At 47.4% G+C, this 284,156-nt stretch overlaps 19 protein-coding genes across 22 annotated transcripts; 8 read left to right on the top strand and 11 right to left on the bottom strand.

The window, feature by feature from the left end:
- Positions 1 to 78,672: 78,672 nt before the first annotated feature.
- LOC131281837 (zinc finger protein 235-like) lies at positions 78,673 to 90,921 on the bottom strand. The gene is made up of 5 exons (XM_058311193.1): positions 90,730 to 90,921; positions 82,895 to 83,177; positions 81,489 to 81,976; positions 80,964 to 81,129; positions 78,673 to 78,959 (listed from the first exon to the last, which is right to left on the bottom strand). The coding sequence occupies exons 1-5, from the start codon at positions 90,919 to 90,921 to the stop codon at positions 78,673 to 78,675; spliced, it is 1,416 nt and encodes a 471-aa protein (XP_058167176.1).
- A 30,569-nt stretch (positions 90,922 to 121,490) lies between these two features.
- Positions 121,491 to 139,747, top strand: LOC131281628 (zinc finger protein 177-like). Its single transcript, XM_058310972.1, has 6 exons — positions 121,491 to 121,682; positions 129,606 to 129,888; positions 130,810 to 131,300; positions 134,790 to 134,955; positions 139,390 to 139,473; positions 139,587 to 139,747. Exons 1-6 carry the CDS (start codon positions 121,491 to 121,493, stop codon positions 139,745 to 139,747), a joined length of 1,377 nt encoding a protein of 458 aa, XP_058166955.1.
- A 1,324-nt stretch (positions 139,748 to 141,071) lies between these two features.
- Positions 141,072 to 142,023, bottom strand: LOC131281290 (tRNA-splicing endonuclease subunit Sen2). Its single transcript, XM_058310567.1, has 2 exons — positions 141,459 to 142,023; positions 141,072 to 141,395 (listed from the first exon to the last, which is right to left on the bottom strand). The coding sequence occupies exons 1-2, from the start codon at positions 142,018 to 142,020 to the stop codon at positions 141,097 to 141,099; spliced, it is 861 nt and encodes a 286-aa protein (XP_058166550.1). The 5' UTR covers positions 142,021 to 142,023; the 3' UTR covers positions 141,072 to 141,096.
- A 333-nt stretch (positions 142,024 to 142,356) lies between these two features.
- Positions 142,357 to 145,349, top strand: LOC131282202 (V-type proton ATPase subunit H). 2 transcript variants are annotated; one of them, XM_058311609.1, is made up of 8 exons: positions 142,357 to 142,492; positions 142,772 to 142,853; positions 142,926 to 143,319; positions 143,722 to 143,955; positions 144,244 to 144,378; positions 144,439 to 145,001; positions 145,077 to 145,190; positions 145,263 to 145,349. In XM_058311609.1, the coding sequence occupies exons 1-8, from the start codon at positions 142,444 to 142,446 to the stop codon at positions 145,336 to 145,338; spliced, it is 1,647 nt and encodes a 548-aa protein (XP_058167592.1). In that variant the 5' UTR covers positions 142,357 to 142,443; the 3' UTR covers positions 145,339 to 145,349. The 2 variants fall into 2 exon arrangements, with proteins under 2 accessions (XP_058167592.1, XP_058167594.1); XM_058311611.1 differs by lacking the exon at positions 143,722 to 143,955.
- A 1,216-nt stretch (positions 145,350 to 146,565) lies between these two features.
- On the bottom strand, positions 146,566 to 151,161 carry LOC131281426 (protein brunelleschi). Its single transcript, XM_058310758.1, has 7 exons — positions 150,948 to 151,161; positions 147,907 to 150,880; positions 147,663 to 147,832; positions 147,592 to 147,621; positions 147,369 to 147,548; positions 147,089 to 147,296; positions 146,566 to 147,000 (listed from the first exon to the last, which is right to left on the bottom strand). The coding sequence occupies exons 1-7, from the start codon at positions 151,138 to 151,140 to the stop codon at positions 146,751 to 146,753; spliced, it is 4,005 nt and encodes a 1,334-aa protein (XP_058166741.1). The 5' UTR covers positions 151,141 to 151,161; the 3' UTR covers positions 146,566 to 146,750.
- Positions 151,162 to 151,955: 794 nt separating this feature from the next.
- On the top strand, positions 151,956 to 155,238 carry LOC131281427 (protein HIRA homolog). Its single transcript, XM_058310759.1, has 5 exons — positions 151,956 to 152,091; positions 152,157 to 154,180; positions 154,251 to 154,365; positions 154,428 to 154,677; positions 154,747 to 155,238. The coding sequence occupies exons 1-5, from the start codon at positions 152,055 to 152,057 to the stop codon at positions 155,120 to 155,122; spliced, it is 2,802 nt and encodes a 933-aa protein (XP_058166742.1). The 5' UTR covers positions 151,956 to 152,054; the 3' UTR covers positions 155,123 to 155,238.
- Positions 155,239 to 156,509: 1,271 nt separating this feature from the next.
- On the bottom strand, positions 156,510 to 157,321 carry LOC131281430 (non-structural maintenance of chromosomes element 3 homolog). Its single transcript, XM_058310761.1, has 2 exons — positions 157,083 to 157,321; positions 156,510 to 157,024 (listed from the first exon to the last, which is right to left on the bottom strand). Exons 1-2 carry the CDS (start codon positions 157,317 to 157,319, stop codon positions 156,530 to 156,532), a joined length of 732 nt encoding a protein of 243 aa, XP_058166744.1. The 5' UTR covers positions 157,320 to 157,321; the 3' UTR covers positions 156,510 to 156,529.
- A 436-nt stretch (positions 157,322 to 157,757) lies between these two features.
- On the top strand, positions 157,758 to 158,436 carry LOC131281431 (ATP synthase subunit g, mitochondrial). Its single transcript, XM_058310762.1, has 3 exons — positions 157,758 to 157,813; positions 157,886 to 157,935; positions 158,047 to 158,436. The coding sequence occupies exons 2-3, from the start codon at positions 157,896 to 157,898 to the stop codon at positions 158,304 to 158,306; spliced, it is 300 nt and encodes a 99-aa protein (XP_058166745.1). The 5' UTR covers positions 157,758 to 157,813; positions 157,886 to 157,895; the 3' UTR covers positions 158,307 to 158,436.
- Positions 158,407 to 159,480, bottom strand: LOC131281428 (tubulin-specific chaperone C). The gene has a single exon (XM_058310760.1). It carries the CDS (start codon positions 159,478 to 159,480, stop codon positions 158,431 to 158,433), a length of 1,050 nt encoding a protein of 349 aa, XP_058166743.1. The 3' UTR covers positions 158,407 to 158,430.
- A 30-nt stretch (positions 159,481 to 159,510) lies between these two features.
- On the bottom strand, positions 159,511 to 159,729 carry LOC131281433 (uncharacterized). The gene has a single exon (XM_058310765.1). The coding sequence runs from the start codon at positions 159,727 to 159,729 to the stop codon at positions 159,511 to 159,513; it is 219 nt and encodes a 72-aa protein (XP_058166748.1).
- An 11-nt stretch (positions 159,730 to 159,740) lies between these two features.
- LOC131281432 (uncharacterized) lies at positions 159,741 to 160,120 on the bottom strand. The gene is made up of 2 exons (XM_058310763.1): positions 159,941 to 160,120; positions 159,741 to 159,880 (listed from the first exon to the last, which is right to left on the bottom strand). Exons 1-2 carry the CDS (start codon positions 160,068 to 160,070, stop codon positions 159,741 to 159,743), a joined length of 270 nt encoding a protein of 89 aa, XP_058166746.1. The 5' UTR covers positions 160,071 to 160,120.
- A 6,044-nt stretch (positions 160,121 to 166,164) lies between these two features.
- Positions 166,165 to 168,452, bottom strand: LOC131282988 (neuronal acetylcholine receptor subunit eat-2-like). The gene is made up of 7 exons (XM_058312547.1): positions 168,422 to 168,452; positions 167,795 to 167,912; positions 167,668 to 167,737; positions 167,073 to 167,351; positions 166,681 to 166,999; positions 166,444 to 166,613; positions 166,165 to 166,365 (listed from the first exon to the last, which is right to left on the bottom strand). Exons 1-7 carry the CDS (start codon positions 168,450 to 168,452, stop codon positions 166,165 to 166,167), a joined length of 1,188 nt encoding a protein of 395 aa, XP_058168530.1.
- Positions 168,453 to 170,075: 1,623 nt separating this feature from the next.
- Positions 170,076 to 174,252, bottom strand: LOC131282986 (DNA-binding protein D-ETS-6-like). Its single transcript, XM_058312544.1, has 5 exons — positions 173,889 to 174,252; positions 171,622 to 171,669; positions 171,104 to 171,190; positions 170,939 to 171,038; positions 170,076 to 170,568 (listed from the first exon to the last, which is right to left on the bottom strand). The coding sequence occupies exons 1-5, from the start codon at positions 174,250 to 174,252 to the stop codon at positions 170,076 to 170,078; spliced, it is 1,092 nt and encodes a 363-aa protein (XP_058168527.1).
- A 1,080-nt stretch (positions 174,253 to 175,332) lies between these two features.
- On the top strand, positions 175,333 to 177,077 carry LOC131290056 (kelch domain-containing protein 3). The gene is made up of 4 exons (XM_058319439.1): positions 175,333 to 176,329; positions 176,397 to 176,592; positions 176,657 to 176,797; positions 176,859 to 177,077. The coding sequence occupies exons 1-4, from the start codon at positions 175,597 to 175,599 to the stop codon at positions 176,917 to 176,919; spliced, it is 1,131 nt and encodes a 376-aa protein (XP_058175422.1). The 5' UTR covers positions 175,333 to 175,596; the 3' UTR covers positions 176,920 to 177,077.
- A 1,393-nt stretch (positions 177,078 to 178,470) lies between these two features.
- LOC131282399 (eukaryotic translation initiation factor 4E-binding protein Mextli) lies at positions 178,471 to 182,288 on the top strand. Of its 2 annotated transcripts, XM_058311852.1 has the most exons (9): positions 178,471 to 178,576; positions 178,649 to 178,947; positions 179,016 to 179,196; positions 179,316 to 179,387; positions 179,801 to 179,861; positions 179,932 to 180,406; positions 180,485 to 180,899; positions 180,988 to 181,103; positions 181,917 to 182,288. In XM_058311852.1, the coding sequence occupies exons 1-9, from the start codon at positions 178,471 to 178,473 to the stop codon at positions 182,094 to 182,096; spliced, it is 1,905 nt and encodes a 634-aa protein (XP_058167835.1). In that variant the 3' UTR covers positions 182,097 to 182,288. The 2 variants fall into 2 exon arrangements, with proteins under 2 accessions (XP_058167835.1, XP_058167836.1); XM_058311853.1 differs by lacking the exons at positions 178,471 to 178,576; positions 179,316 to 179,387 and having other exon boundaries at positions 178,655 to 178,947.
- Positions 182,289 to 183,761: 1,473 nt separating this feature from the next.
- LOC131282400 (mitochondrial import receptor subunit TOM70) lies at positions 183,762 to 186,153 on the bottom strand. Its single transcript, XM_058311855.1, has 2 exons — positions 185,956 to 186,153; positions 183,762 to 185,745 (listed from the first exon to the last, which is right to left on the bottom strand). Exon 2 carries the CDS (start codon positions 185,722 to 185,724, stop codon positions 184,006 to 184,008), a length of 1,719 nt encoding a protein of 572 aa, XP_058167838.1. The 5' UTR covers positions 185,725 to 185,745; positions 185,956 to 186,153; the 3' UTR covers positions 183,762 to 184,005.
- Positions 186,154 to 187,622: 1,469 nt separating this feature from the next.
- Positions 187,623 to 195,696, top strand: LOC131282082 (sialin). Its single transcript, XM_058311480.1, has 6 exons — positions 187,623 to 187,757; positions 190,117 to 190,210; positions 193,067 to 193,977; positions 194,047 to 194,179; positions 194,251 to 194,492; positions 194,577 to 195,696. The coding sequence occupies exons 2-6, from the start codon at positions 190,192 to 190,194 to the stop codon at positions 194,766 to 194,768; spliced, it is 1,497 nt and encodes a 498-aa protein (XP_058167463.1). The 5' UTR covers positions 187,623 to 187,757; positions 190,117 to 190,191; the 3' UTR covers positions 194,769 to 195,696.
- Positions 195,697 to 196,662: 966 nt separating this feature from the next.
- On the top strand, positions 196,663 to 198,207 carry LOC131282496 (adapter molecule Crk). 2 transcript variants are annotated; one of them, XM_058311979.1, is made up of 2 exons: positions 196,663 to 196,970; positions 197,028 to 198,207. In XM_058311979.1, exons 1-2 carry the CDS (start codon positions 196,821 to 196,823, stop codon positions 197,622 to 197,624), a joined length of 747 nt encoding a protein of 248 aa, XP_058167962.1. In that variant the 5' UTR covers positions 196,663 to 196,820; the 3' UTR covers positions 197,625 to 198,207. The 2 variants fall into 2 exon arrangements, with proteins under 2 accessions (XP_058167962.1, XP_058167961.1); XM_058311978.1 differs by having other exon boundaries at positions 196,664 to 198,207.
- A 4,155-nt stretch (positions 198,208 to 202,362) lies between these two features.
- LOC131282982 (lateral signaling target protein 2 homolog) lies at positions 202,363 to 268,385 on the bottom strand. The gene is made up of 8 exons (XM_058312539.1): positions 268,133 to 268,385; positions 262,437 to 262,472; positions 226,565 to 227,902; positions 212,029 to 212,076; positions 204,197 to 204,294; positions 203,788 to 204,129; positions 202,844 to 203,400; positions 202,363 to 202,759 (listed from the first exon to the last, which is right to left on the bottom strand). Exons 1-8 carry the CDS (start codon positions 268,383 to 268,385, stop codon positions 202,363 to 202,365), a joined length of 3,069 nt encoding a protein of 1,022 aa, XP_058168522.1.
- Between the last annotated feature and the right edge of the window lie 15,771 nt (positions 268,386 to 284,156).

Below are 284,156 nucleotides of genomic sequence, written 5' to 3'. Positions count from 1 at the left end.
GCCCTCTTTGGAGAGGGTGGGTGGGTGAGTGGGTGGGAGGTACTCCTCCCGGGGACCCGCAAAGCCCGGGGTGGAAACCCGGGAAAGGAAAGATAATCATCATTAGACATTGATACATTCGTAATGAGAGTGTCCGCGTGTCGCTCACCGTATGATTTCTTTCGCCAAAAGAAGTCGGCGAAGGCGGCAGGCGTCATTCAAATGAAGGAGCGCGGTAGGAGGGGGAGGGAAAGGATCGTCTCGGGGCCGCGTTTGACGGAATACGTCGACGACAGTGCTGCTGCTGTTTGGTGCCGTTGCCGGTCGATGATGGATGCCTGTAATTTCTGGACGCCGTGGTTGAGCTATTAATTAGCCTGGTCTGGCCGTGGCTTGGCCTAGATCGAGCCGAGGCGACCCGTTGTCGGCTCGTGGTCTTCTGGCCAGAACGGTCGTAGGAAGACGGTGCACAAATTGTCCGTCGAACGGATCGGATCGACTCCCTCTCCGCTACGGGCGCCCTTCGGACGGATCGGTAAATTGATTGATAAGCATCGCACCCTTTTAGCGAAGTGCATCTCGAGAGTGAAGTCTCGGCTTGTTAGTTGCAGCCAAGCTATTTTCCTCATGCCCGTCGGCGAGGTCAGCGCGGGAGAGAGATCACTCTTCACGCCCGCTTTTACGTTAATGGTGCACCCTTTGCAACAATGACTACAAAAGGGCCCCGGTCCCGATTGCCTTTTCCATGACGATTCGCCGCGCCACGGACTGCGCCCTGGATGCGCCTCTGGATCTCTGGAACGTCGGGCCTGAATGGGATCAGGACTTCCGTGCTCACGCTGGCCTTCCCCGTCGGCAGCGGGTTGGAGTAACAAAAAAACAATCAGCCAGTTGGAACCGATTTCGATTCGATTCGATTCCGATTTCGATTCGATCTAATGGCCGGCCAACGCCACGGAAAACTTTTCCGCAGGCGGGTTCTAATCGAAGCCGGAGTTTCAGTATTCGTTCCGATCGTGAAGCGGAAAGCGCGAGCCTATAGTTCTCCTCTCCCCCCCGGAAAATCATCCCCACTTCCTCCTCACCATGTGTACAATAATTTGCACGCTAGATTTTCGTCCACGTTCGCCTCGCGTTTTTGCAGGAAAGCTCCTGACCATTTGTCAAATGGTCAATGAACCGCTACCGATCGGCTAGAACGCGCGTGCCATCCACCCTTCCTCTCCATCCATTCCGAAAGAGAGGAGGGAAGTTAAATTTCCTGTTGAGGCACGCGAGCAGCGCCCATCCATCGCTGGAAGGAATCAATTACCGGGGGAACCAAGAACCCTTTCGCGGGGCCAAAGTGGAGCGTGACTGGCACTAAGGGAACCGAGAAACGGAGAGAACCGCACGTGACAGACGCGTGTGTGGAGCGGGAGTTTGGGGTCGGTATTCAATCACCGATCGTCGGATGGATTCGTCCGGAGCTGATCGTAATTCGATTTCACAGAATTCGGTTTCTTCGAAGGATGAAGAAATAAATCTCCCAGAGTTCTATTGGCTATCGGGGTCTAGCCTCATTCGACACGTGCCCGAGCTCGTGCTCGTACTTTAAGCTATCCTACTTCGAAAAACCCGTCTCTTCTATCGCGAGTACGCCACAGAAATCCCCCCCTGTTTGATGGAATGTCTCTTTCCACTGAAGTCCCAACCTTTGGAACGTCTGCGCTCGTCTTCGAGCGATAATTTATGTCACCGGTAATTAAACATACTGTAATTGGCTGCCGGGTGTCACAATGGACGCACCGGGCGCGGTGTATGGTAGGATTGTTTACCCGACACGACACAAACCGACATCAGCTACCGACGACGCCACAACGAAGCCATCGTCCGACAATGTGTTTTCTTTTGCGAGTTGAATAGGGTTCGTCGCTTAGTGCCACAGTGAGGTCGCTCTGTGGAAAGTGATGTGATGGTATCATCCGCAGCATCATAGGAGGAAGACCTGCGTGGTCGGCGCGGACGGTGACTGAAGAGATTATAAATGTTTTAATTGCTCCACATTAAAATGCACGCAATTTACGACTCCTCCGAGCCGGGAGCTAATGTCTCGGGGATATGTCGGGACGGACGGCTTTTTGCTGTCGTCTCGAAAATACCATTGTCATAGCGTTGGAAAAGTCCGCTGCGCGGACGGTAGCAGATTTGAGCTTCATCCTATCTTTAGCCCAGAAGGAGATGCTGCTACTGGCCTCGAGCGTTCTTGGAATCTGTCCAGTTCTCGGCTATGGCAGCTGTCTAAAAGGCCGAGAGTGGATGTTTATATTGCACCCTGCGTCACCCTGGAGCAATTCTGGAGGGGTGTTCATCTTTTCAGGAGTGCGCGACAGTTTGTTATTACGCGACGCGGGTTTTTGTTTTCACCGGCTGAGATAGGGTGGACAGAAATTGAATCCCGTTCTTACGCTCCCTGATAGTTTAATCACACACACAGGGTTGAAGAAGTTGGGAACTTCATGGCGTTATTTATCATTATTGGAATGGATGGAAAGACGTGTGGGTCATTTCGTATCATGGAGCTCCCCCGAACTGGTAGAAGCTTCCGACTCCAAAAGTGCTTATTTAGCGTGTGAGTAAATACTTTCAAACACTATCTTCTCTTCTGAACTAACCTCAAAAAGGAAGGGTCATTGCACCCAAAAGCGCATCCAAGTAGGCCGCTTCTAAGTCCGGTCGAATAGGTGCGAGATTTCGCTGCGTCATAAAATCGGATTAGATCGCGATCGGTTGAGTAATTTCGGTCACCCGTTCTGGCCGCTTTTCACGTGGTTTTTCTTTGGATCTTGGAGGTGAGCGTGTTGTAACCTGCGGGTGAAATATTGTGACGCAGCTTTTTATCTCGAAGCACAAGTGCCGCCACGAAACTTCAACCGATGGTCATTCGGTGTGATGCCACGGAACGGAACATGAAGCATAAGTGTAACGAATCCCCACCCTTCCTGTCTACCGGTCCCCTTCCTTTTCTGCCGTTCTTCAAAGGGTACTTGAACTCGGAACTCGGTCTACCGGCTCCAACCGAACTACAATCTAATCTTCCCGGGGTCCTACTTCTTCATTCCGGCGACGCGAGACTCCAATCAATGGGATTAAAGTGATGATGATACATTGCTGTGGGACTCTTGGCTTGGACTGGCGTTGTTGCGGTCCCGCGTCCGGGATGATGTGGCCGCGTGACTTCAATTTCTCAGGTCAACCGCAGGTCGGTCCGTGGCTTGGATGACTTGCCAGCGAGCATAGAACGTCGCGCTCGCCTCCTCGTTCCTTCGTGCTTCCCGTTGAACAAATAAACAGCTAAAGGGAAGCTGCAACGGGCGAGGAATTTACGCTTTTTCGATCGTAATGAGATCGCACGATCGGACGATGCCGGCGCTCCAGAACAATATGAGCCCGAGCCGGGGGCTTATGGAGTTGGGGCTGGACGGCAATGAGTGTTATTTTGTAAGAAAAATATTATGATTACAATGTTTGCTGCTTGATTGGAAACGCGAGACTCCGCACGCAGCATCGATTGAAGCTCGGGGGAGGGGGAGGGGTAGGAAAAGCTCCTCGCGGTCGATCGAGATATCACGTTTACATTTTCCTCCGTATTTTTGCACGCTTCTCTTCGGGGTTCGGACTCGCCTAAAAACCACTCGACCCCTCAGATGGCTCATATAGATCAACTTCGAACGTCGTGGCCGAAGGTTGATTGTGGTTGTATTTAAATTAAGAAGAAAAACTGATCCATTTTTGTTTTGTGGAAACCTACACCACTGACCGCAGCATTTCCCCGGAGGTTTTGTTTCGGTTCCGTCGAGCTTGGTTGAGGTCGGTCCCGATGGATAGTGTAATTTAATCACTTTTTTTTCGTCCCACTCCCTTTCTCCGAATCGCTACGCCCTTCACAAATCGATCAACGTCGATAAAGTGAATCGAATCTCAAACCAAACACAGCACCCGCCGGATCGTCGGAGGAATTCGTTCCGCGAAACACTTGTAAATCACCCACCGCGGCGGCAAGTGTGATGAGTTAACACTCTTCTCGGATCGCTCGAGTGCGATCGATAGCACTCTCCCCCTCCGTTTTGTCGGCAAACAATATGCGCAACTGTTTCGAAAACGTGCATGAAAAACTGCGTGAAGCGAACAAACCGCACCGCATTCAAGCATAAGTCAAAAGAAGCATTGAATCAAAATCGGAGCAAACATAAAAGGAATCGCCATGGTGGAAAACTCGCTAAAGGAAACCCATGGGGTGGGAGGGAGGGATGAAAAACATACATAAACTCCCAGCAGGCCCACGTCCGGTCCGGCTCTAAGGTTCGATTTGTCGCGGGCCTTCTCTCTTGGTTGGAGGGGAGCGGAAGAAATCGTAGCTCAATAATGAGCGATGACGGTCAAAGGCACCGACGCCGGCATTTGGGCCCTTTGGTGCCGCGGCAGCACGCCGATTTTGCGCAAACAATTTGACGCCTTCCGCAAGCGGGAGAAGGGGCTCCTTAGGCGTGACTGCCTTCGGGGAGTTTGTGTTTGGTCGATCACCACGGCTCGTTCAAGTGGGATCCTGGAGAGGATTCGGCTCGCTAAGTCTCTGATGTGGTCATCGTTCGATTCGTCAACAAATTGCTTCGAGCTTTGATGGTCCTTCAAGCATGAGGAATGCAAATACTAGAACGATCGTTTGTGTGAATCACAATTTCAAAGCATTTCAAATCGAGCAAGGGATTTATTACATTAACCTAATTCGTGGAATTTATATTCAACGAGAGGGAAAATATTTAAAAAAAATGTGATATGTTACCTCTTAAACGTGTTTGAACTAGTATTGTGCTTAATGAATCTTTTGGCGAGATTCATTCATATGAATCTTGCACCTAAGATTCAATCCGATGGATTCATGAATCTATGCGGATTCGAATCTTCAAAGCTTTATGAATCTTTCGAAACCTTAATGAATCTTCATGAATCTTTGATGGATCTGTCATGAATCTCCCCGATTCTTTCATTGAACGACAATGGACAATGCGACAAAAAAAGGGGTCCCTCAACCCAATTTTGGCTGGTGACTTGTCATCATTTGGTATATCTTTGAGATTCTCTCGTCGAATGATTCATGAATCTCTTATAAGGCAGAGATTCATTATGATTCATGAATATGAATTAGATTTACACAACTCTAGTTTGAATGCATTGTTTCAAAAACGTTAAAATTTCAAAACAGATGTCAATTATGTGATGTTTATCAAAGCAGAAAGAAAGGCATAAAAATGTTCCGTACTATCGCAAAGCAACGCATCTGTTTGTTCTTGATGGTTCAAATTGTTTGATCAACATTAATTCGATGACCCGCGGTGAGCATCTGTTAGCATCTTGCGACTCCTCATTTTCCACCTTTCAAACGGTTTGTTTGAAAAACGGAACACGTATCATTTTCGCTACATAAAATGTAGCTGTTACAGCACACACACACGTAATCATCCCTTCTGCGACATCGGCAGGTGATTTGACCCTCGTGTCGTGTAAAGCTAACGGTTAGAATCATGTTTTTTTGTCGTTGAATTTACGGTAACATTTTTTTCCACATGGTCTTTGACTTTATGAAAAAATCTTTGATTTTATTCCGCGCATATCAGGCCGTCTTCGATACAACTTTCACCTGCCCAATACCGTTTGAATGAGTGTTCCCTAACGCAGGTGTCATGGTGCAAGATATGGATGTGTACATTCATAGAAGGAAGAACGGTTTATGATTATTATTGAAAGGTGATGCCAATAGCAAGCATAATAATATGAAAGGAATATCTTTCTTTTTAAATGTTTCACAGTGCAGAATATCGTCATGCAGTAAAATGCAGTTACAAAAACGGAACAGGTACCATGGATGGCATTAAAAAAGAAGTCACTGCTGTTTATCCCCCCGGTAGATGACCAACTGAAACTTGTTGAGTCGCACTCGTCTTTACATGCACACCAGTTCTGTCACGAGCGGACAGGTGGAAAAAAATGGACATCCATTTTTTAAATCTTTACATCAGTTTGACCGGGGCTAAACCAAAGTCGACAGCAAAACGAAATCAATTTTTATCTTCCGAACCGGCGTAACACCGGTGGCAACACCGGTGGAAACACTACTCACACAGTGACTGTGGCATTTATATTCATAACGTTGAACAACGCCAAACCGAACCGGAATGGGACCGTCGTCGTTGGGAAGGATGCGCTGCTGATGAAGAAGAGCCTGATGCTTACGCTGCTAATGACAGGCTGCTGCTGCTGCGATCCGGAATGAGTTTTCTGACAACACATACCCATCGTTGCAATCCCAAAATGAGGCTCTCGGCGAGTCTCGGCTGGTGTGAAGTTTGTGTACAATGTAAGGGAAAAAGAATCACATCTGGAAATTGATTTTTTTTTCCTCCGTCACCATCCGGCAGTCTTTAGCCCGCGCAGAACGGTGTGTACCTTTGCCTTTGCTCTTTTCTTGACTGTCGTGAGTAAATTGCAACAGATTTGCATCAAATGATGGCATGCAAGAGGAATAACATTAATGCACAACATGGATGGAGCGGGATTGGAAGCCTTGGCCTGGTGCGCTGTTATCTTGTAAACAAGATTTTTTTTAAACGGTGAGAGCTATCGTTTACGACCGTCCTTCGTTGGTTGAGTGTCGAGTCATGGTTTTTTGGACATTTTGCTGAAGTCATCGTGGAAAAGAAATTACCAAATAATGGAATTTTGTTGCTCTTTAAAAACATGCTCCATGAAACATACTTCTTCAAGTATGGTTGCGTTTAAAATAATAAAAATCTCGCTTCAGTTGTTCTAGATCGAGTTGTGTAAAACCAACGTTGGTTAATGAAACGAAACGGTTTATCGATTTGCGGCCCTTAAAATAGGTTGAGAAATCTCCCGAGTCCGCCACAATATTGAGATCAAACTGATGAAACAGCTTCACGTGGCCAGGCATCAAACCAAACCTCGTTTGATTACCATCCTTGGAAGCGGCGTAGGAGCTGCCCGCTCGCCAGGACCTGGGCATTAGTGATTACCCAATATCCGGAGCGAATAGCGCTTGCGCACGCATCGCGGTTGTTAATTCGAAAATAATCAAATTAAATGCTTCTATCGGTACCTACCTATCGTCGAATCACGAGCCGGGCACGTGAAAGCAAACGCCGCCCTTTGGTGCCAGAGATAGACTGGCCAAGTGTTCGGTGAGGTTCGTCGCTTCACTCCTCCGTCTCAAGTCTTTCGTTCAAGCCGTTGGCGAGCCCTTGTTGCGCGATTGTTCCCGATCGGAGCGGACTCTTTATCTCATTTTCACGCTCACTATTTACTTTTCCGTGCGGGCCGCTGCACGGTAATTTATCGCAGCAAAGCATTATTAATTATTGCATAGTTCTACAAAAACATCCCTCCGTACCCCTACCTACCGTTGCCCCCCGGCCTAATCAGTTGATCGCCAGGTCGATCGAATCGAACGGCACGCTGTTCAGTCTTAGACCGCACTGGATTCCGTTCGTTGCTCGTTGTTGTTCCGTTCGGCCCGTGTCGATCGATCAAGCTGAACGGACGAAATTAATAAATAGGTGAAACGCTCGGAGTGGCTTGCAAACCGTTTAATTTTGAAATTTTCCAGCGTACGAACCGGAGTACGCAATGGTGGGGTGAGTAGGGCTTAGATTCGTTCACCAGATCAACGCAAAACCCGATTGAGACTTTGAGACTAGGATTCGGAGAAGCCCCCGGTACTAATTAAATGCTGTGTTGCGCTCGTGTTCCTTATCGGTGCACAATTAACTCCCTCATTACCATCACGCAGGACTTCCATACACCCCGGATGGTGGCGTTGTGACTAAATCTGATCGATAAACCACTTGCTCGTCTGAGTATTACGTTCATTGACTCGCAGATGAACATGCAACGGACGAAACTTGCGTAAACCTTTAAGGTGTGACGGTTCAATCGATCAATCGGCAAACCTCCGATGGAAAATATGTTCTCCCTTGATGCACGGCAAACACGAGTAAATGAACAACTTAAGTCAATATGGAGTCACTCACAGCTTGCGATGCCAATCTTATCGTCTTCCATCTCGATTCGGATGCGGTTTGACGCTACTGACGGGCTGCTTGCGTGGGAGCCCGATGCAAAATTGCAACCTTGTTGGACGCTCGATCCGATCCGATGCTCGGTGCTAATGCAGGACTGGAAACATTCGTCACCCGTTACAGGCCCTCGTCCTCTGGAAAGTGCTCCCGGATTATGTTGTGATCGTGAGACGTGATTTTTTTCCGCGCGTGAAGCCCCTGAGCTGAGGGCTTTTAAAGGCGCCCCCTCTAATGGACTCTTGGGTCACGTAATAACAATCATTATGGTCGTCTCCAGGCAATGCTCCCACACGGTGTCCCCGGGACACGGAGCAGGCGGAATTAATGTAAATCAATATTTAATCAAAAGTGTATCAATTAATAATTAAGTTATTAAAAGTAGCGACCACCTATGGGCCCGGTATCGTTTGAAAGCCGTTCGTCCACTGTCCGGACGTTCGAATGAGTATCGATCACTGTCCGATTTGATGTGTGCAATTTGCTTATTAAACCGTTGCCACCGACGAGAGGCAGCGACTTAGTAGCACTGGCGAGCTGCCGTTTAATCCACCGCAACCAATTGGCCATCAGCGGCACTCGATTGAACTCGATGAAAGTGTGGCCTGCGCTCTCTGGTCGTTGGGATTGATCCCTGTGTTATCCCTGTCCGGCTGTCGATCGATCGGAAATTTCGTCGTTTTGAGCGCAGCTGACACTTTCTCTTCGTCTTTTGCCGATAATCCTTCGATGCTTTCAATTTTTTAAAAGGAACCAATATTACATTCAAAGATTGAGTAGTTGTGTGGTGTGTCAATAAAGTCCGTTTCCGTTAATCCTCCAACGTTCTTCAATTCAACGTTACAAAGTATTGATTGCAAGCGGTTTATGTTTATCGCAAGGATACTCGATTCGTTCCTTCCAGCTTGACCTATCGTGAGAAAAAAGGCCGTCAACTTAGCACCACGCCAATAAAATCGTCCGAAATTGGCCTATATGGACCATTACTGGCTTCCGACGAGAGTCTCTATCCCAGCAACTATCAACCGATAAATCGCACTAAAGAAAGCTTTGATTGCTGCTGCTCCAATTCTCCTTCTGGTGGTGAGATTCGATCGGAATCATTTGGGCTCATTTGCGCTCATCTCGGGACCAACTCCGCTGGCTCCGCGTTACGGTCTGGTAGCACGGGAGCCGAAACAATTATCATATCTATAGTAAAACATCATAACGCTTGCCTGGAGAGCCTTTTGGGGTTCGTTTTGGTTTTCCTTTTTCCAGCTAAAAGCTACTCGCACCTTTGTCAAGCGTCGATCTCGCGGGAGCCCGTTCTCACGCTCGGTCACACACTCGGGAGGATGCGTTGGGTTCACACTCTTCTAGTGCGCTCTTCCGGGAGCCCAAAATTTGTTCAAATGGCTCCACGTTGATTGCGTTGTTGTCCGGAGGAGACTGCGCCAGGAGGAGGGAAGACGGGGAACAGGACGACAAATAAACACAACATCAAACCCAACATATAAGCTATTGATTTGATCGAGTTTGATGAGCGATCGAGCGGACGATAAATTGCATCACACACACTCACACACACACACATGAATGGGCAGTAGCCAAAGTCAAAACGATTCCGACTCCGGGACCCAAAAACATGGCTCGTTAAAGTTGGCCCGAGCGAAAGAACGTTAGCGTCGATCGGGAGGAAGTTTTGGGAATCGTCGTTTTTAATTTCTATTTCGTATATTCATCCATGTTCCCTTGGAACAGTGTCTTATTTGTATTTAATGCCCCAAAATTAAACCCAATCAATTCGGGAGACACGACGCGGACTTTTTGATAGCCCCGCTATAAGACGGGGGAATGAAGTGAGAGTCTCCGGAGAACGAAACATCCTAAGAAACAAGCTCGGGTGGGAGTGGAAACGTCAGTGGATCGGACACAGCTTCATCGAAGTTCGCCTGAAGCGAGCCACATTTCTTAAGGATGCACGTTTCGGGTCTCGATCCATCACGTCCTTTGACCCCAGCTCAAACCCAGCTTAATCCACCAGAGGAGCAACCCCAGGAGGCCGATCGTCTCGAATCAACATTAATCAAATCAGTCGATAATGATCGCGAAATTACCGTTTATAACATCTTAAAAGCAAACACTGCTTGACCCCTCGGGGTCAGGCACGTGGGGTCACCGGGGTGCTCGACCGCAGCACACGCCAGCCATCTGAACGCGGCCCGCTTTATCCAATGGAGCTGACGAAAGAGACGCAGAAGGATGCTCAGCACGTGGTTTGGCAAACGAGAACTGGTTTTCCGAAACAGGGTCAGCAGATCGGCGAATTCTGATGGCGGGTTCGGTGAACATTTTAATTCGTTCATCCTCCATCCCTCTGATCTTCGGACGAATGTTGCATTTGCGAGGGAGACTTACACTGACTTCGTCGATCGATGGTATCGATTTTCAATTTTCGATAAAACTCTTCCCATAATCGACGCACGAGATCGTAAAGATCGGGGCATCTGTTCCTTTTTTTTTCTTGACAAGAAAACATTCTCCATCTCGCCAAATTGTCGGGCCCACAGTGCAACACAGTGGTCATAATTTGAGGAATTAAAATTAAAAATACATTTACAACGGTGGCAGTTCTGCATACGAGAGAGAGACAGGGGAACACCCGACACAATTAAAAACGATCATGATATTTGCAGCACCACCAACACCAACCAGCCCCGGTACTATTACCATTAGTTACCCCCGAGGGGGGGGTTGAAAAGAAATGCCGGGGGAAGCTCTTTATCACGGCGACTTTAATTAAAAACCGGGTAGTTTATTTGATTGCCGCGCGGAATTGGAATGCATCGGGCAACCGTTTGAAGGGGAGCGTCTCGGAAGACGACGAGGGTTGCGAAAAAATGACTCAATTTTTCTCGCAGAAGATCGCAATCGAGCGTTCGATCAGCTTCGATCCTGTTTTTAACGATCGTCCCAAAAATCAAACTCCTTTCGGATTAAATGGCGTCAGGTGTTGTTCGATATCAATTTTGCGTTGGAAACATCAAACGGCTTGCGAAGGTTAAATGGAATGTTTTTAAGAAAATCATTTATGCTTCTTCCTCCTCTAGGGAAGCATTATTTATTGTTGCGCAAATCATCCAATTCCAACACACACACACGTGCGCGCGAGCGACCGACCGAGCAAAAGCCAAACAGTGATTAGTCCGGCGAACAAGTCCGTCACTCATTCGACTAATCGTTGCCGGCGGCGGGGCCAGATGGCGGCACTGGCGGCCATACGGCGGGTCCCGGGCATTTGGGTGATTTTTAATCCGCGCAACGAACCAACAACCGACGGCCGGAATGCAATCGGAACCGGGTCCGCCGTTAGCCCCGTCGGCGTAATCGGTAGTGGTGTCGCCCATCGTCACCGCACGAGGACACCCAGGCCGTGTGCGATAAATAATGACTCGCACAAATCGAAGTCGAAGCAGCCCCACCACGTGGGGTGGGGAGGGTGAAGGGGGCTTGGCGAACGTTTCCATTTCTAATGAACCATGAATGACTTTTCCCCTGCGATGCTACACTGTGTGGTGGGATGGGCTTCGAAGGACTATCGCTACGGGTTTTGCGTGCCCGGCACTGGAAAACACGTTGAAAAACGATGAGCGAAAGAGGGTGAGGCGGAAAGGGAGGGTGGGGCGAAAGAAAGAAAAAGATGCTTTGGTTCCAAAGAAATAGGAACAAATTAAGTTCACCGCTAGGTATGTGGTTTTTAATTTCTCCGCGTCCACTCCGCGAAGACGACCGAACACTTTGGCGTGGTCATCGTTCGGTCCACCGTTTGCATGCCCGTTCCCGTCCCCTGCCCCCCCGCGCTCGGTAGTAGTGTTGAATTTATTAATGGTAATGACTGCGCTTCTGGGTTCCCGGACCCGGCCTTACGACGGCGCGCGTGATCGCGTCCTCCGGAGGCTTCCATTTCGTCTTTAAACGATTTTTAATTTGTTTCCCCTTCGCTCGGCTTGAGGCCCGAGAAAGTGCACAGGCTGCGAACTGGTCCGGGAACTGTCACGCCGTGCCGTGATTTGATGCCAAATGTGAATGTGAATACGGGGTGTGCAGTGTTGGCAAATAAGTGTATGGCACTCCTTCGAGCGCTCCGGCTTTTCGTGCCTTCGTTCCTGTCGCGCGATGAATCCCGAAACCCACGACGCTTATCACATATGCTCAATCAGTGGACAACGAGGTGGTTTGCTTGGTGGGGTTGTGCCCTTTAGGGTGGGGAAGAGGTCGGGGGTGACCTAGTCTTTCTTTCACTCTAGGATGGTTCGCCACGAGAAACAAAAAACACACTCCGTCGCAACCGATTGAGCACGGATCCGTTTGCGGTACTTTGCGGCCCCGGTGGCAATGTTTATGTTGGCGATCGTTTTCTCTGCCGGTCGCAAAATCGTGACCGTATTGTTCGACCGTGCTGCCTGGTTACCTACTGCTGCCCATTCAATCGTCATTCGGCCGCCCGGTCGTGGCCGCGGTTGGCCCGAAGGATTAACCCGTAAATAAAACAACTTAATTTATTTTACTTGTGCCGAACCGAACTCTTCACCCGATATCTTCCGCCTTCGAGGCTTCACACGGAAAGGCGCAGCGGGGTGACTGGTCTGGGAGTTTTTTTTTTTTTTTTTGGGAGAGTTATGCCAACTGCCTCCGAAGTACAGATTCGGTCACTTTTAATTGACAATCTTCACCGACCTGCACGCGGATGGGATTTTCCATTTAAATTTCTTAATTAATTGCGAGACTGTATCGTTCGGGAGCGGGCTCGAATCGAAGCTGCAAATCATCTTTCACTCGCCCGCTCCTCGTTCCGATGGCGCAGGTAGAGCAAAAATCGCACACACCTGACGGTTTGTCATCGGCTCGCTAACACCCGTTCCGTTTCGCTTCCGGCCGAGGATTCCGTTCACTCAGCGAGTGAACGATCGTGACCTCCAATTTAGAACGATTGGCAAGGGAATTACCGGGCCATAAAGCGAAACTTCCTCCTTCTTGCCATTGATACCTGTTTCATTCAACGGCAGCAGAGAGTCACGCTTGGGAGTCCGAGTTTAGCCGATGGACAGGATCCAATGAAACCTTTCCTCATCTCTAGGATTGAGGGAAAATCGAGCGATCTAATTGGGAAGAGGCTATGAGGAACTATTTTGCACCGAATCTCGTGCTTCTTGTTTTCGAACCGAATCAAAAGACTTCAACGGCCGATGAAGAGACAAACGCGCGACTGTACTGTGGTCGCATTAATTCCCCATTAATAATAAAAGGCTGGCTGGCTGAAAACCTCTCCTTCAACTATCTAGCAAAGTGGAATGTTAATTGTAATATTATGTAGACGGGGAGAATAAAATCCCCTGCGGGCTTCGGTTGGGGATTTTCGTCTCTCTTCCATCTGCCGGGTCGGAATTCATTCATATCCCGCTCCACTGTCTGACACGAACCCTCCGGGTTCCCCGGTTCCAGCCTCAAGATTATGGTTTTATTTTCTTTTCCCACTAGAAAAGTTACGCACAGGGGGAGATGGCGGCACAAGATATCGCGCCCCGTGGGCACGGAAACCAATAGGTTGACTGAGGGAAGAGAGCGTTTGCAATCGCATCCTCCAGAACTCTCATCCAGAGCATCCAGAGGCTTCGACGAACGACGACGACGACTTCGGTTGAGGCTAAAACGAGGCGTAACGAAAGGGTGTATTTATTCTGCCATAAAAGTGGTAGTTGGAAAGTGAAATATATCCTGCGCTCTGAGGCCCCGGTCCGGTGTGTATGTCCGAAAGGGGGCTGGAAACGATGGCACTAAAAACCAGCTGTGGACCCAGGAATCGGTACGTCGTAGAGCCGATCCGGGAGTTTGTTGTGCCACAATCAGAGCAGGCGCATGTGCTGCCCGGAGCGCAATACCGGGGCGCGATCGTACATCAAAGTTCTCCGAAGGTAGGGAGCGCATTTGCATGTTGCTTTGTGCATACTTTGTGTCACTATTGGCATTCGCTGCATCGGCTTAGATGCCGCATGCACACCAGCAAGTTGCACCGCAGACAAGGACGACCGTGTGCGCGATCCTTCGAGAGCGCCGCGAAATTACGAGATGAAATTAAAACGGGTATCCATTTCCGCTGTGCGCAGGAACCGTGTCCGTGTCGTACCGAGTTAATGGGCTGCGGAGTGCTTTCAATCATTTTCTTTATAGCACCACCGCGTGTCCAAAGGCAGCGGAGGTGCACCGACATCGAACTGCCGACCGATAATGCCGGTACAAATCACCGCGTCGAATTACACCGCATCGAAAATCCTTCGGGGGGGCTGAGGATCGGGAATAGAAGCCGTCCGGTAGGGTTCCCAGCACGCAGATCGGTGCCTGTTCGAATTGATGGCAGCCGTTTAAAAGTGCATATAAAATAAGATTCGCATAAAACACGCCGCCCAATGCCGCCGATTTCCCGTAGCGTATGATCCGTTGCATGACGTGCCAGAAGATTCGATGAGAATCGGTTAGAATGCAACCGTGTGGAAGCCACGCTGAAAATGGTAACTTCCCCCCCGATCGACACGATCTTGCGAGCCTGAAACGAAATTAGCACCAATTCCACCGAATGAACTTTATACGAGGCGACTCGAGAAAGAACGGAGACCCGGTCCGTTAAAGGTTCGTGATCTTCGCGAGTCAAGCTCCGCTTTCAAATTAACCGACACTTTGCCCGCACGGTGAGCTCCCGGTCGGAATGGGGATCGTTAATTGAAACATTTATTCTCGGCAAATGGCGGTAATAACAAGTGGAATTATTTCGAGACACACTCTCCAAACGGACGGTGTCCGCTAAGACGGCGTTTCTCTGGGTCCGGGGGGTGCTTCAATTAGACCACGACCATATTCGGACGGGACGATGCTGGAGGCTAAAGTGGTTCTTCGGCCACGGGCTCAGAGATTCTGTATTCGTGTATGCAACGGAAGCAGAACGTAATCAGGATTTACCGTGTGGCCTACGATTATTCTATTTTATTCTTCAATCCGGTGTCATAACTGTTTACGATACCGACAGAGGGAACTAACGTCTCGATGAAGTTGTTCAAAAGCGCCCGAACGGCTTTCTGCGGGTGTTTTCAATTATTTTGGGATGAGACATCTTCCTAAGCTGGTACTTCCGCTAAATCGAAGTAGGATTAACAGCAGGATAACTTAAGCAGATTCGCTCACATATCAAAGGAAGGATCTATAAAACCAATAATACATTACGAAAATTCTACGAGGTTATCTACCATCCACTAACTCTTATAAACAGAGGAAGATGCAAGAGTATTTTCCCAAGACTCGTTCCGATGCACCGGGGATGACCGACACATCTAGGCAAATTATTGGTTTTGATGAATTCCATCAAGTCACCGTATCACTATCGAGCAAATCATCGCTTGATCGCCATTTTTCTTCACGTACCGGGCTAGGAAACACATCCGTCACACGTAATGATCATTATTCACTCCGCCTGCAATCACCTGCATTGAGCCGGGCGACAAAAGGAAAGGAATTTCGATTCTAGTACTCTTTGTGTTGGACCCGCCAGGGGTCCAGGTGGAGACAAAAAGTGGAACGTTCTGCTACTGTAACCAAATGGTGGAGAGATCCATCATCGTGCGCGCGCCACGCGAAAAGATTTCATTGTCATGGGCACATTCAGGACACGCCAGCGAACAGACTGACCTGGCATTGGTTTTCATTTATCCGTCGATTGAAGTGTGTTTCCTGTGATTTTCTTTTTTTTTTCGAACGACGTTGGAAGATTTCCACGAAGAAGCGTTCCACGAAAGAGCGAATAGGGAATTTGCACGCCGTGTTTGATTCAGCGAAGGGGGCACGATTTGTCAGCCGGTCAATGAACCGCGTCCGATTGGGTGATCGAGTTTAGAATTCCCGACGTTGCCCGAGGAGGGATGGGTTGGCGAGCTAAGAACAAATTTCCTGTGTTTCCGTGGCACGCGAGCGTTAAGCCGCGCCTTTCCACGCTGGATGGAATCAATTTCAAACCTGGAAAAACCCCCGCGCGCACGGTCTGCAATTGGAGCGTGACACGGGAGAAACGGTGGGTGCGCTTAGGTGTAACTTTTCATTACCCGGTGACGGATTACCTGATCGTCGGAAGTTAAACGAGGTTGTGATTAGATTTCACATCGATTAAAGCGTGCATCCCAAGAAGAGAAGCAGAAATGTCACCCTTCGAAAGTAATTTCATCCTTTGCTCGAAGGAGGAAACTCGTGCGAATAACGGGACCTTTTCATCCCTTTAAAACTAAATTAAAGGCTTTCGCGACGATGGAGATGAAAAGAGGACACCCAGTAAACCACACGCTGACAACTTCCAACGGCCAATTTTCAAAAATGGAAAGCCTCCAAGCATCGAATAATTTGGCAAAGCATCGAGAAAATCGTTGCAACTGCACTATTACCGCTGCACCACCTCGAGGGATGGAAAAAGGGTGGCCACATTCGGTCGGATTAATGAGCACCGAAAGTTTAACTACCCCAACACCGGGAGATGCCGCGGGAGAAATGATCGCCCGCTTGATGAAGCGATAAAAAAGACCCCGAACTACAAACCCGCCGTTCCTCGCGTTGCATTTGAATGTCATCGGTGACCAACCGTCGTGTTTGTGTGTGTGTGTGTGCAAAAGGATCGGCGGGTTGATTTTATTTTTTGGTTTTTCGTTTGTTTCTTTTATTATCACCGGACGGTTTGTCTGTTTGCGGTTAATTCGAAATTTAATTCCTTCCAGTTCCATTTCGCCCTTCCGAAATGGCTCGACTTTATGGCTCGTACCAGCCACTCGTTGGTGTGTGGTTTTAGCCATCTCAGGACCGCCGACAAGCGGTGGCAGGGGTGGTAGTGGTGGTGGTGGTGGTGATCGTGGTGCTGATGATTGCAGTAAGCAATTTATGACAAGTTTCGGGCACCGGCAAGGCGCTTTTTCTCTCTCGCTCACTAGCGCTTTTCCTTGGGGAGGCACATTGGAAATGAAGCTGGCTCCAGTGTTGTCTTGTTGGGCTACCAGAGGGCAAACGCGAATTTGGGTTATTATATTACTGAACATCACCCAGCAGCAGCAAGGAGCAGCGATATTCGGCGCAACGAACGAAACCCTCCAAAGACGCTCATCAAGCAGAAATGGCAGGCGGGAAAGGGTGGGGAAAGACCGAGAAAATGTGCTCTGTCATTAAATTTTATATAGCTTCCAGCTTGTTTTGCACAAATGTTTTTTTCTTTTCTTTTCTTTCTCTCGTTGGTGTATCACCAAGCGCATTTTGAGTTTGTGCCTTTGAGCGAAAACCTTGGATGAAAGACTTTTCAAACGATTCGGACTGGACAGAAATGTCATTATGTTGAGTTTTTCGATTGGTTTTGGCAAACTTCATGGTTTCGTTGAAGCCATGGTACGAAACATTCATCAAACATATTTTTAATCATGTCAAACGTAAAACAACCCACAGACAGCTGCTCGGTTATCAAAGAGGCACAACAACTCTTCACCTGGTCGATGTAAATCGGGCGATTATACGAGCGTGGCATAATTAAAATGAGTAGCAAAGCACTAGGAGTAGAAAGCTTTAACCTATGAGCCTTTGCCTAAAAAGTCGGCCAAAGGACAAAATATGAATTATTGTCAGCCGGCGTCCTATTCAAACCCGAAACTCGTGCCATTAATTGACTTGTCAAATTCGTCGCCATGACACGTTGTGTTGGCCTCTGTGTGTGTTCGTTTGTAAACATTCCATTCGTCCCGCTCCAAATCCTGCCCCCCTCCCGGCCGCCATAATCTGGCCAAAGGGCACCACCGAAGCGACTGAAAGAGACTTTGTTTCGTTTTGCAGCGACGCTGAATTTGGAACCGGTGTGCCCTAAAGTAAGTCATTATGATTATGGGAGCCAGCTGCCGCTGCTGCGTAGTACTAAGAGCCGTTGGACCACTATTCTGGTGCTGCCTGGTGGCCATTTTTGTTGTTCGTTAGGAATTGTTCCGCACCGGCTTCGATAAAAGCCTTGGAAAATGATTGCAAACACCTGTGGCAAATCGCGCAACCAAGCCGGTTTGTAAAGGTTTCAGGATTGTGTTTTACAGTTTTGTTTCTCTATTTTCCAGTACGGTTCCTTCGCGCATGCCGGAGTGGTGTTGAACACATGTGTTTTTTGGAGTGTCGCTTGGGGATTTCAATCGTATCACAATATTTTGAACGCTCCGAGCGTTTGCCGAAGGTCTCATAATTCATTAACGATTGGTAGTTAATTGTCCTGCACACAATATGTTGTCGATCAAGAAGGTCTATTTCTTGAAGGACTTACAATGGTATGAGTATTATTCTCATAGAGAACAGGCTTCACTTCCTGGCTATTAGAAGGATGCTTTGGAATTATGTTTTTTACTTCTCTGGGAACGATACAAACGATTAATTACGGGAACACTTCGAAATCAAACGGCCGGAAAAGCGGAAAAGCTCTCGGTTTTAAAGCAAATGCTATGGTATGGCGCTTCCTGGTCGAATCCATGTCATTCCCCAGCTAGCCGTGATTGATGATGTCAAACGTCTTCGGTACGCTATTATTTATCAATTCGACCAAATCTCCCCGAGGAATCTGATAGCGAAAAGGGAAACTAGAAATTAGAAAGAGAGAAGAAAGAAAAACACAAACCTACAAACTCACCACTCCGGAAGTAGCGATCGTACCCGTACATTAAATTACCATCAATCATCAAATTGATCTTTGCGGTGGTAAACGAGTTTCGATTCTCGGTGCTAGATCCCAAAACAAACCAATCCCATCCCCGCCCCGGAGGAGGTCAAGCTCGCGGAGGTCGAAAGGCTACGGAACGTGAGGGCAGCGTAAGGCAAGACCCAAGGGTTGTGTCGGTCGAAACTTCGCACACTTCGTTTATCAAAAATTCAACACGAGTATTTTATTAAGATTTTCACCATCGGGCGCGACCAAGACCACATGGTGCAATATCGCGTGTTAACAGTGTTTCTTCCCCACCCTTTCGACCCGTTTCCCCCCCCCCCCCATAGATTTGTTTTTACGGTCTCCGGATCGTCCGGCTCTTTTGTGGCAGTTGGCCCAGGAGGGCTCTCGCGTCACGATCGTCGCACAAGCGAAGAAACGTCTGCCGTCTGCGGCGAAACGAAGACGAAGGCGAACCGAAGCGGTATCTCCCGACCCAATTGGAATGGAAACGGGGAGGGGGAAGAAAGAAGAAAGGAGGAAGCGGAAAGCAAAATTCCTTCTTGCACGTAATTAAAGCCGACTAAACATATCTTAAACGAGATTTATTGCAATATCATGTTGGTAATATTCTTCCAATAAATTAATATTGAATTTATTTCACTCGATATCGTCGCCACCACCACCACCACTGGTACATTTCCCCCCCCCGGGGGCTCCGTCGAGGAAGGGCTCCGGACCTCGACGAAGGTTCGGACCGGCCTCGAAGCCGAGCCAAACGCCTGACAGTCGCGCCCGGGAACGTGGCGCGCAGGCAGAGGCGTACATTATTGATATCAATATTTCGCGTAAAGTATACTTTTATCGCATGTGTACATTTAATTTAAAGCCTTTTCCCCTCGTTGACATTTAATCGCACTTAGAGAGCGTGCTAAGCTTGCCCGGCCGCGGCGAGGGAAAAGTTGACTCCAGTGGCCAGGGCCAGGGGGAGGGGTGCCCAAGGGAGGCTGTGGAGCAAGAGATCATGAGAAAAGTAGATAAATTAAAATGTGTCGAACCGAGCTCGAGCTCGAACTCGCAACGACTCCGAAGACCCGTCCGCCAACGTGCGCGCTCGGTACACGCTGACTAGCGGCATTCGCACACCTCGTGGCCCTCTCTCCCTCCCTCCCTCTTCCATCCTCCGTTATTGGACGATATTCTAATTGACTTCTTTGTTCTAGTTGTGTTTCTCCCGCTTAAGGGTGCATACGCGTGGTCCGGTATTATTATTTATGTATTTTCTATCGCACTCCCATGTCACTCCGGCGAGCCTGGCGTCTATGACAGCGTCGTGTGCTGTGGTGGCAATCACCCGACCGGAGTCCAGCCTTGCCTTCCAGTAGACATCCGCGGGCGTAAAGCGAGAAACCCCTCTGACATACGAAGATTTGGGGTCCCACGGGAGGCGGGGTGAAAAACTGTGGCAAAACTGTGTTAAGAAAATATCGTAGCTTCCTATTGCTTTCGAGAACGTGGAATGTTGGAATCGAAGGTTTGATAAGTATGAGAATACAGGTGTTACAGTTACGGATGGAGATCAAATTTTAGCAACATTGGGCTTTCACTGATCAACCGTCTCTGAGAAAGCATTCCGTCGGTTAATGATTGTGAAAAATGAAAGAATCAATTTTGAGACATGTTTCCCTCAACAGTGGTACCGCTTAAGACAACCACGCCAACCCCGAACATGAGCCCGACGCGGTCACAGCAATCTCTCGTGAAGGTTCCCGGAAAAAAACAGAGCGAAGTAAAAGAGGAAAACATGCCCCACCATTTGAAAACATTTGATGGCCAGCATATTCCGAAAAACAGAAGTCTTATTCCACCGACTGCCGGTTTTGCTGCCCATCAATCAGATGATTTAGTCTCTCCCGCTGATCCGGCGCGCTGGCTGCTGGTAGTCATGTTTCACTATGTTTTTATCCCATGCGCACCCCACCCCCCCCTCACATACATATGTAACCGAGGTCCACATATTTTCAGCCCGAAACCAGGTGCTCCACGGGTTGCCCGAGCCCGAGCCAGCTACCAGATGATGATCGCGTAGCGAGATGAAATTTTAATTTGGAAGCAGTTTGTACTTGTTAATAGGTTCGATCGTTTATCACTCAATAAACCTCAAAACCCGGGCCGGGGCACAACATTTGGCAGCGGCAGGGCTGGAGGTTGTTTGCTGCCGCGCCGTAGGGGTCATGTTTTGAACCGTTGGGTGAATGTTTGGAATGTGGCCCTGTGGCGGTTTCCGGAAACTAACTCAATAATGCTGCGCCCGGCGTTCGTGGTGGTCTGATAGTGCACATGGGTCTGGCTACTCTAGGGACCGAACCCCAAATAGAGGCCAAGTAGGCGTGCGTGATATAAACGTGAGTGAAAGGATTTCGCCTCCTGGCGTTGTCAAAACAACCTGAACGCGTGGTGTCGTTTCGAAGCTGTCAACCCGATCAACGCCAGAATATATCCCCGTTTCGGGGCCGGTGGTCACACGTCTGCATAAAGTTCGCAAGTCTTCCGGCAAACGTGCGAAACATCCCGCCGTCGGTCATTTTCACCTTCGCTTCGATTCGCGGGTCAATTAAACCCAAAACCACGAGGACCGCATACCTTTCGCGCACAAGTTTCAATGGGAATGTCATCTCGAAAGCCAATCGATCTGGTGCATCGCAAGCATGCCCACCCATAAGCGGTACATTTAACCATGTTTGGAACAACAACCGTGCCGGGAATCGCGTGCAGTGCATTTCACCTGCGAACATTTTGGTCACGTTTTTGGAACGACTCCGAGAGGATCGAATAGAAGACCAAGAAGGTGACGAGATGACTGAACACAGGCGTCTCTGTGTTCCGAAAGCGAAAGTTTACAGTTTGTCAATTGTCAAAAATGTCACCAGAGCGCTATTGTTTCAACGATGCCACCGAAATAGTCGTCCTCTACTGAACTCTTCCAAAGGTTCGTCGCTTATTCGAATTGCTGAAGTCTTTCGTGTTTTTGCCATCAATTTTGAATCTCCCAACAAAGTTTTTGTAGCATTGGGTTGCATGCAGCTCTGTTACTTTTGATTCATACCCTCATATCTGAACATCAACTCTTTTTATTCAGGAAATTGTAAACCTAGGAAAAATAGAGCTAACTTGTAGGTATTAAATTAATTTTCCTCAGTACCGTCAGGTTATAATTATTTTGATTTAAAAAGAAAGGATTAAACTCATGAAACCCGTACCTTTTTTAATTTAATAGCATTCGCATACAGAGCGACACTCGATTTAATTATCGACCGTCGTATTGACGTCTCTGCAGGCGCCTGGTTCGTTCGAAGGAAGTCCGCGGGAGTCTTTCGTGAGCATAACTCGACACGTTACGGATGTGGTCGCCGGAGGAAAGAACAGCCAAACGAAGGCATGGAATCAACACACGCACTGGGGAACGCTTTCCTGCAAACAGTTTGATGAATCGTTGGTTTACTCATTTCCGTCGTATTGGATTCTTCTGGAAGCGGGGGGATATAATTGTCAGCAGAAGACAAAATACGAGGTGGTGCCTCGTGTTTTAAGTGAGTTGGGTCCGTAATATGACCTCATAAACTTAAGGCACGGTTCGTACTGATACTCGAACCGATACACCCTCCTTGATCTCGAGATGTATTTTCCATCCCGAGAGAATGTAAATCAAATCCCCAAGGTCCAGGAATTCCGACTCGAAACGTACCGAATTCGAACGCGGTTGGAAATGATCCCTGCGACACGCATGAGCACTCTCCACTAACGCACCGTCGCACGCACCGGCCCTGAGGAGAAATGATGTACATTTGCCCGCGATGCTTGTTTTCATTTGCGCGATCGAATTTCACCTCGACGAACACGATTCGGGATCGCTACCGCATGCTACCGAGCTCGAAGAAAAAACGGCACTCTCGGTCCCGAACGGGTTTCTCTACCGCTCACTCAAGCATTCCCTCCCTCCCCTGCTTGGCAAGATCTTATCGGACAATGATCTTTATGACAGCGCCTTAAAGACATCGCGGACAGTGAGGAAACGGACCTCCCGAGGAAACCGTGGAAGGAAACGGTGGCGGGCCCTTCTAACCTAGCCGGTCTCCCGTGGTTCTATTGTACGAACCATGTGCACCAACAACACCCCTCACCTTCCTCCCCCTACCCCATCACGGACTTGTGCCAAAGCGAGTCCATTTTTTAAACACCATGCACCCAAACTCCACACTCTAGGATGGGGTTATGTTTGAACCGCTTCTCCGCCCAACCGTGGAGTGATTTCCTGCAACAGTGTTGTCATTTGCGCTACCGGTCCCGGGGTCATGTGTCCGCGCTCCGCATCTCTCTCACCACCCCTTCTCTTCGGCATGGCATAAATGTGACCCACATTTTGGGATGATAAATGAAACCTGACGTCTCAATCGATAGGCGACCACGGTCCGCAATTTAGGCCTCGGAGATGCAGAAAACTAACACTAGCCGCATATCGGACGAGGTTCGCAAATGTGTCCCAATTGTGCTGCCAACGTAGGTGTCGATTGGTTTTTTTTGTTTGCCATGGTGTGCCGTTCGGAATGAGATTTTGATTCGAGAAATGATTTATGATCGTGTGCACACACACACACACACACAGGTGGCTTGCGGGAAATAATTACTGATTTCCTTTGGTAGATACGACGAAGGTTTTGTTTAGGTTTTGCAAAGTGCAAAGTCGATTCTCAAGTCAAGAATGTTTTCTGCTAATATTCTTTATTCTAACTCTCCTCAATATACTTTCCACTCATCTTTTAGCGTTTATTGCATTGGAACTCATTTACAAAATCATCACTTCTACCGATTGCTTCTTCCAGCTTCATCTTCCGCAGCGTTCAACCTGGTTCAATCTCAAAAGAGAACTCGTGTTTACGCAAATGTGACCTGAAAGTACCCGACCCGATCCAATCACCATTTCCCCACGGAGACGCTGGTGATCGATTTTGCTTGAACGATTCGAACCGACGACATGGTTCCGAGAGCAATAATCGAAAATAATGATCAGTCGAGGGTCGGTCGTTTGCGGGAACAGGTTCTCCTGTCCCTTCCTTCGTTCGCCGACGGTGGCACGATCGAGAGGTCCTTCGAGAGGAGCGTGTCAAATATGTGGAATGTGTAATATGGTGCGGCCGCAAGATGCCTCAAGAAGAAGAAGCGTTCGGAAACAAGATGAAGGACAAGCAAAGGTTTGATAAATTAGAATAACCTCTTGCATACACACAGACACACAAACCTTTTCAACCGCACGGGAAAGAGGCAGGAAATTGTCAATCTATTATTTCACATGCACACACCGTGCCGTACAGCGAGCGCGCGCGGCTCGGTTGCTCATAATTAACCCCTTTTTCCTTCTGGTTCGGGTTTTTGTTTTTCGTCTCAGCCTTCGATCTTCATCGTCGCGGCGTTCGTCGCGAGGTGATCGATCATAAAGTCCGCAGCGGAGGAAATCGATCGGAAAGCCTTTCCTCAGGCTCTGAGGGGTGTGGATTTAAATTCAATCGTCACGTCGTTTGGGGATCGGGAAGGTCGATGGGCGGGAGCGGATGCCGAAGGGAAATGATCGATTCGATCCAATGCCATAAAGAACCGAAATCCGGTTTAGAACGGGCTAATTGGTGATGCTTGCTTCTGGGGCGATAGTTTTATTTATTTCAGCGTTGGTTTTCTTAACCCTCCATTCGTTTTTTTTGGTGCCTAATCCACTCCTCCCTGAGGAAATCTCCATTCCGAGGCCGTTGACTTCGATGACCTACGATATAAAGTTTCCTTATATGAGTGTTGAAGATGAAAATCGCTAGGAGAACGCCATATTTCAATCTCTCCGGGCACTTGACATCGGCATCATTAAATGCACTCGATATGCAAAGCAAAATACCGGCGCTCTGACACATTGTTGGCCGGAGAAGGAATGCCGACCGTGGAACCGTGGAAAACACGCTTTTAATTAGCTACACCGGTATTCATTCGGTTTGCCATTCCGATTCGGAAGCTCTCCTCGAGCGCAGCATGCCACCGACCGACCGACCGAAAGGACCCCAACGGTGAAAAGAGCATTCCTGAAAGATACAATATCGTTCCCGTTTGTGGTTTTCGATACGACTCGACAAAAGAAATCCTTCGCTCCGAGCAGTTGAGTCCGGGAGAGAATTAGATATGCTTTATGACCTTCTTTTCCGCAGGGTTTTTGTCCGGCTCGAGATCAAACCCGATCGAAAGCCGAGCCTCTCGTGTGATTTCACCTGGACTTGAACTTGGCTTCGCCGGGAATGGTTGTTTATTGTATCCTAATGACAAGGATCATTAATGATGCTCGCTTACGGGACGGAGAGGGGTTAGGACAGTGGGTTCTCGGTGGTGGTGGAAGTGCTGGTGGGTTCAGATACTCCAAATGGAGGAGACTCGGAGCGTTCCTTCTTTAACAAATTGATCCAAGACAGCGTGACTTCCATTGATTTGATTCATCGCTCATCTGGACGAGACTCCTATTGACCGGTCCTGGGGCGATTTCGCTCGTTACAGCTGCTGCTCCCAATACACCCAATCTACACCCGGAGTCGTCGCTGGGAAAAGACATCCCGTCCTCCACGAACGCCAAACGACAAATGGGACCTCATACCGGGCCGGTTCCACATTATCGGGCGTGAAGGAAGAGACCCCTTTCGCCTTTATGATTAAGTTAGTTTCAATTATTCGTCAACAATCGGACGCAGAGGCGGATATGACTCTCCGACTCCCCCCAGCATGTTCGAGTCCGTACCGGATTCGGTCCAGAGATTCGACCATTAACCACACCGAGTGAGCTTATTGAACCTTATTGCTTCGATATGGTGCTTCCAAGAAGGAGAGTCCGCAATCGTCGTGAGATTAGTCCGTACGAGCAATTCTCATAATCGAGGGAAATTTGGAACCCAGCGTGCAGGTAATTGGGAGAGTATGGAGCCATTCCTCCATACCGTCGCGCGGGTCAACGAGGTTCTCAACCGCTCGAACCGTTTTCCGTTCGTCAAACGATCGCCTGCTTCCACTGGAAACCGATGTGAACCCCAAAGTGGGCAGCACAATGAGAGTCCGAAAATGATCGACTTTCAATCATTGCTGCCACTTACCGGGTCCATTACCTCCTGCCTGCCTCAAGTGCTCCTCCGAGTGCGGTTGTGCGAAAGAAAATCGACGTAAGTGGCTGGTATCGATTCTCCGATAAACTCCGATGTACCGTTGGAGGAAAACATCGGTGTAGTCTGCGGTGTAGCTCCGTCGCTACGATAACCTTGAATCAGTTACGTATTCAAATTCAAATAAAAACAAATCCCGCTCCCGCTCCGACCGGTCGCGACGCGAACCAATCCAGTCTATCACGTCCTGCGCCGGGTGTCGAGTTGCTGGGAGATAATTTATCAGCAATTCTTCGGGTGCTATCGAGCAATTCCAATTTTCTCATAAACCTAGTCCGCCGGTACGTTCCGCGGACCAGTCTGTTCGAACCCGGGTTATAACCGTAAATCCTGCAACCATTTCCTGCGTCGAGCAATTCGAAACCTGTCCATTGGCGGTCGGTTGGCGGTCGGTGGGAATGGAAAAATAATAAATACGATCGCGACCGAAACAAGTGTTCTTCATGTCCAGTAGAGTACACTTGTTCGAAGCAAACGGTTTTGAGATAGACGCAGACGGAACCCGATCCGGTCCGGGACCAAACGAGGCGACGTCGTGGCCGTCAACGGTTTGGCCGCAAACTCGCCAGCGTGGATTACATTCGGAGCAGCGATCGAAGCTTTTGCGTGGCCGCAATTTATTCGCTTGGATGTCGCCCGTGTTTGTCCAGCTCGCAAAGGCAGTTTCGCATTCGAAACTCCGACCAGCGGCCAAACGGTACCATACCAGTTTGATAATCTCTTTAGGGCGGACGAATGAAAAAAAAATGCATCAAATGCCTCCCGAACCAGAAACCCCGGGGATTGGAACGCGCCAGACTTGGCAAAAACCACCACTCATGGCTCGGGCTTTGATTGATTTTAATCTCCAATTTCTCCCGTTTTCCACCCCCCCACTCCCCTTGCTGAAGGTGAAATCGAACGCGAAGGAGGTACGCATTAGAGATTGATGTGTCAACAACAGCGTGTAGTGACGGTCGCGCTGGCCATCGATCAAATTTCGATCGATCTCCGAGCTACAAATTCGGATACCGTCCCACAAACTCGAAACTGGTTTTCCGGCTCCGGTTGACCGGCACAGTGACATCATGACAGCAAAAAAAAAAGCCCCCGCCTGAAGAGAGGAAACCCGATCACAGGCGCGCGCCCGCTCCTAGTTTGATGTGGAGTGGTCCATTTCGGTGTATATTGTTGAAATAATTAATCACATCGTACAAGGTGCGGGGGAGAGTTGTGGACCGATTTGAGGTACGGTGCAGTTGAGTTGTCCTAGCTGTCCAGCGTTCTATCCGGATCAATGATTCATATGATCGGCGATTGCTCCGGGTTGAGGCGCAGACACATCGACCTCTGTCATTACTCATGTCAATCCCTCGGAGCAATTCCAAATCATACTTCTTTCGGCTGTAATTTCGGCATCAATTGAGCTCACGCAAAATGATAGCTATTCGCAATCTTATTCATACATCCAATCGGCTCACATTATGATCACGCGTGAATAGAAACCCCTTCTATCTTAAGCTCTTAGAGTACAAAACTAAATGACGATAACGACGCGTGCCTTTTCACGCATGCGCATGTTCTCCACATCGGGACGATAACAAAACGCTATTTTAAACAAATGCCCCTAACCACCGTAGGCAGCGTTTTCTTCTTGCAACGGTAGCAGCGTCTTGAGGACGCCGACGAACAACAACAATCTTCGGGAATTCGCTCGCTTTATCCATCCCTAAATCATCGGTACGCCCGAAGCGGTCGTGATGCCGATAGGCATGAATGGAATCGGACCACGAAAAGGTATTGCATAACGCGACCGTTTGTGCACTTAGCCCACAGCTCCCTGCAAGCAAATGGGAGGAAATGGAGCGTAGATGCACGAAGATAATCGCCTCTGAAGCGGCCCAACAACATCGACGACGACGACGACGATCTCCTGATGATCGTTAGCGATCCGGTATGGTCCATTGATTTCATTGTGGATGCAAAACATCCGCACGCTGGAACTGGAGCGCAAACGGTGGCACGAGCTGAAGACACCCTTTGTCCCCTCCTTTCCCTCTGGGGTCTTCGGGCCAATGAACCGGTGCAGGAATCCGCTATCTATATGGGATGCAGCCGGGGCATAAATTCCTTTCACCGATGTCGTCCGGGAATGGAACCTTCGACGCCCACGGTCCGTGGTCCGGGTGTCCTGGAAGTGGAACTCAAGCACGCCGCCAGCGTAGCGTAAAAACAGTTGTTCCTACGGCCGTTTAATGGCCATCGATAGGCATTAGTTGCGGCGAAGAAGAAGGAAGTGAACCGAACGGTGTTCCGTTTATGCTAAACCGCAAAAGCGCGCCTCAGCTACCGTTGGAAAATATGGCCCCCGTTAACCCGCCATGACCATCCCACCGAGGCACGTGCCCTCCCTGCGCCTCGTTTCATATCGGTTTGTTCCGCGTAATTGAACCATACAGCCCGCCCCACTTTGGATTCCCTTTTGCGACGCGTGACGATTAAATGAAATTAATCAATAACCCCCGCCTTCGCTAAGCCACAGGATCGGTAGACGGTTTGAAAGTCATCGGGCACGTGATCGGATTAAGCCTGAGCCACGCGGTTGGAAATCCAACTGTCGATAAGTCACAGTCTCGCAAAAACCGGGCCACGGAAACGGGTCTGCGATGTTGTGACATGAGCCCGATGAAGGAAGGGTATGTAAACATTCAACACCCGCCCTGCAGACGCCCACCACAAGTGGTGCCCTGGGTCGAGGGCCGAGAGGAAGACAGGTTGATGAAGTGCACTCGACTGAAGTGCAACGAGATACCATCCATCATGCGAGGGAACTCGCAATCAAACGCGTTCGCTGTTCCATCCATCAGAAGTGTTCGGGCTCAGGAATTTGATCTCTCGCAGGGTGTTTGTACAGATGCGTGTTCTAATGAGAACAAACATGTCTCAGCTCTTCGATTTTTCCCCCTTCCGGGCTCTGGTTCCATTAAACATTCTCTCATGAAGGTCATTTATTGTACGCAGCATAAGACTTTTCGTTCTCTCGCTCTTATTCAGGTGCAATATCCGCGGTTGAAAGAATTGATCGATCGTTCAAAGTCATTACTTTTAGCACCTCTGTAACGAACGTAATGATCGTACCGGAATCCGGTTATGAAATTGATCAATCTTAGGTCCAGGATGCGAAAGAGGTACTGTTCCCAATATTTCACTTCATTTACAGCTTCCTCCACACAAAAGGATGGCGCAGCTCGGATGAAGCTTATGGATTATGTGCTCTTGATGATGGGCTCTTACCGTATTACCGTGCCCGTACCTTACCTATTGTCCAGCAGGAGGTTCAATTCGATTCCAGGCCTCATATAATGAACCTTTGAATGAAGTCATAATGAGGTACGAATGAGTGCGGGTTGGCTTAAGACGATCGTTTGCGGGGATGATGGCGAGGAACATTATCGGCTATGAACGCTCCCGGTTTCTAAAAGAAGCAATCATCGCGGTTCGAGCTTCGGATCGAGTTATTATCCTTCAAATTGATGTTGACTTTGCAATTCACCGAGGGGGCAGGTGTTACAACCCGCTTTACCCGGCGTCGACGAGAAGCGGTTCTCTTTGGAAAACAATGACCACAATTTTTACATACATCATTCGCATTCAGCCCAGCATAATCCCTCCATTGCCGAGGGTGATTTCTTTTTCGATTTATTTCGTTAAGAACGGATAAATCATACACATTGAACCGAGCTTTGTGGACTACGTTGGTTCCCGGCTCCCCCCGGCGTCACGCGATGCGAACTCACAAAACGGTCGCCCTTCAAAAGCGCCGTTGGAATTCGACAAGTCTGAGGAATGTTGATAAATGAGTCCAGCCGCGATAAATCAGTGAGCACAACAACTCCAACCGCCACCAGCATATCCGCTCCTCGGCGTGCGGGAACGAATGCACATGGAAGGAGTTTGAAAAAAAAAGGAAACACCTGCCCCCGGTGTGTGTGTGTGCGAGAAATTCCGCACCGATGCAGAATCCCCCGCGCCAGAAGGAATTCTGGCGTCCAAAGGCTGCCCCCGAAGTGGTGATAAAGAAGGCGTACGAGGTCTCTCCCTCTCTCGATGCCGAAGAAACAGAAATTTTGCTAACTCCTAACCGAGACATGTTACACACTCTTGTACATTTGTACCACCCGCCTCGAACTCTGCGGCTTCCCGGCCTTTAAAGTCTGCCCAAACCGAATCGACGAGCCCGGGCCTGGGGAGTGCAACTTTTAATAAGATTATGTTTTACAGAAATTGCTAAATGCAACCCATTAGCATATCGCTGGCCGCGGTTCGTCTGACCCGCGAGATTTATGACCGATGGACGCCAAGTAACACCACACACAAACACGTGGATCAAACCTTATGACGCCACGCTGGCTTCCTTCAAGCCCAATGTCATGTCCAGAGGCCCCTTTTCCGGGCGTTCGGCGGGGGAGGGGAAATGCCGTGTTTGCTGCCGTTTGTCGTGTTCCAACCCGGGTCGCGCTAATTAGCGCTCGGGAGGCTGATTTATGCGCCACCTAAGCGGATAATTGAAGAAAAGTTGTCCACTTGTTCGGTGGTTTGATTTATCGCCGTCCCCGACTCGACCCGGTGGTCTATACGATTCGCTCCCACGTTCGCTACCGACGCGATGTTTCCTAGCTTTCCGGTGGCGAGTAGCGATTACAGCCACGATTTGTCAGCAAGCTGAGTTTAATTGTTTAAGCAACGGCGAGTTTCAATTTTCCCAAACGCCGCAGAAGATTCTTCAATTTGAATTCTCTTAAGGTATCATATGGGTGATATCGATCGGATGTAGGAATCATTCCACATTATGCACCGCCATTGATGGTGGAGATTTATTTCCCCTTTCTTGTGTTTCTTCACCCGTTCAGGAGATTATAAAAGACTTAACTCATAACAAAAAAACTGGTGCTCGTTGACGTAGCGTGAGTTATTTATGATTTATTCCCCGCAGGTTATGCTACCGGGTTTTTGTTCTTGTCTTCAATTTTTCTCCCCTCCTAACCTCACTTGTGCTGCACGGGGTTTATCGTACAAGATTCATCCTTAGATACGGGAACGACCAACGCAGCCAACCGGTTCCAGCAAACGGCTACCGAAACCGAGCCCGGGTTCTCTCTCTAATCTCGTTCAGCGGATCAACGAATCATTTGCCTGGAATGTACGTATTGATCCGCATCGATCCCCATACTGATCAGTTCAGCAAAGCAGCAGGAAGACAGCGGGAACTCCGCGTCCGTGGGGTTGGCGGAACGAATGGGTCAAAGTATCGTAGAACACCGCGCGGAACACACCGTCCGACGATCTGCTTTTCACCGTCAAATTAATCAGTTTTGACGAGGGTCATGAGATATGCTCCTCGGCGGGGAAGGAGGGTGGGGGGGGGGGGGGAGGTGGTGAGGGGACGATGCAATGCACCATGTGTGTACCGTACTGCCGAGAGCCGATTGCTGACCGCGTTGCAGTGACGATAAATCATCGATCACCCTCTGCTTGTTCCTTTTTAACCCGCTCTCTTTTGCCCGGATTCCGTTTCTTCTCGCCCTTCCGGCCCTTCTCGGAGGCTATGTTTTTGTGCGGACACCGAAGAAGTAGCTGCAGCGGTGACGAACACGTCCTGGCCAATGGACGAACACGGCCGAAGAACTGTATCGTCGCACTTCGGTCCAATTACTTTTAATCGCATCGTAATGAAATGTAATTTTCTAGAATCTCCCGTACATCATCAGTTATGAAAAATGGCTTTCCACAGAATTGGAATCGGTTTTGCACACACGAACCACCAGCGTCTGCACCACCGCAAAAGAATAGATGGATGGATGGATGGATGGACGGATGGATATAAGAAACGATTTTCACCGATTGGTGTTGAAGTTGAAAAGAAGGAATACTTCTTTTTGCGGGAACGCAGGTGAAATGAGTTGCGGAAACCACCGGTTCACGAGGTTCGCTATGGAATGACCCGGCAGTTAGCAAAAGTAGGAGCAAAACCGATCCCTACTCCACTCCGGGTTTCCTCGAGAAGAAGAACGCGAAGGGAACACGGACCAAGCAGAGGTGGGCAATCAATTAAATTTCAAATTGAAATCAACCAATTAAAACCAGTCCCCGTGTCGTGCGGGGTGCGTTGTGAGGGAGGGGGAGGAAGGGACCCAATCGGACTTGTCCCCGGCCATAAAGTGCAGCCGGGTTCGTGACAGCTGCGAAACTGCCAATAATCGAAGGCGAAAAGTGGAATGCGAGTAAATAATGTTGTGTGCTTCCTTCCTTTTCCTCGGAAGAAGCGCGGAGTGATCGATTTTTTACTTCGATACATATTTTCCCGGTTTTGTATCACGGTTTTGGTGCTACGAAACCACGGTTTCCCGTACTAGCCTTCTCCCGGTTCGGTTGTCTATGGAGCTCGGCGGCCAACTGGCCTGTTTTACATTTGTTTATGTTACGCTCGAAATTTGATTCCAATTGGAAGCGAAAAAAGAAATGCGAGCGCTTTTCCAAAACCACACGCCGAGAGTCCACCTTGAAGCATACCTTAACGATCAATGCGACCGATGGCCATTTATGGGACAAATCTCGCCAACACAATAGTGATGGGTAAATTACACAAAAAAACGGAACCGCTTCCGAATGAATCCACCAATATCGGAAGCGGCTCCGTAAGGTAGGTGCAATACTCCGTGCTCGGAACCGTCCGGAACCGTCCGGAGCCTCTAATCGGCAGCCGGAGCCGTCGGAGCCGGAGCCGTCCGGAACCGTCCGGAGCCGTTCGAAGCCGTTCGGAGCCGACTCCGGCTGCCTACTAGCGGTTCCGAACGACTCCGGACGGCTCCGGGTGACTCCGGATGGCTCCGGGTGACTCCGGACAGCTCAGGGTGACTCCGAACGGCTCCGGGTGACTGCGGACGGCTCCGGGTGACTCCGGACGGCTCCGACGGCTTCCACGGCTCCGGCTGCCGACTAGCGGCTCCGAATGATTCCGGATGGTTCCGATGGCTCCGAAGCGGTTCTGGGTGTTCGGAAGCGGTTCTGGGCGGTGGGTGCGGTTCCGAGAACTCATCACTACAACACAACCCTGCTTCCGATCACAATGTAATGAGTAACACGGAGCCTTACCTTTGCGTCGAGGTTTCGTCGTGTAAATTTATGCGAATCACGTTCGACGAAGCCCCGAAAATTCCACTCCAACTCGATCCAACAATCATCATCATCTTCATCATGGAAACGGTGGAGAAGTGCCTTTTTGAGTAAAAATGAGAGCAGCCGTTCGCATTCCCCGAGTCGAGTGTGCATCCCTCCATCATCCAACACCTCGCAGTCGTCGTCGCGATCGTCGTCATGTCATCCAATTGAATTAATTTTCCATATCGCGTCCGCCTTTTGCGGCTCGCGATATATTTCCGAAATGCACGCGCAGTATTCGGCGGATGCGCAGAATGTTGCGCCGCGGTTGAGTGAAGTCGTGTGGGGAGCCAGGGGAAAGCGGGTGTGTTTGGGGGACACGAACGAAGAACAACAACACAACAAGATCACTCCAAAATCGTTCATGATCACTCCGACGACACCCCGCGCGAACTGCGAACCGGTAAGGAGCAAGGACTTTCATGGCGGCGACTTGATGTATGCGTGACTGTGTGTTTTTCTTTTGAGAGTCTTTGCGATACGAAAGGGGGCGCGCGCGCAATAAAAGCACTCGCGAGAACATAAATAACCGAAGCGGGGTTCCGGAGCGTAAAAATGCACCGATTTGAAGCCTCCATTTTCGCGTCCGTCGCATGTCGTCCGCATGTCGTGTCCGGGTATCGAAGGGTGCTACTACGGGGTCACTCCACTCCAACATCCCGCCTGAGGCCTACTTCAGGTCGGTTCCCTTCCTCGGGCAGTTTGTTTATTTTTATTGCATTTCCAAAGTTAATCAAAGTGAATAAATTCCCGTCTTATTTATGCTCGTCATTTTCAATATCGTTTTGCACACATTTTGTTGAGAACCCGTGGTGGTAAGGGAGAAAGAAGGGGGTGGAAAAGTTGACCGAAATATCCAAGACTTTCCCGTCGCCCCGGTAGATAGCGATTTATCGGTTTTCGGACCGCCACGATGTTGTGCAGGCGCACATCTCATCAGTCGGTCTTTGGACTAAAGCCGGTTCAAATCCTCTCCACGTGTGAGCTTTTATGTCGCAACCCGATGCGTGCACTGTCAGGCGTTGAAGTCTTCGTCTTCGGTAAGGCTTTCCCCTGGCTTCGGATTATATCCCCCCCTCCCTTTTGGGGTGATTATCTTGCAGTGCTTGATTTTCACCACTTTTCTGGAGCCCGTCCCCGATGTCCGATCGGCCCGGTTTTGCTAAAGAAGGCGATGTGCTCGCACACCGAAGATAATCCCCACGGGAGAGTATACTTTTCGGCTTCGGCGGAGCTGTGTGCGAACGAGCTTGTTAAAATGCCGTATTTGCCCACCGCCGAGCTCGGAAAAGGGGGGCGAGTGTGCAGGCGAGCGGAACAGAACGACCACCCCACTCGGGCTCGGGGGCTTCCTTCTTCTCTGCGACGCCGATCGAGCGTATCCTTAATTGAATTTACACGCCGCACTTGGTGTTGCACTTCTATGTTTTACACTCTCGAACCGCGGCCCCTTTTTTATCCCAACAACGCTTTCCCTCTCTCTTTCTCTCTTTCGCTTGCTCAAACTTGTTCGGTGGAGGAAACAAGTGACATCTCGGTCCAATGCTTCTTGCGGGGGTCGTCTTCGAAGTACTCGGTTCGCACCAATTGCGCGAACATATCCCAATCAAAGTGATATATTGGATGGCGAGCCGTGTCGATCTGGTCGAGGGTACGATCGGTCTAGGGCACGATCAGGTGATCCCGTTTGTCTCCCCCCCTCTACAAGGCCGAGGAGCCGAGGAAAAATGACGATAGATTGTCGAGAATAAATTATCATTTCTAATGGGATATGCAATGGACGTTGGACACTGCAGCAGCTCGGACTCGATAGGGGAATCCACCGCTACGATACCGCGAAAAGTGGACCGGGAAGAAATATGTTCTTTGACAGTTGATTTCACAGTTGACAAATATGGCACCGAGCGTGTGTGTGTGTGTGTGGCTTGTATCAGGAAACCAGAAAGGCGATCGACCGAAAGTAGCAGCGAGGAAATGCTACTTGGTGAAGCTTGCAAACGAGAAGAGAAGATTTTCTCAGTTCATTTTTGTTCATGTCTAACAACGTTGTAGAGTAGTTTTGATGATTTTTTTCAGTTAAAGAATCAATTTGTTTTATTATTTATCTTTATCAAATCCTTCTATTCAAATGTTTGTCTACTTCATGTAAAAATACACTTCATATGATTTGCAAATACAAATTCCATATTCGTCGATGCATTCGGTCAACTGCTATTATGCAAGCGAACCCTAAGACAACTTCTATGAATTCACGGCCCTGACATACATACGATGTTTTAGGGATGATACGCCAAGTCGCAAAAAAAAACCCAGACACGAATGATCTCGAGATGGTCATAGCCGAGAAATCAACCTTAAGGTAAGATCATCCGATCGCGATCACCGAAGCCTCCCCCGGGGTTTTTTAGTACAATGAAGAAATAAATTGACCTCATCGCAATTTAATGAGTAAGGAGTGTTCCACTCCACGACCCTCCGGTGCGCATCGCCTTCAGAAGCTGACCAAAATGAGTGGAGGCAACAAAAAAAAAAACATGATACCAGCTAAACAGTGAAGGTGGAAAAAAAGGGGGCGAAGGAAATCAAAGCTACCGTCAAAGCGCCGCCGTCTTCGTACGTACGTACGTATGGTAAACTTATGAGGGCGCTTCTTCCTTCGCTAGGCCAACCCTCCCACATCGGCCCACGTCGGGGTCTCTATTGAGCGCGCATAACCTTTTTTCCAGTGTGCGCGCGTCATCCAATCGGAGACCGGTAAAGCATCCGGAGCCACGACAATGGTGGGCGGTTATGGAAAACCACCACTTCAAGCACCCTCCGGGCATACGAGGCGAGGGCTCTCTGTTGGCGACGAATTCGTCGTTAATGTTGGCCGTTTTTATTTCCCTCCCAGTTTTGTGGGTTTCGGCGCGCAGTGTTGCGAAGAAATAAACGCAACTTCGGTAGTGCTGGGTTTCTTTCGTCGCCATAACTTGCGCCCTTCCATCTCACTTAATGGTGGAGCATCTCGAGAAACACACATCGGCGTTCGAGGTGGAAAGAATCGGTCGACAAAAAGAACCCCAGATCATCCCACCCATGTGCACATGGTGCGGCGCAGACTCCCAGACTTACACGAGCTTTTCTTTCCGAATTCGAATCGCGATTTCGACGATGGCGACGATCGTCGGACGCAACCGGCTGGCAATATGGCGTCCCGCGAAACGAGCAACCTCCGGTGGAGACAATTGCGTGGATATTTTATTGTTATCGCTGTCATTATGTAATTATTCTTATGTTTACGACATCGCTTTGTTTGTCAGACGATCGGCAGTTCGGGAGGGAAAATAAACGCTGGTTCCTCGAACAGCGAACGGCAATAATCGATTCGGAGTGGACCGATCGATCGAAACAAACGCGACAAGATCACGCTTACCCTCGAGTGCGAGGCAAAAAAGAGATCACTCCAACGCAGAAAAATTGCACCAGCTCGCGTGAAGCGAACGGTTGTAGTTGAAGTGGAAAGCATAAGCTCATTTTATTCCGCCGATCCAGAGTAGTTACATACGTTTATCGACCGTAACGTTAATAACAACGTTTGCTAAATTGCTCACCTAATACCTTTTGCTAAATCAAATGGACTTATAGTAGGAGTAGTAGTAATTTATTGCCCGAAAAATAAGAATAATTATAAAACATGAACTTATAGCTAATAACATTGAGGAATAACGAAAATCGAAAATCGAAAATTGGTAGATGAAACTAATTCGGTCATTAACTAATATGGTAAACTTATAGTACTGGGATAAATATGAGGAAGTATGTGGGAAAAAAGGAATAAACGGTATCAAATGAACTTATAAACTTTCTGTTACAAGTAAGAGAGTTCCCAACTGAGAACCCTCTTACCCAACTCATCAAATCGGTTTTATTTGAAAAAACGTTATGGTAAAAGTATTACAAAAACATTGCAGAAGCGCATATTCACCAAAAACGAAGTAAAGAGAGCCTAGAAAGACGTCTCCAACTACTTGTGCTGCTCCTGTTCGTAATAACAGTATTTATTACCGCGACACAGCGGCTACCGAACAGCCGACCGGGCAGAGGAGATAAGGGAACCAGAATCAATTACTAGATTAATGCCTTCTAGCACTCGCGCAAACCCGATCCGGGACCGACGCTCCACCGATCCGATATGCTGCTCTCCCCGTTTGAAGATCACAATCGCACAACCTTTATCGCAACGAGGTCCGCCCGGATCGGATGCAGCTCCCGTGTGCCTCGGTGTGCATGTGTTTCCTTGCGCTAAGCTAAAATTATTATTGCAATCTATTGCGATCACCCCTAGCAGCTAAACTCGACCCTAATACGACACGGTGAAAGACGACCGATATCGACAACCCATCCCGAGCCGCTCGATATCGTTAATAATAAAAAGAGAATTATCACAAACGCCACTGGAATTACTTGTCGCCGGGGCCGCGGAAAGGATGCATGCACTCGTTCACGGCGAACAGTGCAATAATAGACCGACCGAAACTGGTTTTATTTTGCATCAATAAATTGTGCGTTCAAACGCGTGGCTTTCTGAAAACATTGAAACATTGAAAGTTGTTGAGAAAAATTATACTAATAGACTTTATTTTAAGCCTTACAATTAACCGCGACCTGCTTGTACCACACTGTACAGAATATTAAACCGATCTGCGACCGATCGAAGTGAGCTGCTCTATGCTTTATGAAAAAAGGAGCCAGCCTTCGGGCGACGCAGCAACAAAATCCAATTCTAATCATACATGCCTGTAATGATATTGGCCCCCGGGGCCAGCCAGAATCGAGCCACCGGTTTTCGTGTCCCGAAGGTCTGGCCTGGCCAATAATTGCATCCGTCCGCAAAAGCCTTCTTCAGCGTCGTCCGTCCCCAACGCACACACACAGGTTTGCACTTACGAGCGGCTACTGGAACTGCATCCGAAACGGGGCGAGGGCCTGAGATAAGATAAAAATTACTCATTCCAGTGCAAAAACCCGCAGCCCACCCTTTCCTTCGGCCCTTTTCGTTCGGTTCGTTGATCCAGTAGCAATCCGACACCAACGGACGGCCGAATCTGACCGCTTCGCTTGTGTGTGTGTGTGCGTGATCTTCGCGTCTGGAATTCCAATCATCCCCAAAAACAGGATGTTGCTGCAATCAACGGGCCACTCGGGTGCCAAAGTGCTGTTGCCCATCTGTGAGTCGTCGTCGTCGTCGTCCTCCATAGAATTATGCTCCCATTTTATGTTTTCCTCACCACCGACCGTTTCGCATCCTTTACCTTACGCGCCTCGGAGATCCTTCGAACCGGGTGGAAAATTGGGGTCTAGTTCGTTTCCGCGTGTTTTTTGTTAATTTTCAGTGCCCCTTCCTTGCACCTCATACTCAACGCGCGCAGAAGCGACGAACCCGCTTCGGAAGCCGTTTCGGTTGGAATTACCACTCCACCCTTTTTTTTCGGCGAAGTTTCATCACTATCATTCGCCGTCGGGGAGTGGCCCGAGTGGTCGATAGGTTATTAGTTCTGGAATGGCCATAATCTTGCGCTGATCATTAATTTTGAACGTAACGAAAATATTTCTCCTTTAAACCTGAACCATAAGTGAATATGCGATGCGGTTTAGGAATTTTAATTTTACTGAAATGGTTTGAGTTTTAAAGCGCACAAGATTCATACATGGTCCTTTGAGGTCTAGGATGTTTTTCCTGCGTATTTTTAAAGACATGTAATATCACAACACCGGTCGCGTTCATGATGAGCGATGAGAAGTTTCTTGAAGGAAGCGCACCGATGCGTAAATTCCCACAATTACCAGTCGAGTGTGTAGGATGTGTTTATTGCATGGCATGAGTGAAATCGAGGGGGGATATGGCCACTCGGATGATCACGTTATTTACCAACATGCACACACACACACACATGAGAGAATGGAGCAGAATGTGGGTGTGGAAAGGCGACCGAGTTGGGAAGGAAAACCCTTCCCCGGATCGGATCCGATTGCTCGACCAGCATCGGATTGGACACTCTCTGCTGTGAACGTTCGGAAAGGGGGGGTGAGCGAAACCTGCTCCAGTGGGGGGTGGGGAGGGAAATGACCGGAAAATGTATGCACATATAAACTACTCGCCATTCCGCGTTCGCCGGAACAATGGAGCCCGAAATCTACAAACCGTGAAAAAATCTCACGACCCACCCGGGACCCGCGAACTCCCCGGGTTGCGATTGACCAGTGGTCGCTTTCTTGGGTGAAAATCTTACCCTTACCCTCATCCCTCATGCCTGCCACTTTCCTCCACCCGATGATGAAGATTAAGCGTGTGAACCTCGCGCCGACTGATGCGACATGAAAGGCAACCATTGTGTTCCGGACGAGGAAATATATTGGTCCTGGTCGCGATCCGAATGATCATCATGACGTCATAAAGGCTTGGACATACTTGGCTGCATATGGCACACCGTCACCCCCGTCCAGCAAGAACGGGTTCACTCTCCGATCTGCTGTTGATTTTTCCCATTTTCCCATTTTTTTTTGCACCACGGCGGAAATCGCTGCCCCCTTCCCGATTCGTCTTTTGCGCATCTGCGATTTATGTAATTATTCGTAGTGTAAAACGTGGGAACTGCGGAACCGGTTTGCTGATGGACAAGAACGGTTCTCCACTGTTCTCCGAGCGCCTGGCCGGTGGGTGTTGAACTTTAAGCCATCGTTCACCCGCGCGCGGATTTTCTTGTTTGCAATTCTGTTTCCTTTGGGAGGAATTTCAACATTCCCATAATGCATTACGCAGACCATTCCAACAGCTCTTTCAGAAGGTTTTTCTTCGTCTTAAGATGGGGTTAAAAGTTAAGAATCAAAAGCATCAGTGTATTATGTAGTGATGTGCGAAATGAGTAAGAATGAATGATTGATTTGAATCTTACTAATGAATGATTGATTTAAATCCTGATGGATACTTTTTGTTACTTCTTTTTTATTTGAATCATTAACTGGGATTCGAATCCCAAAAGAATGAATGAGTGGGTAAAAGAGTTGCTAGCCGTCATAGGGATTCGAATCCCAAGAGTGAGTAAAAGAGTTGCTAGTCGCCATAGTTTTTGGGATTCGAATCTCAAACTGGGACTTAATATACGAACTATATATGAATAAACATACAATTTGGGATTCAAATCCCAATTTGGGTGTGATCGCGGCGAATCTCTATGGCGACTAGCAACTCTTCTACCCACTCGTTCATTCTTTTGAGATTCGAATCCCAGTTAAGGACTCAAATCTCCTCGAAGAATGATAAATCGTTTTACACGTTTTAAATCACAAAAGAGTGGCTTAAAGATTCGAATCATCATTGTTCACTCTGATCAAGATTGTTCACTCTGATTAAAATCTTTAAAGAGAGTTATTCTCATCACTAGTATTTTGAACACTACATCGGCAGTGAAGTGGTTCGTTCTAGTTTTGGATAATGAAAAGAGGTATTCAAACCTCAAAACTTTGCTTACTTCGAAGCACACTAAAGCAATGAACGTTGCACTCTTGCAATAGAAATGGTACGGAGCACAATTCAATTTACGATCCCATTTCCCGCTGCTTGAAAAGGGCTTAACTTCTGACAGCTCAATGCGACGATCACACCGTTTGGGGTGACCTCGAAGCCATCGAACACCCTCCCCCATTGGTGTCTGGTTTTGGCGCGAATTCACATAGTCGGCATGGTCACGGTCACGGTCAGCGCTCACCAACAACCCGTGCTGCTTGTTCCGCGTTTCCATTTTCCACAATTGGCCATCGAAGCCCCATGGAGCCTTTCTTGGATTATGATGATGGGTGAAGGAACCACACACACAAACAGAAGCGCCCACACGTACATCGCCAGTGGATTTATGTAAGATGCGTTTTGCAAAGTCAGAATCTTTAGCCAACAGCTGGAAGACTACTGTTGCATCGGCCAAAAATGGAATCATTTAATTGGCTTATAATTGCACAGTTTCTTTTCTTTTCTTCACCCTCGTCGCAATTTTCTCCAGCAACTTCACCCAAACAAAGATGCAGTGCGTGTGTCATCTGGTCTTGAGGGTTTCGGCAGTAAGTGCTCTTCGTTCCGATCTCCTCCGAGAGGCGTTAGTTTGGCCACTCAATCGACCACCCGGCGACACGGAAAGGTGAGAGAAGCGTTTCTATGGCCCGGTTACAACAGCCGCTCGGCGGTTGGTTGGTAAAAAGGTTCATACCCTAGCGGAAGTGACACATCGGGACGAACGCATTCATGTTAATTGATTTCCCATTACTGGCCTTTGGATTTTTCCCTCGCAACGCACTTGTCCGAAGGTCTCGGACGAAGAACATGTGTGGAATCTTTTTCTTCCCAAGAGAGATGATCGATAAAGTTGATCCTGATCCGAAAGGACTTTTACTGTTCCTTCGTGTGTTATCTTTCCATCGCTTGATTAAAAGAAAATAAAAACCCACCATGAGGGTAACGAACAGAACGTCCTTAAAACGCGCAAGCCAGTTACCAAGAATTCTCACTACTTCCTTTTTTCCTCGAACAGCTTTTGGGAAAAATGTCCTACACGAAAAGGAAAACCAAAATTCTTCGGCGCGCTCGTTCCGCAAAGGGAAAAATCCCATATTCAGCCGACGGCGTTCGATTGTCGCTTTCCAACAAAGCATATCTCACTAATAGCTCAAAGGGCGCGATTTCTTCGTCCATCCCTTCCCGCCGTCGCCCCATTAGAGGCAATTACTTGCGCGGAGTCGCACAAACACTTTCGATATTTATATCAGTCACACACAAGCGCTCATCATAGGTTGATTGCCTCGCGAGCCTTTGATCGCGAAGGGAAGGACGAACACCCGAGGAGAGCAACGCCCGGAATGCCAGCAATGCCAGAGCGAGTCCCTGCTTCTTCCGATCCTTTCAGCTCCCGCGAGGCTCCCACGGAAAACTCGCATCGCAGCTGCCGGTCACGTGTATTTTAATGAAAATAATAATACGCTTCTGCACTCCTCCGGACGGATCGCATCGGAGCGCGACATCGGCGTCCTCCGGTCCTCCGAAGTGAGATTTCAGCGTTGAAATGAAATTCCTGAACGTTCGAGCTTCGGGAAATGTTCACAAATTAGATTGGCGATCGATTTGTGTCCGAGGGCTCTTGAAGCTCATCGGTCTCCCTCCATGTTCGTTTGCAGATTGGAAACAAATATAGATATTGGCCTCGCGATGGCGACGCGCGGCAACGGGGGGCAGGAAGCGTCGTTATCCCGATCCTTTGCCACTCGTTGGGATACTGATCAATTCGGTGATCGGCGTTTGAAGTCGACCGCACCGTCGTCGTCGTCGTCCATTGTCGTGTGGGAATTTCGACGCATTCGTTCGCGTCCGCCCGATATCGCATATCGGAAGCCGGTGAAACCTCTCCTTCCGCACTTTGATGTTTCGCCGACTCCTGGCCGTGTGACGTATCGTGATCGGATGACGATCACATACCGAAACCCCGGAAAACCGCGCTGCCAAACCTTTTTGCTCCCTTACTTCACGCGAATGTTTTGCGTCGCTCCTTTTTAAGCTTACAACAGTTACCTTTTTGCGCTTTCGGGGTGACTCCCGACGGGTGATCCGGTTCTCCGGTCCGGGAGTGTGATTGATCGGAGTCGGAGCCGTGCCGTATCGATCATTGATCATAATCAGCGAAGAAAATAGCGCTTAGCGAGCGTTCGGAAAACCAGCCCGATGAAATTTGTGGCGATCTAATTGATAGAAACCACGCTGCGGGATCGATAGATCGGATCGACGGACCACCAGGATCGATCGGGCGAATTTATTTCATAAATCATGCATAGTTAATTATGACCAATCGTGCACTCCAGTACCCGCAACGAAACGATCCTGCTGAGCGATGTGGTGGTGAGCTTGTTTCGTTTTTTTTTTTTAACAACGTTTGTAGTAAACCCTTGCGCCAGACGGCTCGAATTATCACGATCATTATAATCCAGCTCGAAAAAGGTTCGCGCGCTCCATGAGGCTTGCTCCGTCGGCTGCTTATCGTCGAACCGTCCTGTCGAATTCCGATGCCATACTGACTGTTTTATTTCGCTCCAACCTCCCTCTCTCGCTCCCTGTCGAATTCCGGGGGTCCGCTGGAAAGGAAACATTTTCGGTATCCAACCGGCTTTCCGGACCGCGCGGTCGAAACAGCATTTTAACCCTGACAGCGCCAGACGGTAGGCCTGAAGTTTTTTGGCCAAAAGCCAATCGAAACCAGCATGCGATGCGGTATCGAAACTGAAACCGCTTCCAGCAGGTGTTCCGTATGGTTTATGCTGCCCTTTTTCTACACCGAACCGAATGTTTGCCTGTTTTGCCTGGTGTTTCTTGTTGTTGTTGTTTTGCGCATATCCCTTCTTCAGTTTACTTTTGCGCGCGTGTTTGTTTGCTCTTCGTGTTTGCGATCGATACTTTCCAAGCCCGGCGTTGAGTTGTGTGTTGAAAAAATGGTGTAAACGGCCGCTTTATTTGATTATTTGTGTGCGTGGTTGATTAAATGGTCGATACTGCGGGTTCATTTCTACCCGAAAAAACATAATTTCCTTCTCGTAAGGCTGCATTTTAACTGCAGCTGCGGGATTTTCTTCGCTAACGCTACTATGAATTTGGCAAATTTGAAACACTCGCTTGCGCGTTGTGAGGGTTTCACTAGTGATGTGCGCTCTGAGTGAGAATGAGTGAGTGATTCGAATCTTAATATGGAATGAACGATTTAAATCCTAACAGATAGTTTTTGTGATTCCCATGTAGTGATTCCCAAACTGGGATTCGAATCACAACTTGGGATTCGAATCACAACCTAGGATTCGAAGCACATCTTGGGATTCGAATCTCTATGGCGACTAGTGACTCTTTTACCCACTCGTTCATTCTTTTGGGATTCGAATCCCAGTTAAGGATTCAAATCTCCTCGAAGGTTAACAAATCATTTTACACGTTTTAAATCACAAAAGAGTGACTTAAAGTTTCGAATCATCGTGATGATTATTCACTCTGATTCAAATCTCTAAAAAGAGTTGTTATTCTCATCACTAGGTTTCACATATTGTGGCGCAATAAATAACCACTTCACTGATGGACTTTTGATTGCGGTTTTGCGCCCGGTAGGTTATCCCCTTTTGTCTTTACTCCACTCCCTCCCCCCGCACAGGGAGCTCCAGCTATGCGCTTTCATAATTTGCAACCGGAGAAGGTGAAAGGATCAGCTCGGGCTGATAAACACTGGAAGTCGATGCCTGTCTCGATGGCGAACTTTTACGAAACCCCTCCACCCCGGGGTGGACAATTAATCACATGCCGCTTAATTTTCTCCACTTTGCGAATCGTGTGTGTGTGTGTGTGTAGTTGCCTGTAGTTCTCTTTGTCGTTTAAATGGAGACAGTTTATTTCCGTGCACACGTGCAATGTTGCTTCGGGTGGATAATTGATTAAGAACGGATCCGTTAAATTCAATTACTTGCGCCAACTGAAAATCGGCGTAGGAAAATGTGTGACACCTACCCCCTTGCACCGGACTCACAATGTATTCGCGAGGCCACATTCCGACCGACCGACCGGGTGTTCGAAAAACGGTCCCCGGTTTGCCTCGAGTCCGACACGGTTGATGACTATTAAAATTCTTCCTCCAACTCCAGAGCGCTTGAGGTTCTCGGTTTGTCGGATATACGTACCAGGCCAGCAGCCTCCGGTCGTTAGGCCTCCGAGCCCGATGGACCAGTTATGAAATCATATTTCCAAACAGTATGCGGAGCAATTATGGAACGGTGCGCCTATAAACTGCGATACCGTAACGTCCTGGGCCAGTTGTGGTGCGCCCCGTTGCGAAGAAATTAAAGTTTCGTTAACAACACTTTATGGAGAAATAGTTGTAAACAAGTTGAAGGTCTCTATTATAGGCCCGGAGTGGCGCTGCGCATCCGTGCACGTGCGCCTAGGACCAGGTTTGCGCCCGGGAAAAGCTAGCGCGCTGCAAATAGTTCAAATACCAGAAGCCAACCCAAGAGTACGTCGTTGCTCGGCGTTCGAAGGCGTCTTTCTCCTCCCGATGGCCATTCATAACGTCGTCCAGCCGTTCGACTTCCTTCGCACCAAGGGCGGGAGGCATGCCAAGGGCGGGAGGGAAAACTCCGGCAGCCGTTTCTGCGATCGTTTCAATTCATGTGATTACAGTCGAAGCCAAATACCATATTTCAGCGATGATTTACTACTGGAAGGTGGTAACTCCGGGGATGGCACGGTACATCGAGGGGTCGGGGGGTGGGGGACCGAAAACATCCGAGACCATCCGAGCCTCGAGCGCCAAAAAACATCCCTCTTCCTTGGCCCCTTCCCCTCAAACAGGAAGGGCTCGAGGGCTCGATGCAAAACCTTCACCGCTCTAACGAGAGCACATAAACGTGCGTACATGCACCAACTGGTCCTGGCTACTGCTCCTGCTCCTGCCGTTGCATCTTCTGGTCCAGAAGCGACCCCAACGCTTCTTCCCCTCTACTCCACCTCCCACAGCCCCCCTCCCGCAAAACGCCAGCCCATCGCCGTCAGAAAGCATGAATGAAGAGAAAATTAGCTTTTGCAGCATCATAATTTTTCTCCAGCTCCCTTTTGCGCTTCATCTTCCAAACGATCCGACCGACTGGCCACCCTGCCCCCCTTTGTATCGCCTTCCTCCATCATCATCCCCCTGCCGCGCCACAACAAATCCCAGCCGACTCCTCCTTCTTCATGAATATAAATATCTTTTCAAAACATTACTGCCCATCGGTTTCCACTGCAGCTTCTGCGCATTTCGCTCCGCGCTGGTCCGTGACCTCGCCCCTTACCCTCACCGCCCCTTGATGCAATTTGCAACCTGTACTGCACACTTGCATGAGCACACACACGCGCACGCGGGAGATAGGTGTGCAGTCAGTAGTATGGCAACGGAAAAAACGTTGGTGGCGTTGCACTCGATCTTCGATCTTCGCTACTGGGCTGCTGGAGGTTGGTGTTGCTCCTTCTGCTGCTGCACGGTGCTGATCGATGGTGGTGCGGATGGCAGTAGCTAGATTTTATGATATATCATTATCTTTATTTTTTAACATATTCTTGTTTTATTATTTATTGGATTTTAACCCTCACTCGAGCTGGCCAGACCTCTGCCTGGCGGGGTTTTATTTTTATCGCAGCACCAAGAGTTGCAGCAGTTGGACGACGCAGCTTTTCCGTGCGCGTCGTGTACCTTTCGCACTTCTTTCACTTTACTATCGACTCGAGCTGGACCGCCAATGTCCAGCGAACTCGATCACGTCCACCGGTTCGATTGGAGCAATCTCTTCGCCAACTTCTCACTCACTCGGTGGAAGGTGGAACAATTGTTATGCTTCGCCACGCACTAGTTGCACATAAATTTTAATAGCGTTCGACCTTTCGCGCGTAAAACGTCCACCTAAATGAGTGCCGAAGTCTTGAAAGGTTGTACACGGGTTGTTGTTCTACGCGCCTTCCAGGGCGGAGGGAATAAGTCCCGCGATGTCATCTGCTGATTTGCGCTCGGAGGCTATTTGTTCGCTGACGAAAGACCGGGAAGTTGGTGATGACAGTAACATGTGTCCGCGAATAAATTGTTGGTACATTCAGCTGTGCTGAATTTTAAAAGTGGAAAGCCACTTTTCACTAGGAATTCGTTATCTCCTACTTTTACAGATAGTCACTAAAGAGTTTTCCTATAAAGTGTCTATCAAAACTACTTCAGATGTTGCTTTATGACGCGAACGACGTATTGCTTTTCACATATTTGATAGAAATCTCTATAAACCGAAGTTATCTTGAAGACAACTCACTTCTCTACTTCATCCTTCCAACGGATGCTGGACAATTATCATCCATTAAGTGCCAAAAACCCAACACTCCTTGGTCCTCGTCTAGCCGGTGGCCATCGTTTCATCTTCGAATCGCCGTTCCCAGGGTTATTTAAGGAGTCGTTCCATAACACTCACACAGACCCACCTTCCTCCCGTTTAATGAGCTCCCCCTTTCCTAGCCGCGCGATGTGAAGTGAAATAATAAAACCAGCTTTAATTTCAACACTATGAATCCCGGAGCAGCGGCCGGTTTTTTCGGACCGCAACCATCCGTCGGGACGGAATGAATATATTAATGGAAGTCATAACAATAAATTAATAGACGAACTACGTTCACGCTCGCACCCCGGTGGAGGGAGGAAAATGTCTCAATTTGATCCCCCGATCGGTCGGTCGGCGTGGCGAAAGGATGAATCCTCGGCCCCTAATGGCTCTCATTATTCACCGAACCTTTTCCAAACGTGAACGATGGAGTGGGACTATGATCGCGCAAGGGATCGGAGCTTTGATCTTACCCGGAAGCCTCGAGAGGGGCTCGAGGTTTTTCTAGCCGAACGGACAATACTGAATCATGAGCATTATGGGCACGATTAGCTTCGGATGCCAACGTTGATCGTCGTTTGCTGGTTGGGGTTTTATTATTTCTTCGTTAAAAGAAAATTGGATGATGAGCGACCGCTCGCACACACATACAGGCCCAGGACAGAGTACAACATAATTACATGATCGATGTGGCATAGAATCTTTCTTATTTCTTTCGGCCGAACAACCGATCGAAGGAATGGTAACCTATGGTTTATTAAATGTGAAGTAATTAATTTATCTTGTCGGAATGAAGAAACGAAACATATACTCGAACAATATGTTTCTTTTCAGGTCGATAGTGTAATACAAACCAATCATTGCACGATATTTCACAACTTGGCGGAAAGGTCATCGTTATCATCGTTCCGAAACCCAAATCGGGCTGCATTACTCGAACGCCTTTCGCAATCCACTTCGTTGCAGCTGTTTTACCTCGGCAACCTTCGGTTCGCCTTAAGCGTAAAACAATCTACGTAAACTGGTGCGCAATATGGGTCCTGGTGCAAACCTCGGGGTTGCAAAAGGGCCTGTTTGCTACATCGATCGGTTACTCGATCGAATTCCGTAGCCTTGGCAGCCCGCGTTCGCCCGGTGGCACCGTGGAGCTCCGAAACCGAAACCATCTGCGATGCCCCGCCGATGATAACAAATGTTAATTTCAGACCAATTCGCTTTTCATTACACGGGAACCCCAGTCGTCCCGTCCCGAAGAGAACCCCTCAAGGGCTACTGGCCATACTTCACGGCTCACCTCCCGTTTTCCCCAGCAGCCTCCTCCGGTCTGTAATGATTGGTTTTGGGGTGTCTGGATCTCGGCTCCCTTGCTGCCTCTTTTGCTTCAGATTTGTTCCCTTTCCTTTGCACAGCGCGCTCGCGTCGCCTCGGCGGCCTTCACGATCACGATTCAGCACTACGGAAAGGGGGGGGGGGGGGGGGGGGCTACTACCTCCTCCGAGTGAATGATGAATGAAATACCATGACGTGCAGCGGGAACGTGCAGTTGACGATCGCGCGAGGACAGAAGCATGGAAATTGCTCTCAAACTCGTTCCGTCCACTACGCCACAATGGACGATGATTATCTTCGGAAGCGGGGATGTCTTCGGCGCGCATCAGCATCAGCAGCAGCAACAACAACAACACACATCTTCCTGCCAGCTACCGGTCGTCGCTTATTGTTCTCTCCGTTCTGCACCGCTACTGCACCGCGTTGCATCGTCATCGAGGGAGGGAAATCGCGGGATGACCGGTGGAAAACCCATCGCCGCATTCGCCCGGTGCCATAAGGGTGTCGACGATCGGATCGAACGAGGATCGAACGGACGGGGCGAGAACGGAAATTATTGAAAATTGTTATTAACTACGCGCCACAGATTTTCATAAGTCGCTCCGCTTTGCGAAAAGAGGGGTGGAGGCAAGGGGGAGGTCTGCGTGTTCCGCGAACCGGTTCGGGTGATGAGTCTTCAGTGGCTCTCGGGTGTTCTTCGGCAGACGCAACTGCGAGCGGCCGCGCAGAAGTCATAAAACTGATTGTGCACCGCCGGGAAACCACTTCGTCACCGTCTCCAGCCACTGGTTCTTATCAGTGCTTTGTCTGTGCCCTCCTCTGCCGAGCTGCCAAACAGAAGCCATCCAGCCAACAACTGGCAGCACCATTTGCCACAGGACACGGTCCGGCCCCGGCCCCAGCGCGCAGCAGATCGGAAATCGGTAAAAGATTGGTACCGAAGAGCGGAATAATTACAGCCTTCGGCCACGTCAGGACGATAAATTTCGTAGCCCTCTTTTCACCCGGAGGGCCCAATCCGCATCTCCGCCACCACCACCCCGTTCCGGGGGGACTGCCCGGTGATGCGCATGCTGGGCACGAGAGATATTTACCACTATCTGCGCCACCAGAACCTCCTTCGGTAAGCGGGAAAGGAACGCGGGCAAGGGAAGCGTTTCGGCGTCGCGTTTTCTCTCCGTTTTCCGTTTCCCGGAGGGATTCGAACTTGGGTCTTGTGCGGACGGTAGCTAAATTACGATTTAATTTCACCGCACTCCCGAACGCATGAGGATGTCCGGAAAGGAAACGTCTTCGATCGGCCTGCAAGGTTCTTATTAGTTTCGTTGCCTCAAATTCAAACGGTCCGGTAATTTTAAAAAGCGCAATGACTGTTTCAGTTATCACAGAAATGAATATTTTTAATAAAATAGATTGTTTTCAATTCATCTTTGAATTGATATTTGTGCATCTCGCCAAAACCTAAATCTTATTATGTCCATTTTTGGTATAATTACTTAAGCTTCAGGAGCATTTGCTTCCCTTTATCGCTTCATTATATCCGTTTGCAAGCTTCTGCAGAATGTCACAGCGTGTGATTGTTCTTGTTTTTTTTTTTCAAGCAAACCAACTCACTGACACAAACACACGGTGTTGATCAATACCAGTCCCGGAGGCTTCTATCGCAAACCTGTTCGACGGCGAGCGAGATGCGTCGTGGCGTCTGACGTTCTATTAAAAAAGATATCCGCACTAAGTGCATTTTTATGCGTTTCATCATCATCATCGCCGCACGCCGTCATATGCTGCACACTTCACATCCCCTCGCCCACGGCCCGAAGATCTGCAGGATGTTGGTGAAAAGCATAAAATTTATTATTACAGCATCCGTTTTACGTCCGGGTGGGGGGGGGGGGGGGGGGGGAGAGAGCGAGGGGATTTCCGATGATGCATCGACAGACAACGGTGGTGCGATGCAGTTAAAAGCGCGACGCGTTGCGTGTGTGTTATTGAATATGTTATGCCTTTCGCGACCAAGACGGGATGCAGGTTCTTTCCTTCCTTCGAACCGGTCAATCTTATCGAGTGTGTGTGTGTGTGTGTAGGTCTCGGTCTCCGTAGGCTGGAACAGTATTGTAAAGAATGTTTCGCAATGAATTCAAAAGAGCGATTAACCGGATGAGCGTTTTATGACTTTATGCTGTCTATGTCTTCCAGTGTTTTGCACTGATCGAACTGACCGTTGGTCGCAAGGGGAAAGTCAAACACAGAATTGGAATTGGCCGGGATCATAAAAGCGGTCACAAGGTGACGTGAATTAATTTTTTATGCTTCAACCATTTTGCTTACCCCTTATATGGATATCAAAAGATCTCATCAATTAAAAGTTAAATAACATTTGTCTTTTACTTTTAAAATAATTAGTTATTGAATTAAGTTGAAAACGCCTTATAAGATATTAAGAATCTTCAGTTCAGGTCCCAAAGACAAGCCCAAAGTTCGGCAACAGACAGGTAAAAGGAAACAAAAACAGGAAGGCACTAGTAGAAGAAGCTCGGCAAAAAACGACATCTTCTCTAGACGAAGAGGACGAGAAAACGTCCGGGGGCCAATACCACCCATTATAAAGCAATTCATTTTCCGGCAACACACCTCAGATCAGCCTCCTCCGGCACACGCGGCAAAAGGCGAGACGGGCACCCGGTGAGCGAATATATCGACCATAATTATGTTTACAATGAAATTATCAACGCATGACTATTTTCTAATCAAGCAGAAAATTAGAAAAAAATATCCCCTTCGCCTCCCCTAGATCATGCTTTTTTTCTTCCTCTCTCCTCCGGGGTTGGAATGTAGGAAAAGGTGTGCCTGTTGTGGTTGTTGTTTTGTCTGCTCTCCGCGCGCTTACCTTTGCAACCGGATTCGATGAGCTTGGAGCTTACATCTCGGTTGCTCTTCGCGTTGAACACCTTGGTTTCGTGTCTTTCCGGTTTCACCGAAATGAAGAAGGAATAGGAAGGCGACTTTTCTTCCTCAACCAGTCCATTCACAAACTCTTTTCGCCAACCAACGCATGCCGATACCGGTCGTGTTTGTGTCACTCGAGTCGGGGATATGCGTGATCGTTGGATTTGATTTTAGTCGCTCACGAGCGGCTGTCTTATTTCTTATCCGCACATTCTTGGGGGCCCATGTAGTACTTTCACCCATTAAACACATGGCCTTTAACGGAGAGCTTATCCGCAACCAGATTCGCCAAACAGAGTACAATAATTAGAGTAATTACAATGTGACCTGATTCAAACAAACGCGATTGTTTTTTATGACCGGTAATTAACTATATCGTGCGTCATTTCATGGATCTTTGGTTTGACCACAAAATTCCGCTTGTTGGAAAAATTTCCTGCAAACGATAAAACAGGAACGAAAAACAAAAAAAAAACTGTTTCAGCAATCTTTCGTTCTATGTTTTTCGCTCGCGATAACCAGCATGGAACGGTCGTTTATCATGCGCATTATTTATGTACCGTGTGGTTATGCTATCCATCGTGCCAATACCGTTGCAGAGAGAAAGTGTCCACGGACACACACACACACACGGGCGCGTGAGCATACAAAACCGTGTCTCCTTCCGGAGAATTATGTGCTGCCCGAAGGTCGTGTAGCGACGATCGTTACCGATGTTACGGATTTATTCCCAACTCATAACATCTTAATACTTGGCTTTGATCGAACCGCTGCCCCGATCTCGGGTTGGACCGAGCAGAGTTGAGACATTAAGCCAATTGCAATCGAGCACTTAACCCTCGGACATATTGACTCAACCTTTGCGTTATATCGAAAGGATAAAAAGGGGGGGAAGATCTAGAAACCTTCCCGCTCATACTTTATGCCGCATTTAAGACGGGGTATGCATTATAGGAAATTTCTTACCTGGCTAAGGGGAATAAAGTCATCCATCCTCGATGCTTCCGTGAGTAAGGGAACTACCGAAAGTTAAACCTCGAAGGATGATTACGATGCTCCCGAGGTGAAGCATGGCGAGGACAAATTGAAGCCAGCCTATTTGTTCTAGAAATATCAACCGGGAAGCAGGAAAGAAATACACACCAGAACACCCTTCCGACGGAGCTGTTGAATATGCCCCGGAATGTTAGATCGTGCCTTTCCGCCTACACGCAAATTCGAGAGCATTTTCGTTTGGCTGACGTTCGAATCGTCTTTCGTTTCGCTCCGGGCTCCGGGAAGCTGCACGCAATTCCTTCGCGCCCTTTCGCAGCCGCCTCTAGCAGCGGCCGTCTATTGGACGTCGATATTTCATTGTAATTCAGCGAATGATTTATGGAACCGAATCCCGTGGCATGCGGGGTCCGCCCGGTTCGCTGCTCTTTGACCGGCTTGGCCGAGAAATCGGAGTGGAGCGACAAAGGAAGCGAGAAAGGCGCCGCCTGTATGCGCTTTCTTTATTAAATGTATATTTATTGATGTCTTAATAAATTTATTAAACCTTGGTTACTTTCAAATGGACGGGATTTTTTTTATCCACGGCTCTCCGAGTCTTCGAGCACCCGAGAACGAATGCAGTGGAAAGCAAAACTTGAAGGGAATCGTCCCTTCGCAAGGACACCTCCGTTCGGTTTAAATCATCCGCCACGAATCCAACGTAGGTTGACGGTTACAAATTAACAAGCGTACGTTCGCGCCAAAACTGTCTCCCTTCTTTTATTTGCTTTTATCTGCCTCCTCTAACATTATCCCACCACTCCCGACATTCTCCGCTCCGACCAAGCCAACATATTGAACGCATATTGCGCCCTCACGGTCTCGGTTTGCAGCCGATCCTCTTCGAATGACCCGAACGAAACGAAAGACTCAAAGCGACGAACCCCTTGTTTTTGCTTCATTTATAAGCGCTTATCGGCCCCGATCGGCCAACGCAATATGCTTCCAGCAGGGGGCGAAAGCGTTCATACCGTACCGTTCTAGTGAAAAACGAACCCTCACGATCCTCAGTTCCGCAAGGTGCAGGAGGAAGATTTTTCAAACGGCCGTCGGGAACCCCAGGGAAAACGTACACTCTCACGACAGGTGTAAGGGGTTCCCTGTTTTCGGCTCGAGTATCACCATAACAAACCCTTCGCAGGGTTGAAAGCCGGTAACGGCCTTACCGTTGGCTAGGGAACTTTATTTTCCAGTAAAAAAACCAACGAATTAAAACGTGTGGCTCGCAACAGACGAAGGGACGGCTTTCGTCGTTAAGGATCACCTGTTGCGAAGGGAATCGAATGATTTAGGTTTGGACTGGTGACCGCGTTGTTTTCTTTGTGCTCGATTCCTGGTTCAAATATAACCGCCGTTACGATTTGAATTGTTTCCAGAAAAATACTCAGGATCGATTTTGAATGCGTTCGTTACTTCGTTGAACCAATTTTAACACTTTCACATGGCTCGAGAAGTCATAAAAGACAAATATTTATGCCCCGAAAGTTCTCTGTGGATCATATTTCTGTCACCAAAAAATATTCTATATAATAAATATATATATAATAAATAAATAGGTGAAAGATGCTTTCTTCATCGGCTTTTTTGAGTCACATTCGATAAAGAAATGGAGCAAGGTTTGTTTCATACTTATTCGTATCACTATCCGCTTTCCAACAATGTTGTACATGAAATAAAACCACGTCCTTTGCTAGACAATCAACCCATTTTGGACGAAATTCGATCGATCCCTATCTTAAGTGATCCTACGTCGGTGATTCTTGACCTTTTTTCCCTTTATTATTCTGTATCGTTAGAGCCCACCATCGTCACCCAATGCCCATAAAATCCTTTCAACTACTCGGAAATTTGATTGATCCCGAACAGGGTCCGCCATGGTTGCCCGGAACCCGGAATCCAACGAACTTAAACCTTTTCAGCTCCGCTTTGGCCCGGGGTAAGCCGACGTTCTCGTTTGATTTTTTGATCCGACGAACTGATGGTCGGCGGATTCCTCGGTATTGAAATAAATCACCCCCTAATCGGTCTTAGCTCATAATGCCATAAGCTCCGCTCGCTGTATCGCAATCGAAATAAGTGGTCAAGTTAAGTCTGATCGACATTCGGACATTGTTGGAGCCGTCGATCAGCGATAGAGTTGAAATCGAAATTCGAAGCGGTCAAAGAGAATTCCTCCGCGAGCTTCCCATTCTGGGTGAAACACTGTTTGCCATAACTCTTCTCAATTATTATTTTTGTTTTATTTATTATAAACTGTCTTCGATTTTTTGGTGATAAGAACACTATCCGTTTTAAGAATCCTTTTAAAAATTTCTTCAATTCTTAACTTTAAAAACAGCAATGGTCGAGCTTACTTTTAGAAAAGCCAATGCGAGTCGGATTTCCATTCAACTGCGCAACGAATCGGCACGGCGTACGGCGTTCTTAAAACCCTTCAACAGGTCTTCTCTTCCGTCTGCGATTCCACGACCACGATTTGATGTTCCATTCGGCTTCGATTCGATGCGATTCTTCCAATGGGGGTTCGCGTTCTACCATAAAGCAAAGGCACGGTTCCGATGCCGACCAACGAACGGAGCGAAGCGGAGAAAGAAGCGGACAAGCCGGTACGATGAAATGATAAACGACTTTCGGGTTCACGCGAGTGACATGACAGCATAAGTTTCGTGATTTTCATAAAGATCGGTATGGTACGGGGCCCGATCGCTAAAACCGTGCTCGATCGGTCATTTGCACCGCCTTCTCCTCCCCATGCCCGGCGTGATCGACGACCACGATCCGCCGCCAAAGCGCAACAGAAGCGCTGATTGTAATCCTTGAACGTGAAAATCGCATCAAAAGGGGGGCCCACGGAATGCGCCGTGACCGCGCACGGGTGATGGAATACTTCCAACCCCCACCCCGCCCTCTTTCCCTTCCGGTCGAGTTCTCGTCGTTCTCCAAAAGGCCTGCAGGCCGGGATTATTGTCGTCATTTAATGGATTACGTTCGCCACGGCGGGGAACTGGCCGGGGGAACCAAAGGGGAGCTATTGATTGAATTATTTTCCGTTACGGATGGTAAACCACCGTGGCGGAAGAAGAACTTCTTAACCGCGTTCTGGACGGTGTGTAAATCTCCCGACACACTCACACAAAAGGGGCCTTAATTTTTGCGGTCGCTTTGCTAATCATAGATTCGAGGAGGTCTTCAGAGCCGATGGTTCGCTTGATTTTATTTTAATGATCAGTATCGGACGTCTGGAAGTATTCTTCTAAGAGGAGTAACGAGCGTTATGGAAAATCTTCATCTGAAGCCTAATACAAAGAAGTGTGTATCCGCTCGCCTTCGCCGTCGTCGTCGCGGCACGACCGTGATTCTGGTGTCAATTACGATCGCATTTTCACCTGCACAATACCTGCACGCTCACGAAGCGTGGTGGCCATCAGACCTTCTGGCACGTTAGAATTGACAGAGTGCATTGAAACTATTTTAATAAACTCTACCAATCCACTCGAGAAGTGTCCCGTGAGGCATGTGGAGTTATAAAGGAAAATTCACCCCAAAGAAGGGTGAAAATGCCAGCGTCGTGATATTAATTTTATACTGCACGGAACCCTTTTGCCTCTTAACACCCCTTTAGTGGTTCCTTAGCTCCATGGCACGTGCTTTCTTCTAGGGGCACCAGTCCGGTCTGCGTCCAAATTGCAGCGTAAACACGAAATAAAACGTTAATTAGTGCAATTCGCAACCGTCCCGCCACGTCGATGGTGAAACATGCCTCGGAATGGGGGCCTTCAATATCAGCACTGGCCTAGGAATGGTGCCACAAGCAGAGCACGGGGAAAGAGAGTGACACAAACGTGGGGAAAGGCAAACGCTGGAATGCACGTTTCACCCTCCAGCCACTATCATCAAACTGCAAGCTGCATCCAAAGGGGAGAAACGAGGAGATTACGATCGTTGATCTTGGGCACGAGCCAACCGACGATAGCGACTTAGCGAAGGCTTAGCGTCTGCTCGCGCCGTTCGAGGAGACATGAAGTAATGAAGAAAGTACAATATTGTTTCACCTTCCGTTTCGGTCGTGGAGGCTGCGGGGCTCGAAAAGTGGCGCAAAATTGTGCAAAGGGAAAAACAGTACATCGGCAGGTAACTGGAACATCGTGATACAGGGGGGCACCCTGAACAACTCGAGCTGGTTGATCTATTTTCGAGTCGGTTCTAAGAAGACAGTACTTTTCGAAAACCACATCACGGCCATGAAGAAAAATGAACAATGATTAAGTATCACGTTTTCCCAGCTCGTTTGCAAACAGATTAACATCGGGTTTGGTCAGTTTTTGGGTGAAACATTTCCACTTACATCGTTTTACCGGACAGTTTTCTCCACACCGGCAACAATTGATTTTACGGCTAGTTTTCCCTGAGCACTCTCCATTAGACATGCCGCCACCGATGAGTCCGAAATCACTCGGAGGTGAACACATAACGGTTTTCCATGGTGGCGTAATTATTTCCCCCGTAAGAAGAACACACAACTTTACTTGACCTTAAACGCCTTCAAGGAGAGCGAAAACAATCTCTCAACAATCGGAAAATGCCCCTATCGGGTCGCAGGAGTGTTAATGATCTCTTGCGACTGCACAAAAAAAAAATACACAACCACCTTAAAACAGCCCCTTACAAAACGGAACAATAAGAAAGCGTTCGATCTAGAACACTCCTTCTTGGGCTCCTTTCTTGACCGGTTCTTGGTGGGCTCGGGACTCTACCGTGCGTATGAAAAATGACCGCTCGAATGTGCCACGACATCGAACGCTGGAAGCTTTAATTATCGAACTTCGTCCACCCGCGACTCCCTTCCCACCGTCCGAAAAAACCGACCTGCGGAGCTGGGCGATTATTAATTGTCTCAGCAGTTCGATTTATCGGCCCGGCGTTCGCGGCGGCGCGGCGAGGCAAGGTGTTAACCCGAAAACGGCTCATTTATCATCATTTCCAAACAGTCGTCAATCGCGCGCGCGGAGTCCCGGTCGTCACAGAAAAACGACTCCCGGTCCGTGGGCAGCGAGCGAAGATTGCGTTCTTCCCCGCGAACGGTGATCGATCGTCGATCGCCAGAAGAATTGCACGGAATGACCTCCGGGTGAACTCTCCCCAGCTTAAAACACACACACGCACACAAACGTTTCGTTACGCCCGTCAAAGGAAGCCCATCTTGCACGTTCTCAAAGCCGTGGCCAGCTCCGTAATGATCCGTCGTTACAGAAATGCCATAATTACCCCCGTCGAAGGTGGCCGTCGAAGTGCAATCGTTTCCAAACCGAATTGAACTGATTGTATAATGAACATAGCGTCGATGGTTCCATCACTATTTAAGAGGTACCAGCGTTTGCGTTAGGACCACCAGCAATTCACACCTTCAAGTACTGCCTAATGATCTACCGTCGGTGTAGTGGTAGCTTCATAAAAGTTTAAATATTGTTCATGACGCCAAGCCTCTTTCTTTTGAGTCCGAGGCTTAAGTCGAGAGAAAGGCGTTTAATGACATAAACCGATAATTACTTTTAAGCGATCGCTTAATTATTTTATCGCATCGAACGCTTTTGCCAAAGTTGCCATGAAAGGTTTTCTCTACCATAAGACAGAAGACTTCAACAGGTGAAATAATCAAAGCCAAAACCAAGCTATTTCCAGAACTTAATCCCTAAAATACGATACTGTTCCGCTTGAAACATGGGTTTGTTTCTCGGTATCGGATAGTTCCTCGGTGACATCGACTTCGATAGCTACACACTTTGCCCATCTCGATGGACGTTTTTTTTGTCGTCGCTTTCCCGGGCTATGTCCGACGCCATGTAGTGCATAAATTCTGTCGCCCGGCTCCGAGGTAGGTACATTACTTATGCTGCATCCATTTGAATAAATGCGTTATTTGCTATGCGACGATTCCAGCACTCTGCGTTACCACCTACCAGGAGGCAGGATGGGGGGTTTTTCCCTGCAAAACGCCATCGTCGGACACGGATCGGAGGGTTGTTTGAATAAAATATTACACCCTGTTTATTAGCTAATAGTGTGCGGCTAGGGCAAGACGAGAACGCGCGCGCATCTAGGTGCGCATCTTCCGGTGCACTTGCACTTTGTAGCTGTAAAATGGTTATCCGGACCGAAAAAAGGGAACCCCAAGGGTGGCGTAAAACGGCGTGACATTGTTGTCCCCCTCTTTTTCCCGCGGTCCCGGGGAAAAAAATAATGCACTCTCATCGATCGTTGTAGTCTTATCCTCCGGTTGGTACCATTGCTCGTGGAACAACCAAAGAAGACACAACCAGTCCAAGCACTGCCACCCCGTGGGGCCAGACGACGATCTCCTCAAACCCAAGGGATCAATGAAAGAAGGAAAATGGAAATCGCGCACAATCGTTCCAACCAGATCGCCGAGTTGATTGAAAATCGATGCAGCTCCGCACATGTTAACGCACCACGAACCGGGCGCCGTGTCTCCCGGGCTCGCGGGCTCAATCAGCGCGCCCGGATATCGGAGTCAGGTATCCGGACCCATTTTCCCAATCCCTTCTGCAATCCCATTTCCCTACGCGCGCGCGATCTAGCGAAACTGTCGTCCAATGTCATCGTTAGCAACCGAGCACGGGACCGATCGCCCAGCGGTTCTCATTTCCTTGCACTCGGGTGGCATCTCACTCCGGACCGCCACTCTGCTTTCCGCTAATCCACCTTGGAGTCCCTCGAGATTTATAGATCATTATAAAGACATCATCAGCATGCGATCCCATCTGCCCGGACGAATGCACCCGGGAACTCTACGCCAATTTCCCGGAGTTCCCCTCCTCCGGAGGAGACGGAGCGAACTTTATTAAATTATGCAAAAGACGATTCGGTCCCGGAGGCCCGGAACGGTTGAGTAAGTTGAAGCTCCAAAAAAAGAAAGCCTGCACAAATGCGCCCCTCGTGAAGCGTATTCCGAATACGCCACAAATCGTCCCTGAACGCGTCGAAACGGGCCGTGCCATATTTCCGCTACGGTTCGCTGCCTCTTCCACTAACGATGGCACCAGGATTTACGCCGCCATTCGGAACGGCGTCGACGATCGTCTTCGTATTCAATGGTCGTAGTCGTTAGTCTTCGCGCGAGCCTTTGGGGGGAAAGGAATGGCGGATAACGTTGCTCCGATTTATGCAAGTAATGATATCGATACTTTCTCAGCCCGCCTCCGTCCGCTTCCTTCAGGGCAGGCGACATCAACCGAATCAAGTGATATGGCTTTCAATCAGCGGAAACGACTCTCACGAGGAGGGAGGTGGTGTTGCCATTTTCGATGCACATTCTTGCGCTCACTGGACGCCACCTGAATCCCGCGAAACCCGATCGGGTGTATTCTGATCCGTGAGAACTCTCCCAAGCGCTTGGAGCATAACCAACGACATATTGCCACCAGCATCAGGCATCAGGCATCAGGCATCACCATCATCATTAGCTTTATTAAATTAATCCACCACCACCAAACAAAACAACCCCGAAATCACCCGAAACACCGCAAAACCATGCATCAACGAAAATGAGCCCGCATTTCGTCAGCGGTCCAGGAGAAAAATGGCCAATAATGCGCAGTTCTGCAGCCGGCGGGTGCAATCTACGCCCCGGAGTGCGATGTCGAATCCGTCGTCCCATTGACCGTTTCGATGGAAATCCTTTGATTCGATTATAATTGTGAAGGATGCGGCATGATTGCAAGGTGCTCACGGCCGGATACACTCAGCGCATCCACCATAATGTCGACTTTTCCTGGAAACATTTCGTTTCCTGTAAGGCTTATGCTGTTGTGGAAGGAACCTTCACTTTAAAGTATCACTTCATTGAGATTTTCGTTTTATTCGGAAGAAAACGACCATTACTTAGAGAACCCTTTCGAAGCAAAGAGGCTAAAAACGAAATTCTTACACAAAAAAAAGCGTCCTCCCCAAAACAGGAAGCTGCCGAATCGATGAATGAAAATAATAATGCATTGTTCCATTCAAAGCAAAACAAGCCGATAAAAGGACCCTTGAATGCCGGCCTCGGAGGGGGGGGGGGGGGAAAAACAGGAACCTCCACAACACAAGCGGCAGCGTATCGCAAATCAATAGACAATATCAACCCCGGATATCACCGGTCGAGGACCACCCTTCCCTTCCGTTCCGCTTAAGCCTTTCTTAACAATCTTCTCTTCTGTAACTACCGCTTCCATGTGTGCAAAAACGAAAACAAACAAAAAAAAGTCCTTCTTGAAGACACTCCTCCAGATCGGGCTGAAGATCGTTACCGGCCCGGCGGTTGCGGTACCGACCACAATCATCTTCCCGTCCCGGAGCAATATGTTCTCAATTATACCTACTTCCCTCTGTTGTGCACCGGGAAAGCGTCACCACGTCCTGCAAAAAAAAGGGAAAAGGAAACAAGGTCAAGCCGACCCGACCCCCGCCTCAGGTCCAGCCCGCGCAGGACAACAATAAAGTCAACTGCGGCAAAACTTCAAAAGGGTCGCCTTCCGAAAACGGTAGCATTTTAGTAGGAATTATTGACTTTTTTAACGTCGCCGTCGAGCGTCGTGAAGTCGGAAAGGAAACTTGCCGATCCTTGGTCAGACCCTCCCCCGTCGTCCCTCGATGGAAGGGATGCGTCATGGGAAATTTTATTGATTGGAACCGAAACGATTGTGTTACCGCTGTTTCAAGGCCTAACGGGAGACTGTCGCCAAGTGGCCGACCTCCGAGAGGCACATCCTCCGAAGAAGAAATTTATGAATTAAATCGTATTTCACGAAAGATACGGGTGGATCCTTCAATAGATCGAAGGGAACTGGTCCACGGTGGAGTGTTCGTCCTTTCGGCTCGATCCAGATTTTGTTTTGCCAAACAAGTCCTAAGCTCCATCACGCTAACGGACGGAACAATGACGTGATTATCATACGGACTGGAGCGATCGTGTTTTGGGGTCCATTTTCTTCCCCCAAACAATGTCCAATGTAGCTTCCTAACCTGCCAAAGAAACGGTTTCTAATATTTGATTCTTCTCCGCGTTGAAAACTCAAGGCTACCGAATCCGGCATCCTCGTCCTCTTCGCTTTTTTAGATGATTCAGTCCATTGTAAGCCCCAAATCTACAGTTACGCCACAGTTGTTCTTTGCGAAGCTCGAACTCTTTGGCCAAATTCCGATTTGGCATCTCACGAGCGACGTCTCCTTCCGGTCGCCTGGTCACACAGCTTCTGCTTTTTGTCCGCTGCACAACCCATTTCGGAGCAGTGTTTCCTGTTACGCGTCCCACGCCAAACGGTTGTCCAATTTTCGATTTTATAAATGGAACTAACTCATCGGGTTGCAGCTTCTGTATTTTTCGTTCCCTGGCGAAAAGGGGGGGGCAGTGATTTATTCCATTGAATAATGTGGCCACTCTTCTTCGGTTTTTCCTTCCCCTTTGGGAAGAGATGCAACTGCCGGGTGCTTCATTCACTCGTGGTTTTGCCAAACGAATGAAGGTTATCCTTCCCCCCCCACTCATTCCCAACCACTCAGAACTTGGCTGAAAAGAGTCAAAAAAAGAAATTTATGTATTTCCTCTGCCGATCGCCGTCGAAACGTTAAAATATGGACAAAAACGATGCAATCCTTTGGTCTCGGAGGTCCCAAAGGCCGTGACGTCTCGAGAGTGCGTCGGGGAACAACTTTTCGGGGCCACGACAGGCTACCGTTTGGCAAATTCGGCAACGGGTCGAAGGTCCGCCACGGAATCCTGCTGTTCGTGCTGCTCCGGGACGACCTATACGAGGTGAAATTGGACTTTTTAATTTTCTGCGTCCCGATGCGAACATGCGCTTCTTCTTCCTCTTCCACTCGTTCGTCCATTGAAAACCACCGGTTGCTGCGATCAACCGCATTCTGAATGAATAAGATAAATCACATCGCCCTGTTTTGAGCCTCCGGATTTGTCAGCCAGTCCCGTTTTGTGGTTTTCGCTCGTTTTTGGAAACCAAACCATCGATTCAACTTTTTCGATGGTCCATCATTTTTTTCATCACATTTCTTGCATTGAATGCCATATTTTATAACAGGAAACGTGTTCTTCAATGTCGCAGTCAACCAAACTGCTTAGATCGTACATACCGTTTCAACCGGTTCAGATAACGGAATCATCCGTTTCGAAAACAAATAACTCGAGTACTTTTTACCCTCCGAGGAATATTTGATTTCGTTTCTTTGAGTTCTTTTATTTATGTTTATCTTTGTAAAATTGGTTTAAAATAAAACCCATTTCAGTTCCTTTTGGCCTTTGGTAGAAAAAAGAAGTTCGGGAGGAACTTTACACTCAGTTCCTCCCGTTTCAATTTTATCGATTAAACATGCAAATCAACCGATAGATTCGTTGTCACCACACAGGGCACACATATCAGGGCAACAATTTACCATAAACAACTTCATTTCAGCCCAGCCTCGGCAAGTTGGCAAAAAAGCGGCGTGCGCAAAAAGCAACACACTTCTGCGTGTAACACACCTCGATCGCAAACTTCGACCGCAAAGACGGGAGCGAACCTTATGCAAAAAAGGGAAGAAACGCGATCGACGAAAGCAACACGTAACATTCAAAGAGATTACCGAAGAACGGCGTCCCTCGCCCACACGCCACTAACACACAGCCTGATTTACATACTACAAGTGCGGTGATTTAAAATGCATTAAGACTTAATTGTTTTTAATATGCAAATAAAGCGTCCTCTTCTGCTTCGCGCTCGTGCTTCTTCCTTCGTCACGTGAGACGACGCGACTTTGCTCTTTTGCTCGCGTTCTGGAAGGATGCTGATTTTCACCCGAAAACCACTTGAAATGCACACACGAAACACGCTGCTCGGCCTCGTCGTTGGTGGTTGGAGGCATCGGAGGGAGGTGGTGGTACAGATGCCCGATAATACGAAATTTCTTACACTCCGCTTCCGTGTGCATCCTTGATCCTGCATATTCCGGCGTTCAGGTAGTGGCGGCGTTTGATCCTCTGCTCCGGTGCGAACTCCAGAAGTCTCCGAAGGCGTTAGGCCCGAGCGCGCCCCCCAAACAACCGTCGCCGTAGATCATCTGCCGAACACATACACGAAGAAGGAGAATGCCATGTTGCGCACCACCGCGGTGTCCTTGCCTCTCGCTGCGTCGCCTCGCTGCTCGTTTGATAACACCGCAAGCCGAGGCTCCTGCAAGGAGAAGAGTTCGAATGTACAACACTGTCGAGCGAGAACCCCGAGCTACAAGCAGCAACCTTTACGTGTACGTAAACTTGATCTACATAAAACATAAATAATTCCCGTGGTGTACGGTACGCGCGGCACACGGATCTTTCTCCTTCATTTGGCCGCTCGATCCGCGAGCCGCCAGCCTCGCGCCCCGATCGGGCGGGATCCGAAAGGAACTGGCTGGCTGCCCTCTGGCGGCAAGACGGCCAGGCACAAGATTAACGAAATTAAGTGATTAAGATTATATCCTCGCAATGTTCGTTCGCGGTTCCCACAGTCGATCGTGGGCTCCAAACACGGCATCCCGTCTTCGTCGTCGTCGCCGCCAGCTTCGCGACGTCCATCCGATCGACGGGTTCGATCTTCCGCTGCGGTGTTACAGTGCTTCTGTTTTTCCACCCGGCTCGCTTGACATCCCATCGGGGAGGGAGAGGGCTCCCGAATCGGGACAGGGAATTCTGTCCAGAATCCCCGCTCGCTTCCCGATCAAGCCCCGATAAGCTGGCTCCCGGAGCCCGCCGAAGCCATTGCTCGTTTCCTTTCGTGGCCAGGCGTAATATAGATATTAGCATAATGCCTCCACCGCGGGAACTTCCTCCGAGGAGGGGATTTCCGCCAGCCAACTTTTCGAACGCGCCCTCAGAAATCGCGCCACTCCGGGGCTCTCCCACGACCACGCTGAAGAAATCAGCCGTACGGTTCCACTGCGCGAAGAGAAAACCGTTCCTTCCGTATCCACAATCTGTCACTCGCCGTCGACGGGACTTTGTCTTAGCCCGGGACTTTGCAACCCATCCCCCCTCACCCTCTCCTTCCAGCCAAGAGCAGGTAGACAGAATTTATATTTTAAATAAATAAATTGGATCGGATCCGGATTTGAGCTGAACTCGGAGGCCGAACATCGTCGTCGTCGTCGTCGTCGTTCGCAAAAACAATCGACGTCGGAATCGGAAGCGTGGATTGTGGCGCGCGGGGGGGAGGCAGGTGGGACGTGCGCGTTCTTTTTCCCCGTTTCCTAATGAGACAAATTCTTGTCGTCGTCATCTGGTCGTTTGGGATCGCAATTCCGTCCGCCCCGGGTCGCAGACTTCATCAAGGAAATGGAACGAGAGAGGGAGGGAGGGGGGGGCGCAGACATGTCAGTCTCAGTTTGCGCTTCCTTACAGCGACGCTTCCCAAGCGCAACATCGGCCCCGGGATGTGGTGGTGATTTGCGATCTATGCTTTCGGTTCTATTCTTCTGCTGCTCATATCTGCACCGGAATTGCTCCCCCCCCCCCTCCCTTCCCTTCGTCGTCCAACTTTCTGGCAGCCAACATTGATGGATTAAAATTTTAAAATATCGTAATCATCATCAGTGTCATTGGCCAGTCAGGAGGCTGTCAGAACAGAGCCGGAGGCACCGATGCGCGATGGCGCGACGGATGTGAACCGTAGAGGGGGAGAGGGGGGACAGAGGGGGACTGATCTGTCGGGAAATCGGTCCGCGATCGGTCGATCGAATCTCGTCATTCCGTATCGCATCGTATCGCGATTCTTCCTGCAGGGGGGAAGTCACATTCATTCACGACAGTCTGCGCCAACCGATGTTAAGCTGTCCCCGCGAGCCAACCGCGACTTCCTGACCGGTGGCAGGCCGCTACTCGAACAGCTGCGACATGGCGCCAGACCCATTCATATGCCTCCCGCAGGCAACTACGCTGGCAGGATGACACCCACTATTATGTGATCGTTAGTTGATTGTGAATAGTTGATTGTTTCATACAATTTTATTTTTGATAATTTTGCCTTTATTGTGATGCTCACTGTTTTTTGTTATAAATTCTATTTGTGAAATACTTTAAAGCTAATTTACTGGTGATGCCTTCTGAGTCTACTTGTTGAGACATTTTTTCACCACATCGAACAACAATGATTCCTTTCCTTTTGTCGAACCTCTTGCCATCGCGACAAACGAAGAGGAAAATCGGTTGTTTGATTAATTTTCCTTTAAATTAACCTCTCTTTTTACCCTTCACGCGCTTTATTGTGCTATCGTGCTCCGCCTTCCCCGTGCGGGTTATTAGCCGCTGAGTAGCTCCACCGAAGCGCTACCGGCATCAGTCGGCATCAGTCGGCTTCTAGTTGAAGCCATCGGTCAGCCGCTATTATTGAAATCCCATTATCGCTACACAACAATAGCCACAATAAAGACGCTCCTTCTGTTTCCAAAGGAACCGACCGAAGAGGGTAAGGTATGTTGCTGCGGGAGGCCGATCGATCGGCACATTGAATGGTGTCTTATGCTACATCATTGCCGATCGATCGCGACTGGAGCCAACGAAATCAATGCCACTCGTTTTTTTTTTTCCTTCGCCGTCTTCTCTTTCCCTTCGTCATTGGAGTAATCGGGCCTGGCCGTTTGAGGCAAGCTTCTTGACTGATGATGGGTAATTGAAAATTCACCTTCCTCCCTCTGGTAGAATGCGCCAAATCTTCCCAATAACCAACCGATTCATCTCTTGTGCAACAAAGAGCGTTCCCCATTCGGAAAGAATGCCAGCAAAATGGAGGCTCCTAAGTCCACTTGTACCCTAGAAGACTTAATAAGCAATCAGAAGAAGCTGCGATGGGAACAAGCCAGAAGCATTTAAAATTATCCAAAAATTATGCCGTAAACATTTAAAAAACATATTTATGGTCATATGCGATACTTTTTGCCTCTTTGCCCTAAAACTCGAGACGAATAAGGAACTTCTGTTGGCTTTTCATCGGAAAAAGGTAAATGAAATCTATTTTCATTCAATAATAACTCTATACGGGGTGAATTATTAACGGTACGGTCACTGCTGAAGCAAGAGACGGTTAATGATGATGATGAATTTCCAGGATTTTTTTTACAATTTCTTCACGTGCTTTCCGTTCGCCTTTTCCTTCGCCTTAGCACTCACTTCAGCCAGTTAGGCACAGAAGCCACGCTGCAAGGCACTGTCCGCCTCCGAAGACGAACAGTGGTCGGCCGCCAGTCCTTGAAGTTCCGGACCCCGAGCCGGAATGAATATAAATTGTAATTTTCACTTTATTAGCATCGCTCCGTCAAGAGCGCTCTATTGATTTGCCGCCCCACGAAGACGAACCTTTCGGTTCAAAGGAGGCACCTCGGAGGCCGCCCTAGGGTCGTGCTCGGAGGACGCGTGCGCCAAAACATCTCCCACCCCAGCTGGAGTCGCTGATCAAGACGAATGGCCTGATCGTATGATCGATGCTCCTCGGGATTGTTGTGGTGGTGGAACGCAGAAACTCCAGCCAGCCAGCCAGCCACAGATAAGAGAGTGTAATTGCGCGATCTAATTCAACCGTGCCGCCGCGCATCAAATGGGTGCAATGCAGCTCCGGGTCCGATGAGTCGACACTCTGGTGGTACTACATCCGGTCCACCAGAGGCAACGATATCGATTACAGGGCCCCTGGTGTATGTGTGCGAGTGTGCGCTTCAAAGCCACAACTCCTTTTCCCTTCGCCACGATGATTAAGGTCAGCGTAATCAGACGGTTGAATTATAGTGCTGCGGCTTCTATCTTGACTCCTTCTCACCTCGGACTCGGACTCGGACTCGCGGGGGGAGATGATTATGATCGGCTACTGAACTGCCAACCAGTAGCGAACTCAAACGACCAGAGGACAAAGCTGAAAGGGTGGTACTCGGCGGGAGCTCGTCACTTCAGATGCATTGTGGTACATTGTAGTGTGAGCGACGTCCATACCGTCGGTCGGAAAACATTGCCCAGGCTTCGGTTGATTATTTTGTTCCGATCCGGAAAATTACCGCACACCATTAGAGGGATTTTGTTTGCAATAGGTTGCTTGGTACGAGCAATTTTCTTTCACTGAAATTGCACACACATCCGTTGCAGGCTACAATGTGAGTTAGGCTTCATCTGAAATAAGAAACACGGTTGATTTCTAGCAAATGTTTGAGACATCCATCCAACCTTAAGATTTCAAAATCCGACGAAAAACCTAAAGAGAATTTTATTTCACCCCAAACCTCCTCGGCCAGTGTCAAATGGAAGCACCAATTATCGCCTTTGACGGCATTCCAGGCTCCTCCGAAAATGGATACATTATCATAAATCCGACGAGCTTACAACAAATTTCCCAGATTCTTATCGTCAAACAACACGAACCAGCGTCGAACTTCATAAGTACCTCACTCAATCGATCGGCTTTCATTTCTCTTCTCTATCGATCTTCCCCATTCTCCGTAGGCGTCTTTGAAATCCGCTCTAGAAGGGATCTGGCCACAAGAACCCGAACTTACCTGGCTGTCATATTCCATCGCGCCTCGAACGACGGCACTCTGCAGCAGGCTCCAATAAAAATGCTTTTAGGAAAGACGTCTTCTCAACTATTCGGTGATCTTGATACGCCCGAGAACCCCTCCAGCCTCCAGCCAAAAAGGAGCCGTTCCCTTCTACCCTTCCCGAACTACCCGAACACTATCTTTCGATTCCGATCTTCTCGCCTAGGCCGATCGTGCCCCCTATCGAATGGGTGAGTCGTTTCTGAATGTTTTTTTTTATTGATTTTCTCCGCCACCACGCGGTTCGGCATGGACAGTTTTTTAGTTTTCGGTAGGGAGGCATGGACGTATGGGATGGGAGGCGATTCACTAGAAGCAGCTCATAAGAATCAAATCAAATCAATTTTACGAGGGCCTCCGATAGTCCCCTCGGGGGGTGGGGGGACACACGTACCGATCTAACACGGACCCGAGATGACCTGCGACGTCTCGTGGTGGGCGCCCCAATGACGACGACTTCGACGACGCCCGTTACGTTCCGATAGACGATCAGCGCCAGCTGAGGTTCCGCATCCAATCCAAAACCTATTTGGTAATGTCTTACCCGTCTGCGTCCCGTGGCCAAATAAATAAAACAACCAAAAAATAATCATCCCCCCGGGGCTGCCGAGGAGGGGGAGTCGGAGCCTCGTCGGTGGCAATGACTGTTCGGTTTGATGACAGTTAATGAATAATAATGAGCCGAAGCCAGGAGTAGTCCCAGCCCGTGGCTTCCTCGGATCGACCGGCCGCCGAGGTAGTGTCCAAAAGTGCCTGATGAGACTTTTACGATGATGTGCGCTTTCTGGCGACGACGTCGACGGTCGTGTCGGCCTAAATTTATGGCTTCTTGTTAGCTATCTTAGCTTTATAAGTTCATAATAATCCACTCAAGCGGAGAGACATACACCAACCACGACAGGTGAAACATGTCGCTTATGATTGCGACTGCGATTTTGCATCTCTAAATGACCACAAACATTGCACTTGCAGAAAGCAGCACAAAGGGATCTATCGGAACTTTTATCATCACCGCGGAAAACCCACAAAAGAAAACACACACAACATTCAATAGCCTCCAGCCTCACAAAACAAGCAACCTCATTCGCACACCAAGCGGGTGTCTGGAGTCGGGTGAAAATCATCATCAGCTCATCATCGTTCGGCGGCTCCCACGAAATCGCTCACGTTAGATCGCGGCTTTCCAATCGCCCCGGTCCCGCCCGCTCGGTCCCGGAGGCTCTAACAATGAAAACATTGATTGCAAGAAACGGCAACAAACAAATCATTAATCATCGCGCTAATAGAGGAGAAATTTCTCTCCCTCCCATCCATCGATTGGTTTGGGTTTGGGAGAACAACATCCTTGTGTCTTATCTTTTTGGGGGGGGAGGCGAAACGAAATCAAAGCGGGCGGAAAAGGGGGTTCGTCGCTTTATCGGATGTTGTGTTCTTTTGACTTTGACGTTTCACGCCGTTTCGCATTGCCGTCCTTAAAACATAGTTGCAATTTAAAATGAATAATTTCATTTTGTTTAATACACCAGATTTTGTTCTGATAATAAGAGTGCATTTTTATCACGTACGCAATCTAAGTGTTATAGCAACGCATTAGCTCGCAATCGACGACACTTTAGGCTACTGGAAAATCTGAAACAAGTCGGCATGAAAATGGTTCGCAGTTCCAGAGTTCCGTAGTATTATTCAAATCATTCTGCTTCCTTATGGAACTCCTACACCGAAACCTGATTGTATCGCTGTTCGTTCACGTTCATCCCATTGCTATTGCGGACTTCCCTTGTTTGGGCCGTGTCGTCGCACGAAGCCCCGAGCCAGGGGCCAAACCAATTGGCTATAACTTACAAAACAATTGTTTTGCCAAATCTGCATATCGACAGGCCGGCCGTGAAGGTGAAACCCGCCCGGCCCCGATATCCATATTCATAACGACACCCTCGCGTGGAAGCCGTGGATTCGGCTCGCGCTCCCTACCAACTGCACAGATTAGGTCAATCTGTTTCACTATCGGTGGGCTCGGTTAACGGCGTTCGTGGATTGGCCTTCCCGTAAATCAACACGCGCCACAGCGAAATTCCCTAAACAACTCCTAAATTACGCGCCTATCCGGAAGACAGCGAGAGCGCACACGCCATATTGAGCCGGACGGTTTGGCACAAAGGGCTGAACAAGGCCGCCGCCGCTGCGCTAGAAAGTGCGCCTTTCCGTGCACCGAGAAGAGAAACTCCTTTTCGGGCTATTTTTCATTCATGCCTCGGTTCGCAAGTGGAAGTGCACTGGCGGGTTTCAGCTAGCGGGCTCTAACCGAACCGCGATCATATCGCATGCCATGTTTTGATTTTAACATTAAACATAAATATTAAAGCTCCCTGCTTGCCTCCCCACGCTTCGGGGGGGGGTTGTTAACAAAGCGTGGAGTGGAGAAAGAGTGTGTTTCTGTTCGGCCCGGAGGGAAGCTGTAACAAATACTCAATTATGCCGTATTTGGGTGCTAATTTAAATTTTATTGTTTACGCTCAGTACTCCCCAGGTGCTGACGTTGGCTTGGGCTTGGGCTTGAGCTCTACCAGTTCCATACTAGTTGCCACCGATTGTGATCGCTGAAAACGGGCTACTAGCTTTCCGCTTCTCGGATCAATTGACGCTTTTCCGGGATCCATTAAGCGATGCCCTTATGCGCCTGATGTTAGAAAACGGTGGACAACACATTGTTTTACGGAAAAATGCATCGTTACACAACCCCATATTGCGTTTCCTTTCCCAGCTGGAAGGAAAACATATCTCTTACATTGTGCTCATTGCTCTACAAAGTACAATATGGATGGAAAAGCGAAGCTGAATTGGTTTTGCATACCATCCCCCCTCCCCGTCCGAACCCCCGTCCCGCACGGCGGTTGGCGCGTTCCCTCATGTTTTGATCCAGCGTGTCATTGAAAACTATGCGCAAACATAAAGCATGTGCTTTGTCGCGATCCTAAGCTCCGCTCGCATGTCGTTGCGGCAACATAAGCTAACGAAAATTCCGCGAAAACCCAACACTTAACACACTGTGACAAAACAAACTCGAGTGTGGAGGAATGGAGAAAAAGGGGGGACAGAAAAGTACACAAACCATGAGGAATCAGTTTGTAGATCAGGTCAGCTGTTTGTGTGTTATTTATGACTTGTGCAGCACTCGCACCTCTCTCCCCGCCCAGGCGTCGTCGGGCGGACATTCGGGTTTGGAAGGAAGACTACCGTTTGCCAAAACCCCCGCTCAGGTACATCCAGGCCCCGTTCCGCCAGCGTCTAGCCGGAGTCACCATTAGTGACACTTGTGAGGGCAAGTTGTTAAAAATTGCTCGCGAGCAAAAGGCAACGAGCATGCAATTCCAGCGAGTTCATGTGGTCGGTCAGACCCTGGCGTTGTCCGAACCTGGCTGCTGGCGGTCGTGTGCAACAAGATAAACGGTGGTTAACTTAAATCATACGTACAATAAATATAAATTGTCACTGCTGCAGCTTGCGGCTTCCACCGTGCCGACGACGTGTCGACGGGCGCAAACGGGGTTTCTCTCTGGAAGCACGGAATGGTCAGCACCAGCATTCTCGACAGCAACACTGTGCAGCTGACCCACAGGTCCCCAGAAGGGTGGCTGCCCTTTTGCCGCGCCGCAAAACAAGCAGCCAATTCGATCGCTTACCGGTGAGGTGTTAAATTGAACTTTTATTGGCTTTGGATTGGCGTTGTCTTGGCGCGCGGTGCTAAGCCGATTGATATTAAAACCCAAGCAGGGGTCGTTGGTTTTCCGCACCGACATTCCCCCCGGGTGTTTGAAGGACGCGTGCGTGAGAAAATAAACCCACCATCTCCGTGCGATACTCGGACGCGCGAAGGCGTTGAACGTTCCAGCAACGGATTGTCTCGCGTGGGACACCCATTTTCACCCGACCGGCGGTGTGTGTGTGTGACCAGCGGGTATTAATCATTCGACAATTACACCACAAGCTTCCCGCAGCCGAAAGTTTCGACCCGCGTTGTCGTGATGTTGGACTTCTCGTCGTGGCTCGTCGTGATCCCGGCCAGGATCGCATGGCCTTTAATGCCATCATTTTCTTCGCCCCATTTGCCCTGTCATGCAACAAGCTTCGGTTCGGGGATATAAATCCCATCATTCGTACGACTCATAAGATTCATTCTTCCAACTCATGCTCACCGGCCGATCCAATCCGATCAATATCGACCGCGCACCGCGATCAACGCCTTCTTCGGTGGCATCTTACACCGTCCTTTCCAAACACACAAATAGAGACATTCAACAGTTTAATTGTTCTCCGAATAACTTTTCCAACACTACACTCTCCTCCAAATTGCTCTCCGAGGGGATCCTCCGATTGTCCGGAAAAATAAGAGGACTCCGGTCCGATACTCGTCTCGGTATGTTTCGATCATCATTTTTCCCGGAGCGATTCTTTGAAGAGAGCTCCACGGAACTCGGTGTGGATTATTCTGCCGGCGCGTCCGATGGAATTAGTTCGATGGAACACCCCGGAGTCCAGGGCCCTGGACCACGTCACGTCGTGCCTCATTTAATCAAACATTACAATCACCTGTATTGTTTAGATTTTTTAATTTATCATCGCTCGGGGAGTTGCGTTCCCGACATTCCGGCACCGGAGAGGCAGGGGACGGCGTCTGGCGGGTTCTCAAGTTTTGGCGCGAGTCCCACACACGCAGTCCCTGGCTGGTGGGAATTGTTCACGCGCATTCGGCTTGAGCGCCTCGCTTCCGACGGTGCTTCCTTGGAAGAGGAGTGCTAAGAAATTTATGTTTACTCATGCACTTGATCGTTCTACCCTGATCGGTTCTTGCCCGGGGCCGGTGGTCGGTGGGTTTCAACCGGCTCAAGCACCATCACCGGCGCACACGGAGTCAAGTGCCGCCGGCGACAGAGACTATACCGTAATCCGGGCATCTTTTTATTCCATCACTCCGGTGTAAGATTAAAAGAAAAACATAACAACAAAGATGCATGGTACTACTCGAGGAAAATGGTCCCATTTAATCAAATGGTTCGTAAATTTTACCTTTCCGAACTCGATTGATTTGCGAAACCAAAACATTTGCGACGTAGTTTGGAAGCGGCAACAAAATTGTCACCTGTAAAACTATGCCATAAAAATAAACGTTTCCTTTTTCTCCCTCCTCCGAAAAGCGCTCTTTTGGTGGTGTGCAAATAAAAACCGTCCCTCCTCACGCCGACGACGACAACCTGATCGATTTTACTCACGCTGCTCTGCGCCATTTGCGCTAATGAAGCAATTAATTATGGCCGCAAATTAAGCCATTACCGAGAACGCGGAGCCACTGTCAAACTGCGGCGCGAGATCGTGCGGAGCCACCGGGGGTTCGGATGCAGCCGCATTCGATGTCATTTGAATTATTGAAGTTTATATTTATTCCACCATTTAACAGCACCCTCGGAGCAGGCTCCGGAGACGACAAAATATAGGAAGAGGAGGAAAACGCCAAGCCGAGGGCTCATTTGCGATGCATCCATCTGAAGATGGCTTTAAAAGGTGGCCATAGAACAAACCTGAATGAAGACATGAATGGAAGCGGGACTCCAACGGATGCGGATATACACAGGCGGATCACTGGTTACGAGAGATTAAGTGAACAAATGCAGGCAAAAAACGGCGGGAAGAGTGGCTCGCGAGAAAAAAACAACAGATGGCAAACAATAATTGTCTCATTACACTCTCGGCACACAATCAGAGGCCGGTTCGGGACGGTTTGCCATCTTCAAAGCGACGTGACAAAATTGCAACAAACTGCAACTGCAACTGCAACTGCAGAACGACGGAAGCGAGACGGTGGCGTTCATTATTAAATTAAGTAAATTGAGCCAACGGGGTCCGATCGGAGTGGAGTCATGCTGGAAATTCGTTCGCATCGGGGCGAGGAAAAACCGGAGCTACTGAGGATCGATTGTGGCAGCTGTGGCGGGTCTAATCGAGGGTCGCCCGTGCGGAGCACGATACCGAGGGATTGCAAAAACTCATAAATCAGATAATGCTCTTCAGCTTGAGTGGAGGATTGATCGCACCACACCCTGCCACTACTCAGCGCTGAGAGGGAGATCACTGCACACCGCATTTTCACCACAACAGTTCTTCTGCTAGATCTGGAACGGTTTCTGGTGCAAGATTGTATACGATTTAGTTTTTGCTTCCCTTCCACCGAGCAGATCGCACGGAAGCAGCCACTTCGGAGCGGAGTTGCCACAATCGGCCGCAAATCGTAGCCATAGTCCGGGCTCCCCGATTGCGCGCGCGCAATTGTGCCGCGGTTGTACGCCGTGTATAATGAATGTAAAATTTTTCTCTATTATAATGATTGACTTTTTATATGAACCGCGCGCCGGGTCTGACAACTTGTCAACGGGACAGCAGCAGCAGCAGCGGAACGGAGGCGGAAACGCCGTTGTGCACCGTGACAGAAGGCCCCCGGCCGAAGAACCGCGTCCGTCACGCAAAACCCGGAGACGTCTTGATCCCGGCGGACCTCACCTGATTTTCGCTCATTTATTTCTGCATGATTATCGGTGATTTCGTTTTATCAACCAACTCCCGGAGACCACTCGGCGGATGTGTCTTCCGTTCCGTTCCGTTCCATTCCGTTGGGCGGAATTGGCAAAAAGGATCCAAGGCGCAGTTCACTTTTATTCAAATCGCAAACAATACACTTCTAATTGGTGCATCAACGGCGGTGGTATCTCGGATCCGGCTGCAGCTCGTCAAGCGACATTCGACTGCACCTTGCAGTACGTTGTTTTGCATTATGAAGCTATAAAAAGGAGGAATTCCTCATAATGAAGCACCCTTTCATTCAACTCCGTTGCCATTACCAGCTCCGTCGACCATGTTCATAAATGATTATTTCATTTGCTGACAGTGATTAGGTTACTCAAGGCGAACCATTGCACCCGCCCAATCATGCTCTCCATATTACACATCGAAAACATCGATGCATACTAAAGCGTTTAAGCAGAAATGATTTGAGGAGCAAATAATATAACGACATTTATATATTTGTGCTTTCTTTTATATGACAATCAACTGTTTTCTTAACAAATACCTTTTCTTCGTTAACCATTAGGTACTTTTACAAATGCAAGAGGTATGAATAAATATTCCTTTTTCTGGCGTACTTTTTGCGCATATCTATGTAGAGAGACATGAAATCGAAAGACGATCGTTATTTCACGCGATTTCGCATTTATTTCGCATGATCGGTACGATGTCTATTCACATCATTGAACACTGATGCTAAGTGGATCCCCTTTTGTAAAAGACTCCTTCGCGAGGTTTCCCGATAAAACCTAATTTTGTCACTAGCTATCAACGAACCACTTCGGCCGTCGATAACGAAAACCCATTTGTGGCCATCAATCGTCCGAATGCGAACCTGAATGATCTTTCGTGGCGGTTTGAATTGTACATAGGATCGCGAAACCGACCGCTCAACACCCCAGAGGCTCGTTAGTTTTGGAATATATCATGAGCAGCAAGTTTCATACAATGAACCTCTAACCACTTCTCTTCACGTACGAATAAAACTGGCCGAAAAAGAAGAAGGCCCCGTTCGGTACAAATAAAAGTAACCGACTCGAAATGATCGATAAGCTTCGATAAGCAAAACTGATACCTGTTCGGTTTTGATCTGACCACTCGATGGTTTTTTTTTTTTTTGTGAGACCCTTGAGCCAATTCCCACAAGCTGTAGCACCTCGATCCTCGACCGCTTCCCAACACCATTGTCCCATAACATACGAAGTAAGGTTTTCTTTATCGATTTGGCGTATGGTTCCCATTTGGAGGCGCAATTAGTCGCAGCCGTTGTAGGATTTCCCTCACCCGGGGTCTCGGAGCGAAAGATGATCGGAGCCCCCCTATCAATCACTCGCTGGGAACGGGCTGAGGCTGCGAACCACAACCCGATCTGCATGTGTCAAGTGTCGTCGGTGGGACACGGCCAACATTTTCTTATTCAAATTAGAACTCGGTCGCGTCTCAATATCCGAAACGAAATTTCCGACCGAAAGCTCTCCTCACACCTGGCTCGAACCCGGGGGAAACATCATTGTCCACCACGATGTACAATGTTTCATACGGTGCAAGCGCGCGACGATAAGACATACCCGATCGCTCGTCGATCGTATCGATACATCAGAAATTTGATCAATCGAAAATACGTCAATTACGAGTTCGGCGAGGACATGGAATGGCTTTTCGATCGATCGAATCGGCTCGGTGAGGTGCGCTGGAGTGGAAAGCAAATTCAACTCTCCCTTAAAAAATTGGTCTCAACTCCCAGGAACCAAGGGAAGACATGGAAGGTGGTGCATATTTCTTAGGTTACGGTTTGGTTTATTTTTGAGTGAGACGAAAAAATCATCATGTATCAATATCAGAACAGGTTTCGGTGTGTCGTGTGTCGTTCAAACGGTTTTCTATGTCGTTATGGTACCGAACGATCGAGTTTAACAGGTTGATTTTCATATTTTGAAAGGCTTTTTTACCCCGTCGGTTATCTCTCTTTCACATGCCAATTACGTGTCGATTGGTACAAAACCGCAAAGCGCCAAAATGGGACTACATTCACGCAAAACTATCGCATGTTGCGTTCACAAAATTAGACGGAAGGTAACACATTCCCACAAGGCGCTTGTTGAAATATGAACCCCCGTTGTTGCCAACCAATCAAAAGTAAATTACTACAAATTAGGGCGATATGTGAGATCAGATCCAGCACGCCATGCATTGCGATAGTCAATGTTGAAAGTCCTATTACACCGAGATATGTAGATCGATATATTTTACACCTCTTCACCGTGTCCGGACGTCCAATTCCGGTTGTACCATTAGCATGCACTTTCCATAAATTAATCTCTTTGTAATGTACCTTCACTTGCTCTCCGGTGTGTGTGTGTTTAAGGGTTTCCCGAGGACACCTGAACAGACAGAACGTAATTAGAATTCACCATCACGCCCCGTATCGCAAGAAAAACATGGGAAAACAAACACGTTGTAATTCACCCGACGCCACCACACGACGCGAGCGTGAAACGCGACACGCAATTGACACGAAATAATTTGTCAACCCGCGCAATCGGTGCGCGTAATGTTCCAGCCCTCCCCCAAGCGCTAGCCTCCAACGCGTCCAGCCTCGATCCGGGGTCTCTTTGCGCCGATTTGCGTGAGCTTCAGGAAGTTCTTCGGCCTGCTTCGGTTATCGAACTGGCTTCGGCCTGCTCGGGCTATGTTTGGCTAGACTTTTTTATAATCCGTCTTTCAACGCGGAGCCAAGCGAGTATGTGGGAACCTTCCTAACGAGGGCGCAACGGATGATAATAAGCGGTCGTGTGCGTCGGGTTGATTTTAAGGATGATTTATGCAATTTTAACAAACCACCAGCCAGCCTACCACAGATGCCCGGGTGGGAGGAGAAAAAGCGAACCTCCGTAGAGGGCTTTCTTTAGAGGAAACGGTCACGGTTTGCAAGAGTTACGATGGCCGCAAACTGACCAAGCCTCTTTGGACAGATTTATTGGCGCAAAAGCAATAACTCATTTTAGCACTTGACCAATCCAAATCGTCGCACCGTGAGCTGTAAGTGGCGCCAGGGAGAACGTTAAAATGAACGCACCTTCAAAACTCTAGCTGTAAGGAGATGTGGAAGCCATTTTGAAATTGATAACCACGAAGGACGTTGTTTAGCGCCATCCCTTTCCACCATCATTGAGTAGATAAATACTAAACCCTATGAATTCCTCAAGTTCATTCAACATATTTGTAACTTGTTTCAAATAACTTGTACATTACTTACCATTGTGATGATAACTTTTTCGGATATTTTTCACCACTTCGTTGCTCATAATAATAACTCGTAGTAGGTAAGTTTTATGAAGTAGTTATATTTTCTCACTGTACAATTTTACGTGTTTATGTACAATTTCATACTTTTTTCAGTTCAGACCATCGGGAACAGGTATTTACAAAATGTTTGTGCAGCACTGGTGCGTCTTTTCTCTTCTTTCGCGCTAGGAAGTGTGCAGAAGCCGGCCAGATTCCGCCTGATTGTAGGTGTGTGTGTGTGTGTATGTGCTTATGTTTTGCGAGTAGTTTTAGTCTTTGGCCACCGGTGCGAATCGAACGCGAGTTTGGCATCTTGGAGAACACGAAGGTCATCCACCACCCCCGTTCCATGGAAGTTTTTTCCTCCCTCCCCGTTCCCTCCCTGCCCTACTCTTCCCTGACTACCCTCAGCTAACCGCTGCAGTTGGCGTTAATATTTTGCAAAGTTATCCTCTCTTTTGCGTTTGGGATTGGGAGTGCGTTTGAAAACTCTGGTGCATTGTGGATGGATTTTCTAGACGAAAAGTGCGTTCGTGCGTACCTGCATCGATGCTCTTGCCTCCCTCGGTGCGCGCGTTCGAAAACTGTGGGAGTGTGTCTGTGCGCCCTCGGGACATCAACAGAGAGAAAGGATTTGGGAAATCTTTCGCAGCCCTCCTTATCAGCCGACCCCGGACAGCATCTGTTTGGTGTAGCTGGAGAACAGGAGGTGCTTGGAAAAGTTCGTCAGCCGCTCGGCGTCGGCCTTCTCGAACGAGCTCGGGGCGCTTCCGTGCAGGGACGAAGGGGACGAGTTGGACTCCTCACCCTCACTGTGACTGTGTGTGCTGCGGTTGGATTCTCCCTCGTGGCTCGAACCGGTGTCCTCGTGCGTCTTCATGTGCGCCTTTAGGTTGCAGGCCAGCGCGAACGATTTGTTGCAGATCTCGCAGACGTGCGGTTTATCACCTGTGGAGACGAATACAGAAGAATGCAGGGAAACACCTTTAATAACGAGATCGAAGCGTTACTCGGGGAAGGATGAAAAATAGCTACTGTCGTGGAATTCCTATATGACGGTGCGATAACCCAGATATCCCCGCCAACTGGCATTGGTTTTCCCCCCTCTTTGAATGACCGATATGATGGGGTAACAATAAGGCCGTCTTCAAGCAGCAAAAAACAATAAATTATCATCCACACAAAGCCTCGAGGCGTCGCGGCGTCCCAAAGACAAGCATAACAACGAGAACACAGAAATCAAAACCAGAACTCTTCATTCGCGATGGTTCTCTAAAAGGACGGTGTAGCGATGGTAGGAAACACTCCGTCCAAGTGCAAAGACAAACATATGGAAGGTTCGCCTTCATGTTTACAAGCACTAGAACATGATCCCCTTCCGATCGTCGCATTTATTGCGCTATGATGGATGACCGGTGAGAAAAATGACCTCATGTATGACGATGAAGAATCTTTCCGTCAATCGGTAGCCGATGACAGGTTTCATTTCGTGACGTGGTTCTCATGAATAGCCACCAATTCCGTTTTTTTGCAGTGTTCATGCAAGTCCTTTCGAGAAGAAAATGTTCTAAGCGAAACAGTTTAACAGAAGTCTTAGCCTAGAGATTGGCTCCAATATTCGGGCGGAGTTTCTAAAACCCATCATGTTCGATAAACCCTTTGAGAAGAAAATCTAATCAATTTCCTGCAACTGAACTCAGCGGGAATGGAAACACGTACCTATCACAGCACGAACTGCGATCCCTCAACACCTTCAAGCTCACTAGCCGTCAGCGGTCGTCACCCACGTTGACGCAATCTCCCGTGGTGCAATTGATCGACGCGCTACCGTAACGTCGATCTTTTCGATCATCAACAGCACGCATCGCATTCTGCCCCATCATCGGCCGGTGTTCGGTTCTATTAATGATCGCTGACCACGTGCACGCACCCTGAGACGATTTACCTCAAACATTGTGCGCCGCACCGACGGGAGCAATTGCCCAAGGCCACCCAGCAGGAATTTCCGCCATGGCGAACCCTTTCAATTTAGCGTGAATTTTCATCCACACATGAATGAACGAAACATAGCACAAAAACTACTATCGGTAGATTCTGTGATGTGCTTTTCTAAGGTAAGGAGTCAAAAAGTTGGAACTATAAAACGTAGAACCCACAAAAAATCGTCTCAAGAAACAGGTGCCTTACACCGCGCTCGGGAGATAGGAACAAAAAATCGACATTTATTAATCGCGATGATTTTCAAACTTCTTTCAGCTGCCTCTTCACTTCCTAAGCTCTAACACAATTGATTGAGATGTTCTTCGATAGATCCACTCGTTTTCAGCTACAAGCGATTATCTGTATCTATAAAAAATATAAGAAGCTCAAATTTCTTTCCAGCCCGTCATGATCGCTGAGAATCGTTTACTTTCCATTCTCCCGGGCCGGATCCATTTCTTCCATTCCATTTTGTTCCGTAGTCTGTCGGTGCTTTTTTTTTTTAGCCCTCGTTATCTTGTTTTTCCTCCACCACCAACGGTCATTTTTTGTGGTTCGTTAAAATTATGTTTCCCGATAGTCAAAGACCCCATCGGAAACTCCTTTGCTCTCGTTCTTCCCCGTCGGCCCAAAAGGGAAACGGAGGCTAAAAGGAAATCCTTGGAACATACTTGACATAGGGTTCGATCGATATTTCAAGTGGTTTATCTCTTCCGATCGCCGAGAGCGAAGCGAAGGGCTTCAACCCCTGACAGGATTCGGAGTCGGAGTGCGTGTTAGCCTCGAGGGCTGCCGACGTAAAACCCTGGGACAGGAACAACCCGAATCCTCGGGTACCAAATGCTTGCGTGAGTGGCTTGCGTGACGCAACAGGTTGCAACAGGAGACCTCCTAACGACGTGGAACAGGTGATCCTAACAACTTCCACCTATCATGCTATCAGTAGCGGACGAAAAGGACGACATGGCTTACCTGTGTGCAGGAAGAGGTGGTTCTTCAGGTTCGTCTGCTTCGAGAAGCCGCGGGAGCAGATGTGACACTTGAAGGGCCAGGACCCGTTGTGGACGTACATGTGCGACTTGAGATCACCAGGCGTCGGGAAGGACTTGGAGCAGAGACTGCACTTATGCGGTTTGTCCTGCAACGGGACGGCGGCGAAAGAGAAAAGAAACGAGAGTTCAGAAATAGATAAGTAACGCGCATGAGATCAAACGAAAATTAAGAAGCTAAATGTCATGCCATCTCGGAGCAGGGCAAGAAATAAATCACCACTATCCGAGCTGCCGCCCACGCCGATGTGCCCGAGTTGGCCATCGAAGCGGTCGCTTTCGTGGGACAGCTCAATTTAATGCTCACGGTTCGAAGACAGTGACAACATTAAACCTGACGTTGATTGATGGACCATAGATTGAGCGAGCGAGATTCAATGGTCCGCTCCCGGGACCTACTCGGGAGGATTTGAATGCCGCTGATTTGGTGATCGATGGGATTCCATACCTTGATGTGCGTCATGCGATGGTAGTAGAGGTTGGAGCTGGCCGTGAACCGCTTGCCGCACACCTGACACTGGTGCGGCTTCTCGCCCGAGTGTATCCGGACGTGGGTATTGAGCGAGCTGGACGTGCTGAAGCCCTTGCCGCAGACGCCACAGACGTGCGGCTTTTCTCCGGTGTGCGTGCGCATGTGTCGCTTCAGCAGACTAGGACGATCGAAGGCCTTGCCGCAGACCTCGCACGGCAGCATCGCTCGCTCGGAGCGGGGGGCGGGACGGGCCTTGGGCGAGGCTCGGGACGCGCCGGTACCGATCGAGGCCAGCTCTAGGTCCAGCGCTCCGTCACAGCGATCGCCGGTGCTGGCTCCGGATGAGATCGAGATCGACGAGTCGTCTCCCGACACCGACTTGTGCTCGTCTTCGGCGCCGGACGGAGGTGAGATCGGTAGCATGACCCTCGACAGGAGCGACGTCGAAAGATCCAGTGGGGAATCTAGAGAAAGACAGCAGAGCGTCGTTGTTAGAATGGAAGGACTCTACGGGATAAATGATCGCACACGCTACGTCGATCGCAACATGCGGATTTGTTCATGACACTCTGGGAGAACTGCTACACTTAACGCCTCACTTATTAATCGCCGATCATTAGCACTAATCTAGACCATTAATTTAACACCGCTTCATTAATTGCGCGCTCGGAAGTTTTATCATTTCGCACACCCAATCTCGGGGGCTCCAGCGCAACCGGTAAGCTTCCCGAGCGCAACTCCGGTGACAGCAAATTAATTCCCGCCGTCTGCGCGAACGCGAAGTGTTATGGAAATCAGTTTCGGGTTTAATTACCTTCGCTCTCGGAAGGAAAAGTGCACCCAGGAATCGTGTGCTTTATAAATGGTTTCGAGCTAACACCAGAGCACCAGAAGCGAATGCAGCTGGAGCTGCACCCCTCAAGCAACTGCTCCAAACGATGGAATCCAAGGCGATCCTGGAGCTGAACTTCCGAAGGTAGGAATTCCGACTTTCCAACAGCACAACTATCTGGACGGCGGGATCTACCGAATTATTTCAATTATTTTCTTGTTAAGAAACACAAAACTCATTTGTGTGTATTAATTTAAGCGAGCTTTGTGCGAACCGTAGACTCTTGAGCCGCGATCTCTACTCCACCAACGAAGCGGCCTCTATTGATAAAATCGCCATTTTATTTATTACGAAAATTCGCTCCCTTGTAACGTGTCCCCGCACGCGTGTGTGTGTGTGTGATGGGTGAAATGAATGCTATCGCAGATGGGCAAGAGATGAAGATAGCGAAAATCGCACACGGAGCCTTTGTTTTTCCCGACTCCAGCGAAATTGTAGCAGTCCTCCTCCGTAAAAGGAGCGGAGAGAACACCCTCCAAGCGCTGCCTACCTTCCAGGATCGAGTCCATCGTCTGCCGATACAGCTGATTACGCATTCGCATGAAGAAGAGCTCCTCCGGACCCTCGGGCAGGTAGTAGACGACCAGCTCCTGGTGCGACGGGATCGGCTTCACGATCTCGTAGATCGGTTCACCTTTCACCTTCGCGCAGACCACGTTCACCTGCGGCCCGTACGTTTCCGACACCCGCAGGAACCGGATCCAGTTGCAGTGTCGTACCGTTCGTCCATTGACGGACGTTATTTCATCGTACAATCCGAAACGGTGCCGAATCTGTCAAAGAAGCAAAGAGAGAGAGAAGGAAAAGGTATTAGACTTTGTTCGACAAACTCCCCCTGTTCGGTGAAAAGGCGTGAAAATTCCGTTTTCCTGTCGTTAAATCTGCGCTTTCTCAAAGGGAAACCCCTTGTTTACTCCACTTAACATGTGTAATGACAACACGCAGTTCCAGTGACAGCTATTTATGCCTCCATTACTTGATACCCTCATTAATGACCCTTTTATGGGCTTTACGCCCTCCCCTCGGACAGTTGTTCCGCTTCGCTGCGCTCTGGTGAACTACCATTCTCCCCTATTGGTGATTTATGAAAAATTACCCAACCATGTAACCACCGACACCTGAACAAATCGTGCCCAGTTGAGGGTGAAACCCCAACCCACGAGCCCACGAGATATGGACCAATCGCTAGAGAAGGCGTTTGCTTCGTGTCAAGGAAGTGTCACTTTTCCTCCCCAAAACCCTGTGTTTATATTAAGTCAAGTGGCGGTGGAAAAGAAATGCTTAACGAGTGTAAACATCCGGTGATTCCTGTAAAAGCTCCCTTTTCGTCTGTCTTCTTTCGGCGATGCATATCAAAGTGAAGCGAGCATAAAGTGAACGGAGAAAAACACACCACCAGTCATTCAAGATCCGATCGATACAGATCGAAATTACAAATGTTGGATAATATATGTCGATCTGCTCCTATCCGTTCTCCCGATCGTTCCCATCGCCATTACTGCCCGGCCAAAGATCGCCAAACCGTTTATGAATATATATAAGGAGATAAAATAAATATCCGTTTCTTGCTACTTGGTGTCGCACCAACCTCGGTGTAGAGAGAAGGAATCGAGCGATCGAAAACGATACAAAATTGATGGGCATAATTTGCAATTTCTCTCTTTTGTCCACGGCCATCGTCCCCGCGGCGCATCATGTAGCCCTCGAAAGGTATTCCGGGCCATGCAGAGACATTACCGATTCTTTGGAAGTCAACAAACTTTGGCCGAAAAGACGAAATGCCTTTCGCACGATCAGTCGTTTAGCCGATGGTCAAATTTTGGATGATCTTTTTTGTGTCTTTTACGAGTCCTTGAGTGAATTCCATCATTTTTCCAATACCTGTGTCGCAAAAGATTGTCGGTCTTTTCGTTGCTTCTTAGAGGGCTGGGTAAGGAGAGGCCTTTTGATCCTTACGACGCCTCGGGACAAGAAATTTCACAGTGGTCATTGTTTCTCAGAATCGTTCAACGGTTCTAGTAAATATGTAACGGGATCAAATATCTCAGATGTACGAATGAATTTAAAACACATTCTCCTAAAGATATTTCCGGTTGAGAATTCGAGGACACACTTCTCCTTTAGCCACAATTGTGTTGAAAATGATTCAACGTGGAGATTGTATGCCTTCATTTTTCATCGTCTTGAAATGATGATCACTTCGACCACACTCTTTTCAAACTGGAATCGGACTAACGCCCACTCGTCTACATTCCAAGCCAACAGTGATTTATCCTAGAACAGTCTCAACGACCACAAATCGCGATGTTTTCAACGCCAGCCACACAATTTGTTTGACAATTTATGCACAATTATCGGAGCAGATTTATGAACGGCGATGCTCCGTGAAGCCCACGACTCTTCCACACGACTCAGGAAGGCGCCTTCTCTCGACGCAAAGTGGACGAAGGCTAGAAACTTGTTTCGCTTCCTGCGCACCGGCCATTGCGCTCTGACGGACTGGCTGCTGGTTTATTGATTTATTCGTTTATTATCAGATTTTTTGGGGAACGAGAAGCGAAGAGGCAAGCCCCTATTAATTTCCGAAACGAACTACTCCACTGCTGCTGATCTGTGATCCTTCCGATTATCCAGAATAACCATAAAGATCGATAGCATCCTGGGTGAACGATCATCGTTAAATTGGATATTTTGAGGGAGAGATCCATCGGGCCATCGACTTTGGATAGTTAAAATAACGGATTGCCATAACAATGACTCCAATAAAGCACGGTCCCGATCGTCGATAGCTCTCCGGACGTCGAAGCGGCCAATTGACCGATGGTTTCGGCTTTCCACGGGGCGTTTTTTTTCGAGTATCCCGGGGTCAGCAGGGAATAGACTTCAAACGCACATAAAATTCAATTTGTTCCCTAGCCATGGGAGACGTTCCTCTAAAAAATCTGATCGCATCAAAACTTGGGCAAGAAACATTCGGGTGGAACCATGCTGCGATCGCAATTAGATTCTAGCTGCCTTCGGAAGGGTAACTACTGTTTCGGATGCTAGAAACGGACAAGAAGAAGAGTTCCTCACTCACATTGAGACTGTTCTCAATTTTTTTTCGTTTTTTTGCTATCTCCAATACGCCAATCAGTTGAAGAAATCAAACGTGTTCTCTCCACAAACTCCTACTTGTACCAAACATGAATGAAAATTAGAATGGGAAAAGTGGAAGAAAGGAAATTGCCCTTCCGTACAAACGCCACATGATCACGATTCTCGAATTTCCATCTCTAACCGCACGCTCGTCGAATGGTTTCTGTGATTATTTGCTTAGAACGAGGCTCGTGGCACGCGTCTTCGCCTTCATAATGCAAAAGTCGGACGGAGGAAGTATACGCTCTTGTCGGCTTCTTTACCCTGAGAATTACCGATTTCTTCGAGAACAAACGATTCATAACTCGACAACAAAAGCCCTGACTCATTTTCGGTAATGAACGCCACCAAGAACATTACTGGATATTCTCTCCGGTCCAAGCTCTTCCGGCCAACGTTCCGACATCCGTGCGGGCTGATTAGAGGAGATGAGCTTTCGGTTTTAGTCCAGTCCGTCGACCACCGGCCGAAGTCGTGATCAATTTATCTTCCAAATTAATATTTATTAGCTCTAAAACGATCGCAAGCCTACACGTGACCACGGCGAGCAGCGCACAACAAGCTTCCGATCCGACAAATGACTCTAATTTAGAGCTTCCTCACTTGAGACCCCAGACTCGAACGGGGATTCCGTGACCTTCGTGAATCTTTCCGCGCCGATCGCGAACAACGCGTTTCAACAAACCCATAGGTCTCCTCGTCTCGCTTGGAATAGATTCGGTTTTAATTAATTCCACAGGACCAGCAACTTCTGGAGGAGTCTTGTAGCGCTCTCCATACCGAGGCGATAAGAGTAAAGGCTCGCCGGCCTTTCGTCGTGAAATTGGTCCATGCACCGGGAACATCGAAACGGACTCTTGACTGTTTTATGCAAATGAACGGTCGGACCTTTTATCTCGGGATCATCCAGGCCACAGCTCGCTACAGAACAACTGAAATTGAATCTGAATGTCACGGTTCCCGGCGTGAGCAGTCAAAGCAGCGTTAGGAGTCAATTCGGAAGCTTCGGAGCTTCGGACCAAAGAAGTGAGAGGAAGAAGTCTCAATTAAAGCGTTGTTAGAGCGCCTTCGAACAGAAGCTTCGACGACTCGTTCGATCACTGGGCTGATGTCTTTATTAGCGATTGAGTTGTTCGAACGGTGGCTCCCATGCCACGGAAGATCGACGACCCGAAGACATTCAGGCGACAACACATTGGACCACCGAGAGCTACCGGGGAGGAGTGTCTACGAACATTCCGGGAGCGAAGCGGCAAGTTTGTTTCGATGTACGATATTGTTACCGTGTCCTGGCGTATTCCGTGGAAACCGGAGCTTACGAATGGCAGTATTATGCATAATTAAGTAATTGTTTAATTACAAAACTCGCTACATGTTCGCTTCCGAGACCGGGTCTCTGCAGGACCCGGAGAAAGTCCCGCTGTTCGACAACTCAATCCACGATCCGCGGGTCATTCTTTGTGATTCACGCGACTCATTTACATCCCGGCGTGGAGTGGAACCGGCCCACCTCGAGCTGCTGGCCTTAAAGTGGAATCTTTATTTGCACAATTATCATAAAGATCCCGAGTGTATTTGTGTGCGTGCGGGCCGGCTGCCAATTCAATAACGATAACTGTCCGCAGTTCGAATGAATGGAAATGGAAGAACCGTATTAAACAGCGTCTTCGGTCGACCCGTTACGCCGGCTTTGTCGTCGCGACTGCAACTGCAACCGGATGACACCGATTATGATACGACGGGAACAGTTTGACGTGCAACTCCTGTTGCCCTTGATTTTCCACCATCTCCCTACACCCTTCTTATCCTCGGTGACAGCTGGCAGATGCCCGAGGATCGATACACGAACGAGAACGTTCTCACGCTCTCTGCTTCACCTTTGCGACTGGTTTGGGTTCTCAGGACATGGATCTTAAGAGTACAATTTATGGACCATGCCAAAAGGGTATCAGTAAGGCACCTGACCACAAGCTCAGTTAGAAAAGACAACTCAGTATCAATATCATCGATGGCGAGCGAACGACGGAGGGTCAAGGGATTAACGCAGTCCAAGGGTAATGGAAAAAGGATTCAATTTCTGAAACATGATCCAAAAAGTGAGGTTGAGACTTTCGCCTTGCCCCTTCTCAGTCCGTCATAGTCTATGTCTCCATGATCGATGATGGATGAAGAGGTTATGATGGAATGCGAAGCGGTATTTCTTTCCTACCTGCACAGAAGCTATGAGAAAGTGCAAGAAATACTCTCGAAGGGATGATAAAAAATCAATCAACTAAAACCCGAGGGACCTAGTGATGGTACTTTCTAATTTGAAGCTATGAAGAACAGCTTCTCCCTATTGTCTTCTTTTCTATGTTTTGATTAAAACGCTCACACTTCCTCTGGCTGGACACACATGATGGATTTCGTCTTGGGTGATCGAGGAAAGTATTGCTAAACATTGTAACGATGTGAAGGCTGTTCAAGGTGACACATTTCCCCCTTCCTTCAGAAGAACGCAGGAACAACAACTTGGGCAAGGGGGAGGAGAAGGAAATTTATTATCATTACAGCTGTCTGGGGCTTACTCGTGTCCCATTATGGAAGCCACACTCGCTGCATGTCCACGCTTCGCCAAATGTATTTTGCATGCCAAGTCGCGTCCATGCACTTAGACGAACATAGCAGACTTGCCAACCTAAGCTGGACACCAGAATGGAACGTAGAACGCTGTTTTCGCGAGGTGGGTTTTCCTTGCAAACGACCGATCGTGGCCGTCTCAAGAGCAAGGTGTAGGCATATCGCCCAGTTGTCGCGTTGTCGGCTTGTCATTGATTAGGTTGTCGCCGCAAAAAGTGCTCGTGTACCTAGCACTCGACTGTGGGAATAAAGTCAAGCGAACGCGCGATCGAATTCATAAGGCGCTGCTTTTTGGTCGCCCGACCAAGTCTAATGTATCGGAAACCGAAAAAAAACCCATCAAATCAGTCCTTGTTGCCGAGGAATTTACGACACACGAAACGGCAACGGCGAACCATAAAAGCACCACTCCGAAGCTGATCCCTATCCGCCCCGGGTTTGACCCAAATAATTCACACGCCTTCCGTCTTCGAATGCATCGTACCGAAGGCCCTCAAATGGCTGGCGTTCGTGAGCGCATCGAAAGGCCATCAATTAGTGATCGTTCGCAGGAAATGCGGAGCGCAATCGAAACCGATGCTGCACCTGCACCTTAACGATCCTTTTTATGTGATCCTTCATTCGAGGATACTTTTGTTACGGTTTCGTCAGATTCGGTTTGCCGCTTTTCCGATCGATCACCGGCCTTTTCTTCATCTCCGTCTGCATTTTAGAGTCATTATCGGCGCCATCTAAATCTCGATTCAACATCGGCCTCGTTCTCTCCTTCTCGTTGTGCCTTTTTCGCACTGCCCCGTGTCACAAAGATCATTTCACCGCGAGCTCGGAGGGCAAGATTCAAGTTCAAGTTTGTGAGACAATTTCCCGCCGTCTGCGAACGGTGCGCTGCCACGAGCTTAGGTCATTCACTGACGCTCTGCCACGCAATCTGACTTAATTGTATTTAATTATGTGACTTTTCTTACACCTCACCTTCCCTCTTCAACGTCGCCAAACCGACCCGCAGATCTCCGTCTTATGGTGTCGATAAAGAGTGTTCACAAATAAATTATGCAAAATCTTGTCCCAGCTTATCCCGGCTCCTTATTCAATCGATCAGTGAAAGTAATGCACCCGAAACAAGCAACCTCATCTCGGCGACCACCTCAGTTCAACGGCCGCTTATCAGCGTGAATTGATTATGGAAATTGCCGGCGCATGTGGTAGTCAAAGGCAACATAACATCGCGAAGAGGTTGTTGGCACCGAGCGAGCGAGCGAACACCAGCCCCGTGAACTTGTCCCGTCCGAAGGGAAGATAATTGATGCAGTCATTTCTATTTCAAGATTGTGTGTACGGAATTTTCTCTATTATTCAATTGCCGAGCCTCATAATTCTCCTCGCGAATGGCAAGGGAACAAGTGTACACCCTTGTATAGTAATAGAGGCGAACGGCGAAAAGAAAGAGAAATGGATCGGCTTTCCGAAGTGGGAAAAATGTAACATCACATCGCATTTCTTCCCAACCGGTTGCCCGACTCCAACATCAGGGAAAACGCGTCAACAAGAGGAGCCGTACAAGTTTTTTCCTTATGATTCAATTGTGATAGTGCCACGAACAGTATACGAGAATGCAACGAAAATAAAAGTAACAAGGTGAAGCAACTTGCTTGATTATGGTATGGAACAAACCTCTCGTTTTTCCTCTCCACTCGATAAATATCATAATCACATATCTGATACGCGATAAGATCTATAATTGATTTGTGCGTCCGTTGTCATTTCCTTGTAGTTTTCTTTTCCCATTTAAGGCAGCAGAAAATCCCACCTTTGTAGATATGGCTAGCAAGAAATCTGTTAACATCGATACAAACCAATGTATCTGCATTCTTTTGTTGTACTATTGTTTTTAAACGCATGTTTTGCTTATTGTACTGCTAATGTAACTCTTAAACCACTGGTAATTTTTTTTACTAATATTAAAAGCAAGAATCACTCAAACACCACCGCTTAATTGCTTGGTGATCTTCCAGCAGAACTCCCCCTATCGTGGGAAGATCTTGATAACATGCGGGTAGAGGAAGGCGAATATTAAAGAGGGAGCCATCCCTTGTTCCTGCCGAAGACGGGGCGACCCTCATCCGGAAAACATTGACTCACCCTTTTCCGGTAAGAAGCTGAAAATTATTACTCCTCAGCCGAATTCTTATGGTCTGTAACGGTCACGTCAACAGAACACCCCACCCTAGGGAACGTTCGCTGAGAAACTCGTCTTTTTTTTCACCAATTCCCCCATCTTGATGGTTTTTCTTAAGACGCTCGTTTTCTCACGGTCATGGGAGGTTGCGTTTTCTTTCACACCTCGGTGACTTTCCTTCGACTCACACGTTACTCAACAAGTGTATCGAGCACGCAGGACGAAGGGACATTAACAACAAAGAGACCTAAACGGTTTCCCCTTCCGAACACCTGACAGGGACTTTAACGGACTTTAACTGAAAGTTTTCATTCAACACACAGGTGCGCGCCGTCTAGAACGTTCGATGGAATCGTTTTGTTATCGAAATTCAGGAAAAATTGGCTACTTACATCGTCCTCCTCGACGGTGGAGAAAATGTCCAAAGTGTCGATGCGCACCGTCCCTTGGAAAGGATAGCAGAGCGTTCCCTGGGCGATGGTCATGTTGGACCACACGGTTGCGGTCTGCTCTCGGGAGTTTCGCGCACCAAGTCCCGTCACCGCGAGGGCAAACTCCTGCGGTATCAACACACACGTCTCCATCGTTCAGCTGTTTTTGATTCGTTATGTTGAAATGTCTCTTTAACTTGCCACTTGCCACGTTTTTTTAACCGAGCGAAACAAGAGAAATCACTGTTACAGTCGAAATCACTTTTGGGGTGAATATTTAACTCGCGATCGAACGAACGAAACACAACGAAACTCACTTAAGGCAAATGAAACCCTCAATAGTTACAAACCGAGCGGATGATCTTCGATCACTACCATAAACTCTTGAAACAATCCAACTATTAACTACAGGTACTTTTACGGTCTCATTTCACCACCGACTGTTACGCCTCTTTACTTAACGCATTGCGGCCGAAGCACACCACGGATTGGAAACTGCATAAACCGACGGCTCGAAAACACTTCTTGAAATCTGAATCAGTCACCATCGTTTAACCCGGCTCTAGCTGGGATCTCTAGCCTCTAGCCAACGGCCTCAGTCTGCGATCAACGCCAAAACGTTTGCTTGAATTGTTTACTTCGAACAAGAACGCGCCTCAGAACGGTCCTCGAAAGACTCTCGCCGATAAGCGACGAACCCCGAAACAAAAAACCGTCCAAGTCCCGCGGAGAGCCGAAAAATGCTGCAACGGAATCGACCCGCTTCGACGACGTTTGCACAAATACTGGCCACCGGAGATCGCCGCAATCTGCCCGTGACCTTCCGTCCGCGGCGGGCTGTGTATTTTCCATCGGATACACACACCGGCTCCATCGCCAGCCGTCATCATCCTCCATCCTGCTCGTGCGCGTGATCTTGCATTCGGTAAGAAGTCGCCAGATCGCCCTGCGGGCTCATAAAGCTCGCCTTAACTGTAGCAGAGCACGGCCGCACACATGCGCAAAAGGGCTCGCGGCCCCGAAGCTCCCGCATGCACAGAGTCCAAAACCTGCTGCGATCGTAACCTGCCGCAACCGAACGCGCCGGACACGCGGTAGCGCGCAATCGGAATCGGGTAAGGTGCCTGTTGGCGGTTGCTTCATTCCACGCCGTTCTTCCTGAACTTCCTTGCTCACCACGGGATCGGGCAACAGGCCCGGGAGAGCAACAAAAGAGAAACCACAACAACGTACGTTGACTTCTTAGCTTTCTTTGTAAGAGCTTCGTTGCCTTCGCGCAACCGCCTTGTATACTGCTGGTATCGTCTCCTCTTCTTTGCGCTGCCTTTTCTGTCTCCTCCCTCAGCTGAAGAGGAATGGAATAAATAACCAGGCAACCACCGTACAGCTTCTCCCTCGGTCGCCTCGGCACGATCGACCGGCTTAAGGAGTTATGCTCCACTACACACACATAAGACCATCATGCTCGATCGTTCTTATGTACAACATTGTGCAACCTCGAAAGCTCGCCGCGAAAGCTCCGGCCGTCTTGAGACTTGAGCACGCACACCAGGAACGTGCGGGCGTCTTGAACGACCGCGATCGCGTCTCGATCGTGCCTTCGTGAACGCGCTCGTACTCGGCTAGTGGGAGCGGTCATTCGCTGGATCGCGCTGCCTGGCTCTGATTGGTTAAATCAGCGCCGTCGAGTTCGCGATTCCGGAATTGGTGGGATGGATCTATTTCATTGATCCGAAACGCATTACGATACACGCTCGATCGAGCGCGCACGGAACAGAGCATATCCCTTATGCCCTAATACGAAAACTGTAACTATTGAGAAATTGGTATGCTGGAGGAACGGAAAACGAGCAGCTTCTGTTGTTACACTTAATGGTGGCTATGAGAAATACACTCCTAGGCTCATTTTTTCCCAACTGGTTGATCCTTTTTTCATTTCATGTTCTAAAGCATAATTATTCCTTACATCATAGGTTACATTTTAAAAATATTTCGTTCTTTCAGAACATCTTAAAATTAAGACTAGAAATTGATCATGCGTTGGAAGAATATCCCCAGCCATGATCTTTTGGAAAAACAATAAGGTATGCGCTACTTAATCAAAGTGTAGAAAAGAAACATAACTTGATTCACACAATGCAAACAATATTTTACTCCAACAATACCACCTTCAACTAATGGGAGTGAATAAAATATCAACCCCTCGACTTTGTTATACAGAATGAAAATTTACATCGTCCTTACCGTCGATTACCATAAGCGAACTATGTAAATCAAGGAACATCCCAGCCGATATGCAAACTCTTCCCTCACGACAAGTGCCGACCATTATTCAATCCGACCTCGGCCGAGGCCAAGGCATCATTCAACCGCCGCTCCGAACAATTGCGACCGTTTGACTTTTATCACTCAATTCAGGCTCAATTGTACGCCCCGGGATGCTGCTGCTGCTAAATACTGACGACGACGGATGATCGCGGGGGCAAGCCCAAGCAAGGTTCCATCACGAGGTGTCAGTGAATTGCTGTCAAAACTGGGAACGTTTTCATCCTTCACCCGGCTGTCAAACACTGCGCCGGGTCCGCGCGCGCTTCCTTCCCCTTGTCGACACCAACCTTGATTTCCGCGCAAAAGACATCACAAACGAAAAAACAATGATTCATCCATCCATCCATCCATCCATCCGTCCGTCCTTCGCTTTGGTTGGTGGAGTTCGGTGATGCCACAACCACCACGAGCAGATCTGTTTGTTTTTGCCGTAATCGACTCTTTAAACTTCGAACCCGTGATTTCGCCAAGGCTCCCCCCCAGACGGACGGGGAGCCCCAAACCTGACAGTTGCAAGTGAACCGGAGCCGCACATATCACTCCCTATCACGAAGGCACGAGTGCTTGACGGAAAACATGACACTTCGACGTACCGACGCTCCCGACGACTTCACACCGAGCGTGAAAGAGAGCACCGCAGCGATTGCTTCCGTCGAAGTTTTTTATGCTCCATTCCTCTAGCATAAGCGAGGCGGTGCGGCTGAAAAATCCCTTGCACGACTTCAACCTGTCCATCCTGTCCCTTCCGTGCTTCTCTTGCCCTTCCCCCTCACAGAGAACTGCAGTCCTCTCGGCGCCGGCAGAAAAAAACCCACGGAACGGCTTGGGAAACTCTGCATCTCCTCCCACTCAACACGCAAGCACGAGGTTCGAAGAAATTAAAGGCAATAAAATACATTCGAAATATTAAAAAGGTTGTCAATTCCATACGTCATGCTTTCCCGGTAGCAAACGGCGATGCAAAACGTTTAAACGCAAAACGATTCCCCCACTTTCCATTCCCCTTAAGACAATAATTTCATTCACTCTGCAACTCCACTCGTCCAGTGGCTCAACGGATTGCAGGCGAACTGCATGCATGCTGGCCTTGCATCGTTCGAGCCGCTTCTTCCATTATCCGCATTTTGCGACGGTTTTCCCTTGATTCGCCAAAGCTGACGGGGACTCGCGAGAACGGGTGCTTCCTTTTTTTTCCCCCTCCCCATCCGCACACCGGATGTTTATTATTTATTCAAAATTCATTCAATTCGATCAACCTCCGCCGCCAGCAGCCCCGACCGAAGGGATTTGTGTCTCCCCGAGCCAACCAAGTCGATCGGGAAAACTGCATCTCGTGATTCACACACAATCAATGATTGACATACGTATGGACCGGATGGGTCGTGAAGCCTTCGTACTTGACCGATTATAAGCACACCGTTCTCGTCGTTCCCCCCTCCCCGTTCTTGCGCTGAAAAACCTAAGGCGCCATGGGTGGAACGGTTTCCCCCCCCTGGATCGAACAACGAGCGAATGAACTGAAAATGTTGCTGGAAATTAATTCCATAATCCGCGATGATAAACAACTTTTCTCCCGCGCGCAGACCGGAGTGATTTTGGATCTTTCGTCCGGTCCTGTTTCCAAGTCCGTCTTTACGCTTCTCCTCCTGTATTGTTCTAGTCTCCGTCTCTTCAGTTCTCTTAATCAAGCAGCGGTCGATGCGATTTACCCACGCCGGAGGCCCAGATCAAACGCGTTTCGAACGAACCCTGGTATGGTGGGGGGGTAGATGGGGTTATTAGATGGACATGTTTACTATACCTCACGTGCCTAACCCGCTCGCTCCCGATAGTTCCCCGGTACGACGGCTCGGTCTTAGACAGCCGCCAGTAGACCACGCCACCAGTAGCGCATCGCGCACTAAACGAAATCTCCTGATCATCGGCACCATCGTTAGAGACAATGTTTTACTCTCCCTCCCCCTCACACACACGTACGGCCACACTCCCATCACCGGTGTGCCAGTGTCCAGCGAAGATAACGATCTGGTAGACATAAATCTTTTTCAATCTATTTAAAATTAATGTTATAGTTGGCCTAGCGCCTGCTCCGATCCGATGGGAAAGCCGTACCCACCCCGTTTGCGGGCGGCGCTCACCTCACTAATGGAACATTTGGAGTGCCTTTCGATGATGTGCCTCCCGTCCCTGAACGAAAAAGATCCAGGAGGGCGGTCTTCGATTCGGCAAGCTTCAGTAGCCCAACAGTGTCTATTTTTCGACGGCGCGATCAGTCCCCGAGAGACTCTTTCTAGCTCTATTAGTATCCTACCTCCAGTTCGGGAGGGAGGGAAAAAGGGGGAAGAGTGATCCGAGGACGCTTTTGACCGAATTCAGAGCCCGGGAGCACTTTCCCGCTCGGGTGCGCTGAGAAATTCATCAAATCAGTTTGTACAACATTAATGTATGGTAAATTTATGCACATACATTGTCTAAATGGATCGGGCGAACACATACGAAGCGAAATTCGTATCCCTCGCGCCGGGCGAATAAAGCTTTTTCGACAGCGCACCAAGCGCACCAGGAAGGATGGTTTGATGCACGCAAAGGTTTTTGTTCGATGCGAATCGGTCCACAAAATGGGCACACCTTTGTTATTTGCCAATGTTGTCTTATTTCCCATTGAACACCCAACATTGCGTAAGATATAAATCACAAATCTTAACTTTTATTTTACACCAACGTGTTGGGTTCGGAAACATTAAATTAAAATCTTTTTGGAGGACTATTTCCAATTCAGCTTCGTCTGCAAACGTAACACGTATCCTATCCGTCCATCCCAGCCTTCCAATCAACCGGCTCTAAACAGTAGCTAAAGCTCAATCTTTGTCTTCTCCCCTTCCGAGCCAGACGCACATCCTTCCCCCCCCCCCCCCCCCCTCCCCACGCCGCACCTTCGTCCGGACGAACCAATCATTTACATAAAATTGATTCCGATTAAATGGCCGCGCGTCGCATCGTCGTGCCTTGCGCCTAATGTTTTATTATAATAAACATCTTCGTGCCATGTCGATGCCACCAGAAGCCCGGGCTTCGTGTCCGTCTGTCCGACCGCGACCGCAGGACCCGCGCGTTTGGGGCGTTCGAGCCGGCGGACGACAAGACGGGTGATGTTTCGCCGTTGTCCGACGATCGCAATCGCACCACTCTCTGTCGCTTGTTGACGTTCGCATGCCCGTTTCGGCCTTTTTCTGTTTCCCGAGACCTGCCCGAAGGGTCTTTGGAAGGGTTGGGGGAAGCAAGGGTCCCCCAAGTGGTGGTGTTGCCGAGGATCGAGTTCGGACGGACGGACAGATTATGAATTGAAATGTGACAGTGCCACTTGTATTACGCCATGTGGACGTATTACGCGCCCTCCGTTGTCAGCTGGTCAGCAAAACGTTGTCCAACGGCTCGAGAAAACGGCTCGAGAAATCATTCCATCGGGGTTTTGTTGTTTGTGCCCCTCCCCTAAACATTCCCCATATCACCGGGGCCCAAACACATCCTTTGCATATCACTCTCTCGCAAGTGTTACTGTGTTTTCCTCCCTTCCCCGCCACTTCTTCGACGTTCGACCGCAGTTTCGCTACCCTTCGCCAGGTCACACTTTGTCGATCGTGCGCCCGGCTTGTGCGCTAATCACGATTTTGTAATTTGCAAAACCGGCAATTTTCGCTCCACCGTTTTGTGGTTCTTTGGAGTATTCGGGTTTCCCGTTTTGTTTTTCTACCATCTCACTGAGGGCACTTCTTAGGGCCGCACTGTTGATCTTTCAAGGGAGTGCTGCTGCGAAAAATCGTACGAGTCCAAGCCCATCATGCAAATGCAGCGGAAAAGGCTTCTTGGGCTTACTGCTACCGTTCCGCAGTGTTCTAACCGATCGTTTATGCGCTCGGTTAAAAACACGTTCGCTTCAAAACCGGAAGGAGAAAGGAGCGAGGGGGTGTGGGGGGCACAAAAACAGTGCAGTGCGTGCCGTGCTCGTGGTATGCCGTTGGCAAACCCAAGACGGATTGGGCCATTTGGATCGGCGAACGCTGACCGCACGAGCGAACGATTTAATATTGCACTCCAAACTGCTCCAACATCGGACTCGCAAACGCAAATTCGTCATTACCGGACGTATGGTTCCGGGGAAGGTTCTAAACGACGTACGATCATTATTGAGTCGAGGAGAGGACGATTAGTCACAATTTCGGAAAACACATTAACTTTGCGTGCAGGAGAAGACGGTTAAACATGACCGTAACGAAACATGTTCGCCAGGAAAAGGTCCGATAATAGAAACGAATTAAGGAACTATCGGTGAATTGTTTCTCGTCTAACTCTAAGAACTTAATGGTGAGCACTTCATTCAAATTATCTCGCACGATGCAGCTGCAATCGTTGATAAATATCGATCTTCCAGGCGCATAGTTTCACGCGTCTCGCATCGAAACGACTCCTTGTTCGTGGAAACTTTCAAATCTAAAGCACCTTTCTAATGGTTTGTCTAATTCGTGAGGTTTTTGGTATAACGGAACCCAACGTCGATAGAGACGAAAACTTGAAACACGTTCAGCAATGAAAACCCGAAGGTTCAATTCGGGATAGCATGGCTTTTTTTCCCTGTATCGTCGCTTCCTTCTCCAGGTACACACTTCAAAAAATCACCTGCTCAACAGCGGGCGAGGACCTGATGCACCGAAGGTGTCCTAAATGTGCCCCAGCTTAGACCGGAATTGTTCTGCAGGTGAACATGATTAAGGATCAGCCTGTGGCGTGCTTTTTATGGGTCACCGTTAATGATCAATCGACGGACGGCTAGGCCGAAGCCACACATTTATCATCTATTTATGGGCACGATGCGCGCTCCTTTGCATTTACGACTTTACGAGGCAGCAACTTTTAATAGTTAAAATTGCAGACAACAAAACTTATTAGCCTTTGTGCTAATTATGGAACAATTGCATAGCATCTGTCGCGAACCTATGACTACACTAAAAGTTTTATATGTGCTTTTGCAATAAATATTTTATTTCCTGCAAATCATCGTGCAATGGTCGTATTCGCAAAAATACATTACATTACATCCAATAAAATTGATCAATTTGCAACAAAACTGGAAATGAACCAGCTAATTGACCGCAACGGCGTTTAATGATCATCAGGCATAAGTCCACGAGCACGGTAGTGCTTTTAATAACACTCCTTACCACGAGAGAGCCAGCAAACATCACCACTGACAACACTGACACCATCAACGGCACGGCATTCAACAGCCGCAAGCTGGCACAAGAGTTCTTTTTCCTTTTTTTTTGTTTGTCAAAATTTGCTGGCTCCATCCTACCCTGAGGGAAAATTCTTCCGCAGCAAAATCCCTTCCGCTAATGATACCCTTAGTCGAAAGGAATTGTTTCCATGCGATATTGGGGAGGGTTTCCCGTATGTTCTAGCCCTAGCGGTAGTGGCGTTCGGATTTGTAGAGCGATTCATCTGAAACCCCCAAAACTCACAACGCCCGCAAGCTGTTCGCCGTCGCTCGATATCCGAATGCGGGCCAGAAGTACAGAAATTTCGGACTGCCGTTTTTTTTCATAGAAAGTGTGTAAACGAGCACAAACAAGCACGCAGGCGAACAAGCCCGGGCCCGGGCGCGTCTTAAACAAGCATTAAATCTCAACTAAACCCTGCTTCCGCCGGGGCTATAATCAAGCCCGCGCCAGAAATTCGTGACCACGGCACGGCAGCTCGAAACGCAAACGTAACACGTGCTACCAAGCGGCCCGGTTTGCCCCCCTGAAGGCCCCAAACCGGCAAAGCCTGCTGACGTCTCCGGTGGCAGTGGTGGTAATCTACGTCACCTTCTCCGCTCAACTCCCCTCCTCCCTGCCTAATGGTCAAAGAGTAGTTTTTTTTTTCTCTCCACGTTTTCATCTTCGAGTCAAGTGATATTTAAATCTGACCAACGGGCACAAATTCTACCCTCAATCATTAGACGCCCAGCATCCGGGGGTCCGTTGCTCCGGCGCGGAGTTCTAGAAACCGTTTCCTCGAGGCAACCCAACGCGGCCGAGAATTCGGATTCCACGGAAAACACGCGGCTGCAGACAGCGAGCATGCATCATGTGCAATATTATGTTTGAATTCCAACGAAATTCAAGCCTACCCCTGGCGGGGTAATTTCATTCCACATGCGATCTTTCTCTCGCTTCTCTGTGTCTCTCCTTTTTTCCCTTTGAGGTTGTAAAAAGTCGGGAAGAAGATTTTTCATTTCGCCACCAGGTTTGGAAGTGCACTTTGATTTGATCACGAAACGTTTCCATCCGGTAAAGTCGGGTTCGTCGCTTAATTTTCGAACAAAAGACTCGCGTTCTCTGAAAGCGTCGATCGATGATTGAACAAAAGTGATTTTCAGTAGTTCTTGAGTTTTTTTTTTTCGCTTGTCATACATCGCACAGTTCGATCTTATTCTTTCCCTGTTTATCGTAAAAAAAATCATCATCACCGATATAGAAAAATTAACGATAATGATCTTCTCTTGAGCTGCGTCATCTTCAAGTCTCATCGAGCAACAATCAGATGTGCTGAACGATGCGGTCTTGCTCACTATTTTCCAGGCGAGAATTGATCCTCAAAGACAAGGTGAGTATGGAAAACAATTAAAGGTAATATTTTAATTCCATCTAATTTTTCTAGCTTCGATTCCTCTCCATCCGCTCCTTCGCTCTTGATGCATAAAGCGCAATACGATTTATGAATACCGCACGCTTACATGAACACACTCCCGAGCAAACGATGGCATACCCGAACGGGTTAAGAAGAGTGCTAGCAAATACTGTGAGCACCCGGACTGCGAGAAGGTGAAAATAAATCGCTGAAATCGATACCTGTAATAATAAATTATAAATAATCATTCAATTTAATGATATTATTTATGAATATGATATTGGCTGCCTGCTTTATGCGCCGTTCCTTCGCGCTCCTGTTTCCCTGCCGATTACCTCGGAACGGTTCGTGTTTATGGCGTGAGCTGGGGGCTCGGAAGCCACTTAACTGACTTTGATTGCTTGCTACCAATTTTCGAAGATATTTTACGCCGAGTGGTAAGTGATACCTCCAAAGGGAAAGAGTAGTGACCGTTCTCCATGAATTTTCTCTCGCGATGTTGCGATAGAGAAGATCGGAAAAGAAGAAATGGTTACCAACTCGTTTGTCCATCGGTACAATGTATTCTTATTGACTTTCTATGAGCCATCAGCATTTCATCTACAAATTGTAATAGAAAGGAAAACGGCATCTCCTTCAATCAGAGGGGAAACTATTTGATCGCCCATTTGTGAGTCGTTTTGGATTTACATTAGACTTAATCAAAGATCGAACCATCGCTGACACGGGCAGAACAAGTGAAGCGATTCGAGCGGTCAGTAAATTTCCCTGGCCGTACGTGCCATGGCACGTGGTACCGAGCGTTCCTGCAGATCATACGACGATGCACAGCATATCGATAAATTGGACATTAATTCACTCAAACGCATCAAGATTGACAAGCGACTAATTATGGGCACTAAACGATCAACCTTCGGACAACCACCCGCAAACGGTGATTTATAATTGATGCGTACTCCTACAACACCCTCCCCTTGCCCACCAGGTGGACGTGATTTTATATCCTCGTTGGACTGGAAATCTTGCCAGGATTACTAACATAACGCATCTGTGGGTTTGTTTGTCTTTTTCGTTCCCCATTTTTACCCGTTTGCTTCCAACAAATCCATACAATCAAAGATGTTGATCAAACTCACCAAAGGGTGCCGCCGTACGATCGCACGCAAAAATAAATAAACACGGGCCCAACTTCAAAAAAACCCACCCGATCGCAGGCATCTTCGGATTTCCAGTGTTCGGAAAAAAACGTTGCCCAGCGAAAATCTTAAAACGCGCAGTACACAAATAAATGCTCCCGAGTGCATACGGCAGAACACCACTACACCGTCGGCCTGACCTGACCAGACCGAACTGGACCACTATCAGAAATATGTCCATCGAATACACTGCCGTATCGTCCTCCTGGACTCCCCGCACCAATAAGTCGTTAGGGTTTTGCGACAAAAAAAAAGAATCTCCTATCTGTGATTCCTCCTCCCGAACCACTGAAGCGTTTAATGCTCAGCATGCTTTTTCCCTTACAGCAGCCCGAGGTTAGGATTACTCACATACACGGGGAAACACATACACTTCCACGAGCTCCCGGTGGAAGACTCCCACGGGTCCCCCCAAGCTCGGTCAAGGCATTGCCGGCGAATTCTTCGTTAAACCTTCAAAGAGATCCGCTTCCGATAAAATCAATATTCAACCCATTCTCGGCGAATTAACAATGGACGCCCGCTTGGAACCCGCGGCTGGCTTCCGTTTGGCGAGGACTACTGCATCACGCGGGGACAGCCCCGATTGGTCGCGGCTAAAGGCGGTAAAGCTCGCCCAAGGAAGCTGGAGGTCCAGGGAATCGAATTTAAAAGCTTTTTGTACACTTGAGCCGATGCATCGCCGCGTATGCCGGTGAAACCCCGACTGTAGCAGGGTTTGTTTTATCGGTGCGGTGTTTTGCTCGTCTTCTTCGCCCAGCAAGTGCATTGAGAACTTCATTGTTTGGCCTTGTGAAAAGCGAGCCACTAGCGGGGGTTCGTTCTTCTTCCTTAGCGTCCTGAAACATACCACCTTCAATGACTGGCAATTGCTACTGGAAAAATGTTGTGTTACCAGCGCTCTAGTTTGGTTTGCATGTAGTCTTTAACGACTTTGATTTTTTTTTAAATTATTTTACCTGCGAAGCTGCTTTTATCTCCACTCCTCCTGTTCATTCACCAGCGACTATCTCCATCACGGTAGCATACCAGCAGTTGTTCGAGTTTATTAAACTATCTCCGCAAAAAACATTTGCTTATCGCACGCTTACATTTTCCTCCCAAGGATCGGCACTTTGTAAACGATTTCTTTCGTTTCTCGATGCGAGCTATTGGTTTCCTCCTTTTAATGTGCCGATAACATGTTTTATTTCTGCTGCAGTCGAGCAAACTGGATGGTGTATGGCACAAAAAGGAAATTGTTTGAATAAAATAAACACACGTGAGTTTTCCCGCATAATGACCCTGGCAAGCTCGAGGCTTACACAAAAAATCATAAACATATGATCAAAGTCCCCCCATTTCGCCTCATACGATAAACTTTATGTTTATTTGTTGGAATGGGAATGTTTATTTGATGGCATTTATTTCTTTCATTGCTCAATTTATCTCCTCCCCGCGTTTCCTGGCCTTTCCTAATTCAGATTTTCCGTTTTCCAACACCTGCAGATGCTTTCCGCCAAGCCGCGCTGCTACTGCGCCAAATCTGTGTAACCTGAGCACTCGACGGTAATCGATCGCGAATGCTGCCAATTGCGTTCCGCTGCGCTCGCCAGCTTTATCTAAACGACAACCTCCCCGCTTTGGCTCATGCAAAGGCGCGTCGTTTGGAGGCGATTTTTACGAGACATAACATTTTATTGCACACGAAAACACACCGCACCGCCCGGTGTCGGGAACCGAGTTCACGATCCGGAACGCCAGAAAGATTAAACCTCCGATCAATTTGCTGCGGCAGATAGTAAACGATTTCGGGATACTAATCGGCCGCCAGCGGACTACATTTATTATTGAGTTGCTAATTACCCGCGGGTCTGCCTGGTGGTAAAAGCGATTAAACGAATTCCAGGCGAGGAACGCAAGCAAAACCGAAACGATTATGATGTTTCATCGGGAAATTGGAGATTGTTTTATACTAGCGCGAGCACGGGGAGCTGTGAGTGTGTGTGGTGTAATAGCTCCATTTTATCGAGTATTTATATTAATGTATTCTAATGCATTCACCATTCGATCGGAATAATCCTGGCAAACCAATTCAACCGGTATCAATTGAAAATAAACGGTAGCCGCGATCAGTTATCAGATATCTGCGAATCATTACTCGCGAGATTCAATCGTTTTCCCTTTTGCTGGTGAGTCGAAAGGTCGTGAACTACATTACACATAAACGAATCGAATATTATTAATACTTCCTTTCTACAAGGCGCTGTGCCTTGTAATATATTTCCCCTTCTTGACCCCCGATCGGTCAAGCGTTTCAATCATTGATGTGCTTAAAAAGCATCACTTCCCGCACGACACACACACACACACACACGCCCAAGCTACCGTTAAGCCAATCTCCTTCCTGATTTATTGTTGGCAAAGGAAAAGAAAGCAACAAGAACAAAAATGGAGGGTTTTTCCGCATCATTAACCGATGTTAAATACGTTTCGTTTGTTCATTGATGATTTATTTTCCTTTTTTGTTTTTCACTTTGCGCAGCCACTGCGTTGGCAAGCGCAAGTTTTGCGCATCCACCACGCTCTCGACTGTGTTCTCCTTTTTCACCGTGACCAATCGATTAACCTAGAGCACTCGAAATCGTCTAACCTGTTCCTGTTCGGATGCTTGTATGTTTTTCCTTCGTTGCGTCGTTTTTTTACTTCGTCGCTTTCCTTTCGTTGGCAATCATCAAAAAGCGATTTTGCTTTGTCCACCCTTGTGACCATGTTTTGTTGTACCCTTCGACGTCATACCTCAAATGGAATACGTCCCCAACGAAACGCAAAAAGTCTCCAGTGGAAGTCCTGGTCGATTAGCTCACCGGCGATCATAATTCAAATGACAACAATTAAAATAGATTTTCCCAATCCCCGGAGGTACTCTAAGATATCAATTACAATACAATAAATTAAAAACCGAATCGCTCGAACGATTCTGCCCTACCCGTTGTGCCATAAACTGAAAGGCCATTTGTCCGCCGCGCAATGGCGATCGGTGGCCGGGATTTTGCAACTCCAATTCAACCAAGTCCTAACGAGTTGAATGGTTTCATTGATTTTCCTTAGGTTCCGATCGAACACTTCACCGATCGAGGGATCGATTGAACACTTGTTGCTTCGGTAAGCATAGCTGGCTGCGGATAGCCGACAATACCGCCATAAATTGCTAATTTTTTAAGAGCCTGATCGATTTATAGCTTGCTTATTCCGATTGTACGTCTTCTATGGAAGGATTATCAAAAGCTACTTAAATGTATTGTATCGATCGCTGCTACTGCAGTTTGGTTTACTTTTCGTTAAATAACAGTTATTGTTACTACTAATCTTGCAAAACATTTTCATCATCTCGTATCTGAACGACATCAATCTAAGTCGATGCAAATACTTGTGCATCTTATTCGACACAATAAAATATCCTTACCATGTGCTGCTCAATCTCTACAGCCTCATTATGTCGAGCATTCATTAAATGTTTTATGCAATCCTTTTCTTTTACCTGCACCCGATAAAAAGTGTATACATGGACCTACATAAATATATCGCTATCCAAACGATCCACAAGGCGTTCCAAGCTACCTGCAACCGGGCCGGGAAAAAGAGGATTCACAAGTCTTCGCAAACACTTTGTCCGTTGGCAAAAATGAGTTCAAACTCGCGCCATCCCATTAGACGCGGCAGCGTGCAACGACAAAATATCATCAAACTGCATTTCCAAACATTTATAGCACCTCGCCAGACATCATAAAATGCGCCCTATCAAGTATAAAACATACCGGGGCTCGTCTCCGTTCGGCCCGCCGTTTAGAGGCGCAGCGCTTTTTAAACGTTTTTTTGTCGCCCCAAATTAGCCCTCCTTCCGTTACCGCTTTTTCGTTTATTTCATATGGGATGGACGAACGGAACTGCGAGGTGATGCCTCGTTTTTTTTCCTCAAAAAATTCCCTCGTAAACGATGATAACACCACCACCGAGGAAAGAGTGTCTAAGACCAAGTAGCCCAAACCCGCACACTGCGCTTGTAATGAAGTAAATGTATTTTTCGTAATTACCCCCCAAACACGTTGTTGCTGCATTCGACTGCATTTTGTGTAAATTATGTGCCTAATTTTAAACTTCCTACCAGCGCCGAAAAGACGACTTCTGCCGATCGGTTCCTCCAGTTTACGACTCGACGACGAGTACGTGCAGGATTTATTATCACTCTCATCGCAGCTCTTCGGCCGGGTTTCCTCGGGCTCCAACCGCCAACATCATCTCCTTGGAAAAACACACACAAGCACGTCTCAGATAATTAAATTGTCAACGCGACATATTGCCACAGAAAGACAAGGGATATTTCCGTGACTTTCACATTGCACAAAGTGCATTCAAACACTAGCTCTGAGAACCCTCGCAGGGCTAGAAGGGCCGAAGATTTATTATGATATTTGTCAATTTACAATCGGCTACTAAATTTTGCTATCATTTTCACCTCCAACGGTTGCGCCCGCTTCTAGCTTTCAGGTGCGCGGTGACATGTAAAGTCTTGCAGGCAGAAGTCTTAATCCCGATCGCCGCCAAACGCTTCTTCAACCCGCTCGAAAGGGTCTGCGATTAAACCACAACGCCTAATAGACGAATTGAAGCCGGTTCCCTGTCGGAACGGCACGGAGCATCGGAACGTCGGCGAAATTACGGATGCTCGAGATTTATGTTGCCCGAACTTGGCCGCTTTCATCCTCGCGGCGGCGGAGCACAGTAATGCGCCGTCTCGCGGCCCACAAGTGCGGCCCTTGTAGCGCAACAGACAAACAATCTCCCACCCCGATCCCTCTCGTGAGCCAACCGATCTTCGTCTAAGCGTTTGGACATCGAACGCAAATGGCGGCGTCATCGAGCAAACGGCGGCTTCGAGTGTAAAAGTATTATTATACAACACACTTTCAAGATTTATTGCCCCATTTCTGGACATTATTCACCTCCACCCGAGGCTCGGGAGGGCTCCGGGTCCGCGGTCCTTACGGTGATTTTTCGCTCCTTTCTATTCGCTTTTGGCGTCGCACTTTTCCAGGCCACTTCCCTCGGGGTTCCCGGGGAGGGTGAACGCAGGGCTTCACTTGAGTGATCATCCGAAAATCCACCGTGTGTGGGGAAGGGAAACTCTGTCGGCCACGGCCAGGATTTTCTGCACCCCTCTCGCTCTGAACGCCGTGTCTCATTCGAGATCGCACAATGTTTCGGTACGATCGCTGTTTTCCGGATCCCCCCCTTTTTTCCCCCGTCGCTGCTCCGGTCTCCTGCGTTTGCCACTCATCGGCACCGCTTCACACTGCACCGCGTTTGTTTATTGAATTTATGATGATCAATATATTTGAGGTTATGTTATTATTATCCTCTTAGTCGTACGGGCTCGTACTCGGGATCTCGGAGGATCGAACTCGCTATCGCGCGATCGCCGATGCGGATACGACGATTGCCCACCATTGGAGGAGGGTAAGGGAAGGGGAAGGGGCTCCGGAAGGGGAAGGCTTTAGCGAAAGTGCATGCATGCATGCATTGCTTGCCGGCGCAGGACGACATGGTCATGCCATGCCGATGTAAACGCTTATCGAATCTATAAATTTTCATAAATTTCCCCTCACGACTGTAATGTCTTCATTAGAATCTATTTATCTACAATTTAGTTAAATTGTCGCGATTTACCTTCGACCACGGTCGACCACGATCACGATCAGCGCAGGACGTCACGTCGGTTTGCCAAAATGGGACCGCAATGCAATGAAGGCACACAATCGGAAACACGTAAACACACTTGCGCGTGCTCATGTCGGATATCGGAAGGAACCATTTTACGGCACGATGCCGATGGTGGTAACCCACCATAAAAAAGGCGACCTTTGCCGAAGTCAAGCCGAAGGGGTCACGCAATTCGTCTAGAAGGTGCAAGACAGCGTGGCGGAAAAAGGTGAACCTTTACATTATCTCGTACTCCGGGCAGACATGTGTCGAAGGAAGGCGGTTTAAGGACCAATTTGTACGGACGCTTGTGCACAACGAGATCGTGACCCATAAATTGTGCTGAAGGAATTAGCAACTGAAGTATGTTGTCTTTCTACACTTGATCACACCGCCTTAAACTGGATGTCATGTGAATCCTGCCGATTTAATGTTATAAATCGATTCATTCAAATCGTATATTAATTTTAATCCAACATTCGGATAACTTTTTGAGTTTCTATAAAACATCACTAACACATCCTTCAAAGCTTTCCCTACTCACACTTGGTCGGTAGACCAACAGTTTATAAATCAATTTCTCACGCCGTTGCCAGTTTGTGAAATATTTTCCGACACCGCAAGAGAAATGTTCGAATTAATGAAGCACATCAGTCAACGCCGTTCCTCGAATTTCGCCTCTCCAGCCTCGACGGACAAAATCCTTGCCGAACATCCCTGACCATTTGTTTTTTTGCTTCCCATCCGTTTGAATTCTCCACTCCGAATTCAAGCTGCAGAAGCAGTTCTGGTCCAATTACATGACAGCCGAACGATTGAATGCTCAGAAGGTTGCGAAGGGAAAAACGGATCCGAAATGCCTCGGTTCTGCTGGCGTGTAAAATTCGATTCTTCGTTTCTCCCCCCCGTCGTCGTGCGGATTCTGAGCAAAACAACACGAACAGGAAGTGGGGGGGGGGGGAAGCTGCCCGCGAGCGCCACCGAATTCGAAAACCGATTTCTGTCCAGACCGAATGAACTCATTTACATTCAAAAACGTTTAGCTCGAAACGAAAGTCGCTACTGTGTGTTCGATAATTTATCAGTTTTAATTTTAAATTGCTTTTCTCTCTATCTCACCATCCCGTTTTCGATCGGATTCGCCTTCTACGGTACGCTCTGGTTGCCTCCCTGCAGCTTCTCTTCGCATATTACGTTTCCATGAGCCTTATTTGCTTCAGTTCAATTTCCTTTAAACATTGTATGACAACAACGTTTGGTTTTATGTTGAAACCTTTAGAGAATTTTTTTTAACAGTTCTACGGAATAGTATCCACTTCGGGTTCAGTATGCAAGTGACTGCCATTACTAGTTCATGTTATCACATATTTGTCCCAATCCATCGAAGCCAGTTCACTCCAAAACAGTTGAATGTCGATAGCAACCCAATTACCATTGCTGTGGCATATTTCAAACATTTAAATCCCCGACAAACCCGTTAGCTACTTAATGTTTCTTATGACTTGACGGTTTTTGGACGACCATCGATCGTCGATTATGTTCTCCCATACTGACACGATTTGATTTCTGCCCCGGAGGGAAAGGCGGGAAAGGACGAATGCATACATTTCTCTAATCAAACCCGTCTGCTAATTTGCATTCAATCAAAATGGTTTCTCTGGCATTTGTGTAGGGGTATTTTTTTCTTTCTTCTTTTTCACTTCTCCGCGTTAAAACTATGCGCCACCAGTAGGCAAATCCTTTCGGTTTCGATCGACGCCGATTAGAGGAGCCGCGCATACACACACGCGAACGAACTAGTAGGAAAAAGCCATTTGGTACCGCCAACAAAGGACTGCCATCGTCTCTTGATTTGTATTTCGATAAAACATGCGCACTACACCACTATCAGAGCGGGCCGATCAAATCGATCGACGGCCGGAGCCGCTTTTTTTTTTTGGTGCGCACCTCGCATTCGAAGGCGACTGACAGCCGTCATGATCGGCCGCTAATCGCCGTGAGGAGCAGACTAACGGTGTGGCTACCGGGGAACCGAATAAATCTGTAACAAAGTCGAACACCCAGCACCGAAAAGAACTCAGGCAGGCCTCGCCGTGGCTGCAGCGGTATGATATATGCAGATCAATCACGTCCTCGATCCCTCCAAAGCCAAAGAACACCCTTTTCCGAAGAATGGACCCCTTCCAAAGGCTGCCTGCGTAACATGGAAGCCTTTGTGGTTGATTTTAGGCTGTCCCCACTTTTCTTCGCATTCCACTCAAGCTGGCGTTCCCGAGCACCAAAACCCAACCGTTCCCGGGACTACTAGCCTAGGGGCGACGCTTTGGGGGGCACCGCCGCTTTGCACATAAATTGCCGTCTGCAGCCCGGGAGGCGATATTTCAGCACCGCACCTAATAAATATTTAAATTAGCTTCAATCAATCGCAAAACGCCTTCAAGGTCTTTGATTGATTTCTAATTTCATGATAAAGCTACCGAAATTCGAACCGAAGCCGATCGCCGGTAACAGCTAATCGAATGCGCCGATCAGTCAGGCAAGAAAGTTGAACAGAAACTTGTGCAGTCTCAACGAAATTATTATTAACTCAAAATTGGCTTCTGAAATTTGGTTAAACGTTAATAATATGAAAAAAGATATCAAAACAAACGTTGAAATATAACGAAGTTATATTCATATTCAAAAATATTCAATTAAGAAAGCGAATAATGTAACAAACAAATATAAAATCACACAAAAGCACACAAACAGAAACATCCCAACTGTTCATTGAACTTTTCAGTAAAGAAAGCGTTGGATCGTGAGTACGTTTTCCGTACACTTTAAATTGCATTACAATTATAATTAAAATACCATCTCCAATCCCGCAGATGGGCGGACCGTTTCTTCCGTTATGGTTCCCGATCTCCTCTTCAGAAACGAACAACCCGTCAGTTCGTCCGTCAGTTGAATGTTGATTCGAACACAAAAAAAAACCTGCCACCGGGGACGCGATCCCGGTCCGGGGGGAGAAAGTAAGTACCGGTGCACCAATCTTCATCAATGAATTTCATATCGCTCAACGTGCCCAAAGCCTCCGGTCAATGGAACTGAGCTCAAGCTGACCCCGGCGGCTGCTTCAATCACGCGCAATCGTGACTTTAGCAACCTCATTCAACGTCCGGCCACGGAGAGGAACGCAGGGCGGCCCCAAGAACGACGCACATTTCGGTAGCACGTTTGTAAAATTGGCTCAATGAAACGAACTTACCCCCGAACAATCGTCGATATGATCAGCAAGAAAACACATGCGCCCAGGCAGGTTAATCGATCTGCAGCTAAAGCGGGCCCAAACAGAAAAACAAAGATCACAACACAAACGGGGTAAGGATTCTTTCCAAAGGGGAGAGATGTGGATGGAAACATAGCAGAAACGCACAGAAGTGCAGCATAAACGAAATTCCACCCCAAAGCCCTGTCCCGGGCCCGGTTTTGAAATGGCAGCTCCGGCCGCATGGAAAGCATAATTTCATGTAGAAACGCAAACCACAATAAAAAGAGCTGTCCGACGAGAACGTGCAATTACTCAGCGAACTGCAGCCTGAGTTTTTCTGCGGATGATGTGCGAGAGGGGCGAGGGGAGAGAACTGAGTCCACCCAGGATAACGTCGGTTGGTTTTCAAGCCAGATTCTGGTGCACCCGACTTCAAGCCGTAGGGTGCTTCCGAATTGTTGCCCTGTTTTTTTTTCGGCATTTGGCAATCCTACTCCGAACTCTTCAAGATGACTTCGAAGACGTTTTACTTATGTTTTGGGCGTTTTATTTTGGACTTTTCCAGTCCCTTTTTTTGAGGCTGCCCTGCAGCGATTTGCCTGCGCAACGCCACCGGCTCGATAACGATTTCCGGCTGCCTGACTTACGGGAGTCCTCTCCTCCGCTGGCTTAGTGAGTGAAATCCACGATTGTGCGAGAGAGCAAGGACTGGTGGGGTTAAGAAATATACGACCACACCTCGGAAAATCACGAAGTATCCACCAAATTAAAACAACCGAAACCGTAGAAGCCCTCCGCACTCGCGCAAAAAGGGTGGGCTACGAGCTAACGAGAAAATCAACCGAAGGACGAACCGGGCGTCCGAAGGGACAACGCCCGTCGTCAGTGGAAAACAAAAGCGTTTCATCGAGCCGGAGTCCGCGTTCCATTAAACGTTTATGAATAATTTAAACGTTTCCTGTGGTCATTCAAATGCAATGGAGGTAGACGATGCACCGACGATCATAAATTTCCAATCATCCCAAAACGCGTTTCGTCTACACAAATTGCGAAATATCTTCCCGGGTAGTAGATTTTTGACTAACCATCGTTAAAACCAATCCCTTCCGGCTCCACCCCTTTGCATCCGGTCCCGGGCCAGCACAGAAGTCGTTAAACTTGCCCAAAATAATTAGTTTTCAAATGTTTCTTGGCATTAAAACTGTTCCCCCGGGGGGGTTGCGAAACGGTTGTCAATGGTTATTGTTTTAATTTGCGGAATTTGCGTTAAATTTTTGTGAATCGTTTCGTTGAATTCTGTCTAGCCTGTAATTTACTTCGAAAAGGTTTTACCAATTGCAAATACCAGACACCGTTGCATTCGGGCTGGATCATGCAGATCAGGAACAAGCGGCCAGATGTTTTGCGCAGCTCCATTTTTATTCTTCGGAGAAAGTCGCTCTCGCTTAGGAACGGATTCGCGGACCTTCCATATCCTACATTTTGATACCAGTTTAGTTTCCATTCATGTTTCTGCGTCGTATCCACAACGGAACCCAGCCGGAACGGCGCAACGATTGCATCGCCTGAAGGCAGTTAACTTTAAAACAAACTAATAATACAGTAAACGGCCAAATGACGTTTGTAAATATGAATACTCTCTTAGCCGTTTCCTTCTTGCTTGCCGGCTTCGACTTCTCCCGGCATGTTTAACCTGCAAACTGCCTCTAATGCCTCGTGGCGCTCGCACACAGAGTTAAGCTGAAGACCGGGCCGCGCTTGGCTGCGAGTTGGCAGATGCTGGCATCTTTGAGCTAGGCGATTGCGTGTGGAAAATGCAACCGAGAAGATACTTCAAGCTTTCCTGGAAAAGAGGAAAGAGAAGACAAACATAAGAGGACCATAAACACTTGCTACCCGATTTGAGATGGCGAGCTTCTTTAATCACGGGCAGGAAATGAGACCCTACCCGACACCCGTAGGACGTTGCGCACCCGGTCACTGAAGCATTGCCCTCTGGGATGGCTTTAACCTCCCCTCCACAAGATCTCCCCGTCGTTAACTGCTCCCGGGACTTTTGCCAAAGAGTGCGAGAACTTTAATTTGCATGAATGGAGCTGGCGGGCCACCTTAAAACTGAGCCCTCGCCGCATGGAAACGATCGCGAAAAACGGTTTTTGCTTGCCGCTTGTGTCCGTACGCCGCGCATATACGACCGCCATTAAAACAGTATATGTGGTTGCTAAAAATTGAATCATAAAACCTCTCCACCATCAAGCGATCAGCATAACTACCATGGTTATCCATTTCCGGTCGAAGATCCACTTCGTTGGCGTTGCTACAAAATTGCAATCGACTTAAGGTCCCGTCTCGCAGCCCTCCTCCTCCTCCTCCGTCGTCACTGTTTCTTGTTCAATCGAGTACAAATGGTACGAAATATCACGCAAACGCCCTGCCCCGAAAGCTGAACCAAACACGCGACACTTGGTGCGTGAAGCCAATAATCGATCCACTCCGAGATCTGGCGCGCGATCGCCATTCGCCTGATAGCGTGATAAAATATATTATCAATCCGCCGCTGCCTGGATTAATCTTCACGCCACGCCACGACATCCCCTTCTTTAGCGAAAACATGCATGTTGCTCCACTTGCGATCGGATTTTGGCTCAAAGCAACATGATCAGATACCTCTAACATTTCCGTCCAACGAAGTTTTGTAATTCGAGCCGGGGAATTTTTAAGTATCAGTGCTTTTATTAGACTTGTTTTTGTCCCTTAACGAAGTTGATATCACGAAGATCTTTTTAAACTATTTCAAAAACGATTTAAAGCTATTTTAAAAGGGTTGTTAAAGTCATCACTCCTCCAAGAAAGCGCCACTTGATCATATTTAAAAATGTGATTTACGATCATCTGTTTTTGCTTTGCAATTATTTTATCTATTTCGTGCTCAACTACGGTTGGCTATTTGAAAAAATCCGAAACCGATATCATCGGAAGACATACATCCTCCGGTCAATGTTCCAACCAACCTCTCGGGGCAATCCCATCCGTTCTGCAAGTTCTCAGCCATCCGCAATCGTGCCCCTTCCGGGGCTCCGCGAGCACCGACAACCACGCCGAAACATGTCGTTTCAATTTGTCATCTAAACTGTCATATATTTATTATTTACTCTTGCCTTTCGCCCGCCCAATGCCGCCTTCCCGTCAAGGCTGGCCATTTCAGCAGCCAATATAGTGGTGGTGTACTTCTTTCTTCGCCAAACAGGCGCAATGCCTCGGGGAGTTCGTTTTTACGCCGACTCACAACTTTTTCTGCCGCTTGCGTGGCCGTTTTTCCGCGGCGATAAACTTTAAACGCTTCCAGGCAAGAACGGGACGCAATGGTGCGGCCTTTTTTTGCTGCGTTTTCCTGCAGGATGCAAGCGTCGTCCGTCGTTGGAACAGGATGGGCCCGAAACGAAAACGACTCTCGGGCACCGGCAGTGAGCGATTTAGCCGTGTCCCGAGGACACTGCGCACTGTAGAATAAAATAATTAAACGTATCGGTTGAACGCACTGCTACTGTCCGTATTGCTGCAGCAGGAATGGCCTCCATCGGTCCACGGTCCATGATATATGTCGCTACGGTCGCATGTGATGCACCTTCACTGTTTTCTTACTCTGATTGTTTTTCGCTTTAACGACGAGAGCCTGGGAAAAAGTCACATTCAGAGAGTGACTACACCTCCCTCCCTTAAGAAACCATTCCCTTTTTTTGACTCGTTCCGCATAATTACTGCCCTATACAAATGGTTTTTCACCCGTTTGGCAGCAGCCGATGTCTCCGCAAGCAAACAAAACTTGATCCGATTTTGGTGCAACCCCGTTTCGTCCCGGCTCGATAATGCGATCAAACGATTGGATCGATCGGTCCGTTTAATTCCCGTGCAACAAATGGACCTGCAGAACTAGAAACAATATGCCGAATGCTTTGGCATCGGCACCGGGGGAACACAAAAACATAAATCAGCGTTCCAATATAACATCTCAAAATTCATCTCCCGAGTGCGATCATCCTCGATCCGACCGAACCGTCCCCGGGTGGAACCAGTTAAGTCATAAGCATTTTCCACCAGTCACCGTTCCCATTAGGGAACCGGGCTTGGAACACGGGTCGTTCTCGAACTAGAAAGTCATTGTGTGCCCGCCAGTGACAGCGCCGGGTCGCGGTAGCGCAAAGTCATCCGAGACTCTTCGGGGGCTCGCGATCACGCGCTAACAACGAAACCAATCGCCCAGCCGCCCGCGAGGATTGATCTACCAAAACGCCGTCTCGGCGCTATCACTCCCATATATCTCCTCCCGGGAGTCCCGGGGGGGGGGGGGGGGGGGGGGGGGGAGCAGTTTCGCTTCGGGTCAGCCGACACTATTCGATTCGGTCCAAATCGGCTTAGCGCTTGAGCCGAGAAGCTTACGCCTGCCCTCCCTTGTCCCGGCATTCGGCCTATCGTGGGCTACGGATCGGACACTCCAAAATTGGAATGCTCGTTGTCGACTGACCCCCGAGGCGGAGTGGGCTGGCTTCTTTGGCCAGCCGAATTTACTCGCCGTTCGCCGTTGGAAAATAAATTATCAAACTGGTCAGGACATGCATGTCGTCATGGTACAGTCGAAACGGATGAACATTTAATATCTGGATTTCTGGAAATAACATTTCAAAAGTAATTCAATGAAATATTTCTGGTTTGGTTTGAAAATTTGCTTAAAGATAATTTCTTCAAGCGTTTAAAAAAATATGTGTCTTGCGGTAATCTTTATCTCCAGATGAGCTCTACTGAATTCCAGATCCTATTTAGATACAGGCGTAAGACACCAACACAAATTATAATAAGCACCAAAACGCGATGGAAGATATTAGGGAGGTATGCCTGGAAAGTATAATTTCTTCCCATCCAGCCCATTCAATAATTTCTCCTCCGAATCCTTTCGACTGCGGACTGCGAAGCTGACCTTTTGTGGCATACATCAATCTCAACACCTCGGGCGAGCAAACAATTATGATTTTTCCCGTACACTCGAAAAAGACTCACGCAGCAAACGCGCCCACCGGCCCCAGGTGGCGGGGAGGAGGCTTCATAAATCACTGTTTTAACTATCGAAACAGGTCGATCTTCTATTCCATTGACGGCTGGCCCCATGCCACACACTCGCACACGAAAGTCATTCAAAAATTGCTACCCACCGCTCTCCAAACCGAAACCCTCAGTCCTTTCACAACCCGTGAGCCTCGTTTCGGGCACGCACGCACCGCCGAATGCCACGAACGGGGTGTAACTAAATCGTCCCTAATTACGATAATTTCATTTCCGGTTCCGTCGTCACGACATCGGCTTCGAAATTGTACCAGAAAAAGTAGCTGACCTGCAGCCTCAGACCAACAAACGGGCTCATCCAAAACGAGCAACCTGTGCCGGGACGAAACGAAAGAGACACGAACGAATGGGAACGACCCAACATAAAAACCGCCCAACCAACCAACTCGAACATACCAAATGAAGCAAAAATCCAAAGGGAAACACATGCCGATCACGCTGCCCATGTTTAGCGCTTCTAATAAATGGTTCAAATCATTTTGGGCCCATGCCCGACCTGGTGGCCCGACGCTAGGGGGAAGCTGGGAGGCAAATGTATTGAAATGATGATGCTTGGACAACCTGCCCCCAATGTTACTGCGAGGTCTCTGCGTGAAACTATGTGACCGTATGCAGCACGAACACGCAGATCTGGATACAAGTTGCCCGCGGCAATTTTGGGTCAGTTTAAGCGGTAAATTGAACCAAAAAAATAGTTAACAAGACTTTTGGGACAGTTTGTCAAATGGTCTGCTATACTATTGCAGGTATGTAGGAAATGTAAAATAGTTTTATTCAAATTCAATTGCAATGAACAAAACTAAAATAGTGAAAATGTTACCCTTTATTTTGATTCTCGTTAGTTATGTTAAAGTTCTCCCAAAAAGCTCTTAAAGTGTCCAACCTCGTTCTAATGCTTCCATAGTCACTCTCCCAACTCCCTTTCCCCCTACCATTCCCACCCGATCGAACCGCAATCCCAGCCAAACGATCATCAACGTTCTGAACGGTGAAACTAATCGAAAACTTGTTAAAGACATCAATTCCAATAATGAAGTTTTATTTTGATTGTTTTGATTCGATTTTTATGGTTGTGCTTCCAAATTTGTTAGAATAATGGAACCCACCGAGGGGGGTCACTCCGCTACGGAGACGTCGGACGGTGGACGATATCTAGGGGTTCGTCGCTTTTCAGTCTTTCGTTTCATTTCCAGCGAGAACGGGCTCTCGCGGCTCGAACCATTCATTCTGTGCCGATGTCTCTAAAGTCTAACGCGCGCGGCTACAAGTCATGAATGGAAGGCCGTAGAGTGTCCCGGAAAGACGAGAACTCCGCCAGCGATCGCGTTTTTGTTGTCATTCGGTCCACGACAACCCGAGGGATCTTTAACTCGACGCTGCCCCTCAGCGCACGCCCGGAGAATCGTGAACGGAGCCACGGCACGTCGCGTTGGGTTTATAATGATGTTATAATTTATGGTCGACGTTGTGTTTTTTTGTTGTAGTCTTCAGCGCGCAGAAGCTTAAATGCTGGCTCGCGTAGAAAGATTTGCCGAGGCGCTCGCTAGGAAACCATGTCGTATGATGATGAATGATAGAGCGTGGTCCCGTCACCATGACGCCTTCTAGCCTCAGTGGGGCTTGTATTCATTGTGTACTAGTGTTGAAGCACTGGACGCGGTCACCGTTCTATACTATCACCCCGCAACATCTAGCGTTCAGGTTTTGCATTGGCACATTTGGCTCGCTACATTCTGTTATCTCGCGCACGCGGAGATTTTCCAATTCTTTTCGGTTATTTACATGCACAAGCCTGGCCAATGCTTCAGTTTCCAGTTTCGTCGGAAGCTATTCCCTTGCAGCAGATCAAGAGCGGGAGGCTTGGCAAATCGGACGATCCACACGATGGATGAGCGGCATAAAATAATGGCGTTGGCTGTTAAATGTTTGCCATTAAAAGCAAAAAAAAGCCTACATCCAGCGACCCCCGTACGGGAGAAACCACTTGCCGATGCTTCCAGTGAAGGGTAAGAAGCTGATTAATGTTTTGTTTATGCTCCCGCCGGACACCTTGAGACTCCGTGCTGAAATGTTACCTATTTTGTTGTCCTACAATGATGGTGCCACCTTCTTTTTTTTTGCCGCTCCATCCACACCGCCGGAGGGCGAAATTGTACCGGGAGGTAAGGGCGTGCTACGCGACGTCTTGTGGCCCATTTCAGACGGGCAACTTTGGTTAATTATTAGATATTGGCCTGGAGATAGTTAGCTCGCTCGCTCGAACGGAGTGCAAAACTGAATCGAAAATTAATTAGTCCCACCTTTACCACTGGAACATCCTGACTTTCCCTTGCTCGCTAACCAGGGATTCGTTGCGAGTTCGAAGGTTGGCTCGGAGGTACAAAGAACAAAAACTGCCCTGATCCCATCAGCTTCTGGTCAAACTATCATCACCCGTTACTTCGCCACCGGAGCAAAATACGGAACCACAACTAACTCCTTTTGCGGGTCACAACGATCCCTATTAAGTGTCCTAATCCAAAATTAATCATCCCTTACAAACTATCGTTGCTAATGAGCTTATAGCATGATTTTCAAATTGCCTTCTCAGAATCGTAAACGAACCTAGCGATAGGAATAGAATTCATAGTTGGTTTTCGCTATCATAATTCCTACAAACATAAGTTACCAAACATGAGAAATTCAAATATTTTGTCGGTTTTGTGATCGGTTGAAAACTGCGAAACCAAATGCAGTTCATTTCCATTGAATACACCACCAGCGCACGGAGTGCATTCAGTACACTAACGACTATTTTCTCGCCCCACCTCACCGATTTTCCAGCGCCCGGCGTGTGTTTGTGAATACGCAAAAGACCAGCACCATTTATAGCACTTCTTTTTAATTGATTCACCAGCAGTAAACCAACAACCTCCCATTTGTTTAATGTGGAGTGATTAGATGCGGTATTTAATTCCTCTGCCATGTTTACTCCTAATCACGGGTTCCCGTCGCTATCTCCACCTGCCCCGTTCGTACCGTTTTTTTCAATTCCGGATGACCGAAGATGCAATCAAAGATGCGGCCGCACGTGACGTCACTCCCTCGATCGATTGCATCGTACTTCGCAGCATCTCCAACCGCCTAATCTGTTGATAGAGCAAAGAACGCGAAACAATATCGTAACAAGCCCCCGAGGGGGATGATGAGGGGGGAGTGGATGATAATTACCAGCCGTGATCTACACGCAATTGCCCAGCGCTCAAAAGGCGGATACCGATCTCGGGCGATCGCCACTCTCATCCGGCTTATTCCGTGGAATAGAGAAAGAATTGTTCTTTAAATAACTCCACCACGGGCATTGTGTTTGCGATTTAAAGATGCCCACGTGTGCGCCGATTGGAGCTGCGTGCGAGTGGCTCTCGATTGGGTGCGTGATGCGTTCACCCGGCGTAATAACATCTAGTGTCGTGTCCGACGTCCACGCGTTCGCGCATTTGGAACTATCGATCGCGCCATAAACCATAATTCAATTGTTTTTTTGTGAGGTTGTTTTTCCGGAGGGATCAAAATCGGTCGTGTACTAAGATTTTCGAGTTCATCCACTGGCCTGCAATTACATTACCCTGCTGTACCTGCGTTGTGTTTCGATTTTCATTTCTGGTTTCCTCGGAACTGCAATAAACCTTTTTTTGTAGAAAACGGTCGGTTCCATTTCGATGTTAAGTAGTAAAAAAGCCACACCGTGTCCTACTTGGTGTCAGGTGAGACACAAAACGAGTGCTCGTTATGCTTGTTATGCTGCGTTGACAAACCGGACGAAAACGCGTACCGTACCGTTCCATCCGCCCCGAACCGGACAGGCGGCACGTGTTAAATGGAGATTTTACACCGCGAGCGAACGATCGATTTCGAAAGAAATGCGCTCTACTGCTTCGCGACCGGCTACGCAACGACGACGCACCCGTAATCTTGATCGCAACCCCTTGATGGAAAGCGCGGAAAGCAGCCCCCAGAAAGGGCCCGCAGCCAAGAGGAAAAAAAAAAAGTGCACCCATCGCGGTCGCGAGGTGTAAATTGTCGCACTTTATTCTTTTCGGGATCGTTAACGGCTCCCGGAGTCGGGTCAGAGCCCGGGTAGGGTCGATCGGAACGGCCCACACACCTGTATATGGTACCTCAATCAAAGCGTGGATCGAAACGATCGGACGCTTATGTGACTTTTTGTTTCTGGTTTCCCCGGTTTTGGCGAAGGTAAAATGGTTTCACGCTTCTCGTGTCCGTGTTGAAACTGCGCTCGTCGGGTGGCTTCGGAGAGGGTGGGAAACGGTAAGCACTTCGACCCCAGCATTGAATAACCGTCAAGCAATCGGTCGGCGTGTGGCTTGATGGGACGAAACTTTTCCGTCGTGTTTGTCAGCTGATTTTGTCTGTAGTTTGTTTTTTTTTCGTAGAGTGTAGGAATACAAAATGAATGTCTTGTGGTAACATAAATCCGTGAAAGTGTAACACCTGTTAAAGGGCAACAGTATGGTTCGATTGTTTCGACATGAACCCTCACAGTTTTACAACACCTTAAAAGATTTACGATTTCGATACTTTCAACGTATAATTCAAAATATCAAAAATCTGGATTGAGAGTGTAAAACAATGTTATATCATTAATCTCCTTTCTGACTTTATTACTAATTTAAGTCATATCAGTCTAACATCAATGGAGCCGGTCGGATAATTATCGAATTAAATATATTAATCTGTTAAGTACTTCAATAAAATGTCATCGGCTCTTGGTTGCGGAACAAAAAACGCCGTTGTTGCTTTACCGAACAGTTCGGCGACGCAGCCAAGTACGACATCGTCCATACGACACACACGCACCCACATGGATCCAAGACGGAACAATAACATAATGTTTCCACCTCCAAGGCGCTCGGGCGCTTCCATCCGTCCGCGGATGGAAAAGCAAAAAAAAGCGGCTACAGCCAATCGGAACCATTGGCCACCAACCATTTAACGACCGTTGCACAAATCATAGCGATCGGTAGGGATCGCGGTAACGACGGCGCCGATTGGGTCTCGCGACCGAACGCGAATCGTGCGGGAGACGGGACGAGGCAGGGAAGGCGGGGACGAGAAGGAACAAAAGATAAACAAAAGACCACAAGCGTTGCGAGCCGAAATATTCAACATTAAAGCGGCACACACACACACACTGGTGAAGCTTACAATCCAAATAACGAGCCCCAACGGAGTCTTGCTACGGATTTGGGGGGTTCGTGTCTTTAAGTCTTTTGTTTTCTTACCCTACATGGGAGAGCTTTTTCTCCGCGCCCGGGTGTTGTTCATCGCCAGCTATGTTTTCATGCTCTTTTTCATTGATTTGATTTTTATGTTTTACTCGGAAAGCTTCGATGCGCGATCGAGGCGGAGCAGAAGGTCGAGGCGGCTCCGTAAAAGCTCCGAAGATCGTTGGAGCTCCGCGCACCGACACATGCGCGAGAGCCTTCGGACTGTCTTAATGTTAAACACATAAGATCAGGCCACCCATACCGATGCACGCTCGTGGAGCTTTATGCTGCTCCAGTTGGGGTTTCGCCCCCCAGCCGTTGATCATCAGCTACCGCGTACACAGGTGATCGGTTTCCGATGCTACCCCTTCGGGAAGCTGCGTGGAGAAGCGAACGGGGGGTGGAGAGACACGACGCGGGTAGGGGGCTAGTTTTCCTCTTTCTGCTCAATGGAGATCGGAAGGTCACGGCTGGAACGCGAGCATCTCGCGTGTCCAGTATCGATGCGAACGCTGAAACAAGTGGGTCCGCGCCGTCATCGTGGCGTTTTGTGTTGTGGGTTGCGTTTGCGAATACTGTTCCATCAGCATAAGGTTCAACAGTGACGTTGTGTCGTCGGGGATGGTTTGTACGTGGTATACTTAAAGTGTAAGTGTCGAGAAAAAGTGTTGCCAACTGTGATCAAATCAAATGTGTCGGGCTAGTTGATGGATCAAGTTGAAAATTAAACTCAAGCAAGTCATTCAACAGAAAACATAGTCGCGCTATCAACAGTCGAGTGTTCAGTCCAGTGAAGAAAAACATCAAAACCAAACCAGACATAACACTCACGCTGGCAGGCGAACAGAAACATAAAACACACAAGGAAGTGAAAATTGATAAAGTATAAAAAAACGCCGATAACGAAAGGCGAAAACACAACACAGATACATAAGTGCATAAAGCTGCGTGCTGCAGCAGAAGCAATCGGGAGGCGGATAGAAAAAAAGGAAAAGGAACCGAGACGTACCAATGTGCCAGCTGCCACTGTTTTGTAGTTCGTACGTCAAGGATCGTGATTGATAACCGGTTAATTAAGCTCGAGCCCCGACTTTGCCCCAGCGGATCGGTGGTGGTGGTGGTGGCGGCGGCGGTCGAAACGTCAACGGGCACACGATGGAGACGTGTGTTTTGATACCGCAAGAATTTGCCCTCGCCGTGACAGGTGTCGGCGCTCGTCACTCGCCCGAGCAGACGGCCACCGTTTGGTCCAGCGCGTCGATTCCCCAGGGACGCCTGTGCTATCCCTTCCAGGGCACGGTACGGATCGATAACCTGGCCATCTTTACCTCCCTGCCGGAGAATGATGTAAGTAAGGCCCCCAACTCCATCTTGCGCTACTTAGCTTTCGCTCCAGTTTGCGTTTTTTTTCACCCCAACCCCCATTTCGTGCTGCGCCGCTGCACACTATTAGTTCGCTGCTCTCGGCTCGGTTTTGATTCGCTGACCAGCGTGTGAGCAGCGATTGTGCGCACTGGAGTGTGAAAGAAATGGTGCCCCATGTCAACCATCCTCCCATGACGGTGGGAAACTTCTTAAAGACGTTCCCACACCCTCGGGCACCTACACCATCGAAATCGTGAAGAACAAGACGTGGCCGTTCTTCCGCGGGCAAGACACTCTCAAGCGCCATTCTTTTAAAAAAAAAAAAGGGGACCCCAACCCGATGTCTTGACGTGACAATACGAGAATCCCTATTTTTTGTACCTCAAACTACCCCCACCCGGCACCGGGATGAGGGTGCCAGCGCAGGAAGAATAATAATTATGATCGAATTAAAATGCGAGAATTATGAGGGTTCCTCGGGGGGTGCCGTACAATTCTTCCCCCTTTTTCTTGTGGTCAACCGAAAAGAAGAAACTGTGGCATGTTTCTTCGACTTTACAAAAAAGCGGAACTTTGGGGTGTAAAGAAAATTCCCACACTGCCCGCAGGACAAAAAACAACAACGTGTCTGATTGCTGTACTCAATTAGTTGAGGCTCTATGATTGTTCTGTCGTAAACAAACATCAAACGCCTATCGATTGTTTAGAATGACGGAAAATCCCCTTTAAAAAGGTTACATTTAAAGGTGAAATAAAGTGAATTGTTTGCATAATCCAACATGAACGAATAATAAACGTCAAATAAGTTTGATGTCTCGATAATCTCCCGCTGCCTGATTATTAGCAGCTCGTAGGAAAGCACCTAGTCAATGAACGATAATGCACCTAACGACACACCATCTGCAGGGCGCTCCCATACAAGGACCCGTCTCTATCGCGCCCATAATGAGACCGATAGTGCCTCCCCGCCTCACCTCCGTTTGCCAACCCTTTCCCGAGCCGGTCCCGTCAAACCAGTTCCACAATTAATCAACCTAACGATCAGCAGTTCATTTACACTTTTTCTCTCTCTCTTCTCTCCGGGGCTCCGGGGAGGAAAAACGCGGCGACGGCGTGGAAAGAAAAACGCACTCACAAATCAATTAAAAATGCAATGTTCCGTACGACATGACGCTTGCGCACCCACCGCACCGTAACAAAGTGCCCCCCTTCCCTGGATGATGCACTTTCAATTTCACCCTATTCCCATAGGTTTCCGCGGCCGTCCCGCGATCGTCCGATGCTGCGCAGTTGCCCATAAACGAAGCAATTAAATCATAAGATGCTACAAACTGCTGACGCGTCTACCACCGAATGGCACGTTCAGCTCCCGTCCGGGGCCTTCCAGCTGCCAACGACCGGTTGCGGCGGAAAAGTTGCCGTGATGCCACACTTTTCCCACTTTGGGAAGATCGATCCATTTCTCTTTCTTTTCGCTGCCACCGGGGTCGGGTGTGCACTTGTTCCCTTCGCCATTCGCGAGGAGAATTATGAGGCTCGGCAATTGAATAATAAAGAAAATTCCGCACACACAAGCTTGAAATAGAAATGACTGCATCAATTATCCTCCCTTCGGACGGGACAAGTTCACGGGGCTTGTGTTCGCTCGATCGCTCGGTGCCAACAACCTCTTCGCTCTGTTATGTTGCCTTTGACTACCACATGCGCCGGCAATTTCCATAATCAATTCACGCTGATAAGCGGCCGTTGAACTGAGGTGGTCGCCGAGATGAGGTTGCTTGTTTCGGGTGCATTACTTTCACTGATCGATTGAATAAGGAGCCGGGATAAGCTGGGACAACAATTTGCATAATTTATTTGCGAACATACTTTATCGACATCATAAGACGGAGATCTGCGGGTCGGTTTGGAGTCGTTGGAAGGGAAGGTGAGGTGTAGAAAAAGTCACATAATTAAATACAATTAAGTCAGATTGCGTGGCAGAGCGTCAGTGAATGACCTAAGCTCGTGGCAGCGCACCGTTCGCAGACGGCGGGAAATTGTCTCACAAACTTGAACTTGAATCTTGCCCTCCGAGCTCGGAGTGGAATGATCTTTGTGACACGGGGCAGTGCGAAAAAGGCACAACGAGAAGGAGAGAAGAGAGAACGAGGCCGATGTTGAATCGAGATTTAGATGGCGCCGATAATGACTCTAAAATGCAGACGGAGATGAAGAAAAGGCCGGTGATCGATCGGAAAAGCGGCAAACCGAATCTGGCGAAACCGTAACAAAAGTATCCTCGAATGAAGGATCACATAAAAAGGATCGTTAAGGTGCAGGTGCAGCATCGGTTTCGATTGCGCTCCGCATTTCCTGCGAACGATCACTAATTGATGGCCTTTCGATGCGCTCACGAACGCCAGCCATTTGAGGGCCTTCGGTACGATGCATTCGAAGACGGAAGGCGTGTGAATTATTTGGGTCAAACCCGGGGCGGATAGGGATCAGCTTCGGAGTGGTGCTTTTATGGTTCGTCGTTGCCGTTTCGTGTGTCGTAAATTCTTCGGCAACAAGAACTGATTTGATGGGTTTTTTTCGGTTTCCGATACATTAGACTTGATCGGGCGACCAAAAAGCAGCAAGCGACGAACCTCGCCTTACGAATTCGATCCCGCGTTCGCTTGACTTTATTCCCACAGTGCTCGAGTGCTAGGTACACGAGCACTTTTTGCGGCGACAACCTAATCAAATGACAAGCCGACAACGCGACAACTGGGCGATATGCCTACACCTTGCTCTTGAGACGGCCACGATCGGTCGTTTGAAGGGAAAACCCACCTCGCGAAAACAGCGTTCTACGTTCCATTCTGGTGTCCAGCTTAGGTTGGCAGGTCTGCTATGTTCGTCTAAGTGCATGGACGCGACTTGGCATGCAAAATACATTTGGCGAAGCGTGGACATGCAGCGAGTGTGGCTTCCATAATGGGACACGAGTAAACCCCAGACAGCTGAGATGATAATAAATTTCCTTCTCCTCCCCCTTGCCCAAGTTGTTGTTCCTGCGTTCTTCTGAAGGAAGGGGGAAATGTGTCACCTTGAACAGCCTTCACATCGTTACAATGTTTAGCAATACTTTCCTCGATCACCCAAGACGAAATCCATCATGTGTGTCCAACCAGAGGAAGTGTGACTGTTTTAATCAAAACATAGAAAAGAAGACAATAGGAAGAAGCTGTTCTTCATAGTTTCAAATTAGAAAGTTCCATCCCCAGGTTCCTCGGGTTTTAGTTGATTGATTTTTTATCATCCCTTCGAGAGTATTTCTTGCACTTTCTCATAACTTCTGTGCAGGACGATGTTGGATCGAAATATCGCTTCACATTCCATCATAACCTCTTCATCCATCATCGATCATGCAGACATGGACTATGATGGACTGAGAAGGGGCAAGGCGAAAGTCTCAACCTCACTTTTTGGATCATGTTTCAGAAATCGAATCCTTTTTTCCATTACCCTTGGACTGCGTTAATCCCTTGACCCTCCGTCGTTCGCTTGCCATCGATGACATTGATACTGAGTTGGCTTTTCTAACTGAGCTTGTGGTCAGGTGCCTTACTGATACCCTTTTGGCGTGGTCCATAAATTCTACTCTTAAGATCCATGTCCTGAGAACCTAAACCAGTCGCAAAGGTGAAGCAGAGAGCGTGAGAACGTTCTCGTTCGTGTATCGATCCTCGGGCATCTGCCAGCTGTCACCGAGGATAAGAAGGACGTTGGGAGATGGTGGAAAATCAAGGGCAACAGGAGTTGCACGTCAAACTGTTCCCGTCGTATCATAATCGGTGTCATCCGGTTGCAGTTGCAGTCGCGACGACAAAGCCGGCGTAACGGGCCGACCGAAGACGCTGTTTAATACGGTTCTTCCATTTCCATTCATTCGAACTGCGGACACTTATCGTTATTGAATTGGCAGCCGGCCCGCACGCACACAAATACACTCGGGATCTTTATGATAATTGTGCAAATAAAGATTCCACTTTAAGGCCAGCAGCTCGAACCGGGCCGGTTCCACTCCACGCCGGGATGTAAATGAGTCGCGTGAATCACAAAGAATGACCCGCGGATCGTGGATTGAGTTGTCGAACAGCGGGACTTTCTCCCGTCCTGCAGAGACCCGGTCTCGGAAGCGAACATGTAGCGAGTTTTGTAATTAAACAATTACTTAATTATGCATAATACTGCCATTCGTAAGCTCCGGTTTCCACGGAATACGGCACGACACGGTAACAATATCGTACATCGAAACAAACTTGCCGCTTCGCTCCAGGAATGTTCGTAGACACTTCTCCCCGGTGGCTCTCGGTGGTCCAATGTGTTGTCGCCTGAATGTCTTCGGGTCGTCGATCTTCCGTGGCATGGGAGCCACCGTTTGAACAACTCAATCGCTAATAAAGACATCAGCCCAGTGATCGAACGAGTCGTCGAAGCTTCTGTTCGAAGGCGCTCTAACAACGCTTTAATTGAGACTTCTTCCTCTCACTTCTTTGGTCCAAAGCTCCGAAGCTTCCGAATTGACTCCTAACGCTGCTTCGACTGCTCACGCCGGGAACCGTGACATTCAGATTCAATTTCAGTTGTTCTGTAGCGAGCTGTGGCCTGGATGATCCCGAGATAAAAGGTCCGACCGTTCATTTGCATAACAGAGTCAAGAGTCCGTTTCGATGTTCTCGGTGCATGGACCAAGTTCACGACGAAAGGCCGGAGAGCCTTTTCTCTTATCGCCTCGGCATGGACTCCTCCAGGAGTTGTTGGTCCCGTGGAATTAATTAAAACCGAATCTATTCCAAGCGAGACTAGGAGACCTATGGGTTTGTTGAAACGCGTTGTTCGCGATCGGCGCGGAAAGATTCACGAAGGTCACGGAATCCCCGTTGGAGTCGGGGGTCTCAAGTGAGGAAGCTCTAAATTAGAGTCATTTGTCGGATCGGAAGCTTGTTGTGGTCTGCTCGCCGTGGTCACGTGTAGGCTTGCGATCGTTTTAGAGCTAATAAATATTAATTTGGAAGATAAATTGATCACGACTTCGGCCGGTGGTCGACGGACTGGGCTAAAACCGAAAGCTCATCTCCTCTAATCAGCCCGCACGGATGTCGGAACGTTGGCCGGAAGAGCTTGGACCGGAGAAAATATCCAGTAATGTTCTCGGTGGCGTTCATTACCGAAAATGAGTCAGGGCTTTTGTTGTCGAGTTATGATTCGTTTGTTCTCGAAGAAATCGGTAATTCTCAGCGTATTCATTGTACGCAAGGGCAAAGAAGCCGACAAGAGAGTACTCCTCCTCCTTCCGACTTTTGCATTGTGAAGGCGAAGACGCGTGCCACGAGCCTCGTTCTAAGCAAATAATCACAGAAACCATTCGACGAGCGTGCCGTCAGAGATAGAAATTCGAGAATCGTGATCATGTGGCGTTTGTACGGAAGGGCAATTTCCTTTCTTCCACTTTTCCCATTCTAATTTTCATTCATGTTTGGTACATGTTGGAGTTTGTGGAGAGAACACGTTAGATTTCTTCAACTGATTGGCAAAAAATGAAACAAATTTGAGAACTGTCTCAATGTGAGTGAGGAACTCTTCTTCTTGTCCGCATCCGAAACAGTAGTTACCCTTCCGAAGGCAGCTAGAATCTGATTGCGATCGCAGCATGGTTCCACCCGAATGTTTCTTGCCCAAGTTTTGATGCGATCAGATTGTTTAGAGGAACGTCTCCCATGGCTAGGGAACAAATTGAATTTTATGTGCGTTTGAAGTCTATTCCCTGCTGACCCCGGGATACTCGAAAACAAAAAACCGTCCCGTGGAAAGCCGAAACCATCGCTCAAGTGGCCGCTTCGACGACCGGAGAGCTATCGACGATCGGGACCGTGCTTTATTGGAGTCATTGTTATGGCAATCCGTTATTTTAACTATCCAAAGTCGATGGCCCGATGGATCTTTTCCTCAAAATATCCAATTTAACGATGATCGTTCGCCCAGGATGCTATCGATCTTTATGGTTATTCTGGATAATCGGAAGGATCACAGATCAGCAGCAGTGGAGTAGTTCGTTTCGGAAATTAATAGGGGCTTGCCTCTTCGCTTCTCGTTTCCCCAAAAAATCTGATAATAAACGAATAAATCAATAAACCAGCAGCCAGTCCGTCAGAGCGCAATGGCCGGTGCGCAGGAAACGAAACAAGTTTCTAGCGTTCGTCCACTTCTTTGCGTCGAGAGAAGGCGCCTTCCTGAGTCGTGTGGAAGAGTCGTGGGCTTCGCGGAGCATCGCCGTTCATAAATCTGCTCCGATAATTGTGCATAAATTGTCAAACAAATTGTGTGGCTGGCGTTGAAAACATCGCGATTTGTGGTCGTTGAGACTGTGTTCTAGGATAAATCACTGTTGGCTTGGAATGTAGACGAGTGGGCGTTGCTACGATTCCAGTTTGAAAAGAGTGTGGTCGAAGCGATCATCATTTCAAGACGATGAAAAATGAAGGCATACAATCTCCACGCTGAATCATTTTCTACACAATTGTGGCTAAAAGAGAAGTGTGTCCTCGAATTCAACGGCAAATATCGTTAGGAGAATGTGTTTTAAATTCATTCGTACATCTGAGATATTTGATCCCGTTACATATTTACTGGAAACGTTGAACGATTCTGAGAAACAATGACCACTGTGAAATGTCTTGTCCCGAGGCGTCTTAAGGACCAAAAGGCCTCTCCTTACCCAGCCCTCTAAGAAGCAACGAAAAGACCGACAATCTTTTGCGACACAGGTATTGGAAAAATGATGGAATTCACTCAAAGACTCATAAAAGACACAAAAAAGATCATCCAAAATTTGACCATCGGCTAAACGACTGATCGTTCGAAAGGCATTTCGTCTTTTCGGCCAAAGTTTGTGGACTTCCCAAGAATCGGTAATGTCTCTGGATACCTTTCGAGGGCTACATTATGCGCCGCGGGGACGATGGCCGTGGACAAAGGAGAGAAATTGCAAATTATGCCCATCAATTTTGTATCGTTTTCGATCGCTCGATTCCTTCTCTCTACACTGAGGTTGGTGCGACACCAAGTAGCAAGAAACGGATATTTATTTTATCTTCTTATATATATTCATAAACGGTTTGGCGATCTTTGGCCGGGCAGTAATGGCGATGGGAACGATCGGGAGAACGGATAGGAGCAGATCGACATATATTATCCAACATTTGTAATTTCGATCTGTATCGATCGGATCTTGAATGTCTGGTGGTGTGTTTTTCTCCGTTCACTTTATGCTCTCTTCACTTTGATATGCATCGCCGAAAGAAGGCAGACGAAAAGGGAGCTTTTACAGGAATCACCGGATGTTTACACTCGTTAAGCATTTCTTTTTTCACCGCCACTTGACTTATTATAAACACAGGGTTTTGGGGAGGAAAAGTGACACTTCCTTTACGCCACGGGGCGGACGAAGCAAACGCCTTCTCTAGCGATTGGTCCATATCGTGCACGTTGGTTGGGGTTTCATCCTCAACTGGGCACGGTTTGTTCAGGTGTCGGTGGTTACATGGTTGGGTAATTTTTCATAAATCACAAATAGGGGGAGAATGGTAGTTCACCAGAGCGCAGCGAAGCGGAACAAGTGTCCGAGGGGAGGGCGTAAAGCCCATAAAAGGGTCATTAATGAGGGTATCAAGTGATGGAGGCATAAATAGCTGTCACTGGAACTGCGTGTTGTCATTACACATGTTAAATGGAGTAAACATGGGGTTTCCCTTTGAGAAAGCGCAGATTTAACGACAGGAAAACGGAATTTTCACGCCTTTTCACCGAACGGGGGTAGTTTGTCGAACAAAGTCTAATACCTTTTCCTTCTCTCTCTCTCTCTTTCTTTGACAGATTCGGCACCGTTTCGGATTGTACGATGAAATTACGTCCGTCAATGGACGAACGGTACGACACTGCAACTGGATCCGGTTCCTGCGAGTGTCGGAAACGTACGGGCCGCAGGTGAACGTGGTCTGCGCGAAGGTGAAAGGTGAACCGATCTACGAGATCGTGAAGCCGATCCCGTCGCACCAGGAGCTGGTCGTCTACTACCTGCCCGAGGGTCCGGAGGAGCTCTTCTTCATGCGAATGCGTAATCAGCTGTATCGGCAGACGATGGACTCGATCCTGGAAGGTAGGCAGCGCTTGGAGGGTGTTCTCTCCGCTCCTTTTACGGAGGAAGACTGCTACAATTTCGCTGGAGTCGGGAAAAACAAAGGCTCCGTGTGCGATTTTCGCTATCTTCATCTCTTGCCCATCTGCGATAGCATTCATTTCACCCATCACACACACACACACGCGTGTGCGGGGACACGTTACAAGGGAGCGAATTTTCGTAATAAATAAAATGGCGATTTTATCAATAGAGGCCGCTTCGTTGGTGGAGTAGAGATCGCGGCTCAAGAGTCTACGGTTCGCACAAAGCTCGCTTAAATTAATACACACAAATGAGTTTTGTGTTTCTTAACAAGAAAATAATTGAAATAATTCGGTAGATCCCGCCATCCAGATAGTTGTGCTGTTGGGAAGTCGGAATTCCTGCCTTCGGAAGTTCAGCTCCAGGATCGCCTTGGATTCCATCGCCTGAGCAGTTGCTTGAGGGGTGCAACTCCAGCTGCATTCGCTTCTGGTGCTCTCTGGTGTTAACTCGAAACCATTTATAAAGCACACGATTCCTGGGTGAACTTTTCCTTCCGAGAGCGAGGGTAATTAAACCCGAAACTGATTTCCATAACACTTCGCGTTCGCGCAGACGGCGGGAATTAATTCGCTGTCACCGGAGTTGCACTCGGGAAGCTTACCGGTTGCGCTGGGGCCCCCGAGATTGGGTGTGCGAAATGATAAAACTTCCGAGCGCGCAATTAATGAAGCGGTGTTAAATTAATGGTCTAGATTAGTGCTAATGATCGGCGATTAATAAGTGAGGCGTTAAGTGTAGCAGTTCTCCCAGAGTGTCATGAACAAATCCGCATGTTGCGATCGACGTAGCATGTGCGATCATTTATCCCGTAGAGTCCTTCCATCCTAACAACGACGCTCTACTGTCTTTCCCTAGATTCTCCACTGGACCTTTCGACGTCGCTCCTGTCGAGGGTCATGCTACCGATCTCACCTCCGTCCGGCGCCGAAGACGAGCACAAGTCGGTGTCGGGAGACGACTCGTCGATCTCGATCTCATCCGGAGCCAGCACCGGCGATCGTTGTGACGGAGCGGCTTTGGACCTGGAGCTGGCCTCGATCGGTACCGGCGCGTCCCGAGCCTCGCCCAAGGCCCGTCCCGCCCCCCGCTCCGAGCGAGCCATGCTGCCGTGCGAGGTCTGCGGCAAGGCCTTCGATCGTCCTAGTCTGCTGAAGCGACACATGCGCACGCACACCGGAGAAAAGCCGCACGTCTGTGGCGTCTGCGGCAAGGGCTTCAGCACGTCCAGCTCGCTCAATACCCACGTCCGGATACACTCGGGCGAGAAGCCGCACCAGTGTCAGGTGTGCGGCAAGCGGTTCACGGCCAGCTCCAACCTCTACTACCATCGCATGACGCACATCAAGGTAAGGTCCCGGGTCCCTGGTGGTAGGAAAAGGATCGGATTCCCGCGGGCGGCTAGTAATTAAAACATTTATCCCTCCTTATCGGGCTTTATGGTCGCGGCTTCGAAACCAGACCAGGCCGCGACCGGCCCAAAATCCCATTTGGGCGAAAACGCAGCGTCCATCTTTTTTTACGATTATTAGCTGCCTTAATTACCGCCCGGCACTTGATGAAATTTTTCCGTTCGTTCCCACTGCAGTTTGCCGAGCGCAGATGCAAGCAAAACAAAATGCAGACCCGGAGGTCTTTTGCGGGTTCTTTTGCAATCAAAAAGAATTTCTCAATTTTCGCATTTCAAAACACCACAAGAAGGAAGGGGATTGAGGCATGCCGCGCCCGTTCTTAGCCGAAAATCACACACTCACGCAAACGAAAACCATAAACCCGTTTTATCTGAACGAGTGGCCGCTTTCATCTGGCCCTCTTCCCCTCTCTCTCTCTCTCTCCCACTCTTCGTTCCTTCCAGCCAAAAGTGTCGTGGTTGTTCCGGAGCTTAATTAAAAAAATATTTATTAAAAAGATAATTAGACAGGTTCTGCGGTTCGGCGCGATTTTGTCATCGGGCCGTGGCATACGATACACTTCGGCCTTTCGGTACGATTCTGACCACTTGTAACCCCCCGGTCCCCGTTGGTGCTCCCCTCCTTCTCCCGTCCCTGGTCTGGTGGGACTGATCGAAATCCAATTCCCAAATTGATGGGAATAATCACGATTGCGAGTCCGTGGACCACGAAACCGATCCCATCAATCAAAGTCAGTTCCAATGTTGTCACCGTTCTTGTCACCCCCGGCCGTCTACCCCCCCATCTTTTCGGGCCGTTTCGCCCCTAAAATGTGGCCTCGATACGGGAGAATTGAGTTGTTTCGGGCGTTGCGGTCGGATCGGAGGACCCCGACTTTGATACCATCCGTTGTCATCCCGCCGAAGATCGCGGTCCCGATACATTTGTCGACCGGGAATGTCGAACCGGATCAGAATCGGATCCGGGGGATTGCATTCTCTGATTTACATACGTTCGCCGGGCTCGAAGAAACTTCATCCGAAAGGTCGCCATCCCCAGGGCTGGATAGAGTTTTGTCAGCGAAAACATGAAATTAGATGCGATAAGATATTGTACCATGTTCAATGAAACGGAATGGAAATGTACAACACCATATCTTGCGGCTCGTGATCTACGTTTCGGAGAGGTACTGTCGATTACCGATAAAAACCGATTAACGTATCGCTTACGATGCTCAACTTAAGTGATGTACCCATTAACAAAAATGGTTTTCATTAGAATCGTTCCAGAAAGCTTGCCAACTTAATCACTCTCTGCCTTCCTTTCCTTCAAAGCGTGTGAGATTTGTTCTCACCAGCTGCAACGCCATGCCGTCCTATTTCCATGCAAATGTACATGTTTTTAAAGGCCCATAAACTTTTTCTTCCATTAAAATATAACCAAGAAATCGAAATCGACCATACGGTACGAAGTGAGCCAATTTCTACCGTAAACAATAATATTTTTCCCAAAAAAAACTTCCCAAATGTTCCCAAATGAAGCCATTTCGATTGCATTCGACCGGTTTTGGGCGGCCTGAAGGAAACACAGGAAAGCACCGCAAAGAAAAGGGGGCAGCAATTCAAACGAGATAAAAGAAAGAAAGAATTAACTAACCAGTTGTTCCAAATCCTTCCAAACCTTCGGCACCCGAACTTGGAACAGAGGTACAGGAATGGTTTGGAAGAAACCACCTGAGCAAGAACAAGACGACATAAAAGCAACCAAACCGACACGGAAACAGTGACATACAGACTCCCTCTGCGCGCGGGCAGAAGGCAAGCCGGTCACAACGGCCGCAGATAATGCACCATTTACGTTATGGCATCCTCCAGGACGGTATCAATTTCCTTCGGGTGGCAGCTTCCAGAGGCGTTTGTGACAGTTTGGCGACACTATCCGGAACGAAGCCCAATTTCTCATCCCCTCGGGCGGTGAATGAAAGGAACGGAGTTCAAACGAAGCGGAAGCGCTCGACAATTGGACGATTCCGCGAGTGCGAGTGCATCCAGGTGCATGTGCATGGTACCTGGTTATCCTTTGCGTGACCCTGGCCCGAGGCCCATTTTGGGATTTGTTTGTTTTGGGGCCGAGCAAAACGGGAGGCGCAACGTAAATCGAACGCTACCGAAGCTACCGAATGATTGTCCGCACAATCGAAAGTGATGCTTGCGCTGCGAGGCGAGCTCCACTGCCGAACCACTTCTTCTGGCAGGCTTTTCCCGCCCGGTCGCGGCGATTAAGAACGAGCGTCGTGAGTTACGAGCAGCTATTAGTGAGATATGCTTTGATGCGATGCCGCGAGGCCTTTTTACGATCATCCGCCGGCCGGCCTTCCGAAAAGAAAAGGGTAACGAATGCCATTCGAACATATTTCGCGCACCTTTTTTGCCGGCCGAAGAAAACGGCGGCGGAGGTGATCTTTAGCGGGCTCTCACACAAAATCGGCAATAATTCAGTGCCTTCTGTCTCCACCGGATGGTTGACGATCGACACGAAACAATGTGTGGCCGGGAAAGGAGTCACTTTATGATCTCCCTTTTGCACCCCGAAACAGCGTCCTTTGTGAGAATCTTTTCCCAAAAAACTCGACCCTCTTCAATCGATGGCTGTGGAACTCGATGAGAACATTTCCACCCAATCATAATAGGACGATCGATCGATCTTGACATCGGTAAGCATTTCTTCTCCGAAAGGATTTGAATGATGCCTCTCGGAATTTATGTGTACACCGGGACGAGAACCATATTCCTATTAAACGTTTCCCTTCCTAGTCCCGAAAAAGAAACAAAAAACATTTTTATATCACCGAGGCTTAGAAAGCCTCCACCAAAAAACGACATTTGCTCGATGCCGAACTATCAAAACCTAAAAATACAACCCATTTCATGAAAATTACATCCGTCCCCGCCAACCAACAGGGAAACCCCGGTCCATCATCGGACACGTTGATTGCCGGTAATCATAAACCAATAAAAACTGAAACAATCCTTCCAACCGGGTGAAACGGGGGGGGGGGGGGGGGGGGCGAGAGCAGCATTTCCTTCAATTCTCTTCATGCTCTTTTCCTCACATTGTTTGAGCGCTTTAACATTTGAAACTGACGATCGAGCTCGGGCGATGGTTGGTTCCAACGAAAAGGACATTAAAAGAACCGAGGAGATTTTTATCCGAGTAAAAACATTCCTTCCCAAAAAATGCCGACCAAAACAACCGGCTGGCACCTGCTGTAAAAAAGTAAAACGTCTAAGGGTGGTACGGCTTTTAGCATTTTTCCTTCGGACCGGAACCTTTTAAGGCCCGCTCAATGCCGAATCCAGCACACTTTCCACATTTGCTACGAACTGAACTTTCACTCCGTATTGTGTTTTTGGTTTCATCATTTTCTCGTATGTTTCCATCCCTCAGGAAAAACCGCACAAATGTAGCCTCTGCTCCAAATCCTTTCCGACGCCCGGCGACCTCAAATCGCACACGTACGTCCACAACGGGTCCTGGCCGTTCAAGTGTCACATCTGCTCCCGAGGCTTCTCCAAGCAAACCAATCTCAAGAACCATCTCTTCCTGCACACCGGTAAGTACAACTGAGTAATGCACACTCGCCTTTCCCCCACATATGCTCCGGTCTACTTTATCCTCCGCTCTCCACGAACCGATCGAATGGCTGGCGCAAATTGAGGACCTTCCTTTGTCCGGCACGGCTTATGGCACCCCTGAACATAAAGAAGAGGGAAAAAAACGGTTCACTCACCTGTTCGTTAGTGGAAAAAGCATTAAAGGAACACCAAACAGGATGGCAGCACCTCGAGGCACAAGAAGGTGGTCGCTTCCTGTCGAGAACCACCATCTCCCCACCACCTCCGCCGCAGACTCGTTTGAAGGACATGCACATGGCGTTCGGGTGGCTGCTGCTGCTGCTGCTGGTCCTTCGTGCACGCGGTTTGCGTGTATAAACGGAAACATTTGGCTTTCGATACGGTTGATTTAGGGCCGGAATCGGAAGGAGGAATCGAAGAACGAGAGGACGAACGAGCGAATGCAACCAATACAAAGGACCAATTTATTGGACTACGCAGGATACTGCAGGCCAGGACTTGGCCAGAATGACGCGCAATTGAACAAAAAAACACGACCGGGTAGGGTCAGCGAAGGAAAGCTACAAAAAGGCTCTTCCAACACGCAAGTCCTGCGCGAGTCAAGTGTGTTCGGTTCAGTTTGAAACACCCAGGGGAAAGAGGAAAGCGGCACAAAACGCAACGAAAAATAATGCATAAAAAGTAAGATAAATGTCAAACGACGAACCCTTCTGTGCTCGAAGGAAGTTCGATGGTCGTCCTGGCCCGGAGCCTTACGTATCCTTTCCTTTTAACGGCCGTCCACTTTCCACACTTCCGATGGTATTTGTGTCCGGTTTTCCATTGCATTCAGTCGAAGTTCGTGACTGACAGCCTGTTATCCTTTTCCTGGGGAAATGTTCCACATTTTTGGGAATATAATATTTTTATAATCGGACGGAAAAAAAAAGTTGATGAAAAACGAGATTACCCCGACGTGTTCTCATAACATTGCTCTCAATTTCATTCTCCTTCCTTAACTCGACGATCACCCGGTCAACCGACGATAATTGAGGAAGGAACGGGGGCGATAAGATAAACCCGTATCGAACCGAACTCTCCCTACCCGAAGGGTCCTTGCAGCACGGCGTACGACTGCCTTTCAACGCGTCCCGCGCCGGAATCACCTTTCACGCAATTGTTTTGATTGATGACGGCCATCGCTGTTGAGGATGGAAAGTATCCGGGGAAAATGGGGAAACAAGTTCACAGGATTAAGATTAATTTTAAGATTGCCCAACGATTTTACGAACACCGGCATCACGAAAATCATCCTCCGATGGCAAAACGGAAAGGATCTCGCACGCAATGATAGCTCTATTAGAAGCCTACAACTAGGACTATCTTGGATCGACCGGGCGAACGACATTGCTTTCTCACGGTCTGGAAAGCAGCTGGAATTGACCGGCGGCACACAAGGGAGCAGCACACAAATCCTTCGTAAAGATCTTCGAGCTAAGAAAGAGGTAGAGCGAACCAATAATACACGATAATAACCTTCAGCAGCACCATTCCGTCCGATACCTTTTAGCAATAATCAGATTTGGGAACGCTTTTCCCGCTGGCACCAGACCGTTCAAGCACATTCCATTACGAAAATAAGCTCCCAGCAGTGGTTCATCCCATTTCATCTGCTAGAAAGCAAACGTCGTCCAATTTCGATTTCTGAACGGTATTTACGCTACCCACGTTGGCACTATGCAAACGTTTGGAAAGGGTAATTTCCATCTATTAATTACCATAAGCCGTAATTAATCAGCACACTGGAAGCACACCTCACACACGGGATGAGCCTTCTCAAACGAGCCTCCGATCATGCACAACGTGACGCCAAAGCGAGGAGGGAGAGAAATTAATTGCCACCGTTCAAAATCTCCGGTAGATCCTGGCACGATGGATATCCCCGGTAGCAACACAGTTTGCTCCACATTTGTGAGCCGTTTGGCTTGGGTTCTTTTTTTTGTGCAGCATTTGTTGTCCCACACGGGAAAGTTCATACCCCATCCAGGTTGTCAAAGTCGCAAGCCGCTAAAGGGCACCGGGGCAAGCAGGGATCAACTCATGGGGCGCCCGTTCAAACGCACGATCACCCGATCGCTCCGAACCGGCGCAACGGTGTGCGAGAATGCGATTAATATAAATTATAACGAAAACACAATAATTTAATACACAGCCACAGCCAGCTCGAAAAACGAAGGAAGGCAAGGATGACGAGACACAAGAGGCGAAACGGCAACAGCGGATATTGCCCCGGAACGCCGGGGAACGAATTTTTGAATAAAGAAGTCGTGCACGACGGTTCTGTTGTTTTTAAGAAAACCCGGGCGCACTTCGATGAGATCGACTCGGACTCACCGCAGTCGGACGGTGGTGGTGGCGGTGGTAAAGGTGGCCGAAGAAGAAATTAAAACTAAATTGGTTTTCCTCCATTCTTCCCCCTTTCAACGTTGGCGTGCGTTTTGCCCCACGGCTTGGGCACGGTTCCATTTCCATAGATCAACCTGACCACCCCTGCTGATACCACCCCCAACGCACCCCTTGGTCACCTGTTGCTTCGCCAAGAAGGTGTCTTCAGTGTGGGTCACTTAGGCTTCCATCGCGCAGATCGTTTCTCGGTGCGCCGCTAGGGAGATTCGGGATTCGAGCTCTCCCCGAGTCTTCACGGTTGGTCGTGATTTATCTGTCTGCCTTCCTGCCACCTTGCCGGCGGTGGCCTTCCCTTTCGCGCCCAACCTTCTCCCGTTCTCTGTGTTCGTCTGTCGACAATCTCATTCGCAATGGTGGTAGCACTCCGATCAACCGGCAGCGATGAATCGGTGGCTCCTGTTGCTCCTCCGATGATGACGCTGCCGCTTTTGCTCTGCACGGCCAATGTGTCCTGGAAACTGAATCAACCGTAAAGCGATTTCCAGAAAAGGCCAATGGTTCCAAGCGTTCGTTGGACTGATTTATAGACGCAGCGTACTTAAAGGAGATCTTTAGGATAGAATAGCTGGAGTTCTGGAACTTTAATTCTTACAGTAGAGTTCGATAAAACTTGTGGGTTAATTTTAAATTAGGTCTGTAGACTTAAGATCAAAACAAGCTCTACAAAGAAATGCCTTCCGAAACGAAGGCGGAATGCTTTTAATAGTGTAAAAAAGCAGAACACTGGAAATAGAGTATTGTACCCGGCAGCAAAGCACATACAACGGTGAAGTTATACTGACGAGTACCCAACACGAATCATGTTGTTTTCCCTTCCCACTCTTCCCTGTCTACGTCTTCCCATGACGGGACTACGTCAGATTGGTACAGAGGGCTACCATCAGCAAAAGATAGGTCAACGCTATGCCCTCGATCACCAGCGCGAAGTGGAAGTTAATTCTGCCCGACCTGTCGCGTCCGTCGTGCTTTTTGATCCACTCTCCCTCCTGGTCAAGGATGTGTGAGGATGTGCGGGAATAAAAATTAACTTCCACCGTCATGCCTCACGGGCCACTCCTTGCGATCCGCGAAACCGCGAGCGAGCGAGCGCAAGATGAAACGCAAAGCGAAGTAGCTAAAACGATTAACGGAGAAATATTTATAAAAGCGAAGCGAGGCCTCTCGGCGAAAAAAGCGAACGATTGATAAAGTTCGGTAGCAGCCTTCAGCGTTCTTTTTCGCATTCTTTTGATAAATGGACTGGAGGTCCCGAGGCACCGAGGCAGTTACGCTTCTTAGCTTGGTGCGCCGAGAAGAAATCGGTTTGCAATCACCATGGGGATGCTGGGTGTGAGTTGGTTAATTTTTCCTCTTTATTTGCTCTCAAAACAGACACTCCTAAATTGACTGCCTTGGACAAACCCGACTCCATCTTTCTTCTAGCCACCTAGGAGATTTGAAACCCACCACGCAAGTGTCATGTTTTGGGAGGTCTGCCGTGCTGGGGAACTATGCCGCACCTAAGAGCAAGCCGGATTAGATACGGTAAATAAACCGTGAAAATATCGAAATTTTCTATAATTGAAACTAATTTACCTTCACGAGCATGCGAGGAACCCTTTGGGGAAATGATGCTTCGACACACGCGGCGGAAGTAAGATTCATTGAAGTTTGGGCGAGTGAGCAAAAACTTCCACAACTCATTAAATATCGCCATAACGAAAGGGCGAAAGATGCTGCACCCATTTCTCTTGGTTCTGTAGATTCGAAACGAATCAATCGGTGCTGGAAAATTGCATAAATATTTGTTGATTTTCGACAATCCATGATTCTCTACAGTTCGACCTGTGACTTAAATAATTCAATTATTTTCCATTGTTGATCCAGTACCCACCAACCTTTCCAACCTCAATGCTTTAAAAACTAACAAGTGTATTTCTTTTCTTCTTTTCTTTGCTCTCTGATCACTTTTCCGTGCGCCTAATCAGGTGACAAGCCCCATGTCTGCGAGGTATGCAAGAAGTCTTTCGCGCTTGCCTGCAACCTGAAAGCCCACATGAAAACCCACGAAGGTATGCGTTCGCATTCCATTTGATTTATTTCCGTACTTCGCTGATATGACGCGGGCCTCGAAGACAGACGTATTAATTGTGTCTTGTATTTCCTTAATTTCCTTATACAACAGAAAACAACTCGCCCGAGTCCGAGATCGATGTCGACAGTGATCTACGAAGCGATGGAGAGGAGACCGTACCCCTGTTTAGCTACGAAAAGGACGACGAGGAAAGGCTGTCTCGGTATCACTGGAGAAATTCAAAGGCGGAACCGATTACAAGGAGCCGCTAGCGGAAGCGAGTTCCGTTTTCGACCATCGTCGGAAGAGACTGTATAAAATGTAACAACTTATAGAAAGATTCTCTTTCATGGTATTTTAGTTTAGTATTAAAGTATTAAGCATATGTTAAGATGGATAGTGTACGTATCGACTGACCATTACGAAATATGTTTTGATATTTCACCGTAACCCTCTGATATCATTTCGGGTGTATGCGTAAAGATGAAAACGTTAGTAAGTTGTGCAGATAATATTTATTTCCCGAACAAACGACAACCTGTAAAGCCAACAAATGGACAATGCACGAAGCCAATGCAATATAATTTCCTTCAATAAAAAAAAAAGAACCGTCGTAGATTATTCAACAAATAATCAACTAAATCACCATGCAACGCATTAACACCAGCCCACGTGGCGTTCGGTTTGTTTGTTAAGCAAGTGTGAAAATAACTTATGGCGGCGGGCTACTCCATTAAATTAAATCCCTCTAATTACATAAATCAAATACACCCATCCCCCCACCACCACCATCCGAAACGCACCAACTCGCAGACTCGTGCGTTCGATGCGGACACGAGAAGGCACAAGAAAAACTAAACCTCGGGTGACAAATTGGTTAGTATCTATAAATCTCTCACTACTTCGTGTGGCTGTGTCAAGTACCTGCCGGCTGGACCCGCGTGCGTGGGGATAAGTGTGCATTTCAAGCGCATATTAATCCACTCACAACGATCGCGAGCCCTTCGCATTTACGTACGCAAGCGTTGCGCCTCCAGAATCCCCCTCTCTACGATAGTAGAAGGGGAGCTAATTTCCTTCATTAGACATATTCCTCCTCCTCATTCCCCGGCAACCTTCCTTCCCTGGTAGCTGGTAGCATTTCCACGCAAATCTATTCACCGGTCTATCAAGAGCTGTCGATCTTTTCCGCTTCTGATCGACGAATTGATGGACAAAACTCCACCTTCAGCGCGTACGGACAGTGAGGCCCGCCGATAAATAGACGTAAATGTATGCATACATTAATCAAGCATATTAATTTCACCTCTAGACGAATCGACGCGCGGGCAGTAACGCTTCGAGGATCAAATTCGTCTCAATTCTAATGAGGCTCAACCCAACGTCAGCAATGGCGATTATTTGTTTTATCTTTTCTCCTCGGTCTGAGACTGGACCACCATGAAATAGAGATCATCCCAATATAGGCATGCTTAGAAACACGATCTTAAGAAAAACAAGGTGTAAAATGTAAGCCGTGAAGTTGTTTCAAGCTTCTTACAACTGACCATTTTGTAAAAAGAATTCAAACATACTATGTTGGCAAAGATACGGTTAGTGGGAGGAAATATTGTGACAACCGCTATTTATTTTTGATTTGATTTCTTGCACCTATGAAGTTATGATGTTTTGTGAATGTCTCACCTATTTCCACTTCTTTTATCCTTGCCAGACAGTCTACACTACTGGCGAGGTCTAGTGAGGCTGGGTAGTGTACTTCTAGAAACAGAATATCCTTTGCTGTCGTTTCCGCAATCCGATTGAAGCCTTGGAAATCCAAACCATTCATGGTATAATTTCCCAGCTGTTTCCCTTCCTGCATTTCCTGTATCAACACAATGTAGGAAGCATGGTTAAACTGTGGCCCTTTTACATAGATCACTGAAATTAAAATTCAATTTTTAAAAATTACTTGTTCAACATGCATGTTGTGAAATGTATTACCGAAATCACCACCAAATTTCAATCCGCTTTTGATGATCCAGTTTTTCGACTTCAGATACAAATAGGCACAATATCCAGCGAAGAATCGTTTGTTGGCGTTCTGAAACTTTTGGAACGCCTCTGCGACACCGATCGGTTCATCATCCAGGCTCTGCAGCTTTAACATGTTCAATTGGTGCATCAAAAAGAAAGCTTCTTCTAGAAATAAACAGAGTGGCTCAACCGTAGTATTCGCCGGATGTTCACTACCTGAACACGTGGCATTCGTGTTCGATTCGTGGTGTTTCCTTTTGTTCTTGTGGTATGTTTCACGTGGGGCCGTCAAGCATGCCGGGAATACCCTGGACAGCATTCCCTGTCCGAAGCCGCCATTCAAACATAGTTCTCGAATGGATACCGGATCCATCACGTATACTGAGAAGCCAGTGAATAAAGCGTCTATTATTCTAGAGTCCGCAGGATTTCCATCGTGTACTGGCAATGGAAGCGTCTGTGATAAAGCCGGCGGAATGTAGTTCTTTGGTCTCAGATTGTGCACGAACAAGTTTCCTTTCGTCCCCATAGCAGGTCGTTGCATCTAGAGCTAAAACTGAAGCATCATATATGTAACACAACATTCTACAATAAAAACAAGTAAAACCAAACATACCGCACTTAAAACTCTTATCAAAATCGTATAAATTATCCAAATATCACTCCAGCATGTTTATTTACAATTTCATGTGTTTGTTTAGAGCCGACATGCTATTTGACAGTTCTCTTGCGACCAAGGAGTTTGAAGGTGTATCTCATTCTGACAGCTGTCATTCCGTGTATCTATCTCTGTCCCTATACCTCTTCTTCTCTACCTTCTATTTTGTAGTCATATGACGGAGGTTTTTCATCTTCGCAGTGAAGTGGAGTGTACTTTGGTGGACAGTCCGTAAAATCTTTCGATTCTATCCGTTTTCATCCCTCGAGCAATCCGATAACCCTACTAGGAGAGATGGCTGATGTTCAGGACATAATGTCGTCGCTTCCGGACGATAAGATCGGTAAATAATCCGGAGAAATGTGAAGCGATTTGGATACTCGTACTAGCTCGTATCGAATCCCTTTCACAAACCATGAATCCAATCGATACGTTATATATCCTTTCGTGTGGATTAATGCGTAAAGGAAGTGAAATGGATTGTTGGTACTTTGTGCAAATAACATTTATTTCGCCAAAAAGGCAACATATTGTACTTGTGCTCCGTGCCATTGCACTTTCGATTACCTAAGTTGATTTGAGTCCCCATCACGTGACGTCTTTCTTTTTGTTTTTCGTTCAGATATGATTGCTGCCACGAGCGTCTTGCAGCAACAGGCCGGGGACATTCGTCAAAACAAGCCGAACTGGTCGTCGTACATGCAGTAAGAATGATTGGGCAAAACATGACTACATCAAACAGCGGATCTAAATGCATCCCTATCCCACCCCCATAGGTCGCAGATGATTTCGCAGGAGGATTACTCTTGTGTCAGCTCGCTGGACAAGGACAAGAAGTACCTGCAGGACAATCCAACACAGTGCGCCAAAACACTGCTGAACATGCTGTCGCACGTGTCGAAGGATCAGACAATCCAGTACATTCTGGTACTGATCGACGATCTCCTGCAGGAGGATCGCTCGCGTGTGCAGATCTTCCACGATTACGCCAACAAGAAGAAGGAAAGCGTGTGGGCACCGTTCCTGAACCTGCTCAACCGTCAGGACGGTTTCATCGTGAACATGGCGTCCCGGGTCGTTGGCAAGTTGGCCTGCTGGGGTCAGGAGCAGATGCCCAAATCGGATCTGCACTTCTATCTGCAATGGTTGAAGGATCAGCTGACCGTCGCCGTAAGTATGGTGTGCATGGTGCTGTGAAAAGTAGCTTTATGGGTTTCCTTTATTTTATGTTCGGCATGAGATGTTAGATAATATCTACTAACGTTCCTTCGTTGTACGTTGAATTGCGCGTTTATGAGAGAACCATTATCTAAAACACCATCTACTAAAATGTTGACAAGAATGGATGCTTATACGATCGTCTGGAAGACGTTATTAACAAATCCGCAAAGGACACTCTACATTACGATTGTGCTAACAGATGTAGGGTTGCTTTGATGCGTGTGATTGGTTACAATACTGTGTGGTTGCTTGGATAAGTAATAAGGACCTCTAAAACCCCCTGATAATTAAAATATTATTTTACAATTTAAAACCAAAAACCAACACCAACTGCGGGTAACACAAATGAAGGCTCAAAAATTATTGCATGAAATGGAGGAGGCAGAAAAGAAGAGACTGGCCGAGCCAGCTGCCTCCCATGGCCACCACGGGCATGGGCACCATACCCATCACGGAGAGGCGCATCATCACGCGAACAGCCACCATCACCAGATTGCGGAGCGTTACCGCGAAATATCCAGCGCAATCGACGATCCACGGACAGGTTCTTCCGGCGAAAATCGCGATCTTCATGTGACGCTAACGGTAGTCTGATACGATGATGAAACCCATCGCAATGCACCGCCTCATGACTCCACCTATGAATTCTTCAAATTGGCGTTGCGTCGAAAACCGAAGCATACAACAAACTAGAACTAGTCACGGTTACTTAACGTACACATCTCTAGCAACTCATGCCTAACAACTTATCACTTGGCCATCTCTGTGTTTCGTCATATGTGTCCTCCTACACCATTCCACGCCACTTTCATTGTGCCACGAAACAAAATGCTCAAACGCGAAACGCACTAATCTTTGTTTTTGTTCCCAAAGAACAACGAATACATCCAATCGGTTGGCCGTTGCCTGCAAATGATGCTGCGTGTGGATGAGTATCGTTTCGCTTTCGTCACCGTCGATGGAATCAGCACGCTGATTAGCATCCTTTCGTCCAGAGTGAACTTCCAGGTATGAACCACCTGCTGAACGGGAGTGACCAACATTTAAATTGGCTTTTTGTTATTTTAGGTTCAATACCAGCTGGTGTTTTGCCTGTGGGTGCTTACCTTCAACCCGCTGCTGGCGGAAAAGATGAACAAGTTCAACGTGATCCCCATCTTGGCCGACATCCTGAGCGACTGCGCCAAGGAGAAGGTGACGCGCATCATCCTCGCCGTGTTCCGCAACTTGATCGAGAAGCCGGAAGATTCGCAGGTCGCGAAGGAACACTGCATCGCCATGGTGCAGTGCAAGGTGATGAAGCAGTTGACCATCCTGGAGCAGCGCCGCTTCGATGACGAGGACATCACGGGTGATGTCGAGTTCCTGACCGAGAAGCTGCAGAATTCGGTGCAGGACTTGAGCTCGTTCGATGAGTACGCCACCGAGGTGAAGAGCGCACGTCTGGAGTGGTCTCCGGTGCACAAGTCGGCCAAGTTCTGGCGTGAAAATGCGCAGCGTTTGAACGAGAAGAACTACGAGCTATTGCGCATTCTTGTGCACCTGCTGGAGACCTCGAAGGACCCGCTGGTGCTGTCGGTGGCCAGCTACGACATCGGAGAATACGTCCGTCACTATCCGCGAGGCAAGCAGTAGGTGCCCGTTTCTCACATCTCACATGACCTGTGAGCTAATGATTAAACGAACCCGTTTATCCGTTCTTCTAGCGTTATTGAGCAACTGGGAGGAAAACAGCTGGTGATGCAGCTGTTGGCTCACGAAGACCCGAACGTGCGCTACGAAGCGCTGCTTGCCGTGCAGAAACTGATGGTCCACAACTGGTAAGCAAACGATTCGGTTTTTCTTCCAAAAATACCAGAAGCTTTTGACATCACACTTTCTTTTCCCCACAGGGAGTACCTTGGCAAACAGCTGGAAAAGGAAACTGAGAAGACCCAGGGTACTGCGCCCATCAGTGGCAAGGCCTAAATTGAAAAAAAAATCATGTTCAGTAACTTACAATCGGACAGCAGTGCACAGTGTAGCAAGGATTTAATGCATTCCATACTTGCGGAACGATAAGCAAGCATTAGCAGAAACAAACAAGTGTAGTCAAGAGGGCGATATGAAACAATTCTGGTGGCACAATATTCATTGCCACACTCCTGTAGTAGATCCGTGTCCGTGTGTAAATAAAGTATTCGCTTCCGTGCGTCCCGTGGGTTTTGCGATCAACATCGAGTCCATTAAAAGTGCGCGCAAGGACTAGAGCGTTTAAACGATGTTGCTAGTTTTATAACATTTTATTCCCCCAAAACTATTTCTCTGATGAATTATTATTACTCAAAGTGTTTTGTTGTTAGCATTCTATTGTTTCTTCTTCTTTTAACCCATCGGTGGAACGTTTCCACCCCGGTGGTATAGTGTTAAGATAAATTTGTCATTAAAAGTGCAACATACATAGAGCAAGTGCCGTCTGGGACGTCGTACTACGGATAGATGTGTAATAACCGAAAGCCGATCGATCGTAAATAAAACATACCCCAAACGATCCTCCAAACTCGCGTGTGAAACTAAACAACAAATTCAACTTGATTTCCAGCTTTTTATTTCGCTTTTCATAAATAACATTCACATTTTTCTGTAACAAAAAGTAAAGATAAAAAAAAAGGAAAATTAACTGAGCCGCTATAAACGTCTCACACCGAGTAACGACTATAATAGTTATTCGCGCCTCCGTTGGAACCGTTGCCAAAGTGATGTACCCAATGGCCTACTGTTTGTCCGTTGGATTTATTTTTATTTGCCAGCCAGTGGTAAATCGGATAGATCTACTTTCGAATCTAAGAACGCGCGTCGACCATCACAAAGCCGCGTGTGCTGCATGCATTTTAGTGTAGTCCGATCAAGATCCACTGATTCTTGGCGATTCGGTTGCGGTTTAATAGTAGCCTTTTGCCTAGAATAGTAACTTCTCTTTATATTGCTTTCGATAGATTTAATTTCTGCCAATATCTCTGGTTCAATATCTGAATAATTCAACCCCACCCGCTTAAACCCCGGACCCTCTCCCCCACTTTCCGCTGAGTAGGTGTCGATGCGTTTCGAACATGTAATTGCGTATTGCAGCAGTAATAATTATCATGATCGCAAAACGAATAGACTAAACGATATATGCGTTTTTTTGCGTGCCTCTTTTTTGCCTTTCTCAGTTGCAGCATCGCCATTCTTGCAAACTCTATTTCTTGAAGGTACAGATTGTAGTGTTGAAGCCAAAGTTCATGAATAGCGGGCTAGGATCCCACCCCCTTCCCTCCACCATTTGCACCATAAGCAATGTCCTGTGTTTTTTCCATTATTGTTCTCGAAGTGAATCACGCCCGTTCGAGGGGCTCGTCGTCCTACTGCTGATCAGCGACAGTTATTTCGATCGGAGGAATAAACCGCCAAACGTGCGAAGCACTGTCGGACCCGGGAGGGACTACCGCCGTCGGTGCAGCGTCATCTCCACGCTGCTGGTGCTGCTGCTGCTGTTGAGTGGAGCTCAGCGATCGACACTGGATGTCCGCCTTAAACCGGCCCGGTGTGAAGAAAAGTACCGAACACTTGTGGAACGCTTTTTCGTCTTTGTTCAGCGAGGGAATTAGTACGCTACAAAGAGGGAGTACAGAATGCACAGCAAAATGTGTATCAGGAAAATGATCAGACGATCGCCAATGCGAGGAAGCGTGATAGTTACTGGTTTGGTCCGGACATTGTAAGGCGCGTTTCGAGGCGATAGTTCTGTACGCCGTTCTGGTAATCCTGGTAGAACTGCACCGACAGCTGCACCTGATGCAGTACCGATGCCGACAGGTTGCAGATGCTAATACTGAAGCTAAGAAACTGTCCGGTAACGCATGTCACCTCCGACTGGGGCGCGACAACCTGCTCGTCTACTTTCACCTCTGGAATGGGAAGTAACGTTGGTGTTTACATTAGGACGTGTCCGAGGTAAATCATCGCCCTTTCTATCTTACCCCATTCAAGCGGAGGAACGGTCACTAGATCGAGCATCGCTGGCGAGAGTGTGATTCCGCGTAGTGAAGCGGTCCCATGACAATCGATCCCGGGCAGGGACCATTTTAGATTCACGTTCTCCGAGATGTGTTCCGAGCAGACGCGCTCCGTCAGATCGGCACTATCGCTGGTGCTGGTTCCTCCGACGCCACTCAGAATGCTCGGCAAATGGTGATCCGTCACGGTACTTCCGATCGAGTGCGTCTGCTGATGGTGCGAAGGATAATGGTGAAGGTGCTGGTTTTGCTGCTGATGTTCGGCGACCGCAGCAAAGATGCGCTCCAGCGGGCATCGCTGCACCGGCACCGGCACCCGGCAGCTCTCCTTAGCCTCGATGAGTATTGTTTTGTTGGAGGTATAGTTGAGGGACATTTCCTGAGCTGTTAGATTAACCACATCGAGCACGAGATAGAATTGTGATGGGCTGTGGGGTCGAAACACAAAAAAGGGAACGATTATAAGAAAGAGAATTTCTTCTCCCCCCATTAGTGGTCTTACATTTCCGCCGATAGTACATCCCAGTTGGTGATTTGGGCACTCGGGAGCAGCTCGACGTTGAATGAGATTGCACACTGTCGACAGTAACCTTCCTGCAAGCCTTCGCCGCCGGAGTATTTGAAGCGTAGCTGAGCGTCCAGCTGTCGGGGCACGTGTCCGGTCGATATACCGACGCTCAGTGTGGCCAGCGACGAGTGGCCCGAGTGAGACGATCGGAAACTGGACGTGAGCAGTTCATTGCGCCGATGTGGGATTGTTGGAGAGCTAATCCGACTCGGTATGCTTGGATTGCCGCTGCCACCCGAAAGCATCCCCATTTGGGGACCACCATGTCCACCGCCGTGCGAAACGGTTAAACTTTGCGGTCCAGCGCTGTTCATCCCATCTGGATTCCCGCTCGAGTGCGCATAACCGCCGATCTGGCCTGGGCCGGCCGTGAGGGCTCCGAGAAAATCTGCCTCTCCATTGATCACAAGCTTAAAGTCGATCGATTCGTTTGGTTGAATCGGTAGCTTGCGGTTCAGCTCGTCCACATCCAGCTGGAAAATCCTCCCCTGAAGGGACGCTTCCAGCGAGGAATGGAAAGTCGCATCTACGAACTCGATCGCAATGTTGCTCGTGTTGGTCAGCGTGATCGTACATTCGCCGCGTTCGCCATTGTAGAGCGTAATACTCGCCGACGTAGTGACAAAGTCCGCATTCGGCATGCCACTGAACGTTGCCGTCTGCGGAAGGCTTGTTTTCGTTTCCAGCTTCGGCAGTGCCGGGATTATCTTTACCCGATAGCACGGCGGCAAGTGACGGTCCTTTCGATGTTGCATATGCTTCAGGCGGCAGTTGGATTTAACTCCCAGCGTGTGCGTACTGTAGCCCTGTACTTCGAGCTCCCCGCACTCAATCGATGTTCCGTGAAGGGACACGTTTGTCGGAGCGTTCGGGGGCAGGGTGACGGTTTGAGGAAACGCCTCGAAAACAACCCCAGTTGTGAGGAGACGCATGTCCGTCACCTGCAGCTCGAACGGGAGCGGATTTACGAGCGTCAAGTTCACCTCGCACACGTCATGCTGGACCCAATTGAAGGCGATAACACGATCGTCCTTCTCCTGGCCTCTCCGATCGAGCGAACTGAAATGGATCGGAGTAAACAGAAACGGCCCGCTGTCCACCTTATGCACGATGATCTTGACCGGTTTCTGGTGTGGGGCAAGGTCTTTCACAAGCAACTGCGTGCAACGGGGCAAATCGGTCAGATTGGCCGGGGGAATCACGATTCCGTTCTCCAACACCAACGGTACCGGTGCACCCTCACACTGCGAGCTAAGATTTTGCAGCTGCAGAGCCATATCTTTCTGCTCCTGCGGCGTCAGGTGCTTCCACATGGTCTGCAGGAGGAATGTCATGTGTCGCGTCGCTAGCGCCGACTGCCCGAGACGACGTGCCGTTCCAACGAGCTGCTGCAGCAGGTCAATCTGCAGCACTGGCCAGCCCATATTGTTCTCCAGCACCTCGTTCGGCTCGAGGGAAAGCTTGTGGCCGGAGAAACTTTCCAGCATCAGCCGATAGCTCTGGCCCCAGTCGGGGTTGCTGTTACTTTGGGCTACGTGCCGCCAGGCCGCTAGCCGCTGGCAGAAGGCCGCCTTTCGGTTGTAGCCGATCTTTTGGTAAAGGTCGGTCAACACCTCGAACCGTCGGACCCGCTGCTGCTCGGTCATGTTCAGATTGATGTACAGCACATTCTGCAGGAACATGGCCACGTCGAGGTTCTTGCCTTGTTCGATGCAAATCCTGGCCGCCTTTAGAGCCGCTTCCGTCTCTATGATGCCCGCGTTCCGATACTTGCTGTAGTTTATGATGGCGTCTCGGTAGCGTACGGTGATTTCATCCGGTTGCAAAATGTTGGCCGGGTACTTTGGTGTCACCGCACCATTACCCTTGTTCATCGGGGTCCCCGAGTCCGAGGAGGAATTTCCGCTAGCCCCGCTACCACCGGATGCCGAGGATAGACTGGAACTGATCGACGATGCCGAAGAGTTGGACGAGGCGGACGTCTTGTCCGTGGTGAGAATCGAAGCCGTATCGGTCGAGTTAAGGTTAATGACCATGTCCGATTTTTTGTGCTTTAATGTCGAGCTGTCGCCATTGTAGCTCCCCGTGTACAGCTGGTTCCGGGCCAGGTTGAACCTCTGGGGAGAAGAAGAGTTCTCCTGCAGACTAGAGTTCCGCTGGATGGACATCGTGTAGCGAAAGTTGGGGTACAGGAGTATAGCGGAGGCCGCGCACAGCCCTTCGTTGGCGGCACCCAACCAGAGCGAGTCGCTTATGGCACGTAGCGTTTCACTGGCGGTGTGAAAGAAGTTCAACGACTCGGCAACCAGGCCTGCCTGCAACGTCAGATCGCCGAGATGTTTCGTCATACGCCCGATGCATCGTTTCTTGTTATTTCTACTCTCCAGGTCCAGCCCAACGAAATCTTTCTTCTCAAACGGAGCCAACAACAGCGGAGCCTTCTCGAGCTTCTCGCGCGTCTTTTCCATCCGCTTCAGCTCCAGTATGTAGTAGATGGAGGTAATGAATTCTGAAATCTTGGTTTCCAAATTGCTGCACGAATCGTTCTCGGGATAGAAAAAGGCCCGGCTTTTGAAATTGCTGGGCGTTTGGAAGCATTTCTCGATCGCCACGCCAACGCCCTTAGCCTCCTCGGATGCGGAGGACGAGCCAGGAAGCTTCTGTAGCTCGTCCGTACTTGGACCGAACAGCAGGCAGCGCGAATCGAACAGTGTGTGCGTGTACTTCACCTTGAGCGATTCGTGCACCCGACAAAGCTCGTTCAGCTCGCTCTGCGTATCGAACTTTCCCACCGTGATCAATCCAAGCAAACGACGATGGGTCTGAAAGTCTCCCCAGTCATTGTTTTCCACCGGGTGATCGCGAATGTAGCGCACCCAGATGTCACGCGTGGCCCCCGACGAATCGGCTAGAAAATTAGAGACACATTAACCATTATGTTTGGTCCTTCCTTACATCCTTTAGTTCGACCTTACCAGGAATTTTCACATTGTTGACACGCTGAATACGTTCAAAAACGCGCTGCAAAGACCGTGGCTTCGATGGACCGATACCTCGCACCAAAATTAACAAACACCCATGGTGATAGTGGTGCTGCTCGTAATCCAGGTGCGCCATAATCGGATCTCCAGGTCCTTGCGATAACATGTAACTTACGGAAGATCTCATTTATTCTTCATTTACTCTCGCTCGTCCCACTACTTGGTCCTTTTTCGCTTGTCTCTACTCGTTTCTGTGCATCCATCCACACGATTCGCATAAAACTCTCACTTCGAGGGATATACGCCTTCCTCCTAACAGTACACTGATAGAGGACACATCATCTTTCCACTGGTCGATTGATACGACAGCCTCATCTTAACACTTTCCACGGCTACACTTCGCTCCTGGTCACAACATTTACGGAAACATTGTTGCTGTTTTCACGCGGGGAAGCAAATCCCTCTTATATTGGATCGAAGATTGTGGTCACTGCCAATTAAATCCTCATTGCGATGGGACAATTAAAAATAATGGAAAGTTGGATGGATAGATGGATCTTCTGTTTTGATAACGTCGATTTGTTGAGATCTCTCCGTCTCTCTCTTTCGGTGCAGATGTCATCAGTCAGCTGAGTCAGTGACGGCGTTGAGAAACGGGGTCCCACATGAAATTTTATTATCAAAATTTATTTTTCTGATAAAATTCTCTCTGCATAAAACAAATTTATTTGTGGATTGATTTTCCTGTAATTTTTATCTACAAATGTCATCATCTTGATCGAATCGAATCTTTAGAATCTGTCAGATGGGATTCGAATCTTTGGAATCCGTCTAGGGATCGAATCTTCAAATCTTCCGAATCCCGATTCTGCCAACACTATCCATCAGTTAGAATCCCTCCATTTCTGCAGCGGCAAATCGCCCAAACACTGAAAAGCCTTTAATTGTTTCGTACAGAAGAGGTGTTAACTTTAGTGTTAAATTAATTATAAATAGTGTCCAAGGGAAGACAAATCGTGCGAGTTAGTTTTAAACCCGTTCACAATTTAGACAACAGTTTAGAATGCTAGTGTAATAAGTGTGGTAACAAAACCTAACAACATGAAGATTTTCCAACCAAGCTGGGTGCATCATGATGGTAAGATTAGTGTGAAAAGATGTAAGGCAACCTTCAAACCTTTCGTAATAATCGCCCTTTCCCAGAGAAATCTATTTTCGCCATCGATATCCACCCGAGCGGCGAAAGGTTTGCCACCGGCGGGCAAGGATGCGACTCCGGACGAGTGGTCATTTGGAACATGGCCCCGGTGCTAAGCGAAGAGGCGGAGGCCAACAAAAGCATCCCTCGCATCCTGTGCCAAATGGACAATCATTTGGCGTGTGTGAACTGTGTTCGTTGGTCCGGGAACGGCATCATGTTGGCATCGGGAGGTGACGACAAGCTGGTAATGATCTGGAAGAAAACCGTCGGAGGCAGCGGCGGAATCGGGGCATTTGGAGGAAGCGGAAAATCGGTCGAACACTGGCGTTGCATATCCACTTTGCGTGGCCATGCTGGAGATGTGTTGGATTTAGCGTGGTCCCCTCAGGACCGGTGGATCGCCAGCTGTAGCGTCGACAATACGATAATCATTTGGGATGCGCAGCACTTCCCGAAGATTGTTCACGTACTGAAAGGACACACCGGTTTAGTGAAGGGTGTCACGTGGGATCCCGTGGGCAAGTTTATTGCATCCCAGAGCGACGATCGCTCGCTTCGCGTTTGGAAGACTACCGATTGGAGCTGTTTCAAGACGATAACCGAACCGTTCGAAGAGTGTGGAGGTACCACGCACATTCTACGCTTATCATGGTCCCCAGATGGACAGTACCTCGTTTCGGCGCACGCCATGAACGGTGGTGGTCCAACGGCACAAATTATCGAACGTGATGGTTGGAAGTGTGATAAAGACTTTGTCGGTCACCGAAAGGCAGTCACGTGTGTGCGGTTCCACAACTCCATACTAAAACGATTGGCACCGAAAACGAAAAAATTGCAGCAGTACTGTTGCCTTGCGGTCGGGGCAAGAGATCGTAGCCTTTCGATTTGGCTAACGGCGTTGCAGAGACCGCTGGTCGTAATACACGATCTTTTCCAGGATTCGATTCTAGATCTTTCGTGGAGCTGCGATGGATATACACTGCTTGCGTGTAGCGGGGATGGCAAAATTGCCTGCCTACAGTTTACTGCTCAAGAATTAGGTACTCCACTTTCGGAGGAGGACAAAAACATCCTTTACCAGCGCATGTACGGTAAAAATGCCAACTTTGATTTAACCGTGCAGGCCGAAAAGGAGATGATAGTGGAAAATTCCGATTTTCTCAACGTTTCGAAAAGCAATCCCGTGCCACCGACATTAATCCCACAGCAACAACAACAGCAGCAGCAGCCGGGAATACAAAAGGACAACACAAATCACGTCTACACTGCCAACAAAACCGTTCAGTCCTCATCTAGTCTAGGCCAAGCTCCCACTCCGATTCTAAAACAAATCGAAACAAAAACTGCTGATGGTAAACGGAGAATCACGCCAATGTTTATCCCGCTAAACGACGACAATGGGCCTGTTGTTAATTCTGCCAATGTTTCCACACCCATCGAGTTCGGCAGCAAGTCGACGGAAGGGATGTCCAGTGTCGAGATGACTAAAATCGCTAGCGAGGTGCACGAAACTTCCGCGTCGTTGGATAATGCTATGGATGTCACTGAGAATACGTCCAAGCTTGACAACCGCTTAAAGAAGTTAGCTACCATCCCTCCTCAAAAAGCGGAAGCGATGCCTTCGACGGAACAGGTCGCAGCATCATCTACACTGAACCCGCCGACACCGAATCAAAGGCTGGTGGAACGAACACGCCAGCCCACATACCCCACCGGAAAGGCTACCGTCATTCAGGGCAACTTTTTCAAAGCATTCGGGGAAGTTAGGGTGCAGGTGCAGAACAACAGTGTGAAAACTTCATACGGAAACCTTTGCCGTGTACTTGGCATGAGCGTCAACGCGCAGCGGATAGAAAAGAAAATCTGGGAAACTGTCATCGGTTCTCCGGTGGTTTGCTTTGCTGTCGGCGCAAAGTATGCTATCGTTTGCAGCCAGGATCACACCATACGGGTGCTGGACATCAAAACGGGTACTCCCATTTTTCCGGTGGTCAGTCTAACCAGTCCGGCCGTTCAGTGTGCCTTTGTAAGTGAAGCTTTAAAATGTCGTCGTTGGCCCAACGTACATAATTCAGGTTTTTTGGTTTTGGTTCCAGAGTTCCAACTCCCAACTGGTAGCTGTGGTCACCGAAAGTGGCATTGTTCGAATATGGAATGTTTCTGAAAAATCTGTTTTACTATCGACGAACTGTTCAGAAATCATGAGCGGAAGTACGAACTATTATGACGTGCGATTTATACCTGCCATTCACGAACTTCTGGTTTTATTTCAGGTTACGTTACCATCTTGCATGTATCCGATCAGGGAATGCCCTTTATAGTGCTTTCGAATGGTTCCTCTTACTGTTACTGCCGGAAGCTGGATAGCTGGATGTTGCTCAATTCTTCCGATCCAATCATACGGCATGGTTTGATTGGGAACAAAGCAAATGCTCCGGTACGAAACATCAAAGTTTACCCGCTATCCACAATTCAATCCTATGGAAACTTCTCCGGGCCAAAAACAAACAGTTTTGCAGAGTTGTAAGTATAGCTGTATACGAAATAGATACCCCCTGGTAAACGGTGTTCCATCTTGATTGTCCTTTTCAGACACTCAGCTGCATGGCAAACTCCTGCATCAATTGCGTTCATCGAAAACCAAATCAAGATCTGCGAAATGATCAGCTCCCCGACGGAGCTCAAATACTGGTACTCAATGTTGGGTTTCCAATTAGCACTGAACGGAAGCGAAGAAAAGATCCGCCAGGTGTTGGACGAGCTGCTCGGTGCTTCGCACAGCATCGATAATCGAATGGGCGAAGATGATAATCCGTCCGTGCTCGGTATCTCCAAGCATGTGCTCATGGAGGACGTACTGAACCATCTCAAGTCACAGACCAAGTGGCAGCGCATCTACACGGAGTATTTGGACCAGCTGAAGTTCTTGAAAGATCGCGACGGCCGAGATAAACCCTTGATGGAATAGAGAACAATAAAGCCAACGACGTTAGCTAGTCGTAGAGTCGGTTTTGATGAATACACATATATTATCATTACACGGCATTAACGAACAATACGATGGGATAACATTTTTATGGTCAGATCAGATAAAAAACGTCCCGACGCCAGACAGTCAGTTAAGATAACGAACACACCCACCTGCCTTAAGTGCTTGCATGTTTTACATAATAATGTGCCCTCCAAGCTGTGGATTGAGGGATATTAAAAGCTACTTGTTTAAAAAAGTAGGAGAGAACGCGTGCGGCAACAGTTTAAACAGGGACGTTATCATAACCCGCACCGGAGATGGTTTGACCAGATAGATGGGTATATCCTTTGCACTGAACTCCGACAACGTTTGACGGCAGGTTCCACATGGAGCGGTGAATTCCGTTTCCTGATAAGCAGCAACCGCAACGGCCGTAAACTGAAAAAAAAACTTAATCGATTAAACCACTACACAGTTTTATCGTTGTCCAAATTGTTTACCTCACGGTGACCTTCGCTAATAGCTTTGCAAACAGCCGTTCGTTCAGCACAAACGGTGGGCCCAAATGTTCCGTTTTCCACGTTGCAGCCAGTTACAATGTCACCTGAGGTGGTTCTCAAAGCAGCACCCACAGGGAAGTTGCTGTACGGACAGTAGGCGTTGTTCCGCACTTTGATCGCTGCTTCAATCAATTCTTTCACCGAGTCATCTACAAATAATGCGTGACCTACTATGTTAAATACTCAAGTTCTATCATACCTTTAGCCCAACTTAACACTTTACCTAAGGTGGAATACTCCACTATGCTGTGCTGATCGACTGTTCCATTGATATTGTTATTCATTTTCGCTAACTTTTCGTACCAAAAATGGTAGCTTTCTTTTAAGGGCCACTGACGAAAATACACAACACAGCGTACTACTAAAAATAACAAACAACCTGTTATGACTTCGGTGACGTTTAGTAGACGTCAATGGATACTACGATTACGCCATCAAACCTGCCCGCCAACGCTCTACTAGAGCTGAATTTGAAATGTGGCTGCTTTTATTTGAAAATCCACCGCATGACCAGACGGCTGGCGTGTATCAACATCTGATGTGCAGTGTGTATTGGATTACATTTGTTTACCAAGCTATTTCTAGGAAAGAAATAGAAAAATGCACACAGTAGAACGATAATGCTTTGCGACAACAGCTGGCCATGATAACGAGCGTTCCAATGCAGACATAGCAATGGGGCACGTTCATGTAGTTTGTTTTGTAAATTTAATCTTCTGGTTTTTCCACACTAGTTTCCCCAGTTGCATGTTTTCTTGTCGAGTGTCATGCGGATTCTATTAACGCTAGACAATGGTGAAACAAAAAGAAACATATCCCCATTGCCTACACAATAGTAAATAATTTATTCATCATCCATGGTTTCGTCGTTTTCCGTACTCTCCATGCCATACGCCTCAATGTACTGATTTTTAAAGTCGGTTGGCTTACGTTTGAGCATTTCGCACATGGAGTGTAATACTTCTTTCTTCGATACTTCACGTTGAGCCCGAGCTCCCCAGCTGATGAATATACTTTCTTCATTCATTCCTTCCACAGATTGCTTGGTTCGCAGAATGTATGCCTGCTTTATGAACGACTCATATAGCTTTTGCACGTCTCCGAAGTAGGAATGCTCTCGTTGCTCGTCGATACCAACTGTTTGTAGAAACTCCCAGAGGATGCTTTCAGGTACGGTTCCATTTTTCATGAAGATGTAGCCCAGTACAATGAATAGGAAGGTGTATTTCCGTCGATAGCTATCATTCAACTCAAGGAACGTTGCAGGTTCTAGCACGGAACATAATATCATGGATTTTTGGTTCTTATTCTCCACATCAACTAGCTCATAGCCATACACCTGGAAGAAGTGGTACCATTACAAAAGGATTTGCAACAAACGTGACAAGTCTACTTACATCCCGAAGGACCTCGAGAGCATCGGAGATGACTCTGTTGTACAGGCGATTGTCCGATTTGAGGGCTATAGTGGTAATATCCGAACGCTTGATGATCGCTTTGTTGATCGACAAATTTAGGATGGTTTTCACCACGTTCGCAACATGATGACTCTCATCCACGGATTCCGCTGATCCGGTGGAGTCAAGCCGAGTTCGTTGTGACGATCTACTTTGTGATTGCGATGGTCTAGGCATTTTGGCTTTTTGTAGATTTCCCAAAGCACACAAAAAGAAACAATTGGGTGTGGCTCAGTGTACAAGTAAATCTTCATGAATAAACTTTGCTAGCCCTTAATTTCTCTACATTTAACATTACGTACAGATTTAAATGATACTATTTGTTTATGTCGTCACGTAAAACCAAAAACCGCGGGTTATGAGTTTGTCAAACAACCGAATTTGACGCACGTCAACCGGTCGGTTTGCCATAACGATTATAGGATATTTCCAGGATGTTTCGAAGGACTTCAGCAACAACATTTAGTATATCTTTAAAATAGGATTTTTTTCATTGTATTAACACAACATTTTGCACAGCATTTATAATTTCCAGCGTAAAGTTGGTTATTTTATTAGTGACAGCATGATATTTTGCGATCCAACTGTCAAATCGTTTTTCATTTCTATCCCTGTGCAGTGTCATGTACACCTTGCTTTTGGTACTGTAAATTTGTAGAAACACTTCGCAGGTTAGGAAAATATTGCTTGTCTTACGCCATTTGCATCAACTAATACCCATTCCGAACTCGGCCACTTTACAGATTCTCTAAAATGGCTTCGGTGGCGAATAAAGGATCATCTCTCGTGTCGGGTAAGTAATGCGAAAAAACAGGTTCATGTTATACGAACACACTGCGAGAAATAGGTTACATAATTTTTATTCCATAATCATGACCGGTGGTTCGATTTTTGTTTTCCATAGCCCTGCTCACCCAGGCGCGCCCGAAGCTGAATGTGTTCATGAAGTACGCCAAGGTTGAGCTGACTCCCCCCGGTCCCGGTGACATCCCCGCCATTCGCGACGGCATCGCGCGCCTCGTCTCGGGTGCCCGCACCGGAGCCTGGAAGAATCTGACTGTCCGTGAGGCATGGCTCAACACCCTGATCACGATGGAAGTGTGCTTCTGGTTCTACGCCGGCGAGGTCATCGGCAAGCGCCATCTGGTTGGCTACTCGGTCTAAGCGATCGACCGCTTATTTTGTCGCGGACAGTTCTGTTTGTAACAAAATAGTAGGAGGATATAACATCGATTCCTGAATAATGCAAAACATTACGTTTAAACAATAACGCTTTGAAGCAGTTTATTTAATGATCGACACTTGTGAGGCTGTGCTGTAGTTGAAAGCGTTCTAAATACGGACTCCAGTCGACGATTGTGTCTTCCTCGCGCAGCAGTTCCCAGTTTGGTGAGGGTTTGTCCGTCGACAGCCAGTTGAAGTCGTCCAGGGTGCTCCAGTTGTTGCACGACAGGTCCAATCCTGAGTACCGAAAATCTTCTTCGATTTCCTTGTACTGAAAGTTGTATCTCGCGACCCGTATTCCTTTGCAGTCTTCAATAATCGCACGAGACGTTACGTTCAAGTACATATCGCACGATCGGGAACGATGACAACGAAGCTGCTGACAGGCGACGACAAATTTGCAATCCGTGCAAGCATCCAAGAATATCGATCTGGCCGTTGGACCACACACCACGACACAGTTGTCCAGCTGGGCAAACTGCAGTGATCCGGGATACCCTTCAAGGAGAATCAGGCAATTCCGTAGTTTCGAAGCTGTTATGGTCTGCTCGTTGACTACTGCCCTCGGGAGTCGGATTAATTGGTTCACTCTATCCGAAACAGTCCACTTGATGTGATCATCTCCGCTTGTTGCGGTCGCCTGAGATAGGTCCTTTTCGTCCTTATCCTTGCCGTCTTTCTCGCTTATCATTTTGACGATCTTTTTGCTCTTGAACCCAAACTTTTTCTTCGGCAGCAACTCATTGCGCAGAGTGTCCAACTGTTTGCTCAGCTCGTTGATCGTATTCTGGCACACTTTGATGCAATACTCGTTGAGGAAAAATGTCGACGATGAAAGGTATTTTTGAAGTTCATAAATCTCATTTTGGCTGGCAGCAAACACCTGTGCCTTCGAATCGCTGCCGGCCACGGTGTCGAGAGTGTTGCGAATATGTTTCACCTTTTCTTCGAACGAAGTCTCGAAGTACTCCAACGCCTCGGTGCTCTCGGCTCCTTTCTTCCGCTCCAACTTCGCCGCTTGGATATGCAGCTCGCGTTCTTTGTGCCTCCGGTTAAGTATTTCCGTAATTTTCTCCTTTCCATTGATCGCTCCGGTTTCGATAAAATCCTCCATTATTGCAGGAATTGTAGCTACACGTAGCAGCTATTGATCGGACTTCTTCTTCAAGTAGATTGGTTCTTCGCGGCTCGCCTGTTCCAACTTCTTCATAAACAGTGCCTTCTTGCTCTTTTCTTCCGTCTCCAAGCCGGGGTATTTAAATTGCTTCAGCTTGTCCTCGCTGGGCTTGGTCAACTCCAGCAGTCCGTATCCAAGACCTCCGAACAGTGCTAGGTAAACTACGGATTTGACCCAAACATACATCTCTCAGAGTGTTACTTTTTAGCTTGCTGCTCCTGTTGCCAGATGCCTTCGTCGTACGCGCGGATCTTCTTATCTCCACTGAACGTTTCCCCGAGTTGGTAGTACGCTTCCAGCACGCTGGGATAGTTTTCTTTAACGTAATATCTGAAATCTGTACGCCATAAACAACACGTCAATAACACCAGCACAGACGGTCTTCCCACCCACTCACCTCTATTCGTGTTCAATCGGTACCAGCCGGCGTACGACACACCGAACAAAATTGCCTCGATTACAATTAACGTTTTTGCGGATGTTTTGAGGATTCTCCGGTACCCAGGACGAGCCTTTTTCTCTAACATATTAGATAACGAAGCAGGTGTGAAAGTAGGAATCCATCTGTTCACTTCGATTGTTGTCATCAGTATGATGATTCACGTCTTTGATGTGTGGAAAAGAGACAGAACTCTGCTGGAACAAGGTTGATAAACTACGATTATCTTTTAGGTAAAAATCTGGCAATTTGTTAATAACTATTGATTCTTTCAAACGATTTTCTCAACTAACCCCTTAAATGAAAGGTCTTTTCACGACGCACAACTTTGTTGAAGGAAGTTTCTTGTTTTTGATAAAAAACCTCTGTGAAAACGTGTTCGCCCGAAGGGGCGAAAAGGTAAAGCAACCTTGATTGGCCATTTAGTTTCAAAAAGCCAGTTCTCGCATAACTTTTTAGTTCCTTGAACAATTTCCACAAATTACCCTTCAAACGAAAGGACTTTTTAAGACACGTAACTTTGTCTCGTAACTTTAGTTATGAGGAGTCCATGCCTACCAAAAATACACTTGGCAAGGATCTTTTTGGTAGGAATGTATACCTTTGGTAGGAAAGTGCAGCAAGGTTCTCCTTGGGTTGTGTTCGAGACTTTCCATACAATTGTCCAAGACATGCGTCCGAGACTTGAGTCCGGCACTTCTTTTCAGAAGTCGGTTTTCACCTAGACTGCATATAAAATCTGCTGCAAAAGAAGGGGTAAAAGAATTCTAAAAAGAAGAGCGGGCAGTTGTGAAGACAATTCTTTTACATCAAAATAACGCCAAAATTTCTCGTTGGGTAGTCAGATGAGTTAGAGACAAAATGAGATGAGTTAGAGACAACTGTCGATGAGCTATTTCAATGCCAGATGCTTTAGAGACAACAGTTGATGAGCTATTTCAAAATAACGTGCGTTAGAGACAAAATCAACCGCTTTCGAGGCAAAGTTGGATGGCAAACCCTGTATGCTGAAAAAGAGGAGGGTAGAGGGAGTCTGAGCAAAGATTGATATATACAACGGTGACCTTTATATATTACCCCGCGTCCACACGGCATAGTAGCGTAGCGATTTTTGTTGAACTTTGAACGAAATACACCAGCGTGTTATCTTTTATGGCTGATACACAAACGACTGACACTGTGCCGAGCGTTCGCCGTGCTTTTATTCAGATGGTCAAAGTTCATACATATAGAGGTGCATCCTTGTCACCATCGCGGTTTGACATTTCTCCTGTCATTTGACGCTTCTATGAACAGTACATTCATGCCAACATACATATGTCAACACTCCTCCTCATGAATCTAATGTTCATTCCGTTACTAACTTGCTAATACCGAGTCCTATCGAGAGTTCTTTAATCTTTTTGTGCCCCTAGTGGTTTGGTTAATATGTCGGCTAGCATTGCTTCAGAAGCACAATACTTTAATTCGATAACTTTCGTGTTACAAAGATCTCTAGTATAATGATATTTCATATCTATGTGCTTTGACTTTCTCTTTTCATGACCTGACAAAGTAAATTCAATGCACGCACGATTATCTTCGTTAATAATGGTTGCTTCTCTTTGTTTTACATCCATTTCCTCCAATAGCCTACGCAACCAAACCGCTTGCTGTCCTGCTATTGTCAACAAGAGTCTTAATGTGCACTGATTTGCTACAGGTGCAGTAACTTCTTCGTAATCAAATCCTTTCCTTTGCCCGAAACCTTGCGCTACAAGTCTTGCCTTATATCGATCAACATTTCCATTCGCGTCCAACTTTTTCTTAAAAACCCATTTACATCCGATAATGTTGCTGTTCTCGGGTGGATACGTTAGCTCCCACGTGTTGTTGGCTTCCAGGGATCGGAACTCATCTTCGATAGCCTCCATCCACCTGTCCTTTTCCACGGATGTTATGGCTTCGTTGTACGACGCTGGCTCATCCACACTCGTTCTTACCAAACCTAAAAAATAGTCGGTAAATTTAGCTGGTGGTTTACCTCTTGTCGATCGCTGTGTTAATGGATCGGCAACCGGCTGGTCTAGGTCTTCTGAGCCCGATGAGTAATGCTCGTTTTCTTCCGCTGTATCAAAATTCTCCTCCTGCACGTTGATCGGGTTGCTTTCTTCATCGACATCATCATGTTTGTATCGATCAGGATCAACGTCGAGTATAATTTCATCAACAGGAACACTATCACCTTGCTCGCACGATGCTTCGTTGAATACGACGTCACGACTAATCACAATGCGGTCCGTGCTAGTATCTACAAGCCTGTATGCCTTTTCTTGGATGGAATATCCGACGAATCTTAGTTGCTTTGCCTTGGGTTCCATTTTTCCACGCTTTTCTTTAGGTATTTGAACCCATGCTTCGCATCCAAACACTTTGAAATGGTTGTAGGATGGCTTTCTACCGAACCATTTTTCAAAAGGTGACATTCCGATTATTTTCGATGGTAGTCGATTCTGGGTATATGCTGCAGTAAGTACTGCTTCTCCCCAATATTTGCTTTCTAAACGTGCATCTTGTAACATACACAATGCCATTTCTTGAAGTGATCTGTTTTTCCTCTCAGCGACGCCATTTTGCTGAGGCGAGTATGGCACTGTTAGTTGACTCATAATACCTTGCTCTTTGAAGAACTTTTGCAGCGCCTTTCCGGTGTACTCACCACCATTGTCTGATCGTATGGCCTTGGGTGTTTTCCCGAATTGTGTCTTGCAGAAGGCCACGAAATTCTGAATAATTTCACTAGCATCTGACTTCTGTCGCATAAGGTAAACGAACGCCATTCTCGAATGATCATCTATAAATGTGATGAAGTAACGGTGACCACTCGGTGTGTGAGGAAACGGACCACACACGTCCGTGTGAACAATGTCCAGCTTGTTTTCACTTCTTTTGTTTGTTCTTCTGAATGGGGATCGGGCCATCTTCCCTTCTATACAACTCGTGCAGACATTTGTCATGTTCAGTTCTTCCAACTTCGCCTTATCGCCGAATAATGTCTTTATTACTTGTGGGTCTCGATGACCAAGCCGTCTATGCCATAAATGTAGACAATGATTTGGTGATGTTCTACTCACCAACGCATTTTCGCCGATGATACACAGGTGATAAAGACTTCCGAGTTTTGTTGCCACAGCTATAACTCGCCTTCCTTGTTCGATAAGACAATGATTTTCTTCGAAAATTACTCGCATGCCCTTCTTCACTAGGCAGCTCACCGATATTAAGCCACTTTCCAGTGTGGGCACATAAAGTACATCGCTAACTTTTATGGCCAATTGTTCGCCATCTTTTGTCACGCATACTAGGGTTCCTGATCCAACACCTTCAATTTTTGCCTTGCTTCCATCGGCCAGTGTGACACTACTTTCCGCACAATTCACTTTAATTTCAAAGAATGTTGGATCATTCGTCATATGCCGCGACGCACCACTGTCTATATACCAGTTTCCTGGTAGGCCTTTGCTTGCAGTCCAAGCCACCGGTCCTTCGTCACTCACCGTCACTTTCGCGGAATTGTGTTTTGCTTCCTGCATTGTTCTGTTAAGCAAACGACAGTTTCTTTTCATGTGGCCGGCTTTGCCACAATGAAAGCACACTACACTTGGTTTGTTCCTGTTCACTTTGTTCTTCGTCGTCACTTGAAACACTTTGCCTTCTGCCGAACTTGTTCCCGAACGTTCACGTCGTTTTTCTCCTTCGGCTAGAAGTTTGCTCTTCACCAACTCTAGGGTTAAATTATTGGTGGAAATCTGTTCCAATGCGGTAGTTAACGGATCGAATGATTCCAGTAACGAACATAGCAACATCGCTATTTGCCATTTTCTGGGTATTGGCTCTCCTAAATCAGCGATTTGTTGGACCAAGTTAGAGAACGTTTGTAGATGATTCTCTATGTCCCCGCCTTCTGCTAATTCTAAGCGCGTCAGCCGCTTTAGCAGGTACACTTCTGATCCCGCTTCATGGTACCCTTTTATGGCATCCCATGCGTCTTTTGCAGACGTTGCGTCACGCACTAGCCCAACTTGGCTATCGTCGACACACAGCCCAATCGTTGCACGTGCTCTCGAATCTTTCTGCTTCCATACCGGCGTCTCTGGTTCCGGCTTTGCTTCGCCAATTGTGCACCAAAGCTCATCACGCTCGAGGAGCATTTGCATTTTAAACTTCCACGTTTGGTAGTTTTGATTGGTCAACTTAGGCACCATAAACCGTTGCGTATCCGCCATTTCACCTGGGCCCATAACCTGTTGAACTTTGAACGAAATACACCAGCGTGTTATCTTTTATGGCTGATACACAAACGACTGACACTGAGCCGAGCGTTCGCCGTGCTTTTATTCAGATGGTCAAAGTTCATACATATAGAGGTGCATCCTTGTCACCATCGCGGTTTGACATTTCTCCTGTCATTTGACGCTTCTATGAACAGTACATTCATGCCAACATACATATGTCAACAATTTTGACACTCCGTCGTAGTGTAAATGTTGGTCGAGAGGCCTTAGCCACGGCCATAAAAAATAGTTGACACTACGACGGAGTGTCAAAATCGCTACGCTACGATGCCGTGTGGACGCGGTCTTAGATTGATCATTGACAAAACATGTAGTGGGTGCTACATGTATTAGCATCACTAGCTGTACTTCACGAAATTGCATACATCACGGTAAAAGTGAACCCTCCGGTTCGTGGCTTTTCTTAAACAGTGTAAAATTTAAACAAAATTCGTTAAAGTATTGTTAAAAAAATAAAATTACTAAACTGCTTGGATTGCAGTAAACCCTTTTTTGTAAACTCATGTACAAGCAATATAGAGAGTGTTTTAGGATCTTTACTTCCACGTTAAACATTTAAACAAAAACTACATTTTAAAAGATTTGCATAAGAAGTTTTATTTGAAAAAGGTCGGATACATTGTTACAGCGAGTACAGAATACGTGCGTTTGCATGATGAAGTTGAAAATTCAAATAGAATAGAAAGCACAAATTACAAAAATCACACAATATACCAAGAATGACAGACGGTTAAGAACCAATCCGAACTTGGTCCATTCGTGGTCGATGCTGCTTTCGATCGTTACATTTCCTTTGTCGCTGAAGCTAAAGTGTTTCTTTCCTACGCCCACGAATGGTCCCACGCAACCAGCGACCCGTTTCAGCATGCTCGGTAAGCTTCTCTCGTGCTTGGGTTTCGTCATGTTCAGCACAACCACACTGATGATGGTGCTGAAGGCGGTCAGGAGCAGCGTATTGCTGAAGAATATAACGATCAACGGCGTTAGACCGGAAATGGCCGGCAATTGCTGAGCGAAATAGATCAAGAAGAGGGTAATCATCAGCGCAATAATGCCGTTCATGACGATCCTTTCGCCGGCTTGCAACGGTAGCCAGAATACGGAGAGTGCAAACATGATGATCACTATGGCAGGAATAACGACGATCGCTCTGTGGGTGTCGGACTGGCGCTGGAGGGTCACGTTGTAAGTAATATCGATGTATGGCTCCGTACAGCAAGGATAGAAGGTCGTGTGTCTTTCGGTAGCCACTTTAACGATTCTCCACTCAGAATTCTTTACCAGAATTTCAATCTGCGAATAGGTTCAATATCGCTTGTTAAATAACGTCTTATAAAGTAATGTTATTCCACAGACTACGGCACCAACCTGTGGCTCGTCTCCAAGGGTAAGATTCAGCTTGTATCCATCGAATGTCCAGGAACCAATCTTCACCATGCATTTTTGGTAATCAAACGGCCACAAACGCATGTTTAACTCACAGAACGCATGGTACTCGGTCGGTGGAACCCACAGCACCTTTCCGCCGTTGTATACCAGAGCGTTAGTGTCTCCGTAGTGATGATTGTCCGAACCTCCAGCATTGTTGTACAGCACCACATCCGGTCGCCAGACGATAGTAGGATCCAAACGTACTACGTCCAGATATCCGTAATCTGCTGGATTCCAGGTAAGCTTGGGATCATTCCAAGCCTGTAATGATGAGCCATTAGTATTTAGTAAAGTGTTTACTGCCTTTCACAAAGAGAACAATTATGGAAATAAGTTAAGTACAATTTTTTTGGAAATATTTTATTTACACCCTTTTCTTAACTAAGTACTATTCATTAGAAGCAATTTGCTTTTCCATCAAAAGTAGCAAAGCATCATGAACGAATATATGACGAGGTATATTACGAAGGCGATACGATTCAAAAGTGTGGCGAACAGCAACCAGTCTTGGTAAAAATTAGATTTCTTTAAGCCCGAGCTCGGCATTTCCTCCATGTAGTTTATCGCCTCTTCCGTCGGCGTGTCGTCCAGTGAATCACACATTTGGTCATCCGCTTTCTAAAAACAGAACACAAAATATGATGGTTTACCTTGAGCTTTCCGATTAAAATTATGCTTGGCAATCGTTTTGCTTACGTTTGGACTTTGGTTAGTGGCGATCATGCACGCATTACTATAGTTTGTGATAAGTGTCTTCACGGAGGAAGGAATTTGAACTTTGTTACCGGTTTTCAACATGCAGTCGATAGCAACAGTGATCAGTAAACATACTCCCGAAAGGTACAAACTGCGGCTGTAAAAGAGCACTGATATCGATACGAGAGAAAAGTTAGTTAGAAGGGATTATGATGATGCGGTTTGTCCACCACCTACCGATCGTGGGAGTTGCACTTGTGTAGTAGGCAAGATGCTCATTAAATTGCATAAGAAACAGGCAAGTGACAAACATACTGATGCCATTTAGTACCAACTTATCGTTACTGTCTGGTGGTAACCAAAAGTTAATCAAATTCATCAGCATCAACACACAGGCAGGTGCAATTATAGTACTTCGATAAATGGGACTATTCCGTTCCATCTCAAACAGAAGATAAGTGCCCCGTTCGGCCGTAGTTGCATTTCCATCTTCGCTGACATAAGTCACCAGACTAACATTCCTCAAACTCCACAATGTGCCTTGAGTAGCGACGTACTGTAGCAACGATAAAGAGATGAAAGTTTAGGCCACAACAGCCGATACATAACTAATTATGCAATTGTTTTACCTGCATAAGAACCGTGCCCAGTTCCATATCTTCACGTTCCAACCAAGGGGAAAAGAGCATTTTACAGTGTTGTGTATCGAACGGCCATTTTTTCCACTCCAATGTACATTTGCTGTTCTTGTCGAAGGTACTGACATGCAGCATATGACCGGTGCTACTAACCTTTACCAATGTGTTCGGCTCGTCCGATGGGTGCCACACGGTCGTATGGTTCAGGTACACATAAGTTTTATTTTCATACTGCTCGGGTATCCAACCCAAGCGAATATCGGTCCAATTCTGTGGAAAAGAAATTCATTAATGCTTTTTTACTGCTTTAATTAATGGAACGTATTTGTCGTGCGCGTGCCAAGATGCATGGATGCAGTGGATTCAAGATGCATTTTCATTCCCGCTCATTGAATGCAAAAACATTCTCTTACCGAAAAGAATAAAGGTGAAAAAAACTTACACTGTTGACCTTATTTTTTGTTTAATAAAAACACTAGGCTTTTGCTCCACATAAATGACGGTAAACACACTCTTATGCAACGCGACGCACATTTAACAAATGACCAAAAACAATATTATCAAGTTTTGATTACACGATACTTACAAACTTCATCCAACCGTATACAGATAGCGTCGATTTAATTTCATTAATTTCCACATGTGTGATCGTGATACTGTAAACAAACAAATATTTTCAGACCCTTTTTTATGATATTAAATTAAAAACTTACCTTGTTTCTACCGTCGTGACGTTGTAATGCTGGGATGGACGAAGCGATGGATCATAATCCTTTAGGAGATCCTTCTTGAGACGGTCCGCCCACGTAGGTGTCCATTTCTGGCCCCCATCTAAAATAAATGCATCCAAAAACGGTTGTTAACGTCTCTCCACACAGCATCTAATTGAATTTGGTGCCAATTTCATTGGTTTTATGGAATAATTTCGGGTTGCTGAATTGACAAGAATGAAATCTGAAAATTCCGCAACCAACACAACAAGATCACGATGATGTTCACCGGTAATAACTCTTCATTTCGGAAGAAATATTATCCACTTAACGGACAATATTATCCACTTTTGATGCTGCCCTTGCTTGATTTTCGGCGAGGTAGCACCTTATGGTCCAATTGATATTTGGAAGTAGAGGGTCTAAAAAACATGATCAGCTTTGTGAGACGTAGTGATACAATTTTTTATCAAACCACACACCACTGTGGGAGGAACATCACTTCAATTGGATTTATTTTTAAATAAACCGTCGGAATACATCGTCTGTTGCTTTATCTCAACACTTGGCCATTCTTATCACACTGTGCTCTAGATTTAGCGTTTGTTTTTGAAGTTACATTTTACTCACCACTTTGAGCAGAAACTTGTACTATTGCCATTGCCAGGAAGCATAAAAGTACCGCTTTAATAAACCACACATTTTCACATTTTTGCTTCATCTTTAACAGTCACTTTTATCCAGCCTTTTTACACAGTCCCTCTGCAGGATAAATGGGTTATTTTTCTTCAGTTTTCTTATCACTTGCACTATTAATAGTTTTATCACCACTTTCACGAATGCACACACGCACGGCTGGGACTTTTCTTCCGCTGTCCCGAGGGAAGGCACTATCGTTCGGAGACTGCGATCAAGCCTGGCTGGACACTGCACAGCAACTGAGCTCCGTCCGCTAATCGGAGGATGGTTTTATGCTTCCCAGCATTGAAAAGAACATCAACACACCAGCAATTTACCAGCACCATCAGTCTGCGAGCCGCACTTGATAATCGGCCATTGCCAGTTGGAGAGAATTTGCTGCACTTGGGAGAATGTCTTCCTCCAGCGTGCTCGAACGGTCCCTTTTTTTCGCCCCGCGAGATTGGTTATTATTAGTATGAAGAATGTGACCGCAAGTGGTTTTATCCACTTGGAGACACGGTGGCCCCTTGCAGTACAATGTCGTCTAAAGTGGGAGCATGGTGTAATCTCTCCGTGCTTTAAGAATAGCTCACATTATTTGTCCACTTGGCCACTTGCCGGACGGCGTGGCGCTCGATCTTGCAAACCCGGAATGGCGTACGATGGAGAACGCGTGACCGATCCTCATATTCACGGGGTCCCCTCCTCAACCGAATCAGGCCGCCCGGTAGGAGGTACACTTGAGCGATGTAATTGATTTACGGCGCTAGTGTTTTGGACCTTTTAGGGAGAGGTGCGAGAAAAAAAAAGCCCCATATCCCAGCATGTCCTGTTGTCACATACGCAAAAAAAAGGCCATCAATATCGTTCGCCGGGGAACCGACTACGATCCCCTTGCGTACGACCGTTGTTAACAATTTGCCCGTGAATGGCACGAAGGGTGACACGCATTATGACACGAACCAAACCGACGGCTTTGTCATGATGATGATCAACCCCTCCTCAGGAAGGAGACCTATGGTAATAACGAAAAAAAAAGTTTACTAATCGTCCCCACACTCGCAGCCGCTATCGAATGATTTGCTTTTTTCTCAATTGCAACAAAGGGGAAGAGTAGGCACGGTGGGGTGGAGTAGGCGATGGAAAAGTGGTTCCAGTAATGTCGATCACAAACATCCGCGCTGCAGTTGACTGTGACCTTAGTGGCGGCGATGGACTGCTGCTGCTTCCCGCCATTATGTCCATTTAGCCGCGCGCGAACGCAAACGAAGTGTAAGCATGGAAGTGGTTTTACTACCGTCAAAACAACTTTGATGTTCAATGTCCAGCCGGGGAAGGGTGGTGATGGAGCGGTCCAATTTGGAGGTTCACTTTCGGAAGAAGCCGCTTTCACAATGAGACGATTGTACTGAATCAGAAATACTTAGGTAATATATTTTGCTTAAAAAAATCTTTTCAAAACGGTTCATGCGTCCCATTTGGGTCTTATCGCTAAGTCGTATCGCGTTCAATTTTAAGTACGCTAAATAGCCAACGATGCACGTGACTTAGTAGTAATTACTTCGTATAGCTTCTATAAGGACCTTGCTGGCAGACTTTTACCCTAACAGAGTCGCGAGGAGGAGATCGACGCGTCGGTGTAGATGATCGAGTCGCTTGTGCAGGGATTGGATTGTGTCGAAGGGCAGGAGGTGACCGACGGGCCGGAAGTGGTATCGGATGAGGTAGCGTGGCAAGACGGCACATGCAGATTAGAGTACGATGTGGCGTATGGCGACCAGTTGCCACTCGTTGCCGTCGTCAGCAACGTCGTGGCCGACGGGCTGTCGGTTGAGGAGGCGGCGAAGGGCTGTAGTTGCGTGGGGCTGGGGTTGGTCGATGAAATTGGCAATGGCGATTTCATCGAGGAGGTCGATGTTGGGCTGGAACTGTACGAGCCGCCACCGGAGAGGATATTCGCACTGCTGCTGCCACTGCTGGCGGTATCAGTGAGTTGTGCCTGCGCCTGACAGGCTGCCATGAGGCCGTGGAAATCGAACTTGTATGTGTACCGCTTGCCCTGCACTTTCGTCATGATGTTCTTATCATAGTAGTATCTGCAAACCAACATGCAAAATGAGAACGAAGCAAAACGAAACAAACAACAAACGTTAGGAAAGCCGCAAACGGTTGGCGAGTACAGTGCAGATTATTTAATCGTTTAACGGTCAATGAAATTCCCACGCTCGCCTCCGGTGGCTTCATTTTTGTCCGATGATTCACCAACGGATCCGGCATACTTGGGATGCCAGGCGCTTCCTGTTTTGGGTGGCCATGCCCCCCCAAACATCAACGGGGTGCGAAAGGAATGAGAAAGGTAGACGGCGAAGCGCGCGAAAACATGCCACAAAAAGGAACCAACAGCATTCCTCCTTTCACGATTCACCATCCCATAACAAGTTCATCTCAAATATGTTTTCCACTTACCTGAGGGCTCGGCTGAGTTTATCATAATTCATGTTCGGCTTGGCTTTTCGCTCTCCCCATCGGCGTGCGACTTCATCTGGATCCGTTAGTTTGAATTCGCCTGTACAAAATCAGTACATTTTATCGTGAGTCAAGCAGTTGTGTGAAAAATATTTAACAAATTACCATTTGTTCCTTCCCAAGAGATGTAGGGCGCATTTGAAGAATCGGCGAGCAATTCCAAAAGGAATTGCCACAGCTGAATTTGTCCTCCTAAACGATGTAAATAAAAGAAAATTTAAAATTTAATATTTTTTTAACACGACAATTGTAGATAATCCCCTAGTAAGACTTTCTTTTGACGGTCATCGAACCGGTAATTCAAAGACATCGAACCAGGAATAATAACTCCGAACGCTAGTTGTCTCGCTTTCGCTCTCCGATAGTTACGTCCAATGATAAACTCCGCCTCTTTTAGACGCCGCGTTTTTCAACAGTAAAGATCAGAAAAGATTTTTATGTACGCTGGATTTACACTTATTGTATACTTCTTATTTATTTTTATTTTTTTGTAATCTGTAAACCGGTTTCCCTGGACAGTTTTGAGAAAATGACTGTCCGTCTTTAGTTTCTGTTAAATTCGTTAAGTATAGTCGTTCGACAGTTGGTTTAAATTTCCCAAATATGATTAAAATAAAACTTACCTTGAGATACCAATCTATGTGAAGCGGCGTTGAGAAGTTGATACGGTTCTGGAAAAAATGTACAGGAAAAATGTTACCAAGAGAACTGTAAAATAATCCCAAGGGCCGTTTAACCCATTTCTTGATTAGTATGAAACAAAGGCTTTGGACGTTTCCCTGTGTGGTTAAATTTTTAAAACAAGCTTCTCACATGATTTTATTCCCAACTTTTGTTCACAGGACACAATAACTTATCATAACCGCATAAATATAAAAGAAGTTTATAAGCAGTTAACCATTTGGTCCCCACGTGGCTGAATATATATTCAGGGATTAGTTTTATAGTCAAACTACAAAAGCATTCCATTCCAAGCAAACGCTTCAAATCTTGGCGCCAGTAGTGGCAGATAAAAACGTGCATGTTGTTTCCGAAAGAAAACCACGCTTCGTGGAAAACACGTCATAACTTCTTCGCGTTCATGGGCGTCAAGCTAGGCACAATTTAAATCATGTCGTCTGCCCCGGCGGCCACACTTTTTTGGCGCTATTTCACATGATTCACAGCTGCCCCTGATGAAGTTAAGTGACTCAGATTGTCTTACCGCCGCACAGAAGTGGCATGACCCGATGGTGGTGCGTATGGCTGGACGGGTGTAGGCTGTGGTGATGGTGATGGTGGTGTGGATGGCCATAATACTGATGGGTATGTGGGTACATCCTCATCGATGCAAAGCTTCCGGAAAATCTCCACATCGCCGAAGTGTCAAGGCCGAGGGTGACATGATCAACGCTGGCCATCACTGGAACAGTGAAGTGAACCAACAAAACACACAAGAATCACTTCCTTGCTCCGGAGTACACTGCTTTCACGGCAATTGTTTACGCGACACTGAAAGGATGTTTCTTTTCTTTCGCGGCAGAAACGCTTCCTTGAAGACAGTGCCAAAGCCCTTTCCGCCCACCAAATCTTCTAGTATTCACCTCGTTCCATACCGTAAAAGAAAAAGTTTCCCCAGCGTTTGTTTGTGTTATATCAAATGCACCACTACCAGCTACGGCGTGGAAAACACACGAAATGTTGATCCTTGAATCAACAAAAGAGAAGATCCGGCAAGATTTCACCCAATCTGACCCTCTTTCAACCACAGGTTTTCCCCTTAGACCTTGGCCATTAGGCAGGGCGCGGGAAAGTTAAGTTGATAGTAGGAAATTTAGATTGTATCTGCTCAAAGGTGAAAAGGGAAAAGAAAATCCATGCCCAATGCTTTCGCTTCCTTTTCTCTTATGGCACGCCGTGGTACACCAGCCTTGTTGGGCAAGTACACGATGGAGTGGCGGCAAGTTAACATTTATAAAAATTCAATAACTTTAGACTCCTGCGGTTTGTTCTATGGGTAATTTATTCAGAGGGATTACCGTTGTCGCCATTTGATGTCACCACCGTCCTGAACTTCTTCTTCCTGGAGAGTGCCAGCACAGTGTTTGTGGTCCTTTCACCCTAGCAATCACAAAACATGCACCAACATCCTACCAAACCAACCAACCACCCACCCACCTGCCGAGCGAAGGAAATGTGTTCTTATATGGTGAAGTAAACACTTCCTTCCTGAATACGGTCGTCCTACGTTTCCGTTACGCCGGAGGAAGCTGAAAGGGGCTCCCACTGTGACCGGTCTCGATATAAATTGATATAAATGTCACCGGAAGCTTAAGAGGTTACTTTATTGTTTAAATTAACATAATGCAGCTTCCATAGGGCAAGAACTTTCCCTACCTAAATTATGGAGTGTCTTGGAGGGTTAACCATTTTTGTTGGAAAACACCTTCCAAAACAGGATAGAAAAACAACTAATAATAAAATGATCATTTGCAATAACAAAAGTCTACGAGCGACAAGACACTTAATTATTGTGAAGTGGGAGTTCTATTTATTGCAAAGAAACAATTCTTCTCATGCCAACAGCATATTCGCTGGGTTATCTTTTAAGTGATTTTTCCTGACGCTTTCCAAACATTAATCCGTTTTCTCCCCTTGTGCTTTCTCGATGCTATTTCGCAGCCGATGTGTGAAAGTGTTATCAGATAAGGTAGGAAAAATGTTTCCTCACTAGTGGGAAAAAGTGGCTAAAGGTATCCCTGGACGGTGGTCATTTATCAAGATTAGACGATACGAAACAAAATCAATGAAACACATTCAGGAAGAGTATGGCTAGTTTTAATAGATTGCCACTCGCTGATATCTGTGTCGTTGTCGGGTGAAAATGGTTTGTAATTGTAATGCCTCCTACCTGGATCGACGTCGTTATATAACTGCTTATCTTCAGCTCCCGTCGCACATTGCATCAAATGAGCAAAGTGTTTTGCACAAGTATCACCGCCGGCTTTACTCCCGGCACACACCCAAAAGTCCGCCTTTGTGAATTTGGCAATTTCTTCACCACCATTGGGAAAACGGGCCGGTTCGAGTGGCGGGAAAATCTTAAAATTCTTCGACACCCACAGCGTCCACGCACTCACGTGCTCCGCGGTCCACTCGAGTGGATTGTTCGGCACGTAAATTTGCTCACTGTCCTCATCGTCCGATGAATCATGTTCTTCTGCACCTTTTGCACAATCACTGGCACACCAAGAGTTGTCCTCATCATGTTGCATTTTTGCTCTTCGCACGTTGAATATTCCATTTGTATTTGATCATTTGCACAACACTTGCTGGAACTAGATTTTTCATACACACAACGGTTCACTTCAAACTAAACGAAACCACATCCTCTGATGCCTCATTGCGGTAGATCACAGGTAGGAACGAGTTGGTAATGTTGATCGCGCAACGATCGAATCAAAACTGACGGGCACCACGATGGATTTCCGCGTGGTGCTGGGGGAAAAATTAAAACGTCGTCAACGAAGAAGCTGACCACTCGCGAATACCGGCTTTATTGGTGGTGGTAATCGGGACTTCGAAGAAATCCGCGTTTCATTCATAAATTCATGATTCACTCCTTCTGTAAGCACGTGTTGCCGCGACGAAGATCAGTTGCTATTAGCAACACAGTTGCGATCTTGTTCCCTCGCGAGCATGTATGAAAGAGAGATCGGAAGCTGCACGGAATATACGCGGACAGATCACCACAGTTACGTTCGTACTCAAGAGCAACGGATGCCAGAATCGGCTTCGTGGAATTGCATGACGTGTAATGGATTAAAGTCCGTAAAATGCAAACACCACCAACAAAACATGTAACCAAAAGTGGTGCGGAATGTTTCGCGCGCATAGCATAAGGAACAGTGTGCTGAAAGTGGTGTCCCTGATTTTTAAGTTTAATTTCAAAAGATCAACAAAAGAACGATGTGCTACGCATACTGATGAAACCGCGGTTTCGCGTAGACCCCGCGTGTTATTCATCGATCCGGGATTTCCCACATGCAAAACAGGTTTCGAGGGAAGTGGAGGTGCCATGTGTGTTGCATACTTTACAAAGGGGCTATAAAATTGTAACTTAAGGCAATGTCTTACTATTTAACATTTTACTGACATATATTTGCAATGTTATTCAAAATGAACAACCACAAACTATCTGTATTTGGTCATTCATTTTAATTTAATAATTCACAAATCTAGGACACGTTTCACAGGACGAAGCAGAGAACCCAATTGGGTAGTAAAAACGTACGGTGCTGGATGCATTCTGAATGTCAAAATCAGCTTGCCACAAAAATGTCTGCAAATGCAAAACAAGAAAAAATAGAAACAGTACTATTGCGTACTTCAATATAATTCACGAATATTTAGCGATCTGCACGTTGTTGACTGCAGTTTAGGCAAACTGTCGAAATCGTCTAGTTTTGTGATAATCGAAATTGAAAGAGTGAACAACTTTCTGTTTTGCTACCGATACCTACCGTCGTCGGCCATGTTTTGCATAATATGAATGATTTGCTAGTTTCTCCCTGGTGCATGTGGTAAACCCAAAATAGGAATTTATTGGCCTAGTGAAAATGCATTGGATCTTGAATCTCGATGGTGGGCCGAGGCGTGTTAACCATGCTTCGGTAGCCGTGGGGGAGTTTATCTACTCATTCGGTGGGTACTGCACTGGAGAAGACTACCAATCGAACAGTGCCATCGATGTGCATGTACTCAACACGCACAATATGCGCTGGTCCCCGATTCCGGCGGTAGAGGATGAAAACGGAGTGCCGTGCAAGTACCCGGAGGTACCGTTTCAACGATATGGCCACACTGCAGTCGCTTTTGAGCAGAAAGTTTACCTTTGGGGGGGCCGCAACGATGAGATTGTTTGCGATATCCTCTTCTGCTTTGATACGCGCACCCGCAAGTGGACAAGACCTTCGATTACTGGAACGGTTCCGGGAGCTCGCGATGGCCACTCTGCCTGCGTGTATGGCGATCGGATGTACATCTTCGGTGGCTTCGAAGAGAGCATAGATAAATTCTCTTGTGATGTCTACTTTCTCGACCTTCGTACGATGCACTGGACCTACGTAAATACCCTCGGAGAACCGCCATCGTACCGAGACTTCCATTCGGCCACGATAGTTAACGATCGCATGTACGTGTTCGGAGGAAGAAGCGATGCAGTGGCACCATATCACTCACAGGAGGAAATCTACTGTCCGAAGATTAAGTTTTTGGATCTAAAAACCGACTGTTGGCACACGCCAAAAACTACGGGCGAGATTCCTTTGGGCCGTCGAAGTCATTCAGCATGTAAGCCGTATAATCATCCTGTTAAACAACATCATTTTGTTTTAATTCCCTGATCTGTCTGTTGCAGTTATCTACAACCATAAAATTTACATCTTTGCGGGATACAATGGCAATCTTGATAAGCACTTCAATGATCTCTACTGCTTCGATCCCAGTCAAAATATATGGCGCTTGGTAAATCCTCAAGGGCAGGCACCCCGTGCAAGGCGGCGTCAATCGTGTCTGGTAATTGGCAAAAGGATGTATCTATTCGGAGGAACATGGTATGCACGAAAAATCAGGAAAGATACTCGCCAATCTGATTTTTAAACGTTGGTGTACTTTCAGTCCGATGGCCAATGCTGATCCTTCTTCGTTTGACTACAGCGATACACACGTCCTCGATTTCGAACCAAGCCTGTTCACGCTGGCTATAATAAAAGTTCTGCAGTACAAGCTAGATACATCATGCTTACCTCGAGACATAAGGTGAGCCTGGTTAAATTTTCTGTTTTAACGCCATTAATCAACCTGTGTTCTGGCATTTTAGGATTGAAATACGAAACATGACCACACCGAATAAAATCGGTCGATCATTAAACAAAGGTTAAGCAGGCGGTCGAGGTACAACTTCGATTGTCCATAGAAAATGACACATTTAGTTGATTCTAACAAAAATTACCATCGAGTCATTATTGAATGTGTAGCCAATGAAATCCGCATGTAAATTAAGTAATATTATGTCTGATCAAATATATTTGTTGAAAGTGCAAAAATAGTTGGCGTGTTATAATTGAGAAAACCTTCACGAAATATACCGTGTTCGTAAAAAACTGATGCAAGGTTAATTTTACCGTTTTTAAACGATTCAAGAGGTTTTTTATGCAGTTTTTACGTATTTTCAAATATATTTCACATCATTGATCGAGATTTTAGTGATCGCTTTAGCGGAACTAGGAACATCGTTCCGTTACAAGGAACGATTTGAACAATCAAGTGTTGAACTGTCACTGTCAGCTGTCATACGAAAAATTGTTCGGGTTTGGAAAGTTGCTCGGGAACGGAAAGGTAGGAATGAAAATGCGTAATTATTGGGGAAAACAAGTGTAATAGCGATCGTAAGTGGAATTGTGTTAATATTACAGTTAGTACAACGATGGGTGATAAAGTGCAGCGTATTAAAAAGACTGCGTAAACTACAAATTAGGTTATTGATTGTTCTGCGCTGCCATACCACGAATGTACTGATGACAAAGAAGAAACATGAGGGCGGAGAGAGTTATTCGGGACGATTAGTACATTTGGAATGAAATAATTTCATTATTGGGATCCTCAACTCAATGCACGTAGAACGATAGCGCTCACAGCGGGTCATATTTCGATGCGATTACCAAGCAAAATTGCACTTGGTGCATGTTTTCGCTGTCGTCAGCAATTCTGACAATTCTCGGTAATGTGCATGTGTGTATAAATATATATTTTTGACTAAAACGGAGTGTTGCATCCGTGAATATTGATGATCGAAGCGTGTTTAGCAATTAAACTGCTGTGGATCGCAATGCTTTCTCTTTCGCTCTTTGCTGCAGGGCGAGTGATCGCACCGTAATAAAATGTAATAATTTGATGGCAAACGGAATGTTGTAGTATGAACATATTCGCCAATAATTGTTACTAGCACGTGTTTGAATTTGGTATTTTTGCAGGGTTTCATCAGAACACAGCGCAGTTGGGGTCTCCTGGTTTTGCAGGTAGTCACTTATTGGATTTAGCATTTATTGTTGCTTTCGTTATTCTCTTTCATTTCAGGGGAGGAAGGTAAAAACGCAGCGATCAATTCGTCATTTATATTTTTGTTTTGTACACCGGACGTTACTTTTCTTTTTTGTTTCTTTTTCTGTCCGCTACGTCGCTTTGGAAGGTGTAAACGAGGGAAGATAACCTGGTGGAAATTGCGTTAGCTGTTCACACGCATCAGAGCAGTCCATACTTTCGAAACGTGCGGCGAAGCTTTCCGTTTTCATAATTTTCGTTGTAGTTGCTTCGGAAGGTGAAAAATCGATAGCAAACCTTGCTTTGGAGCTGCTGCGACACGGTTCAGTGCTTGCGTGCAGTTCAAACGGCCTGTGTCGAAGGTAGCTTCACGTGCAGTCCAGTTGTCCAGCATGTCGCAAATGGGGCGCGCAGTGAAAAATCTGGAGCCGCCACGTCCTCTTAAATCAACAATGAAGCAGGCGCACGTCCACTTGCCTGTCTATGAAGTTCAATCAAGTAAGTCAACCTCATGCCATCCACTACGTGCTACAAAATTCAATCATTTGCTTGTTTTCCTTATATTTGCAGTTGAGGAACTAATAACATTGACGGAAAATGTGGCCGCCAGCCTTGCTAATGGATGCAACAACGCTGATGGCATGAACGCGCTGTTGGCAAACTTACGGCTGCACGGACCCCAGTTGGAGAACGTATCAAAAGATACACTGGATCGTGCTTTTGTCATTTTTCGAAATGCATCTCAGGACGAGCGGCTGAACATAATGACGCGATTGAACCTGTTAGAATTGATAGAGCTGCGTGCTAAATCTTGGCAGGTATCTGACGGAATAAATTCATACTACAAACACAAGGCTACAAATGTGGAGGTAAGTGCCGATGAGACAATGTTATTCATAGTACAGCTAACATTTTACTTGTTTTTTGGACACCTTAGCCCGACATTTTGGCTGATCCGAATCTGCTGGGATCCTCCCCGCCATTGGGGCAAGCCGTGCCTGCCTTGGCACCGGGCGAGCTGATACGCACCTCTGGCAAGTTCCCGAAGCCGACAAAAATACCCGGAAAAACGTACAGCAAGGATGAGATTGTTATTCGCAATGCTGATTCTGGCAAAGGTAAGAAATGGAATATCCAACTCGTTGTCGTTTGCCGTCGCCACTCCTACGGTAATCTTATGTTTGCTGATTATACTTTGTTTATTCTCCTGTTTGGACCATCAACCGACGGTTCACAGTAATGGGAATCAAGGGACGTAGAGTTCATATGATAGAAGAACTTTCGGAGACTGTTATTTCGTTCCAAAGAGGTAAAAAGTAATTCTCCGCTAAACTGCACAGCACATTGCACTAGCGCCGAATATATGAGCATCCTACAAACTAAGCTAAAACTCATTCTCACATGTGTTTCTATCACTACTCGCACCTTGGTTTGGAGATCTGAGCACGTTGCATCAAATGTGTGCCATATATAACTCGTTAGCTATTGGTTGAGTATGATAACCAAAACCTAAAAAACAAAATGCACTATTAACAGAGTTTTTTTCGTTATCTCATTTAAAAGTAGTGATGAAGTAATCATCACTGTACACCGCCTGTAATAACATTGCTAAAAGTTCACCGCAGCTTTTCCGTTGCTGTTGTTTATAATGCTTGTTTTCGTGTACATATCATGTCGCTTTGGGGTTTGTTTTTTCATCAATTCTTCTTTACCATGTTGCAGTGGCTACCGGGGCTAAAGAACGTCTAGTACAAATCACCGGCCCGAACGAGGAAAAGATCAAGTATGTTTTTTTTTGCGAATCACTCCTTCGAACATGTGAATGAAAATTATTGATTGACCTCCCTTTTTAGTTATGCAAAACAGCTGATTGAAGATACCATACGCCGGAACGCGTCGCCGGTACGTTTGGATAACTCCCAGGATGGTTCCTGCAGTTCTCTGGCTTCATCCGCCTCGGATGAGACGGTCCCGAGAAAGGAAGCAGGATCCGGCGCAAACTCACGAAACGTTGCCGGTGGAGGGTTGGGAGAAATGTCGGCCAATGCAGCCAACGGGATGGGCTCTTTTATGGCCGGTCAGCAGTCTGCCCCAACACCGGCACTAAGTCTGAATCTCAGTGGTTACGCTCAGACGCCACCTTCGTACACCCATCCGAAACTTACCAGGAATGGGTCGCAAAACAGTGGCCAGCGTAATGCCGGCAACGGCGGGATGTTACTGCACAGCTTCTCTACCAGCGATGCTTCGCTGGGCGAATACAAGTACACCGTTAACGTGGGCCAACATAATCTCAAAATAACTGGAGATTGTTGTGAGCTGGTGAAGGTAATGATGCCATAAGATTCCAGTCCGTGGCCACAGCTATTTATAGTATATTTTTGTTTTGCTTGTTTCGTTTCCTAGGTGGCCAAATTAGTGCTGGACGATTACTTCAGTAGCAACGAATTTTTGGCCTCCGTTGACATGTGCTCCAGTTTTGATTTACCGAACTCACTTTCCTCCCCGGTGGGAGCAATTCCCGGCCATCATTCGCTTATTACGGGAACACCGTTTGTCGATAGCGGAGTTGGTCTGAATACCATGGCCGCCAACGTCGGGGAAGTGAGCAACTGCGTCGAAATGGATGACGACGTGTTCATCGTAGAGCCGGGAACGGTCGGGTTCAAAGGAAACGATGTTCAAAATAATAATGCCGCCTCAGCGGCCAACAACAACGGACTGAGCCGGTCTCGTCGAAGTCACTTCTCGCGGAAGGACAGTGCAGGAGATGGGCTTAAGGAAGCTGCGTCAGCTTCTTCCAAAGCGGATCCGAATCCAGGTATGTAGTGATCTCCTGAACTCATCTGCATGCAGTCGGTGAAGGACGAAATAAAAATTTTATTGTTTCTTACCCTCTACCGCACTAGTGAAACGAATCGAATATGAGCGGCTGATTTACTATTCGAAGTCACCCTATTCGTGGGACTTGCCCGCTGACTGGAAGCGTATTTGTGAAACTCTTCCTTATTTGGTCAAAAATAAGGTAAGGGCTTCGACCACAACATCCATTGATTCCGATACTAATGGTGACGGTGCAAGAGGCGTTATGGACAACATTGTAATGACCACTAATCCCATTCATCTCAAACGGTCTACAATCTATACTAACAAGTGTGCCAACGACAATCGCGCTTCTAACGACGGAAACAATAATGTTTGTAATTACAACAATCGAAAAAACTACTACCTCACTAACAGCTTTCTAAAGCGCAACTCAACGCTCAGTTCGAGCAGCTTTGATATGCTCCTTGGAACATCCGTGCTTCCTAAATTCTCTAGCATACCGACGGATATCTCTACTAAACATAACAGCATGCTGGCTCACCGATACTCTTCATCTACTAACCTCACCACGTGTTCTTTATCATCAAGCTTTGGAAATAGGAACAATCCAGGGAGGGTTTTAATGCGTTTTAAGTCCACTAGCGATTGAGAGAAAATCGTAGAAGATTGTTGTCAGAATAACTATGCATCATCCGTCCAAAAACAAAAGTAATTTCATCTATGCCTTAAATTTCACGTATAACGTGTCACTAGCAAAAGATGTAAGTATTACCACAACACAATCACAGCAATGATTCTCCATTTCTATTGCTTGCAAAGCTGAATTGAAAATTCGTATGTGATACATAAGAACTAAACTCGCACTCTCAACCGCCTTGGTGCATCATGTGCCTTGTATCTTGTTATAGCTTTACTAATCATATAAATAGTAGTATTTTAAAATGCTAGACTGTTCAAAGTCTTCCTTTTTATTTTTAAACATTTTTCTAATTTCAATGCTTTCTTTTCAAAGGATATCGAAGACCAAAAAAATCGATTTAATGGTGAACAATTTCTGGAAATGAAAAAGCAAACAACCAGCTACAGTACGCAAGGAAGCGTACTAGATGGTGGTGAGGGCGAACAGGGAAATGGTGAAATTTCTGCAAACGTCGATGCCGAAGATAAGCCAATCGTGGCGAGTGCAACATAGAGCACGAGAAAAGCAGTATGTGTAGGATGCAGTTGCTTAAAGTGGAATTGATCATCGCGAGAATATGCGCTCGAACGCTACCGCATAGGAAAATGCATAGTTCGCGATTGTATTCCGACCTGAAGGTATCCTGAAGTGTGAATGCTTAATTTTCAATTATTGACGAATTCTACGAATATTCTATGTTTTTGCTCGTCGCACCTCAAAAGGGCATTTTTAAAGTCCTACAAACCATATAATTTAGCCGCTAATGCGAATTGAACTAATCCACTATCAAACGTAATGAGATTAACCATTTTTCATTCATTTTTGTCCCTAAAAAGGTATGTTATTTAATTTCTCGCAAGAACTATAAATACATTGTCAATCAGCTTATCTATGTTGTTGCTTCATAAAAAAAATAAAAAAACGTAGAGAAGCATAATTTGGTTGGCATACGTGCATCTTCCTTCAAATGCCGGGTTTCGATAATCGGGACGAGATCTCATCATCCTTTGAAGTACCACCGGAACAAAATAAAATGCTCTGTGTGTGGCAAGTGAAGGACCCGCGAATAAGGGTGATATGTTTTGAAAAGGTGGTTTTATGTACCAAAAACCGACGAACTGTAATTGAACTAAGAAAATGGTGATACAGCGCAGCGCCAATATACGTGTATTGACACTTATTTATCTATTTATCATGCAAACCGGTAGAAACGTCTAAGTTTTAGAACGACTCATTTTAAGAGGTATATAACAGATACAACAAAATTAATTAACGTGTATTAATAACTTTCTAGTCTCGACGAAAGGAAAACCAGTTTGAAAAAAAAACGGCAATTCATTAGTTCATGGAAAAGAAACCGTGAGGTTATTTTCCGGTTCCACATTATTCTTTTCTCCATTTTCGCTCAACTTCATAGTTGTCTATCTTATGAATTGTGCACATGAGATTTCCTTGTCGTTTAACTCATTTTTTATGCTGATTATTATTTATTATGTTTTTGTTATATCTATTATATGAACGAACTACTATCATTTGTTTTGTTGCGCTATAGCAGATATCAAGCATGAAGAAAGCCAATGATGGTCGGTCGTCAAGGAACTACTAACGAAGGAACTAAGAATTTTTTTGATTATTTTCTTATATTTGTTTTGATTTTTATTTTCCTGTTGGCAGATACAAGCAATAACATTGATACAGTTATATGTTAATATAATTTACTATCGTTACACTACTGTATGCTAACGAAAAACATGGATAATAAAAACCAATTTTCTAGTACTTAATTTTGTTTTCGTTTCTCGGTTATTTGAGATAAAGTAAGGAACCATCTTTCAACCCCCCACAGCAGCTCCGTCGTGTTTCTACAATCTTTTTTTACAGACAAATGTGGTTCGTTGGATGACTTTTCATTAAATTTATTGCCATCTAATTTTGCCAAAGTTTCGCGAATTGGCGGGTATTTTAAATCGTCAAGTTTTGTTGGCTTATCTTGTATAAGTTTAAGCTGCGCGCCCCCATCACCAACTCAAGAATAAATAGAAGCACTTTAAACAATAATAAATTAACTCGATTGTGTAATTATTATTATACATCATCGGAAAAGATTTTCTGGAAAATGGTGCCAGTTCAGTATTGGTCGAATTTTTGATGTACACAAAAGTCCATACACAAAAAATATAATAGATGTAATCCACATGGTTTATTCGAATTATCTGTTGCAGCAAAACTGTAAAGTGTGTGGCATAGTAGTGGCGAACATAGCCAAATAAACTGGCCCAACTCGTGTCTTCTTCTGTACATGGTAAATAATAACGTGGAATTATGTGTGACTGCTGCTGCTATCGTTCTACGTGTGCACTGGACAAATTTAAAATTTGTTCCCCATTTTAGCCGAAATCGTTGGGAGCTACGCTGCACGTGTTTAGAAGTTCGGTTGGATGCTGCTAATACTTAAGCCCATTTTCTTGGACACATTCACCTGTGCGATAGCGGCGTCCTTCAAAGAGTACAGGTGAACTAGGCTCATCTCCGTTCTGGCGAGGTCGATAGCCGTTTCAAATAGTTTGATAGCTTCAACGAGATTTCCTCGTTGCACCTCGATCGAACCAAGTGTTTCGAAGGCAAACTCACATTTGCTGTCGATTTGAATCGCTTTTCTAATCAACTTCACACCTTCGTCAATGTCGCCCCGCCATTGCAACTGAAGCAGACCTCTATGGACAAGAATTTGGGCGTTATCTGGTTCGATCTTCGACGCCTTGTCGAAGACGTTATCCGCATCCTGAAACGCTTGCTGCTCTGAAAGTACCTGGGCCATTATGCTGTAACACTCTACGCAATCCGAGAACTGATCGAGAACGTCATAAAAACGCTTCAGGACACGCTGTACGCCTTGTTCGTCCTTGTTCATTAAGGCCAGACGGTAAGAGGCATAGCAGAGGTGTGTCGCTATGATGCCTGACGTGGGGCAGAGTTTGGTTGCTTGTTCGAAGTCTGTGATTGCCTCATTCAGCCGATCCATTAGAATGTACACCTGGCCGCGATGGTGGTAAATGTCGCAATTTGTGCTGTCAATCTCTTCCGCCTGGGCAAAGCACCTGAAGCACTCCTCGGGTGTTTCCGGCTGTGTTTGCATAGCCAGGGAAGCAAGCTTAATCAGTGCGTTCGAGCGAAGCTTCTTGTCCGCAGTCTCCAGTTCGATCACTGCTTCAAGATCTTGTTTGGCTTCCTCGTAACAGGCCATTAGATTATAGAATGTGCCTCTCAGCAGCAACGCTTCGAGTTTGTACTCGGATTCCGACTCGCTTGACTCAATTTCCTCTGTGCATGCCGCCACGATACCATCGTACTCGCCTTTATCAAACAGTGCTTTGGCCTTGATGAATCCTTTTGGTTCCGAGCTGGCAACGACTAGCTTGCGTACAGGATCATTATTGAACGAGCTGAAATAGTTCCTGATGAACAGAGCGGATGGAATAACCTCTTTCTTTGCCTTCATCGCTTCCCGTCCGTGCTGCTGACCCAACTCTCGGAGGATACGGTCAGCCATCACGAGAGAGGTTTTATTCTGAAACTGGTCCAAAATGCATGCGGCCGTAATGTCTTCAAGGGCTTTGGCTAACTCTCCCTGCTGCTCGTACGCTTTAGCCCGTCGTATCAGCGCTTTGGTGTATTTTGGATTACATTCGATTGCCTTCTCGCAGTCATTTATCACGGCGGACCAATTCTGCAGCTGTTCGTAAGCCGCAGCTCTGTTTTGATAGTATGTACCCCGATCTGTCGTCTCTGACGTCGGGCAATGCTCGATGGCCGCATCGTACTCTTTGATGGCTAAATCATATTTACCCACCCGGAAATGAGCATTCCCATCGTTCTTATGCTTCAGAGCAAGCTCACGACCGGTCAACGGTTTGGTTTCCTTCTGTTTTGTATCCGACGAACGCGAACGATCATCGCCGTCGAGGGATATGGTTTTGTCCTTGATGTCAGCTAACTTTTTCTTCGTTAGTTTGTCCCCTCCCTCGCCTTGGTTGGTTGATTTTCGCCAGTACATGTAACCGAGGCCGATGGCCACCGGCGTGCCGATAAGAAGTGCTAGCTGCCATTTGGGGAATGTAGACCCCGTGCTGCCGGTCGTCATTGCTTGATCCGTGTTTTACGTCTGAAAGATACACCGGAAGATTTACGGTTTAGCTCTTATCACTGTTGCGCACCCACATGATTACGAAAGAAGTGAACAGTTGCTCCATTTCATCTCCGGTGGAGTTTTCCACGGTGAGCCAACTTCCCCACGGCAGGTTTCATGATCTCAGACGGCAGAATCAATCATCCGGATCTTATGTTATCGATTTCCAACTATTTTGCAACCTACCTAGAACGAATATTTAGCCTAACATGTACGACCACACAACTTCGGCGGCTTGTGCTTTCCGATGACAGCAGCACGTCACTGCGGCTTCTTCAAGATTACAGGCAAAACACAGCCGCGATTATATAATTCGAGTCACGGTTTTACAGAATCCCATTCCAATGCACTCTGGAAGCTAAAATATCGATGTTCGTAGAACGGCTCGACTTGCGACGACTAGCCAAAACGTGCCGAATACAAAATGATCACTACTAGAGAAACGTCACAAGCAAATGTCAAAAAAGACACTTGAACTGGCATTTGAAAACTGCACGTTCGGTAAAATATTGGTGATAAAACTGAATTATTAATCATATTTTCCAGTAATTTCATGCTAATGAATTTCATTGGCTACGGATTTTGTTGAGGCATCGGCCTTTAGTAATCCAACAGGAAGCTAGGACGGTTAATTTAGAATTGATTTTTCGGGTTTATAATAACAGTGGACTCGGATGTTCCTGAATCTATCATTGATGAAATGGGATGTACAATCAAATTATCAAATCAAATCACATGTAGAAATCTTAATAGAATAATAGTGTTACCACCCTTAAACCTTGAAATGGAAGAGTCCAATTGCATGCCGTAGTCACAGGATAAGTATGTTTCTTGTGAACCCTGAAAGCCGAAAACCGCAAGTAATTCAAATTTAGATAAACACTTGAGGTTACTGCGTTTAAACAGCTTCGGATGCTTAATGCAGATAGCCAAAGAACGTACGTTCAAAGCAATCAAGTGCTCCTAAGTATTCGTATTCTAAAAATGAAAACCATGACGTTTGTAGTTGACGACCTTGCAGCGTTGGCAAAAATGTTAAAAAATAGATTATCTTATTTTCATTTCATCCTCACGCGCTCGGGGAATACATATGCGTACATCATGACGAGTGGATTACACAATACCTCACGTTTTAAACTTTCGGACCACGTTGCTCGTACACCGCTACGGTGTTTGTATAGCCTGTGAAGGTTTACAACAATTCAATCTAGGTGCGCAAGATATCAAATGACTCACGCAACGGAAATTTGGAACAATCACGTGCTTTCCAACAAGGTTTCGTCATAGTCTACGCACGCGGAGATTCGTGACGATCACCTAGCTGAGCCTGATGGACACAGGAAGCGTTATGAATGATGCAGCAGAGCAAGAGGGGCGGTAACATACATTGTCCCCTGGTCCAGCAGCGTCGTGGAATCGCTTGCATTGCATGCAAAAAATCGGCAAAGAGAAAGTAATTTTCTTCATTGACTTTTTTCCCTATGCACACAATTTATAATCATGCAGTAAAAAGTAAAAAAGGGTTAGCTCATATGTAGCGGTGGGCGGAGAAGGGGTTGAAAAAATCATTCATAGCAACCTCTCAACACCATGAAAGGACGTACAGCATTTTTCAAACCAAGTTGAATGTCAAGCCACTTAACTACTCCTGCCAAGTTTGAAAACATAACCTTATTTTTCTGTATAACCTTGCTTACAAATGAAGTCCTTTTTCCCGAATTCAGCGTACAAAATTGCTCCTTTGTTTACTAGCCTGTGTCTGTATTTCCAGATTTCCCAAAATGCTTTGATGTCCCATCTTTGACGTTGACAGCCGACGACAGCCGAACTCTGTCGGTCAGTTCGAAACCGCACCTCGGCAAGCGTGGCGTGGCTTGCTCAGTTGTACATTAGCTGTTGTGGCGGTAAGTCGCGCTGAAGGTAGAAGTGCTGTTCCTGGTGATCGCTGCCGGTACCGCGTTTGGCAAGCAAGGAGTTGCTAACTCAAGGTGTGTGTCTTGTAGGAGTGTTCTTGTAGGTATTATTTAAAAATTTTGCGTTCACTGAAAATCGGGTATCGCTGTTCCCTCTATTCGACTGCGGCCTCTTTAAGCTCCGCCAGTGTTGCATTTTCTTGTGATCAATTAACGATGCACGACCCACTTGAATTATTCATCGTATGGTGTGTTCGCTGTATCCTAGGAAAGGAGGAACGTTCTGCCTGACTGATATTTTAGGCTGCACGTTGAGTAAGCTTTCTACTGAGCGCGATGGTTACTGTGTCGATTGTAGTATTCGTAATACGCTGCCAATTCACTACGGCACAAATGTGGTGGAAGAAATGATTTAGCCGAAATAACGATTGAAAATGAGCTCAACCTAATCGCCTGCGGCGCCATTCAATCAGTGATGTTTGTGTACGTCGGAAAAGATCGATCAAGTGACGGTAATGTGGCGACTAAAACTGCCAAGAAGATCGTTCAGTTCAGAGAAAATAATTCATCCACCCGCGAAGATCCAATTGCTATGCAAACAGCTGGCAGCAGTTGCGTGGCTGTAGTTTAGACGAATGTTGCGATAGTGATGAAGCTCATGTCCAACGCAAAGTCGGCTGCTATGTTCGTGACGATAGTGGAAGAAGATTGTATGTTTCTACAGAATTCTGTTCGCTACAGAGTTTTTTTCTGTGACATAACAGAGTTTGTTGACGAACGAATGCCTCTTTGGTAGTAAATGCTGCTTCCAGCTGAGGTGGAATGATGCCTAACCTTTCCCACCGAATGTTTGCTGAAGGTATAACACATCATCCGTGATAAACAGGGAGATCAGATTGATGGGCATGTACCATAAAATCCGGTTGGCGCCAGGACGAAACCAAGCCACGCAGGTTTCAATCCAGTTCTATCCAGCGTTTAGCTGAGGGAGTGAGGAAAGAAAATTGTCTCGGGTATAAAGACGTTGCCTAGAAAGGGAAGCAAACCGCGACGCACATAGGAATGTAAATATATGCGCTAGACATTTAATCGTGCCGGTATGCTAAATATAGCTGTGGTACCTACCTGTGTTGTCAGTCTGCCATCTGACACGAGTGTCCCTTATATTCTTTATATACAGGGATAATAAAGCATTAGCAACATGCGAAGAACACGGCGCAAGAGGGAGCGTCGACAAACACCAATAAAAGCAGTATAATGCTTGCACGTGCGAAACACATTGACACGTATGCAATGCAGGCACAGCATGTCGCGGGGTTCGACATTAAATGGCTGAGTATGTTGTCGGGGGAAAATCATGTTTCTTTTTTTAACGAGCGCTAGCGGAGCGTGCGTTGAACTGATCTGGAAGTGGTTCTGCCCACCCGGTTTCTCCAGACGTACGTCATCGTTTTCAAGAAGCTAAAAAAGAGGTCACACTTAGGTTGCAGTGTGGTTGCCACGGTGACACAGGATATCGAAGGACACGTACAACGTCTGGGAATACCAATTAACGCTGGTCAACAACCGGTTCTTGAGAGCGAATGTTTTTTTTCTTCTTTGAATAACTTATAACCTGCACCGCGTTTCAACGATCGTATGCGCGATTGAGTTTGAACCAGAGACGTTGACCTTGACGGGGAGCGAATCTGCAACATAACCACACAATATCGGAATGGTGATCTTGGTGATGATTTCGATCGTAGCGATCGTTCAAACTTTGGACCGCATCGTGTTTCCGGCAGACTATACAACCAGCGCTGGTGGTGGGAGTGTCTATGACACTTTCATTAGCACGTTTTCGGTTAATGCTGCATAAATTATTCCGAATGGTATTAGTCACGCGACTATTCGACGCACGTTGTTTGTGAGACGAATGAGAATAAGCCAAACCAAATGGCACATGGCGGTCAAAGTGGTTCTGATCTGCTGCTGCTGGCGCCGGCATGTGGAACACGTTTGAAGAACCGGAAAAGGCGAATAATAGAGCGAACGCCAAAACAGGTTGTCTGGGTTGAGTATCGCGTAGGGGTTTTTGCGTTTGAAGGCGGATCAGTTTTTAGTGTGTGCCCCATTAACCTTCGGGGGATGGTACATCTGTCGGCTTGTGGTATTGTCTGAAATCGGAAATAAAAACCACTTAAATCAATGTTTGCCTTTAGGAGCGCCCTCGTCGAGGTGTGTTGCTAATTCGAATGGCTTTAATTTGGCACCTAAAACCAGTGGATTTCTTACCCAAATCGTCGTCCAGAAATTGGTTGAAAAGTCTTACTCCCGGGTCGTTTATGTTTGTTACTTTGCCCTTTAATTATCACCTCGCCCTTCCCATACCGCATGGGGTTGTTTACAGCAGCAAAGATTAATACGTAGTTTCTTTTATTTTATTTGTTTTCAGTTCTCTTTCTGTTGCGTCCACGGTTGAAACCGGTGTGAGTCTTCAACAACCCGTCCATAAACCCGTTGTTGAAAGATGACTTCTGGAATAGCAGGTATGAAACCGGGCAACGTTGTACTGCTCCAACATCTGCGAATGACGGCACCTGTAACATTTTTTGAGTTACATGCATATTTCCATCAATCCATTTACGATACCTACCCATCAACGGGTTGCGAGGGCATACAGGCTTCGAATGCGTCACGATTGGCTGGAAAATTCTTCTAGAAGGGCATAGAAAGCTACCAAAGACCCTTTTTGATGCAATAAACTCTGTGTACCGAAGCGCGCATAGTTTTCGAGCGCGTGGTTCATATTCCCGTCAATGGGTCAATCAAAATAGATTGTCCATGTGGAACGTGCGGGACGCTTCGGTATGCCGAGCCTCCCGCCATATTGTTTGTTATAATTAATTGAATGCGTGACACCAATGAAGTAGCGAGCCGAAGCGTGCCTTTTAATGGTAAATGAATTTAATTAAATTAACCCAGCCTTCGCTTACGTCTGCGCAATTGACGATGCGCCCCCAAAAGGGAACGAATGCGCCCTAGCGATGGCGATGGGCGTTGGTTTTAGGGAGAGATTGTCGAAAGTATAAAAGTTTTTATTCGTCGATCGGATGCCTATAAATGGACGAAGAAAAAGGGAAACGTTTTTTTGTATGTGCTCCGTTAGTAACACTCCGAAGGAGATTAACCTCCCATGTTCTTGCCGCAATCAGCGAATCGGAGAGAGGTAGCATTTGTTTAAATACAGTAATTCATGTAGACCATATGTGACCCCACGGGTTATCGGGAGGTGTATGTTCATGGGACCACTTGTTATGTCGGTGAGGATTCTGTAATATAGCGCACCCCTGAACTTGTTCGCTAAATCCTTCACTTAAGTACTGCTGAATCGACGACTAATAAATATCTTATCGGTAAATTATTCCTTGATATAGAAATCAAGCGCAGACGCTGAACCATTTCACGGTGAATGAAGAAAATGAATCTCAACCAAGGCCACGTCGTGCAATAAAAATAAAAATGAAAAAGCTTAAAAGTGGATTTTTTCGCATAAAACTACCGGTTTTGTGAAGTGGTTCTTATCCTGTCTGATGATGAAATCTACCAGTTTCTTTCATCACCGAAAGAACCACTTAAGTAACCGAAATGGAAATGTTTACACCCCTTCGAAGCGGGTGTAGTTTGTTTGGTCTATTTTTGCAACTTTGGTGGTCATCAGAAGAAAGAGTGTAACTAGTTCAAGTTAAGGAAGACGTCGCTTATCCCAAAAATATGCGGGAAATTGTCGTGCTTGGCGTTTTAAAATAGAGTGCTCGTGCGTACAACATTTTACCGAGGTCAACTGATAACGCCGGACGTACTAACGGGCGGACAAAATGACATTCGTCAGTAAATTGTTTTTTTTCCGCCGTGTGTCAATCATGACTGAATGGCGCAAATGACGACGTCACCTATGTGTATCCCCCCAGTTTTTGCTAACTGCTAGAGCGTGGTTGCGATAAAGCTAATAATCGTGGATCGTGATCACAGTCTAGGTTTATTAATCCAAGATAAGGCCACACTATCATCATCTCACGACGTATCGAACCAATTTTGCACACGTTGCATCGTGGATTTGCCTTCGTTTGCTACCATTTAGTGCACAATTAATTAGCAGGACATTGATAATATTGCTCTTTCGATTAGCAAGAAGGGGTAGGTCGACTCACCGCGAACCAGTTTCACAAAGCTGTCCCCTGCGTTCCAAAATGGGAAGTTTTTATGATCAAATTGTACACTCCCATACAATGGATTTGTTTCAAACGCCTTAATCTCCCAGGTCTGATAAGGTGTTTTTGAATGTTGCTATGCGTGGCGTTCCATCACGAAGCATGATAAGTGAACGCGTGATCGCACTCGATGTCTGCCGATTTCTTTATCACCGTACAATTTCGCTTCGGATCCGGGGGGCTTGGTCTTGATGACGTGTTCCACTGCATGCACTCTTTGACCGTCCGCGGATGGGACAAACGTGCACAAACACGACCTTCTCCAGCGGACGAAAAGCGAAAGAGACTTGAACCTATCGATGTATTTTTGCCATAGGAACGTCGTGTGCGCGGTTGTCATTGACCATCCGGGATCAAAATAACGGAAATCAGCAAACGAAGGAACCGAGTTCAAAAGGACTGTGTTGGTAAAGAGTAGTAATCAGCAAAGCTTATTTTCAAAAAACCATGTGAATTGCGTGGTTAGGCGAAATCATCATCCAACCAGCACATGTCTTTTAGATTGATTGATGTGTTTATGGTTGGTGTACGATAAGGATGATAACACATTCCTCATCATCGTCGACGTTGGCGTAGTTGCACACTTGCGCGCCCCGTCTTCACGGCATCGGCGTGAGTCTTGTTGATTTGTAGCTTCTGCGTGTAATTTATGTGTTGAAAAGCAGCGAGGAACGTTCCCGGGATTGATAGGGAAATGACAACGGTTGTGAACGAACGTAAAGATACAATCGCGCCGGGCGGACGTAATAATGTTTCCTCCGACAGCTGGTGAGGAAGGCGTGGCACCAATTTAAATCATCTCAATGCCGTGCGGCGGTAACGGCCGTTGGCTGACCGACGGCACGTCAAGTCTATGTCGGCACATGTGGCATATGAATTAAATTGAGAGGCAGAACAATTGACCGGGGCTGGCTGGCTAGCCGGGTGGCTGGTGGAGTAGAGTGACACTTGCATTCGATTGCGAAAGACAGCCCGGAAAGAGTGAGGACAATAATGGGAATGTATGGCTAGCAATTCGCGCATGTATAATGTTCGCCATTCCGGTTGATGTTGGATTCTTAACGAACGAATTGTTACGTTGCTAGCTTAGTGAAAACTTATTTGAAATTCATTGTTATATTCTTCTCATTGCAGGATGGGTAACATGTCGCCAAGTGTTGAACATTATGGTGATCTTCGGATTCATGCTGAACTATGCGCTGCGCGTGAACTTTACCATCGCCATTGTAGCCATGACAAAAACTTTGGTATCCAACATCACGGGGACAGGCAGCGATAGTACCGAGTTTAACTTGACCGATATATCAACGACGACCGCGCTTCCCACTACCACCGAAGTGTCCGCTATCAGGGAACAAGACAAGTTCGAGTGGAATTCCCAGGAGCAGAACCTCATGCTCGGCAGTTTCTTCTGGGGTTACGTTCTGACGGAGCTGCCGGGAGGCCGTTTGGCGGAAGTCGTCGGTGGACGGCGGGTGTTCGGCTACAGCATGCTGGGAGCTAGTTTGCTGACGTTGCTTACCCCGTTGGCTTCCAATACGCACTACATTGCCGTGGTGATCCTTCGGGCGGTGCTCGGATTCTTCCTCGGTGCGTCCTGGCCTGCCATTCATCCTTTGACGGCCGTCTGGATTCCGCCGATGGATCGTTCAAAGTTCATTGCCAACATGATGGCTTCCTCGCTCGGTGCTGCTATCACGATGCCGATCTGTGGATTCCTGATTGACAAAATCGGATGGCAAAGCGTGTTTTACTTCACCGGCGGGTTGGGTTTCATCTGGTCCGTTGTCTGGTTCCTGGTAGTGTTTGAAACGCCCGCATTGCATCCTCGTATCACTCCGGAGGAAAGGAACGAAATCGAGTCGGCCATCAATGCGGCGGGCAAAAAGAAGAAACCTTCGTATGTGCCTTGGAAATCGATCATTACCTCGCCTCCAGTGTGGGCCATTATTCTCACGCACGGTGCTTCCGTGTTCGGTTTCTTCACTGTTGTCAACCAGCTGCCTACCTACATGAAATACATTCTACATTTCAACATCAAAGAGGTATGCTACGGCGTTTAAATGATGCGAAAAGATTGTTCTAAACTAACTATTTTGTTCTGTTTCTTCTAGAACGGATTACTGTCGTCTTTGCCATACTTTGGAAAGTACGCAATGGCTGTTATTTCGTCCTATTTGGCCGATCATCTACGCAAAACTGGAAAGCTGTCGACAACTGCCACGAGAAAGATTTTCACCGCTTTCGGTATTAATTGGATTTTGACGTGACATGAATAACACAATCCATGACGTGCTATTATTTTTATACCCTTTCAGCTGTAATGACTCCTGGTTTCTTGATGATCGTTCAAGTGTACATGGGAGAGAACCGTTCGTGGGCGGTGGCTATTTTCACCCTTTCCCTCTTCCTCAACGGTGCCGTAACGGCTGGATATCTCGGAAACGGTCTGGATATTGCACCCAACTTTTCGGGTACAATTTTCGGCATGGCCAATACACTCTCGTCGTTCGGTGGTTTCGTTTCGGCCTATATGGTTGGTCAGCTCACGAAAGATGGTGTAAGTAGAAGATGGCAACGATGACGATATCACTAAGTGGCAAGAAAATGTGTTTCACTATTTTTCGTTCGTATCCCTCATTAGCAAACCTATGGACAATGGCAGATCGTATTCTGGATTCTGGCTGTGATTTATATAACGGGTTCATCAGCGTACGTGTTGATGGGTACGGGTGAGCTGCAGGCATGGAACAATCCTCCGGAGCCCGGAGATGATAACCGTGAGACGGAAGAAGGTGTCCCACTGAATCAACGCAACGCGGTGGCGACTAAGTAAAGACAGTCGCTATTCTCGGGATCCACGTTCTTTCGGTAAACCAACTGGCCACACCGGTAGAACGCACGCGTGAAAGAGAGGACAGTTTAATTCGAAATGAACCGCGGCACATGCTGAATTCAAGGGATGCAGATTTTATAGCATTTAATAACTTATTCTTTTAACAACCCTAGGCATGGCCGGTGCGTGAAAAGCAGGTAGTATTTTGTAGCAAATTCACTGTTGCAATGGCTAGGGAATGGATTAGTTGAGGGGTGGTTATTTTTTTCGTAGAGGAAAATAGGAATGTGCAGGGATATGTCGTAGAAACAGCGAGTGGTGTAAATCGTTGAATCAGGGGTTTGACTTAATTTTACTGTACAAAAACGCCAAGGTTATCGAACGGTTCAAGAGAGAACGGAAAACGAAACGCGCGGTTACGTTTTGAAGGATGCCGGGAAGGAAATGAAATATTTTCATGTTTTAGTGAAAATGAACGGAGCCAACATCTAGCAGCGATGTTGCCGCCATGATTAAGCAATGACATCGAACATGACGAAAAAGCACGGCTGGATCTGAGGAAGACGCGGATACCTTGCCGCGTTTCATTCTCTCCTGGCGGTGATCCTTCAAGAACCAGCCAACACAGAAGGTGTTTCTCCCTAGGAAAAGTTACAAAGCAGATTTCTAAGAACGTGCCTTTACAATGTTGCTGTTCGAGTCAACGTGGATGCGAATCTTGTTAAAAGTTTACAGTGCAAAAGTTTTACGAAACGAGTACATGCGCTTTAGAGAAGTAGCGACAGTTCACACAACATTACATAGAAATCAATCTACTTAACAGATGGTACTTGATATTTTATTTACAACATGTTTTTGTGTATCATTCTACACTGGCGCGTGTACTGAACTCATTTTAACTTGAATGTAAAAAATAAAATAAAAACTTTTTGGCAAAAATGGAATCTTTACTTCATCAACGATAATTGTTCGTTGCTTGTGTAGCGCTCGGAGTCGATCGAATAAGAATTTAAGATCCGAATGCGGAAGTTAGTGAAAGGGCGTCGTTCTGCCCAACGGAAGCGGCGCTTAAACGCCGAAATGTATGCAATTTACCAATCATCGATTGCTTTGAAAATGCCGTTACGTTTGGATAAAGATACACCATCTGTAAATGGTCAGAATTGAGGAAGGATTATATTTGAATCCCTGGAGAACAATTTTACGATAATACCAACGAATAAATGAATTTACTTCTTAAAAAACATGGAATAGGTGTCACATTTTTAAGCATTTGTCAACCAAGGTGGCTACGTTTTAGCGACGGAAGGTTGTGTCAAACAAGTTTCATTTTCTTTACATTTTGATGGATTCTCGTGCCTAATTTGCATGATCGATATCGATGGCAATTAAAAGGCAACTAGAAGTTCCATGTTCAGCGAGAATAGTTTTGGTTTCATAACAGAAGACTGTCGTTTCTCATTACTTTGGCCAACCTTGGTTGGTACGTCAAGAAAAATCAGATCGGTTCGAACTAGTGGTGGGAAAATTAAATCCCTGCAGGGATTCGAATCTTTCGAGTCAAATCCATTATCCAAGAATTTTTCTAGAGCCCAAGTTACAAATCGCGCAAACAAACTCAATCTATGTCTAATCCATTCTAACCAGCGTTCCATTTTGGTCCCAAAAAAATCAAATCTGACTCGAATCCCAATAGAATCAAATCTTTAAAATCTGTCAAGTTGGGATTCGAATCATTTGAGTCCGTGTAGGGATTGAATCTGCGGGTCTTCCGAATCCCGATTCTGCCAACACTAGACCGAACGAAAAGGGTTTTCTAAACAGGATTTAATGAAGTAGCGTAGATACTACGGGCTCTTCATTTTCGGTGTGCTGCTGATAAATTGTGCTTGAAAGTAATCATCGATTCTCTGCTTTGAGGGACATTGTTGACGGGTGTGCTTGTGAAAGCCATTCGACGCGATTGATACAGTACTTTGGTTTTTTCCCCTCTGTTTAGGATACGAAACGCACACGAAGCACCCAGAAGGGCGGAATAAGCAGTGCACAATAATGGCATCCTTCGATGTGTTCGATCGATCGAGCTGGTACTTTGGGGCAATGTCCAGACAGGATGCGACGGATCTGCTGATGAACGAGCGTGAAAGTGGAGTGTTTCTGGTCCGAGATAGTACGACCATCGCGGGCGATTTTGTGTTGTGTGTGCGAGAAGATTCTAAAGTTAGCCACTACATCATCAACAAGATTCCCTCGGGTGAGGAGTGCTTTGTTTACCGTATCGGAGACCAAACATTTGGCGATCTGCCGGATTTGCTGTCGTTCTACAAGCTGCACTATCTGGACACGACGCCACTGAGAAGGCCGATGGTCCGCCGGCTCGAGCGGGTGGTAGGAAAGTTCGACTTTGACGGAAGCGATCCAGACGATCTTCCCTTCAAGAAGGGGGAAGTGCTGTACATCATCAGCAAGGACGAAGATCAATGGTGGACTGCCCGTAACGCGCAGGGCCAAACGGGACAGATTCCGGTCCCGTACGTAACGCGATATGAGGAGAACATAATTGAACGACCTAATTCGGGTGGTGGCGGTGTTGGCCATCATCACCATCCAGCGGGAGGAATGCACCATTCGGAAAATTCCAACATTTTCAAATCGAATCTGAACCGTCAGCTTCCGGCCCTTGCCCGGGTCAAACAGGAGCGCGTCCCGAACGCATACGACGAAACGGCTCTCAAGCTAAGCGTTGGCGACGTCATCAAAGTGCTGAAAACGAACATAAACGGCCAGTGGGAAGGAGAACTGAAGGGAAAGATTGGCCATTTTCCCTTCACCCACGTGGAGTTTATCGACGAGTGAATTAACGAACGCTTGCTGATGCAATCCATTTTATGTTTATTCGTCGTCATTACGGCCAACGCTTCCATCTCGATCGAGATGGCACAACACGCGCTAAAGCACAAGGGCCCGTCTACCAGGCCCAGGCACAGGCACAAACCATTGGCCGTGGAAGGAAGATCCTGATAAAACAGCACGAGCCCCAGTAGGAGTATTCGATTTCTTCTCGTTTGTATGTGCTGCTAGTTATTATTTAACTGTACAGGCTATATTAAGTATTTTGTGTAAACAACTGTAGATTTACCTGTACGTTCCAAGTCATTTAGTTTAAGTGATTTTAAAATGTGTTATATTCTGCCTCCACCAATCTTTTCACAGTATGAGCTGTATGCGAACTCATTTAAATGTGGCAAGGCAAATAGGCTCAGAAGTATAGGCTTAAGAGGAAAGGCTCTAAGTGGGAAAAAACGGTGAGCAAATGGCTCGTTTCGTGGTTAAAGGGAAGATTTTTTATGGCAAGTGCCGCTAACGGCTCTTTTAGAGGGAGCATCCATTTTGTTCCATTACCAACAGTGAAAGGTTCAACATTGAAACATAATTTCAAACACTCACTAGAAATGGAGGACATAAAGCACCAGAATGATGATAAATTCATTCGTTGCCACATAACACTCTCAAGGAACCACACTGGCGACGATCATGACGAAGCAGAGAACAAGCATGTAATAGAGTTAATAGTTTAGCATATGGGGTTTCAGATTGAACCAGTGGGTCCATCGACTGAACCATCCAACTACGAGCTCGTATATTCCTTCAGGCAACCGGTGTGTGTGCGCACGTTTGTGGCTTCCATGTGGATCCTTAGAGAAGATAACAGATAATATAAAGTTACGTTCATAGCTTTTTATACCGACCAAGCAAAGAGAGTGTGTGTGTGTGTGGGTAGGAGCGAAATGTTTTCTTTTCTATCGTAGCACAACAGTTGTTTGGGGCAGCATAAATTCAGCATATGTATTGGGAAGTTGCAAGCCCTTCCTTTTCTTTGCCGCAATCGTTCCCACCATCAGATTACGCTTCAAACGTAACGTCAAACACAATCAATTGGTACGTTCGAAAGGAGGAGGGGTAGGTTTCTATAAGTTTTGATGATTTCCAAAGAAATTACTAACTCCAAGCGCTCGCGCGTGCACATTGCTGGGGAAAGGTTTGAAACTTACCTTGGTTTACGCAGCGCAGCGTTTCGTGATCGAGCTCGAGCTCCATCGATGATCCATATATTCCGCTCTCCTTTCCATCCAGCCAACGAAGTTTCCGTAGACTAGGAACAAACAAACAAACAATCGATAAACGAAAGTTCGACATAGGGCGACGAGAGTGAGATAATCTTCCTTTAGATTCCAGGGACCGTGGAGGGGAGAGTAGAGCTACAAGCGGCTGTCATAATGTAATACAATTCTAACGGATGCCGAAACCGAAGCAATTTATTTTTATAATGGGTGTGAGATAACAGAGAAGCTGGTTTCGTCTCAGAGGGAAGGTTAAACTGAATGCAGAAAGATGGATATATATTATGGGACTAATGGGACTGAGAGATGGGAAGCACATAGCAGAAAACATAAGAAACCAATAGCATACGAACGCACCTCTCCAGTAAGCCAAATACGACGATAGAATTCGTGTTGATCTGTGCAATAGTAGGTGGATGTGACAAAATTTGCGTCATTTTACGTTTGAAAAAGTCAAGAGGATCGATTCTGGAGCCTGAACAACCGTAGTAGTGTAAAACCGTACCCGAAGGTGGAAATGGCGAATAGAATGGTAGATAGTATACACCAAAATACAGCGGAAAAAGAAAAGTAATGACTCCCAAAAGAAGGGATCGGTCATGCAAATGACACTCTCGAATCTAATCGATACGATGGACGCCGATGGATGTAACTAAGAAGCAGATAAGAAAGATTCCAATGCAATAGCGACAGAACCTATTTACCACAACAAAATAATAATAAAAAAAAAACGAGTAGATAAGAAAGGATGAGTTGTTGTCACGCAATGCTAACATATACACACACAAATAGTGCAACCGATACAAATTAGCGGACAGTATAACTTTATGAAACTATGAATAATCAAAACCAACCACCAACATCAATCACAACCAAGCTTCGAACCTATGGACGAGTGTCCGTAGATCGTTTAATGCATGCTTTTGCGTTGAGAGTGAAAAAACAATAATCCCCAGATATCGGATAAGTTAACGACGGTCAAGCTTTGCACATCATGCAGATGGGATGGCGGACAAGTGTCACGATACGAAGAGTACGCACAAGGTCTCCCGTCGTACGTGGTCACGAGCACGGAAAGGACGAAAGAAGTCGATAATTTGAGTGGTGTTGTAGACGAGTTGTGGAGTTAAATATACCAACGTTCGTGAATGAAGCATGTATTTGTATAAAAAAAAAGAGGAAATATAGTTCTGTATTGTATCTTTTCAAGTTAAATTTGTTTCATTGGTATCATTGGTTGCTTCCAACGGAAGGAATTTTCTGAAAAAGGATAATTTAGTTTACCTCTCTCACACATAGATGGCGCCATTGTAGATATTTTCAAAAGCATTCCACGTGAAACTGTTGAAACCGACATCGGTAGATTTTTTTTTTACATAATTTTATTAAGATTTCAATCGTTTTCATCGTCTAATTTCTGTTTATTTGTTTTCTCTAAATCGCGCGCCACATTCCTTTTGTCATATATTTGGTTAACTATATACATGTGTTTTGTTTAATTACCTTATCGTTTACCAGCAAATTTATTACGACGTTTACTGCCCTGAACCATGTGCGTTTTTTTAATCTTCGTTTATTTTTTTCACATCCACACAAATATTTCATAACCATTCAACAGTGATCGGTTTATCATATTCATTTTTCCAACGAAAAAATAACTATCTCCTGCTACGCACTACAAACAAAAGAAAAGAAGTTGTTTATTACGACCAAACGAAATTATAATGATATGCCGGAATAGTTGTATTAATGGTAATGAAAATCAATCAATAATTGTAACTATTTCAAATCATTTCTAAACCATTGAGTAAGCGCCATTGAACAAATGGGGACAATGGACAAACCGAAAGGACCACGAATGTAGAGAAGTGGGTAGTAAACTGTAACAAATTAAATAATACCTATCTATCTTCCGGCGGCGGAAGAATGTATTGTTGCACCTGTTCCGGGTTCTATGACGCGGGAAAATGACGAAGATCGTATCGTGACTATCTTGCGATACGGTACGTGATTTTCCATTCTGCTATCAATCAACTCCCGCTTTTCCGTATTGTAATGTTTTCACCTTCCACCATCAGTAAAGGACTCTCTATACAATCTCATCTGCATACCCTACCGTATCCGTAGTTGATTAGGAACATTAATCCGCTTCGATTATTGGGAGTGTGTTTGTGGACGTGTGTTAAAGACGGGGGGGAATTAAGGGGGATCTAAATTACCTGTTCTCTTCTATTGCTGTTTCTTGGAAGACACCACCGCAGTGAGTGAGAAAAAAAAATGATGCTGCGAGCTGCTTTACTGCGATGTGCAGAACACGTTGTTGTGGCGTTTCTACACCAGTACTCGCAATCTACATTAAGAGCCTCTTTGTAGCAACATACCTTTCTATACTATTCATTCGCTCAGACGTTAATGAAGCGTTGTTGCCATTTTAACACTTTTTCTGTTTGTTTCTGTTTAATCAGTATGTCTTCTTGTGCCTTCAGTATTTTTATAATCTAAGGTTCTTTGGATATCGCTTATTACTTGCGTCCCGTTTTTTTCTTGTATGGTCATGATACAGTTGTGTTTAATCCGTTTTCTTCCTAACCAGTGTTTTGAAAGAAAACTGTACTAAGCCAGTCAATGAATTGTACTTCAAAATGATAGTGTAGCAAACAAAAGTAAAGACACTAAAGGTAGGAACATGGATTGGATTTGTTGCAGAAAAATGGAAAAATCAAAGCGAGTTTGTGTCGGTTGAACGAGAGAAACATTCCATATCCTGACATACTTTTGTTGTGGCCTAAACAGTTTTGTTAGAGTCTCTTTGTAGTCGTTTACATCTTTTTTTGTTGTTGTTTTAAATCTCCGCCTTACATTTATAACTATCATATTTACATCTCGAGGCATTACAGGTCGAGGATCTCGCTTAAGGGTTACCCTTCCTGGAACCATAAATCCTTGAACAATAGTTTATCGAATGGAAAGCTGGTTCAATTCGGTAAAGTATTTTTCTGGATTTAACCTATCGCCCTGGTATACTCTAGTTCATGCTTATTTTTTACGTGTTATCATTAATTCCATCTTCTCTGTGCCTGTGTTTCAAGGAGAAAATGTTTTACAGCAATGATGTATGAATTTCATTATTATGTATTTATCTGTTTTCTATATTCTGACTATATTCTTCTAGCTCCTCTCTACTTCTCTCTTGGATTATTTGCCTTTTGTTGCATGCACGGGACGTCCTTGTGATACTTACTAGCGGCGTGCCGACGGTTTGCTTGAGGAATGGATCGCGGAACTTCTCGGAAGTGGCGAACCCTCGCGCGGAAAGCCGAAGCACGTCCTCCGGCCGGACACATCGAGTTGCTGATATGTTGCGGATGTGTTTGTTGCCGGGTTTGAAATCCTTTTCACTGCAGCAGACCGTAGCCGGGCGTCTGTTGGTCCCTCGCTGGTGACCAAACCGTGGCCCGTTCGGTGACCGGTGGTCATTCCTGCTTGATGCCGGAGCTAGCATGATGGGAGGTGTAGTGTCCTCCGCCGGACCCGGACGACGGCGAGGGCAGACCGGGCACGAGGTTGGACACGGGGAACAGTTCCCCGCTGGCCGAAGAGTGCGTAGGGCTCTCCATGCCGTTCGGTGGATTGATGCGCTTTTCCTTTTGCCGCCGGTTGCAGAACCACACACGTACCACCTCCTTCTCCATGCACAGGTTGTCGGCCAGGGTGGAGATTTCCTCGCTGGTCGGCTTGCAGTTGACAAGGAATGCCTTTTCGAGCGCCACCCGGACCGAGGTTTCGATGGACGTACGCTTCTTGCGCCGCCGACCCATCGTCTCCGGCGTGGCCATCGTGTTGGACAGGGCGGCCGGACTAAAGATGCGCCTGCAATGATGAAGGAGGGAAGAAGTAGATCCATTAAGTTCGCCGTCGAGATCGTACGGCCATTGCGCCGGATGTGCTACGTACCCGCCCGGGTTGGAGATGCTACTGTCGGCGTCCTCGAGCCACTTCTGCAGCAACGGTTTTAGCTTGCACATGTTCTTGAAGCTCAGGTTCAGCGCCTCGAAGCGTGAGATGGTGGTCTGCGAGAAGTCGTTGCCGTACAGCTTGCCCATCGCCAGCCCAACGTCGCCCTGCGTGAAACCGAGCTTTATCCGTCGCTGTTTGAACGTCTTGGCGAACTGTTCGAGCTCCTCCAGATCGGTCGTTTCTTCGGGCGACGGTTCGAGGGCACGGGGCGCCGTCACGAGCTTCTGCAGCTGGGGCGTGTGGGGGCCGGAACCGGGTGTGGACGGCGTTAGGATTCCACCGACGTTCATCTGGCTCACGTTCGGTGGCGTGGTCTGGCTGGAGCCGATCATCGAGCCGGTTTGGGTGGAATGATGGTGCAGACCGGGACTCCCGGAGGGACTGTGCAGGGGTGAACTGGTGGCCGTCGCACCGGGCGTCGGCGTGGAACTGGTGGCGGTCTTCATTTGCTGTTGCTTCTGAAGAGCTTGCAGCTGTGCCACAGCCTGTTGAACCTGTTGAAGAAAGTCAGACGTTAATAAACGGCATGAAATACGAATTCTCTTGGTTTTAAGAAGCGGCATATGGAAACGAAAAAGAGACAACTAAGCAATGGACACAATAGTGGGCATCACACCTGGATTGACGATCGAGGGGTCGGTGGTCCTTCCGAGGGAGCCACAGGACTCCCATTGCTAACGGTGGAGTTGCTAGGAACAGTCGGAACGCAACTGTTGACCGAACAGCTCGGTGGTGAAGGAAAATTAAGGTTCAACTATGCGTCAGCGAAAGTCGATGCGTAGCGTCCAAAAGGGATTAAAGAGAAAGAAATGGATGACCGATCGTTCCATCACGTCCACGGAAGTGTGGCTTTGTTTTCGAACCGACCAACTAAAACCTACCTGATTCTGCATGAGGAACTGAGCTGCCGCCTGGGCTTGAGCGGTGGCTGCGGCGGCCGCATTTCCATTGGCACTGGCGGCCGCACTTCCCTGCACCTGAAGGAGCATGTACTGCTGGAGCTGTTGCTGCAGGGAGGCTTGCTGGGCCTGCAGGGCCTGCTGCAGCATGCCGAGATCCTGCCCGGAGAGACCCGTTAGTCCGCCGAGCCCGAGCTGGTTCTGCAGGAAGAGTGAGCTGAGCGGCAGGTGGTTCTGGAGGGCGGCCAATGCTACTCCTAGGCCTCCGCCCGGAACGGCACTGGTTTGTGGTGGCGACGGCGTCCGTCGCGAAGAGTCCGTAATCTGTCGAGAAAAAGGATAAGCAATTGAAGTCAGTTCGAACGATAGAATTAAATGCAATCTTCCTTACCAGATTAAGTGGAGTGGTTCGTTCTGGACGCTCGTGTGGAATCGGACTGCTCAGGTTTTCGCGATCGCTTCCATCGTCCCGATCGCTGTCGATATCGTCTGGTGGGAAAATCAAGTAAAAAGAAGTACAAATTATTACATCGTGTTTTTCTATGCCGTAATGACCCACTTATTTTCTTGCAAGGACAAAGAAACTAGGCCATTTTTATTTGTTCACACTCTTGAGGAGTCTTCCAAAGAGGGATTGACTTTTCCTCCCATAAATCGTCGGTAAGGAAGCGAAGAATCTCGCTGTCACAACATGCCCCGTTTTCGCAAGGGGTGCTTGTGTGCGGGAATTACTCTTAAGATGGATCGAAAGAGGTACCATTAAACACGACTTTAAGGTGTCAGACGAGACAGAGTTGTCAAGGACACGAGCGACCGACGTGTTGCCTTGTCCTCCCCGAGGGGGGTGAAAGTAGAATGCACTTTTCTTCTCCTCTCCGACGGTGAGTAAGGATGTTTAAACTCGACAAACGCATTCCCGGAGAAAATGGCGGACCATGTGGAAAACCCCTTCCGATGCGCAATAGAATTTTTATTCCCCTACGACGAAGGGAGGGTTCGAACATTGCAACATACTTCTCATCAACGGTAATGCTGCAATTGTCCTTCGTTGGGAAACCGATCGGCAGGGGTTTGGAAGCGGTCCCTCACCCCTTTACCAATGGGTTTTACAAGGCAGGCAGGGTGCCGGCTTTCTCCGACCCTTTTCTGTTTCCCCCTTTTCCTCACGCTCGCTGGCGAAAGTACGCGAACAGAACGCTGTTGGACGGGATGGCAGCATTTCTTTTGTTGTAAAATTGTTATTTTAAAAGAATCCATGTTCATAAGCGACGTAACAGACCAACATTACAACAATCCCTAACGTGAGCCGTAACGGTAGCAAGCAGCGGGGAACACGAGCAAGAAATCAAGTTCAAGGGTGATCGTTTTCGGAAATGACTTCTTCTGAAGTCAGTGTGGCGTCCAGCGGGGCCATCGGAAGGGGTTCGGCGTTTGTAGGTCAGTTTTTACAGTTGGAAGAGAATTGTTCCTGTTTTCTTGATGACGATAGTGGTTAAAACATTCTGCTTAAACTTACAGCAATAAATAACCATTTTAAGCAGCTCAAATTAAGCAAAGATTTATAGATTTTGGGATCGAATTCGAATTGTGGGTTGGTTTTAAAATCTTTTACAGGGAAATGGATGGCACCGTGGTGACCGGAAAATGTATCGCGTTCGACAAATCAACGGTATTGTTTTGTCAATTATCGAAAGCGTTGTACACTGGCAAACATTTTCCACAAACCAGCACCACCCAAAGGCCTTTCCATGGCGGTTCGGCGTAAAGTGGAAAACACCCAAGCACTAACCCTTTTTGCCGATCATTTTTTTTTTCGAAATTAAAAATGATGACGTGAATTATGGGTTTCGGGTGTGTGCGAATGGGGGTTGGTTGCTTGTGCTGCGATACGAGGGCGATGATACCGATCCTGGCCCTGGCCTGGCCGCTGCTCCTTTGCCGCGTCACATAATTGATTGCTTCGGGAGGGCGCACTGCCGCAATCGTGGGCTCGCATCGGACCGGCGGAAAAGCCAATCGATGTGACGAATTTTCCCTCCCAGCAAATGGAAAGAAATGTGATTGATCAGCTAGTCGAAAATGCACCCGCAGCTGTCACCGATTGGCCGATGCCGAGTTTTCGGGGCCAATTAGGAGGCGGCCGAGGGCGCCGGTTTAAAAGTTGAAAATGGAAAAAATAAAGACGATTGTGACCGCGTGTCACAAATGGGGAAAAAGGGGTAGAGCTTCAGTGCTTTGAATGTCCTTTTTTTGTGCCATCGCATCAAGCGCTACAAATTGCATGAAATTTGTTCTAACCTCCACCAAGGGGACGCGCAATACGGACATGATTTATTTGCCTTCGCACGGTTCCATGGCACCATGGTTCGGTTCCGTTCCGTTTTGGCCATCGTGGTATCGATCGGCGATTCCTAACGGATCGGGGTAACGGCTGATGGCGTCGTGCGATAAGGTCACGGGGAAGAGCGCGGGGACAGGAAAGCAAAACGTCGTCTCGCCATATTCGAAGAGGCTCAGAATGCGCTTGCAACAGGCGGCGTTGCATTCCAGCTTCCGAACTGGGGGTCTCCTTGCCTTTTTCTTGTTTCTTTCTTGGCATAATTTTCATCACGAGCTGCTTCAAGTGCAAGGCAGACCATAGACACTTATCTGTGTCTTTGTGCGGTTGGGTAGGTTCGTTTTTTTCCGTTCGCTTCTTGCTATTTACCTTCCTTCAATCGACAATTTCCAATTCAAAATATTGCTAATGTTTAGTGATGCGAGAAAAAAAATACACCGCCCCTCAATAAACTTTTCCACGGCAACAGGGAATGGGGGCCTTTGGAAAACAAACTGTACATAAAGTCGGTGCTCTTTATGTCGCCAAGGGAAGGATGCGATCCGTCGTTGGGTGGTCGTAAAAGAAATGAAAATGCTAACCGAAATGCTGGAGGCTTCCCCGCGGAAAGGCGACATTTGCCTCGAAGGAAAATAACGCACAAGCCAAAGGTCCAGGCAATTTCATATTTATCGCTCCGTGGTCCGGTATTATTCAATCTTCCACTCGATTTCATATTCTGGCTTATCATCATCCGCACCGCCACTCGTATCCCGCCGTTCCCGACCCCGAACCGCGAACCGACTGACCACAAGCCTGTTTTCGCTGGCCACAGTTTTTCCCTCCACCACGGGCTGCGATCATTTATTATGGAAAAGTCCATTTTGGCGAAAAGTAAACATCGTCCACAAGGTGCTGTCCGTTCATTTCATTTCGCCACATTGTTCCCTTTTCTGCGTTGGGCGATGGGAAAAGGCTCGGAAAAATTCAGTCGCAACTGGACCCGGACAATTTTCATATTCATTCTGTGCAGGTTAGGTTTTCTTGGGCAAACCCAAATCGAATTCTTACTCCCGCTTTCTCTCGGAGCGGAAAAAAGGGGTGGAAAATTGTATGCAAAAAAACCTGATTTGCAAAAATGAAACCCTACTCCCGGGTTTCCTCGTCGGCTTCGGTGGCTCATCTGCGTCATTTTTCTGCACCCCCCCACCGAAATCCCCTACCTCTTTGTGTGTGGTGATGATGAATATTTGATGTTCGAGGTATGAATTTTTATTGTAGCATTGATTCTGCAAGCAGCTTCCTTTTGGTCAGCGGCCGCTTTTCCTTTGGCCGGTGAGCCTCATTGATATTCATCGCGCAGGATATGTTCAGTTTCTAAATCCTCGGCCACCTACTTCCGACTCCAACGCTCCACCCCACTCTGGCTGGCCGGACTGACCAATCAAAAGTGCTGACGATGTGTTCGAGTGCCGTTTTCCTTCCGTCGTGGTCCGTTCGTGGTGGTGATTTTTCTTTGCATAAATTTTGAATAATAAACCCCCAGCCCGGGGTGGCAATCAGAAGTACTAAAAACCCCGATAAGCATCTCCGGCACCCTAATATCGGGTGGAGCATATGCAGTGATCCATAAAATTGTATTGTACGAACTGCGAAAAGATTTAAATTTCTTCACGACCCCAGGACGAAACGTTCAAGGAGTCTCGGACTCCGATTCGTTGGTATGCAAACAGCGGAGGGTTTGTTTGGTACGAGCTCTCGGTCCGACTGACCGGATCTCGAAATCTCTGCACTGATTTTCCGATGACCAGCTGCTACCCAGTCCAAGAGAAAAATCAAATACCCTTTCCGAGAACACCCTTCACGAAAGGGAAGGATTGTTCCGGTGTGACTCAACGAGGATTTGATCCGAAAACGAATTGCAAAACGAATGAAGAATGGATGGCACAGTTGAGGTGCAGGGTTGATCGCAAAATCCCATTAATTTTTCTTCAAAACTGACCAGCGTTTAAAGCGTGTGCGGTTGGAAAACCTCACCAAAGGGGGTTGCCATGGCGATGCCATCCTGGGTACCGCGTGTTCAATAAATTGTCGAAATGCGATAATCCAGTTTCGAGGTTCGTAAAGCGATTGCCCTTTACTGTTCATCTCATCGGCGGTTCCCTTGAACGTGGTAAATTTGAATTCTTGCGGGAGGCACCCATTTTTGGTTACAACTTTTCGGAAGGGAGGGAGGACAGATGGGATATTTTTACATTTTTCACGGACACATGAGCGTCCGTTCGGTTTTCGTTTTTCGAGGGAAAACGCTGCGCCCCCTTCGTTTTGGGAAGATTTTACGCTAGTTGAAAATTGTACCTTCCTCCCACAACAATTGACCCAGCGGGAGGAGGGTTCATTTATATCGGATCAATTTTCCGTCCCCGGCCATTTGCGTGCTTTCCTTTCCTCGGCGGAGTGTGATGTTGGGTAAACTGTTTGATTCGGACAGCTCCTTGACCGCAAGGACTAGAGTGGCACTTATTGTGGCGTTGTTTCCCAAAAAAGAAAAGTGCACAATGAGGAAGAAGATGGCGATTCGCTAATTGGAAGAATATTCGCTTCTTGCAAACGGGCAGAAAACGATGCTTAAGTATTGCGGTAATGAAGAAAAATGATCCACGACGATTGTAATTACAATTATTACACACACACACACACTTACAAACGAAGACGCCCGTGTGGCATAACACTTTTCCATCATTCCCGAGCGTCGGCCGGCGCGGAACGAAATGGTTTTTTGAAGCTTCTTTATTGCCCCCGCGGTCAACAAACAAATACCGCGCGACTGGGAATCGGAGACCGAACTGAGGAAAACGCGAGAGAGAGCGGGATACTTTCCCAGAATATTTAATGTTCGGCCCGGGTTCGGCGGCTTTTTACTGCCAATTTATGCAACATCCCTTTCCCAAGCCCGGACGCGACCAGCGGGGAGGCCCAAGCCAGGGGAGAGTTCGTTCGTGCCATTCTTCCGAGAATCCGCGAGCGGCGAAAATCATTGCTCCCTTTTATCGGCGGTGCCCAGGCCCAGGGGGTCCCGGGCAGGCGAGAGGCAGGAAGCGGGCCGAGAAGTGCAGGGTATCATTTGCAACATCCTCGTCGGCGGGTTTTCGCCGGGTCGTGATTTGAAATTTCAATTAAAACCGTTTTTATTGCAATTAAATTACACCGCGGCGCATTTTTCCCGCCGGCCCGCATGTCCGGACCGGAATCAAAATGGTTGCCTGCGCCATCGTGGAGCAGCCCGGTCACAGAAGCGAACGGCGCGAGGAACATCGTCATAAAACATAAATCCCGCGAGTCACGTAGCGCCGCCGCGTCGACGTCGGATTTATTTTCCGTTCTCGGGATTGGTTCTCGGGAACGGTCGGTGAAATTCAAATTGGATGCAACCATAAAAAGGCAGCGTGTTCTCTGGCGGTTCTTGGTTTCGCTTTGTTGTCTCGCTTTTCCCCGCCTTGTCGGCAACCCTTCAATCAGGGTTTCCCTACTACCCCATGTTAAAGTCACCCAAGTGAAAAACGGGGTTTTTTTTGTCGTCGGCCGAGTGTTGTTTGATTAGGCTAATTACACCTCAACAAGTCCAACCCCCTCGGAATCCTTTTGGGGTCGTGTGCGCGTTTTAAAAAAGGGGTGAAATTTAAATATTCCAATTGAACCGCAACTCGAAAAAAGGATACTCCTCTTTCGACGACGCGAGGATGAATAGCTAACAAAACGCTAACACGAGGGAACGATGGACGTCTCATTTGAATTGAGCCAACCCTTCCGGGTTCTAGGGGTGAAAAACGGGCCTCAACCCCCTGGAATTGGGGTGCGTTCCGGTGAATAAATGCATATTTAATGCCACTCCGGAGTAAGGGGAGATTGTGGATGGGTTTTTTTTCTCCCTTGGATGTCCCTTCAAGGACTATGCCAGGACGATGAACAGTAATAAAATGAAGTCCTCAGTCCTTGGGTGAATTACAAACTGCGAAATACGACGAGCAGGTCCGTAAATTAACCCTTCTCCGATATGCGCCGATAATTCAGACACACACACACGCACACACGCACATTTCTCTCTTAAAGGTGTTTGGTGACCTTTTTTTTCCTGCCTGCCAAGGGTGACGTTATCTTTCGATCGCATTAAATAGGCGCATTTTATTATGCGGTCGTTTGCGCGGTTCAGGTGGATAATGCAGGTAAATGCGGTGTTACTACTATCCGAAGGGTCGCTTTTGGGCGATCGTTTCAACAGGTGAATAATTGAGAAGGTATTTAAATTTTCATTCAATTACTACGAGTTACGGGGTTCGGTGTACAATGAAAATGTCACTTTCGGGGGGGAAAGGACACGATGGTCATTTTAACAAAACGGTACGAAACAGGGAGGGGTGGATGGAAATGATTAGAATGATCATCGTCCTTCCGGAGAGCATTATGATAACAGTATTATGCCCTTTTCTCCTCGTCGGCTGGAAAGAGGAAATAGGAAAAGTATGCTGTTTGTGAAGAGTGTTATAGGAAAGGATTTTCCGTATTCGCATTCGCCCGGCATCATCTGCCGAACAGGTGCACCGATTTGGGATGTGAGACGTAAAAGTTCCCCTATTAGAAAAGCTTAAAACACACGTTCCGCCGGAAAACAACAAACACACGCCGATGTCGATGGGGAAACATCTTACAATCTTCCCGATCCCTTTGTTGGACACGTGTCTTCGGGCCAGGTATTATTGTCAACACCGGCAGAGCAGAAAAAAAGCAGAGAGAACAACCTCTATCGAGCCATCGAAAAACCGCCCGGAAAGTCAAAGATTATCGACAGGCAGAAAACAAACCCTTTTCCCCATGCACGAAATGCTTAGCGAGAAGTTTATTTTCATATCCAAGAGGATAACAAATGTCTACCAAAACTCGTCCTTTACGCACACGACAAGGACCTTTCGGGGAGGACCGAGCTGCGGGTTGAGGGACGCAAGGGACCGGGAAGCCGATCGTAAAACTATTAACTAAGTGAGAAAATAAATCTTGATTCCTTCTGCTTCCTGAGACCTCGCTTCTTTGCCTTCGTCCTTCGTCCTAAGCCACGAAGTCAACACAATGTGTCCCCGGAAAACCCGTCCCCGAAAAGGATTGAAGGGAATGCGATTTCCTTTCTTCCAAGGTCTCTCAGTTAACGGTTCGCCTAAACGCTTGTCCCCGTGTTCTTTACGTAACGTCAAACATTCTCGTCGGGTTTTCGGTTTCTCATCCTTTTTCCTTCATCGTCCTTGACGTAATCGAAAGTCGCAACCCTTCGGTGAGACCTTCTGGCGCAAGTCGTGGTCGGGTTGGAGTTTTAATCGCTAATTCACCCATCATCTTCAGGACTCGCCGTGGCCCGTGCAGGGCACGAGACATCAACATTACAATCAAAATGAAAAGTTTCAGTTCCAAAAAAAAAAAAAAAAAGGATGGAAGGGATGGCCTCATTGAGGAAATTGGAATTACAAACCGATCGAAAATGCTGGAAGGCCTAGAAAATGATATCATTTCTTTTCGTGCAACGGATGTTGCCCGACCGCTCGAGATGGCGATTATGATGATGCTAATGAAGTCGATAATCTTGGTCGTGTGCCAACCGAAAGGACACGCATCAGCTCTCACCCAGACGGAGGAAAAAGGGGTGAACAAAGTGATGTCGCAAATGGGAAAAAAGGGTTTTGGGCTTGGAACTGGCGGGGTTCGTTTGGTTCGCTTCCTCCTTCCGGAGGTTTGGGGGAACAAATCAATTGATTCGTCGTGCATTGCGTAAGTAATTTTGGGCACGCGTTACCGTTTGACGCAAAATGGTGGGAGAAACTGGGCGCAATATGGAGTTGCAGCATCGGATGCCGAATACTTACCATGCGAACGGGGCGGCGATGGTGATTTTGGTGTTTTTATGCTCAAATCTGCAATGGAAAACAGGAAGCAGGGAAATGGTTGTTAATAGAATTCCATTTTGAATTTTAGAAGCTGTAAAGACGGGTGTATCTTCTTGTAGAAAACAGAGAGGAAACGCACATATCGATCGTTGTTTTTTACCCATCTAAAGCTAGTGAATTATTTACATGGAACTCGGACTCGGAAACGTCCAATGCGTTCGGTTCGTTATTGCAATAAATTAAAACGAGGGGAAGCGTATGAAGTTCGTGTAGCCCTCGGTCCAACACCCCAGAGTCCACCGGAGTGCACATGTCGATATATTTTCATCTCGCAGCATCTCCGCCTTTCCCTGCCCTTCGATTCTCTGAAGTCTTTCGATCGGGAGTGCTTAGAGAAAAGAGCACCTTTTTTATATCCAAATGAAGACCCGAAAAGCCCGGGGAGAAAATCCCGGGCAAAGGGAAGCGCACTAAAGGAAGAGGGAATAGAAGAAGGAACGCACGCAGGACTCTGCAGAAGTGTTAGGTTACTGGCGTGCGGAATGCGAAGGTGGACGACCAGCAAAAACACCATCTGCAGCGCACGGGACGAATTGGAGTATGTGACAATATTAAGGCCTATTATTTATTTCCGCTGGCCCCGAAGGGCCCCGGGATCAGAGGAGTGCGCGCGGGGTCGTGGTCAGCCGGAACACCGGTTCTTCTCGTCCTTAAACACGATTCGAATAGGTCGACGGCGTGTCCATCGATATTTTATAGCCTCGTCCATTCGGACGCATTCGGACTTTGGGTTATTGTTCCCAGAGGGTTTTGAAAGTTCATTCCCTCTGCCCTCCGCTGCTGGTACACGCGTTCCCTTTTTCCACCAGGAGGGGACCAGGGAGGGCCCCGGGAGCGGCGCGGACAAGATGGCACAAGCCGCTCATCACATCACATCATCCCCTAATAAATAATTGCGAGGACTTTTCGCACTCTTCCCTTTATCACTCGCTGTATTTGTTTCATTTATCTCTCGCTCTCCCATCCCTCGTGGCTGGACAAACAAAAATCCCTCGGGTGGATGCTGGCAGGACATGGGCCCGATGGAGAAAAACGACATCCCATTCATCCTCTGCCCGAACCCGTGACGTGTTTGGTCAAACTTCCAAATATTTTTATGCAAATCGATGCGGTCTCGGGAGGGGGAAAATTGAACCTTACCTTACTCGTGATCGTAAAGGAAAGAGAGCGAAATAAAAGGGAAAATGGCAAGCAGAGTGAGCAGTGTTTAGTGAACCGACACGCATGACAAATTCGGGGCCAGGTCGCTTTTGACCTCTCGTTGCCCGATCCCTTCCCGGGAAGGTGAGCATGTGTGCATAATTTGCATCGCCCGTTGGTAGGGTGGCCGATAGATTAAACCATAATTAATTATCGCAAGTCCAATTTTCATGCTGATGACGGAAAAGAAAAAAACAGTTTCCGAAAAAATGGATGCAGCAAAAGCAAATGGGATATTTTTGTCGTCCCAACGTATTTTTTACGTAGAGTCATCGAAGCTTTTCGACAGTTTATGCTGGCTTATTGTTGTTGGTTTATGCAAAGTCATGCACGAGGAATTTATGTTGCCCGTACTTCTCTCTCGTGATTGTTCAGCTTTTCTTTTTGCAAAGCAAAAAAAACCGAGAACCAAACCGGTGTGCAAGGGATGCAAATGGGAATAACAGTTACATTTGTCGTTGCGAGCAAAATAACAAAAACGAAACCGAAGGAAAAACTTTAAACGGTTCCTATGGTGTTTAATTTATTTGCCAAAGCGATGGGTCCCTTTTTCAGACCCGAGTTCGAACCAAAACAGTCTTTCGTGCGTGTGCGTTGGCCATTTGAATATTTCTGACACCCCTGTCTGCATGGGTAATAGAATCAGGGGAAAGAAAAGCCTCACGCTGGGAGACACACAAGACACACAAGAAGAGAAAAGAAACCCTGCCAAAGGTGGTGATGGTTGCCTTGAGACCTTCTGCCGTCGTCCACCGGGAGTCCGTTCGGGCATGGCCTACGGCGTGGCCTTTTGTTTATGCAAATAAGCATGTGATTTTCCGTCCACCTTTTCCTTCCAATCCAGCGTGATCGGGGTCCCAGGTGCATCTCGGAGCGGACAAACCGGGACCGTAAAATGAGGCTCCGGGCGTGAGGTAGGCAGGTGCATCAGGCGGGAAATGCGCGTGTGGAAATGGCTAACCCATTTGCCTAACTCGCCAAATATAGCCTCCCGTCGTTCAAACCCGACCCAATTCGGGGGGACAGGTTCCGGGGCAGCGTGACGTCGAGCGTCATCATCATCATCATCGGCAGCTAATGAGGTTTATTTACATTGGAAATGACCATGGGTTCGTTCTAATCTTTTAATGTGCGATAACCAAACGAACGAACGAACGAACGATCGTGCTGGCTTGGGGTGGAAAAATTGGCCAGCGGTTCTCGGTCGGTCAGCGGCAGTTTCCCACCCGGGTTTCGCGCGTTTCTTTTTATGAATCTTCCCAATTATTCTAGAGGCTGGCCCCCGGTTCGCCATATTTGGCTCATTAGCCAAATTTAATTAATTACCCACACCCAACGGCCAGGGATGGTGAGGGGAGGGGGGAGAAGGGGGTGCTGGGAGGGAAAATTTAAATCAAAAGTAAACATAAAAAAAACTACTGCTCCAGCGATTCCGTCGCCCGTGAACGATCTTCGGTGGCAGTTCTCGCGGAAAGTTAAATGAGATCTCGCGAGTTTGTCCTTGAGGGAGGAAGTTTTTCGCCTTCCGGGACTCTCAGCGCCCCGACCCCCAATTAGTACCCCCTTAAGGCCGCCATAATTTGCGTCGACGGTTTGCGACGATAGCTCCCATTAATCAGGATGATTTATACCATTTCTTCTAAACACTTCGGCGGTTCGGCCGCCCGCCTTCCGGAAGTCGGACGAACTCTCCCTCGGAAATGGTTGCGTTTGAGTGACGTCGTCGATCCACGGTTGTTGTTTGATGTTGAGTGGATAATTGACAAAGCTTAGGGTTAATCTTCGCTCCGTTACTTTCCAAGGGGGGGGGACGTTCCGTGAAGCTTCGCAGAAAAGGAAAACCACTCGGTACCACCATTCTGAACCCAACTGGAAAAAGGTGAAAATCCCCATCCGCGCGGGGTTCGGTTGGTGCCGTTAGTGCACCCTCATTATCGCATAACTATTTATTTGCTTTATTTTAGCCCGTTTGCGCACGAGTTAAATTGTTTCTGTTCTTCGTTATGCATATGTGCGCAACATTTTCGCCAACAAACACCACCATTGCGCGTTGCATAGTGTGCAACGGAGGCATGGCTTACATGCACCAAAGTGCATCGAGCGAGCCTTGGACTGTTCGACGGCGGTGGTAAACAAATTTCTGCCACAACACCCTGCCTCCCTCCTCGGCGCTTTCAAGCTACCTGCTGCAGCTCATTTATATGTAATTCTTTTTGACTGCAATTAAGCGCTTCAATAATCCTTTTAATGCGCCCGTGCGCAAAACCGCGGCGCTCACCCCGAGATGGTCGTAATTGTTATAATTAAAATAAAGTGAATAATAATTAATTAATGGCTTTTCCGTTTTGCACGCGGCGTGCTAATGATCTAAGGTGGAGTGGCAATGGCGGCCGTTTGCGCGTATTTGTGCGTTTCTTCCTTCAAAATTTTATTTAATACACGTCTTACGCGAGCGGAGTCAGTTGCAAGCGCGCCTTGCATTCGCGTTGCATTTTGCGCTTTGTACTTGGTCAGCTATTTAGTTTAGTAACCTACACCACGACGTGCGATGCCTTTTAAAAACGAAAAATGCTTGCGAAATGGGTTCGAGGTATTTCGCTTCAAAAAACACTTGAAACATCGTGAAAAGGAGGGACAGGTTCTTGCTGCTGGAGAGGAAAATTATGTAGTACCTGCTGAGGTGATTTTTGAGTGATTCCCTTTCCGTAGAACGTTTAGCAAAGGTTCCCAACGGCCCCCGGCAAGACCAATTTCGTACGATAAGGATCTAAGAGTCATCTTCGAAAGGATTAACCGAAACCCAACGAAAGGGAATCTGAAGTGGATAAAATTTCTTTCCTGCTCGGGAACGCAGCAAAAGAAAACCGAAACGTAACGCCGCATGTTCCGACCGATTCCGGGAGAGAAATTGAGAAAAAGGTGGGAAAAGCGGCCCTGGTCCGATAGCGATCTAGTCATGTTTTTCCCTCCCATCCCTCCCGGTTCCCGCTTTCCACCTTGTGCGTTTTGTTAGACAAATGAAATGCAAAAGTGTACGCCGTCGATCTCGCATATCGATCAAAGCCTGGGATCCTCCTGCGAGAAGGATGGGAAAATTTGCCTACACTTTCCGATACATCACACCGATCGGGCCTCGGGGTCCGGTTCCGAAAATCCCTGGAACGTCTGCAAGGCCGAGGACGAAGGACGCCGCAGGGGAAAACAAGCGAAGAAATCGAAGATCCTTTTTTATTTTGGCATTCGGGCCCTTCGTCTATACCTGTCCTTACCGCTCGAAGGTGGCGAAGGTGGCGAGGGTTGAAAGACGCAGTACGGCCGTACAGGAAACGAATCCGATAGAACGATTTTTCATGTTGCTCGCTTCAATGGCAAAAAAATAAAATCAACCTTTTACGACACGGCACCGAAACGGAATACCTTTTTTTGTACAATTTCAAGGATTCGAGCGCAAAAGGTCGCCTTGGTCTACGATAATGACGATCACGGGGGAAAACAGCTCCGGATGGGATGGACCCGCCACGGGAAGGGATGCAGCGATCGGACGGGGGTGCTCACAAAAGGTGCAGGATGCAACAAAGCATGCAGTTACGCCATTGGCATTGCATTTCCTTAGGCTTTCAGCGTTCAAATCGTTCATTATTTGCGTTTCATTTGTTGCAGCCAAACTTCAACGATTCATGGATCGAGCGTAATAACTCAACATGTTTCCTGTTGATCCAATTTTTGTGATGAATACCAACTTACAGCAAGCACAACAAAAGACGAACGCAAACAATATGCGCACAATTTTTATGCTTAAAAATGCGAGAAACCTTCACGCAACGACTCAGAAGGAAAGAAGAACACTAAAAGTGGAAAGTTATAAGTTGCTTGCGACACTTTACAGAGAACTTTCCTTCGTCACACCAACAACCGTCGACACGTTGATGGACCAGTTGGTTGTTTGATTAGGAAGGGGAGCTGACGGGCCGGTTGTTGTTGTGGTGGCCACCTTAGGTTTCGTAATCGCCGCCTCACCAGTCGATGACGGGGTTTATCGCTTTATTTAGTTTCCACCTGCTCAGGCCGCCTCAGGCCGTCGAAGTTTCGATTTGCGGAACCGTCTTATCGGCGCTCGCGTAAGTAATCGCGCTTATCGCGGCCGGAGGAAATGTGTCACCGTGTGCCGTGTTGGTGAGAAAGAAAACCCCCCCGTCACCCCCGGAGTTGACAAACTTACATCGTGGCTGAGGTGAAGGCGTTCGAAGAAGCTCGCGTTTGACGGAGTTGTTGTTGTCCTCGCGGTCCCGGTCCCGGTCTCGGTCGCGTTCTCGATGCTCCCGGGCGGCGGCCCAGGACCGAACCTTCGACAAGACCATGCTGGAGGGCTGGGGTTCGCTGAGGTGCGTCGAGCTCGAGGGTAACAATAACATATCACAACGCGCGGCTCGGAGGCTGCGGCACCTGCGGGACTTTGGCGGGCTCGGGGGCTCGCGAGGGGTCGCAATTTTGTCTTGTGGAAAATGGGCAACGCGCACGGAACACACCAAACGCACACACACACACACACACGGTGGCCACGTGCAACCGGCCAAGTGTACGATTTTCCAGCACTGCCAGGGCCCGGAAAAGCCAGGTACACGCAATCACATTTCGCAAAAATTTCGCCCAAAACGTCACACTTGTCGTGTGCTCACTTGCGGGAACTTGCGTCACTTGGTTGTCATGGAAGTCGTGGAAAAACGGGAATATCGTTCACTCTAGATCACATTCACCGATGATGCTTTTGGGGGAAAATGAGGTACGCAAGTCGCCAGCGGAAAACGTTGTATCGCGTTTCGCAAAAGAAAAACAAGATCACAATTTTCGTCTCTCCGTCCGTGACGACCTCCTCCGATCAGCAATGTTCAGTGACTGATTTCTTCGACTCGAAAACTCGATGCTCAGAGAACCAAACCCGCTCTCATGCGCTCTCTCTCTTTCTCTCTCGCTCATTCGATTTTTTGCACTTTTCCTCGACTACCAACACCATCATCCATCCTATCTGTACGAGGAAACCGACTGGATGGTGTTGGTGTATTGACTTTTCCTTCCCGTTTCAAACGAAGTCTCTGAGAGTCAGGTTACCGGTTTTACCGTTTAGTGGCAGCCAATCACAACACAGTTTTGTATGTGTTCGTCACTCACACCACCGAACACAGTCACCAACACCATCGAAGGCACGTGAGGTACGGTGTGGTGGTGGTGAAGCGGTTCAAAATCAAAAATAGGCGGGGACTATTTTAAACGACTTTTTTATTATTTTTTATGACGTTTTTTACGGCGAACAATGGATGAGAGAGCGGGACGGATAGTGTTTAGTTGCCCTCTCTTTCGCAACCGAGGGTTTTTTAGTTTTTCTCTCGCGGGAAATGCTTCGTTAAGTTTTTCTGCCGCTCGTTGAGTTTTCAGCTTCGGGGAGGTGGTGCAATAATTTTGAACGACTCGAATGCGTTTTTAATTCAAATGGGGCACCATTTGGGGTGGAATGGAGCATTTTCATAAAATATCCGCCGTAAAAATGTCGCACAAAATTCGGAGCTGGTGCAGCGGTGATTTTGATTATCTCGACTCACGCATTGCACTCCTTCCGCATCAGATTTGAACAGGTAAGATGGGATTTTCTTGCCCCTCGAAGGAAACCCCTGCCCTTGTCCCTTTTTAATCAGGGGTCGCGCCGCGTTCGGACAGCGAGAAGGTGCCGAAGAAGGACCGGGAAAGGAGAATTGTGCATCTCGAATAATCGTCAAACGCATTCTTTCCAGTTGCACTACCTGATTGTGCTTTGAAGCGGTCCGAAATTGCATAAGGTAATTTGCTAGGACTTTTTCGGTTTTGGGTTCGTTTCCTTATCCTTTTCTTCTACCAACTTCGTGTTTCTTCCTTTCCTTTCGCCTTGCTGCCGTATAACTTTGGGAAGAAACTAGCGAGATGCTGCTGGGATAAACGTACTTATTTTTTTTCGAGAAATCGTAAAATCAAAAAGCAAAAAAAACGAGATAAAACAAAAATGCACTTGGGGTTGCTTGCACGGTGCATGAGACGGAGTGTACTGATTCTTCTCTCTCTTTCCGTACGCTTTTTTGAAATGGAAAACGCATCGCTTTTTCCACCGTACTGTCGCAATTCCTGTACCCTCCTGCGTATTGTTTCTCCGTCCTTCTTAGGGACGGCGAGGGAAAAAATACAATTCGGTAAAGACGGTTTTTTCAAAATTTGCCAAAAAATCTATTCTTCTAGCCGAATTCTCACGGTGGTAAAGGAGGATATTTTTTCGCCTTTTTTTCAAAAAACAGAACGAGAAGGCACCAGGAGCCGGATTGTGTGTGTGCGGGAGCAACGCGGAACACTCAAAAAAGCGACCGTTGTGCAATCGAGAAAACGTGTTCGGAAAAGGTGTAGAAAATTGCCAAATTACTTACGAGAGCAAGCAAGGATCTCGATGCGCTGCGTAACGGACAAAATCTTTTTGTGTTTTGGAATTTTTTTATCCCTCCAATGTATCCCCTTGAAGCTTCATGTAGAAAAGGATGTAATTTGATTTATTGTACGACAAGGAGACGTTCCCGTCGAGTTTCGACAGCACCGTGTGTGTACTTTAAATATTGATTGCCAATCGATATGGGTGAAGATTTAAATGACAGTTGCTTTTTTGTAATTTTTTTTTTTTGGAAAGCATGAAGGATTAGGGATTTTCATGTTTGGTAAGCGAACAAATCCCTTTGCAAAATGGGTAACGATATTCTCGAGAGGAACACGAATTTGGCGCCAAAAGGGATATCGGGACAGTTGGTGCAAGTGTTAACGGTTTTCCAAGCATTCCACCGGGTATGATTTTTTTTAAACATTCCTTCACGCGTTATTTATGGCATTGGACCACCAAGTTTCAACTGAATTCACAATTCCCGCCAAATAATTGCAAAGAGTATGAAAACGTTTATTTCAGACTCGGATACAAATAATGTCGTTACAGTCTTATTCGAAACCTTTTCCTTCAACGCACTCTGATAAACTTCACGAAAATATGTTTCGTTTCGGAATCGTACACAAGAATAATGAATATTTAAATGCGAAGAAAATGTTCCACTTGTGCAAACGAACTCTCTCTTCCTCCCACTTTCGACGCTAGAAAGCAAATGTTTGCAACCGTTTCCGGAACCGACCAAAAATTGGGAAAAAGGTTTTCTTCCAGCGTCCACTTGCCGCTTCCGGTCTTTAGGAGAGGATTACCGACCGGCTTCGAACAAACGGAAGGATACCCGACGCTGAGGGAAAGTGCACCACGGACGTCGATCCGAGGGAAAACCGTTTGCGTCCAAACAGTTTAGCATAAATACACAAATTTTGCATTAAATTGGACATCGCACACGGAATTGCGAACGCACGGACGACCGCACAAGGGCGACCCTTTTTTCCGTTCAGAGTTCGACCGTCAGAATCAATTTATAGCAACTGTGCATGCGATCGGAACGGAAAACCCCTCTCCCGGGATCTTTAGTTTTCCCTTCCATCAGGGCCATGTGTCTTCATTTACATAAGATTGGCATCGATTGGTGTCCTTAGCACCGACCGATGGTGAAAGTTTGATGAACTTGACGTCGCTCGTGGGCTGCACGGGGCGACGAAGAGAGTTTGCAAAATTTGTTTTCTTTCGATTCGAAGAGCTGAAAGAAAGAAGACGTTCCTTTCGGTTTCTTGTGTGTCGGCATGTTTGCGTTGGGTAAGGATTGGTGGAGGAGAAAAGAAGTCCTCCGTTTCGTTCAATCCAATCAAAATGCTCACAACGCAGCACAATTGTTTCTTCGCAATGCAAATCGCAAAATCCCGACCATCGAGCGATTTGTAGGGTGGATCGATAAATCATGAAAGTAATGACAATATTCGATTGGACGCTAGCATAATAACCACAATCAGCGAATCGTCTTTCTTCGCTCCTTCCATCGCTTCACTTCTTGCGCTTCGAGCGATCTTCGGATGGAAGCAAGTCACCGCCCGGATTGCCATGGCGCTTGTGTGTGTGTGTATGCTCCTCTGCGTCCTCGAGGCCCATCTCTCCATTGCTGGGTGAGCATAAATCGCTAAATACACATCGTTAGCAAGGGGGAGGAATTAATTAAATTTTCTTACTGCGATTTTTCCCTCCAGAGCCGAAAGCCGAGGGTTCGTTCCATGTCTTTCCGAGGGAGTGGGCATCGTTCGCTTCCAAGGGGTCTTTGCATACGATTAACATCCAGCACCGAAACAGTGCGCATTAATAGATGGTTGCGTTTGGAGCAGGGATCGATCGGTTCTGCGAGGAAGTATCGCTCCATGCGTTTCTTCGCACAGGCATAAATGTTTAATGGTAAGCGTTAGAATATTCATGGAGCTGACAATGAGCCGTTGGAGGGAGAACCCGATTCCAAATGTCAAACGTCACTCAGACACAGTTGGAGCCGTCGAAACGGAAACGGATGATTGCGTGGTTCTGCCCGAGTAACAACGGTCCGTGTCTTCACGCCTGAATGCTTGAAAGAGTTGCTCAAATTAGTTGCTGGAGCAGTTCGTTCCAGTGCTACTGACCAACCGGGCCCCGACGAAAGCCGGGGATTATCGATTGATTATACATTATTTGTATGCAAACGAGCCCCCAACGGAGTGCGGAGGTCTGCAGGCCGTAATCCCATGCCTCGTACACCATCAATTAATTTTAATGATATTCTTTTGCGAAAAGCTCCACCTTCCTTGCGATGGTGGAGAAATTCGACCGAGTGGCTCGATGCCGTAGGGCATTAATATTCTTCCCTCCATGCATGCCTCCAGCGGCCTCAGTTTGATTATTATTATCATTGCATCCCACCCCAAGATGCGTTGGTTTCCCCGGAAACAGGCGCACGCCAGCCACACGCTCTCTCACACCCTCTCTCTTCCTCCATCTATATAAAGAAAGAGGGAGGCCCGTTTTTGCTGGGAATGTAAATATTTGCAAAATTAAATATATGCCAAAAGGGCCGATGCCGAAAAACCATTGGCCGCAACCATGTCCGAATCTCCGAGCGCCCTCCGAAAGGGGATCAATCTGACCGCCGGCCACCGGACAATCCTTTTTTTCCCCCGTTCCTTCCCAATTTCCGTTCCATTATAATATAAATTTTAACATCTAATAAATATTCTACCCATCATCCGCCGAGCGGCACAAACAGCCTTTGAAGGACGCGCTTTTTGGTTTCGTGAGGGTCAAAAAAGGTTAAACATAAAATTGACCATCAAGCATAGGAAAGAAGAAGTGAACGGCAAAGGTTTTTAATGCGTGGTTCGTCAAAAATCGGACCGAAAAAGAAAGACTTGTATCGAGTTTTGCATTACGCATGGAAAAAACGGGTCTTTCGATGTACGATCACTAACGAAAGTAACGAAACAAATTCGATCGGTTCAATTTAAAAAAGCGCTGTGAATTTGAGTTCGCCTTTTAACAAAGAAATAAAAATCCACGAAAACCGTTCGGAAAGAAGAAAGAAACGGTTTCGATGTGGAAAACCTGCCCACCAATCAATTTTATATCAATACCAATCAATTGAGTAGCAAGTGAGGAAAAGCATGGGACTAAGTGCAGTGGAAAAGATTTTCCATTTCTATGCAACACCAACAGACATTACGAAGGGAAGTGACGTAAACGGTGACACTCTTCTTAAAAAAACACACACTCGCACGCCGGGTGATTGAATTGAACGCGGCACTGTTTGGTGATTGTACTTTGACGACGAGGGAAAACTCGTTCGACCCAGCAGTGGACAGTGGTGTCCGGGAAAACCTCCCGCACGCCGGATCAAAGAACCGAGGGAAGTGTTGTTTTCTCTTTGATCTTTCCGAACTTTGGTTCACTTTCCCTTTTTTTCCTAATCGTGTACGCCATCGATTCCCATTTTTCTTTCCCCAACTAGGTTCTGGTCTTAATGTTATCCAAACAGTGTCGGATGGTTGCTGGGAAAATCTATTTCTCCACTCACGAACGCTCGGCAGCGATTGATAAAACCTCCCCGATTCGAAGCAATCAAATTTTAGCATTTTCATTTTTCAAAAAGCAATAGAAATTTCTCGAAATTGTTGCCGATTGATTCCCTTTCCGTTGATGGAAGTGCCATTTTCACCTACGCCGAGGGAGGGTTGGAAACATTTACGGGGAAAATTTATTTCGGTCCGTTTTTGATGACGCTGTTAACCGCTCGCATTTCGGTGTTCTGCTCAATTAAGGACCTCACCTTTGCCCCCGTGCCGGGCCATCATTGTAAACCGCGTCGATAATGACCAGGGGTCAGCGTGATCAAGGGCTCCTACTGGCCGTGGATCGTGGGTGTCATTTCCCGACCCGTTGAGATCGATCTCAACTCGGAAAAACGGTTCCGTTGAAAAGTGCGATATTGCTTTCGGTTGGGTTTTTGGGATGGCGCAGGTATGGCACGGGTTGGGACTGATGCTTGCCCATTGTCTCGTGGCCATTGTCTCTGGCCATTGTGTATGTGTCGTACGTGCCGATGACCGGTGGCTATTGTGGGTGAGCACCCCGCGCCCCCTCCCTCCCGGGAGGTCGGTTTGGCGAAGAGATGTGCATATTAAATGGCCGCGCAGATGTTGTTTCTCTCATTCAATAAATAAACACGCTTGACCCTTGTCCGACCGGGATGGGGTGATGCTAAACGCAGCTTTCCAAACCGTTAGAACGCCGTTTTCCCGCACTTGAACACACGCTCGCTCGTTCGCTCGCATCGGTTCCCCGACCTTTTGCGCACACATGCTGCGTTCCGTTCCGTCTGTGAATCCGCAATCACGGTTGGGAAGCTGAAGCACATCGAGCGAAATGTACTTTGTGCGGTTTGTGACGGTGTCCTCCCTCGCCTTGCGCATCGCACACCTTTACGACTGTCCGACGCAGACGCTTGCAGGACTCGCACAGATGTCCCGATTCCATTCCTCGCAACAAAGCGGGGGTAGAGCAGGGTGGAACGGAAGGAGCCGCATATCGAATGGCGCACAAGCGTTCTCGTCTAATGAGTGCATCCTTCGCATCCTTGCCAGACGATCCCGACCATGGGCAGGACGGACGGCAGAGCAGTGAGGTGATAATATTCATAGCGTCCGGGCGCATTCTCGTTAAAATATTGCTCTATTATGCTCATCCTTTTCCCCACGAGCCCCGGGGAAAACGAGGTCCTTTATTTCGTACGGCTTCGGGACGTGTCTTTTGATTATAAAACCCGGTCCGAAGGTCCTGCCCCAGACACAAACACACACACACACAAGCAGAGGGCAGACAAGAGAAGCATCGTGAAACAAAAAATCGATACAATTTATTATCCTTGAGGAACGTGCCCGGCGTCATAGCAAAAGATGGCTGAATGAATGCGTGGTCGTTCGCCTACAAAGGCGAGGTAATTTCGGAAGATATTGAGAAATATATCATGAACGGCAAGCAGGGAATTCAGGCCAGTTTGAATATCATTCAACAAGTCCCTTGGAAAAATTGTCAACCACACTAGAAAACTGTAGAAAACGTTTCCTTAAAGTATTACCACTCAAAAAGTCTGCAGGATATTGCACTTCAATCTGAAACTGAATGTGAATCGGAAGATCAACTTCCGGAATGTTTGCACGATACGGTAAAAAACCCTATTTGTTCGTGAATGCTTCAAAGTAACGCACCGATGCATGTAAAGAGACTTCAAAAGCACAGCCTTGTGGAAATGTTGATAAAAGAGCGCCGAAATCGGCAGGGGTTTTTCTTTTCCGCCCTTCGATGTGGGCAAGCCTGAGGACAACCCTTTTTTATGGTGATATAGAAGGGGACCTGCACTTTCCTCTCCGCCACCGTTGGGAAGCAGGAAGTTTGACCATTAGAGGGTGGGCTTTTGCAAAACGAGAAAAAAAAACGAATAACTCCAGTCTGATGGGATAAAAAAGGGTGGAAAACAGCCGGTTTTCCTTTCAACACCCTCGGAGTGTTTTTTTCGGTGGGGGTGGTTCGGTTTTTTACAACGTGTTTATAGTTTATCAATTTACCCGTTCATTACATGCAATAATGGAATTATAATTCATTATAGGCTCGAACTACCAGGAAAGGCCAAAAGGGACGCCGAGGTGGATTACGATGCTGAACTGTAAGAGATTTGATGCCTTCACTTCCATCTGGTCCGGGTGTGATAAGATTCCCTGGCAGGGGCGAGAGGGGAAAATCCACAATGGTCAAACGAACCGATTGATTCGGAAGGGAAAGAAAAACTCGACCCGAACTTCATCACGATTCCGAGCAGGTTCTTCAAGACATATTGAAGGGCCATTAGTTTAACTCAACTGTATGCTAATCAAAACACACTCGAGAGGGTTGAATGGAAGGTACAGGTCGGTCGGAAAATGGTGACCGGTTGAAGTACGCCTGGCGATGACATAAGTATTTCACCTCGAGGAGGAAATGGGCTTTCCGGAAGGTCCGTCGGCTGAAGGCTTCGATTTCCTGGTCGTAGAAATCGATTTAAATTCAAATCCTGCTTGCTTTTCCCAACCGAGCGTCGTGTCCAGAGGCAGCCCAAATCGAATCTGAAGGGTTGATTTACGTCGTGATTGATTTGAAGCCAATTTTCGCAACCGAAAGGAGGGGAATTGGCCCCGTTTAGTGGTGTGCGTTTGTGATGGCCTCCGGGGAGACATTTTTCCATACCGACCAACAACAATGGGTCGTGTCAGTCTTTTGGTCAGCCCGGAAGCACGTCCCGAAAACATAAATCAAATGCAATAAACGTTCGGCCGAAAAGGTGAACCGGCCCCAAAACTGTGAGGGAAGAATGTCTCAATTTTAAGGAAATTACTCCCCCAGAGCCAGCTTGGAGCCATTAGCTTTAAGGAACCATTTGGACCCTTTTGCCTAGTCATGTTTTGAACGGACGACAAAAACTACCTCGACGACGACGTCGACGACAGGTTGGATGGAATGGGTTTCCCTTACGTCGAGAGGATAGAGGAATGATTTAGGACGGGATAAATTGTGACGACAGCTTGTGTTGACATAACCTCAAACTAGAAACTTCTCCTCGGGTGCGAAGGGTTAGGCCTGCCCAGCGACAAGGCCCATAATTGTCCACCGGAATCGGCTGGTTTTTATGTTTACATCGGTTATGCTCGTGGGGGTTTTATGGGACGGTGTAATCAATGCCGCTCAATCTGATCACGGAGGAGGGAAAAGTGAAGGCGAACGAAAACAAGAACTCACCGGGTGAAGATGACTTGCTGCGGTGCGTCGTCGCGGACGTCGTCGTCGTCGTCGTTGTTGTCGAAGGATCCTTTCGCCTCGATTGGCCTTCGTCCGTTGGGTCACGTTCGGACCTCGACGCCATTGCACCGAAGCGATGATCGCGCTGTTCGCGATCTCGTTCTTCTCGTTCCGGCCCATCCCCTGTTGGCCCCCGTTGCCTTCCGCCCTCCATGTCCGATTCCGCGTCGTCGGAGTCGGAGTTTGGCGCACGAACTCCGGCTCTCCTCGACGGTGCATCGTCTTCGTCGTCGTGGGGTTCGCGGTCGCGGAAGAACGGGTCGGTGTTGGGTGGGGTGCGGCGGTTCGCAAACTGCGCCGGGAGATGTGGGTGGTGTAGATGGTGGTGATGGAGGTGGTGATGGAAGTGCTCGCCCTTTGCCCGCGCCAAGGCGGACGCACTCGAATTTAGATTCAGCTCGCGCTCAGCGGAATCCCTTTGAAGTTGCCTTTGATGTGACAGGGCCGCGGCTACCGTTGTGGAGGATGTCGTTGAGCCGCCGACGCCGACGCCGCCGCCGGCGTGATATAGATGTGCCTGATGACCGCCGCCGACGGCTGACGACTCTGACGGGTGCTGATGGTGGGCGTTGGAACGGTAGTAAGCTGCCGCCGAGGTGGCTGTGGAGTTGGAGGGGGGATCGGCTGAGGAGCGGAAGGGCGACACGGACAGCTGGGGGCGGTGGGCGAGCTGGGAGGAGGCGGACGATGCTGGGCGGCGATGTTTGGCCACCAATTGCTCCTCCCGATCGTCCATCTCGGCGTCTTCCGATTCGTCGCGCTCCTTTTTTATCTGTTGCTGCTTCTGTTGTTGTTGTTGGTGTTGTTGCTGATGCTGCTGATGTTGCTGTGATAGTGAGGCAAGGGACGTCGGAATCATGGATGGTAAGCTGTACGTGGTCGCGGCGTTCGCGTTGCCGGAGAGCGGACCGATCCCCAATGGAAAGGGAGGGACGGAGGAGCCGGCCGGGAGGGAGTCCAGCATGCTGCGCTTGAGGAGTCCCAGCCCGGACGCGTCGGCATTGAGCAGACCCAGTCCAGCCGGGCTCTGGAGCATCATTTCCCGAAGGCTCATCAGGCTGGTCGGGTTGAGATGGAGGTGTTGGTGTTGTGGGAGCATTGAGCTTGTGGAGGAGGAGGAGGACGAAGAGAGCGGCAGGGATCCTAGGGAGACCATGTTGAGCGGGGGTGGTGGTGCGGCGGGCATGGAGGACCCGGTCACGGCTGGGGAGGGTGGTTGACCGGCAGTCATCGCGATTGGGTGATGCCACTGAGCTTCACTGCTGAGCCAAACTTTACCTGAGAGAAGGAGAGAACAAGACAAGAAAAATTAAGAAAAGTGTAAGGAAAACTTCCGATTTATCGACTTGACTATCAAATGTATTTTCCCTTGTGTTTTACAGTATTTCACTAGTATAATCTCTTATTGAACTCCTTCCGATTAATGTTGAACTGATGTATTTAGTAAGTTTCAACACTCAACGCTAAGAATTGCAAAGTCTTCTAACGTTTGCTAATTGACCTTTTGAATTCTAATTACCTCACACAAGGCTTAAAAAGCGGGAGAGTCCTCCACAACTAAACAAAAACATCGATGACGCCATCAGGAAAAGCAGACGGAAAAAAGAACGCACCTCAGGAGTCGACTGTCGTCATTCACACATGATTAAACCAAGCGCAAGTGGAACACCGACTTCCACCGGGGGGAGTCTGTTTTACGCGTCTTTTGTCCTTCGCGAGCCAAACGTCTCCAGCTCCTTGGACCGCTTCTTTTCCAGCCGGTTTGTTGGTTGCTACTGCTGCCGTTAATTCGTTTTTCCTTTACCCACACGGTTCATTAATAACATTCGCCCCAGTTCGTGTCTGGGTGTTTGGTTCGTCTGCTGCTCCCTTGTTTTTGCCGACACCGGGAAGGGCAGCGGAGGGCAGCGGGGTAGCGCACAGGTCGATCGATACCGAAACGGTTCGATTGCGTGTTTGTCCTTCAACTCAGGAGTGAAGGAAAAGGCGGTTAGAACTTTTGGATAAAACTGGCCCGAAAAGAGTGAAACTTAAGGATTATTTAATAGTTCAACAGATCCCTCAAAAGCGGAATATAACAATCTTTTCTGTCACCAGTTGAATGCAAATAACAATCCTTGAAGTTTCCCTCCAACATGCAGGCAAAGATGTATAATTTTCTCCCGCTTCGTTTAAAGTTGTTCCCCAACAACACAAGGCAGTCCTGATCTTAAAGCAGCTCTTGAATTAGCTGCGGGTGTCCAGAAAACTTTTCCTCCCCAAAACGAAGGGAGCGAGCGTGTGTAGTGCGCCTTTAGCGATTCGTTTATCCTAAACCTGGGATGCAGCACACCAACACACACACGTGCATACGGCCGGCAGATTTGGCAAACATTCCTTTGTCTGTGAATTTCTCTGCCTCAGGACGAAGCGGATGCTGCTGGTTCGGGTGGAGGTTTGAGGAGGCTTGCGTGTAACGCGCGAATGGCAAACTATTGCACCGCCACCTTCCGGAGGGAAAATACTATTTCCAGCCCCTTTCCACAAAGTGTCGGATGAAACAAGAAAGGAAGCCGCCGGATCGAGAGGAAGCGAGAGTGAAAGAGCGCATCAAGTGTGGTGAAGAGAAAAACGCACAACGCCTCGAGACGCCAATACCAGCGCAACAAACAGGAAAAAGTCGACCAAGAATGCAAGGTTAGTGCAGACATCGTAGTTAGCTTCTGTCGTCATCGTTACAACCATCGACGGAGCACCGGATGACGCGAAAGGACGAAACGATGCTGCTGCAGACGCGTCTTCACGAAAGTCGGTGATGGAGGTGAAAAAGAGCAAGAAGTGACACCGCTCCCGCCTTCCCGAAGCCAATTGATGCGCGGTGGGTGGCACCGTCCGGTGGACAACGGGCGGAAAATTAGTCTATCACACGAAATTGATGAGGTCGTTGACTGGTTCGTTTGTTTTGGGGAACATTTTTGCATCCTTATCGTCAAAGAAAAGGGGAAGAATATTTGCTTCATAATTATTTCATACTTAGTGTTGGTTAATGGAAGTAATTTTCCAATTGATCGTAACTTTATACTGCTTTTAATATTTCTAACAGATGCTTTATATTCCACCGTCAATGAGTTGTTTATCGTTTGAACGACGAAGACTTACAGAAAACGGAGTGTAGTAAATTTAATTACTCGCATTCTCAGGCCATTGAATGGAGGGTACTTTTAATGGAAATTGATTTCCACCTTCTGATCGATCGGAAAATGGAAAAGGGCAGACGGACCAGCTTATCACTGGCAAAGGGCGTAAGTGTGTATGTGTGCATGTGGGTGGGTGGGTGGGTGATTACAGAATTTCATTAGCGACGAAAGGCCACCCACATTTCCCGCCTTCTCGCCCTCTCGCCGGCATACCTTCCTTTTGTTGGAACGTTATCGTCCTTGCACAGCCCGGCATTGTGTGGTTTACAATGGAAATGTAAAGTTCCTATTTAAACTAAACTCTCCATACACCCACACCGACACACGAGCAACCTCCCTGTCGTGTGTGTTTATGTACATTGGACTCGGTTGATGCTCTCGTACATATACACAGGCGCTGCCCACGACGACAAGGGCGACCGATAACAATAAAAATGAACCGCTCGGCTCGGCTTTCCATCTTTGTCCTCCGGCCGGCGCTCCGATGGCACGCTTGGTCCTTCTGGTCCTTCCCACCCACTCGTTGGCCACCCCTCCGCCAACGCCCGCCATCGTTCCTTCCCGCTCCGACTCCTGCGCCGATGCCATCGCCGCGTTCGCTTGTTATTGCTTTTGAAATGGAAAACTGCGTTGTGACATGCGCGCCATCCATTGGTTGGATCGATAAAACGCTTGGCGTTCCGGGTGGGTGGGTGGGTTGGTGGGTATACATACCTCCCAAATATAAGCAAAAGGGCTCGTGGTGGTTTCGGGTCAGGTGGGACCGGGAACGGGCACAACATATTTGAATGTCAGCAGCATAAACTCGGAGAGCCGACGAGGACGATGCCGATTCGAGGAGGGTTGCCTTTGTCTCGTTCTGGCCATCGACCTCACCTTATCGCACTCGGTCTCTATTCCCGCTCGGTGGATTTTACATATTTTTTATTCGATTAGCGCGATGAAAAGCGGGGAAATGATGTTTGACTTTAAAAAAGATGACACCAATCACCATTTTTTCCCCGGGAAAAGGTGGGAAAACTTCGCGCATTCGCCACCCTATGGGGTGTTAATGGCGGGGGAGTGCCCCAGGATAGATCGAAAAAAAAACCTAACGTTATGTAAGTCAACGTTCACATAAGAATAAGGGCGCTTCAAATGGAGGTATTGTGGTCTGTATTCAAATTCGATGCTCCCCACATACAACCGAGCACCGAGGAGGTGTTGGTATTGGAGCGTGTCCTTTTCGGTTGTGGCTGTGTGTATGAATCAAAGTCGGATTGGTGAAAATTTTCAAGCCAATCACAAAGTGCTCTCCTGGCCAATCCGGGTGGGGAGAAGGGTAGCCTTTTTATGATAAAATATGAAATTTTATATTCTATGTGTTTACGTGTGGCGTGTGGTTGTGGGCTTTGCCTTCGTATGAAAAGGATCTTTCGGTCGGTCGTTTTCCACTCGCTCGATGTGGAGGAACGTGAAGTGAAACTGATGGACTGGTGGGGAGGGGAGGGGGGGGGGGGGGATAGGAAAACTTTTCCCTTTTTCGCCATCTTGCGGCCAGCCGGGATTCCTGGAACACGGGAAGGCGTTTGGATGATTTTTATTATTATTTTATACATTATATAAGCCCGCATACATAAAAGAGTGGAAAATGGAAAATTTCATTTGGTTCGTTTTTTCCTTTTTTTCGCCTACTGCCTCTCTCCTCTATCCCCTCTTCGGGATCGTCCCGATACTCAACCTGCGGGTAGAATGTCCTTCCGTTCGTTAGCTTTGCGAGTCCCGGCGCTCGTTGGCGGAGCATTTTCCGGTTCCGGTGAAAAATGTTGCATTTTTCTTTTCGCCATTTCCCGTATCTCAGAGCGGAATATGTGAGTGTGTGTTTGCCTTTCGAGACGATGTTGTTTGGCCGTTCGTTGTTTGCTCGTCATTGTTTAGAACCTTCTTGCTCCCGAGGCTCCCCAGCATGTTTTCCGTGGAAATGCTAGAAAGGGAAATGGTAGGTGGTGGGGGAATTTTCAAACAAAATCAAATCAATCAACTGTGCGCCAGCAGCAGCGTGGTGCCTCGGCAGACGGTGGCGACCATTGTTTCGAGCTCGTGTTTGTACAAAATGAAAGTATCAATATTTGATTTTCTAATTTCAATATTTGAACATTTCATATTTTATGGCACGAAGCAATGCGACATCGAGGCTTAACGAACGAGATTTTCTGTTGTACGAGATGTGAACAACATCCTTGCGGAGGAGGAGGAGGAGAAGATAAAGAAACACACATTGCCGATTTCAAATAGCGTTCGAATATGTGTGACACATCGTAATGTCGTCAGTTCGCAGCTTTATTCCGACCGAAGTATAAAAAAAAATGGCGCAATGAGCCGCAACCAGATCGACACATACGATGACATTCGGTCGGGAGATTCCAAGAAAAGAAGGATCCCCGGGTGGTATTTTCCGAGCGCAAAAGATCGTAGAAAGCGATACGAGAAGAAAATTGCCAAAAGTCCGTAATTATCCACGGGTTGGTGAGCGTCAAAAATCTTTTGCCTTCGAACAATCGTGCCACTAAATGGAAGATTTTCCCTGGCAGCGAACCCTTGGCGGGTGAAAAAAAAGTAAGTAAAAGTAAAATAAAAAAAAGGATGAAAGACTTCAATCCTTCAAAGCCACACACATCCTAATCAAGCTTCGGTGTTGATGAAACATCTTGCGCAAAGATATCTCGTCCTCGCCGGCTTCACCCGCATTAAAAATTGAGGATCAACAACTGGTAAGACCGAAGGCGTAAAAAACTCAATTTCATTCGGATTGTGATTGGGTCACTGTTCGGGTACTCCTACCCAAAGGGGGTCGGAAAGGATTCCTAATCCTTCGCAACACCCAGAAATCGAAGCGCAACCGATAGTGAAAGGAATTGTGAGTTGTATATAATTTCATCCTTTCTTTCCATTGTTGCAGTGCGTCCTAAACGGCCCGGGAAGGAAACCGGGGCCGCAAGAAGCTTTTCCTTTTTTCCTTTCATCGGTGCGAGCGCGTGTTTCTTTCAGCAAAAGATGAATTCAAATCTTCAACATAATATCTTTTTCCCCGCGCAAAGCTGACAAACTCCACGCATGTTGTGTTCTTTATATTTCTCAACCCGAATCCGATGAAATTTGATTTCACTTTTGCCCACAGTGTGCTTTACGTGCGCTTTGCGATCGAAAGTGATTGTCGACCGCGTGGCGAATGAAAAAAGGAAACCCGCGTGCCAAGAAACCAGCGAGGATCCTCCTCCTCCCTCTCGGCGATTAGTTTTCCTTTCCCTTCGAGGGACGGGGATCGTGTCCGGATTGTGCCAAACCCTTTCGGCTTGCGAAGCGTGACAAAACCCGTCAGCCGCAGCACACGCAGCTTGTTTCCCTTTCGTGTGTGTGACGAGAAGAGTGTGAGAGAGAGGGACAGCGGGAAGGAGCAAGGGATCGGTTAGGTTAACGGGTGTCGGTGGCCGGGAGCCAGCAGGCGTTCTCCGAGCCCACAGATGATGATGATGACTCCGGCCAACCACCGGAGCCTCCGGAATCGGGAAGGAGAAGGACGTTTTTCCTAACGGCAGTCAACGGCGAAGGGGATGACACGCTCGTGCCACGGACTCGTGTAATTTATGGCGACCAGCCAACCAGCCTTCAGGTGGTTTCTTCGGGACGGTTTCCTCTCCGATACCCTAACGGAAGGACTTTGATGCGGGTTTCGATCGAACGGGTTTCGATTATTTGGAAGCGGAAGCACAAACAATCCCGCCGCTGGAAGAAAAACGATGGGTTTGGCCTGCAGGACGATTTCGGGGGTCGGTAAATGGCGGGCTTTTTTTTAGGTTCAGTTGCGCGCGCACGCGTCTCCTTAGCACGTGACAAATGTTCACAGAAGGGTTAAAATGACCGTCGCGACGGTTTGCTTCATGGGATTTTGGCCACGACGCTGATTAGCAATTCCGAAGCGAGTGCCGGTACCGGTTGTGGCTGATTTTTAATTGGTCGCTCATATCGCTACCGGCCCCGAAGCTCGAGCCCGATGTGGTAATAATAAATTAAATAAATTTATAACTACCCCCTCCCCGAACCCGGGTCGTACTGGCGAACGCGGGGCAGCTCAAGCGCGACGGGCGGAGGTTATTAAGGCCGAACAGAAATACATGTCATAAAGTGACAAGATTCGCTTACGCCAAGTAGCACATTCGGGCCTTTGTGCCCGAAACATCCAAATCCATTAAACTGCCCCCGACAAGCAGCTATTGGTCATGCCTTAGCTTGCAGACGGACTTTTATAGAGTTTGCCTTCTTCATTTTTGCAAACAATCTTATCGCGGTGAAAGCTTGTATATGACTTTTGTTTTCCGGCCTCACGAAAATGCGTCGATGAACGTCGGGAGGTATTAATGATTGCTCGCTTTAGTACGCGCCTGATAGACAGTCGAAAGAATTTAGCCCATAAACGATGCGGTTGTTTTAAAACTGACAATTTAACAGGCTTCACGTGGAGAAACGTTTTAGATAACGAACTTTCGCGGTGAAACCGCGCCATCCCCGGGTAATTGTAAGAAATAAATTAGCAACGCTAAAAGTTGAGCTCGGTTCAATAGCATTACGTGGAGTCGTATAAAATATCCATGAGGTTTTTCATGATACATTAACGTTTTGTTGGTTTTAATGACACGATTTCTCAACTTGTGATTTTGGAAGTCATCTTTAAAAGTAGTTTTATTAAGCGTCTTTCATGATCTTTGACTCAATAATAAAGATAACCTCTTCCCTTTAGGATATGAAAGTTGCAAAAGATGTTCCTTAAATTACATTTCGTAACCGATAATGAATCGATTTAGAAAATTTAAAATCGAATTTTTATTAAGGTTAACTATGCCATCACGTACCATCGATTCTCCACCATAAAAAAGATGATGTTGTGAGTTTATCGAGTGACATCCGAGCCCTTCTCGAAGGGAAAGTAAGTCGTGTTCTGATGATGCGTAGCGAAGGTATGCACAACGATCCCAAGCCCAACCACCAACTGACACTGAGGCAAAAGGCGACTCAATTCGCCCTTGCGTCCCATGGAAAACTCAATTGAAATTTATACAAAACGACCATGAAAACTCTCGCTTAACTAGTGATAAATAAAAAAACGCAAGCACTCGAAGAGTTCGTACATAAAACTAGCGATAGAGGAGCGAAAATATACGGATGGAAGCATACGGTGTGTGGTTGGAAAACGCGAAACGAGGGATCGCGCGTTGGACTCGGTTGGACTTGTGGCTTGTGGCAGAGTTACATAAAACATCCAACCGGCTGGTGTTGTGCGTTACACCTTTTTCCTTCGGCGGAAAAGTACCGTCCACAGAAAGAGGAAACCGAGCTCACGGGCTCGACGGTGGCCAGGACGAGCGGGAAGGCCCCTCAGGCGTGTGTGAGTGTTCTGTGCCTTACGAACACCAGACGCTGCGAGTCCGATTGGGCACGGGAATGGCGAAGGGTTGCGGGGAAAAGCGATAAATTTTACCCAAAAACGAGAATAAAGAATACCAAACTCATTCGTTTCGAAAATCGCTCGCAAACCCGCAGTATCCGGCATGGTTAACGATTTTTTGGCGTGCTCCTTCCGTAACGGTGAATATGCATAGGATCGGTTTTCGGAAGAAGGAACATGTTTTAGGCTTAGAGTTGTTTTTTGTTCGGAAACGTTCGATTTTTGTCGTCTCACTTCACCGCATGAACATTCCGCTGCAACCCGAAATCCCGTTAGAATGCACTTTTTTGAAAGGCAAACCCCATTTTGGGAAGAAAAAGGAAACCCCCGAAGGGCCGAAAGCTAAAAGTAAATTAAATTATCCGTCAGATTTAGATAAAATCATCAACGCACCAGCGAACGGCTGCATCACTCTCCCTCTCTTTCGTTGCTTTGACAACGGGAGCATAAAAAATGAACTGAAAAAGGGGGAAATAGGCTAGGCATGTTGGCTTTCCATCGTGCATCGTCGGGTTTTGTTTCCGAAAAAACCCGGCGCTACCGAAACCGAAAGGCGTGCCCTCTGCCCAAAACGCAAATAACTCTCTCTTTCTGGTTCTCCCTTTTTTTCCGCGCCGGATGCTGATGGAATGGCGCGGACCTCGGGGGAAAAACATCCGGATCCCGTTAGGATGCACATTGGCGCGCGATTTCCCGTTTCCCCGATGCTGCACATATGGTGAATGTTTGTGTGTTGTTTTACAACTGCTCTTGATGTTCTGAAGGGCAGACGCGGACGACAAAAGGATACGCATTAACTGTTGACTAGATTTGCAATCCAAATGCGCCGTTAAGTGCATCTGTATCCTGTTTTTAAAACCCTTCAACTTTATTTTTAACTGTTTTACTTCTTTTAAAATTGGCGTTTCTTTTTAGTTGTGTGGTAGATATTTGTAACAATACATGGTTTCTAATGAATTTTCACAATAAAAGCGACCCGAAGACACATTTATAGCAAATGCCTCCATCTATTCCATGACACAATGTGATGTCCTTTCCGGTCAACCCCAAACTACTTTCCCACGAATTGTAAAGATTAGAATATTTGCTCAACTATTCATGGAATCTGTTTTTCTCCCGTTTTTTCCCTCCGCTCCCTCGCCATGTAACGCAATTTGTTTGGCGATGCGGATGCATTTTTTCTTCTCTCGCAAGAAAACCATCAGAGGAGATGCTTTTGAAATTCCCTTGAACAAAAAATGCAATCGAAGGAAAAGGTGAGCCATCGAAGGGACATCGTTCATTATGCTGCGCGTCCGGTATTGATTTTACCTGCCCAAGGAGGGGGTCACAAAGGGAGAGGTGACCCTAAGGCGAATCAAGGCAAAACGGACACTATCCTTCGGACCCTTCGGAACGATCCCACGGTGATGAGCGAGCCTCTTAGGCATCATAATCCAAAGGCGGTCGAAGAGTGTTTGTGTCTTTCGAGCTGGAATTAATCGCACACATGCACACACTTGCTACAATTTTTCCTCGCTCGAGATAGATTATAAGTGACACGCGTCGTACACTCGCTTTTTCGTCGTGGAGGGTTTTCGCTTTCAATTCCATTTGCATTCATTGAATGTTTAATTATGCAACCGGCGAAGCTATTTGGTTTCGGTTTGCAACCAACCCCGACCGACAGACAGACGGCCGACACTAGTCAGCCTCAGCCTCAACCGGGTCAGGTTGGTTGCCTCATTTGACCAGCCCGAGTGGTCGGGTTGCGTTTTCGGCGTGGCCGTTCGCGTGAACGTTTTATAATTATGACGAAAGGAGCGAGCGAAGGGGGCGAAATATAAAATACGATCACCGGGCAATAAGTTAGCGATGAAACATGTTTGTTTTGTCGTAGTTTAGCGTTGGACATCCCCTTTGGCCTCCCGGGTAGGGGGGTGTTGGTGGTGGTGGCGGCTTTTGGCGCAACACAGTCGTAACAATCAGAGGCTCGCACGACAACGAAATCCGCGACGGTCTTGGCCCTTTCCATTGCGAAGCCAGGTTTGCTCGTTAAATTAAAACGAAGATAAACTAAAACTTAATCACATTTGAATATTACATTGTTTCGTTTCGTTCGCGGGCGACATTTGCATTCCGTGAAAGTGGAATGATGTATGTGCGCATCGAGGAGGGCGATTATATTTTCCGCCTTCAACTGGAACTAAACGCCACCGCCAAGCTGCTGACCTCCACCGAATTCCGAACGCCGACCAAGAGAGTTCTACGCTGGGAGGAAATGCGGAAGATGGGGCGGAAAAGCGGAACCGCATCATCATCATGATCCCTCGGGCGGCCTCGGGCTGCGATTGTAATTTCCGCCCCAAAACTTTGTCTGGGAGGGGGAAAAACAACCTGAAGCGTTTTACCAAAAAAGCGCACCAGAATTGCGTCGTTATCTTAAAATTAAAATCAAATTAGATAACCGTTGAACGACCTCGCGAGATTCATTTGAATGTTTATCCGAACCCTCCGAGACCTCCCGCTTGCCCCCTCGGAGCCCACCCGGGCTGGCGCTGGGTTACATTTCTTTTGAACAGCAATATTTACATTCCCTTGTTTACGTCGTTTCGGTGTTAAACAGCGTCTCGGATGTGCGTTCTTTTGCAGTGTGGGATTTTCTTCATAAACATAATGCCTCACTCCGGCGCAAACCGTCTACCCGCGCCGAAGGTTCTCCTATCAATCAGGGGCTCGCACGCGGATTATGTTTTTGGTCTTTCCGCCTTCCCATCAAGCCCCGTTTGTTTTGCCCGCACGCGCATAAAGATAGTGTATCATAATTTCCATATGATTAATAAATGAGACCATCTGTTTTTCCTCCTTTCCAAAGCGCAGTGCGCAGTGAACAGGTCACTGAACACCGGCGTTGGGTGTCGTTGTCTGCTTTTGTGCGCCTCGCAAGCGGCTTATCTGACAGTTAATTTAAAAGCTTCTGGTTTTTGTGGAAATCAACAGCTGAAAACCGCTGCAGCTTCGCCGTAAAAGAAGTGTGCAAATTCGGGCGCGAGAAGGTCCAACACGTGGACGAACCTCGGATCGTTGTCGCGTGAAAAATGTATCAGTTGTCGAGCCGACGATTTGGCCCGATGACCACCACACGACGAGAGTTGGAGCCGGGCGGGCCGTTACGCAACGCACAAATCGTTAAAGTTGAAAGTTTCGTGTTAAGTGCCACGGCGCTTAATTTTCCCCGTCGATGGGTCGCATCTTTTCCAGAGCGCCGGTGATAAGCGGGTGCAAATTTTATTCAAAAGAGGATGTAACAAGACAATCAAAAAAAGGCCACCGTGACGACGCGATCCGCTTTTCGGGCCATTTGTTGATTTTGATAAGCGAGCGAGATGCAGCAGCTGCCAAAATGAACCGGGGTTGATTCGGCCGAAAAGCCCCGAAAAACACGCACGTTTGCGCGGCATGTTTACGCTCTTAATTATTTAACTCCCGATGTGTGCAAACACAACGGTAGAGGAGTTTAATTGCGATTGAGCTCCCGTGGGCCGGGGATTCCGGTTAATGACAATCATTTATCAAGCCCGTTAAATTCAGCACCATTAAAGGTGCGGTGCGGTTTGGAGCATTTTATTTTAAACCCTTTTCGGGCGCTTCCCTTATCATAAGTACGGCCATCTCTAATGTTTAGACGGCCGCCGCTGTTTGTTTTCTATGCTACCCCGTGTGCGAGCACGAGCCTCATTATCTTATGCAAAACCATCCGAAAGGGTACGGTTTTACGAAATTTATCATAATTTTCTTGCCACCACAGCGCGGACTTTGTCGCTCCATCATGCCCTTTTTTGTCCTGTGGATGATGTTTTATTTTTCCAATGCCATTTTCCGGTGAGTGAAACTCAACGGTTTGGTGAGAACGCGAATAACGCGAGATAGCATTACGGAAAAGGTCATAATGAATAAGCAATTAAACATTAGGAAGCACATAACATAAGCATGCTTATAAATATTAAGATTTTCATAAAATCTTCTCCCCTCTCCTGAGGTGGGGAACCGATGGAAACAAGGCCAGTAGTAAAATATGATGTGCTCCCCGATTGGGTGTTCAAGTTTCATGTTCATTCCCCCATCGAGCATTTCCATGTTTTCGGATGTTTTGAATTCGTTTGCCTATGTTTGCGGCGCACCATTAGGCTTTCTTGTGTTTTTTGTTTTCCCGTTTCCCAAATCTTCGTCGTTTCCTGACGGCCCACGTGAGTAGTAGTGAACAAGATTAGGATGATTATTATAAACGAATTATGAACGTGAAAACGGAAACACATTCGCCGCTGATGAGCAAGGAAGCAAATATTTAGATCATTCCAATCCGGAGAGGAAAAGGAAACAAAAAACTAGCTTCTACGAAAAGCGGGCTAATGATAACTTGACCGAAATTCTTTTACATTTTCAACGAATCAGGCTCAAGATTAGATAGTGACCGTAGGAAGATAATGGTTTTGAAGAGTATGTCGTGGGATTTAATCACTTCATCAACCTCAAAACTTCTTTTTTTCCAACGCGACCAATCATGAGAGATAGAAATACCTCGTCACAAGCCAGGAACAGGTTGGTCGGTCTTTTGTTTCACAGGAAAGTGTACTCCCTTCGAAAGTGGTTAGAAAAGGGCGTCCTGTTTAGCATAATTTATGTGAACGCTGGGAAGAGGCTACAAACCCGATGGGCAAGGGGTTCTCTCTCTCTCCCTGCCCGAGGGTGGGTGTGAAAAACAAAGCACGGGAAGGTGGTCGAGATGATGGCTAATGGCGCCATGCGCACGTCGCTGAATTTATGGCGAGAATGTGTGTTTTAATGTCATAATCATGTCATGATTTGCTGCGATTTGTACCGCATGCACACCGGATGCAGCGCGCGCCTGCAATCCGAAGCCATTTCCACACCACGACGAACGCGTATTACGAGTTCACGAGAAAGCGATATCCGAACGCACACGAGTGGGATGGAAGATGAAAACAAGAATACAGCGCTTTCTGAAACATCATGTTATGGATGCGTAAAAAAAACCTATGCTTCGCCTCGGGAAACGTTCCCTTTTTCTTATGCTGCACTCGACAAAAGGGAACACACAACTCCTCGACGTCATTACAACCATTCATTCACTAACGGGGCAAAGCGTGAATACTCGATTCATTAATAATAATTCTGATGATAGAAAACCATCCTGGAATCCTTTGTTGCGTTTCACGTTCGGTCAAACAGTTATGAGATTGGGTTGCATTTCCATACTCGAAAGCGAATTAAAACGGAACGAAGGTAAGTTTCATTATCCCCGCTTTTTTTCCCCACATTCAAAGAACCCGACGCATCTTTTTTCAATTGCGCGGGATTTCTTTCCTCCAAACAATATGAACATATGACAGTCGTTGTGGAAATATGTAGGATGAAAGTTACCGGTCGATCATCCGAGCTGTTTTCTCACGCACCAATTTGCCTCTCGAATTTCTCCGAGGAAAAGGAAAGAAACCAACCAAAAAACGTTCCTAGGAGTCCCTTTTTTGGTTACCGTCTTCCAATATGCATGCATTCACGCAAGGATCAATGCGCATTTGCAACCGATTTTCTCACAAAAAACAAAATTTCCGAAAAAATGCACTCGCACACATACAAGCATAGGTGCGCTTGTCCCATGAGACCCTTATCTTCGGTGCATTTTCACCCCTATTTATTTTTGGTAAAATCAAACTCAAAATTCGATATACATTAACTCGTTGCGAGTCTGCATTTTGTGTTTGGTTGATTGCACTTTTTTTTTTTTGAAAATTTCGAAAAAAAAAATCTTCAATCTCAGGGATTCGTACCAAAAACCGTTACAAAAATTCATCCCCTTCGGTACACGCATAGAAAAGAGTCGTTGATGAGACATCGATATTTTTCCCGCTCGGTTTTTTTGAAAAATCTCCCGTATTTTCATTTGTTTCTGTAACCCTCTAGCCGCGCTTTGCTGTGTGAAGAAATTTCGGAAAACATGAAATAAAAAAAAATGGCAACACAAATGGTCACGCCAAAACTCCTCGAAGAGCTGCGACCTCTTTTGTCTGCATCCGTAACGGCGGCGCGTTGGAAAAGGTGTTTTTTCTCCAAAGAACCGCGTCTCGAGACGCATTTTCCCGCGAACATTTTTTTTTTGTTTGGATTTTTCATTTTGAGACATGGGTTTCACACTTTCACACCACCCTTTCCCAAGGCGTTTCGGCCGTTAAAAAGTTTAGTTTCGACGTTATGTTGCGCATTTGGTTCTAAAAAAAAACTGTCTTTTGACTTGCAGATCAGCCACCGGGGAAGGGAAACCAGGGCTGTAAAAAAGGTTGGTAATCCATAAGTTTTTAAAACAGTGCCGAAAGTGAATAAAACTTTTATTCCTTTCACAAGGAGGTTTGGAAAATCAGAAGACCGGGGAACCTTCTACGCAACGGCCAGCCATAAAACGGTACGTCTGGGGCCGGTAATTAACATAACAACAAATTATTTGAATAAAAAGATTATTAAAATGACATAAAAACAAGCGACTGCAAACTGACCACGCACGCACGCACGCATTAGAAGCGCGACGGAAGAGATGTGTCGGAATTTGAATAAGCCCGAGAGCGCTTCGGCCGAGTTTTAGGGGCCGCCTGCTTCCGAAGGAGCTTGTAATGACGTTTAATGTCTTAATCGTAAAATAAAGAGCGTAATTGTGGCGGGCCATCACCGTCATCACCGGTGGCGCACTAGTTGGCCGGGAAATGGGCGCGAAAAACGCGCAATGTGTGCACCGGAGCTTCCGAAAACCGGCGCCGAAGACGAAACGAACTAAGAAATACACACGCACGTTCTCGCGTCCACGGTCGCAGAATAAATTGTTCGTGGTCAAAAAGTTTTACGATTATTTAAATTTCGGTTCCGTTTGTAGAGTGTGTTCTTTTCTCGGTGTGGGTTTTAATGTCGGTTCACGGCCCAGGACGGGGCAAACGATTGGCCATAACATGGATGAGCCTCGGATAAAGAGCTGTAAGGCGTTTAATAGGTGTCTTCCCCGTGAGGTTCCGATGCGCGAGCGCAATAAGCGAAATTTAAGGCTCGTAAAAAATTAACAAAGTTCATGCGGCGCCGGAGTCGGCGAAGGAGCGTGGCTTTTTCTTGTTCTTTGGCCCGAAGGAAGTCGGAATGTAAAATCACTCATCCAGCCAGGGGCCGGAACAAGTCCGCCATAATTAGTGACTACGTGGAGATAAAACTGAAGCACCCCAAAACTCAACAAATGCACCTCTCGGGTTGTCATCGCAAGGGTGCACTGAACTGCAGTTTTCCGCTTGCAGCTGCCGTTTTGCGAATCTTTCCGATACAGTATTGACACGGGACGAGTCCATGTGGAATAAAAGGTTTACATTTTACGATTGCAACCTGCTTCATCTGCCAACAATTACAACGCTCGTGTGTTTGTTGCAGAAAAAAAGCCTTCTGGTGCGTGCCAACAGAGACGATTTACTTAAAAATGCAAAAGGCTATCGCTTACGGAATGCACCCATCGGCCGCCTCAAGGTGATGTAATCGTATTAAAAACATACACTCACGATAAGGCAAATATGTGGAATCAACGGAACGCACCAACGCATAACATATGAAAACACAAATTGCACACGCATTACGAAAAAAAGCACGCTTTAAGCCGAGGGTCGCTTTTCCTCTCGCACGCGCGTAGAAAGGAAAAGGAAAAACCCGTTGACCGGTGATGTGACGTTGGTGAGTTTTCTTGCGATTGACAAACACTGTCACTGTCGGCTCGGGTGCCCCACCGTGTGACGGATAAAAGTAAATTACAATAATGAAAAGGTTACGGAAGCGGGGAAAATCCATAAAACAGTCCGGCGGGCGAGAGGGAAAGGGAGAGAGCGGTGGAAAGCGAACTCGTCTTATCATAAAGTTATTACGAGGCATTTCCTTTTGCCAACGAGCGGCGATGTGTGCATATCGTGCGCGTCACAGCTCATAATTTCCTCTAATACACATATTCAAATCAACCAGGAGAGATATGTAAAGCATGTTTTCCCTTCCCAACGGTTTCCAACATCCATCGTTTGGCCTCGAGCTCGAGCTCATTCCATTCGTTTCTGTTTCTCGGTAACGGTGTTGCTCCATAATATCTGTGTGATGTTTGATATGCTGCGGTTGGATGAGCGCCGAAATAAACAAAACTACACCCAACCTTATACACACACACACACACACAGGTGGGGGGAAAGGAAGGGGGAGGAGGCTTATGCGTTGACGCGGTTATTGCAATGTGCAGCCACAGGAAATTTGCATGAGCGCATCAATTCAAATGAGATATCTTCTTCTGCTCGTCGTGAGCTTCCTCGCGTGTAAAAGGGCGGGTTTTTCCTCGCGAAAAACGGTGAACCGCTGCAGATAATTTATGATGGATGATGGGGGCATATCGCGCCACGCACCGAGGACGGTTCCACGAAGGCTAAGATGCGCATTGTAAAATGCAAATTGCCTTGTCCGGGGTGTTCGCCATCGAAGTGGCTGGAAGCAGCGTCTAATTAGAAGGCATTAACAACTGATCCCCGAACGGGGCAGCGTTTCGTAATCCTCGCGTACGACTGAAAAAAAAACCCTGCAGAGGTAAGTACTCTCCAACGAGGGCGCAAGGGCTTGTAATCATTCTCGAAGAACCTTGGTGCATTTCCTTCACTCGGACTTATCCGCACGACGAGCAGAAATGGATGAGCTTAATGCAACATGACAAGTGGGCAAAAAAGCTGCCCTGCAAAGCGAGGAAGATACTCGAGTTTTCTCAAGCCCGAAAATTAACTCCTCGGCGCTAGGTACCACCATGACCGTGTTTGTGTGTGTGTTTGTGAACAAGTGACCGGGTTGTGTTTTACCCTTGGTCACGAACGGGGCCGGACTCGCCTGACAAATATGACGTGGTTATTCAAAATACGATACGCACTAATTATTTTGTAAATTTTTTAAATATGTATGATGCGGCTAATGCGCCCGGCGGCGGTGGGTGAGGGTGAGGAATGGAGATGCCTTCCCTTACCCCCGGAGGGCTGGGACGAGGGCTGGGCTTCGTCGTGGTGTTTCTTTTCGCAATCAATTTGACCGTTGCTTGTGGATTTTTATGAACGCGTGCTTCTCAAATAAAGTTCAAGCGCGGCAGGGAAAGGGTAAGGCGGGGTGTGGAAATGGAAAAGAAACAGAAAGAGTGAGGGAGACAACGGGGATAGGTTTTTCCTTTGCTCTTTGGACATGATTTCGAGTGTTAAGGTATTTGTGGTTTTTACATGATCAATTGAGGTAGGTTTTTGAATAATTTTCTTTTTCCACATAACTTATGTTTTGTCGAGAAATTAAACCGTAGGTTAATCAAGAAATCATTTAATTTAGACATACATTTAGATAGACATCGAACCTGTATGCGAGTTAATGAATTACGTAAAATGTAGTCTTGTAAATTTAAAAAATAAGTAAAACTACTGAGAAATTTAAAAAACATTGTTTTGTACATTAATCTTCACAAATTTATTTTAATTTATCATAAAACGGTAATCAAAATATAAGAAACCTTTACTTCTTATGCAAAATGCGAAGACGAATCAAAAATATTGGTTCTTTTCGAATGAAAATATAAAGTTGTAGGAACGCAATGGTTCGATTGCACGGTTGTGGAAACAAATCTTCCAAAAATGGAACCGATGAACTCATCGATTTACTTCTGAATCATTCATGAAGCAGAATTTTATTCGGATGGCTTTCGGTTGGCGGCACAACCCGGCCCGGATCAAATGGAACGGTCTCGCAGCGTGGAGGGCAAATCCCGCTCCGAAACCGCTCCTTTGAAGTGCACAATTGTGATTGCGGTTTTTGCCGGCGCATTGCATGCATTACTCACAGGAAGCATTAAAAGTGGGCCCTAATTGAACAACGATCGATCGCTTTTCGTGAGCTGCGGTGGGAGATCGGTCCAGCTTCATGCAAAGTCGTGGTCCATCTTGCCCTCCTTTTTGTTTCCCCAATCCTTAGCAGCTGATTTGGATCCACCACCATCCTACCTCCCAAAACCCCCAAAAGAACCGCGCATCCAAAGGCACATCGAATTGCGCGCGCACGCGGTGGGTTCGTCGCTTATACCGATGTTGCTGTCTTTCGTTTACCGGATCGTACTGATGGCGGCAAAAAAGGCGATCCGAACAATCGTGGCGCTTAGAAAAATACTTCCGTTGTTCAGTTCGTCGGCTTGGGAATCCGAACCTCGGGGGAAAAAACAAATGAGCACAATCATCTTAATATTGAAATGAAAACAAATTAATTAATCATAGTTGTTGTTTTTAGCGCAGTCACGAATCAATTTATATGAAAAAGGGGTTCATTTGGATGCTCGATCTGTTCGATCAGAGGCAACAGACGGGCGGGTGTGCGTTCTGTCCGCGTTCGCGAGCCCGCCGGCTGCAGGTGTGGAAACATTGTGCAGGCGACGAACCCTAGCGACCTTAGCATTTTTGAATGATCGACTGGTTCCCCCTTGGGTCGACGGGCCGTGAGGCGGGTGAGGATACTGTCGGAGGAAGAGCAAATGAAAAATTTGCATCTGCACCCATCCAAAATGATGGAGATTAATCAAGTTATCCTGAGGTTAATCTTTTCGTATGCAGCAGGTCGGGCCGAGATAAAACCTGCGTAGCGTGAAAATCATTATGAGATGCATGCTGTCTTCTTCGGTTAACTCTCTTCCCGCAACCGTCGTCCGGTTGCCTTAGAAAGGAAATACATCCCATGCAAAAGGGAGGAACGTTTTCCACTTGCACGTATTTACACTAACGAAAAACGAACGAGCAGACACTCCGAACGGAGAGTCACTCCTTCCAAAATACGCTGAGAAACTAATTAAAAGTTTTTCTCATTCTCAATTTAAGGCTTATACGGTAATTCTTCATTATTCTTGCCGGGCGGTTCCGGGTGGTGTTGGTTTGGTCCAAACAAAATTGTCCGTGTTAATTTTTGCCTCATTTTTCGGGTTTTCCGCCCCTTTCCTGTCCCTTTTGCTATGAGCTCCTCCAAGCGGTTCATTGAAGGGGTCTCGAGTTTAAGAGATTCAGACGGATCGTTGTCGGCTTATCGCCCGAGCGCCTTTGCAACCTGCGAAATCTTAGCATCTGGTCTGGTGTTTTTTTTCTCTCTCTTCCACACTCCCATTTCCCAAAGGTGTATGTTTCTGTTCCCCGTTTGTTCTTCGATGCACAAGTGATGAAACGGTTCACTTCCTTCCTCGTGCGAAACGCCCATGCAATCGGATACAGGGGCTTGGTTTTGGAGAAGGTGGAAAAACGAGGAACGAGGGGCCCGAGCATGAGGTTGTTGTTGCGTTCGAAGTGATATTTTCGAATGGCTAGCGAGCTTCGAATAATTACTAACTGCATGCTAATGATCTCGATTTGAATATAAACGAGTGCAAATGTGCAACATATTCTCACCAGCTACGGACCGGAGGTCTTGAAGCGAAGGTCTTTAGGGCATGCAAAATCTGCCCGTTCTCTTTTCATATCGTGCCCAATTCATTAGCGATTGCTCAAAAACACCTTTGGCCGGTGATTTGCATGCGGAAAAATGCGATGTATTAAAATTACAATTCACTGAGCATCCAACACGTCTGCACGTGGGACGCCGCTGGAGGGTAAAACAAACATCCATTAAACCTCGCGCGTCGAAGGCCGAGTTTTCGACGAACGATCATTAGCGGCATCTAATGTCGAAATGTTTGATAAATTAATTATTCGTCGTACATGCTGGTCGTCCCCGAAACCGCGGAACACTAGCAAACTAATTACAATATAGTTTGAACTCAATCGATCGACTCGACCTCCCCCCCCCCCCCTCCATCCTCACCCCACCTCCTGAAACTGGTGGACCACAAATGCGTATGCGCGTTCATCAAGGATGACGCCAAGTTGCGGCTGCTTTGTCACGGTCGGTGGGAACGAAGATGCTGGGCTGGGGAAAGAGCGCAAGAGTGGTGGGGGAGGGACGGGAGTGTGTGGGGAGATTATAGGCTCAGCAATTTTGATGAGATTTGCTTAATTATCGCACCGATAGAAGCACGTTCCTTTCACCTTGCGGGCCGAAAGAAATTAATCAAATGAAGACGTCAAACGGGGCCTTTGAGGTCTCCGCTGTGACTCCTTCCGCCTCGCCATCCTTCCCACCACCCCACGAACTCTGAAGGTCTCCTCCCGAAGGATGAAGGTCAGCCGGCGTCGAACACTGTGTAGTGAAATTAATCAAAATTTCAATTCAAAACTCGCTAGACAAAGATGCCTTCCGCAAAGAGCGTTGTTTAGGTCTCAGCCTGAAATGGAGTTTAATTATTCACCCGAATCCGGTTCTCGCAAGGTTTTCTGGGAGGTTGGGGAAAACTGGACCGTCCAGCAAGTGCCTGAATCGGGACTCTCCCTAATTACTCCTGACCCAAATAGCCACGTGTTTGCAGGGAACCTCGGGCTTCGGATTGTTTGGGACTTCTTTAATGTTTACCGTTCCACGCACCGTATCCGAATGTGTTTCGGGGAGCAAATCAAACAACAAGCACAGTAGCGAGCCCGTCGCCGACTTTTTTTTCAACGGTAAGGTAGAATTTGAAGAATTTTATTCCGTTGTTGTGTCATTTTTGCCGCAACTCCGGTTGCGGAACAAAAAACAAAAATCCAGGCAACCCGAAAAGTATTCAAAAACCCTCACAAGAAAAGGGACATTTTCTTCCACCGCTCGATCGATCGGCTTCTGGATGGCGATCAATTTCTTATGCGCATTCGATTGACGGATGTTGAGCAAAGCCGGGGTTGGCATATGAAAATTGACCTCCTTCCGGCGTCCCTCCATCTTCCTGCGATCGTTTCGGCCGGAACGATCAAAAGGATGCCCGCCCGACGTCCCGAGAGAGGCTTCGGGGGAGAGGGGAGCAGAACCGGGTGTGAACGGAAGGACCGGCCCCGAGTCTAATTATTGCACATGTTGGCTTCCGAAAACGGTGTGACCGATTTTTGCCACCGGATTGATTCTTTTCCACCAGCTTTTCGTTGCGCCTTTGGCAGGCGGAGGCCTTTCATCAATCCGCGCTCGGATCGAAGGCTGCATCTCATAACATCATTTTTCGCCAGCCCGTTTTCCTTCCCAGTGTGTGCGCCCTTTTTTTTTGCCTTTTGCCGCGCTGGCTATTGTTTCTCTTCTTGGGGCACTTTTTTGTTTTGTTCCGCAAATCTGGTTTTGTATTCGAAAATCCCGATCCGAACGCAAGCACGGTACCCGGAGGTTTATTTATACGTAAATGTTTTGATTGATTACATTAGCGTGGAGTGCGGCATCGCGACACAGAACATCGGCGTCTTTAAGGTCTTGGTCCGGTGCTTCGGATGGATCGCGCTTTTCGGACTTCTTTGGGTGTTTTCTTCGTTTCGGTTTTTCGGAATGGCAAAATGCCAGAAAGCACGACACGGCTCAACAACGCGCCGCCAAACGTCAGCGAGGAGAGCTGCCGACACATCGCTTTCGGGGTAGGATTAGGCGCAAAAAATGGCTACCGTGCCTCCGTGAGGACTCCGCCGAGCGAAGATTAAAAACAAATCAAACCGACCGAACGATTTGATGGTTTGGTTGTAGCCTCTTCCGAGAGGTAGAATCTCGGTGGAAAAATAATACAATGAACAGCCAGCTACATTCTACCAACATTCCATGACATCTACCCGCATCCCTATAATTACTATTCAAATCACAATATTTAAATTTGATTTTGTTCCACCAACGACCATGGTGCTTCAAATTATCATCAACGATGACCGATCTCGTCATCGACATTCACGTGTTGTTCTGGTGTGTGTTTAACTTCCACCTGATCGAAGCCGGACGCGCCTTGAGGTCCTCCCCGGAGGCTAAATGATGTCTCAAAAAGGGGCGCCGGCTGGGGGTAGAAATCTCGACGGCCGCCGTTGTTTTTTTTTTTGCTTCTCTCCTCCCGTTCTGTTTGTCGCGAGCGCTTTCCAGCGCCAGGGTTACAATTATAAACGCATTACGCGCATGCTCGTTGGATTTGAATGGGATTTTCGAGGGCTTTCGAGGCGCACACACCGGAAAAGGACGACGTCGATCGGTGTGGCAGTGGTCTTCAAAATCATCAGTTCAAGTCCGTCCTCGTAAACCGCACTACCATTTAAAAGATCGCCTGGCGCTTGTATTATTGTCGTGGGAATTGCGAGCGCAAACAGCGTTTCGGGCCGTTTGAGTTACATTCAAGTAATGGAACGCTTTTTGTCGTATCATTTACACTTAAGCCGTTGAAGTCCGTTTGCGCTTCATCAACATCAGCATCGAAATTGCTCGTGTTGTTTTGATTATTCAAATTAAGCTACACGATTAAGCCCTCCCCCCTTTTTTCCATCCTCGGGTCATCCATCGGGGTCTCATCAGCGAACGATCCCGAGAGCGAGAGCACATTTGAATGAACATTCGAGCCGTCTTTATGCGCGGGCTGATGATGGCAATTATCATTACTCTGCGGCCGGACCACTTTCGCAGCTTCTTTGGCGCGCGAGAAGTAAGTAAATCATAACCAGCCCCGGATTTGATCGCCAAGCGCGTTTGCCCTACGAAGTCTAATCGCAAATGACGTCGGTACACCGTTGTCTTTCGCGGGGCCGGCAGTATCGGCAAATTATGAAAATTAAACTTCTACAAAGCGCGGTGTCCGGAATAATTATGATAATGCCCGGCCCCCGGTGGGCCGCGCGATGGTGTCATTTATTATATTCAAATAGAAGCACAAACATTCATTCCGTGGAGTTGGGGGGAGATACTAACGCCGGGGACACAATGTTTTCACAATAAACACAAAACATAACCATTACGACGGGGCTCGGGGGGAGGGTCGGCGTCCGTCGGGTCGCACGCACTTCTCGTTAATCTCTCATTATTTTAATGCATTAACGTTGTGTCTAAGACGAGCGTCTTCGCGAAGGTTTCATTAGACATTAGAGTGAAACTGACCTCCATAATCGGATGCATCGTCGTATGCTTCCCAGCCGCGCCGAGCTGTTTTTCTTGAAAGATTTTCTCGGGAGCAATTGTCTTTTTTGATTATTAGATGAGGAGATGAGCCCAGATGAGAAGGAAACTCTTCTTCCTCCGTGCGACTTCTATCTGGGGTCTGGGAACTTGGGCCCAGTTCTCAGGGTTCCGAAAAACAAAAATGAAGATAAACTGTTTTTTAAATTTATCTCCATCCACCATCGACGCCAAAGGGAGGTAGAACTCATCGCCACACTCATCCGCATCGTCACTCGTTGGGGAGGGTATTAACATTTTTTCGACGTTTTCCTCAGCGTTTGACAGCGTCGTCCCTTTTTTCCCAGGGAAAACGCGATCACGCATTGCACGCTGACGTGTTGATCGTTGTTTTTGATACGCGTCACAGGGCCGACACAATAGTAGAAGGAATACCTAACGTCAATCGTGTCACAACGCGGCGAACACGATTTTGCTTGCGAAACTGGGTCGGGCGTTATGCAAAATGGTTGGCATGAATGAAACGAGCCGCGGGGCACACCGGAAACGACCCTCCAGATAGCAGAAAAGAACTCGTTTCGCTTCCCGCACAACCGGTTCGTGAAACAACTGGACGAAATTTATGAATGAAATTCCGTCAAACGCTTCCCATAACAGGTCCGGTTGATTTCACACTCCCTCAAAATTTGACTGCATTCATAATCCTGAATTTCTTAAGCGCCGCCAAGGCCCAACACTAGCGGCCAGACGATGCGTAGAATACTGGTTCGCGAAATGCATGTTCCTTTGCGGTTGGTTTCTGGAAATCCCTCTTCGACCGCTCCGTCGTCGTTTGTGTGGTGTAATAAATTTAAACTTTTGATTGGAAAACTTCATTTTTCGGGGAAGCGACCCACCTCAGCGGAGTCTGTGGGCTTTCGCAAGGGACTTGGTGTCTACACCGCGCATAAGCGCATAATTATAGGTCGTGCGAACCGATCGGCCATTCATTTGTGGGATGGGAAACAAAGGCAAAGAATGGGATAACAAAGTCCGAAAGGTTCGTGGGGTTCGTCGTTTCCTAAAAATCATTTCCGAGATCCACGCTCAAACTCGAGGAGGTTCCGTTTACCAGGCACCGGGTTGACGGATCGACCACACTAATGTGAACAGGAAATGCAGCTCCACGAGTCGTGTTTCAATTGCAATTCGCCATACGTCGGTCGGTTTGAGATCGACAAAAGATCGGGTTCCCTTTGCCGCCCGGGAGCGGTTCGTTTGGAAATTAATCAAATTACGCTGACGGAGCTCGTCATACTTTGAGCGCAACTGTCGATCATGCGCTCCGCCGACGGGTTTTCGGGTCGGGTCGATGGTGATTGATGAAGCAGACGAGCAGAGAGATTGTTAATGATTGTCGGATGGCTGTTAAACACCCACTTAGGCTTCGAATCGGAAACGATCTCGTAGCAATTGGTGACCGAAGCGGCAAGCTATAGTTTTCCTATATGGAAAGTGCACATCACTTTTAATTAGTCTCTTCCTTTGCCCTCGAGCTCTTCAAAGCTCTCTTCAAGTATATCCATATTAATAGACTAAATTTCCCTCCAATCGCTCCACGACTATTTAAATCCGATGATTGCGATCGACGGAGGGACGGCGACCACTACTCCCGGCTGCCATCGACAATTAATAAATTGATACGTACTTAGGCATACGAACGATCGAAGCACTCAGGGTACTAATTAAAATGTCGTTGAACGCGTGAGTCAGCCCGAAAAGAAACGTAGACAAGGCGGACTACTCAATTACAGCTCCAGAGGAGCAGTCCAGCAGGGAAGTGTGTGTGTGTGTGCGCAAGTGCATTCGAGGGAAGCGCAACCTTGACTGCAACTCGCGAGGTTTTCGATGGGGAGTCGATGGCGTTCGACCGAAGGACGGGTGTCTTGGGGTGTCATAATGGCTTACTCAGGGCTGGAGAGAAGGAAAATTAAAAGCAGCCCCCAATCGCTTTACCCTAACCGAGCCCGGTTGTTTACGCGACGGAGCTTCCGGAAGTCGAAACGGTAAAATAAGAACGGAAAATAATGTGAAAACCTCCCGCACCCGGGGAATGTGCCAACAAATTAAGATAACAAAAAGGTAGACAAATGGAGTAGCCGTGTTTTAGGGACCGGCCCAGTCCGATACACGATTGAGATTGTGGATAAGTAAATTTTGGCCCACACCGATTCTTTCCCCCCGCTCTCTCCGTTCTCCCCGCGAACCTGCCTTGAGTGCAACCGGCTGGAACAATCGTTCGTTTCTCTTCTTTCAGCCCCTTCTCGGGGCGGGCTGCAGCGGTGTGTCTATTCAAATTTGTCCATCTCCGGGATCGCCCGTAGTAAAACCGCATGATTTATGCCACATCTCGGCCCCGTCCGGGACGAGCACATAAATGTCTTCATTACAAATTTCGTTCGTTATAGTTTTACGACCGACTTCGCCTCGCGAATGTCCAGCTGCGAATCTAAGCTGGGGCGGTAAGCGTGGTAAAGGGGGTAAGGAGTACCCCGGGGGAAGTAAAGAATATTTACATACGACCAAATCATTCGTCCGTTCGTTGGCAGTTGAAGGAAAAGTCCTACCTTGCGGCGTCTAATTAACGCGAGCAATGCTAATTCCATGGGACACTCATGTGACGCATTGAATCATCCTGAGTTCCAATAGTTTTCCAGTTGCTTTTTGTCCCTTTTGTCCCACTCTTCGAACCTTGATTGTCCACCGAAGACACCTTTTCGTTCAGCCGAAGGCGAATGTCGTACCAAATGAGGAAGCTTGTTTACTCCAGTTTCAATTTGAAACACATTTCCCAATGGAAATTCGCTGGTAGCCTACTTTGACACACACAGACTCACAAAAAAGCCACTTCCACCTGTCACATATCCCATAATTATCGAATTGTTGAGCTGATCCAACGCGCTGCCCTTCACGAGTGTTGTCTTCGTGGAGTATCATTTGTAAGCAAGAAACGGAAGCGAAGGGACCTTAGGAAGGGGAGCATTGCGGTGGTGGTGCTGGTGGAAGTTACTCGATCGAAACGGAACCCCATCATAACGCCCGAACACGTAAGCGCACGGCGAGGAAGGCATGAGAAATGTTAATGTCTTGTAGTGGTTAAGTGGTGCCGGACTTATCTGCATGCGGCCTCGGGCTCCGATCATCAGGCCTGGACTCATCAGCATACCCACCCAACCGAAGGACACTTCCCCCCCTCGCTCGCTCCACCCCTCCTCCACTGATGAAAAATGGAAATGAGCTCGAAGCGCGACCACGACGCGGTAGTCAAATGATATGATGTATTAAGGCATATCATTCGTAGGCAAAGTCGTTTGTCTTTCCGTCGAAAGGAAGGGATCGTCCGGGGTTTGGTTATTCGCTTTGGGCGTGAATGCGAAACTAGCACCCTCAGTCGGGAAGATAATTTAATTAGTTTCGTTTGGGTTGTTAATTGCAAACTTTACGAGCGACGGAGAAGGAGAGATCCCGGGCGAGCTGATGATGAGATTTCGGTCAAACAAATGCGTTACACTCTGGGAACGTGAATGATTCCGCTGTAGATCATTTTTCACCCGTTGCCTCCGTTGGGCTCGGTTTTCTTCTTCCATTTCCACGTTACCTTTATCGCGAGAACTCATTCACCGTATCTTCTGGTTGCGCGGAAGATCTCTTTGCGAGGAGGAACGAACCGAAAAGCTGGAGCTGCCTCAACATATTGCACGTGATCGTGTGCAGTGCACATTGATTATTGTAATTTCTTCCCCAAATTGCACTTTGAATAGGGAATGCTGTTGTGCGCCGTACGTCCGATCGCGGAAAGGATCGATTTTTGCCGATGGAAGTCCTTCGAAAAGGCGAACACCCGGCCGGCTGATCGATCGATCAATCGACAGTTCAAGAGCTGCTCGATTACTTGTTCCCGAAGGTAGCAGGCACCGCGAATTGTTTCCTTTTCCTTTGCCCACCGTTGGATTATCGGTGCAGTTTTACTTAATTTTATGTTTATAGTTTTTGCATAAAACACGTCTTGCGATTTCATTATTATATTAAAAGTACCGTACCGTCCCGCGGAACGGCTCGCCGACCCGCCAACGAAAATTGCCACATCCTTTCGCGCATCCACGCAGCCAGCGGGAACGGGACGGAAATAATGATGATGATGATGGAATTATGGATACGTCGTGTAGCAATCTGGCGCAACCAAACCGCGAGGAAAGAACCCAGCCTCCCGCAGGAAACGGCAGATCGAGCCGGATCCGCAATCCTCCTGTTTTTCCATTCCGGCCGTCATTTCGTATGCATCCGTTGCGTAGCGCTGGACCGCTGGATGCGAAAGCCATCTATTGTGGATAAAAATATGATTACAAATTATACTCCGATGCTCCGACCGAGACGAGAACGAGAACGAGCAACCGTGCAAAGGAGGAGCCAAAGCCGTGGCCGCAATCAATCGCGCCCCGCCATCATCATCATCGTCGTCGTCGTCGTCGTCGTCGTCATCCTTTGCATTCACGGAGAGCATGCGCATGCAAAATAAGAAATGAACCCGTTTCGCCCCCCAGATCCGAGGAGGAGTGTGAGAAATGCGCCACAAGCGGAGACCGAACTCCGCGTGCCTTCGGGCCAACTCCCAGCCTTCGGGCTACGAACGGTACGCGCGCGAGTCTTATGGGAAGCGATCCTCGCGAGCCGGCTGGGACAGGATGGTCATAAATATACACCCCTCCCCTCCGAGTCCCTCCTCATTTCCCTACCACCTTCAGAAAAGGGGAATTATCCGAAGCGGCCCAAGAAGATCAACCGTTTTTCCATTCCCATGCTGTTCTGTGTAAAGGGAAGGAAACGAAGGATGGGGACGAAATTAAATTACTTAAAATTACAACCTCAAAAACCTATCTGCATATTAGTAGCAGGTTGGCCTCGGTTGCACGTCGGTCCCTGATTTGCACGTTGCAAATTTTTCCAGCCATTCTTTTTCCGCCGCAAAATGAGGGAAGGATTTCTGTGTGCCGAGCCCGGAGTTGTGCGTCACAGTCGGAAAACGGGGAGGTACTCGTAGCTTATCGGTAATCGAGGCAGCACTACGAGTCAGGGCAATGCAATCTCTGCACGAGGGTTATGTTTTGAATATACGAAACTTCAAGGACTCAAAAGTAAACTCTCAAACTGTGGCAAACAAGATTGCAAATATCCTTGCTTCCCCGGTTCGTTTAATTAGTTTTGCACAAAATCGTGGTAAAATATGACCCTCGGGATTGTTTTCATTCAAATGTAAGACGCGCAAAAACCGGGCGAGAACTTTTGAAAATTAATGCTCGACGGGCGAAGGCAGGTGCAGCAGAGGGGTTCGGAAAGAGGCGAGAGGGGGAAAATTAAAAGCTTAAACAAAAACCCCATCCAAACGCCTTTCCAGATGGAAATGAATGCACGAGCATCGGTTTGAATGGCAGAAGAAGAGTTTACGTGAATGCGTGAATGAGCAGCATATCGGCGTGGTTTATGTTTCAGTCAGTGGTGGGAGAATGGAGGGATGCCGGACGGGCCCCGGGATGCATAAAAAATGGAGAGCTTTGTGTGTCTGCCTGTGTTTTTCCTGCCTCGCTTTTTGCGCGATGATAATCCGTTGCAACTGCAACTGCGCTCGGTGCAGTCGCTCGGGAGCAGAGCCGAAGAAGCGAAGAGAGCTTCGAACAGTGCGAAGGCGAAACCGTGCACAATAAGCATAATATGATTATAGTTTTTAGCGATCCCTTAGGGCGGAGCTCCCGAATTGTGGATCACATTAAAAGATACGAACTTTATGCTTTGCATCATGCTCGTTCTCTCAATCAGTCAGACGCGGCAGTCCCAGAGGGGACCGGAGGACCGGCGGTCTTCGGATGCGATTGGTCAATGATGATGAAGTGAGCGCGAGCAAAGCCGGGCTGGAGAATAATGCATCATCATCATCATCATCGTGATCGTCGTCGGAGTCGTCGTCGTCGTCATGTTTTTGCCTTCGCCGACTTGAGGTCCTTTTGCAGGGCGAGGTTTCGAGTAATATAAAAGGCAAATGAATTGGCGCATTCGGTACGCAATCGTAATTGATGCAGCCATGGTTGATTAATACTTTTCGCTTTGCCATTTTTACGAAGAAATGCGGTGAAATATTAGTGCGCGCCGGCTCCCCGGTTTGTTCTGCAATTTGACAAACGTTGTAAAAGGTAATATGTGCAACACAAAGCTATTTGCTTCCTTAAAAAAAACAGAAAACCATCAACAAACTGGGAATTCATGGAAAAATAAAACATAAAACGCAGAAAAAGGCCCGAGCAAAGTGATCGTAAATTTAGCGGCACGACAAACGAAAGCATAAAACATGAGGGAGAAAAAGGATACCTATGGCTAGGACGTCGTGGGTCAAGCGGCTGATTGAATGGGCGCCAATATTCTAATTTCTACCTGAATTTGGCACCCTCTCCTGCCTCCCGCACCCCTCCCGTTGTCCAGTTATTTGTCTGGCAGCATTCGGAAGCCTTCGACACTTCTGGCCGGACTGGACCTACGGGCTGGACCTTTCTTTCTTCTACTTCTTCGGACCCTTTTGGTCAGTTTCCCGATAGTTTTCGATGTGCCTTTTTTATCCTTTGCCTTTTGCTCTGCGTCGATCGGCGAAGAAGAGGTTGGGAAGGCGCACAACACCAACAAAATTATTGCATTTCACAGGCTCCGGGTTTTGTGAGGCGATTCTCCTGCAACAATTTGACGCGACGGTCACTTCAAGCAGAAGGAAACGAATATAAATGGAACATAAAACCGAATGGCTGAATGCAATGTGATAATTTGCATTTGTTTCTACCTGGAGTGACTTTGCGATCGAGTCCTTTTTTTTCTATTCTCGGTTTTGCTCCGCACATTGGTAAGTGGTTGATTTTCTTTTTCCCCTCGAGTTTCTTTTTCCTTCGAGATCTATTTTCACGATCGATAGATGATCCTTTTTTTCGCCCATAGCTGTGTAGGACGGAGAAGGACCGGGAGGGACCATTATCGAGTGCATCCTTCGGGGCGGGAAGATGCACCTTAATTGTCCTTTTCCGCCCGTACGGAGAAAAATGATAATTTTTATCTCCGCCTGTCAGACGAACATCTCTCGTTTTCTTCTCAATTCCGAAGCGGATGCCACTTCGGAGTGGTCTATTGGGTTCGCATAGCAAACGCGCCAGCTGTCGGACGATTCCGGGAATGTTTTATAGACCAACCGAACAGATTGTGGTGGTGCAGCAGATCAGCAATCAATCCATCTTCGGTTGGTTCGGTGGATGAGCCGTTACAGAAGACGCCACGTGGAAAAGAAAACCCACCAATCGCGAATCCTTTCGAGTGCCGCAAACGAGGTGACAAGTTGTCGTAGCGCGCACTAATTGCCCCTGCGTTCTGCACGACAGTGCCGGTCTCCGGTTAATGTGCGTCGAAAGGGCGTCTGCGGAAAGGATGCAAAGTGCATTGATTGCGTTGTTAAACGATGTTGACCGCCGGAGGCAACACACGAGCCGAGCCGAGTCGTTCGCCGTCGCCATTACACTCCGGTTTGGGAAGGAACTCGAAGGCAGAGGTGCATATGGAGCTGGCGGAGCTGTGAAATGCAGCTGCTGCTTCTGTTGGCAGAAGGCGACGATGGATGGTCGCTCCGGGGCAGCGCACAAATCTTCAATCTGCAACGCTGGTATCGAATACTTGAAGGCTCCATCCCGGACCGGACTTTTGCCTTCTGAAGATGCTTTGGCAGCGGTCGTTTGGGGCTCGAAGTTTTTCTTCCCCCCGTGGCACGTGCCAAAGTCAGGCGATTCTTGTTTGCATAATGAGCCTTTCGTTCCGAGCACAATTCCATCGCAATCAAACTGCAATTATGTATTAAATCAGTAATTTAGGTTCGTTGCTTGCTTAAGGCCAAGAATTTTCTCCACAAAGCGACAAAGAACAATCATTTCCCAACCCCGACAATAGACGCTTGTTATAATTTCACGCTCAAGTGGTCGATCACGGACGGAAGGGTTAAGAAATGGATTGCGTCTTACCACACACACACCAGCGAATTCGTTCCGTAAAGTGTCTCTTGGGCTCGAACACTCGAACAATGCCGACTTATTAGTCATAGTTGATGCATATGTTGCAATCGGTGATCAAATCATTGGCGAGTGGAAATTGTATGCCATTCGAACGGACTGGAAAAGAGAACGTTGATTGGTTTCAATCCAAACTTTTTAAAATATGTTACCGCAAGAGCTGAAGTGAACAACGATGCATGCAAATGGTTTTTAATTGCATGCAAAATGGGTAATTAATTGTGTCGTGCACTTCAATTAAACCATTCTGCAGAGCACGTGCTGTGTGCTAGGAAGAGGAAAAAGCGTCTTCCGATGGAATTATAATTAAAACAGGCATCCGACTGCATCCGTTATTTGAATAAAGGCACAAATCATAGCGATGGATGAATGAGCAATCTTACGTGGGTCTGAAACTCAAGAATGAAACATGCCATTGAAAGAAAATAGCCTCCAGCAGACGGAGGCGACCTCCGCGTCCACAATGTATGAATGAATACCGTCGTTTGATATTAAACTACCGCTCGCCGGATCCACCCCTAATCGGAGCCCAAGGCAAGGCGATGATGATGACGGCGATGATAATCATGAACAGATTGAAAATCGATCGATGTGACGAAGCTGCCGAGAGGCAAAGTGAATCTTCGATCGGGTTGGCGGTTCGGGATGAAAGAAAAGATGAGCCCGATGTAGGGCGGCATTAATCGAAAAACGTAAACAAAGAAGCCGGTGCCTTTCCTTTAGGATGTTTGGGGTTTAATCAAAGTGAGAAATATTCATATGAACGCGAGACAGTGCAGGTTTGTGTTCGAAAAATTTGGCTGCCCACCTCGAGGCAGGTTCGTGTGAACCGAATGCTCCGGTTTCTGACGCGAGGCGCCGGCGCTACCTTCTACTTCCCTCCTCCCCTCATTCGGGCGACGAACCGAATTTGAAAATCATCATCGTAAGCGAGTGGAAGGAAAAATGCAGCCCCTCGTCGAAGACGCCTTCGGGCGTACGGAATTTCCCTAGGCCCCGGTAACGGATGAATGAAAAACCCAGCACGACGACTTCTCATCGTCTGGCAAACCGGCAACGGAAGGAGGGGGTGGGAGACGCCGGGTCGATTGAATTAAATCGGAAATGATGTGGAAAAATTTAGCCAATTCTCAGTCATGCCAACCGTTGAATATGGGCTCCTCTAAAGGCTTTCCACGAGAATGTGCTAGAAAAAAAACTAGTCGGAGGCTAAAGAAAAGCAACCACATGGTCGCTTTTGTGGTTTGGTGGTTGGCTTTTCGGTGGCAATCAGTTTTTTCTCTTATTTTGGGGAGTTTGCTTTCTACGCTCAGCCAACATCTTGGGAAGCAACAGTTGCGTATTCTGTTTTCTTTCTGGAGCAAAACAGTTATAAGCGCTTCCCCTTTCTGGGAGGTAGAAATGGACCGAATGGAGATTACAATACAGCGTGACGATCCAGTTTTAAGGTACAATAAGTTCGCACTTTGCCCAATCGAACCATGTTTGGTGAATGTGCGACGTGAAGTCCGTCTTATATAAGCGATGAATATTTTTTCGTATCAACCGTTAATTAAAAAATAAACCAATCCTGCAAGGTGTGGAATACCGGAAAAAATCTCCTTATTACCGAGCGAAGCGAAAAACCTACAATGTAGCCAATGTTCAAGGGCGAACCCACGTTGTCATCGGTCTCTCGTCGTGCCGGTAACTGATTCACCAGCGCCTTCCTTCATCTCGCGACTTCAAATTAATAATGCGCCCATCATTATCGTCCGCCCGAGCAACGAGGAAAAAAGAGTCCCGCTGGAGCCTCAAAGAAAAGCCGTAATGCGATGGCGCTTGCCGGCGATCCTTTCCTTAAGGCGCCCTAAGCGATCACCTTCGCGCCACGGATAGAGCCATAAAACTTTACTTAAGCAACTGTCAAAATATTTATGACGGCCCAGCGCCTTTTGAAAGGGAGAGAGAGCGTGATAATCCCCGAAGGCGGCAAATTAAGGACTCAAATCAAAATCAGAACGATATTTTTGTTCGGCGCTGGAAGAAGAAACGGTGCAACTGCAGCAAAACAGTCCGCAGCATAAATCATAATTTGAATTAAGTGACTTTTTATTGCTGGCGGCGGCGAACGGGTAAACACATAGTTTGTCAAAACATTTGCAAAAACCGAATCCGAATCCGAAGCGGCAGGAAAAATAACTTTCGTAGATCATTTTCCCATCTCTCTTTTTTTTGCGCTGCTCAGCGAAAGAAGAAGTGCACCAGCTGCAATTCAACCGGGCGAGCGCTTTGTTGCACATTATTACAAATTACAACTTCAAATTAAATAATAAATGAATTCATTAAACTGTGATATTTCGAGCCGCTTTTGTAGAAACGCCGCGAAACGATCGGGAAAAGCGGAGGAGTGCCCGGGGGGGTTCAGGATGGCAGGACGCACACTATCAACAGTAACAACAATCATATTCACCAGCATCGATCATTTTACTTTTATTTAACTTTTTATCCATCCAATGTTTCTCTTTCTCCCTCTCTTCTGAACTCAATTGCATCTACGCCACCATGGCGTGCATGATTCGTTTTATCAGGTTCCCATGATCTTCGGCGGCAAAGTGGAGGGAAAGGGGGAGGGGGACGGGAGGGTCCTATTGTGGGCTCTTGCTTGGAAGGGATCGCGAGCCCGTCACCCGGGAGAAAATGAGCAAATAATAATCACATTTAATATTCGCTTACTTGCTAATTTCGTGCCAGTGCCAAAATGATGAAGCGCGCAGCTCAAGCCGGACAGCTGGCACTGGTGTTAGAGGACGCCACATTAGGAGGGAAAACGCGCGGTTCGAGAAAAACCCTCTTTTCTTTAATTCCACCAAACGGCTCAGAGCCATCTTCCATTGCGCTGGTGCATCATGATTATTAAATTTAAATCCCTTTCGCCTTTTGGTCCATTAAATCGCACTAAAAACAAGTTCATTATCCTTGCGATGAGTAACCGATAGGTAACGGAGGACGAAGGACGACCGTGTGCACCGTCGAAGGAACAAAAAAGCGATCGTCATAGTCATTTTGCTTGTGGAAGTAAAACGTGGAGCTTAAAAATGAAAAATAAATAATTCGCCAAGAACGACGCTGACGAACTAGGGACCGAAAGGAAGGAAGGAAGGAAGCAAGGAAGGATGCACTTCAGGGTGCAATGGTGCTTGGCCTCCCGCTGCTGCTTCCTTTCTCCTCCTCTTTCCCCCCTACGGTTCGAAACAATCGATCGCGATGTTGTGATTAAAAATAATATTCACTCATTCTCTTTATCGCGCCGTTCTCGCGGTTCCGAGGCACAAAAAAAAAAACCCGAACCGAAGGAGGCTCTGATGCAACTCGCCGATGCTGCACTACTTACTTGCAGCGCGAGTGCATTATTGCCAAAGCATATTTCCCTCCGCGTCCCGCTAGCGTTATAAAAATTATACCCTCACTCAACGAAACAATAACCCGCGACGTTCTTTCATTTTTTCCTCGCTCGAGCCTTGCGCGCGCGCGCGCGAATCGTGTCCATTTTTCACCAGGGGTTTTCCCATGGGCTCGCGTGCGTGTAACGAGAAAACATCCTCCCGCGATCGGATCGATCGAACCCCTCGGTTCCACCGATGGAGTATGCAGATTATTTTTTGGCCTGAACTTTATCGTTTCTGGCTGGCGACGCTTTTTTTTTTGGGGGGGAAAAGCAACCTCGCAAGGAAATCACACGACCTCAAAATCTTTGACAATGGGAGAAGAAGGTAGGGAGGGGTTGGGTTCTCACCGAAAAAGCAATTCCACCCACGAAGGCTTGGTCTCTCGCCGTTTGTCGTGTTGTCGTGCCTTATCGAGCCTCGCACATCTGCGCCTTTCGATTTTGTAATTACTTTTTACATTTTCCACACAAAAGTGATTCACAATTCACCCCTTCGTCGGAGCTCATCGTAGCTGATTTTCACGTTTGGAGAGAATTTACTTACCGTACGGTTTTTCGCGCGCTTCCGGTTCCGCAGGTTCTGTGCAGAAAGGAAAAAGAGGTAGGAATTTTTATTAATACATCCGAGCAGTTGAAATACAAAACAATAAACAAATAAACACATTCAGCCGACTTCCACCACGAGTTTGTCGATGGTTTTCCTTCTTCTCGTTCGAGAAAAAAATCAACTCCTCCTTCTCGTTCTGCTGCCCCTTCTGTGGGGTAATTTGCCTTTCCCATTCCCCAGCTTCCGAGACGAACGATCCACATCTCCACACACATATGCCATCGAATTGCGCTGGTCCAGATTCAGATTATCGTACTGTTGTCGTGAAATCTATGGACAAATCGGTTGCGGCAGGAAGTTCCAAATTATCGTAATTATCGTCAACAATACGAGCGGTAACAACCGAGCGAGCTCTGGTCTGGTGAGGGGCTCGAAAATCTCGTCATCAATTCCTCCCTCCCTCCCAAGACACTTCGCCGCCCTGGGAGTGATCTCTTTCCGTTTTTCTCCCTCGTCGGCGAGAGGGGCATATTCAAATATTAAAACTAAACTACGCCGCGGGTTGGCGATCGGTAACCGAGACCGAGTGATGGCGGAACGAACGCCAGGTCTTTGGTAGAAATTATTACCACCAGCTTCACCCCCCCCCCCCCCCCCCCCCTGGGGGCGAAGATCCCAAAGCGAGAAGGCTAATCTCTTTCCACGAGCCACGAATGCCGGGGGCCCGTGAGAACGCAAACAGAAGCAATTTCCTTCGGCCGCTTCCTTGGCGCTTCGCCCGGACATGAATGAATGGAACGGAACCGAAAACCCGCGACTCGGGTCGCCCGCCTTCCAATCGTCCAATTCGTCTTCCACCGGAGGCTGCTGCTGGTAGCTCTGCTCGTGGAGATAAATGGTGATGATGATGACTCGAATCAAATTTAAAATTTGAATATTCAACACACCAGCAGCAGAACGTCGGAATTGGAAGCTGGAAGCAGGCAGACATCTTCTACTTCGACCAACCGTCCGAGTTGGTGGACAGACGGACAAGATTAATACGCTAATTTCGTGCCCGAGATTTACACGATCGATCCGCGATATGGTGTGCCGTCCAATTTTCCTCGAATTGGGATGTTTGGGAGCGCCACAATTACAAAACAGGAATTTTACACCTCTAATTTCACGCGCTGCGCGATGAAATGTGCTGAGATCGGCGGGCAATCGAGATAAAATGCCTCTTCCGTGGCGGGCTTTCCCCCCCCTCTCGCTCAACGAACCCAACGGGCGGGAAATAAATAATCACGGCCGCGCGATCGGAAAGGAAATGGGAATCGGGAAACGAAACAGATTATTTTCGTCAACGAGTTTCGGCCTCGAAACGTTGTTAGTGCCACATTAACATATGGTCGAGCGGGGCGGTCGGGGAGTTTTCCCTGCCCTGACACATTCCGAAGGCGACAAATTAACGACTAACGACACACCCGAGCGATCGCGCGCGCCACCCCAAAACCCGGGGCCTGCTCCAGGGCAGGCTTATCTTGGCCAGGTGATCGGGGTTTCCCTGCGCGGGCTCCCGTGGCGTTACGACATCGCGCAGAGGCGCCTAAGCCGACCACTCCAGTGGCCCCGAGAAGGTGATTGTTACGACTTTGCGGACCGGTTTTATGGGCTTGTAATAATTTCTCTCCCATCAAGACGGGATCTCCCCCCGCGAAAAGGAATCGAGCCACGGGGAGGTTCTTGCACGCGTTGTTCGGAAACAAATTTTATGTCCGTATGTGTGTTTTGTGTTTTTTCCAAACGCGACAATGATAAACGACGAGGAAGTGACAAAAGTGGAATAAAAATTGTCAAATAGTACAAGCAATTATTCAGCCCACCGTTCCGTGCCGGAAAACACTGGGAAGCCGCGACCGCCCGGGCGGTCAGCGTGAAACAATGGTGGAAAAGAATGGTGAAAAATCATTCGACAGACGCACGGCACACTCATTCCTACTCGATTCGAATTTACATTAGCCTTCTCTCCGTGGAAAACCCCCTTGGCTCAAAGTAAGACAGTGTCACAAATTGTCACATCTCCGAAACCACACGCAGCGTTGATTGTCGCCCACACGAAAGGGTCACGGACTTAGTTTTTCCTCCCTCTCCGCCTCCTCCTACTCTTCAAGCCCTCTTCTCTACCTTGGAGAAATCTTCCGAGGGCCTAATTGACCCTTCCATCTCCTTTTGTTTCTCATTTGAATGTCACCGGCATCGGATCGTTCCGCTCGGCGGGAGGAAAGTGGGGGACGTATGGGAGAGATGAAAAAAAAACTGAGTGAACATATAATTGCGTGACATCACGAGATCATTATCGAGCCTCGAACCTCGAAGGCTATAATTACGACCATACCTATCGCCGGACCTTTTCCTTTTGTGTATTTCGGGCGAAAATTTGTCGTAATGACATGCAAAAGTGTCGCCGGATCGGATCTTTGGTCCCGTTTCGCTTTCCGTGGCTTTCGAAACTGCTTATCAATGCAAGATTATGTCCATTTGAGTATTATTTAGAGCATCGAGTGTCACGTTTGTTGCAATTTAATTAATTCTAGAAAGTAACAATTTTGTCCACAGAAAATTATTAGCATTCCTTCATTTCATTCTCTTCCGGCAAAAACAAATCTTCACCGTGTGTGGCCAAATGAACACAGTTAAGAAGCCTTTTTTTGTGCATACTCTTCATTCACTCCTTCTTCGATTAAAACAAAAAAGCACCCAGGTTAAGTACAGTACAAAAAACACCTAAACACTTCCGAGGAATGTTCATGTCTTACCGGGCCCTTTTGAGCCACAAGATAAGTCTCTTCTCTACCGACAGCGAGGCGAAGGGGACGGGAACAGAATTAATCCAGAAAAGTGCGCGCACAAACACACACAGCGAAGGCGCTAACCAGTGAACGAAACGGCGCCATAAGCGAGGGACTAAATTAATTTTTATTATTTTTTATTCATTACCCTATATATTGTTAAGTCATTGTGCGGCACCAGAGGCGCCTTCGATCGAAGGGGCAAGGGGAGGAAGGGATGAAAACACACACTGGGAAAGGACGGAGGGGGTTTAGCTCTGCATTGCCTGGGCAAGTGCAGTTATGCATGCTTAACTAGCCATGCTGCAGTCGAGGTGCATCGGCTAAACCGGCGCCGTTTGCGGCAACACTTTTGTATTTGCAAATACACACCCCCAAAGAAGGAGGAGGAGGGCGGAAGATGGTAGGGGGTGTTCCAGGGGTGTGTGAGTATTTAAATTAAGCAAGCAACCAAGGAAGGTGATGGTGGTGGCTGAGCTGAGCTGAGCCGAGCTTGCCGATGCTGCCGGTGGAGCGAACTTTTCGGAATGTAATGTGAGTTAATTATCGTTATTTTTGCTCGGCGGTGCTTTCGCGTCATTTACCAAGAGTTTGTCTCTCTCTCTCCTTCTCTTTCTTGCAAGGGAAAAGACCATTCCTGTCCTAGCGATAGCGCACTATGCAAACCCGGAGCGACGCGAACGGTGCTGGAGGAAAGTGTTATGTTTGCTTAAGAGGAGCAGCTAATAAAGGTAAGTTTTCACTCACTCATTCACCCCCCATCCTTTCCCTCTTCTTGTCAGGTGGAAAAAAGATCCAAGTGGAGCCACCGGGAAAACGGTACACAATGGAGCGGGTTGGGATTGGGGGGGTTGCGGTTGGGTTTCTTTTCTTCCAGTGTTGTTTTTCCTCCTGCCATAACGATATTTTAATTGCGCCACGCTGACGATGGATCCCCGACGGTTGGGGGTGGTTGGGGGTGGAGCGACCAAAGTCAGAGAGGCATGCAAATGATATGTTAAGCGAGTGCAGCATAGCGTGGATGATTCGATGACTCCGATCCGATATGAGAAGCCCGGGGGTTGTATGAATTTTAAACGGCTCAGATTCGGATCAAACTCTGACACTCCCACCTGCGTCCCACCATAGGCCATGGGCCCATGTTAATCCCGCAAAACTGCTAATTGGCCCTCGAGCCCGAGCCGAGGTGGAACGATGATGCGTTAGTTTCGTGCGGAGCTAGTTGCCTGGAAGATTTTATCAATCTCTTCGGTTTGTGTGACGCGGTATGGAAAAACAAAAGCAACCCATCCCAACCCATGTCACTGTCAGACGTCTCCGGGGAGCGGAGAGTGAAGTGTTTTTTACTCAATGTCCATCACTCCATGCTGGGTAAGTTTCCATCCCGCCGAGCAGGTGTTATATTTACGGCGTATTTAGGGAAAAATGCCAGATAAAAAAACAAAGTCCGATGTTCATAAATGTAAAACTTACAAATTGCAACACTCGGTGACGATGCAAATCACCGGAACAAATCGAGTTTTTTCCCGAAAAAAAAAGCCTCAAACCACTTGTTGAGGACAATTTCCCACGACTTTTCCCGGCTGCGGTTGCGAATCCCCACGGGGAGTGACAGAAAACCAACCTCAGCGGGGAATTAAATTCCGAACTGGGGCGTGCCATACAGCACTCTATTTAAACAACAATCATCACCACCATGCACACACACTAACGCCCCGAAGAAATCGCTCAAGGATCCCAAGCCTAATATATGCACCCTTTTTAGCCGTTCGGTAAAGAAAAGTTTTCAATCGAACAACTTCACTCCGTCAACGATTCAATTCCTACCGGGTGGAATTCGCATCAAATCATATAATAATAAAAACGGTCCCCGGGAACCAAGGAAAAGGGAAAGCTGAAGGCAAATTCCTTTTCACGGGTTTCCCCCTTTGGCGGGAGGATTTTCCCGAACACTAGCACGAGGCGTTCACCATAAAACATAACTCCAGTGCCAGTGTGTCCCCTTTTCTCGGGAGGGTTTTCCTTCCTTTCTTTTTGGATGGTTCGTGCCTTCCACCTACTTCAACGTAAAGGAGTCTCAAAGGAAGGGGGAGGAGGGTAGGTGTGGAACATTATTGCCTCGATTGCCCTCGGTTTGGTAACTTAACATAATAAACGATTTTGCGATGGCACCTCGTTGGCCGGCAAAGGCGGAAAAGCGGAAGGAAATACGCAATCACAGTCAACCCCCGGGTTTTCGAGTGTCGGCTGACGACGTCCTTCTCATCAAAAAGGACTCTCGCAAAAGGCGCTCGGTTCCTAAATAAATCAGGCGCTCGTGCCGCAGCAACAAAAAAGGGTTTCCATTTCGCACCCCTTTTTTTCCCCCCGAGCGCTTGTTCGCATCCTTGTTGCGCGCGCGTGTTCACTTGAGCGTGAAAGGCGGCGCTACAGGAAAACAGGAAAACACTTACGTGAGGACCCGACCGTAAGGAATCACCCTTTCCTCCCTCCGGAGTCGGTTCTTTTATGATGTCACATGAATGCAAGTGTGATCCCCGGCGAAACACGGCAATCTACAGCCACAACCATATTGAGCCGATCGAAAGGCGTCGCTGTTGCTGACACGAGCCAAACGTCAAGGAAAACACGGCCACCGAAAAGGAAAGGGTTAAGGCACATGAAAACAAGGGGGGAAGCGTTTAAGAAAACAAATCCCAATTTCGTGCGTCCCTTCCCGGATCCGGAACCGTCGATGACTTTAAAACGATTATTTGATAGACTCGTAGATGATTTAGGAGGAATTTGTCTCCCGGGAGTCGACGCATCGGAATGTCGGAGGGTGTTTTTTCGGAAGGACTTTCGTCTCTCTTTCTCTCTTACCTGAATCTTCCGGTTTGTCGTAAGGCGGCGACTCATCGCCACCGTAAAACTGACGGTACAGCGAATGCCGCGAGGACGCTTTAAATTTGGACATCGTCGAGCTGGCCGCACTTTCCACGGACGGTTCCGGAACGCGTCGCTGGTGAAGAAGGGTGTCTTGGTGCTGCTGCTGCTGCTGCTGCTGGCGTTGAAGATGATGGTGGTCTACGAGGGCCACTCCATGCGAACTTCTCGGAGCAACCAAAAGCGGCATAATCAGGACGAAGCGCGGACGCGACTCGATGCCGCGATCGATTTTACACCGTTGGTTGGTTTGGGTTTTCCTTCTCACTGGGCTGGGTGTTTGTCTTGTTCTTTCGTCGCGCACACGCGCACACACACTTGGTTGTCACTCGAGTTTATGCGCCATCCCGAGGATGGACGCCGGTTGAACGCAACAGGACACTCACAGGGCGCGCGGTCTCAATTAGCGGCCGGTGGGTTGGCATATCACTGATGTCTTCATAATTTTCACATTAGCGCTGGAACGGAGAGGGGGGAAAAGAAAGAAAGACGCCGGCCACAACAAACGGTGAGCTCTTCATTTGGTTAATATTTACATCAATCATAATTTACGAGCATTCGCGATGATATCTTGCCTCTTTTACTTCACTCGAAAGGGGATAACGAGCAAATGAACCAAACCTCAGGAAGCAGCAGGTGAGAATGGAAAGGACAGAAGACCTTAAAGGCTACTGACCGGTTAATCTAACACATCGCTGCTTAGCCACGAGGTCCTTCCAAAAGCCCAAATACACCTGCCCTAAATCGATTAGCATACGTAAAGGATGCCTTGGAGGGAAGGCAGGATGATGTATCTTGTCATAAAGCGTACTCCTGAGTTCGGCTTTATCGATCGAGGACGATCCTTGGTGTCCCTTCATTTCGTCCCTTTTGGGGTCTAAACATATTTCAAATCGCTCCCGGGTCGGTCCATGCTTATTTCTGTGTGTTTAATAGGAAGTGAAGTACTTCAACCTGTGTGTTTGCTTCATGCCTCATCGCTTTCGTCAACGTCTTCGCCTTCGTCATGGTTCGTCGTTGGCGATAAGAATCGATGGCTTCGCGTTTTTTCTGAGCAGCGAATGGTTTATTCATCATCGTCACGTTCTTATCAGCTTCTTACGTGGAAAAAATGTGTCACAATCGAACTTGACTTTATCAGTTGATTTTGTACTCCAATAAACAAATTACCGTCACATCAAACGGGGCTCGGCTCGATCGACGAGAACGTTAAGGCATGGACAGGAAGGGATGGTAAAAAGCTACATTGTGCCCTCGAACCGAACGAGAAATAAAGAACACGTTGTTGGAGGGAGGAAAAAACAAACCCCAAGCCATACACAGCATGCGTTCGGGAAATTTAACGAAAAACACCCGGGAAGAATTACGATTCGATTAACGTCGATCATGTAATAAGCATCACACGAGTATCCAAAACAATCATTTCCCTCCACGCAAAAAAAAAACAACTAAAACCCCCCGAAGAATCTTATTTTTTGTGCATCTCACGCCTTAGTGGATCGTGAGAAAACGGAAGCAACGTGTTAGGAAACGTTTTGTGTGTAGATTTTTTGGCCAACTCGGCGGGGTTCGTTCGTGTGTTTTTTTTTTTGTTATGCTGGTGTCGGTAAGTGAGAAAATTTTGCATAAATAATTAATAATTGATCAATCTAACAGCCGACTGATATTTTTTTCTCCCTCCGCGATCGCGAACCCGGCCCGGGAACAGCGTTTCCGACGTGAGAAAATGTGATACCCCCCGCCCGCATACATTCCCGCGTACCCCTCGCGGGCCCTATTAATCGATTAGTGCCGGAACGTGTCTCCTGCGAAGGGAGCGAAGGAACACCCCCCGCCCCGAGAGCCTTTCGTGAGCCGTAGACCGGAAATCGCCGGAAATCAACGGAACTTGCCTTTTGCTTCTTTGTCCAATAATTGTGCCGAGATCTCTGGCCTGCGGAGGCTGATGGGAAGGAAACGCGATAGTTCTGGCGTTTCGTCGCCGATCATCAACAGCGGTGGGTTATTTTCTCGTTTTATTATTTTGAGATACTTCTCTTACTTACGTTCCTCCGTTCCCTCCCCCCGAAAGGGTGACCACAATCTGCCCGGCCGGATCACCGAAGCCGTGGAGGGAAATTATTTCAATGTTATTAAAACAGTATTGGCCATCGGGCCGCCGAATTCCCGCTGCTTCACGGGATGGTGGCGGAAGTTGGGAAACGATCTTGGACGAAATTATGCGAAAGTCCAAATATTACAAACCACATCTGAAGCATCCATCTCTCCTCTTCGCTCGTTTCATTCGTTCGTTCGTTTTCCTTTCTTTCGTCTCTTTACATGACGCTTCTCACCTGCGCCTTCATATTCGGGCGGCAGTAATTGATGGCAATTATTCTAATTTACAATGTTTCGTAATAATTGTTTCCCAAAACTAGAAGCAAAACAGAACACAAGCCGCCGGGAAATGAGGAAAAAGCAACCGTTCCGGTAGGCAAGCAGTCGAGAAAGGCCCCAAAAACCCAGTCACCGATAGATATGTTAATAGAACATTTCATCTTCCCTCAATAAGAACAACAAGACGGTGGGCCCACTTTTCCAACCGCTCGATTAGCGGAAGATCAAATCCTCCGGCAGCAGAAGGTAGAAGGTGAAAATTATGAGTGTTGATCCAAATCGCGGGTCAAACAGTATGTATTCGAAGCCAAAACACAACACGAAAAAAGGGAACGGTGATGATTAGCGTGCCCGAACCCGCGTTGTGGGATGAATTTATGAATGTTGGGCGGATTTCTCAGGCCGCATGCCGGAAGAAGCAGGTGGGCTCTCTTGCTCGTCGCTGGAGTTATTATTTATATGCGTTTAGCGGGGGAAGCGAGCTCTCTGCTGCCGAAACCGAAAAAAACCCGCGCGTTGGTTGGTGTTAATTGAATTAATTATAAGGCACCGAGCACCGACCAGGGACAGGAGAGGGTGCGCGGGTTGAGCCTAACGGGTGCAGTCAATAAGTGCATTAATTACATTAGTATTGAGGAGGCGAAAGCGTCAGCGTCAGCGGAGTTCGTAGGGTTTGAAATTAAATTGTACCACCGGCACAAAAGTTCGTTTTGTTTTTTCTCGTTGAGAACCGAATTTGAATTGAATAAGATAAGGATCCTTTTCGGGCTAATCTAAACACGTGCAGATGGAAACGTCCGGACGGGGCACGACGATGAGCGTTTATCAAAACCTTTTCGCTGCCTAAACTTCCCTTCTGTTTTCCTCAACTTTAAAAGCAACCCGCTCGCCGGTAGCAGAATCGCCTCGTTCTCCCAGAAGAGAAAAGTTTAATCCGGCAACAAACAATCGAATGAATTAATCAATCACCAGCCCCGGGAAGGGGGAAGAGAAGGGCATCCACGCACGATAAGGGCCACGGTGTAACGCCACCCAATGAGCAGGCGCTTTTCCTCCCGTGGTGGGCTGATATCGTAATCGGGATTAGAGGCCATTTAGATAAGCAAAGTTCCCCAAAAATATGCTCCCATTTTCGGACGCATCATCATCATCACCACCGCGATGCCGATCGCTCCCCACATCGTGGGGACATGGTCCTACACAGCATGACATGCATACATTTACTCCCTCCACGGCGCTCTGCTTGAGCTTCTTGAGGGATGGTTTTCCCGAGGAAACGACTTCTTCCCGCGCTTCAAAGTCACAGTGTTCCTTTCCTCGAGTGGCCCGATAAATCCTATTCGGCAATTCAGGTCCAAGATTAGACCAAAGCAACCCGACTCGTTGTGTTTTTGTTTCTGCGCTTTCGCTTTCCGGTTGCCTTCATGTCACATTGCCGAGCAGCGAAATTTCCAAGTCATGGACCCTCATTACCTTCGGCAAGAGTGGCTTGTGCTTATCAACCTTGGGCCGGTTAGAGCTTTGCGTATTTGTTTGCTGCGCGTTATCGAGCTGTTTAAAATAGAAATCAATCGGTGTGCCATTAAAGATTGTGTGGTTCCCCGAAAACCCGTAGGCCGGATCGGTAACGCCGGGAACCACACGCTCCGAGATAGAACTGAAATATTTTTTGACACGTCACTAACTGTATTGAGTGCATAAATTTAGCCTCCTAAGAGTAGTAACTTCAGTTCCTGGTCAAAAGATGGTCATCGATTATTAACGACACCTGACTCATTGCTCGCTGTTTGCGTTGTCAACCGTCACTTCCTGACAGAAGGTGATAAGGTTTGCGGCTTTGTCAGCCAATTTAAAAGACATTTCCATGCCGTGCTTGATATCACCTTTGAAGATTTGAATCTAGCCTACCCGCTTCCCCTGTTCCCTCCCTTGGGAGGTATGTTTGAATACCCTATCGTGGTTTTCCAGGTTAACTACCATCGTTCTCTCGTTCCGGTTTGCCCGATCGTATCAATATAGGTTAGTTTGAAGTATATACGTGCGACTTGCGCTGTCTTCTTTTTTTATTATCTCAATAGCGATTGATTGATTTATTTCTGTCCACGTGAAAAAAGAAGATACGGCTCCGTGGCGTCGGAACTATTTATGGCACCCTCGATTGCACCATAATCGGAGGGAAAAAGTCTAGAATCATTGCGGCATAAACAAACGCAAATTCGGGCGGAGATAAAGATCGCCGAGGTGTTTGATCGGTTTGGATGACCAACGGCGTATTCCATTTTATGGACCAACCTCCGGCCATAGGAAAGTGCCAGGCTTCGTCAGGTGTGAGCCAACACCGCACGATGTAACCCAAAATGTTAGCAATTTGTCATTTTTTGAGGCGCGTATGCGCAGATGATGACAGAAATGTTTCGCTGTTTGCCACCAAACTGTCAAAGATAAGCATGCAACATTTATCAATTAAAGTTCAATCCATTACAACACCGGAGCGCAGCCCACAATTATCGACAAGCGAAAAGACGAACGCAAAGAAAAACGCCGGAAAAGGAATGGGGAAGTGAGAGCGAAGAGTGTTCGCCGACCCAAAACTATTCAAATGATAATTCAAATTCTACGTCAACGTGACAGCTAACAAGCTGACACGGCACACACAAAGTGTGTCGTGGAAGTTTATTACTAAATATCCTCCACCCATCATGGCCACCCCTCCACTACCCCCCTCCGAGGCCCGTAAGCAACGGCAACTTTACCGAACACTTGCTGCGCCAAAGCGAAACGGGAAGTGTTTGTCTTGGCTCAAGAACGATCGACCGACCGACCGTCTTCCTTTCGGCGCAAGGGCAATCAACGACACCTGAGGGACCGGCGATGGGGGAAGGGGACGGGAAAGAGTTAAGAGAGCCGGAGGGCAGGCGAAGGGAAAGCTGGCTGATAAGGAACACACCTTGAAGCATGTTCGTACTTTCGTCTGCCACCTTGAAAAGAAAAAGGCAATCGATATCGAACGGGCGAAGAAGACGCCAATGGAGGCTTTCGGGGTCGTCTTAATCTTCATGTACCGTCTTGGAGTGGGTTTGGGATGGGAGGAAAGGGTGCAGGTGGATGCTGCGAACGAGAAGAACGGTGTCGTCATCAGCGAACCATCATCGTCGTAGTACGCGTCTTCTCTTCGCCTGACTCTTTGAGTTCTCGTCGGTAAATGAACCGGAGGCGAATCATCAGACGTTGTTGCTGAACGAAACGAAGTTGCCCCAAAATATTCGCTTCCAAGGAACGTGCCACGAGTCGAGCACTTTTTCCGCAAGACGCAATGGCGCAGGCCTGATAACGATTAGAACAGTCAGTTGCGTGTGGAAAACTCGCCCCAAATGCTCATGGAAATGACGTTCGCCGATCACCGTCGATGACGTCGGTGTCATCAACACTTCCTCCGGAGGATATGGAGGAGATGACGACGGCGACGAGGGAATCTTCCCGTTGGCTATTTACGCGGATTTTTCCTCCGCCTCATCTTCATCGTGTCCGCCCCGGAGGGCCGGTTCGACTTGAATGGCTCCATCTTACGTCTTTGCGGTCTTTCTCTCGCCGTAAAGACACATACACACACACACACACACGAACGTACCAAAGCCATCTGTCGAATCCGGGATGCCCGAAACTGATGCCAATGCCGACGGCGACGGATGGCGCTTGGGTCTAAGACGCCTCTCGGAAGCCGTCGTTATCATTAGCCTTTGCCTTAAATACCGATGCCGGTTTTCTGCTCTCGTACGAACACTTGACCGTTGTGGGATGGCGGAAAGAAACCGCACACTCGAAAAAAAACACAACCACAACCACAACTAGCTCCCCACCGGGGGAAAGTGAGGCTTGCCCTTTTTCCGATTGCCCACGAACGGCAGCCCCATTTTCGGCAGCTCCTTGTTCTAGGACCTGCTCTCCTGCCAGGTGGCAGTGGGATGCGTGGGAAGACGAACGGGTCGGCGGCGGGTGGATTCTGGGTGGGAGGAAATCATGCGTGACGAAACGATGACGACGCCGACGAAGACGACGAAAACCACGATGTCCAAAACGTCGTTGGTCCGATCGATGAAACCGGAAGCCAGCTGATTGCACAACGAGGGAGCAGCAGCGGGTGGTAAAGGTTAGGAGGGGTTGGAACCTTGATGAGGAAACGCTGGGCGATGCCCGTGGGCGTAGAAATTATTGTGGTAGGTTATTTCGGTCTCTCAATGAAGCCCACAAGCAGCTTCCATTAATTACTCCGAGCCGGAGCGACTTTAATACTGCCTTGAATTTGTGTTGTCGGAAAAACAGCGGCTCTTGGTAGAATCGTTGACTTTTAAGGAGGCCGTTTTTCAACTATTGCCACATGTTTTACTGTGTGTGAAATGAGATTCAAACGAAATACCGCCTTAATGTGGTCGGTCGCAAAGCCTTTTCGCTGTCACAACTCTTTTTGAACCTTTTTTCTGCAACGATGTCTTTGCATTCCACAAAAAAAGTGTTCACACCAACCAGGTGACAACATTTCAAAGTGCATAAAACACTTAAACAACTACCGTTGGAACGGCATTAACATTTTCTCAGCTGGAATTACGGCTGAATCTTCGTTCCTCAATGAGCAAAAAGAAAAAATGGGGCTTAACATCATCACAGGCCAGCGCAATTCCTCCGTTGATTCCTCTATTAGTGGCATAAATCAACAAACATTTGCTCGACAAAACGGTTCCCACAGACAACGCGGTGCACAATAGAGCCTATTTTTGCTCCCCCTGTATTGGGACATTTTCCCCTTTTTTCCAACCTTCGTCAGCTTTCATCGTAAGCAATATAGCTCTAAATTATCGTTAGTATGATTACCGGTGAACTTTCGAACACGAATCGGGATGCGCTATTGCGAAGGTAAAGTGTACAGCAGCATCGCCGAAGACGTTTGGAGTCTGACCATTTTCCCGACGGCTTTTCAATCGTGCACTTTGAAACAAACAACTCGTTTCACTTGAATCATTTTGGCCACAATTCACTTCTTTTGTTGCAAAGACACTGTCCGGTAATGTACTAACACGTTTTGGATTCTGTTTGTTTCGTTAAATCCTCATTGATTTTCTGATTTCAGATAGTATCCGTATTGGAAAATTGAACTATTGACTCTTCTTATCTATTGAGCACGAACATATTATTATGAAAACTCAATTATACCTTTCATTTATCAATAACACACCGATTATTCACTGAGTCACTAACTCTTTACGAATCACAACTGCGATTTGATTGACTGGTTTATCTTCACGAAAGTTGGAAATCTTGATGATGCTTTACTTCTTTACTGCCAGGTGCAGAAACCATACACTTTGCATGCTATCATAAGCCTTTCGCAGACACTTCTTAAGTCGATTTTAATCCTTGTTTTGATGAGCACACAAAATCCGTATCGAATCACACGGCCGAGGGTTGTCGTATCCGTTTCCTAGTGTGGCTTGTGTCAATTCCGGCGCCGATAATGCCGCGATAGCATGTGCTGTAGTTGGTCACACACTACTCCACCACAGAAATTGGCCGCCGCCAGCACTTGCCGATCTGGCCGGGTCGGTGTATTTTGTTAATTTTATTAATTTCTTCGTCGCGCCGTTGCTCGCAATCCTTCTCGCTCTCTTTGTGCCTCTCTATCTTTCTCTCACTCGCTTTTCTTCGGCCCCTCGGCGTTGAAGACCATTTGTTCCGCCACGGCGCTCCGTGGAACGACCGGAAAAGACACCGCACACAACACGACACGGATCGCGGGCCAAAACAAAAATCGCGCTGCTCCGCGGCGGGCTCCAAGTCGAAGGAATTCGTCGATGATCTTTCGTTCAGTTCAATACCGACCGGACTGAACCGATGGATGGATGGAGCAGAGCAGCGCAGAGGGTCGTGTTGACGGTGGCCACCTTTCCCGGCAGGTGTATGTGTGTGTGTGTGTGTATGAGCCTTCGTCGTGTAACGCTTGTTGTGCGATTAAAGTAGCGCACACGATAACGCGATAACGGCGTTAGCCAACGTTCCCCGCACGCGTTCGCGACGGTTTCGCACGTGCGAAAAAGAGATGCCCGTCGGAACGGAAAATGAGGGTGGGAGGGTGGGCGGATGCGACCTTTGCGGAACGCCGGGAAGATGGAACTGTCAAACGACGCGAAGTGACGGATCGACGGGACGCAATGGCTGCTCGGTGGTTTTGCGCTCAAACAATAAACAATGTCGGCCGTTACGAGGATCACTAGCGAAGAGAAGCGAGTGGCGGAGAGAGAGACGAGCAATTTGCCAAACGGAAAAACCGGCCCCCGGGTTCTGGAGGCAAGAGATGCAGATGTGGTCCCAAAGGAAATGAACCGTCAATGCGAAACGAATACTTACAATCGCATAACGCCAGTAACGGATGGCAACAGGACCGTCGACAAGAAAGGAACGAAATAGAGAGAGAAAGAAGATAGAGAGGACACGCACTCGGTGCGGCGCGAGGACGATTTCGGAAGCTCACAACACATGCGTTTACCAGCGACCGTAGACCGAGCGGGACTAAAATATATTCCTCTGTATCGGAAGGCTGCAAAATCGAAATGCGAGAAAATCGCAAAGAACTCCATCGGTAGGGGAGGGGAAGGGGGGGGGGGGAGCAGGAAGAGTGGGCGGGGTGGCTCGATCGGAAGATGTTGTTGTTCTTCATCACGGTGTGCGAAAAACCCCCCCGAAGGGGTGCACCACCCCGTCAACACACACCCTCAAAACGGAGGCTTTCGTTAAGTTTCGTTCGCTTTTCCAAAGTCTCGCTCGCAAGAGAGCCCTTTTCTCGCTCACATTTCTCTCTCATTTTCATGCGAGAGAGAGAGAGAGAGCGAGTAAGGGAGAATCCATCGACTACTTGGAGCATGGGGCTATCGCACACACAAACAAACCACCCCAAAAACCCCAACCGGTTCATGTTGGTATTGAATGTATCGAGGGGAAGTTGGACTTTTCGTTGAATTTTAAAACGCCTTTGAAGTCCACAGCGGTTCCATTGGTCCACACACACACACGCATATGCTCGCCTCAAGAGGGTTGATATGCGCGACGCGGAGGGTTGGAAACTTTCAAATACAAAAGCATGGGCAGGGAGGGGGTGGGATCCCCACCACACTCGTGCTCGGATTTTGTGTAAATCGACGAAGCGAGCGATATGATAATGCACGAAACACATAAGCACAGCAAGGGTACGGAAGGCTGGGGCTGGCACCGTTCGGCTGGGGGTTGGTAAAAAGGGGGTGGTGAAAATTTTCCAACCCAAGAAGGTGGAACGATGCGAAGGTGGGAGAAATATCATATTCAGATTATTATTCTCCAATCAGAGCCAACGGTGCGATGGCTAATGCGCGATATTGTATGCGCGTTTTATGTTAAGTAGATGATAATAAGTCAGCGTTTTGCCGCGAACGGGAAAAAGCGAGAGAGGGAGACTAGTTGGAAGGCTGTCCTACTCGACAGGTCGACGTTGAAAAAAAGGGGTGGGTTTATGGGTTTGGTGCTGACTGCCATGCACGCTGGGAAAACATATTGGAAACTTTATGGATATCCCAGTGTGGCAAAACAATGGAGAAAATTGAAAAGATTTTCCTTTTTCTCTCTGATGAACCCAAATTGCCCAATTGGGTTATTCCAATAACTCATTATTTTTACTATTCTCCGAAGTTCCTGTGAATAATCCTGTGATGTGGGCGTTTTTCCTCGAAATCGTACAAGTTTTCCACGGGTTACTGTGGTTTTCCCTCAACTTTTGAAAAGAATAGTAAGCCATTTTTTCTATATTGAATCTTGAAACAGGAGCTCTATGGGAGTGGGATTTGTGATTTATTGTTTTATTAGTTGGAATGCAGAAAAATACATTTTAATTTGCGAAGAAGCAATTCTACACTTTTTGACAAATGAAATCATTAATTTTCTTCAGATTCATCCTTGAGCAGTGACTCCAACCTGAAGGAAAGGCTTTAATGCAACTTTAAGAGCGCGTAGAGCTCGGACCTACGAAATAAAGCCTTTGGTTAGAGAGCAGCACACATACACAAACTCGCGTCAAGGAGCTCGCAAGTGCTGGGCAGCGCAAGAAACATCAGCAGAAACGTGTCAGAAGGCTGCTGCTGCTGCTGCTGCAATGCTTTATCGATCCGGTCAAACGCCATTGACCTATAATTCCGTGCCTCCGGTCGGTTTCCACCCAAAAGCTCGCTGGACACCGAAAGCCGTACACGGAACAGACGAAAGAACATTTTATTACTTTTATTAGTTTGTGTTGCTGCCGCAGCCGCCACTAGCGCCTCCACCACACACGTGGGGCGGGTGAGTGTGTGTGTTTTTGTGCTTCATTTCTGTTGTCCCCCCGGTTCGCTGCTTCCTTTTTTTTCGGGTTCCAAAAACCGCCCGAAGGTTTGGCGGCGCGTATAAGATTCGCGCCCCTGGAACCAACCGACCGGCCCAGACGGAGTCCGTCCATTCATTGGCCACTAACTTCTAATACTATCACTACTACCACTACTCGTTCAGCGCCGTTCCTTTCGCCTTCCCCGGAGTCCGGAAAAGCCAACGCTAACGCAACGCTTTATCGCCTCCTTAGATAAACGCTTCTCCTGCTCATCTCCTTTCAATGAGGACGACACGGCAAAGACGCTCCCATTCGCACCCGATACCCCCGCGGGACCGGATCCCTATCGGGAAGCGTATTTAGCGACTACTTCAGCCGGATGCGGAACTAAACGCGGGAACTTCGGCGACGACAACGGCGAGGAAGCGTGGGGAGGCTACTCACGTGTCGGCAGTAGCGCACAAGTGCTCAAACATCATCATCTAACATCGCCACGGTGTCGATGACGGGCAGATCGACATCGACAGGTGGTTAATGATAAGGCCGCCAGGTTAAGGAGCATGCTCTCATGATATGCCTTCGCAAAGTTTGCCGAACGGTGAACGAGAGAAGAAGAAGCTAAACGTCCACTGCGATGGACGCTAATTGACATATTTGGATTATGGAACAATGCCTGGGAGAAGCTTTTCAAATGATACAACAGTCAATGAAGCGAAAAAGAAATTAAGGGAGAAGTTTTTCTTCTGCTTCGAATAGTTCTCCCCAAAACCACCTTAAATCATTTCTTCGATAAGGTTGAGAGTTTAGAAACGATTTATTTAACCTAATTACTGTTGTTTTCCCAATCGAGACAACGCTTTTCGGAAGATTCATCAACCTTTTAGTAAGACTAAACCATCCAGATGAAGCACTTGAGCCGACTCAGTAATACAGCTAATCATGTTTACGATTATGTTATTACTAACCGTTTCTAATCGGCCTTCGTACTCAAGTCACTTCAGTTGCTTTTGTCCTCCGAATAGTATACGCTTTTTCACCAGGATAATACCAGCTGTGCACCTATCGATTCTTCGGATCTCTCACTCGCACAACGTCGTCGTGCGGCTTGGCTTCCGGTTAGTGGATGGTGTGCGAATGAGATCCGTTTGATTAAATGAATTCACCGGTCAAGCGATAATGTTGATTGCATTTTGATACTGATTGCCGACTACACTTTCCCTTTCCACAATTGGCAACGATCCTACCAGCCATCCTTATCTTAAGGACCCGGGAGCATTGTTCGGCTTTCCGGCAAAGGTTTCGGTCAACCGAAGTGGGCGTGAAAAAATCATATTCCTCGAACATTCAAAAATTCAAACAAAGAAAGAGAGAGCAACCTTCTATTCCTCTGGTGTGGCTTCATAAAAAAAGCAGTGCCACTCCTGCTGACGCCTCCCTTTTTGTAAAATTCACATTTTCCTCGCTCACTTCCTTCTGGCTCCCCCGTTGACCTCCTGATAAGGCCGGTCCACTGCTGTCCTGCTTATCAAACACTCTTCTCTTTTGAATGTATTTGAAACGGAAAATCGAACCGGGAACCGGGTAGGGATGGGGACAGAGAGAAGAACAAAAATCATACAACCATCGTTTGGAAATGAAAATCTCCAGCCCCAAACAACAACAACAACAGCAGCAGCAGCATAATGTCCTCTCTTGGCGGCCTATCCGTGTCGGATCCTTTTTGGACTGCTTACGACCACAAGCATACACCGTACACAGCGTCGTTTCCCATTTGATTACAGGCGTCAGCATCTGACGGCGTTTCCATGCGAGTGAAACAGCACGAACAGCAACCCGCTCTGGTGGAAAGGAAAACCTTGGGCACTTGGGAACATGGGTCGGGAAAACCTTTCTCCACCGAACGAGCGAGAGTGATAAAGAACGAAATAATGGTAGCCAAAGTAAGCATCCGGGCGAAGAATATAGTAAAGAATAATAAAATGCTTTTCCACCCACTTTACCACCCACCCCACCCACAACGCAGGGAAAAGGGAGGTAAGAGCTTGCTACCAACTTTCGTCGTCGTTCGCTATCAAGGGATTGGAATTCTGGAATACATGAATATAAAGTCAGCACCAGCTCCACACGATGGCACGATAACGGAATATGTATGTATATATGCTCCTTAAAATACCTCGCTTCCCATACCTTGCCCCGTTTCGGTGCCATCCGACCGGTTCGTCCGTTGGAAAATGCACACCGGAGCAAAGCTTTTCCATCGCTTTCGGTCTGTAGAGAACTGCATCCTATTTGCTTTTCTTCACGCTGGCTTCCGTTCGTGTAAGGTGCTCGGAACGATGTGCCAACGTGGTGGGAAAAATTATCCCGCTTTCCACGTGTGCGTCCTTTTTCCATGCAAAGTGCCTGCATGCATTGAGCATAAATTCATTTTGAAAGCAGTAACCCCAGTTGGTAGCAAACGGTTGTTTGAGAAAAAAAACGTTAGCAGTTTCCTTTTTGGAAACCGAAATACATAAGCCAGCGAGCTGTGGAAAATGGAAAATCTCCCACTCCGAGGCCCGATCCCGATCGTGTCGTCCCGATAGTGTGCGCCCGACAATGCCTACCGTCGGTTTTAAAATACGACCCATTCCCAGGCAAAATCTCGTCAGCCAATCTCCAGCCAAGGAACGTCGGAGCTCCGGTGGAAAACCTGGCCTCCGTGGTTTTGAACGGTGTTCCAACACCGTTTTCCACGTGTCTGTGTGCTCGTCTGCTTCATTGCGCAAGTCCTCCCGAAGGCTCCACAACGTACACAACGATGGCTCCTCTCCTACACTGATGCAAAACGGGCACTCACTCATATAGCGGTCCTTCCCCAGGCTGGCAGCATATTTGCCGGACACGGCACAGCGCCAGGATAATAACATAAATCATAACTTCTGGGCAAGTGTTGGTGACGATGCAATTGTCTGCTCCGAAGCTTTTGTGTAACCGGTTGTGGGGAAAAAGCACTCCACATTTCGGGGGGGAAAGTAAGACGGGAAAAACGGGTTGGTTGAAGCAATAAAATATTTGCAGAAGCTTTGGAAATAAATTTCTATCTTCAAAAGTGTATCTTGAGCTACTTGAAAGGGGGAAAAACGTGTATGTAAAATTGAAGAATGTTACACACATTTATCTTCTTGAATAAAAACTATAAAACTTCTTTAAAATGACCGGTAAAAAATATCTTATTTCAGCTAAATCCTTACGAAAGAAAACACCTCACTCAATGTTGACCCGCAGAAGAACATTGCAAATAATTATAAACGTATTCTCGGCCAAACCTTGTTTCCGGTTCACCACGGCGACCTTCCAATCCCTTCCCTTCAACACCTAGATGCTGGCAACATTGGCCAACACTTCATTCATGCCAAGAACGGGCCGCGGATTGTCCGGTTTCTCACGATGCTCGCCACGAACAGTCGTCGTCGTCGGAGGTGTCCAGCGTCGCAATCGCAATTGCTTCGACACCCATTACCTGTGTGTGCCGGGGGAGCATAACCGATGTAATAAAAATAAATAAAGTGCCAACTGTTTCAAACACTCCTTCTGGCTTGTGCTCGCTGGATGGATTCGGGCCGTTCGCCAAGAAAAGCCGCGCATCTCGGTGGTATCTTAAAACCGGAGCCCGCTGGCTGCCGAAAGGGAAAAACGGTTGCGGAAAAAAGACCCCCAAGGGCTTGGGCATCGTGCCAAAAAGTAAGGAATCCAGCCTTCCACCGAGCGCGGCATCGATCGCGTGCTATTATCTGCCTCTCGCCGTGGCAATTAACGCTTGATTCACGCTTCGCCCGATTGTCCGGAATCGACGAGAATCGTCGTCCCACCGCGTCGCGTCGTCCGGCTCTTCCCGCAGCCTCCAAGGCATGTGTCGAGGGCAAAACTCGACAAGGTCTCGGGGCACTTTCTGCTGGCCCTTTTTTCCGTCCAAGAGCACAAGAATCCACACACCTTTGCTTGTTATGCTATCGGTACGCGAACGGAACACTATGATTCTCCCGGGTCCCGGGTGCGTCCGGCTGCATCGATGCAGCTGATACGGAACCATCTCTAAGCCGCGCCCGGATCATAACACTCTTAAACGATGACCCGCACGAGGTGCGAACGAGGTTCGTATGAATGAAGTGAAGGGTCTCTCTTTCCGGAAGGGCAGGGATCCAGGGGGTAGTCTTGAACAATTCTCACGGAAGCAGCCGGGCAAGAACAAGAAACTAATTAAGGAAATAAATATCGTTCACCGGATGATATCGGGCGCGAGTTTCATTTTTCTTTTCCTACAGCGGAAAGAATAAATGCACCTCGTTTTCGTTCGTTTCCTTTCGAAGGCTCGAAGGTTCGCATGCAAATCGTAAACACTCGTCTCCGCAAACGCGAAAGCCATTTGGAGCCTCCTTTCCTTGGGGCGAAACACAAAACACTGCCCCGAAGATCACGCGCACGCGATAAACTCAATTATGTCGCTGCTACCGAACCGAACGCTTTTCCATTTGGGATGGTGGGAAAACTGCACGCGGCTGACTCGGAGGTTACACACCGTTAGCCAAAGTAAGGATGCTCACCGGTTCGACTTTCGCCTGGACGGAGGCCCATATTGCACCATCTGGCCGTCGAAGCAACGAAGCGAACCTCGGACCCAAACGCCATTTAAATCGTTAATAATAAAATTATCATGATCTCGGGCGCGATAATACCATCAAACACCCGGAGAACAAAGGAAAATCGAAAATAAAATATTGTCAACCGTCACGGGGTTCCTCCTGGACCCCTTCCGCCCTACCTGGGAAGGGCCATTACATATCGAACACCATCCGAAAGCGCGCGCGTAGGTGTACGGAATGGGGTTTTACGTTTGTATCGATAGGACAGCATATGACCTGTGGTATAACCAGCAGATGGTCTCGAGAAACCATTCTCTTTGGACCCGGGGAAGGAACGAAAACGCGTGCTGGCTTTTCACGGTCACATCTCTCTCGGCTTCGCCTGCACCTTTTCACACCCCCAACCGGGTCGTCAATGAAACGGCGCCCTTCTCGTTAGAAGACTCGTTCCAAGATGCCAGTTGCGTTGCGATGCGATGGACGGAGATGTCACGAGGAAGAGACACCATCTTTCACACAGTAATTATCATCCACAGCTTTCCGAGCGATACCGTCTTATCTTCTTCCCATCGATGAATGCAAATTGGAC

Source organism: Anopheles ziemanni, chromosome 2, assembly GCF_943734765.1.
Source record: "Anopheles ziemanni chromosome 2, idAnoZiCoDA_A2_x.2, whole genome shotgun sequence".
Lineage (NCBI taxonomy): Eukaryota > Metazoa > Arthropoda > Insecta > Diptera > Culicidae > Anopheles > Anopheles ziemanni.
Note: the sequence above shows the minus strand (reverse complement) of the source record. Positions and strands in the feature narration are given on the sequence as shown.

What these genes read in the sequence shown, in the direction of transcription:
- LOC131282400 (XM_058311855.1), bottom strand. Translation starts at nt 185,724, where the DNA reads ATGACGACCGGCAGCACGGGGTCTACATTCCCCAAATGGCAGCTAGCA.
- LOC131281290 (XM_058310567.1), bottom strand. Translation starts at nt 142,020, where the DNA reads ATGGGGACGAAAGGAAACTTGTTCGTGCACAATCTGAGACCAAAGAAC. An exon ending in GAAATTTGGTGGTGATTTCG is followed by an intron (nt 141,396 to 141,458) that starts GTAATACATTTC and finishes TTTTAATTTCAG; the next exon opens with TGATCTATGTAAAAGGGCCA.
- LOC131281431 (XM_058310762.1), top strand. Translation starts at nt 157,896, where the DNA reads ATGGCTTCGGTGGCGAATAAAGGATCATCTCTCGTGTCGG. An exon ending in AGGATCATCTCTCGTGTCGG is followed by an intron (nt 157,936 to 158,046) that starts GTAAGTAATGCG and finishes TGTTTTCCATAG; the next exon opens with CCCTGCTCACCCAGGCGCGC.
- LOC131281837 (XM_058311193.1), bottom strand. Translation starts at nt 90,921, where the DNA reads ATGGAGACGTGTGTGTTGATACCGCAGGAGTTTGCCCTCGCGGTGACG. An exon ending in ATCGCATGACGCACATCAAG is followed by an intron (nt 81,130 to 81,488) that starts GTATGGAATCCC and finishes GTCCCGTTGCAG; the next exon opens with GACAAACCGCATAAGTGCAG. An exon ending in CCACCTCTTCCTGCACACAG is followed by an intron (nt 78,960 to 80,963) that starts GTAAGCCATGTC and finishes TCGTCTCCACAG; the next exon opens with GTGATAAACCGCACGTCTGC.
- LOC131282202 (XM_058311609.1), top strand. Translation starts at nt 142,444, where the DNA reads ATGGCTGATGTTCAGGACATAATGTCGTCGCTTCCGGACGATAAGATC. An exon ending in AGGATCAGCTGACCGTCGCC is followed by an intron (nt 143,320 to 143,721) that starts GTAAGTATGGTG and finishes ACACAAATGAAG; the next exon opens with GCTCAAAAATTATTGCATGA. An exon ending in AAACTGATGGTCCACAACTG is followed by an intron (nt 145,191 to 145,262) that starts GTAAGCAAACGA and finishes TTTTCCCCACAG; the next exon opens with GGAGTACCTTGGCAAACAGC.
- LOC131281432 (XM_058310763.1), bottom strand. Translation starts at nt 160,070, where the DNA reads ATGTTAGAGAAAAAGGCTCGTCCTGGGTACCGGAGAATCCTCAAAACA. An exon ending in CCGATTGAACACGAATAGAG is followed by an intron (nt 159,881 to 159,940) that starts GTGAGTGGGTGG and finishes TATGGCGTACAG; the next exon opens with ATTTCAGATATTACGTTAAA.
- LOC131282399 (XM_058311852.1), top strand. Translation starts at nt 178,471, where the DNA reads ATGTCGCAAATGGGGCGCGCAGTGAAAAATCTGGAGCCGCCACGTCCT. An exon ending in CAAAGCGGATCCGAATCCAG is followed by an intron (nt 180,900 to 180,987) that starts GTATGTAGTGAT and finishes CTACCGCACTAG; the next exon opens with TGAAACGAATCGAATATGAG. An exon ending in CTTATTTGGTCAAAAATAAG is followed by an intron (nt 181,104 to 181,916) that starts GTAAGGGCTTCG and finishes TTCTTTTCAAAG; the next exon opens with GATATCGAAGACCAAAAAAA.
- LOC131281426 (XM_058310758.1), bottom strand. Translation starts at nt 151,140, where the DNA reads ATGAGATCTTCCGTAAGTTACATGTTATCGCAAGGACCTGGAGATCCG. An exon ending in CTTTGCTGCGGTCGCCGAAC is followed by an intron (nt 147,622 to 147,662) that starts ATCAGCAGCAAA and finishes TATCCTTCGCAC; the next exon opens with CATCAGCAGACGCACTCGAT. An exon ending in CGCACTCGATCGGAAGTACC is followed by an intron (nt 147,549 to 147,591) that starts GTGACGGATCAC and finishes GTGGCGTCGGAG; the next exon opens with GAACCAGCACCAGCGATAGT.
- LOC131282496 (XM_058311978.1), top strand. Translation starts at nt 196,821, where the DNA reads ATGGCATCCTTCGATGTGTTCGATCGATCGAGCTGGTACTTTGGGGCA.
- LOC131281628 (XM_058310972.1), top strand. Translation starts at nt 121,491, where the DNA reads ATGGAGACGTGTGTTTTGATACCGCAAGAATTTGCCCTCGCCGTGACA. An exon ending in CCTCCCTGCCGGAGAATGAT is followed by an intron (nt 121,683 to 129,605) that starts GTAAGTAAGGCC and finishes TTTCTTTGACAG; the next exon opens with ATTCGGCACCGTTTCGGATT. An exon ending in CCATCTCTTCCTGCACACCG is followed by an intron (nt 134,956 to 139,389) that starts GTAAGTACAACT and finishes GCGCCTAATCAG; the next exon opens with GTGACAAGCCCCATGTCTGC.
- LOC131282988 (XM_058312547.1), bottom strand. Translation starts at nt 168,452, where the DNA reads ATGGCAATAGTACAAGTTTCTGCTCAAAGTG. An exon ending in GTCACGACGGTAGAAACAAG is followed by an intron (nt 167,738 to 167,794) that starts GTAAGTTTTTAA and finishes GTTTGTTTACAG; the next exon opens with TATCACGATCACACATGTGG. An exon ending in TATACGGTTGGATGAAGTTT is followed by an intron (nt 167,352 to 167,667) that starts GTAAGTATCGTG and finishes TCTTTTCCACAG; the next exon opens with AATTGGACCGATATTCGCTT.
- LOC131282082 (XM_058311480.1), top strand. An exon ending in TACATTTCAACATCAAAGAG is followed by an intron (nt 193,978 to 194,046) that starts GTATGCTACGGC and finishes TGTTTCTTCTAG; the next exon opens with AACGGATTACTGTCGTCTTT. An exon ending in AAAGATTTTCACCGCTTTCG is followed by an intron (nt 194,180 to 194,250) that starts GTATTAATTGGA and finishes ATACCCTTTCAG; the next exon opens with CTGTAATGACTCCTGGTTTC.
- LOC131282982 (XM_058312539.1), bottom strand. Translation starts at nt 268,385, where the DNA reads ATGCCGCTTTTGGTTGCTCCGAGAAGTTCGCATGGAGTGGCCCTCGTA. An exon ending in CAGCAAGTCATCTTCACCCG is followed by an intron (nt 212,077 to 226,564) that starts GTGAGTTCTTGT and finishes TTTCCATTGCAG; the next exon opens with ATTTGAGCATAAAAACACCA. An exon ending in AGCATCTCCAACCCGGGCGG is followed by an intron (nt 202,760 to 202,843) that starts GTACGTAGCACA and finishes TCATCATTGCAG; the next exon opens with GCGCATCTTTAGTCCGGCCG.
- LOC131281433 (XM_058310765.1), bottom strand. Translation starts at nt 159,729, where the DNA reads ATGTATGTTTGGGTCAAATCCGTAGTTTACCTAGCACTGTTCGGAGGT.
- LOC131281428 (XM_058310760.1), bottom strand. Translation starts at nt 159,480, where the DNA reads ATGGAGGATTTTATCGAAACCGGAGCGATCAATGGAAAGGAGAAAATT.
- LOC131290056 (XM_058319439.1), top strand. Translation starts at nt 175,597, where the DNA reads ATGCATTGGATCTTGAATCTCGATGGTGGGCCGAGGCGTGTTAACCAT. An exon ending in CCGTCGAAGTCATTCAGCAT is followed by an intron (nt 176,330 to 176,396) that starts GTAAGCCGTATA and finishes TGTCTGTTGCAG; the next exon opens with TTATCTACAACCATAAAATT. An exon ending in TGCTTACCTCGAGACATAAG is followed by an intron (nt 176,798 to 176,858) that starts GTGAGCCTGGTT and finishes CTGGCATTTTAG; the next exon opens with GATTGAAATACGAAACATGA.
- LOC131282986 (XM_058312544.1), bottom strand. Translation starts at nt 174,252, where the DNA reads ATGCAACATGATGAGGACAACTCTTGGTGTGCCAGTGATTGTGCAAAA. An exon ending in ACATAGATTGGTATCTCAAG is followed by an intron (nt 171,191 to 171,621) that starts GTAAGTTTTATT and finishes TACATCGTTTAG; the next exon opens with GAGGACAAATTCAGCTGTGG. An exon ending in AAACTCAGCCGAGCCCTCAG is followed by an intron (nt 170,569 to 170,938) that starts GTAAGTGGAAAA and finishes GTTGGTTTGCAG; the next exon opens with ATACTACTATGATAAGAACA.
- LOC131281430 (XM_058310761.1), bottom strand. Translation starts at nt 157,319, where the DNA reads ATGCCTAGACCATCGCAATCACAAAGTAGATCGTCACAACGAACTCGG. An exon ending in CTCTCGAGGTCCTTCGGGAT is followed by an intron (nt 157,025 to 157,082) that starts GTAAGTAGACTT and finishes CACTTCTTCCAG; the next exon opens with GTGTATGGCTATGAGCTAGT.
- LOC131281427 (XM_058310759.1), top strand. Translation starts at nt 152,055, where the DNA reads ATGAAGATTTTCCAACCAAGCTGGGTGCATCATGATG. An exon ending in AAGCTGGGTGCATCATGATG is followed by an intron (nt 152,092 to 152,156) that starts GTAAGATTAGTG and finishes GCCCTTTCCCAG; the next exon opens with AGAAATCTATTTTCGCCATC. An exon ending in CGGCCGTTCAGTGTGCCTTT is followed by an intron (nt 154,181 to 154,250) that starts GTAAGTGAAGCT and finishes TTTTGGTTCCAG; the next exon opens with AGTTCCAACTCCCAACTGGT.